Source organism: Marmota monax, unplaced genomic scaffold (genome assembly GCF_021218885.2).
Source record: "Marmota monax isolate L192 unplaced genomic scaffold, Marmota_monax_Labrador192_F-V1.1 WCK01_AAM20220418_F8-fsc00180, whole genome shotgun sequence".
Classification (NCBI taxonomy): Eukaryota; Metazoa; Chordata; class Mammalia; order Rodentia; family Sciuridae; genus Marmota; species Marmota monax.
The window spans coordinates 2,750,309-2,992,500 of record NW_026693881.1 but is presented as its reverse complement, the minus strand read 5'-3'; the positions used below and the strand labels follow the sequence as shown (position 1 = coordinate 2,992,500).

The window sequence follows — 242,192 nt, the reverse complement described above, 5'->3', positions numbered from 1 at the left end:
TTGGGAAAACAGGGGATAGAACAGTGGGGACAGAGAAAGAAACAAATAAGTACATGTGATACGCTTATAAAATACATGAGTATGTATTATTTTATGACACATACATCATTTAAATACATGTTAGAAGGTGAAGAGAGCCACTGGGTACTGATACTAGGTAACTCGCTTTTGAATGAGCTGTTGTCATTTTCTTGGGCCAGAGTGTGATAGTCAGTGCGAATCTTACAGGAACAAATGGCCTTCCAAACTGTGAGACAACAAAAACCTTTGCTCATTATAAGTTAATTATCTCAGCTATTTTGTTATAGTGATGAAAACCTGACTGATACCTTTGGTCCATCTTTGTTTCCAGTATTTTGGCCTGTGCTTGAGGTAAAATTTGTCTTTAAACATTAGATCTAAAAAATGGAGCAGTGAAACACTGGAATGGCTTTTCAATTAACATTGCATCTCTGAATTTCCACTGCACCTCAGCTCTCCTCGGAGGCAGGCCATTTCCAGTATCTTTTCAGCAGTGGGCAAACAGGAGGGTCATGCAGCAGGTTGACCAATGAAGCCTTTACCTTCCAAAGCCCGTCAAGCAGGCTCTCCCTCTGCACATTTCCAGCCAATGAGCTACTTGCTGTGCAAGGGATCTTTGGTGGTTAATACCACGGTGCAGAGCTGACATCGCCTCCTGGATGGTAAGATTTTAAGGCTTCCTTTTTCTTCAAGTGGACTTTGAACTCGTAATAGCTGCTGTTCCAATCTTTTGGAACATTTTGTAAAATCACACAACAAGGCAGTCCCCCAATCTCTTCTACACCTTGTAGTTCATGAAAAAGAAGGGTGAAGGCTGGGGATGTGGCTCAAGCAGTAGCGCGCTCACCTGGCATGCGCGGGGTGCTGGGTCCGATCCTCAGCACCACATACAAATAAAATAAGGATGTTGTATCCACCGAAAACTGAAAAATAAATATTAAAACTCTCTCTCTCTCTCTCTCTCTCTCTCTCTCTCTCTCTCTTCTCTCTCTTAAAAAAAAAAAAAGACCCACCCTCCGGGGATCCCAGGCAACCCCTCTGTGCCCCAGTGTTGTCTCCACACACAGCTGAGGAGTGTGAGTACACTGAAGGCTTGTGATTCGTACGTCATTTGCAACCTCCGACATGTTGTTGAGAGACAGTTGCTTGACACTTCTTTCTTCTTCTTCTTCTTCTTCTTCTTCTTCTTTTCTTCTTCTTCTTCTTCTTCTTTTTCTTTTTTGATACCTGGGATTGAGCTCAGGGGCTCAGCCATATCCCTCACCCCTTTTTGGTATGTTATTTAGAGATAAGAGTCTCACTGAGTTGCTTAGGGTCTTGCTAAGTGGCTGAGGCTGGCTTTGAACTCACGATCCTCCTGCCTCAGCCTCCCGAGCTGCTGGGGTGACAGGCGTGGGCCACTGCAGCGGCTTCAATACTTTTCTTGATGGACTTTTCATTTTGTAAATATTTATTCCCCTAGAGTTGTCCTTCTGGGAAGAACCACAGCCTGTTGGCAATGAAATAAAGATGAAGAGAACTTGGCTGCACTGATCCTCTGACCACGCTGTTGAACTGACGGGAAATGCGCACAAGTCGCACGTTTAACAACACCGTCCAGCTCTGTGCAGAGCAGACTAGCAGGCAGACAGCTTCTCCGTCACACTGATTTAGAAGGCAGAGTGTGCACCTGCCACTGGAGTGCACCACGGATGTCTCCCATCTGCAAGTATTAAATCAATTTTCAGTAGAACAACATTCTGAGAAGCTTTTTTGCACAAATTTTTAGTTTCTGTAGACCCAAAGTCCTCCAGGTATTGTCTTTTTAAGGAATTAAAATGTGAAGTCTGTCGATTTGAAATTGATTTGTGAGAATATAGGATTGCTTCAAGAAAGACCAAGGCCCATGTGGACCAAAAATACTGTTAGACATTTATTATTAACTATATGACTCATATAGTTATATACTTCCTTTCCTTTCCAAATATTCCTCTAAATGTTATAGTTGTGATGTGATTTGATTGATATTTTATTCTATATGATTAAATTTTTATGATTCTATTCTTTATGATTTATTGCAAATTACTTTATAATTTTATTTTTTAATTATTTTATTCTAAATTATTGGTATATGGTTATTGGCTTCAAAAGGAAACAATGTTCATTCTAAATTTACTTAGCTAGATTCTCTTAATATTTGTATCAATCATTTGTTTCTTACTTAATGGTTGGAAAGTTGCTAGAAATTGTTTTTCATGTGAAATGAATAGTTTTCACAAGCCGTACAATTTATGCCTGCACTTTGCTCTTGAAGTGGTAGTAATTCATTTATGCATTAACTGGCTGATAGAATTTAAGATCTAAGACACAGTAGGAGGTTCACTCTGTGTGGTATTCAGAATGCTTACCTGATCTGAAATGGGACCATCAGCTATTAATAACCAGTTTACATGGTGGGTCTTAACGTGCTCCTCTGCTGTTATGGTGTGTGGATTAGATAGGACATGACTTTATGGGATATTACAGTTATTGATCACACCTAAGTGTGGAGAGACCAGAACCGATGCTGAAGTTCGACTGCAGCTCTTACACCTTCCACAGTCTGAAGCCGAAGCTGAATAGCAAATTTTGGCAAAAATCCAAGATTGGATTTTGAGTCAAAATGTCTGAACGTTCCTACAATTCAGGAGAAACGATTCTGGTTTGGGAGGTATGCACACGCTTCTGTGTACATAATGTCATGCATATAATACATTGTATATGTTCATTCAAATAACTTTTTTGTGGCACTGGGGATTGAATCCAGGGGTGTTCTACCACCAACTTACATCATGCCCTTTTATTTTTCACTTTTTATTTTGAGACAGTTGGTGAAGTTGCCCAGGCTGGCTTTGAACTAGTGATCCTCCTGCCTCAGCTACCCAAGTCATGGGATCACAAGTGGTCGCCATCTGCCTGACTAAGATAACATTCTAAAGGTCATTTAAAGATGTGGAGATTGACCTGTGTTACATTCGTTAAATAACAGGAGGCAGCAAAACAGCACGATCATATCATCTCAGATTGAAACTCAACTGGTGTCTTTTTATTTTGCGTTATCAGCGGGGCATCCCAGGGGAAAATGGAAGCGTGTCCTTTCTACACGGCACGGAACCCACTCCTGACACGTACCCTACGTGCCTACAAAACCAGACCACACCAGGTACACGACCCACAGCGGCCCTGGTTTCTCTGGGGAGAGGGAGCAGGGGAGATTCTCGTTTTAATTTCATTATTCTTATTTCACTTCCAAAGTATCCAGAATGAATTTGTATGAATTTCACTATCAGGAAAAGTAATTTTAATAAGCCCGCTGAGAACAACAAGCAGGATCCTCACCAACAAAGACACTCAGAAGGGCAGGAGCCGGGCTCCCTGTCTGCTGGCCCTCCTGACCCGGCGTAAACAACGGCTGTTATTTTTTGAGAGATTTTTATGAGCCAGGCATGAAAAAGGCTGGCTCAGCATTTTATGTGAATTATCTTAATTTCCCTTCACAATAAGGCAGGACCCATCATTATCAACCTTTTAAAGATGAAAACATTTATAAAGCATTATTGAAAGAAATAAAGTAGGGTCTGAAGAATAAAGAGACTTTAGAGATTTTATGTAGCAAGGATTGATGGAATGTTTTTAAATAAAAAGTGGGATAATACTAAATATGTTAGGCTGCACAAACCAGAGAGTTTCTGTGTCTATGATTCTACACTGACATTGTGCTACAGGAGCAGTCCCAGAAAATATGTGACAAACTTTCTTTAAAATACTGGTGTTGGTCTGCAGGTCACAGTTAGCCTCACCATAGAATAAGATAATATCATAAACACATGAAACTTCCAAAACTAATCACTTATTTAAAGAAATCCTACTCAAGAATTTTGTATCCTGAGTAGATTTTGTTTTTGAGGGAAATCTTTTTAAAATAAGACAGGAAGTCCAAAAACCTTAAGGGGAAAGTTTGACAAATCTGGCTAAAAAAAAAAAATTAGATAAAGTTGCATGGCAAAAGAAAATGCAAAAATATTGAGAGAAGATGCACTAAGGAAAATATTTGAAAGAAGATTAATACCTCTCCTATTGAGAAGCTCTTATCAATTATTAACAAAAAAAAGACAGAGAACAATTTACTGAAATTGAAATAAAAAGGAATGTCAAATATTTGAATATATGTTCAACATCACTAGTAGTTGGGAGAATGTTAATTTGCCAATCTGATGAGTAAATCATCAGCTCTCACAATAATAAGGAAATAATATTATTTTATGAGCGATAATAAAGAGACCTGATGATTTACTCCTCAGATTGGCAAAAAATAAAGATGATGATATTTAGGGCCCCTGAAGGTGGGGGGAAACTGGTACCTCACGGGGGTTCTGAATTGGCATCAACCTTGGAAAAAATAATCTTGAGGTGCTCAGCTCAGTGAGATTTTTAAAAAAGGCAAGTTTGAAATAATTAGCTAAAAATTTATGAAAGGAAAATACGTCCTTTCAAAACCCACGAGGTGTAGTCAAAGGATGTACTCTGAGAAAAATGTGTGGCCTTAAAATGACGTCAGTATTTCTGCAAAGAACCTGACACTCTGTTTCCGTTTGACATGTATCACGTAAAGATTCCGTGATCCTTTGTGACATCAGGGAGGTGGCTACTTTCTAGCTCTGATCAAAGTGGGTCAACCCCTCAGACCTGGGCTGCTTCCGGAGTTTTGCTTGACTCATCTCTCGGGGCCATTCTGTGACTTACTTGTTTTATGGAACGTTGCTTTATTCCTGCTCAGCTCTGGTCTGTGATGTGGGCTCCTGATGGATATCCAGTTAGAGATTGTGTCTCTCTTAGGATACACCAAGGCTTAGTGGGTAAACCCTGGGTGGGTCCTTCTTCAGTGATATCACCTTGGGAAAGTCATTTCTCGTCTTAGGAACAGCAGACACATACATCAATAACTATAAATACTGTGACCCACTGAGACATCTCATTCAATCAAAGGTCCTATAAAAATCTAAGTTGAAATTAATTGTCAAGGGGCGGGATTGGGTGGTAGCGTAGGCACGATAACTTTTTAAGATCCCTAAAGCCTTTTGCTTTAATAATCATGCAACTTGAAGACAGAATTTGTTATAATGAACAGTGTTGTTCACGTCCTTCCAAGTCAGAACGGTGACTGCCTCTCTGTGAACCCAGGCTAGAAGCTACGAATGCAACGATTTTGTATTATGTCTTCCTCTCCCTTCAAAGAGGAACACACATCTGTCGGGCCCTTCACTGCGGCACATACCCGCAGCCTAAAGGCGCCTACGAATCCTGCTAAGTAATCTCTCACAACCAAATAAATATGTTACAGGGCCCAGATCGTTTTAAACAGAGTCCCTGCAAGAATTGAAGACAACTGAGTGAGAAATGGGAAGGGAATTTTCTCCATCTGGATGTGTCTCCAGAAATGTCACCAGGACTGTGGGTCAAAAGTTAGGGATGAGAGGCTTAGAAACCCAACCCAGACCCACAGATCCCACTCTCCTCTGCTTCTCTGAACTTTGTAGGAACGGTGCGCCCTGGTATCTGTTGGTTCCCAGAATTGTCACATTAGTGCTGTGCTCCACCTCCAGAATAATCAGACCTTGCACAGTATTATTTGAACTTCAGTTTTTTCAGTGGTTTATTATGACATTCTTTAATGTGAAAATTGAGGGGTCTGTCTGCCTGCGGGAGGTAGGGTCGTTTCAGCTGGCCCGTGGCCCACCCTCTCTCCTGTCCCTAACTGTGGTGCAGTCTTCGCCCCTTCCTGGCCGGGATCCACCTTCTCAGATGCTGGATGAGCCACATCAGGGAGGTCAAGGACAGTATGGCGATCACACAAAATCCCCTTCATATATTTTTATTTGCCCCGAGTTTGGGGAGGAAATACTCATCATCAGAACATCAGAAAGTGAGCTCAGTTGCATCCCGCGTCCCGGGGTCCTGTGTCCTCCCTTTCTCCTGGACACAGTCCACTTCAGGCCCCGGGTGGCACAGGGCTTCAGGCCCATCAGAAACCTAAACCCTGGGAACACGGACGGCAGTCAGCCCAGGACGCGAGAGACTCACAGATGAACAACAAATGCGGGCGAGAAAGGCCAGACCCAGGGGGCCCATGTTCTTCGGGACCCTGGAGGGTTTGATCCAGGGCTGTCCAACCATATGGCCCGCTGAGCAGGAGCCGGGAGGGTCCGGGGGGCGGGGGAGGGGGCGCCTGGCCACAGACCAGGGAAACATAAGCGCGAGGCATTTTGTTTCCTTGTGTGTGTGCTTTTTCTCCCTTTAAATATTTACTTTTTGTGTTTTGCCAGGACACAGTTTCCATCCATATGCAGAACAGGCTGCTTCTGCAAATGGGGGCAGGGGCGGGAGGGGGCAGCTGGGCTCAAGGGACCTGCAGTGGCATATTGATTCTGTCGCTGCCAGGAGACGGTTTTCTCCTTCCCAGGGCCAAGGTGAGCAGAAACCTGTTGCCATCCTAGTGTCTGGGTTGGGGTGGCTTCTGGAAAAAAAAAATGGGTGGGTGGTCTTGCTTCTTGTTGGAGCCCTTCCTTCCTTTGCAGGGGCCCAGACCCCCACCCTCACGCCTACATGGACACCTAAGGAGAAAGCTCTGGAAAGTGCAGGCCCGCCACGGGCTGTCGGTAGGTGGTCCCCACCCCGGGCTGAGGCCGTGGGTGGCGGCTGAACAGGCAGCAAACAGCACTGGGGTAGGCAGAGCCTCTGGCTTGGAGGCTGCTGCCGGGGCCTGGTCCACACAGTTCCCGTGGCACAGGAGAGGCAGGCCTGGGAAGAAGGGTGGCCAGGGTGGGTGGTAAAGGGTGGCAGCTGGAGGGGGAGAGGGCGGCGGCCAATTCCCAGTGGAATGAATGCACCACGTAACAATAAATAAACTGCCCTGGGCTGCGAGCCATGTTTGAACGAGGCTAATGTGAGCACTTGGATGCTCAGTCGCTGATCCACCCAGGCGTCCAAACATGCCATTTAAAAGGAGATGAAGGGCCTGTCCTAGAAGCAAGCATTGCTGGACAATAACGCTGACCACGGGGTTAGAGGGCGGCCCCGGGGCTGGCAAGCGCCCACGTCCTGAACTAAAGATACACAGCCTGCTGCGCTTTCCCTGGGCTTTGGGGGATGAGGGTCACAAGACACTGGCCGGTGTCTCAAGACACCCCTGAGCTGTTCTGTTTGCTCCACACGCATCCAGAGGAGAAGGAGACTTTGAGAGGGACAAACACTGCCCAGAGGGAAGGCTGGACACAGCACGCGCCCCTTGACCTCCACACAGAGCAAGCCAGGGACCTACACCAGGGGAGGGACCTGGTGTGCATCTGCTTGTAGGTGGTGCCCAGGCTGCCTGTCCAGGGACCACAGCTCGAGTTCACTGTTCACACGAGCTTGAGTGACACTCCTGTCACATCATTCACCTGGAGCAGCTGGAGTCTAAACCCAGAAACTGTGGTGTTTCCTACCCCTCAGGACTCCCCTGACAGTCATGGGGCCTGGACTGGTTCTCAGAATCCTCCCGTCACAGTCCTCTTGGCAGCCACCACATGGAACCAGAGCTGTGCAGATGAGCCAACTTGTCATCTTTGAGTCGCTGGAATGGGGATGGCCTAAAGGTCACAGAACCTAGATTTAATCATGTCTGGGCCTTTAACCGCACTTGGGGACACAGGAGATAGGGTTTTTTGGTACCAGGGATTAACCCAGGGGTGCTTAACCCCTGAGCCACACCCCCAGCCCATTTTACTTTTGAGACAGGGTCTCACTGAGTTGCTGAGGGCCTCCCTAAGTTGCTGAGGCTGGCTTTGAACTTGTGATCCTCCTGCCTCAGCCTCCAGAGCCACTGGGATGACAGGTGTGGGCCACTGTGCGTGGCTGGATGTGACCTTCAGCCTGGCTTCCCTCCCTGTACTGAGAGGGCTCCATTGGGCCTTTTCAATTGGAATGAGACTGAGGATCTATTGTGTGAGTCTACTTGAGAGGCTGTATCAAAATGCTCTAGAACACGTCCTATTAAACAGCAGGAATTTATTTTCCACAGGCCGGGAAGGCCAACATCCAGATGCTGGCTACTGGCTGATGGATGGCTGATTTCTCGGTGGGCGGGTTTGGGAGGCCGGGAGTCCAAGATCAAGATGTCAGCAGGGTTGGTTTCTCCTGAGGTATCTCCTTGGCTGGCAGATGGTCACCTTCTTACTGTGTGTCCATGTGTCTTTATGTAGAAGGGCACTAATTCCCTGACAGGGGCCAGCTCCCTCCTCACGACCTCAGCTAAACCTAGTGACCTCCCAAGGATCCCACCACTGGGGCTTCAGACCTCACATGTGATTCTGGGGGACACCAGTTAGTACATAGCATGTGTGGGGGGCCTCTTTTTAAGACACCCAGGCCCTTAGTCCAGGCGTTCTGGTCAGCGTGTCCGGGCTCACAACAGAAGTTCTCAGCAGGCACCACACGTGATTCTCAGCTTCGTCAGGTTTAGGGAGCCGGGGGTGAGCCGATGACTGAGCCCCTGGCTCCGGGCAGTGAGTGAGCCACTGGGGCCTCCAGCTCTGGGGGGGAGGTCACGGTGGCTTATCAGTACGCAGATCAATGGCCCAGAGGACTTCGGGGAGCCAGGCACACAGTGGGCGCATTATCAGGGTTTCCTGAGGGCCTCTAAGTTAAAATTTTTTGAAATGTGTAGGTCACCTTGGAGGAGCGCTGAAGGGGTTCCGACAGGATTCAGGGACAGGAGGCCTCAGCCACAGCCAGACACTGACGTTTCCCCCACTGAGCAGCCGAGGGCAAAGCAAGGTGAGCCGGAAAACAACAGAGAGAAGCCCAAGGAGCATCCGGCCCCGGGCCCTCTGCCCACTGCTCCCTCTCCTCCTCCTCGGCTGACTTCAGGGCCAAGGGCCCAAGTGGGAGGCGGAGCCCAGCCTCTTAGAACAAGATCGTCCAGAACAAGAGGAGACCGTCTTCTCCACGCCTTTAGTGCCACGAGAAATGACAAAGAGGGAAGGGAGGGACACGTGAGAAGAGCTTCACTTCGTGTGGCACTGAGGAGAAGTGTTAGGTAGTAGAACTGACAGGGACCGTCCCTGAGAAGTCACCACGAGATGTCACTAGTCACTGGAGTGCAGCTAAAACAAAGAGCAACCACATCAAATGCAGGTGATGATGTGAAGTCGCTCTCTCCTGTGTGTGGGGGGGTGGGGGTGGGGGTGTAAGACGGTGCTGATGGTCTGGCACTCAGGAGGGGACCGACGTTCAACTCACAACCTTGTGACTCTACAACGGTGGAAAAGCCAGAAGTGTGGCCAAGCACTGTGGTTCACGCTTGTCATCCCAGGGCCTCAGGAGGCCGAGGCAGGAGGATCGCCGGTTCCTAGCCAGCCTCAGCAACTTAGCGAGGCTCTAAGCAACTCAGTGAGACCCTGTCTCTAAATAAAATATAATAAAAATATAAACTAGGGCTGGGGGTGTGGCTCAGCGGTGGAGTGCTCCTGAGTTCAACCCCCAATAACAAAAACCACGCCCCCCCCCAAAAAAAAAAATTAGTGAGAATGTTCCATAGAAACCACACTTCAAAATCTGAATTCTGCTCTTCCTCTGGCTCACGATCCGGGGTGCACACTCTCTCCCTGTGCTGGGCAGCAGCAGCCCCGGCTCTCAGCCCGCCACGAGGTCACAGGGACGCCACCAACACTCTCCAGGGTTAAGCCAGGGTGTTTGGTCGCTGAGGATAATAAATTGGTTTTCAACTGACAGCGGTTTCAGTCATGAGGGTTACAGGGGGACAGCCCCGTTGTGACTCGAGGAGCGACATGTCACCATTCTGGAAACGTGTCCAGCGTCTTGTCCACCTGAGCATGCCACAGGGCCCAGCAGCTGCGCTCCAGGGAGTTTGTCCCAGAGAATTAAACGTATGTCCACACAAAGACACGTCAGGAATGCTCATGTCCGTTTTATTTGTCATGAGTGAGAACGGTGACAACCCAGGTGTCACTCAGGGAAGGGTGTCTGAATCCCCTATCTCCTGTGGAATCCTCCTCCACACAGAACACCACCGTTGAGGCCTGGGAGATGTGGCTCGGTGGTAGGGCGCGTGCTGAGCAGGCCCAGGGCCCTGGCTTCGATCCCCAGAGCCAGGAGAAGAAATGGCGGCTGGTACAACGACTGGGACAGGCCTTCACGGAGTCAGGCCGGGTGAGAACAGCGTGCTGCGTGATTCTGCTCATGTCACATTTTTGAAATGGCAAAATCATCCAGATGGTGAGCAGGTCAGGGGTTGCTGGGCTCAGGGAGGGGACACGGGGGACACTGGTGTGGCTGCAGGAAGCCATATGAGCATCCCGTGGTGCGAGAGCTGTTCTGCGTCCGTCCTGGCTGTGGTGGTGATATAAGTGTAGGGCTGGGGATCAAACCCAGGGCCTCCTGCGTGTTGGGCAAATGCTCTACCACTTAGCCACATATTCACCTCCACCGTTTCTTGATTTTGATAATTTGCTATAGATTGCTAAGATCTTGTCACTGGGGAAAACTGGGTGGAGGTGCACAAGATTTCTGTACTTCTACAGCCCTCTGTGAAGCTATAATTATGTTAAAATAAAAAGTAAAAACAAGAGTTACTGAAGAGAAAAATAAGTAACTTAGGGAAATGAATTTCTCACTGCGTTAGTTAGTTTTCTGTTACTATAACAAATACCCAAGATAATCATCTTAAAAAGAAAGAAGGTTCATTTTAGCACACAGGTCTGGAGATTTCAGTCTAGGACTGATTAGCCCTTGCCTTGGGCCTGTGGCTAGGCAGCACATCATGGAGGGACTGTGGTGGAGGAGGCCCATTTATCTCATGGCAGGGAAGTGAAGGAGAGAGAGGAAAAAGATGGGAGTCCCACAGTCCTCTTTGAGGGTGCCCCTCACTGGCCAACTTCCTCTAACAAGGCCCCTTTTCTCAAAGGTCCTACCACCACCTCCCAATAGAGCTACCGACAGGGGGCCAAGCCTTTAACACATGATTTTTTTTGGAGGACACTTATCCAAACCATGTCATCACACTGGGGGTTCATCGTAGTTATGAGAAACGTGACTTCTGTCTGTTTTGTAATGGATTAGGTTTTGGGGGGTGCAGGGGGTACTGGGGATTGAACTCAGGGGCACTCAACCTCTGAGCCACACCCCCAGTCCCCTTTTATATTTTATTTAGAGACAGGGTCTCACTGAGTTGCTTAGCACCTCGCTGTTGCTGAGGCTGGCTTTGAATCTGTGATCCTCCTGCCTCAGCCTCCCAAATTAGTTTTCTCAACAAAAATTATGTTGGCTGTAAAGCACTTGAAAAATCATACATTGTGTGGAACAGAGAACTGAGAAGTAAACCCACACGGATGTGGTCAAGGCCATTCAGTAGGGAGAGGACTGTCCTTACAATGAGGAACACCAGGGAAACCAAATATCCACATGTAAAAAAAAGGGGGGGGGGGCTGGATTGCCGCCTTACGCCATGTGTGAAAATTAGTTCAAAATGGATCAAAGATGTAAACATAAAAGCTAAAACTATAAGATTTCTAGAAGAAAATGGGAAATGCTTTCTGGCATTGGATTTGGCAGAGATTTCTTGGATTAACAATGAAAAAAATAGATAAATTGGAATTCATTAAAATAATAATAATAAAAAAAAACATATATACCATCAATAGAGTGGAAAGGCAACCACAGAATGGGAGAAATCAGTTGTTTGGTAAGGGGTTAACATTCACACTCTGCAAAGATTCTTACAACTCAAGAACAATATTAAACAACCCAGTTAAAAATGGGCAGAAAAAGCTGGGCGCGGTGGCACATGCCCGTAATCCCAGCAGTTCAGGAGGCTGAGGCAGGAGGATCGTGAGTTCAAAGCCAGCCTCTACAACTTAGTGTGGCCTTGAGCAACTTAACGAGACCCTGTCTCTAAATAAAAAATAAAATAGGCTGGGGGTGTGCCTCAGTGGTTAGTGTCCCTGGGTTCAACCCCTGGTTTAAAAAAAAAAATGGACAAAATACTTGAATTTTTTCATTTCTTCAAAGACAATCTCTAAAAATGACCAGCAAACACAAGAGAAGATGCTCAGCGTCTAATTATGAGGAAACACAAATTAAAACCCACAATGTGATACTGCTTCATATTCTCCAGGACCCCTTTCAGAATGGCTATTAAGGGAAAAAAAATAAAAATAAAAACAAAAACAGAAAATGACAGGTGTTGGTGACGACGTGATGAAACTGGACCCTCTGTGTGTAGCTGAGGAGTTGGAACACGGTGCCATAGGGTGGGAATCAGTGTGGTATTTCCTCAAAAAACTAAACATAGCATTAGTATATGACCCAGAAATTCTACTTGTAGCTACGTACTCCCTGAAATTTAAAGCAGGGTTTTTGTACATTTGCATTTACAGTAGAGTATTCCTGAAGGGTGAAATTATCCAAAAGTTCCTCAACTGATGGATGGATAAATGTGTGTAGTGTGTCCATGTGGTGAAATATTATACAATCTGAAAAAGGAATGGGATTCTAACACGTGTGTTAACATGGATGGACCTTGAAGGCGTGATGCTAAGAGAAACAGGCTGGACACAGAGGGACACAGACACCACTTATGCCAGGTACAGAGAACAGTCAAATCCACAGAGTCAGGAAGTCGAACAGTGGCTGCCAGGGGTTGAGAGGAAAGAGGAGTGGGGAGTCTGTGTTTAATGGACACGCTTTCAGTTTGGGATAATGAAAAGCCCTGGTGACATAAGCTTGAACAACCATGTTCATGACACTGACCCTCATTAAAAATGGCTGGAATGGTACATTTTGTGCATATTTACCACAATTAAAAAGACAAACATTAGTAGAGATAAATAGTCACATGAGCAAGAGGCAACTGCGTGAGCGACTTTCTCTTGTTCACTGTATTCTCTCACTTCCTAGGAAGGGTCTGCCGTACTGTAACTTTAAGTAATGGAATAATAGTAAAATAATTAATGCCAGATGGGAAAGGTGCCGAGCAGGAACTGAAAAGCTGAGATGTCCCGTTGTTTGCAGCTGTGTCGCCTCTGAAGTCCCTTGCCCTGTGCCCTGCGCCCTGTGTCTCCCTGTCTGGCCTCGAAGCATTCAGGCTACCCTGGACCCTCGAGGTGTTCTGAATGCAACGTATTGTCCCCTGATTCGCCCCGTTTGTCCTTCCTCAGGCCACCTCTGTGCTCTGCTCCGTCTCCACCTGTCCACATGGAACCTGTCCCCAGATCCAGCTCCAATCCCACCACCCCACCCGGGGGCCGTCCGGGATTTCTCTCCCTCCTCTCTGCACCGGCCTCAGTTCTTGTTCAGTCCCGTGTTCAGGATTTGCAAGTGCAAGTTTCAGATTCCTCCAATTTGTGCCTAAGATCCTCAGGACACAAACCAAAGCCTTCCACTCCCCAGAGCGGCCACATCGTGGGTCGCTGTGATTGTCCGAGTGGGTTCTTCATCCATTTTTGGAGCTGATGGAAAACAAGTTGCCGCCCATCCATTTCCCTATATGATTCTAAAACATCTGGAAAAAAACTTTTGAATGAAAGTTAGGGCAGGATGACCGTCTCTGAAAAAACGGAGACACCTTTTGGAGCTCTGAGAGGAGCACAGGGAAGGCCGGAGTGAAAGATGCGTGTTGGATGCAATTGCAGATGGCAAGAGTGACGGGGACCTCAGCCCTTGGGTTCTGCAATTTCCAGATCTCACGGATCAGGAAAAATAAGAGCACGCAAGAGGGTGCAGAGTGGAGACTAGGACCCGGTCTTCTAAATTCTTACCTTGTTTTTTCCCCCTGGCTGCAGTTGCCTGATGGAATTACTTTATTTACTTGTGGGATATATACTATGCAGAAATAATCAATGTCAATTATAATTTCCCACCTGCGGTTGAAGCCCATTAAATTAATGGTAAAAATAACCTTGAATGTTCCCATTAGCAGGTCTGCGGATGTAAACATTTCCATGCTGGATGAGCGGGAGGTAGATGGCCGTTGGTGGTGTGGAAATAAACAGAGACCACCCAAAGAGAACAAGCAGAGCTATTTATTCAGACCTTGCTATAGCGAGCGACCGGGCAAAGACTCAAAGGCAGGCGGGGCAGCGGGACAGGGTTACAGTGGGGAAAGGAAAGGCTTCTCTCCGACTGCAGGCTGCTGGCACGGGGGAGCTGCAGCAGGCTAGCCAGAAACTAGCTTCCGATGGGACTGGTTGGGTGCCTGGTTGCTCCTAAGCCGGAAGGGGGAAAAGAAATGGGGACAGTTGTCAGAAGTTAACCAAGTCCTAGCCCTCTGGGGTGAGTGTGGCCAAGCGTGGCCATGTTCAGAGACTCGCCTGGACATGGGTGTCGAAATGCAGAGTCCCGGGCCGTGGTTTAGAAATGTCCCCCAGTGCTCATGTGCTCTGTGTGCCGATTCCCGCGTCCTGAGTGGGTTTCCTCCTTCACACTCTTCTGCCATAATGATCTGCCTCACCCCGGCCTCAGAGCCATGGATTTGGCTGTCTATGGATGGACACTTCTGGAACTGTGAGCCCCAAATAAACCTGCCCCCCCACATGGTCCTTGTGGGGTCTTTGGTTCACAGCCACATCAAGCTAAGGCGAGGGCCCTGCCTCAGGGGCTTGATGGTTAGATGCAGGCAGGTGGAGAAAGAGCGTTTTTGTTCAAAACCAAGAAACATGCCCAAAGCCACCGAGCTGGGACGGTCCAGTGCACGTGCCTACATACAGTAGGGAGAATTGGGAAGGACTTTGGAACAGAACAGAAAGACCGGAGGGTCCCTCCGTGGGAACCGAGGCCTTCCCTGCCTGGCCCCTCTGGACGCTGTAGTTCTGCAGAGTCTCTGTTCTTGCCTGGTCTTTGACTGTGCCCAGCTTTGTCAGTTGTGGGTAACGGAGAGCATCGCCGAGGAATTCTGTGTTGGGTGGAGGTTCCATGAACGTCCCTCCCCCACGGTGGAAAGAACCATTTTTGCATCTGTGGCCTATAAATGTGTTCATTCTTCGAATTTTCCTTTAAGCCAGTTCTGACATCTTCCTTACTCTGCCATTAATTAATAAGTGCAATAAAATATTTGGCACAAGTCCACTTTATATTGCCAAGAGATGCAGTTTCAACTTTAAAAAATCCCTCTCTTTCACACACACACACACACACACACACACAGAAGCTCTACTTGCCTCAGCCAGTTTACCCTGAGTACGTACGTGGTTTAGTTTGGTGAGAAAGCTACTCAGGGCCTGGACGGCCAAACCTTGTGTCTGGAACGTTATTAAGTAATCAGTCCCTAAATGGTCCACCCTGTGAGACGGAGTCACCACTTTACCATCATCCCCCCCCCCCGCCCCCCCCCCCCCGGCAGGAGGCCTTTGAGTGAGAGTGCGCCTCTCCATCTTCTCGCTGCTTGTCCGGGAGTGATGGGTTGAGTTTAGCTACAAAGGTCTTGACTCTTCTGTCTGCAGGGAGCCAGGGAACCAGCCCACAGGACTGAGCCCTCCTTCCTCCTGGGCAGCAGGAGCCGCTAGCCACCCTGAGCAGAGCCTCCCAGCCACCCCACTCCAAAGAGCAACTACGTCTCCGGCTCAGGGAGGCTTCATTCTGCTTCGGGTCCAGGAGGCAATGGGCCCAGGTACTTGTCTTGCCTTTACCCTTGACACCTCCCACTGACAAAGGCTGTCTCCGTGACCAAACTGTAGTCTGTGCGCTCTCCTCCTTGGGTCCCATCCTTGGGCTCCATCTTGGACCTGCATGACCCCAAGGAACCTAAGCCACTTTAGCAAAAATCCTACCACAGTGCATGACTACCACCCCTAAAGTCCCATTGAATTCCTCACCCCCTACCCTGGGTGCTGGATCACGCTGGCCTGCCTTCAACAAGAATCCGGTTCAGCGGGTGCAGCCGCCGTCCCCTGCCCTCGTCGATGTCCCCTCTTTGTGGTTTTCTATCCACAGGTGCCCTCGCTCTTCATCAGCTGGAAATGCCCAGTGGCCTTCACTGCCTTCAGAGTTGGGCCCGATTCCTCCCCTCTGTGCCCAAGGTCTTACAATTGTCCTGAGTAAAGTTTCTCTTATTGTTTTAACAAGTGTCAGAATAATCCTTTTAGCACCACCAGGGGCCGAGCGCCACGAGATGCCTTCCCAGGCCACTCTGACCCATAAGCAAAAGTTATCCAAGAGACTGGGCTGCCTCTGCTTTCCAAGACCCCCCTGCCCCACCGCCAACCCAGGAACCAGCTCTCCGTTCTCCAGGGCATCCTGCCAAGCCTGCACCCCTGGAGGAGAATGGCCTCTTCCCCTTGTGTCCTCAAAAAAACTTGTCAGCATGCAGACCCTGTTTCAATTGCTGGGATGTCCTGGCGTTAAAGGTCAAGTGAAGGACGTTTAGGCTCAGTTGAGGGGCAAGGACCAGATACACTGTATCATTGGGGCCTGATGCTTGTGTAACCCACCCTGGAGGGCTGCTGGAGGAGGTGTCTAGGTCTTCAGAAGGGGAAGATTCTACAGGCTTCAGGCTCTCTCTTTTTCTCCTAATTGCTCATCCTCATGGAACCCCAATAGATGTTGACCCCCAAAACACACAAGGACAAAACAGGGCCGGGAAACGGTTCCAAACGGCTGAAACAACAAACCCTTTTCCTAAAGAATGATTTCTTACGTTAGAAAGAATTTACAACCGTGCTTGGCTTCCCTTTCTTCTCCCCGCCCCCCCCCCCAGATTCCTTCTCGTGCAGTAAAGGAGACGGTTGGTCTGGGAGCCCCTTCTTTTTGATGGAAGTCTGTCTCTGGGAAAGGGCTCGTGCTTCAAGGAACACATAAAAGTAAGTAGTAAAAAATAAAGGCCAGCACGCCTCACAGTGCCACCCCCGGTCGCCTCTGACTGGCAGGACCCTTCCTGGTTGGGTCCATCGGCACCATGATAAGAGCAGCTTGCAGTGATGTCAGCCCAATTAGCCAGGCCAACGTCTGGCTTCCTGGAGAGGCCTTTTGTGAAGCCACTGGCTGCCTTGGGGTCAAAATGCAGTAATTACAGGTCTTTCTTTTTCTTTTTTCTTTTTTTTTTAAGGCTAAATGAGATAAACAGCCTTTAATTCTTCAAGCAAGCAAGCCAATCACACAGAGAGACTTCTCTTTGTGCCCCAGAGCTGCACTGGGTATTTTGACAGGTGATTTCAATACCGTGGAGCTATTTATTCATCCTGGGTTTGGGACATAAACACAAACATCTTGGCCTGTGGTTCTCCATGTTCTCCAAAGGCGGGATTGCCGGGCAGGGAATCTGCGGCAAATTCTGCAGTTAGAGGACAAGGTCAGCAGCTATTTTGAGCTTAAGCAGAAATCCTACCAAGGTTTTAAAGTCGAGGGAACAGAATTCCCCATGCAAACCAGCTCCCCCCCCCCCCGCTCCCCCCGTTGTTTGCTTATTTTCTTTGTAAAAAAATCAACAGCAGAGGAGTCTTGGAAGGCCATGGGAAGCTAATAAAGTTTGGAAACGTCATTTCCAGTTCAGGAGGCATGGAGGCCGGATCAAGCACAGCAAGATGTGAGCACGATTTGACCCCCGCCTTGGCTGAGGCTGAACCCACGGGTGGAAAGAAACTGGTGATCGAAAGCGGGGAATGTTTTATAAATGAAATAAGCAACATTTGTCACCTTTCAGGTCCCAGCCCATGGCAAACCAGCTGACCTTAGCAAGCCCCAACATCCCGGGTGGGGGGACTTTGACACACAGGGTCCTGGGGCCACGGCAGACCTCCTGAGTCACCATCTGCACTTCACCACAATGCACAGTGAATTCTTACGCTGGTTGCAGTTTGAGAAGCTCTGGTTTCAAAGTCCCCAGTGACAGGGTTTGTTCTAGGGAGTCGAGGCTCATTTTGATCAAAGACATGGAGAAGGCGTTTGTGTGGGGTCAAAAGATGAGAAAGTCCCTGGGTGCTGAGTGACGATGTCTTGGTCTCTTCAGAAGCAGAAGGGTTTGTAGATGGTTCTTCTATTTTCCCCGACGTCAAAACCTCAGTGGGCTGCTGGTGGGAATTTGGATCCGCCCACCTCTCCTTTACCCTGACAGCCCACCTGAAGGAGACAGGCTTTCTGGTCTACCCAGCCAGCGGCTGAACACTCTGGAGCAACTACTGTGGGAGCAGGTGGCTGGGAGGTCACCACGCTTCCTCAAATAGGGTTTGCTTTTTTAAATAGACATTTTTTTTTTAGGAAAGTCCAGAGTCATTCTGACTCCCACAGCCCACTGACACTCTACCATCAAGGACACTCGGAGGAGCGCTGCAGAGCTGGCCTGTGGCCATCTTTCTAGCACACGGGTAGAATGCTCAAAGACTCTGCTGTAGGACAGTCGTCCACAGCACGGGGGCAGTAAGCCATTTAAAGGTGTTTATTGGCCCTAAGTCATTACATGGTCCCACTCGCATCTATACACTGAGAACAGGACCTGGTCCAGCACTCAGCAGCCCCCAGGGGAAGGGAAAGGAGTTAGATCACACTACAGTATTTCCATTATTTTAATGGACATTTGAGAACGTGAAAGCCAGAAGTGCTTTCAAAGCATTCTGGAAACAAGTCACTCTATAACAGTCCCTGTGTTAGCTTTATGTCACTGTTGACCAAAATACCTGACCAGAAACACTTAGAGGAGGGAAGTTCATTTTGGCTCTTGGTCTCCGAGGTTCGGTCCACCGTCCCCTGGTTCCATTGCTCTGGACCCAGGGTGAGGCAGAGCGTCATGGTGGACGAGCACGGCAGCGGGAAGCTGCTCAGCTCAGGGTGGCCGGGGAGCAGAGAGAGGGCGGGCAACGGGCATCAAGGAAGAGGCACACCCCCAGTGATCCTGCCGGTCCTCCAGCCACGCCCACCTGCCTGCAGTCCCACCCGGTTAGTCCACTCAGACTAGGGTGGGCTGATCAGGTCCCAGCTCTCACAGTCAGACAGACATCCCACCTCTGAATATCCCTGCACCAACACCCGAGCTTCTGTGGGACACCTCATATCCAAGCCGTAACAGCCCCCTGTCATTGTACTTGATGACACATTCTCTGTTCCTGGAATCAGACTCTTCTCCAAATCATTCTTTAGTCTTGATTCTGCACAAAACACAAGTTATTTACTCAAAACTCTTAGCCCCGTTGTGGAGTTGGTGACTGGGCATACGTGAGCCACAATACTACGCAGAATAAAGAAGAGTTTTCAATCTACCACTGGTTTTAGAGTCCATCCTGTCTAGATACGGGTCTAGAGTGAAGAAATGTGATGACAGTTAGCAGCAAGTGTCTGCCGCATGTCAGGGAGTGTTCTCTGCAAGTCTCATCTCATCTAATCCCAATATAATACCATGTCTCTTCTAAGAAGACAGACCCTACCCTAGGTTTTGTGGATATGAACAATTAATTGCTCCTCTGATGAGTTTTAGAAAAGGCTGTTATGAAGTCTGAAGACTTCCTGAATAAGGCTGGTGCAATTTGCTACTAGGACTTCGGGGGGGGGGGGGCAGGTTTTCATGGGAAGGGTGGAGGAGTGAAACCGGAGCCACATCAGGGTGAGCTCTGCTGAGCCTTGGCGATGACATTGAATTGTATTTAAAGAGCAGTGCAAAACCATTAAAGCACATGAGAGAGGGATGCGGTCCAATGAAGAGCCGCAGCAGGGTTGAGAACGTGAGGTTCAGAGGTGGATAAGGTGTGGATAGGGGGTGTCCCCAGCAGCTCCTGTGTGACACGGTGCCAGGATGTTCAGTGGTGAAGGGGTTAGGATACCAGTGGTATAGCCTAGTCATGGCTTAATCCACTGATATGGATTAGCTGAGCGGTAACTCTAGGCAGGTGTGGCTGGAATAGGGAGGTCACTGGGGGAAATCACTTTGGGATTTACATTTTGTCTCTGGTGAGATGAGCTCTCTCTGCTTCCTGATTACCACATCCTGAGCTGGTTTTGCCCTCCACGCCCTCCTGCCATGATGTTCTGCCTCACCTTGGGCTCAGATGGAGTTGGCTATCTATGAACCGAGACCTCCAAAACCATCAGCCAAATAAACCTTCTCTCCTCTAAAATTGTTCCCGTCAGGTCTTTTGGTCACAGTGATGATAAAAGGCTTTCTAAAGCAGAGGAGGCCAGGGGATGCCCGAGTTGGAGGCTATTGCAATAAGATACAGCGAAGGCTGGGAGGTGGGGGGAGTGTTGGCCAGGGCAATGCGAGATGTGGTTGATTGACAGCTGCTTAGAGGTGTCATCTGTGGGACAGGGTTTAGCTGGGGAGCAAGAGGAAGGAAATTTGTGGCTCCAAGATGTGTTTAATATTGACCCATTGACTTGATAACATGTAACCAGGTATTATAAATCATGCTGTGGAAAGTCCCTCCCCCATGCCAGGCACTCCCCAAAGTGGTCCATGCACCTTGTATCCTTACTCTCCACCACAACCCCGCGAGGCCAGTCCTGTCAAGACTCCCATGTTACAGGTGAGGAAGGCAAGACCTGGGAGGGCGAGGCGGAGGGGCCAAGGTCAAGAAGGCTGCACCGAAGCTCATTTATCTGATTCCACAAACCTCGGTCCTCAGCTTGTCCTGATGATCACAGTCCTCTGGGACACTTGTGAAACTCACCCATTGCCAGGCTCCACCTGGACCTGGGACCCTAGGATCTGTATTTTCACAAGCCTTGTCACCTGGCCACTTGGGGAAGCACTGACCTTGGCTGCTTGGGACGTGGCTGCAGGAGGGGTTTCAGGCCACACTGCCACCCTCAGTGGATCCTGGGAGCTGTTTCTTTATACCCCTCGGTTTTCCTCATGAGTCTTATCCCTCGTTCACAGAACTTATCACAGTCTGATATTTTGTTGTATTATGATTGAGTCGTTGTCCTTTGGACCCCATAGAATGTAAGCCACCAGCAGATTTGACCCATCCCTGGAAATCACCTGGAATAATACCTGTCCTCTTCATGTCCCTTCTTCTCTCCACAGAGAACCAGGGGGACACCCAGGCCAGGCTCCCTGCTTCTGTTCTTGCTCCTCTTTCCTCCGGCCTCCATGCTGAGGCCCAGGGGATCTTCATGACACATAAATCTACCCCCCATCAGTGCCTTGCCCACTGTCTTTGCAGTAAGTCAGGCTGACGTGTCCTGCCTGCCCCCTCCTCTCCCTGTCCCTTGGCTCCAGGCAGCCATGCAGGCCTCCCGGGTATTTTCCCATTATTCCAAGGGACCTTTAGTTCCCCAGGACACCCTCTCTGGAGATGCCAGCCCTGCTCAGCACACTCAGTGGCCACCCTCTGCCTGCTTCTTCTCTGGGATTCCCAGGGCCCTTTGGGGAGATTCCCCCACTCGCTGGCTGGGAGACAGCATGGGAGGGGCGTGCACCATGAGCCTGGGGAGGAGGGCATGAGAAGGTGCCCTGGGCAGGAGGGCAGGAGGCTGTTCAGCCTCCTCGGTGGCCGGGCAGGAGAGAGGAGCCTGTAGGGAGGTCCTCCCACATGGGAATCTGGCTGCTCCCTGGGTGGCCCGGCCAGCACAACCTCTGTGCAGTTGAAAGAAAGCTGCAGGGTGGAGGGAACCTTGCTCCCAGGGCCTCAGCCACGGGTTACACCACACATGGGCTAAAGTACACAGACTATTAGCAATCAAGGAAGGACCTCCCTGCAAGGGAAAGTGACACAGGGGTTACTTCTCTGTAAACATCTTGAGCAAAAGCACCCGTTTCTTTTAAGGGCTGTCTTTGCTTCCTTTGAGAAGTTGCAAATGCACCCATGGAGCGAGCTGGTTCTCAGCTCCCACGTGGGGGAGGAGGGACACACGTAAACACACTGGCTTCCAAACAGAAGAAAACCCAAACACCACGAGGCCGTGCAGGCTGCGGCAGCAGGGTGTGCCCTGAAATGGATTCGGTGGGACACGCAGGACCAATAGAGCCTGCAATAGGAGAAGGCAGAGGGTTCTTTTCTATTGTACTGTCCTAGCCCATTTGTTCTTAAGAGAAGAAAATATACCATTTGTATGTCGCATGTATTTAAGTCACAGGGGTGATCTGAAGAAAGGAGGGAGAAAAGGAGAGAGAGACTCACAGGTTTTAGGAGCCTCCAACCCTACCCAGGTGTGTGACCAGAGCCCCTGGGGTCTGTCTTTTCACTAGGGCTGTGGCAAGCTGTCCCTGTGTGCCTGGGAGATGGATGGGAATGCTCTAGGGGGCAATGATTTCTAGGCTGCAAGGATGACTGATAAACTTGAAAGTGACAGAAGCCCAGCCTCAGCAGCTAAGGGAATTTCTGGGCTTCTGTAGCTGGAAAGTTCCTAAAGGGACAGGGCTAAAGGTGACAGTAGTATGCACTGAGCCCTGAGCCGAGATCACACATACTCACGCATCTAACCTCAGCCAACCTCCAGAGGGAGGTTCCAGCCTCCTCCCATTGTGCAGAGGGAGAAGCCGAGGAGAAGGACCCAGCGCTGGGGACAACAGACCCGCGCATTGCTCTGCGTCACCCTCATTTTTGATGTCTTTGGGGTTTGCTCTTCCTGCTTCTTGGATCTGCCACCCTCAGCATCAGTCCTGATCTTTCCCACTGGGCACCAGTTTCCTCCCTGCATGGGGGACGGTGGTGGCTGGACACTCCCACTGTTTGGCTTCCTTGCCTGGGGACCAGGTGAGGGCAGCCTGCTCATGGGCCAGGCAGGAATGTGACATGTGCCGGGCGCTGTGACAAGTGGGGATTCCGAGTCAGCCACTGGAGGGACACAATCCAGAACTGGTAGATCCTCCCATTTTCTGGAAAAGTCAGAAATCTGGAATATATGTATCGGCTTTTGGAAATGCCACTCAGAGCTGAAAAATAGAGTCACCTGTGCCAACCCCTGCTCTCCAGAAGCCAGGGGACCGAGTATGAGCTGCTCACCTATCCCCAAAGCAGACCAGGGCCTGAGGGCTCTGGCCAGTCTGAGACTCCGTCAGCCCCTGATGGAGGAGGGGCTGTGACTGACAGCCCCGAGGAGCCCAAGTCCTGTGTGGATGGAAAGTCCTCCAAGGAGAGTGATTGAGAAACCTCTAGGACTTCCGGAGAGCTGCTCCTGTGAGGTTCTAGCCGGGGAGACCAATTTATCAGCAGAGAGGAAACACGGATGTTACAGTTGCTTATTTTTTGCAACAGTGTCAAAGGAGAGATTAAGACTCTGGGCTGATGGGAAGAGGAGTGACCCTCCTCCCGTCTCCTCTATTGAATGCACCCTGCTCAAAAATTAGGGGACCCCTGAGGTGGAGCCTTCTCCTTTCCCCCAGTGCCCGGAGTGTTTTGATGGGTTCCACTTCTGTTTGTTTCACTTACTGTGATAAGTACCTACTTCCTGGGACTTTGCCACCCAGAGGCTTCGTTCCTTGTGTTCTGGGAAAGTCTCTCTTTTTTTAATCCTTTGAAAATTTTCTTCCTTTAGAGTGAACAAAGTTTAGCTCTCAAATTTGGTGAATAAATCTTCTAATTTTCTCAAATTTTCAAATCCCATTTTTTATGTCCTTCATTTAAAAAAATTCTTCAATTTTAATCTTCTTTCTTTTATAAGGAAGTCTTAAAAAATTCATGGTATCATTTTTATGTGTCCCTTTTTATATGGTATTGTGATCTTGCTTTATGGATGCAATTTCTCACTTAAAAGTGAGTTTTTTTTTTTTTTTTCCAAATCTTATTCTCTACATCATCCCCCCACCCCCTCTGTATGTGTGTCTCTGTCTCTTTTTTTTTTTTTTTTTTTGGTACCGGGGTTTGACTCAGGGGTGTTTACCACTAAGCTACATCCTCCAGTCTTTTTTATTTTTTGATACCAGGGATCGAACCCAAGGGCACTTAACTGTCAAGACACATCCCCAGCCATTTTTGGTATTTTATTTAGAAACAGGGTTTCCCTGAGTTGCTTAGGGCCTCGATAAATTGCAGAGGCTGGTTTTGAATTCATGATCCTCCTGCCTTGGCCTCCTGAGCTGCTGGGATTACAGGTGTGCTCCTCCAAGTCTGGCTTTTTTTTTATTTTGAGGCAGGGTCTTGCTAAGTTGCTTAAGTCTTCACTTTAATTGTCAAATTTGTAATCCCCCAGTCTCTGGTATTACAGGCATGTGCCAGTGTGCCCAGCTATCCTAACTGCTTCGTTGTCTTTCTTCATAAAGATGCTCCTCAATTCTCTATTAATATTAGAGTTCATTTATATTTAAGATTGAAAGACTGGAAAAGTGATCGGAAACTCTGTGTGCAAGACTTTTTCTTTGGGTGAGGTGGTTATTTTGCTGATAAACTTTCAAATGTCATTACTGAAAGTCTTTGGGGTTGATCAAGGTCTTATCCTGTTTTCTGCCTCTTTAACAGAATATGGAGCAGTTGATAAGCAACAGGAGTCCGTCTTTTCTAGTCCTGGAGCCCAAGGTCCTGGGGAGGGTCTTCTGGCGGCCTCCCAGCATGGTGGAGGCTGGCTTTTACACACAGCCACTTGGGCAGACTAACCCTGAGATTGTGAAATGGGGCATCAGTACATCCATCCATACAGGTCCCACCTCCCAACACCAACACAGTGACCATTCGATCTCAGCATGAGTTCTGGAGGAGACGTCAACACCACGGCAGTCGGTTTCCTTGGAGGGGAATTCTGCCATTTCCCGCTGTGGGGTGGGGCGAGGAGGGCCCAGGAGCCTGGCTTTCAGAGCTCATGACTGCCGAGCCTCTGCTCCATCCTGGGGTGACTCTGTCACCTACAGAGTGACCCCACCCCACCTTCTCTGGTCGAGGGAGGCGAAGTCCAGTGCCGGTGGAGCATGGATCTGGAACTTCTTCTATAGGTTTGTAGCGTACCCTCAGACCTCCTGTCTGTTCCCCGGCTCTCTGCTGTGCTCAGGTAATGCCCTCTGGATCAGATTTCACAGCCAACTGACCTCTCTGTGCTGTGACATCTTCCCTGTTTTCTTTGCCTTTGATGCCTTATGGTCTCCTTATTGTCACTTTAATTGGGAACTTTACTGGGGGACGTTTGACATGTTAATGGACAAACGTGTTGATTTGTCAGCTTGGACCGATTTCCACGAAGCCTCCTGTACATCTCTCCTCCACCCTCACCCCACAGCTGGGATGACCCCGGCACCCCCTGGCTGACCCATACACTTCCAGGGACACAGCCTTTCATTTGGGGTTGAGAGGCAGAGGGAGGGAGCTCCAGCTCAGGGCAGAATCACTTAGGGGATGAAGCCGCGCCTGTTGGGTTCTGGAATATTGGATGCCACTCTGTGTCTAAGTAACGGAATATGCCAGACGTTGGTCAGTTAGCTAAGCCTTTGCGAGATCTCCCAGTTTAAATTCTGCCGTAGGAAGGAAGGGTCTAACAAGAAACAACTCTAGACACACACCCATCTGAAGGGTCGCCATTGCTCGCTCCAAGCCCTGCTCCAAAGCCTGTTCTCTGGCTGTGGTGGAGGAAAAGGCGGGTTGGAGGTGGGAGTGTGGAGATCGGAAAGCCCCACCCTTCCTTCTGGAAAAGGAGGACACGTGGGCAGCCACGCGGACCAGGGCTTGCGGCCCTCCCAGCCTGAGCCCAGTTGCGCTGACTGGTCTGGAGAGCTGGGCCCGTTCCTCCCTGGACAGGGGAGGTTTCCATTTGCGGTCACCCCTCGGAAGACAGTGATCAGGGGCTCAGTGCAGAAGCCATTGCCCCCTTGACTACGGGGGCTGAGTTTGAGTCTTGTAACTGGGTGCCCGTCAGATCCCGTGTGCGATGCTGTGCCAAGCGGCTCCCAGGAGGCCAGTGGGCATGGGAAGGGACCAGAGGGAATGGACTCACTCTGGATACAGAATATTTTATTCAGTGGGCAAAAGAAGGGCAGGAGCATACGAAAAAAATTTGCATAGGGGGATATTTAAATTTGTCCCTCTTCCCCGTACTCTGAGCACAGCCAAAAGCTCTTGGAATTTGGCCCACACTGAACATATCATAGGTGACAGTGGAATCCGGGCCACCAGAAATCAGTGAATTCCTAACAAGGCACAGCTGACTGTTGGAACTTGTCTCCAGAACTCTGACATTGCCAGCTGGGTAAGTCTTTGAATGCACCCTTCCCAATGGGCAAAGTGTCTCCTTCCCACAGAGAGGCTCTTGAAGAGCTGCTTTTCTGTTCACACTGGAGGCTGAAAATGCACCCCCTAAGTCTTGAGGGTCTTGATGCGGGGACCAGAGGCAAGGTCTGAGCATCCTACTCTAGTTCCTGGGCAGCCCCAGGTTCTGTGGTCAAGAGATGAAGACAGAAGCACAGGGCTGTGTGTGGGGGGGAGCCCCAGGATGGGCGGGGAGAGAGGAGGGATGTGTAGGTGTGGGCAGAAAAGTGGCCCTGAAGAGAAATGTCCTTGTCACGTCCTCATCACGTCCATGTCCTAACCCCCACACCTGTAAATGTGTTGGAAATAGTCTCTGCAATACGATGAGGTTGAAGATCATCCTGGACCCACGGTGGGACCTGAATTCAATGGCTCCTCTTCTTATGAAGTCACCAATCCCATCACAAGCCACTAATCTAAACCTATTTATGTCCTGGAGGCTCCCTCTGCAAACACCATCATTCTGGGAGTTAGGCCTTCAACATATGAATTGGGGGGAGGGACAGGAACACGGTTTAGTCTGCAGCAGTACCCCACTACCTAGGTAGCCCAGCATAAGTCTGGCAAATTAGACCCGCACTGGACAGAGCCCACTAAAGCAGGTGAGTCCACTGTTGACCGTAATTTAGCCTGGAGAGAGAGATAAAGGGGACCAAAGACAGACACCCTCGCCTCAGGTTTAATCAGGCTCATCATAAGGGAGACCCAGCCGTCCAGCCGAGGCTGAGAGCAGTTAGGGCAGCTGCGCATCAGACCTGTGAAGTGGGTGGTGGGGCTGCTTGGGCCCCACCCCCTCCATCTTCCAACATGTTCCTGCCAAGGGAGATTCCCTGGCTGGTCCCCTTGTGGCTTGGGGCTGATTTTGTCACTGGACAGGGAATGAGAAGGTCCTCCAAAATGGAGAAGGGGATCTCAATTCAACCTTGGAAAGTCTTTGACTTACACCACAGAGAGAAACTTCAAGGCACCTCAAAGAGGCACAAAGACTTATTTAGGAAAGCAAGGGGGCTTTTTTCAGGAGAGCAGCCTTGGAGCAGGGTCCACTCTAAGAGAGAAGGAGCACGGTGGGCCACGGTGTTCTGGTTCTCTCGGGATCTCTAGGGTGACATCTTCTAGTTAATAGAATTTGGAATATACCCATATAGAAGCCTCTAACCACCTTTTCCCTTGGCTTTATTTAGCCTAAAGAAAATACATTATGTAAGCTAGCAATGGACCTAGGTGCTAATTAACTGGACTCCCAAGAAGAGTCAAGACTTTTAGATTTCAAGTCTGGAGGAAAACAGGCTTGAGGAGGAGAGGGGAGGGTGCCCATGGAAGCTTCTCAGATGTAAAAAGTTCATAACCCACTTGAATCTAATGTATGAAATATGATATGTCAAGAGCTTTGTAATGTTTTGAACAACCAATAAAAATGAAAAATAAAAATAAATAAATAAATAAATAAATAAAATCACAGTTTCTTTTTCCTTCCCTGTTAGTCTCTTTTCCATACCTGCCTTATTTCTTCTGTCCTAAGTCAGGTTCCCCATCCCTCCTTTCCCCAAGTCGTAAGTTGGAATCCTAACCTTTAGTACCTGAGAGAAAGACTGTCTGTGGAGACAGAGTCTTGAAAGAGGCAATTAAGTCAATTAGAACCTGAGGGGGTCCCTGATCCAACATGACTGACATCCTTACAAGAAGACAGAATTAGAACCCAGGCGTGGGCAGAGAACGACCCCAGGCAGCGGACGGCCTCAGAACCCATCAGCCTCCATCCCTGACTTGCCTACTCCAGGCCTGTGGGAAGACAGGCTTTCTTGCCTAGGTCATCTGCTCTGTGGGACTTTGTTATGTCACCTGTAAAGTGGATACCTTCCTCCCAGGCCAGCTCTGAGCAGAAGCCTTGCCCCGCAGAGGCCTGACGCCCAGTCCACCTCCCCTCCCCTAGTCCTCCTCCTCGCTTGGTGGGTCAGACTTCAGGGGAGGCCATTTGGAAGCAGCATGGGCTCTGTCACAACCAGGTCATGCTGAAGTCACCCGTTGGTGTCCTTCTAACTCTCAGCAACCTCTCTGAGTCTTGGCCATCCAGAAAACTGGAGGAAATGAAATCTTTCTGCACCTTAAGTGAACCAACATATGTAAAAGTTTTAACAAGTCCACAGCCCAGCCCCCTAGTGCATTCTCCAATTCTGTTACAGGGGACATTGGCCATTTTTCAGGTGCACACAGAGCAGCCTGTCCTACTGTGTGCAGATAAATCTTCCAACCACTCCTTTTCTGGAAGTCGGGCAGGCAATGTGACTGGTTCAGATAGACTCTCCCTCAGGCCTTGGGTTCTTCAAGGAGTGACATAAAGAATTTGTGATGTGACAACAGAGACCAGAGGTGTGGCACCCAGGGCCAGTGTCCTGGTGGTGCTCATCCACGGCATGGAGCCCTTGGTGGTCCCCGGAGCAGCGAGCCCTGTGGGTGAGTTACTGTACTGGGGGCTGCAGCCCATCTCCGTTCCTGCCCATTCCCAGCCCTGGTCTTCTTGACCGCCCATTCATTCCACGGTGTGCCTTCCAATAATTTAGATCTTAAGTCTTTCCAGTAAATTCCTTCTCTGTGAGATTTGTTGGCCACCGAGCCCTCTGAGTGGTCCATCTTTGTTTGTATCTCTTCTTCTTGTCAATTTCCCTGTTCTTTGTCCTCTCCTCTCGGGGCTGGTTCTCAGCCAGAATCATATTGGAAAGTTTTCTACAAGTTATTTCACACTAAGGGGGAAAGATTTGCATTCAGTAACAACTTTTCCAAAGGCACTTGCCTTTAAAAACAAGAAAAGGGATAGGAAAACAGGCAGGCCAAGTCATTAGCGTGTCATTGAACTGGCAAGGGGAAAGTTATCCTTTGGGGCTCAATATGTGGGTACAGTGGGTCTGTCATGCCTCTCGAATCCCGTTGATCCAGGTATCACCTGGTCCCTCATGTCCGAGACCCGCTTATCTGAGTGGATGCCTCCCATGTTGGCTCTTCTGTGGCCTAGGTGGAGAACTTAGCTGGTGTCCAGGTCTGCAATGTGTTTAGATTTTACTGGTTTAACCAGAAGGCTCTGGATTTATTATTTGAATGTCCATTCAGTTGCCCAGCTGACCAGTCCTGGCAGGTAAAGGTCACATGTTGGTCAAACAAGGAAGGGGGTAGGGAGAGGACAAAGGGATATCATTCCAAATGTCTTAAGTCTGTGTTCCATTTCCATGACTTGTGGCATGACCGAGGAAAGAACTTTTGGAAGGTCGGATGAAGTGGGCTGGGCTGGTGAACCAGTGCACATCAGAGATTCCAAATTCACACTCAAATGCAGATCTGGCCAATTCTTTTCCCCAGCCCACACTACTACTGTCTCCCTACCCACAAATTATTTCCCCTGTGAAATTAGTTCTTAATTGATCCTTGAGGGCTTTGATTCAGGAGAAAGAAAGGTAATCAAGGACAGAATCAAAGAGCAGGATCAAACAGTGGTCAGGAATGGGACATTCTCCATTAATTCATAACTTCTAAGAAGGGCCTAAGCATGCCTCGGGAGAAGGACAAATTGTTACATGCAGCAGAGTCAGGACTGAAGTCTGGCCAATGGCACCATCCCCATGACTAGGCTCCTTATGACAATGCTGTGATGCTCCAGTCCGTGAAGCACGGGGACTGTGTTTGTCAGCTGTGACTGGTCGGCCCCATTGCTTTGGGCCAATGGCAAGATGGCAACCCTGGGGAGAGTGAGTGGAGGAGAAAATCTGCTCACTTCACACCCAAGAAACAAGAGAGTGAGAGGAAGGGGCTTCCCTGTCGCTCAAGGTCACTTCCCCAGGGACCTACAGTCCCACCTTTCAGTGGTTCTACCACCTCCCAAAAGACCCCTTGGGGACCATGCCTTTAATATATGGACCTTGGAGGACCATGATCATGGCCTGCCTGTCCGGGTCAGTCTGGGAGAAAAGATGGACGACTTGCTCTGCTTGGAAAAGGGAGGGCAAGTTGATCTTCTGTTCATGGGACAAGAGCCTCCAAGAAGCAAAAGCAAGAGTCAGCCTTCTCCCCAACAAACCTGGTGACTCTCTTGTGCCTAAGGAGAGGGTCAGCTGCCATGGGAATAAATGAGTCACCTTTGAGCATTCTCAAAGTAGAGTCAACAGGTCGTGCTTGAAAATCTTCCCAGGGCTTTGAAATGGACTCTCGACTCTGTGACATTTATGCAGGTCAAAGGCAATTCTGGCTTTGAGGCTGGGGGGCTCTCGGAGGCACTTTTCTAACTCAGACCCACGCCCCTGACAGGAGCATTTCTGGACTTGCCGTCTCTCATCTCCAAGCTCCTCCCTCTGTGCTCCCCAGGTCTATCAGTCACAGACTGACAGATGGGTGTCCTGCAGAGTCACCTCCCCGTTCGGCTTCCACCGGCCCGACTTTGTCCTGCTCTGATGATGTTCAGTGGCTCCTTGTGTAACTTCTGGTTCTACTTTATTCTCAGCTCAATCCATCTGGTCTATACCAGATTAATAATTTTTTAAGAATTCAAGCTTCCACATTATATACAAAGCATTAAGGCTGACAGTCAATATGTTATTCGATCTGGGCCCTTCTGTTGTCTTTTAGGAAGGAGAGAAGAATTTCAACCAGCTGTGGTTTGAGAAGAAGTAGTATCCTGGAAGAAGGATAAAATTGGAAAAGTCGCCACTGGCGGGGTGTCTTGGTTCCACACAGATGTCCAAGGAAACTCAAACAACGCTACAACTCAGAAAACTAAAGCAATGCCCCTGGAGACATATTGTAGCATGTTTTCTTCCTTAGATTCGTAAGCCATATAACCACAATTATGTGGCTGATTGGCATCAGAAGGACAGTCTGGTAGGCTTCTAACTAAAGGGTGGTATATTGTAGCAGAGGAGATGGAAAAGAAAAGCCAGGGTGGTGACCTCAAGATAGAAGCCGGATGAGAAGACTGTGTCCACTCAGGCCCACGCTCCAACACCAGCACCAACACACACACACACACCGAGTTACCCATGGGCACATACAGACATGCAGAACCCCTTAGACACACCAACTCACACACACCCAGATTTCTAGAGCAACCATATCATGTCTGATTGCCTTGTTCTTTGGATTCCTGTTCTCTTTGTTTGGAGGTTGTCTCTTCTTTGGAGAAGTACAATAGACACGGGCCAGACACACAGACTGTCCCCTCAGTGGTCATTCTTTTTGATGTCCTCCTTTCTTTCTATGTTTTTTCTTTCACTTTTCCTTGTGGTCCAGTACCCTTAAGTGCAAGGTGATGCAAAAGTTCTCCACACCTTGGAGCACCCAGCCTTACGTAAGTCATCACTTTCAATACTATTGGGAGATACCTTTACCCAAAGATACAAAAATTACCAACATGGTAGTTCCCCCTCGATTTGGTTTTAGTTATATGGGTTCAACTGCCGTTCAAACATACTAAATGAAAAATTCCATACGTAAACAAGTCATATATCTTAACTTGCATGCTGTTCTGAGCAGCATAATGAAACACAGCACCAATCCACTCTGTTCATCCATCCTTTGTCCAGGGTATCTGTGCTGTATATGCTACCCACCCATTCATTCCTCACTTCGCATCTGTTTAGATGATCACATCCACTATTGTGATATCAGTGTTTGGGTTCAAGTAAGCCTTATTCTCCTTTCATATTCTCCTGTCCCCAAAGCACAAAAGTAGCGATCAAAGAGGCATCAGGCATAAAATATGAAAGGACAGGTTAACTCTGGTGCTGTGTAGCCATGATGCAAAGCATGTAGGAAAAAAAATATGGTCTATGTAGGATCTAGTACTATCTGTGGATAGAGGCCAACATTGGGCATCTTGGAATATATGCTCAGGTAAAAGGGAGGGAGGGTCAATTGTAGTTGTTTAAGACACTCCACTGCCAGCCCGGGAGCTTTTCTTCACTATTACATGTATCAATGTGGACATCCTTGAATTTCACTGTTTGGGATGAGCCGTATTGTAGAGACCAAAAAAAAATGTGATATGTGAGAAATAAATTGAAAAAAGATCTGGACCAACAGATTTTACACCATAAGAGTAAATTATTAGGTGTTAGAAAAAATATAAATGTTGCAAACAGTGTGTTTTATATACTGCTTCCAAGAATAAAAATATTCTGAGTGTAGGGGGGAAAGGTGTTGGTTAATCAGGTTTCTGGCTGGCCTCGTCCCTGTGACCCCCGGCACTGCTGGGCTGTTTTATAAGGCAGTAACCCAGTCACCAAAGGGAAGAGAATCCCAACGGAGGCCTGGAGGATACACCAACTTGGAGACTAATTATTGCCTTGTTAAACAGTGAAATGGGGCTGTTATAAATCTTGGGGTATGGCAGTTAAAAGTTACCTTTAAAACAACTTTCTAGAAACCAAGAATTTCCCCCAATTCAAGAAACTACTAAAAGAGTAGTTTACAGAAATGCAGTCTCCCCATGGAGCCAGATTATGGGATTGAAAAAAAGAAAAAGGGATGATGATGATGATGGTAGACTGGAGACCTGATCCTCTACCATCTTTACCTGATTACATCTGCAAAGAACTTAGTTACTAGTACGTTCCCATTCACAGGTATATGGTGTTAGCATTTTACCAGCTGACTCCTCATCCCCTACGTCACGGAGAAAAGACCCAGGCTAGAAGCTCCTTATGGCTCCCGTGAAATGGTCATAATAGCTTCAGACTCAATATAAAACTCCCCAGAGTGAAATCAACTTCTGTCCAGACAGTGTGAGGAGATAACTCTTCAATGAAACTGCTGAAAACTATAAAAATAACCACTTAAGCCTTCTGGAAATGTTCCAAAGGAAAAAAATCAGCAAAGGAAGACAACTCTATTCAAGAAAATGTACAAATTTACTGAGACCAGTGAGTCTGTAGGGCTTGAACCCCTCCTGGCTTAGCAGAGTGGAGATTCTACTCCAGACGGCTACATCCCCAAACCTAGGGGTCCCCCTTCCCCCAGGACACAGACAAAGGGATTTCCGTCCTGGGAAGAGCAGGGTGGTAGTGCTGGTACCACGGCTACCTGTTCTGGTGCCAAGTCTTGTGCAGTCGACTGCGAAGGCCTCCCTTCTGCTACCAGCCTCCACTTGTGGAATGGAGGCTCTATCATGGATGCAGTACACTGGGAGTCTGTGGCTCTGGTCAAACTTGTCCCAACCCTCGAGGTGGTGGTTCCATGTGAAGAGATGCAAGCCAAGAGGACATCTGGCTCCCTCCAACCTCTCCACCAGTGCTTGGTTCCTGGAATGGAGATGTCACGCAGATTGAAGCTGCTCACTGTCTCCACCCCCAGCTCCTCCTGAGCCCCAACTCTGATAGTTCCTGGAAAGTAGGGGAGAAGTGGGCCAGAAAATAAAAGCAGTTCTTAATGTCATCCCAAGGAAATTGACTCGCCTGTAGTAGAGCTTGGAGAAAGTCAAGCGTAAAGGTGTCTGAATATCAGTGAAGGACGTGGCGACGGGCATTTGAGAAGAGATTCAAGATTCAAGCTAAACTGTAAGCTTGTTAGTTTGCAGGGAAGAACCCAGAATAAATCACTGGAGAGTAATACTCCTGAGATCAGGAAAAAAAATACCAAACGCACACCTCACAGACGATTTCATCAAAGAAATCACAATTTGATTGCATTGGTTTTAGAGTGATTTATGCACCAGGACATTGCTGAAAACAATAGAGCAATTAGCCACCAAGTAGTAGAGGTGGCAGGTAATTGTGGTCAGGGAAGTGACCAGAGCCCTTGCAAAACCACTGTCATATCAGCAGATGAGGCCTATCCAAAACTGTATATTTTTGAGAAATGATATCAGAGGCTTGACACTGTGTGTCTGTGTCATGTGCGCGTAATAGATTTCATGAAATTAACTCAGTCATTAAACAAATAATGAAAAGAATGACAATAGCAAGCCCTTGAGGAGGGTGAAAGGAGAGCAAAGAACCGGGAGACCAGCGAGTGAGAAATGAAAGACAGACCAGGGAGAGATACACACCGGAGTTTGTCTGTCAGAGCTGACAAATCAAGGCCATCTCTCCATAGACGGAGAGAGGCAACACAGGCTTGGGGTTCGGGACTTTTATGGGGCAGGCTCAGGGATTAGAGGGGGGGTGTTCTAATGTGATGGTTAAGGGTGGGGTTGGTATGAGGGAGTGGTGAGCCTTTCTCAGGAATGCCCTTGAGTGGCAAAGCAAAGCTTCTTCTTGAGATGGCAGCTGTCACTTAAGATGGTTATCTAGATGCTAAGCAAGGACCTTACAGAGACCAATACTCAGATGTATTCCAATATGTGATCTAGAAGGTCCAGTTTCCAAAAAAATTACAGGCAAGCAGACAAACAAGAAAGTCTGAACCACATACCTCATAGAAAGCAGGAAGAGAAACTGCCTTTGAGAACGGCAAATGCCAAATTCTTCTGGAAAAGACTAAAAAAAAAAAAAAATCCATTATAAGAAAATTCACTGAGCTAAAGGAAAGCAAGATACTATGACTATGTTGCATAAAATAGAGACGATCAGTAAAGGGACAGATGTTCTAACGAATGCATGGAATTTCTGGAATTGAAATATATGAATGAAATGAAATACACCAATACCCCTATAAGAGTGCCGGCAAACTGCTGGGCAGAAACAACAGGGGCTAGGACGCAGTGGGATAGCGTATTCAAAATGTTCATTGACAAAAATACTATAAACCAAGAACACTGAAGCCAAGTCCTTGTCCTGGAACAGTGGACCAAGTGAGCTGGAGTGTGGCCCGTCACATGAGCCAGAGGGGGAGTGAGCCAGGATCCGAGACAAGCCGACGGGCACCATGTTGCTCCCCGGTAGCCCAGCCCAGGCTGGTGCTGCTGCCCACTCCCCACTGGGCCACAGCTCTGAATCCCCGAGCATCCACTATCTGCTGACCTTAATTTCCTGGGAAGCTGGGATTGCAGGTCATCAGCAGCAAATGGAAATAGGGCAGACCTGAAAGTGATACAATGCAACCAGACAGGAAAGGAAGAAATAAAACTCTCCTGATCTAAAGAGGACAGGATCTTACGTATCGAAAATCCTCAGGAGAAGGATTTTTCCACCAGAGAAAACTATTCAAAGTAATCAGAAAGCTTAGTAAAGTTACAGGGAACAAGACCAATATATGGGAATGAATTGGATTTCTATACATTTAAAGTAAGCCATCAAAAATTGAAATGAAGAAAACAATTCCACCTACAATATCTTCAAAAAGAATAACATACTTAGGAGTGAATTTAAGAAATGTGTAACTCAGCCTCTGAAAACTTCAAATGTTACTGAGTGAAATTAAAGATGGTTTAAAGAACTGGAAGCATAATTTGTGGGTCAGAAGATGCAATATCATGCCAGGCACTGTGGCTCACACCTGTAATCCCAGTGGCTCAGGAGGCTGAGGCAGGAGGATTGCAAGTTCAAAGCCAGCCTCAGCAAAAGTGAGGCGCTAAGCAACTCAATGAGACCCTGTCTCTAAATAAAATACAAAACAGGGCTGGAGATGTGGCTCAGTGGTTATGTACTCCTGAGTTCAATCCCTGGTGCAAAACAAAACACACACACACACACACACACACCCCGAGAGAGAGAGAGAGAGAGAGAGAGAGAGAGAGAAAGAGAGAAAGAGAGAAAGAAAGATTCCACATCATTATGATTGCAGTACTCCACAAGCTGATGTAAAGACTCAGTCAATCCCTTTCAGAATCCCAGATGAATTTTTTTTGTAGATATTGACAAGCTGATTCTAAAATTCATATAGAATTGCAAAGGACCAGAAGAGTGCAAGCAATCTTGAAAAAGAAAAACAAAGCAAGAGGGTTCATGCTGCCTGATTCCAAAACTCACAACAAAACAATGTCACTGAGAGAGTGTGGCACTGAAGCTAGGATAGACATGTCGAAATGGAATAGAACTGAGATTCCCGAAAAAAAAAAAAAACCCACACAGCTAGGACCAACTGATTTATGACAGAGCACCAAGACCATCAAACAAGGAAAGAAGGATCTTTTCAACGAATGACGCAGGACAATTGGATAGACATTTTTCAAAAGCACGAAGTTGGACTCTTACATCAGACCATATGTTCAAGTGCACTCACAAAGGATGAAACCCCCAAGGTAAGGATAAAACTATAAAACTTTTAAAGAAAACAGAAGTGTGACTTTGGATTTGGCACAGGTCTCTTCCATAGGACACCATCCAAAGAAAATGGATAAATTGGACTTTATCAAAATAACAACCTTTGGTGCCACAAAGGATTCTACCCAGGAACTTATATCAAGAAGACATAAAGAAGTCTTACAAATCAATAATAAAAAGCCAAATAACGTAATTTTCAAATGAATAAAAGATTGATATCGGGTAACAGGCATTTCTCCAAAGAAGATGTCCAAATAGCTAAAGCATGTGAAAAGTGTCTGACATTATTAGTCGTTAGGGAAATGCAAATCAAAAGCACTTCCCAACCGTGGGAATGGCTGGGGAAAAGATAATAATGTGTTGACATGGAGGTCGAATGATTGGAGCCCTCGTGTGCTGTTTGGGGGGGAAGGTCAAATGATGAAGTCATTTTGGAAAACAATCTGGTAATTCCTCCAATGATTGAACATGGAATTACCATACGACCCAGCCATCCCACTCTTAGGTACATGCCCAAGAGATACGAAAACATATCTCCACACAAACATTCACGTGTGAAGGTTCTTGGCAGTATTCCTAAGAGCCAAAAGGTAGAAACCACCCAAATGACTACCATCGGATGAATGGATAAACAAAATCTGGTAGATGCACCCAGTGGAATATTACTCAGCATAAAAACAATGACGTGCTACAACATGGATAAACTTGAAAACACTGTGCTAAATGGGGGAAAAAAGAAACCACCCACGAAAGGCCACAATTACACAATTCCATTCACTTGAAATGCCCAGAAGAGGGAGATACATATAGACCACAGATCAGCCTCAGCCGGGAGTCAGGGAGGCTGGCAGGTGACAGGGGATAACTAACGGGCATCAGGTTTCTTTCTGAAGCGATGAAAATTAACTGTGGCGATTGATGGTCACTTATTTTTGTGCATGTAGTAAATGTCACCGAATTGTACCCTTCGGAGGGCAAATTGTACCATAGTTGAACTACCTCTTAACTAGAGTTGTCTCTGTATCTGTGGGGGATTGGTTCCAGAACCCCTTGAGGATACCAGAGCCCTCTGGGACACCTGCAAGTCCAAATCCACATATGGGGTGGGGTAGTATGTGCACCTGGTCTCCCTATTGCCTCCTCTATGCTTTGAGTCATCCCTGTGTGGCTTGAACCACCTCATACCCATTAGCTGCTGTGTAAAGAGTTGTTGTTCTGTATTGTTTAGGAAAAGATGACGAGAGAGAGAGAGAGAGAGAGAGAGAGAGAGAGAGAGAGAGAGAGAGAGAGGTCTGTACTTGTTCAACACAGACATTGTGTTTTTGACACGTTTTTGGTCCTTGGCTGTTGGAATCTGCAGAACTGGATATAGAGGGCGGACTGTCCCCCTCAATCAAGCTGCTCAATCAAAGCCAACAACTAACTGTCCAGAGTGGACGTGTCCTTGGGCTCCAGAACTCCCACAACTCAGGGTGTCCCCCTTCAGTAAGGGACAGCCATCTGCAAAGCCCCTGTAATTGGGCACTGCTGGAGATGGGAGAGGGGCTGTTCTGATCCGCCTCCTTTCACTGCATGTGTGCAAAAGGGCCTGGGGAGTGGGTGCTTTGTTTGCCTCCTGTCCTGTTATTCTCCCTTGACTCCGCCTCGCACAACATCTCCCACTTGTCAGCTGAGGAGGGCTCTGAGCGGGGTCTGCTGTGAGCAGAGACTCGGCTCAGGCCAGGCAGAGAGCAGCAGCGCCAGGTTGGGCCCTTTCCCTTTCCGGTCACCCTACCCTCTCCGGTCATTCCATGCTGCTTCATTTATTTGTACTTTCCAGATCCTTTCTCATTTCTCTCCCGCTCTCCAGTTTGCTTTACATAATGCGCACTTATGTTATAATAGCGTCTGATTTTCCACAGTGGGCTTTTTTGTGTGCTTTCCAGTCAAACACAAAAAGCTCTTCTTCAACAAAACAAATACCCCGCCATGATTGTCCTAAGTAATCCACAAACCTCAAAACCCTGGGAGGCAAAGGCCCTTCCTGTCCTCCCTGTTAAGGCCCCTCTGCCCAGGCCTCCCTCCCACCCCCCCAGCCTTATTAAGGAGCCTGAAGACAAATCCCTGCACTTGGTGGACAATGAGTTTTTGAGTCTGAATAAGTTTGCAGTTGGAGTGTGGGTCTGTCTCTTCCCCAGGGAATTGTGAGGCTGCGGGATGCAGGCCCCAGGATTCTGGGGCTGGACGCACCACTGGGTCTTTTTTTTTTTTTTTTTCTGCAGGCTGATTTTGTTCAGAGCATTTTTGTGCTCTGGGCAATGTCCCCCTCGGTGCCCCCACCCCCTTCCAAATGCTGGGTGGGTGAATGGGGAGGAATTTGGAGAGGACAGAGCCGGAGGGGTAGCTCACCTCCCTGCGTGGTGGAGGCTGCTTCCCATCTCTGCCACTCAGCTCCCACTGGCCTCTGCCCTTCTGCAGACATAGGACTCCTCATCTTAACCCTTCACCCTTTTGTCTAACTATGGAAACCCTCCCGGCCTGCAAGACTGCAGGGGCTGGCCTCCCACCGTGCAGACTCCTGGCCCTCTTCCATTCACACACAGGTCCTTTCATGAAGTCCTGTGGGACTCGGGGCCTGGGGCAGCTGCTAGGAGTTCACCCACAAGCCCTGCTGTCGCTGGTTGATTTTGTTGGTGAACAGGTTCGTTCTGGTTCACGTTTGCAAATTGACTACAGATTTCTGGAAGGTAGGATCCCCACATTAAAAGTCGTTATAGTCACAGGGTAGCCTCTCCTTTGACTTTCAATACCACATCCTTTGACTTAAGAAAACTCTCCTCTTAAAAACTCTCCCACTGTGTATTTCTGGGAGTGCCCAGGAGCATGGCTTACGCAGGTGCCCATAAAAAGTCTCTACCCAGCTGAGGTGTGGTGCACACCTGTGATTCCAGCAACTTAGGACATTGAAGCAGGAGGATTGCAAGTTGGAGGCCAGCCTCAGCAATGCAGGGAGGCCCTAAGCAACTTAGTGAGACCCTGTCTCGAAATAAAATATATATATATAAAAAGGTCTAGGGATATGGCCCAGTGGTTAAGTGCCCTGAGTTCAATCCCTGGTAGAAGACAAAAAAAGGCCCCATTCCCCCAGCCCTTCCTCTCCAGTTCCCTCCAGGGACTTACGCCCTATCCCTCCAGTGTTCAGATGCTCTTCCACAGCCGCCTTTTTCACTATTTCAAAATAAAGCGACATTCCCTTTCATCCCTGTCATACAGCAGTTCATGCAGGGTTCAGCTCCACTGGATTGAATCTAAACATCATGTGCAGATACACTCAACAGTGGGAAAATAGGTTATGCTGGGTAACAAGTAGGACCCCCCCCCAATATAATCCTTTATTTCTCTGTGACGTGAAAAGTAGGAAAGTCCTTGGTGTGGGACTGACATGGAGGCTCCATAGTATCTGGGCCCAGGTTCCTTCTATCTGTGGCTCTGCCACACCCTAGAACAGCGTTTATTAAACAGTCTGAATTATTATTACCATCGTCATTATTTACATTTCCAGTCAATCTCAGATCAGTGTATGGGTTTTTCTTGTGCCTGACTCATGTTCATGTCTGGGCTACGTAGGAGTCCCCCCTTATCTGTGGGGAGCACGTTCCAAGATCCCTAGCAGATGCCTGAAGCCATGAATAGTACCAAATTCTGGATTTAAATCAACCTTCTGAACCCCTGGGTTCCATATCCATGGAGTCAATTGCTGCAGATCAAAAATATTTGGAAAAAAAATTGCATCTGAACTAAACCACTACAGATGAGTTTTCTGTTATCATTCCCTAAACAATACGGTGTAACAGTGATTTGCATAGCATTTACATTGTAATTTTTGTATTATAAGTTACCTAGAGATGATTTTAAAGTACAAGGGAGGATGTGGCTGATTGTATGCAAATACTGTGCCATTTTACATCAGAGATTTGAGTTTCCTTGCAGTTTGGTATCCACAGAGGTTCCTGGTCTCCTGAAATACCAATGCATGAGTGCATTATGTTTTTCCTATCCATATATAATTACGATACCGTTTATAAATTAGACACAGTGAGAGATTAACAATAACCTCAGAAAGGAGAGCAATTTTAACAACAGACTATCATAAACGTTGTCTAAAACCTGTGAATTGCATGACCAAGGTTGACTGTGGGTAACTAAAACCATGGAAAGCGCAACCATGGACAATGGGGTGCTCCCGTATGGAGGTGGCTCCCCAGGTCACGTGCTTGGGATATCTTGGGCAAATCCATGCACCCAGCTAAAATTTAAAATTTTACTAAAGAAAGGAGAGAGTAAATGTTAGGAGATTGGAGACTTCATGTAAAACAACCCCAAGTCCAAGTTCCATCAACCAAATTAAGAGGAAGTGAGAAGTCCTTGGTGTCCTTAGTTGGTGGGATGCTCATTCTTCACGGGAGGAAGGAGTTTAACTGCACGCAGGTGGAAACTGAGGCACGCAGAGATTAAAGGCACTCACTCTGGGTCACACTCACAAATAGGAGGGGCAGGATTTGTCAGGCCTTGTGGTCTGGGTCAAGAGGCTGTGTGGGAGGAACAGGAACTTAGCCAGGTCCATGGTGAGTCGGAGGGCCTCCTTTCCCAAGGTAGGGGCAGCTTTATCAACTGCCTCTCTACTGCCAATGGCCCTCAGAATATGACCACTACACAGCCCCCCAGAGATGGGATGTCCCAAGTGAGGCTTGGGGTTCCCCTCTGTACCACCAACCAGCCCTTCCCTTCATTTTCTATATGACAGCAGAGACCAGACCTTGTAATGGACTTTACTGACAGTTGAGAAGAGAGAACTTATCGTCAGTGGACAAGCCCAGGACTTTCGAGGATTCTGTATCAAGTGGTTCTCCCCTCCTGTCCTCTAAGGGCTCTGGGCACCTCTCTATCTGAAACTCTGGGCAAAAATGACCCTAAGGTACTTGGGGGGCAGGAGATATGCAACATTCTCTTTTAGATCCAATTCCAGTGTCCCATTCCCTGTACTAGAATATCCCCTTCCCAGGGCTGTGACCACATCTGTTCCTATGAAACCATCCATGGGGTGTGGTGCAATCCATGGTCCCCCAAATAGTGACATAATCGTCAGATAGAACATTCCCCAAGTCTGGGTGTCAGAACTCTAAGGACCATCATAGGAATTTCAGTCCAGCTTCTATGAGTTTCATCTGATTAATTATTCATTCTAATTATTCAGTCACAACCTAAGCCATCTTAAATCCCACCATTATGTACAATTGTAATACAACAACAACAACAACAACAAAAATACCTTCCCTTCTTTCCCCAGGACTTGGATTTAGTCCAGAGTTTGGCTGGCAAACCAGATATGACGTTCTTCCCTTCAGTTCACCTGTTTCTAGATATAGGATCTTTATCAATTAGGATGGGTTTGACTGAAAGCCAAGCCTCTGGTGTCAAGGACTCTGAGTTGGCACTGTTCTTGGAGAGAACAGGGAGACTAGGAGGTAAGGTGTAACAGCAAGCCACCCAGTAATCCTGTGTGACAAATTTATATTCTAGGGCTGGCTTCTGCCTGATTTATGGCCATAGTGTCTCAGACCATAGGATTAGTGGGAGGGTACAGAGGCAGCTGGGGAAGGGCAGGTGTCCACCTGGACCTGATACCTTGTAAACCAAGAGCATTGCCTTCAAACTATTTCTGTTTTACTAAAGGAGTAACCTCCTAACCTGACTCACTGAAAATTAATGAGAGTACCTGTATTAGTTAGCTTTCTGTCATTATAATCAAACGCCTGAGATAACTAACTTATAAAGACAAAAGTCTTGTTTTGGAATCATAGTTTGGGAGGCTCCAGCCCATGATGATGGGCCTAGTGCTTTGGGCCTGTTGCAGACAGCACATCATGACAGGAGCACGTGGTGGAGAGGAAGAGAACAGGAAGGAGCCAGGGGCCCACAATCCCCAGAGGCCACACCCCCAATGACTGGAATTCTTCCTACTAGACTCCACCTCTTAAAGGTCCCACCACCTTCCAAGAATGTTAGAGTCTGTAAACAAGTCAAAATAACACCTGGCATTTTGCCAGGGGAATGTTAGAGTTCGAAACAAACAAGTCTGGATGGTGCCTGGCAAAATGCCAGAGGGAGTGGTTTGAGAAGTAACAAAAGCGAGCCATTAAGTGTGGAGATTCCTGATTGGTTGACTGATGTATCTAGTTTATGCTAATTAGATAAGCTGTGTGGAATGTATAAATACTGCTCCTGTCCTACAATAAACGGCTCCTACTCCTGCTGTATCAATGCACACAAGTTGTTCGTCACCCCCCGGTTATTTTGCTGCAGCCGGACTGCGGCACAAGAACAAGGCCCGTGGACCAAGCCTTCAACACATGCGCTTTGGGGGACTCTCAAGATCCACACTACAACATTGCCTCTAAGAACCTGAAAAACAGAGAGACACATTCTAGCTGCAAAAGGGCACTCTGCGTGGTGCCTGACTCCTTGTGGGGTTCTCTTCTTGTTTTCATGACACCAATGCAGTGAAACAGCTCATCAACTAGAAAGGTAAGAATCAGTCGTGTTAATGTGTATAACGGGGCTTTGAGTGAGACTCTGATGAATTTCTCAGCACATCTGGAACTCTGGTCTTCTCTCCCTGGAATTGCTAGGGCTTATTGGATGTGAGGGAGAGGCTGCGTTGATCTTCTTGAACATACTGCATGTTTGGAATGGGGCCATCCCTCTATCCCAGTGTCTCTACCGAGGTTTCCTTGCTCCTAGGACAGAACGTGTCCACAGTCTTATTATTCATGGAATATCCTGCTGTCTGAATTTTTTAGTTATAATCTCAGCTGTGATAAAACAGTGGGAGAATATCCTTAACTTTGAGGTGCAGCATTTTTGGGTGAAAGAAATGGAGAAAAGAGGAAAGGTGGAGGGGTAGAGACAGGGTCACAGGAAGGGGGTTCTTTTGTATTTTGTCCTGTGTAATGAAAGAGGAAGCCCCGGGCGGCCCTGGGGACTTGCTACAGAGCGGGGAGCTCGGGTTCTTTTCTTCTATCAAAATGCCCAGCGTCACAAATCAGAATGCGGGCTTTGGAGTCAATTTTCTTTGAGTTTGCAGAGCCTATTTAGAACTGAAAACTCAAGAGTCTGATTCTTTGGTCACTGTGTTTAGCTCTGTTCCTGCAGCGTTGATGGACTCGGACAAAGGGTTGCAGGGCAACTTTGGAATGAGGAAATTATTTCCTATCCCAGGCGGTCACACCATCACCCTGGGCTGTGGGGCAGCTGGATGGTCAGGGACATCTACAGCAGCTACATTTTTTTCCCCCTCCTAGAAACTACCCTGCTCTTTTCCTTAGGCCAGGAACATACTGCAAAGTCCAAGTTCTGTTTTATCACATGCCAGTCTCAGAGGAAGAAAGGAAGGAGGAGGAGATACCTGGTGTTGATGATTTCTGTTTTGTTCCATCGGGATGTATACAGAAAATGTATCCAGCAAGGAGAGGGAGCGAGGGGAGGAGAGGGATGGCCGCCATTAATACGCAGAGAAACTGATCCACGAGAGCCGAGCTCTGGGGAGGGCGTGGCTCTGGGGAGGGCGGGGCTCTGGGAGGGCGTGGCTCTGGGGAGGGCGGGGCTCTGGGAGGGCGGGGCTCTGGGGAGGGCGGGGCTCTGGGGAGGCATTCAAGGTGTCACTCAAGGCGTGGCCAAGGCCTGCGAACAAGGGCTTTGACCCTGGGAGTCGGCCTCCCTGCTCTGTGAGGTGAGGCTGGGCAGCTTCAGCATCCGGGTCCTGGTGCAAAGGTTAATCTTGGTTGTCAACTTGACAGGATTGAGAGACGGCTGGGAAATTGGTAAAGCACAGCCCCGGGAGCGTCTGTGAGGATGTTTCCAAGATGATTGACATGTGGGTCCGTGGACTGAGTGGGGAAGCCCTGCCCTCAATGCGAGCTGTGCCAGGCAGTGAGCCCCAGGCCTGGGCCAAGGTGAAGTGCGGTAAGGAGGGGTCACGCGCTGCCTGTGGCCCTTCAGGACTGGTTTTCCAGGCTCTCCAGCCTGCAGACAGCCACCTGAGACTGTCACCTGATGGTGTCAGCCAGTCTAGTAAAAATCTCTCTTATAAGTACATGTATTCCATTTGCTCTGCGCCTCAGGAGAAGCCCGACACACAGGGAGGTCACCGCGGCCTGCGTTCACACACACCCTCCGCAGCCTTCTCAGACGAGCCACCTCCTCTGTCTCACATCCTCGTGGCCTAAAAGGCTGGCCAGAACTCTCCAGAGTCGTGGTGAACACTCAGCAGTTACAACAAGAAGTGACGAGTGTCCCCCACCCTCCAGGACCTTGAGTTGTCCCAGTGTGAGCTGTGGTTGGAAGCCCCCTGCATGATCAGGACGGAGGGTGGTGCCTCTTCCCATGCAGAAGGCCATTTGGAAAACCTCCTTGGTGGAAAGAAATCACGAGATCATGGACACAGCCCCAGGTAGCACAGGGCATCCAGCCCTAGTGGCTTCCCACGTTTTTGACTGTGGGGATGAAGTAGGTGCCCCACTCATGGGGGACAGAGGTGATGGAGACCGCACTTGGTCTCTCAGCCGCAAAGCTGACCAGTGCTGCTCACTGAAAACGCAGAGGAGATTCAACTCATGTCAGTGGGCCAACCAAGCCGCTCAGTGGGAGGACACAGGAACTCGGGGATGATGAGGACGCCCACATCCACACAGCCTCTTGACCCAGACCACAAGGCCTGACAAATCCTGCCCCTCCTATTTGTGAGTGTGACCCAGAGTGAGTGCCTTTAATCTCTGCGTGCCTCAGTTTCCACCTGCGTGTAGTTAAACTCCTTCCTCCCAGGAGGCCAGACTCCCCGGGAGGTTTCTATCCTCATATGGCACATCCCTGGATGGGACTCACCATGTCATTGTTGCCCTCAGAGAGCCAGTTCATCACAGAGATGAAGGGGCAGGTACCCTGGGGTCTGGGACTGTGTCCTCATCCATGAAAGGGAATGGCTAACAGCACTTATGGGTGGGGGAACCCAGGGAGGAACATGGGGAGAGATGAGAGATGATACCCCACACTCAGGGTCCTCAACCTACCCAAAGTCACAGGCAGCAGCAACTACAGAAATTTCTTTAGAGATTTCAGAGACAGGAGGGTGCGGTAAAGTCATAGGCCACAAGGAACCATCCTCATGAGCCACTCCTATCTCCAAAGTCCCCTGAGGGTGGCCACTGGCCAAGGCCTCTCTGCCATCTCGTTTGCCTGTGTGGATGTTGCTATTATCATCACGAACATTTTAGCTGGTGATAACAGTGGAGAGTATCAGCAACACCATTTTAAAAGGAGGCAAGGGCTGTTTTAAAGCAGCCTGGCAGCACTTACCCAAACTCAGTACAGTAGTTTATCTGTGGGGGACACAGAGCAAGACCCCCAATGGGTGTCTGAAACCCCGGAGGGTACGGAGCCCCACCAGTACTATGCTTTTCCCCATATAAACACACCTAAGATAAAGTTCAGATTTACAGACACTGTGAGAGATTAACAACAATGATAAACTGGAACAATTATAAACCACAGCACAACTTACTTGAAGTTTATGAATTGTTTATTTCTGGAATTTTCCTTTTTATATTTTTGGACCATGGTTAATGCAGGTGACTGAAACTGAAAAGGGAAACTGCAGAGGGGACGGCTGACCACTCAAGGCCCAGCGTGGCAGTGCTGCTCCTCCGCACCCACGGTGGTGGGGTCCTGTACGCCCCGACTGAGGTTTATTGCAGGGTGACCTGGGAGTTGGGAGAGAGCATGAGAAGTGCCCACCATGGAACACTGTGCCATTCTTAGAAGCCGCAGAGTAGGTGGGCTGCCCACGGGAATGGAGGGCCTTCCAGCCGTTCTCAGTGAACCACAGTCTAGAGCCTCCTGCTCCAAGCCAGGGACCAGAGCAGGCAGATGACACACACCCACTGGCACTTGTCCGGAATGCAGACGTGCCTCCCACCTCCCCAGTCTGCCTCTGTCTAGGAACAAGATGCGGGGTGAGCACACTGGGGTCGAAGAGGCTCTGTTTACAGCACAGACAGCAGAGCCCATCCCTTCTAGAGCCACAAAAAGCAGAGGGACTCACGGCAGTAACTTAAATGGTTGCTTCAGGGGGGAGGAGTCCAGGTTCTCGACCAGGAGACCATGTGGGTAATGGAGGGAGCACAGAGGACGTCACAGTTGCTAGATACAGACAGAAGAGACACCTTTCCCATCCAGCGATGGCTCCCAGTCCAGGCAAAATTCCAGGGATTGCCAAGGGCAAAGTCGATGAGCAGTAAGCTGGAAAGCATCTGTGTCCAGCGTTCAGCCCTCTGTCATTTGCTTCCAGTATCTCTGCCGCCTTGCAGAGCTGCTTCAAAACCTGATGGTGAGTCGGGGGGGAAAGATCAGTAACAAGCATGGTTTAAAAAAAAAAATAAAAAAGGTCTGGGGAACTGAGGGTGGAGGTGGGGAGATGGGTAGAGCATCCACTCCAATGGTTCCGAGGATAGCCTCAATGAACTCATTGGTGGAGCTGGAAATGTCTCCACCAAGAAGCTGGTTTTTTGGCCTCCTTATTTGGCATGGTGTGTGTGTGTGTGTGTGTGTATTTCAAATTTTACAAACTGGGAATTATTCAAATATGAGTTCTGAACACTCTGGCTCAGAATTAGAAAAAACGCTGACATGAGGGATGTTTTTATTGACCATGACCCTTCCCAGATGGTTTATGTAGGAACTGTCACTAAAGCTACTTTGAAAAACTGGAGAGAAGAGGTGAGATTTTAGGAAGGAATGAAAAGTGGAGGCACTGATGCAGCTAGGCCCAGTGACTGGTTATGGGACCAGGCCAAGAGCTCACGCCCCCACTGCAGACATAAAGCAACAGGGACCTCCTGCCCAACACTGAGGAGAAGCCCCTTTTACAGAAATGAGGTCCTCATTGTTCCTGAGTGCTATGATTCCTGTTTCACAGATAAATTAATGAATGAGTCATGGAAATCCATCTAACCCAGGAGCCCTGATTTTTCCAAATACCTTGCTTGAGTGTTGAACATGGGCTCTAGAAAAAACCTTCAAAAAATTATTTTGTTTATACTCTTAGTCTGTTAATGGTATTATACCAAAATACTACAGATTGGATAATTTATAAATAATAAAAATTGATTTCCAAAGTTCCAGAGTCTGAGGAGTCCAAGATCAAGCTACCAGAAGAGTCAGCGTCTGATGAGGGCTTGCCCTCTGCTTCCAAGATGGCACCTCTTGCTACCACCTTGCATGGCTGAGAGGCAAGAGGAGCGAGTGTTGTTTCTTCAGGTTGAGGAAGAGATGGAAGGGCAAAAGGCACTGGGGGTGGGAGCACTGTTAGGGATCAGTAATCCACTCATGAGGGAGGAGCCTTATGAGGTATTAACTTCTCCAAAGGCTTTCTCTCTTAATACTATCACGTTGGGTATTAGGTTCCAACCTTTGAATTTGAGAGAGACCTGGCATTCAAACCATAGCACTGGTCTTTGGAGTTCTGAACGAGTTGCTATTTAATCTCTAGAATGCACAGAGCATCTTTCCTGCTTTCCCTGCTGCATTTCTGGAAGGATTAAAAAAAGCAAAAGCCTTAGAAACTCTACCAGGAGACGGCAGCTGCAGATATTTGCACCAGTAAGGGGTGAGTTTGATATTGTGTTCACTCCTCTCCTGCTTAAAACCCCCTGAGGGGTGCAGCTTTTGCCTTCTGACTGCACCGTGGCTGGTTGTCACATGGTCCTCTCTCTTTTTTTCTGTCCAGCACCTTCCATGAGTCTATGCAACTACCAACAACCTTCCTAAAAGCCAGGGATTTTTAAATGCTAGCCCAGAACTGTTGGCTTGGAGGCAAAGTTTTCCTGGTCCTTGGTAAAAATATTAAAATCTTATAAAGCCAATTAGGTGCCCTGACCCCTGATAAACTGCTCCAAAGCCCAGTTTAGTCCATTGAAACAACCATCCTTGATTCTGAGGGTTTTTTCTTTTGATCCCAGGATCAAAGGCAGCTTCAGCAACACTAGGTATTAAAACAGTGGTTTTTGGCTTTGTTTTTTCAGTGTGCTTCCTTGGAAAAATCACAGCGTGGCTACCTCACAAGTCCTCTAGTTTTTAGTTCTAAAAATTTACATGGGTCCGTGGAATTCCACAGTCTGAAATCATTGCTAAATGCTCCGAAGGCAACCTCCACCCAAGGCTCAGGCAGGTACCTGCTTCGTCCTGCTGCCCAGGAGCAGTCTGTCTCAGCATCCTTAGTTGGAAATAACAAGAAACAACATTTTAAACGATCACTCAGGGTAAGTCAAAGCATGCTTTGTTCAATGGGCACTGTACCCATTAATTAGGGTTTCACGAAGGGCCCACGGCTCTCATGCCATTTGTAGTGTTATTTCTAAAGAAAAATGCGCTCAGTTCCAGGTTCCTAGGTTAAAATCAAACTCATGTAATGGTTTATACAAGGGGGGAGCTGGGGCCCATCCAGGAGACCCAACCTCATCAAATAACAGTGCAGGCGACGTCCAACTTGGGATGGCTCCTCCGATGACTGTCGATCTTTATTTTGGTGCAAAAGCAAGAAAAAAATCAGTAAAGATATACTTTGAATCTTGACCTTTTTCCAAGCCAGCAAATACAGAGGATGGCACCTAGCGATGCCCAGTGGTAGGCCCAACGGATCATGTTCGAGGTGGGCTGGGCTAAGCTAAGTGTTCTGTAGGTCAGGAGATCACATGCAGTTTTTTTGGTACTGGGGCTTGACCACTGAGCCACCTCCCCAGCCCTGTTTTGTATTTTGTTTAGAGGCAGAGTCTCACTGAGTTGCTTAGCGCCTCGCTTTTGCTGAGGTTGGCTCTGAACTTGCAAGATTTCTGCCTTAGCGTCTCAGCTGATAGGATTACAGGTGTGCACCGCCGTGCCCGGCTTTTTTTTTAAGAATTTGTTTTTAGTTGTAGATAGACCTTTATTTTATTTATTTATTTTTATGTGGTGCTGAGGATCAAACCCAGGGCCTCACACATGCTGAGCCACAGCCAAAGCCTAAGATATCTCCCATCTGGCCCTTTAGGAAACAAGTTTGCCTACTTGGTTTAGATTATCAGGGTTCAGATCCCGGCTTCCTGTCTTAGTGACTGGGTGATTGGGCCAAGCCAAATTTCTCTTTTTCTTTCCTTTTTTCCCCCTTGCAGTTTTCTAGAGGTCAAACCCAGGGCTTTATGTGTGTTCAGCAAGCGTTGTACCACAGACCTACACTCCCAGCCCTAGGCCCGCATCTTGACTTGTGTATGCCTCTGTTCCTTACAAGAGAAGTGAAGGTAATGATAAAACAGACCCCTCCCCACCCCCTCCCCCCGCCAAAGAGGTTGTTGTGAGGATCAGAAGAAGTTGTGCATATCAACCTAGAGCAAGTGCTCAGCAAACATGCCACCATCCTCCTCCTCAATTCAATGTCCTGCCTGAGGCTCAGAGAAGTTGGGTGTGGGCCACAGCCACAACCATGCAGCTGGCAGGTGAAGGAGTGGGAACTCAACTCCATGTCTTCTACCTTATACTCTGCTATCTCATCCTTAGGTCTTCAAAAATAAAAGAGCCAGGTGTGGCGGCTCCTGTCTAAATCTCAGCTACTAGAGAGGCTGATGCAGGAGGATTGCAAGTTTGAGATGAGCCCATGCATCTTAGTGAGACCCTGGAGCAAAATTTAAAATAAAAAGGACTGAGGATGGGGGGCAGTGATAAAGCACCCTTGTGTTCAATCCCCAGAAGACATAATGATGATAGAACAAAAGAAGAAGCTCTTTAAATTAAAAAAAAAAAAAAATTGTCAAATGCGGAGGGTCACTTACAGCTTGTCTCCACTCAGATGTGGTCTCAGAATCAACCTCAAAGGTTCTCTAGGTATAAACACATGGAGCTTGGCATAGGAGGTGGAACCCGTATGTCATTGCTGGTCCAATGTCATGGACTTCAAGGTCAACTGGCTAGACAGACTCCAAAGCTCTCCTCGGCAGGCTCAGGGGCTCAGGAGGTGAAGGCAAGAGGGACCCTGGAGCCCAGGAGTTTGAGGCCTGGCTGCAACACAGTGAGACCCGCCTCAAAATAAATAGATAAGTAAAAAGAAATAGCTCTCTGCATATCAAATACAGATACACTTTGCTTTCGGGGACCCTAAGTGTTCTAGAGATTTAGTTATAGGAATTCTTTGTTTTAAAAACTACTGGGTATAGACAACAAATAACAGCACTTGGCATTTGCAAAGTTCTTGGCCACAGAGAAGACATGTCTAGACACGCGGTTCTCCTGGAGTCCTACCACATCCCTGCCACGGCAGGCAACAGGGCAGATACTGTTACTGCATTGTCACGGGTGGGGAAATGGAAGGCAGAGAAGGTATGGCCCTGGGGTCTAGTGTCCTCCCATCAGTGACCACTTTCCCTCAGAACCAGAGTCCTCAACCACAAGGTGTCAGAGACCCGCCCGTGTGGGTTTAGGAAGAAGCTGGATTTCTATGCCTGATCCCAGTAGAGAGAGTTCTCAGTCAAAGCTCTGTCTTCTTCCACTTTTCCTGAAACATGGAGCCTTCAGAGGTACCCATTCTTCTCCTGACCCTTGATCAGGACCTGGTGTTTTGGTGAGCTACTGCTGCAGAACAAACCACCCCCAAACTCAGAGACATAAAAAACAAAAGCAGCCACTTCATAGCCCTCCTAACTTTGTGGGTTAAGTGGACTGTGCCGTGGTTCTTTCACTGCATGTGACATCATCCAGGGCTGGCATCACCCGGAGGCTCGACCAGTCAGGAACCTTCTGGATGACTCACTTATGTAGCTGATGGGGGACTGGCTGTGGCCGGGAGCTTCACTGGAATTGTGGGGTGGCGTGTTCCAGAGCTGGGGATGGAGCCCAGTGGTGGAGGTGCATGCTTAGCATTCACCAGGCCCTGGGTTCAATCCCCAGCACCACCAAAAAAAAAGGCTGGAGTATTCCAGTTCCTTCCAGGTGGCCTCTGTAAGTGGCTTTGGCTTCTCCCAGCATGATGGCTGGGTTCCAGAAGGGACTGTTCCAAGTATGTGAAAGCTGAGGCTGCGCCATCTTGAGGCATGACTTCTCCCACATTCTGATGGCCAAAACAAGCCACTGCCAGCCCTGGCTCAGAGGAGGGGAGACTGCCTTCACTTCTTCATGAGAAAAGTGACCCAAACGTTTGCAGCCATCTTCAATACACAAGATATGAATTCAGAGCCATATGTCTCTCTTATAAGGACAGCAGCAGGGCCAGTGCGATGATAAACAGCAGCTGGCCTCAGCTTTGGTCTCAGAGCCACAGACACAGTTAGGCACGTCCTGGCAGACAGGATAGGCACATCCGGGCAGCGACTGCTGGGTAGAAGTCAGCTCGCCATCTCGTAGCACCCTCGGTGAGGGAGGCCAAATCGGAATTCCCAGGTGACATCTCTTGTGTTTCATTTTTGATGTGAGCTCAGCCTGCAAAATCCCATGGCATGGCCCAAGTGACCAGCGAGCCTCACTTTTCACGGACGGCTCATCTTTTATGTGGAACCCCTGTTGGCAAGGCCCTCCCGGATAGCTCATCCATCAGAGAATGCCGTTGCTTTGTGGTTGGTAAGAGTGGGGAGAAAAGGAAAAGTGAATTATCGTGAGGCTGTGTAGTGGCCAGGGCGAAAGGCACCTCTGCATTTATTTCCTAGTTTTATTTGCAGAAGGATAAATGGAAGTCTTGGGGTCGGCAAGGAGCAGCTGTAGGGCAACAGCTGTGTCAGAGAGACGCTATGCTCATCATGGGAGCTGGTTCCCTGGTATTTCCTGCAGCTCTTAGTAGATTCCAGAGAAGACAAGGAACAGACAAAAGACAGAGGGAAGAGCGGATGAAGAAAGCGGTCCAGGTCCTGGAGCAGGAGAGCAGGACCAGGGGCAGGTGGGGGGAGTCCCAGCTGGAGAAGCCCCAGAGTCAATGGGGCAGGATGTTCTAGCCCTGCCCAGCCCACTCCCAAGTCCAGGGCCTTTTCTCACTGTTTGTCAGCTTCTTCATCTCTGGGACCAAAAGACCCAACAGGAACAAGACAGAGAAGGAAGAGTTCACTCAGGGCTCACGGTTTCTGAGGTCTCAGTCCCTAGACGGCTGACTCCATTGCTCTGGGTCTGAGGAGGCAGCACTTCATGGGGGAGGGTGTGGAGGGGGAGAGCGGCTCAGGACATGGCCACCAGGAAGCAGAGGGAGCTCTGCTCAGCAGAGGTAAACCACGATGCCCCTGTTGAAGACCCAGCCGCACCCTATCTGCCTCAGTTACCTCCCAGTTAGCCCCGGTCTGGGGATAATGCCTGATTAGGTCAAGTTTCTCATGAACTATTCATTTCATTTCTGAAAATCCTTACATTCCCTCACACTTGAGCTTTTGGGGGACACCTCATATCCAAGCCATAACATTCCCTGAGGACATCAAGTAGCATTAGTTCAGCAAAGGAAAAAACAACACAGCACCCATTAGCAGAAAGAGGAATGTTCCAGGTCTCGCAGTGGAACCCTGAGGAACTATGTTTTTCCTACCTGTACATTCCTGAGATAAAGTTTTATCTATAAATTAGGTGCTGTGTGAGCTTAACAACAATAAATAGTAAAAAAAAATTGATGATTATAACCATATACTATGTCAAAATTACCAGCCTCAGTATGCTTGTCCTTTGGGACCACTAGTAATTGGAATAACGGTTACTTGAACACAGCACTATGACAGCATGGCAGGTGGAGTAATAATTGATGTGCCTGCTGAGTGACTAACAGGCGGGTAGCACATACAGTGTGGATACCCTGGACAGAGGGATGACTCACATCCCAGGAGGGATGGGGTGGGATGGCAGGAGATTGCATCTCATGAGTCGGAATTGTGTACGATTTAAAACTGATGACTTGTTTATTTCTGGAAATAAGAAATTTAATTTAATATTTTAAATTAAATTTAATATTTTCATTTAATATTTTCAGATCATGTTTGATTGTGAGTAACTGAAACTGGACCGTGAGGTGGCAGCTAAGGGCTCTACTGTATAATGAAGGGACACTCATTTGCAGAGCTGTAAAACCAGACATGGGTGATGGACAGTTGTGAAATGTGGGTCTCAGCAGCATTGCTCACGGCAAATGACTCCCAACATGCAAGCCCTCGGGGACTGCTGAGCTAAAGGGCACGTCAGCTGCACTGGGACCATGTACACCTCCCAACTCTGCCCCAGGGGCTCCAGGGAGAAAATAGGAGCCAGGATTGTCCCTGCACACCATGTTCCCTTCCACACACCGCTGTTTGTGCGTGTACCAGGGCAGGCGTGACTTTGGTTTAGTCATCCGTTTTCCTAGTTCACTCAACAAATGCTATTAAAAACCTAAATGAACCAGGGCTTTTCCAGGCTCTGGGTACACAGGCCGGAGATGTGCATGAGATCCTCCTAGGACTTCAGGAGCAAAGTCTTGGAAGATGGGGGTGTAGGTCAGGGGTCACCAAGCTCTTCCCTAGCTGCCAGATGGGCAAGGCTCCTGCCCTGCACTCTCCATGACCTGGACAGAGTTAAATTAAAACAATTTTTTTTTCAGCTGCACTTCCAAGCCAGAGAGGCAGTCCAGAAGATGCAATCTGGGTCATGAAAATATGTTGTTTCCCTGATATTTTTTATGAGGACTGCATGCTGCTCAGGGTATCTGAAATTCAGAATCTGTAGCAAATCGCTTCCTCCTTGAGGTAAAACCTTAACAATATGGAATCATGAAGGAATAAGACTTGTAACTCTGGGGACAGGATCCTTATTTGTAAGATTTATGAAGAGTAAAAAGCATATTTGCTGCTGGTGGAAGTCTGAGCCTCTGTGGCCGCCGTTGGACAGTCCTGACAGCCAGTGTTGACTGCACTCCTGTCTGGGTCAGGCAGTGTGCCCAAGGCTCTGCACGCCCTGGGTCCCTGCATCCCTAGGACACTCACTGTCCCAGAGACGGACACTCCTGGGTTTCCCAGTTCAACTGGCAGAGTGGCCCCGGGAGCCTGCTCCTGAGGAGCCCTTGACGCTCACTCCAGGTCTGAGTGGATGGGAACGGGCTGTCTATGGGAGGAGAGGTGCGAGTGACCACTCACTGTGGTGGGAAGGCTGGACAAGGAGGCCCACACGCCAGGCCGAGCCCCCGCTAGCTGACTTGTTGGCAGGACAGCCTTGACCAAGTCACTTCCTGGTTCTTCAGGACGGGCGTCTCCAGGTGTTCACTTTGCCTCTTCCCCTCACCTGGAGGAAACCAGGTTCTTGGAGTTGTAGTGGCCAGTGGGAGCACAGGGGGTGGGGGGGTGCAAAGATGAATGGAGCCAGGCCGGTCCCCCAAGAGCATGGCTGAGGGGAGAGGGAGCAGCCGGCAAAGGATGGCATTTTCCCGACAGCAGAGAACGTCACCCGATGCACATGCCACTGGTGGTGGGCTGGCCATCCCTGGGCCACCTGGAGCATGCACCAGGAGAGCTCCTCAGGAGGGAGGCCCCAGGGCCCCAGGCAGATGCGACCCCATAGAACTGCAGGACTTCCTTTAAAGACAGAAAAGAAGCCGTTGCCTGTAACTAGTGCACAAGATGCTTGGGAGGCACAGGCCATGTAAAGGAACCAACTTCTGGTGGACTCTCCAATACCTGGGGTGAAAGCAACCTGCGATTGTTCCTTTGACGCAGGTCGGACAGGCGTGGCGTGGCTCGGCTCCTTGGGCACAAGCACGCACTGCTGGGTCTAGCAGGGGACCACATGGGCACATCTTTTCACTTTGTTTGCCCCGCCCCATCCCATTAGCCCATATCAATGCGATTTAATTATAATCTCCATCCAGTTCCCTTTTAGCACAGTAAAAGCTGAAGGGGCTTAACGGCCAGCAATTGAGGGTTCTGGGGACATTTTTCATCTGGGAAAAGATATAGGAGATAAAGCTTTTGATCAGCAGGGAGAGTATTCTTGCCTGCAGGCTAACCACGGAGGTCTAGGCTACCTCTGTGTTTAGAGCTGCGGCCCTCCTGCCGCACAGCCACAGTCCCATATCGGATGCCTCCAGAGGTAGAGGCAGCCACCGAAGCACTCAGACACTGCATTGGTTCCCCATGGCCCACTCTCTTCCTAACTTTAGTTGTTTGGTTTTTTTTTTCCCCTTGATTCCCGTCCCGTGGGGAGCCGTCAGCTGTGTCTGGCTAGATGAATGGATCATCGTCTTTTGCAGTTGACTTCCTTTTACAATCAATTGGTTTGAGGTTGTCAGTGCTGCTTCAAAGTCACTACATATCTTCCGCACCCCTCCCCCCTATCACTTATAAGCACTGTGGGTTGGGGGAGAGAGTGCGCTAGCAAGAGAGCGCAAAGAAGCCCTACAGTGCTTTATGGGCTGCTGACAGGCACGAGGGGCATACACTTGGAACTCACAGGGGACGATGACCGCGCCTGTGATTGGAATAAGTCACTTCGGTCCCTCTCGGTTCCCTTTACTAACCTCCGCATTGTTTTACTCCCAGGATTTATTGACGACCTGCAGTGGCCCTCTCCCAGGCCCCCGCCCGGGTGTTTGTGGGTAAGGGCACCCTGCGGCCCACGCCCTGACCTGAGCCTCCCATAAATCAGGGCCTGCGCTTGTCCCTGGTGGGGAGCCAGATGGCAGCTGGTATTGCGGGAGCTCGACAGGACTCAGGGTCTGTGATCTTTCCTGTTGCTAACAGGCCTGATTTTTTATGGCTGTCAGCGTCCTTGGAACAGTGGAGGGAGGCAGAGAGGGAGGCAGGGAGGGCAGGGCCCGGCATCTCCAGATCTGGGCTTTCTTCTCCCATGGGGGCAGGCTACAGAGGTCTTCCCTTTTCCTGGCTGGTCTTGAATTCTGTCTCTGAAGAGGTTTCTTGGGGTGTGCAAATGGCAATACCTTCTGGAAAGGTGGCCGGCTTCCTTTGTGGCCACCATTGATCATCAGGACACTCAGAGACTAGAGCTGGCCCTTTCCGTTGGAGGAACGTCTAAAACTCTGGGGGCCTCTTGGAACACAGTCTTGTTGTCAGAAGTGCCTTCAATGCTAAAATAAAAGCAATTACTGAATGCTGTTTGGTGCATCCAACGAGTGGATTTTCTGTTTTTTTTTTCAAAGTGGATGGACAGAAAGATCAGAAAGATTGGTTCCCCGTGGCCCAAGAGGAGGGAGGAGGTAAGGGTAAAGGATGAAAGGCAGAGAGCTTGCCAGACAAAGAAAGGAACCAGCCAGTTCTGAGGGACCTGATTAGGGGGTATTAGCGGCCGAGATCCGGTCATTAAGGTGGAGTCGACCACAGTGGGTGTAACGGCCTGGACACCAGTGCAGAGCAAACTGTTTATTAACAGTCCTTGTGTGGTCCGGCCGCCTGCCTCCAACAGGCACAACCTCCCAGCAAGAACAGGACTGACCAGGGCAGGGCGGCGTGGCCAACAGCAGACAGAGCCTGCAGCAGCCCAGAGGAGGTGCAGTGGATCCCAGAGACAGCCAGCGGCACCCAGCCCAGGACGGCGAATCTGTTTATTTATTTATGCAGGGCTTGAAGCTGGTCTTGGACCTTAGAGCAGCAAAGCTCACCGATAAAGCAGAGGTATCCGAGAGGTCCTGCCCAGAAGGTTCCAGGGGCCATTCAAGTTCTGAAACAGGCACTCCGATTCCTACAGCAACTCTGCAGGGTCTGTAGCCACATAGCCAGCTTTAAAGCTCTGGGTCTGGTGACAGAGGTGTCAGAGGATCACTGTTCCCTTGGAATGATCTCACAGCCTCACTCTTATTGTCTCCAAAGGTTTTGCCTGTTCAATAAAGAAAATCATCAAAATAGGCTCAGGGAAGGTCCACCAGAGGCAGGGCAAGTTCAGGAGAGGCAGGCTGAACTTGACATCTGGACATCTCCCAGAAGGGCAGGTGTTCTACCTCTCCACAGAGCCATCGCCACGGGAGATGCCAGGTGTCACTGCTAAGGGGACAGGCCACAGGTGAGGCTTTCCGGACAGCACAGCTAGTGGGTGGGCAGGGGCATGGTTTGGTCAAGGCCCCCTTTCCTTGGAGTTAGGACTTTTGGTTTTCTAACTCATCTTTGAGATTGGCTGTCAACTCATACAGGGCGGTGAGACCCTGTCCTTTGTCCATCCTGTCTTCTGGGTCCTCAACTCCCACGGTTCCATCTGGATCCCTCCCATGCAACTCTCTTAACCCCAGGACAGCTCCCCATGTGTGACCTGAGTGCCACAACTGGACTGTACGGGGAGGTAGGAGGTCTCCAGCATCTTCCCACAGGACAGGGACACTGGGACCAGGAGATGGAGAGCCCTGGGAACCTGTGCAGATGGAAGACCCACCGTGGTGGCAGAACAGAGATCTCTGTGCCTGATCCTCAGCTGCAGCAAATGTATGACCTCGTATGACAAAAGGACTCAGCAGATGGGATTGAGTTAAGAGTCTTTGGTGGGAGATAGTCCTGGTGGCCCCAATGTAATCGCAAGAGAAAGAAGGCAGGTGACCCAGAGGAGAGATGTGACAGGGAAGTGGGTGGAGGGAGCTCTTACTGGCAGGGAGGGGCCATGAGCCTCGTGTGTAGCACTCTGTACACCTGGAACTAAACCAGGACCTGGGTCCTTCCCGGGAGCCTCCAACGGGGCACAGTCCTGCTGACCCCTTGATCTTAGTCCACTGAGTCTAGTTTTAGACTCCCAAGGTCCAGAAACGTAAGAAAAAGTTTGTGTTGTCTTAAGCCACTAAGTTATGGTCGATGGGGTGCCCTGGACACTCTCCTTGAGATGCGCAGCACTCATGAATATCTTGGCAGTATCAGCCAGGAAAAGTCTCAGCTTCTGATGGAAATTGGGAGGGAACTTGGGGGAGGCACCACGAGTCCCCATCGGGGAGCTGGAGCTGTCTCTGGACACCCTCAGCTCGGCGGTCAGGGCAAGCCCCACGATTCCACCAGGGTTCAGGAGCGATTCACCTTCCAGGCACAGGCGAGCCCCGGGGGCCACCTTTCCTGGGTCATCTTCTCCATGAGGTCAAGCAAGAACGACTGCTTCCTGGGTGCTGGAGAGGGGCTGGGTTCAGAGCCGGCGTCTTGAGGAGGAGGGGGACAGCTTGAGGAGGCCCGAGGGGCACTGGTAGGACCCAGGAGGGTGGGCCTGGGGAGTGCAGCTAATGCCAGATGGCCTAGGTATCAGAGGAAAAGGAGGGAGACTGCGGGAGGACACAGGAGCCCAGCCCGGACGGGACAGAAGTGAGCAGCGGGGGTCCCAGAGCTGCCCGAGGGGCTGGGGAGGTCAGGGACAAGACTCGCGGGGTGCAGGGACCTTCAGGGGTCTTCCCACGTGGGTCCTGGAGTCCATCGATGCTTCCCACCAATATCTCTCCTCCATAAACCTCTGGGTGAAGAGCTTCCCGTCTTCCTTCAGTGTCCCCTTTATAGATAGAAAGTGGCCCATTGGTCAGGGGTTTCATGGAGGCTGAGACTCAAAAAAAAAAAAGATCCCAACCCTCAGTATTGGAATCCAGAATCAGTTCCTTCAGGCTTACTCTCTTCAGACTAGCTGCCAGGGTTTCCCTAGCTCAGTGTGACTTCTCTGACCTGGAGCTAAAATATCTGAATTATTTCCAAACCAACAGAATCCTACCTCCTCTCCCTCCTCCTCCTCTGCCTCCTCCTCCTCCTCCTCCTCCTCCTCCTCTCCCTCCTCCTCCTCTCCCTCCTCCTCCTCCCCCTCCTCCTCTCCCTCCTCCTCCTCCTCTCCCTCCTCCTCCTCTCCCTCCTCCTCTCCCTCCTCCTCCTCCTCCCCCTCCTCCTCCTCCTCTCCCTCCTCCTCCTCCTCCCCCTCCTCCTCCTTCTCCTCCTCCTCCTCCCCCTCCTCCTCCTCCTCTCCCTCCTCCTCCTCTCCCTCCTCCTCCTCCCCCTCCTCCTCCTCCTCCCCCTCCTCCTCCTCCTTCTCCTCCTCCTCCTCTCCATCCTCCTCCTCTCCCTCCTCCTCCTCCCCCTCCTCCTCCTCTCCCTCCTCCTCCTCCTTCTCCTCCTCCTCCTCTCCCTCCTCCTCCTCCCCCTCCTCCTCCTCCTCTCCCTCCTCCTCCTTCTCCTCCTTCTCCTCCTCTCCCTCCTCCTCCTCCTTCTCCTCCTCCTCCTCTCCCTCCTCCTCCTCCGCCTCCTCCTCCTCCTCCTCCTCCTCCTCCTCCCCCTCCTCCCCCTCCCCCTCCTCCTCCTTCCCCTCCTCCTCCTCTCCCTCCTCCTCCTCTCCCTCCTCCTCTCCCTCCTCCTCCTCCTCCTCTCCCTCCTCTTCCTCCCCCTCCTCCTCCTCTCCCTCCTCCTCCCCCTCCTCCTCCTCCTTCTCCTCCTCCTCCTCTCCCTCCTCCTCCTCCTCCTCTCCCTCCTCCTTCTCTCCCTCCTCCTCCTTCTCCTCCTCCTCCTCTCCCTCTTCCTCCTCCTCCTCCTCCTCCTCCTCTCCCTCCTCCTCCTCCTCTCCCTTCTCCTCCTCTCCCTCCTCCTCCTCCTCCTCCTCCTCCTCCCCCCCCTCCTCCTCCTCTCCCTCCTCCTCCTCTCCCTCCTCCTCCTCCTCCTCCTCCTCCTCTCCCTCCTCCTCCTCCTCTCCCTTCTCCTCCTCTCCCTCCTCCTCTCCCTCCTCCTCTTCCTACCTCCAATCCTCTCTCTCTCCTCCTACCTCTTCCCCTCTTCCAAGCCTCCTCTTCCTCTCCCTGTTCTGTCCTTCTACATTCCCTGCTTAGACTCTGGCTATGGGTTGAGTTCCAATAGGACACAAAGTGAATGTCCTTGCCTGGAAGCTTCTTGGGTGATTTTCAACCGCGTCACCCTGGACGGTTGGCTGTGCGCAGACACGAGCAGCAAAGGTGAGGATCTCCTGCTGAAGGAGGTCAAACTAACTTTTTTTGTGGTCGTACTTTGAATTTAAAGCTAACAGTTTTATTTTCATAAAATGCGAAACCCTGAAGTGAGCTCTGTATGTGTTTGGGGTGCCCAGGCTGTCCTTCAGGGTTAAGGAAACAGGACAGTTTAGCTGCACCCCCTATTATGATTCCACGGTGGGGGCTGCAGATCTCCACTGCGTGGTAGTGTCCCTTGGCCCTGGCTGGAGACCCTGGGGGGTGCTGCTGCTCTGAGTGTCATTTCCAATGGGTCCCGTGGTGTGGAGGCCTGGACTGTGTTGACATGTTAAGGACCTCGTCTTGGCTGTCACGTGTTTTAAATACCAGGAGGAGTCAGTGGAGAAGCCGAGGTTGTGTGGACTAAACGGGCCACATTGAAATGAGCTGCGCCTCGTCCCCCGTCGGTTGCACTATAGTTGGAGAGCCAGATCGCTCGGTTCAGAAAGGCCAGCGACTCAGCACAGGCTGGGCCTGCAGGAAAGGGGAGCCCCAAGAGACCACGGGATGGGGGCAGAATGAGCAGGGCCCAGGGACGGAGAAAAGTAAGAGTGGGAAAATCAGGGCAAAGTTGGTTTTCATGCCCTTTGAGTCCCTTCTTGCTACCCCAAGTGCCTCAGGCAGGGGTTCCTTCCTTCCTTCAGTCATTGCCACCTGCAGGGAAGGTGGGGGCTAAAGGAAGAGCATCCGCCAAAGCAGTGGAGTGAAGGAAGGAGGGACAGACGGGGAAGCTGAGATGGGAAGGGGCAGGGCAGTGGGGGAGGGCCATGGCTTCTCCCAGCTCACCCCGCAGGGTTCCAGCGCGGCCTTTGGCTTCCCACGGCGCGGCGTGGATGTGCGGGTTTCTCTACAGTGTGTCCTTACCCCGCACGGCCGGCTGTCCTGAGATGTGTCCACACCGTGGAAGAGCCCAAGTGCATGTCGAGTGTTGGCTAATAAACCGGGAAAATCCACCTGCTCTGTTGATTCTCCTATTTCTCATTATTTCCGTGGAAGTCGTGGTGGGATTCAGAAATGGGACAGAGGTGGCCTGTGCCTGTGGAGATGGAGAGTGGGCAGGGGTGGGGCTCCAGTGGGGAATCAGTGAGGGTGGGTGAGGAGAAGGGGCAGAGGAGGAGGGGGCCTGGGCAGGTGTTGGGCACCAGGAGGAAGAGGCCCTCACTGGGCTTCCCCGGTCGCCCGGGCGGCTGGCCACAGAAGGTTCTGTCCTGGACCACAGGGCTCTGCCTCCTTGTGGGTCACCACCTTCTCCCTAGGTGGCCTCTCACCCACGGTAGATGTTCTGTAACTTCCTGTTGGGCTCAACTCAACTAAACGACTCAGGTCTAGAAGAACATACGAGAAGAGCCCTATGTGGTGTGTAATAGAGACAGCAGAAAAAGATAGCAAGAGGCAAAGTCTTCCAGATACTCCCTGTGGCCCTGCCTTCGCCTCAGTTGGTGGCAGTCTAGATTGGCCCTACCGAGGAAGAAGTTGTCACTTATCCCCCCTACTGGGCTTGGCATCTGGGCGGACAGACGGAGAGTGGGTGGTGCATTTGCTCACTATTGTGTGCAGAGAATCGAGCACAGGGCCCAGGCCTGCTTATTCTCAGCGTATGTTATTTTGGATAAATGAGAAGATGAGACAAAAGAAATGAGGGAAAAATTTTATAACAAAGGAAATTAAAAAAAAAAAAAACAAACGTGAAGATGTTGAGGTCCTTTTGAATGAAGAAATCATTCCCTCACTCTCAGGGATGGGGATGGGTCTCAGAGCAGGCATGTGCCAGGCAAGTGTCTACCACAGAGCTATTCTCCCGGCCCCCTAACTTGAGATGAGAAAAATAAGTAAATAAAAGTTAAAAAAAATTGATAATAAAAGCTCTTTAGTGAAAAGGAAGGACAGAATGCTATGCTGATAAATATGTGTGGTATAATCTTCCGGGACTGTCGTTATCCCATAGTAGGGTGTGTGGGGGGTGGGTGTGAAGATTGAATGAGATTATGTATAAAAGAAAGGCGTAGCATTTATTGGCCTGTACAGTTAATTGGTTAATATTGATAGTAATAGAAGACCAGTTGGAACTTATTTATGGAAAAAGGGGTGTTCTCTGCTGGCTTGGGTGGGCAAGACAGGAGGAGGGTGGGGGGCTCCAGAGCTCCAGGGCCCTCTGATTTCCTTGGTTTGTTGGATTTTTTCCTTTTCCTTTTTTAAGTGGACACAGAAGGACTTCACATGTCCGTGGGTTACCTGGTAGTATTTCAACACAGGTGGGCCTTTGGCTGACTCCTCTCCCTCCCCAGCCCTTCTCCAGCCTCTGGACGTGGCCACTCTGCCTGGCTTCTTTCACTTAGCACCATGACCTCCGGGGCCGTCCTTGTTGTCACAGTTGACAGAGCCACCCTTTCTCATGACTGACTAGGGCTCCACAGTGTGCACACATAGCACATTTCTTGACAGGTCCCTCTGCGGGTGGACACTGGGGTTGATTCGAGTCTTGGCCTTTGTGAACTGTGTTGTGATGAACAGCGATCTCGTTTCCTTAGGTCTATACCCGGGAGGGGATTGCTGGATCATGGGGTAGTTCCGGTTTTGATTTTTTAAGGTGTTTTTCAAGATGGCTGCACTCGCCTGCCTTCCCATCAGCACGCCCTTTTCTCCTCGCCCTCCCGGCTCTTCTCATCTGCCGTCTCTGGGTCAATGACTATTCTTAGGGGTGAGGTGGCATTTTATTGTGGTTTTCATTTGCATTTTCCTGGTGAGCGGCAATGTTTTTTCCCCTATTTTAGAAATATCTATTGAGATCTATTGTCCATCTAAAAATCAGATTTTTTTGTATTGGCTTATCTGAATTTTTTATTTATTCTGGATATGACTCTCCGGTCAAGAGCGTATTCTGCAAATGGCCTCTCCCATGCCGCAGGCCGTGCCTTCACTCTGTTGATCATTTTCTTTGCTGTGCAGAAGCTTTGAAATCTGATGTAGTCCCACTTGCTTAGTTTCACTTTTGTTCCCTGTTTTGGGGGGTCTTTCCCCCAAACCTCTGGCTCATCCCTGTGTCCTGAAGTATCGCCCCGTTTTCTTCTAGTAGTTTTGTAGTTTCAGGTTGAACATTGAAGACGTTCTTGCACTTGGGGCTGGTTTGGGTGACTGGCGAGGGATGGGGTCGGGTTTCGTTCTCTTGCATGTGGATACCCAGTTTACCCAGCGCTATGTAGGGCGGGGACTGTCCTTTTCCCAGTGTGGGTTCCAGCACCTCTCTCAAAAATCCGTTGGCTGTAGAGGGTAGGGTCAGGTCTAAGCTCTGTTCTGCTCCATTGTGCCCTGTCTGTTTCAAGGCCAGTGTCCTCTGTTGTAGTGACTGTAGGTCTGCAGTATCTTTTGAAGGCAGGTATGTCACCCCTCCTGCTTTCTTTTCCGCTCAAAATGGCTTTATCTATTGGGGTGTGTGTGTGTGTGTGTAGTTTTGCATTAACTTTAGTATTTTTTTTTTAACTTGAGTCACCCTCTCTGCAAACCTGCCACTGTGGCCCCGGGCAGCTCCAGACGTGGTCTTGACCATGTCACATAAGGGGAAATGGGGCTTTTTTCTCCTGTCCCCAATTCCATAAATCCCGGAAGGCCTTGGTTGAGTAGTGTTCTTGCTTCTTGTTGCAGTCAGAGCCGGGACGGGCCATGAGGGCCCTCCTCTGGGCTGCATGCTCACCTTTCAGCAAAGGGCAGAAGCCCAGGGATCGTCCCTGTGGCCAAGGCAGGCTTCCTGACTCACGTTCTTCACATTCAGTAAATGGAAGCTTCTGGGGGCAGCAGCAGGGATAAAATACAGTGAAGAAAGGGAAGGAAAGGACCAACTTTTCCTCTCATTTTCCAGACACAGTTCAGGGACATGGTGGCTCTTCTGGCTCCCCTACCTTCCCGGCTTGATCCTACTCTGACAGCTTAAAGAACCAACAAGTGAACCGTTACACTTCGTAGTTGTCAATCTCCCGATCCAGCTGCTCTGCCGCCACTCAAAGTGACTGGCACCTCGGATCTGCCCTTCTTTCCCCTCCTCCTCTTGATTGAGTCCCACAGACGTCGACGTCACAGCTTCTATTTTCTTTTGTGCACTTCACATTAGACATAGTGACACATTCCCAGTAAGTTGTTGTTGTTGTGCTTTGGGACCAAGACAAAACCCAGGGGCACTTAGCCACATGCTGCATCCCCAGCCCTTTATTACTTTGAGACAGGGTCTTGCTAAATTGCTTAAGGGCCTCCCTAGGTGGCTGAGGCTGGCTTTGAACTTGTGATCCTCTTGCCTCAGCCCCCCAAATTGCTGGGATTACAGGCGTGGGCCACCATGCCCGGGCCCAGTAAGTTTTTATTGAGTGCTTTTTTAACATGAATGAACAGATGGCTGAGTACCCCACATCAGACATTAACCACATTGCAAAATAAAACACTGTGTTAAAATGTTTTCTGTGAAAACAACACCCTGGAAATAATTGAAAATGTTGCCCCAGGAAATAAATCTCCTAATCAACCTGGGTGTTCACTGATACATAAATGAATAAAGAAAATGTAGTTTATATACACAATGGAATATTATCCAGTCATAAAAAAGAATGAAATCCTTTTATGTATAAGAAAATGGATGGAACTGGGAGACTTTATATTCAGCAAAATAACCTAGACACAAAAAGACAAGTCCCACATGATCTCTTTCATGTGTAGAATCTAAATAATAATAATAATAATAATCTCAAAGTAGGAGAGCAGAACTACCAGAGGTTGTTAGTAACTACCAGAGGTTGGGAGGACAGGAGGGAGGCGAGCGAGAAGGAGGTTGGCCGTAGGGGCCAAAGTACAGTTGGAAAACGTTCTCGTGTTCCACAGCGTGGTAGGCCGACTGTAGGTCACGATAACCCATCACATGTCTTAGGAAGAACTAGCAGAGGAGCTCAAAGGGTGCAAACAGAGAGAAATGACAGGAGACGGAAATGCTAAGGATCCTGATGTGATCAGTGCACATTATATGCACACACTGAAAAGTCACACTGAGGCCATAAATATGTATGTTTATTACATGTTAATTAAAAAGAAAAAATAGGATTGGGGGAAAAAGAAAAGAAACTATGTCTCCAAAGCTCATTAAAAATACTTACTGGATGCCTAAAATGTTCAGACCCATATGTTTGGCAAAATCCTGAAGAAGGAGAAGATTAGGCCTCTGAGCAGGTTCCAATTAGATGACTTCTTTATAGTTTCTAAGTAAGCTATTTTAATAATCTCTCAGGGAAAGGTTTATTTATCCCTCTGTATGTCAACACTGAGCTCTTTTTTCTAATCTTACAAATAAAATCTACCTGGAAGAGGAAACAGAAAAATCCAAAGAACACATTTACCAACCCAGGACATTCATTAGCACAGTACCCTTGAATAGCAAAGTTCTGGGGGTGGGGGTCGAGCAAAGGAACCAAGCAATTCACGTGCAATCCATCTCGAAATGTTTCCTAAGTGAGGTGAGTTTGAGCCATATTGTAAAGGAAGTTAGGGCCACTCATTGAAGTAGGGCCTCCAGGTAACTGGGGAAAGAAATTATCTAGTCACAACGTGAATTTTAAAGCAAGACAGATTGATGGCTTTCTCACTGTCCTTGGTAAGATAAATTACCACTGAGATTTATCCTCATAAATCAGGGAGGTGACCTGTGAGATCAGATGGGAAAAACCGCCCCAGCGTCTTGCCTGGGCTGTGCCCAGAAGCAGGATTGGTGGGAGAGGTCAGTCCGAGAGAGGGGCAGGAGCAGCCAGGGCCGGAGTCCCTGGGGTCTGAGCACTTGAGGAATACTGTCAGGCTGAAGAAGCTTGGAGTCTCTCCAGGTAACCAGCAAAGGCGACAAACTGTGTGAGAGGTACATTGAAAGCAGCATTCAAATATCAATCTGGATTTACCAAGGGTGATTACAGTGAGGAGGAATTGTGTGAGAGGTACAGACAGACAGAGATGGAGACAAAGGAAGTATTGACTGGTCAGGAGAGTCCACAATTCCTACATCTCTGTGTTTCAACAAGACTTGCACATCAGCACTATAGCCAATCAGGCACCCAGGCTGATGGGTGCGCCATCTTGATACATTCTTGCTACTGCCATGGACGCCGCAGAGCAAAGGAAACTTGGAGAATCTCACACACTGTTTCCTAAAACTTTTGCCAGGAAATGATGCACATCTCTCCTGCTGCGGTTTGGATATGACTTCCAAGATTCATGTGTTAAGAACTAAATCCCCAAGTGGATGTTAGTGGTATTTAGGGGTGGGACCTGGGGAGATGATTAGGATAAAATGAAGTCATGAAGATAGGATCCCCATGAAATGGCTTTGAAAGTAGAGGAAGAGAGACCCCAAGTTGGCGTGCTTGCTCTATCTTGCCAAGCAATGTCCTCTGCCATGTTATGATGCAGCCAGAGACCCTCACCAGCTGCAGGCACCATGTTCTGGGACTTCCAGCCTCCAGAACTGTGGGTGAAGTAGACCTCCGTTCTTTATAAACGACCCGGTCTGTGGTGTTCAGTTTTAACAACAGAAATCTAAAAGACATGCCCACCCAGTTTTCATTCAAGAAATCAAATGGTCACGCCTACCTTCATGACCTATCACGTGCCACAGGGAGAGGATTCCAAAACTTTGGGGACAGCTCCAAGGCTTACCAGGAGTGGTGGAGGCACAGCTCTGAAGGGACTCTGTGGTGACCTGGGGCTCGTGGGGTGTGACCCTAGGAAAGATGGATGGGAAGGACCATTTCAAACACTTTAAGGATGGTTTCTGATTCTCCCCTTTTACCTGAATTCCTAATAAGACATTTCAAGTTCCCGACCCTAACACCCAGATTCCTACATTTGAAACTAATTGTCATCTGAATAAATGTTACTATCTGTGAACAAAGAAGCTGTAACAGGCAAAGGGAGCCTGTGTTTCACACGGCAGCCTGGGCAGCCCCCTGGGGAGTGGGCTGCGGAGGGCTCTCGGGCCCTCTGTCTTGGTGGCAAGGCATATGGGACAGGAAGGTCTGTCCCGACTGGTTATCTGCTCCAAGATTCATGGAATGGTGTGATCTTTAGGGATTGGAATATAAGATTGAAACACAGTGGCGTGGAGTGATACTGTGCAATGGTTACTTGGGGACAGGCTGAACCTCAAGCCCCCAAGACCTGTATGTAACTTATTCCTTTATGTGTCAAAAACTTACCAAGCACCTCCAAAGGACCAGTGCTGTTGCAGGCAGTCGAGATACGGTGACGGACAAGATAGACGTGGTGGATGCTGTGACGTGCCACCCAGGACCCCTGGAGCAACGAAGCTGCTGGGGTGCTGCTGGCATGTGGCCCTCAGTTCTCAGCCTCTTTGAGGACCACCTGAGCCACAGAGAGCTGCATCCCTTAAGACTGTGTCCCGTTGAGAGAGCCTTCCACATCCTGTGACCGATCCCAGGTGATGCGAGGGCACAGGCCTGTTGGCGATGTGGGCCTCCCCCTCAGGACTCCCTAGGGCGGCCTGAGGTCTCTGCTGGGCTGTACCCCGGCGTGGCTCCCCCTCCGCCCGACCCGCTTCCTTTCCCTTCCCATGTGCGGATCCTCAGAGTGCTCCCTGGGAAATCTTCGTCCACCTCCCAGAGGGTCTGCTTCCCGGGGACCCAGCCTGCGCAGACAAAACCCCTGTCACGGAGCCCTCAGGGAAGGCACATGCAGATGGGCCATGAGCCAGCGGAGGCCAGGCTTGGCTAAGTGCCCTGAAGGAAAGGAGATGAGGAGACAGGGTGACGTCCAGGAGGGACAACACTGGGCAGGGTGGCCTGGGGGCTCTGGAGGGGTCGGCATATTGGACCAGGAACCCAATTAATGTACAAACAGAGGACGGCTTCCCAGGAGGAGAGAAGGGCAGACACAGTGTCCTCAGGTGGGAAAAGTCTTTATGAAGGTGAAGAGCTAGCAGTGGAGACGGAGGGGCATGACAATGGCAAGTGGCCACGAGTTCAGGGACACAGGCCGGAGCAGACTGTGGAAGCCACTGCTGGCCTTGGAAGGCGCTTGGAGATCTGGGGCACCTAGTCCCTACAGAGGCTTTCTGTGGTTTAGAGAGAAGTGCCCTTCTTTCAAGTTAAACAACAACAACAACAACAAAAAAACAGTTAACAACTAGTTCAGTTCACCCCTGAAAACCCCCCCTTAGCGTCCCTGCTGGAGGTGTTGGAAACGAAGAGACTGCTCAGGGGAGAGCGGGGTGAGAGGATAGGGAGAGCGCCAGCTCTGGGGCCTTAGCCAGCCTGGTTCCCCCAAATGATGATCCCATAATTCAAACTGCTTTAAATCAATGGCCAGACATGTGCATCCTATTAGGAATGAGGCAAAGAGGCTGCTGTGAGGCTGTGCCCCTGGATTCATCCTGGCCGTCCCAACATGCTCACTCATCACCCCTCCACGAGGGTGCACATGCGGTCAGTACTGTGCTCTACCTCCCTCTCCACACACCAGAACTGTGCAGTCGCGCTGTCTAACAGGGAGAGGGCTGGGTTTCCTTGCGTGGTTAGCTCCGAATCTCTTAATAACTTGCTATATGTCTTGTATCAGATAGGAATTACGCTGAGCCGCCAGGACAGAGCTCCAGCAAAAGTTGCTTAAACAAGGTAAAGATTTGTTTATCTCTCACATAAGAGAATCCAGACATTGGGAGCAGAACGATAGAAGGAACTTGGATCCCAATCAATTATAGATCCACCATAAAAACACTAGAATCCTCACATCTGGCAAGAAAGAGACAGGAGAAAGGAAAAGGGGGTGCCCCATGTGGTTTTTGACTTTTTAAAGGAACTATTCCATAAATCCTACCAACAACTTAGGCTCAGATTTCATTGGTGCTAATTTAGTATATGTCTCCTTTCCATTTCTGTCCTGATACAGATATGTCACTGTTTGTAGTTAAATTAATAATTACATTTCTATTTTGGGACTATGTGAGTAATGTTTACTCCATGCTTCAAAAAATGAACAATTTCTTTTCATATAAAGTTTTTGGTTTTTCCTAGAGTTTTGACTAGCCTTTTTTTTTTTTTTTTTTTAACAATCTGCCCTCATTATAGCTTCAATCCCACCTCTCCTCCCTGAGTCTCCACCGTATCAGGTTCTCTCTCTCTCTCTCTCTCTCTCTCTCTCTCTCTCTCTCTTCCTGATAAAGTCCATTTTCTTAGGACCTTCTGTTCTTGGCCTCCTCCTCTACTGGCTGATCCTAGTGTCTGACACTCAGCTCTGATAGCCCTTGTGAGTTGGAGGCATTGTTTCCTGGGTTCCAAGTCTTCTTTCTCTGTTTGTTTTGATGGAGCTTTGCATCTTGCTTACTTCTAGACTAGCACCAGACAGTCTGAGATAAACAAAGCATAATCCCTGTCTTGAAGGGTTTCCCAGCCTAGCAATGGGAACAGACATAGAAAGGCAGGTAATCATGCTCACGTGTGCTCGCACACAGTAAAGCTCTTGGTAGCTGAAGTGTGAGGCAGAACCTCACTAGAGCAATACAATCTGTTTGAGGGATCAAGGAAAATGTCCTTTGTAAAGGTGATTCCAGTTTTGAAAGAAAACTAAACATTTGCTCAGTGGAGAAGTGGAGGAAGGGAATCCAAGCAGAGGGTACTACATGGGGGAAAAAATGCATGGGGTTTTGAAAGACAAAGTCACTTAAAGGAACAGTGAATTCAGTAATTCTGAATTACATAGGGTGGATTATATCCAAGGGTGCACCTAGCATGTGTTCCATGTTCCTAACAACCCATCTATAAACTGATAAGCATGTCTTATTTACAGGTTTATGGCCTAAGCATGTCCATAAATGTGGACAGGACATTTAAAACCCTAAACATCTCTGTCCAAGAAATAGGTCTTTTTGATTTCACTGTAGGGTTTTTGTCCCATCTCAAACAAAGGGACCGGAGGGCTTCCATCAAGCCTACACATTCCTCAGAAACAGACTGCTTAAATTATCTCAAGAGATAAAGAGTTTTATTAGAAAGCAAGAAAGAATCATGGTTTTATTGATCTAGTAGGCAAACCCTTTGGTGTTTCTATTATGCTGTGAAATGTTAGGATCTAAATGTTTAAGATCTCTCTGCACTCCCAATCTCCCCTATCTTTCTATGTTAAAATGCTTAGATGCACAGTTTGCTTTCCCCTCAAAATACAGAGCTAGCCCAAGCCACAAGGGTAAAGACCCCCCTCCTCCTCTCCCACCTTCCAAGATTATTGGTTTATTCTGTATTTGTAGCATTTCTAAGTGCGTCAAAGGCGTCTAGGGCAGACATAACCTCACCTTGTAGACTCCTTCTGGCTCCACATCACAAGTCTCCTGGGTATTTTTACATTATTATTGGTTGAAACATATTTAAAATATCTTTCCTCCATAAATGTATGTGTGAATAGTTTCCTCGTCTCCCTGCAATATCCACTTTATAGATGGGAAGTTGTCAATTGGACAACTGTTTTATGGAGACTTTTTAAAAAAATCCCAACTCTTAATATTAGAGTCCAGAATAAGTTACTTCATGCTTACTCTCTTTTCAAATTTTTTTTTGTGTGTGTGTGTGTGTGTGTGTGTGTTTATTGATCGAGGTGTTCCAATGATATTATTGAGGTATCTCTTTAGAAAGAATCAATGAGGGAAATGTCTGAGTTGGTTGAAGGAGGGGAAGCAGCATGTGGGTTGCAGGGTGAATCGGGGGAACTCAGTGATATTCTGAAATGCACACCTAGACTTAAAACCTGACTCATAATTTTTGTTATGAAAACTTGAAAGAATTGAATTCATCCATTTATTTCTCTGACCGATATTGAATGAGGACCAGGTTAGATGCTGGGTGCTCGCTGGGCAGGAGCCTGTGGAGACCCTGCCCCAGGGACTGACTGTTCACAGGTGAGAATTCCTCCCATGTGAAGTGTCACAGCTGCGTGGTCAGGTCAGCATCCAGGAAGCCAGCCCGGAATCCACAGAGTCCTCACATTTCTAGTTGAATTTTCACCCCCAAATTACATCATGTTCAAATTCACTAGGTTTTCCAACAGAGGTAAGGCAAAGAACCTCACCCCGCCCCCCGCGCTGGTACAAAGACCTATCCACAGGTGTGGCTGTATGCTGGGCCGGTAGTCAATGACGGGTAAGATCCAATTGCAATGGTGCCAACCTAAGACAGGAGGCTGACGCCTTGAGGTCAGCTCATCCGATGACGGGTAAGGACCATATGTAGTATTGGACAACCTAAGGCAGGCACAGTCCCTGAGCCACATGCTTGTTGTGTAAACAGAGAGGGGGAGATGTTGAGAGCCACAGCGGAAGGGGCCCCAGCAAACTTCCAGCTGCCAGCTGATGATTGGCTCACAGCAGCCCCAGCAAACTTCTAGCTGCCAGCTGATTGGCTCCTCTGCGGTGATGCTCATTGAGCTGTTTCCCCACCCTTTCAGACCACGAAGCTGCTCATTGGGGGACTTTTTTGGCTCCGCCCACACGACCCAGCCAATTGGCCTCAAGAGCAAGAGGAGTTGTGTGTGTGTGTGTGGGGGTGTGGCGGTGGGTGGGGGGGTGGAGAGGCTTGTGGGAAGCCGGTGGTGGCAGTTGGGCTCTGAGGGAATTCCTGAAGAGCTCGCGTAGTGTGGCGTGTGTGTGTGTTCTAAAAATAAAGTTTGTTTCTGCTTGGTAAGTGGCTTGTGAATTGTGCCCAGCCAGACAGCAGCATTTGGTGGCCCGTATGGGGAATTATAAAATGTCATTATAAAATGTCTTCGATGGAGGGGAAAAGAAACTTTTTGGTCATTGCTCAATTGTATACAATTTTCTTTGATTCAACCTATACTTTCTATGGTCTTCCATGGCAGAAAAAATACCAGAAATCCCACTAAGGACTTTCATTGTTTCTGGAAAGTAGTGTCAACTGCCCCAGCCTTTCTTTACAAGTTCTGACCCAATCCAGTGTCATCCTGGAGTAATTTCTAGGTGTGTGTGTGTGTGTGTGCGTGTATACATATATATGTATTTAAGTACATGTAGCATGTGTGCATATATAAACATTTATGTGCTCACTCATACTCATGTTTGTACCCATGCATATGTATGTGTTAGCTTCCTGTTGCTGTAACAAAATACCTGAGGAGAATCAACTTAAGAAGAGGATGTATTTTGGCTTGCAGTTTCAGAGATGTCAGTCTATGGTCAGTTGATTCCACCACTTGGAGCCTGTGATGAGGCAGGACATGGGTGGGGGGATGACAGAGCAGAGCTGCTCACCTCATGGCAGCAGGAGGCGCGGAGAGATGGAGGAGGGGGTGGGTCCCAGGACCTTCCATGGCACACCCCCAATTCCCCGCTTTCCTGAGCTCAGCCCCACCTCCTACGATTTCTCCTGTGTCCCAGTAGCACCATGACCTGGTCCCAAATCTTTAGCACATTAGCTTTTGGGGAACGTTCAAGGTCTAAATCATAACCTTGTTTGTATTTCTGTTGATGATCATGGAAAACACCATACTAGAAAAAATGCAAAGTTGACTTAAAAAAAATTAAAACCTCATGTGTCTATGGCTCTAGATGTCACCGTGTGGTGGATACAGGCATTTTGGGATGATTCGAAGAGCAGTGTCACCGTAATGATCTCATCTCTAGGACGGGGAGGGGGCACCCTTGGCCAATGAGTGACAGTGCACATTCCAGTCACAAGGCTGCTGGACTCGACCCAAAGCTCCATGCAGAGGAGGAAAGGGGGTAAGCCTGCCGGATGGCCATCCCTGCAGGCTGGTCAGCGTTAGGGCATGGCTATTGGCAAGTCCTCTCCCACCTGTGTCCTGCTCTGACATCCTGCATCCTTGAGGGCGGGGGCTGTGAGGGTGTCCACCAGGGAAGTGGTCTTCAACCTTAGAGGCACATCAGCCACCTGAGAAGCTTCCAGAACTACTCCCCTGGGGTCCTTCTGCAGAGCCCCTGTGGGCGTGGGTGGGCCAGGCCCTGGGATAATGAACTGTGATTCCAGGGCCAACCCGGCCTGCAGCGGGGGTCACTGGTTTAGAGGTGATTGGTATCTGGAGATAGAATCTCCAAAGGCAGCCGGCCTTCTTGTCTTTCTCCAGGGAAGCAGGGCAGAGGACGCAGTGCCCTTGGGGACACGGTCTTTCCTTGACAGGCGGCTGCACATCTGGCCCAGAGCACTGTGTGGACTGTGAGGCAAGCCCCTAGGAGTGATGAGAAGGCCGCCTCCCTCTTCTGCGCCCCGGGGCCAAAGCAGGAGGTCTCCAGACCACAGGGTGGGGTGGGATCACTTGTGGACACAAAAAGGCAAAGGACAAGAGGACTCTGCGTTAGCAGATCAATTCATAAGAAAAATATCAGCAGCAAAAGGCACACACGGGAATATTGTTATTGGAAAGAGCCTTTGGCAAAAGAATTTTTATAAATGGAAACTGCGTGGAGTTCAAGCCATATTTAAAAACACAGCCACATGGGTGGCAGGAAGAGGGGAACAGCTGTGCTCAGATATTTTCCTGGAGGGGTGAACACCCAGCCTCGTTCGGCTGTCTCCGCAGAGGACCCTGAAGGGACTGTGTGTGTGGGTCCTGTTTACTTTTGGAACTGCCGGCCTAGCCCTGCCCAGGCTGCAGAGACCCAGCAAATGTGATGAAACGTGGTAGCTGCTCCACAGCGTCCCTTTTCAGAGATGAAAAGAATCCACCCCCCACCCGACGATTCACTAAGAAATTTGTCCTGGAAATGGAAAGAAGAAACAGTGATGAACACCGAAGAATCAGTGGAGAAAAGTCAAGGGTCCAAATCTCCTGCGAAACTGCCACCTGAGCTCAGATTTCCGTCCCGAGTCCTGGGCTGGGAGTGGGCTTCAGGGGCAGAGCACCCGCTCAGCAAGTGCCAGGGTCTGAGTTCCACCCCTGTCACCCCCCACCCCCACACCACAAGAATAAGTCCATGGTGCTTGCCTGATGGATCTCTCAGATTTGCTTTCCTTTCCTCTGACCCACAACAGAGGGAAATGGATTCATCTTGGGTGTTTGGGGTTGGCAGTTGTTGGGGGAAGTGGAGGGGATTTAAGAAAACCAGAGAAAATAGCTTATCGAATGGACCAGAAGTAAAAAATTTGTTGTGGGGCACAAGCCCCAAATCGAGTTTAGCTCATCTTCTGTGAGATTTTTAGAAACTGCCCTGTTTGGTGGGACCCTCTGGGGCCTGGTGGGACTCGGCTTTTCTGGAAAAAGCACACTGCGTGTTCATGAAGCGTCTGGTCCCGCAGCTCCCAGTGGGCAGGGGTCTGCCCCGTGGCCCCATGGCCTCCTGAGGAGTGGTGGGGGGACACAGGGAAGGCACCCCTCTCACTTATTGCAAAAAAGAAAGCGTGAATGTCTCCCCCTGTGAACTCCCAGGAAGCACTTCTGAAGTATACAGAAGCCCCTCAATCCACATTTCCTCCCTAATGGATCACTTCGGTCTTTGATCTGTTTGTGCTACTCTAACAAAATGGGTAAAGTATCAATAACAGGAATGTATTTCTCACCCTTCTAAAGGCTGGGAAGTCCAAGGTCAAGGCCGCAGCAAGTTCCAGAACTCTGGTTCCAAGAAGGCACCTTGGTGCTGCGTCTTCCAGAGCAAGACCTGCGTCCTCACATGGCAGAAGACCAGAGAGAGAGTGAGAACCAACTCCTGCGAGCCCTTTCGATGACACAGTGGATTTGTGACCTAAATGTCCCTCCTCAGCCCCCCCCCCCTTCCCCACACTGCTTGGCTGGGGAGTAAGTTTCCAATACAAGAATTTTGGAAAAGACAACAATGTTTGAACCATTGCATTCTGCCCTGGAACCCCCAGACCCGTGTCCTTTTCAGATGCAGAATTCATATATTCCTTGATAATAGTCCCATGAGTTCCAATGCCAGCTCAAAAGCCTAAAATCCAGAGTCTCACCTGAGTCAGGTACTGGCCAGACTCAAGGCAGGATTCATCCAAAAGCAAACTCCCTCCCCGCTGAGATCTGACCAGTTGTGTGTATTCAAAATACAGTGGTGGGACGGGGACAGGCACATGTCACATTTCAAAAGGAGGAACAGAAAATAAGAAAGGGCAACAGGCCTGGGTCCAAAACCAGCAAGGCAACTATACCACCTTCTCTCTAAGCATCCAAATCTCCCCTTTTTAAAGACACAGGTCACTTGGGGTTAGGCCCTCCCAAGTGACCTCCCCTTCCCCTGACTGTCTGAAAAGACCCTATCTCCAGTCAAGGTCCCATTCTGGGGTCTTCAGGGTCAGGACTTTGACGTAGGCATTTGGGGGAACACAGTTCAGCCTTTGATGCTCTGACCTGCCCCCTCATGGAGACTCCTAGCACAACACCTGGAGCCCGTGAGGCCCTGCCCTTGGAGCTGACCGTGAGCAGAAGGCCACTGCTCAGTGAGCCCGCCGAGCACTCACGCGTTCACCTGGGGTCCAGATGTTGGTTTCTAAACATCCTCCCCCAACGGATGACCCTGGTGGTGATGGCTGGTCTTTCAAATGTAATAATCTATGAATTTATGTTGATAGAAATGAATGAATAAGTGTAAAAATGTAGAGAAGATAAGTTTCCTTGTCATTGAGTGCCAACGTCCACATCATGACCAGCTGGGTCTAGAGAGCCACCGTTTGGAGCCATCGCAGCAAGACGCAGGCAGGGCTCAGGATTAAGACACTAGAACCAGGAGGGTAGCCCGATGACAAGAGGGACATTTATGTGGTCGCAGAGGGTCGCCCACAAGTCACTGACTAATTACGGAAGGGAAAATCGGAACTCCTCCGTGGAGAAAACCTGGAAGATGTCCCTTTGCCCTGTGACCAGGGCCGACAAGATGGGCTCTGTGTGTCAGCAGAAGGACACGCAGCGCTCCTGGGTTATTTCTGCTGGGTTTGTTCCTGTGGTGGCCGGAAAACTCACCCAAACTCGAAAAAGCAATAGAAACTCTTTCTCTCTGATCTAGAGGCTAGAAGTCTGAAGGCCGTCTCAGAGGGCAGACCCACTGCTGCCCCACTGCCCTCCTTCCAGAGGCTGTGGGCACAACTCCTGCCATGTCCCCTCCAGCTCCCAGCGGTCTCGCTCCTCCAGGGCCACTGTGTCATCTCTCCTCCTGTTGAGGTCCCACTCCCTCTGCCTCTTTCTAGAATTCACACGATCGTCTTCAGGGCCCAAGTGGATACCCAGGGTCTTCTCCCCATCTCAAGATCCTCAATTTAACCCCCTCTGCAAAGACCCCTTTTCCCACCCAAGGTGACGCTTACAGGTCCCAGGGTTCAGGACCCCACATCTTTGCCATGGCCGTCACTCGATATTATGCAACAGTTTATGAAAATGCAGAACTGGAATGTCCTCTCGAGGATGCACCCATGGACACACACCAAGGGCAGTCTGTGGACAGTTGCCTGCGCTCGGCAAAAAGATAATGTTCCCAAAGAGAGAAACCGAGGACCAGTTCAAGATTAAAGGAGACAAAAGAAATGTGATGGCCACGGCACGGTGTGGTCCTGGCTGGCGCTGCTCATCTGGGGAGTGTTGTAAAGGGCACTGCGAGGGCGACTGCTTGAGGGCCTCGCCAGGTTCAGTGCCTGATGAATCCGTGCTCAATTTCCTGAATTTGATAATATGTTAGAGAATTTTTTTGTTCAGTATTTAGAGACGAAAACACTACAATGGATGAATCTGATGACATTATGCTAAAATCAGGTGGACCCAGAAGGCCACATATTACATGGTCTCTTTCTCCCTCTGGTCACTAGAGAGATAGACAGCCAGACAGATATCAAATATCTATATCAATCTACATCATATCTGTATATCTGTAGATACCACATATCTATTTACACAGACAGATTAGAGATATGTCTATATGTATCCCTAGAGTAGATACGGAGAGGGCACACTAATGTGAAACGCTAGCAATTGTTAAGGTGATGAGAGTACTTTATAGTATTCTTGCAAATTTCCTGTAAATTTGAATTTTTTTAAAACTGTGTGCTTCATTATTACTCATAAACTTGGGTACAATGTTCATGTCATTGGAAAATCTAGACCTAGTGACAGTTAAGTCAGGCAGCAGGAGTTTATCTTTGTTCAAAGTGGGGCCACTTTAACTGTGATAATTCATCATAGTGTAAGAAAAGCTGGTCTGGCCATTTAATATTTAATTACTATTGAATATTAAAACCTCAGTGCTAGAGAAAGCAGCTTGTGGGTGGAGCCTTTTAGAAATTGCTTTTTTTTTTTGCCTTTTTTTAAATTGGTTGTTCAAAACATTACAAAGCTCTTGACATATCATCTTTCATACATTTGATTCAAGTGGGTTATGAACTCCCATTTTTACCCCAAATACAAATTGCAGAATCACATCGGTTACACATCCACATTTTTACATAATGCCATGTTAGTGACTGTTGTATTCTGCTACCTTTCCTATCCCCTACTATCCCCCCTCCCCTCCCCTCCCATCTTCCCTCTCTACCCCATCTGCTGTTGTTCAATTCTCTCCCTTGTTTTTCCCCCCCTTTCCCCTCACATCCTCTTATATGTAATTTTGTGTAACAATGAGGGTCTCCTTCCATTTCCATGCAATTTCCCTTCTCTCTCCCTTTCCCTCCCACCTCTTGTCCCTGTTTAATGTTAATCTTTTTCTCATGCTCTTCCTCCCTGCTCTGTTCTTAGTTGCTCTCCTTATATCAAAGAAGACATTTGGCATTTGTTTTTTAGGGATTGGCTAGCTTCACTTAGCATAATCTGCTCTAATGCCATCCATTTCCCTACAAATTCCATGATTTTGTCATTTTTTAGTGCTGCGTAATACTCCATGGTGTATAAATGCCACATTTTTTTTATCCATTCATCTATCGAAGGGCATCTAGGTTGGTTCCACAGTCTAGCTGTTGTGAATTCTGCTGCTATGATCATTGATGTGGTGGTATCCCTATAGTACGCTCTTTTAAGGTCCTCAGGGAATAGTCCGAGAAGGGCAATAGCTGGGTCAAATGGTGGTTCCATTCCCAGCTTTCCCAGGAATCTCCATACTGCTTTCCAAATTGGCCGCACCTCAAATCAGAGACTCTGCATCTGACAGAAGAAAAAGTTGGCTTAGAAATTGCTTTGATCTTTCTTTTTGAATTTGAAGCACACAGTTCGGTGGTTTGAGTTATGTCCACAGAGTTGTTGCCCCCATCACTTTAGAATGCCTTCATCACCCAGAAGAAACTCTGCACCCTTTAGCCCCTACCCCGTCCACCTCCCCCAGCCCCCGCAGCCACTTTCTGCTGAATCTCTGTAGATTAGCCTGGTCTGCACATTTTGTGAGGGATCATTCCAAATGCAGTCTTTTTTTTAAAAAAAAAAAAAATGTTTGTTTAGTTGTCGATGGACCTTTATGGTATTTATTTATATGTGGAGCTGAGGATCAAACCCAGAGCCTCACACGTGCCAGGCAAGCGCTCCACCACTAGCCACAGCCCAGCCCCAACATGCTGTCTTTTGAGTCAGGCTTTTTTTTTTTTCCTACTTAGCACAGCAGGGGCAAGGTGCATCCATCAGAGGCTCCTATCAGTACTTCATTCCTATACAGAAATGAGCCCCAAATGGCCTCTGGGTTGTCATTTCTTCACTGGAGGCCAAGACTCATTTAATGCAGAAGCCATGTCACCGAACTAAAAACTGGACACATCCAGTTATTTTAAGAATAACCTCATCCACCAGCAACTCAGGAGGTTGAGGCAGGAGGATGGCAAGTTCAAGGCCAGCCTCGGCAGCTTAGTGAGACCCTGTCTCAAAATAAAAAATAACAAGGGCTGGGGATGAGGCTCAGTGGTCAAGCATCCCTGGGCTCCATCTTGGTACCAAAGATGGGGAGGGGAAAGAATAATGTCATCAAGTCGATTTTTGATCACCCAGGGCTTGCCTGCTTTGTTTACCTCATGAAATCTCACCTCACCTGATAAGACCTTTGTGGATCAGACCCTCAGAGCTCTCTGACCTGTGACTCCTCTCCACATTACTGAGCAACAGCACCTAGATCCTTAAGCTCCCTCTCCCAGCGCCCCACCGCCCCACTGGTCTCTGGAAAGTGAAGCTCTAGCCCTAAGTCTCTGGATGGTCTCCTGCCGTGAGGGGCTTCCTGGTTCAGGCAACAGTATCCCAGCATCAACAGAGCATGAGTGTGGTGCCTCTCGTGGTCTTCTCATCTTCCCTGATCAGCCCCAAGTCTCCCATGCTTTCTACAATTCCCCTTTTTTGCTGAGTAAGATTCTGGTGTGTGAGTAAACCATATGTGTTGATGTGCTCATCCACTGAAGGGCATTTGGGTGGGTTCCACCTGTTGGCCTTGGTGAATGACGCTGCTCTGCATTTTTACGTACAAGTTTTTGCTTGAGCACTTGTGTCCTTTCTCTTGGGTGCAGACCTAGGCGTGGGGTTGCTGTCATATGGCACCTGTGTTGAACCCTCGGAGTTGTTTTCTGAACCGGCTACACCATTTTGCGCTCCCGTGCCTGAGGGTCTCTGGACTCCCTACTCCCTTGGTTTGTAGGTTTATCCTGTGTCATGACCACACCCTCCTGATCACCGTGGCTCAGGGGTGGAGCCTTTTATTCAATCCAGTCCCCCGTCAAATGGCAGGCCCAAGTCCCACCCTGTCCCAAGCCTGGGCTGTGGTGTGGCTTCAAGGGGCCGTCTCTCGGTACCAGCACCTGCCGGGGTCTCTGGCCGCGCCCTGGCCCTTCCTTCCCTCCAGGCTTCCTGGTCTTTCTCCTGTTCCTCTCACACCCAGGAATGTTTCTGTCGGATGTGGGCAGGGGCTTGCGATAACCAGCAGCCGTGCTGAGTTCTAGCAGAGGTCAAGGATCAGGGGACAAGCCACAGGGGACCGAGGAATTCCTCTGTGCCTCCTGACCCCGCTGACACAGATCTTTCGGGTTGACTGCACTTCCCGTGTTGGCCTTTGGTATGAGAATCCTGAAGTTGAACCCAAGGTGCACACGGCCTCCTGAGGTCTGGGAAAGACATTCCAGAAGCATATTCCACGACTCCGGGAGAGGCAGGCCTGGGCCGATCCCTCCACACGGGGCCCTTCACCTCCCAGATATTCATCAGCGTCCCTTCCTTTTGAAGGGATCCAGACGACGATTCTGAGAAGTGAAACATCAGGAGTAGCGTGTCTTTAAAAAGCTTCTTCAAGTGAAAACATTGCCAAAAAAGGGACATTTTAGACATGCTTGGGGACATAGAGGACTCTGGAGATGGAAAGGCAACTGGAATGGGAAGAAATTGCTTCCTCAAGAGAGCGACAGCAGAGGTGGAGTATGACCCAGCAGAGGGACAGTCAGAGAGCTCGGACCCCATGACTCCAGAGCAGGTGAGCTCAGCTGGTGTGACCCAGGGTGACTTTAACCAGGAGATCTCTGGAGACGATTGTGGACCGAGGAAGTGTTGGGTCGTCTTTCTCATCTGGAGCCTGCTGGAGAGGACAGGCGTGTGGGTGTCCAGAGACACCTTGAAGGGCCTCTTTGTTTCCTCGACTAGAAGCCAGCAGCAGCATTTTGCAAACAGGAAGTGAAACATAAAGAAGGCAGAGGAGCGACAGACGGAAGCTCCAAGATCAGAGTGGCCGGGTCTGCGTTGGCTTCACCAGCCCCTCCCTTAGGGTAAGGAGGAGTGGACGGTCAGATGCAAAAGCCACAGAGAGAAAGGTCATTCTGCGCAGGTGCGGCACAGACGAGCCCGGGCGGGGGCCAGCCCCCTGGGCCCTCGGGCCTTCTCTGCTGAGATTCAAGGACCAGTCTCATTCCTGTCACCTTTAACGATGCGTGAGACCCCATTTTCAAAGCCCCTTTTAATATTTTATTTAGAGAGAGTCTCACTGGTTTGCTTGGGGCCTCCCTAAGTGGCTGAGGCTGGCTTTGAACTCTTGGTCCTCCTGCCTCAGCCTCCAGAGCTGCTGGGGTGACAGGCGTGGGCCACTGCTCCTGGCTCACTCTAACACTCTTTCCTAAGTCCCACCCCAACTATCTAGAGGCAGATCCTCCCAGGTGAGCTGAAGTCTTTCCTGAGGTCACTCACTCTTGGTGTCTGCTCACCACTGCCTCCATCCGGACTGCACAGTGGCCTTCCTGGGGCCGGCCTGGAACCCTAATTGTCATAGGCAGAAGAGCACACGTTGGCCTCTTCCAAGCACGTGTCTCCCGACCCTCTCAACCCAACGCAGAACTCTTCTAGTTGTCCCAAGCTGCTGCCCACCTCAGACAGCTCTGGAAGGGAGAAGCCGGGCAGGCTGACCCGAGTCTTGTTTTCCACGGTTCCCTTCAGCGCCAATGGAATCAGTGGCTTCCCAGAAATAGGTAACGCTTAGTAGGTAAGAGAATGCATTGAAAGTCACCTGTAAGGCATGAAAGTACCGTACAACCGTCATAGTGATAATAGCATCATGATCATAAACCAGATCCTGGACTCTGGGTCTACAGCGTGAGCCCTGGAAGCTTCCGCAGGGCGCAAAGCGAGAGGCCTGCCTTGCTCAAGCCCCAGCCGTGAACTTGAAAGGCTGGGGCCCGTGTCGGGTGGGTCAGAGCAGACATTGCCACGAAGCTTGGAGACGGCTCCATTCCCCTCTGACCCATGTTCAGCTTATCCTGCTCCTAAAACTTCAGTTTCAAGTTCTACCAAAAGGTTAAGGCTGGGCCAACCTGCCAATGAGTGTCCATGGGAGGGAGAGAGGGCTGCTGTGCCCTTTCCTCCCGGCCCAGCCTGGGGACTGCATGGACTGCCATCACAGCTCTGGGGGTCCTCTGCTTCTGGGTGGGTGTGTCCAGTGAGGAGCCCCCGCAGGAGATCAGGAGGGAGGCAGGCAGGGCAGGGATTCCTACAGCTGCGGCTTCTGTCTGCAGTCTCCTCTGGGGGTGGCCTCATCCTGGACACTGACCTTCCACCTTCCAGTCACCTCTCCTGACTCACCGTGTTGGGCCTGGTGGGGGTGACGGCTTGGTAGCTTCAGCCAGAGCCTCCGGGAGGCTGTCCTGCACCTGCCCTCACCTGGGCAGTCCTCTGTGAGGAACCCTCCCCTGGCTGAGCCTATTCCTGTGCGGCCCGCACAGTCTGGAGTTCAGGGATCTGTTGACAGCGGATCATCAAAGGCCGCGTCCGCACTGCGTTGCCCAGAAGCCCGTAGGGACGCTGCGTCTCTGAGGGCTCTGCAGAGGGAGCAGGGACAGGAGCAGGGCGGGCAGGGGGGCTGGGTGCCGATGGCAGGACATCACCAGAGAAGAGTGCGGGTCACCAGCTGAGGCGCTCTGGAGAGGTGGTGGGAGCCTCAGGAAGTGGGGCCCATGGGAGGAAGCGAGGTCACTGGTGTGCCTTTGAGGGGGTATTGGGACCCCCACCCCTTCCCCTCTTATCTTTGCTTCCCAATAAAGGGTTTGGCTTCGGCTGCCACACGTGTGGACATTTGCTAGACAACGATAGACACCTACGCACTTGGTATCTGCATCATCGAGAGCAACTCATTAACTCAGCTAATGCCTCAGTTTCCTCATCCGTCAGGTGGGAACCATGACAATCAGACCCATTTGCTTTGCAGGGCTGAGGAGAGGGTGACCCGAGTCCACTGTGCTCAAAGCAGGGCCTGCCAGGGGCAGCTCGTCCCACGCAGGAGCTGGCTGGTATTTCCAGAGCATCCAGACTCCTCGGGCGCTTGGGGCATACCACTGTGTCGGTCAGCCTTCCACTGTCAACTGACACAGGGGCCTTGGGGTCACCTATCCCAGCCGTACCACCACCTTCCCTGACGAGAGGACTCGGCAGGCCTTCCTCCTCCACTCTCCCCCGCCTCAAATCCCAACTGTCCTCCTCATTTCTGTCTTTGGTAAGTCTGGCATTGATTGATTGATCCTGAGGATTGAACCCAGAGGCCCTTACCCACCGAGTCACATCCCCAGGCCTTTTTATATTTTATTTAGAGACAGGTTCTTACTAAGTTTTCTAAGGCCTTGCTAAGTTGCTGAGGCTGGCCTTGAACTCCTGGTCCTCCTGCCTCAGCCTCCCAAGCCCCTGGGATTACCCGTGTGCCCCGGCACCCGGCTAAGTCTGGCATTTGGTAGCAGGTTTCTGTAGAGCCCACAGCAGCTTTCTTGAGGGAAACATGGCCCAGAGCCGTCTTCTCTGACACTCTGCCTCCCCCTCTGTCCTCCCGCCCAGGGGCTTTCCCCCTCTGGGATCTCTCAGGAAATCGGCTGGAAGTTTGGCTTGACTGAGGTCTGGGGAGCCCAGGAGCACAGTCAGGCCCAGAGGTCTGGTGAGCATCTACCTTAGCACATCCCCGCAGGGCCTAGCAGAGGCTCAGGGGACAGTGCAGAGGCAGCCTGCAGATCTGGACCCCCAGCTCCCTGCCTCCGAAGCATCATGGCCCTGCTCGGCCACGCCTCCGTCTGGGGCCTGGCGGGCTTTGGATTTCAAGGACCCTTCCTGTCAGGCCCTCTCACCTGTCCCTGCTCCTGCGGAAATGCTGCTCTCCCCAACCTTCTTGTTCCAGAACGTGCCCAGGGCACCCGAGCGCCTCCCTTTCTGTTCCTGCCCTCACACCTGCTCCTGCCTCTCTGCTGGACGTGCCTTTGCCCCCTTGTCCCCAAAAGTCAGTCCCCAAATAAACATACGCGTGCTCACCTGTGTGTGGATGCAGGTGTTTCAGCAGCTTTTTCTCTGCTGTGACTTAAAGACCCAACCAGAACAGGTGCAGAGGAGGAAGAGCTTATTAGAGGGCTCAGGGCTTCAGGGGCCTCAGCCCATGGACAGTTGGCTCCACTCCTCGGGGCCCGAGGTGAGGTAGGACATCCTGGCAGAAGAGTGTAGTGAGGGAAGTGGCTCATGTGACCATCAGGAAGCAGAGAGAGACTCCACTGTCCAGGTACAACACATGTACCCCCAGGCACGCCCCCAGGGACCCCTCCTGCAGCCACACCCACCCACTTGCAGTCACCACTCAGTTCATCCCACGGGGTTAACGCACTGACTGGGTGAGCCCCTCCTGACCCCATCATCTCTCCTCTGAACCTTCTGGAATCGTCTCACACGAACTTTTGATGGTCACCTCGCATCCAAACTGCAAGGCCAAGGTAAGGTGTATTGGTCAGTCCGTCCACCCCTTGTGGTGGCTCAGAAAAAAGACCAAAAGAGGACAATCGACAAGCCCTAAATGAGCTCCAGCTAGTCCTGACCCAGGAATAAAATCCCAATTTCCTGCCCCACAGTAGACGCTGCTGGACAACGGGGATGGCTGGTGGGCCAGGTCCCCTCAGCTACGTGAGACCTGCAGTTCCTTCTCCCAGGGTCGATGGGATGGGTCCCCAGTGAAGGGGACACCCGGCCCTTCAAGGAAACGGGCAACCTCTTCCTGATATGGAACAGAGCCTGGGAACAGGGACGCTCAGGAAATTGGGTGACTTGAAGTCATGGCTTCTGAGTGGCTGGAAGAGGTGGGAGTGCGTTTGGAAGAAGAGGAAACAGTACTTCCTGCGGCTCTCTGCAGAGGGGACCTCCTCTGGGCTGTCCCACCTGTGAGCGCCAGGAACAGGGCTGCCTCTGGTTGCGGCCACCGTTGGTGACACGTGAGCAAGTGGCTTCCCTGCATCTGAATCTCCCTCCATGGAAGCTGCTCTGGGGGAGAAAGAAGAGCCACCCCCAGGCGTGTGGTTGGAGCAGGGTCACTTCCTCCTCCTTTCCCTGCCCTTGGGAGACACCACAGTCGTGGGTGGGTGGGTGGGCGGACAAGTGGGTGGATAGACAGACGGAAGAGGGAGTTTCCTTGTTGGGATCCTCATAATTGGTATGTGGTTTACATTCCACTCATCTGAGGACGGCCAGGGTAATCAGAAGCAGCTGCAGCCCAACCTGCCTCTGTCACAAACCTCCCGGATGAGGAGGGCCTCCCGTCTCCTCCCTCCCCGCCTTCCTGCTCAGCGAGTCCTGAACAGCACCCCTGCAGCTGACCTTCCTTGGAGTTCTTCTCATTTAGACCAAAAGGGCCAAGTACGAGTTTGCAGAGTCTTTTAAAAATCAAACTGTGAAAAGAAACGCACGGTGAAGCTCCCCAGGCCCCTGCCCAGGAGAGATTTTAAGGGCTGCCTGTGTACTGCAGAAAGCGTTCTCTCCATTTATTGGTTTGGCACTAGTGGGGGTGGAACCCAGGGCCTGGATGTGCTAGGCAAGCGCTCTACCCCTGAGCCACACCCCCAGCCCCCAGTTCACTCCTAACCCTCTAAGAGGATGTACTTTAAATCCATACCCATACTTTTTTTTTTTCCATACTCCAAACTCTGGCCCTTTCTGATTTTACTTACTACATATTAGAGGTCATTTCAAATCAGTGCAAAGCCATCTGGCCCGTTCTTTAGAGCAGCTGTGTGGCATTCTGTGGGACAGTGTGATTCATTACCTAGCCACTGATGGTCTGTCTGAGTCAGGTCAGGCTGTTATGACAAATATCACAACTGGTAGCTTTGTAAACAACATCTCATGATCCTGGTGGTGTCCAAGTTCAAGGTGTCAGCAGGTCAGGGGTCTGGTGAAGGTGCACTGTTGGATTCAAAGCAGCTTCTTGCCACTCCCTTGCATGACGGGTGGGGAGAAAGCAAGTGTGTCTCTCCAATCTTTTCTTAAAAGGCACTAATTCCACCAGGAGGGCCCCATCCTCACCACCCAATCACCACCCAAAAGCTCCCCACCCCACCCCCACCCCATCGCCATCACAGTGAAGTTGAAGATGGCAACATATGGATTCGGGGGAGGGGCACAACCTTCCCCACCCCCCACCCCCACCCCCGGTGCAGAGCCTGACCATTCTGAGGGTTGGCGTTCATGCGGCAGCTTGGGGGTGGGGTGGGGCAGTGTCTCCTTACTGGCTTTGGAGCATGGAGGTCACTGCTGGGAGAGGCTGGTTTGGGGTGTCAGTCCTGCTTAGGAGCCTGCCAGCCCCTGAGCTCTGGGAGACGCCCTAGCTGGCCACAAGATCCCACCCAGGGATACCACAGGGCCCAGGAACAGAAGGCTAAAGAGACACAGAGGAAGGGACTTGGTCCCAAGTGGGAATGGCACCTGCAAACAGGAGCCTCAGAGCGCATAGAGGGTGCCCCGTGGGAGCCTGAAGAGGCAGGCGCCAGAGCTGCCAGATAGCAGCTGGAGGGTGCAGCGCGGGCGCTGAGCCGCCTGCCCCAGGCCAGTACCTTCCAATCCTAGTGGACGGCGCCTGGGTCCCTTCTCTGAAAATCTGCATGTGAAACCCTCTTCCTCCCACTCACTTTTGTCCTCTTTTTTCTAATTTTTTCTGTCTTCTGGAATAAGTTAAATGAGCTCAGCAAGCATTTACTGAGCTCCTACTGTGTACAGAACACTTCTTTTTTTTCCAAGTTGGGGCAGCTTGGGGGACACAGGTATCTAAGCCCCCCACAGTCTCCCACAGACCCAATGGGTCTACTTTCTGGCCCACCAGGGCTGCCCAAGCAATGCAATCTCAAGACTGTCCCTCCTGACATATGAGGTGACTCATTTAAGGGCAAAAGGATGGAGGTAAAGTGGGTCCTCCTTGCCTTCACCTGTCTCCTTCCAAGGGGTGACCTCCATATCTGTATTACATTTACTGAGCATAGGATCCCCCGGACTGCAACTCTAAGCTCCACTCTGAGTGTGTTGAAGACAGATCTTAGAGGCTAGGCCAGGGGCTGAGGCCACAAGGGTTTGGAGGGGAGGGACCTCAGAGATGGCTGTGGGCAGGGCTGCAAGTGCCGCGGGAGGCCACTTGGCAGTACAGTCTGTCCTTTGAGGGTTCTGCATCCACAGATTGCTCCAAACATGGTTGGAAAATATTTGGGGGAAAAACTGCATCTGTATTGATCAAGTATAGACTATTTTCCTGTCATTATTCCCTAAACAATGCAGCGTGACGGCCGTTGATGTAGCATTTGCATCGTGTTAAGTATTAGAATTAATTTAGAGATGATCTGAAGTCTATGGGAAGATGTGAGTGAGTTCTTTGCAAATCTATACCATTTGATGTCAGGGACTTGAGGAGCCTCAGGTTTGGGTGGTGGGGTGGGCAGGACTGTGGACAGTGATCCCCGATGGACCCGAGGGGCAGCTATACCTCGAGGGCTGGTTGGAGGAGACTGACAGAGGAGATGTCTGCAGTTGGAAGATGGCAGGCGCCTGCCACTTACCCCAGCACACACCACTGTCCCCGAGGGCGGTGGCTAGCAGCTGACCTCAGCCTCCTGCAGTCCTTCAGCCCTGGGCTGCCAAAGCTGTGGGACCTGCGCAAAGTGCTCCGAAGTTTGAATCATGGGGTGACAGTCCCGTCCTGAGGACTTACCAAGCCAGGCACTACCTAAGCTGGCCCTAGTCTGACCCCAGGAGCCCTGGCTGCCGGGTCTCCACACCTTCGTTTTCCAGGTAGGAAACCGTGTCCAGGAGCACAGGGCACTGACAGACTTGGAAGAATGCCCAGCGAGCCTGTCCCAGAGGAGGGGACCTGGGGGCAGCCTGGGGTGGCAGGGGGTGGCTCTGACAAGGGCACAGGCAGCCAGTTACGTTGGTAAAGCCCTGTGGGCCTCCTCCTCCTGGCGTGGGCCCTTGATGGGCACATCTGTAACCCGGAGCAGAGTGGACTCCTCGGCCAGCTCGTTGGCAGGCTTGCTCTAATGGGAAAGCCCCTGTCCTCCCCCGTGTCCCTTGTAAACTGCGGCCTGCTCTGCGGCAGCTGGAGCCTGAGTGCCCCGCCCAGGGGCCTTGTTTGCCCTGCAGACAGGGAGCCCATTCAGACCCCCGGGTGGCACCGGGGGGATCTGGCCCGGGAGGCCTGGCTGGGCTCCGGCTGGCTGGTGAGGGCTCCAGAGGCCTCCCTTGGCTTCATCCTGGCCGAGGAGAGCGGCTGCGTTTACAGGCCCGTCTTGCTCCATAAACTAGAAAGCCACTTCCAGCTGGTGGGACGGTGCCTGGTGCCATCCTGTCCGGGCAGGGAAGGCTCCCCAGCGCTGCGGAGGCCCTGTGGCCTCTCACAGGCTCAGCCAGCCGCTGTTACAGACCCTGGTCGCCCCGGTGCTGGGCCTGGCCTGGGACCTCAGGATAATATTTGCTGTACCTGCTCCTGGCTCCGGACCGCAGCTTCCTGCCGGGCGTGGTGGTCACACTGCCACCAGAGCCTCCTTCCCTGAGGGGGAGCCTGGCCTTTGGGTTTTGAAGAGTGGGAAACAGTCAGTTCGCTTTAAACCACGTCTGGTTCTAAAAGGCCGTGAGTGGCCTCCACAGTGACTTGCCACCCAGACTGTCCCCAGGGGCTCCCAGTCTGGGAGACCACACAGCTCTGGAATCAGTAAGAAGCCTGGCTGCCTGGGGACGGCCCCGCCAAGGGACAGTAGACCCACCTGAAGGACGTCGCAGCCCCCAGGCCCTGCCGCCCGCCCTCCTTGTGGGCCACGCTCTTCACAAATAGCTGAAGGGCATGAGGTTTAAATATGAAAAAATGCTTAGCTAAAGGCCCCAGCTTGTTTGCTTTTGCTGATAGTGACCGTCTGCCCACGGAGCCCTTTCAAACCTCTTCAGTGTTTTGGAAAGTGGATAAGGGACTCATTCAGTGACGCTTAAGTTTAACCAGAGCCAGGAATGAAGGGGAGTTCATGAAACAGGACCAGCCCGGACCACACACAGAGAGTTCTGGACTCCACCGCCAGCCCCTCCTCCTCCCTCCCTCCTCTGTCTCTCTGTCTCTCTCTCTCTCTCTCTCTCTCTCTCACACACACACACACACACACACACACACACGCACACCCTCACCACTACTGTCCCCTGAGCCCTCACTCTGACAATCCAGCCATGACTGACACCAGGAAGCCCATAATCAGCCGGGGCGGGGGGCTTCCTGGGCTCAGGGGGCCCTTTGTTAGCCAGGAGCCGATGAAAACATGGATTACTACAGTGTGTGCCCTGAACTAAAGGGAGCCCACAAAAGCCAGGGCCACCTCGACACAGCCCTTGAGAGGAGAAGCTGCAGCCAAGTGGCATGGCTGAAGCCACCTCCGCAGAAGGCCAGGAGACAGAGTCCCCCGGGAGCAAGGCTGGTCTGGCCCGTCCCCTGCTCCCCGGCAGCCCGGGGAAGGTCTGCCAGCCAACTGCATGTGTTTACATCCAGTGAGTCGAGGTTGGACCCAGGGGACATGTGGGGCTGCACAGGGACCAGACGATCGGGAGCACGCTTCTTTTAGCAGCCCTTGGGGCAAAATGATTTCTTCTCCTCTTGCCCTCTGCCGGGCCCCACTGCAGACTTCAAACAGAGCAAGCAGCTCTGTGGGAAGCTGGGAAGATGTTAAGTTCTCTTTCTTTTTTTCCTTTTGAACTTTTATTTCAATATAAGCTTTGAGCTATGCAGGGAGAATGAGGCAGTTAAATTCAAGAAATATTTACGGCGTCTCGGAGATACAATGAACTTGGGGGTGGTAACATGTGGGGTGGGGGAGGGGCAGACTGGGGCAGAGTGGCTTGGAGCACAGCCCCACCCCTGCAGCCCCGGGACCTATTTAGATGCCGCAGCTCCTTATTAAAGGGATATCTGCCCTGTGTTCATCAGCTTTCTGTAACTATAACAAATACTTGAGATAATAAACTTATAAAGGAAAAAGGTTTCTCTTGTCTCCCAGTCTGGGAGGTTCTGCTCTGTGATTGGCAGGCTCAGTTCCCTGGGTCTGAAGCAGGCAGCACACCATGGTGGAGTAAAACCCCTTCCCTCACAGCCAGGAAGCAAAAATGAGAGCCAGAAAGGGGCTGAGGTCCCACAATCCCCTTTGAGCGCACACTCCCACTGACATAAAGCCCTCCTGCTGGTGCCAACTCCTAGAGGTCCCACTGCTCCCAATACTCACACCTTGGGGACAAACCTTTGGGGGCCATTCAAGATTCAAACTATATCATTCTCCAAATCCAAGGCCCAGAGAGACATCAGCATCACCCCTGATGTTATGGTGTGGACCTTAAATGACCTCAAAGGCCCATAGGCTAAGGACTCGGTCACTGGCTTGTGGCGCTATTGAGAGGTGGAGATCTTGGGAGGTGGGTCTGTCCCTGGGGACCTGCCCTTGGAGGGGACAGGAGACTGGTCTTTTCCTCTCTTTCTTTCAGGTCCCCTCTGCCACTTGCTTCTGCCTTGATGCACTGTGCTGTCGCCCGCCCCAAACCACAAGGCCAAGTGACCATGGGCTGCATTTTCTAAAACTGTGAGCCTGATAAGCTGATGATCCTGGGCGTTTGCCACAGTGACGGAAAGCTGACCAACACAGCTGTTGGCAAACAGTGATGTTTCATGGTCCCCGTTCCCTTTGCCATATGCTTCTGCCCCCCAGGAGCTGGGACGGGTCACTTCCTGAGGCTTCTTGCTTTCTCTCCCTGGCTGCCGCTGGAATCCTGCCTGCAGAGAAGACTTGCTGTGACCTTCTTTCTTCTCACACCCATATTTTTTGAAATGAGATGATTTTGCTGACAAATAAAAAGTTGGAAGCTCACAAGTTCTGGTTTGGTTTGGGACCAAGAGCCCACATGGCTCTGGAAGGCCTCAACAGGGCCCGGGACTCTCCATCTCAAGAAGTGCAGATGGTTGGGAGGGTCAGTTCTAGCTCCTGAGTTTTACAGAGTTTTCCGGAAGTCACCTCATAGTTGTGAGATCATTCACCCGACTCCCCTAGGCTACAGCAGGAGCCACAAAATGGAACAAGGTCCATCTGGAAGGTTCCCATGGAGTGGCCACCACACACCAGGCGTTTCCCTCCATCCCTTCCTGGGTTGACAGAGCCACCTCCCACCTCTCACAATGGTGTCACCACACACGATAACTCCTGTCCCTTTCCTTAATCCAGGAACTGCTCTGGAATTACTGCCTTCCCTCTCTTGCAGAAAAGGTGTGCAACCTCCTGCCCCCTCGTCCATAGGCACTGCTCTGTCTGGCCCCTCCGACTCCTGGGCAGGCTCCTGCAGGGCTCAGGGTGAGTGTAGAGCAGGACCCAGGGCATCCAAGTGCCTTCCTGAGACTCAGTCTCTCAACTGGCCCTGTGGGGCTATACCCAGGCCAACCCTCCTCCAAAGGCCTCCCAGCAGCAATGGGAAAATTGCATCTTCTCCAAACAGGAAACAGAGATGAGGATCTTGCTCTTACAGGATGGTGAGGAAGGAACATGAGACTCCCCCTTTGCAAAATGTCAACAAACACGTATTGGTGTTCGTTAGTCGCTTCTCCGTCACTGTGACAAAATACCTGAGAAAATCAACTTAAAGGAAGAAAAGTTTATTTTGGCTCATGGTTTCAGAGGTGTTCGCTCACTGTTCATGATTGAGCTCCTGGTGAGGCAGAGCATCATGGCAGAAGGGAAAGGTGCAGCAAAGCTGCTCACCTCCTGTCAACCAGGAAGGAGTGAGGAAAGGAGGAGGAGAAGGAGAGAGAGAGAGAGAGAGAGAGAGAGAGAGAGAGAGAGAGAGAGAGACCAGAGTCCCAATATCCCCTTCAACAGCATGTCCCTGGGGACCTATTTCCTCCACGCTGACCCAACTCCTAACATGTCCACCACCTCCCAATAGTGCCACCACCTGGGGACCCCACCTCCAACTCCTGAGTTTTTGGAGGCCATTCCAGATCCAAACTGTATCCCAGGCCCAGAGACACATTCCCTTTCCAGGTTTCTGGAAGACGTTCTGGAGGGCATCAGAGAAGGGAGTAACATTTTTAGAAGTTATGACAGGTGTGGTGAGAGTGTCGGTGCTGACCAGCCTCTGCGTTCTTCTCCTCCTGAGGGCACCCCTAGCATGTGTGCCTGGCTTTCCCCGCAGTGAGGCGAAGCCACAGGACTGTGCCATCGACTTTAGAGACACACGTGACATCAGCAACAGTTTTAGTATGGCTTCTCGTCTGCTCTTCATTTTGAAGATGGTGACAGATGCATTTGCTGTTGAGATGAGACAAAGCCCGGAGCGGTGGCACTCACCTGAGATCCCAGTGACTCCGAGGCTGACACGGAACAATACAAGTTCAAGGCCAGCCTGGGCAACTTAGGGAGGCCCTGCCTCAAAACTGAACAAACAAAAAGGGCTGGTAGCTCAGTGGTAGAGCACCCCTGAGTTAGATCCCCAGTGCCACAAATTCAGAGACAGAGAGAGAGAGAGTCATTGGCAAGCACACCAATTTGGTTTAAAAGTTGTATGATTTTCTACTTTGAAACACCCAGTGGTCTATTAGTTCCACAGGTAACGATCAACCTTCTGGGGAGGTTTTCCAAACATCAGCAAATGATGGAGAAGGGGGTAAGGAGGAGAAAGCAAGTGTCGGTTTTTGGCTGAGTGAGTCAAAAATCATATGAATTGCTCTTTTATAGATAAAATTAGTACAAGGATATTGATGGGGCTGCAAAGAAACAGAAAGAAAAGGAAATAGTCACTCTTGTTCTCACTGCCCAGAAATAAACCCTGGTGGGATTTTGTTGCATTCCCTCTGGGGTTTCGTCTTTAACCAACAAAAATAATATGATTTCATACCGTACTGAGGCCCAAAAGGGTCCAAACTACAAACGTAGACAACAGTTTAGGGAACAACAGAAGATTTGGTGTTTTGGTTTTTTTTTTACATATTTGTGTATTTATTTTTAAAATGTATTTTTAAATTACACATGTATGGTCCATTAAAGAACATACGTATTATATGTACATATATGTTTACCTTTAATATATCTGGATGTCTAGCTTTGTGTCTGCTCCTATACTCCATTTTCCTTCTCTGAACAAGTTTCTGGAAACTTCTATACTCTCTACGATGTAAAAGAAGACAGTTTTTAGAAGGACAATGGATTCAGCCATGTCCACAGATGCCTGAGGAACCTGAGGACAGGGAGTGCAGGGAGGGGAGGGGACACCTGGGGCTGGGTCCATTCTGCCTGTCCTTGGAGCTCCCTCGTGACCACCCTGGTCCATGCCGGCTGGGGTTGTCCTGCCTTCCTCTGGCTCACCTCCCTGTTGGACACTCAGCTTCTCCAAACTCTTACAGCTGAGCTTCTGCCCGTGAGTGTGAGTTCGCACTCAGGGATACTCGGGCAGCTTTGGAGGGTGGACTGGCCACAGCAGGCCTCCCACTAGCTGGGGCAGAAAGTCACAAGCTTGAGTGAATTCGGCAGCCTGCAGCAGTAGTGGCCGATTCTTGGGTACAGAATAGGCAGCAGCTCCTTTGGTGGCTTGCTTTGACATGGTGGCTTTGGAAAGTGCTGAGAGCCACAGCCTAGTCGGAATGGCCCCTGGCATTTTGCCAACAGTATTGGTTGAGAGGCGAGCCATTACTGTCCGCCTCGGCCCGCTACTTTGGAGTTCTTACCGGGATTCCTGGAGAGTTCCAATTGGTTGGGGAAGTGCCAGAGGAGGGAGTTCCGGTTGGTGGTTCCTGGAGCAGCTGCATGGCATTCGGGGAGAGTTCCCGGGGAGCGTGTGTGGAGTGTGCTGGTGGAGTTCAGAAATAAAGTTTGTTCCTGCTCCAGTGGCTCGTGATTTGTGCCCAGCCAGACTGCGGCAGGAAAGCATGTGTGAAAGTTGAAGTGAGAGTTGGTTTTCCTGCCCTTTCACCAGTTCTCTAAGTCATTTTGCTTGAGCCCAACTCGAAGGAGCAGGAGTGGATTCTGTTCTCTGCCGCCATTAGAGTGACTATCAGGTGAGTGTGTCAGAGCATCTGTCGGAGCGCACACGTGCCAGGTGGAAAAGGCCCATCGAGGAAGCACGCGAACGCCCTGCACCGGCGCACTGGGTGAATCCAGTCCTCTCAGTGCCACCTGAGCTGAGGACGGTCACGCATCACATGATGACACTTCATCCAATGGCAGGCTGCATAGAAAGCTTGGTCCCGTAGATCATAAAAGCAGAAATTCCTCCTGCCTGAGGACCTCGCAGCCACGACAGGGCGCAGCACGTGGCTCATGGCCATGGAGATGCTGGAGGAAACAGATCTGCTTCGCTGTGGTTTCTAAAGCTCCTGCAGGCTCTGCTGCCGGCTCAGCAGCCTTGATGGCTCTTGGCTGCATGGAGAGGCCAGGTCACGTGGCTGACCTACAGGCCAAGGCTGGTGCACCCTGGGATCCCCGCACCATGGTGAAATCACCTGAGGCCACCTCCCAGGATGTAGCCCTGTCCTTCACCAGCACATGACTGTACCATGCATCCTCCTAGCAGAAAACCGAATCACAGGTGGATAAGTCACTCGCCCGAGGTCACCCAAACAGAGAGAGGCTGAGGCAAGCTGGTCCCCACGCAGTGTGGCTCCAAGGCCTGCTGTCTTCGTTGCTGCCCTTTGCTGCTACCCGTCCTGTCTGGGTCTGGACAAATTCTCATAGCTGGTCTAACGGCTCATTGCATTTGCATGAAATTAGCCCACAAAGCCACAAAGTCCCCGTTTCTAAAGTAGTTTTGCTGTTGTTGTTTGTTTTTTCCTCTTTGATTGGGAAACTACTTGGAGAATTTACACATCAGACCTGCGACACTTTCAGACCCCTAAGAGTCTCCTATAAGGGTCCACGAAGACCTTGTCCCATCGTGACCCTCTTCATAGACCATTCAGACCCTCCTCCCACCCCCACACCCCTCCCTCAGCTGAATGATATTCCACAAGCAGCCGTTGAGCTGGTTGGAACTGCTTGTGTCTTGTGTTTGAACCCTGGAATACCAACCAGATAGTTGCGACCCCAAAAGACGCTTTCCATTTGTTTCTGAATAAGGATGGGAGGGTGAATCTCACAAACTTCCTAACTCTTGCTTTCTTTGTGAGGAAAATTAGCTAGGGGAAAAAAGGGGGGGGGCTTTTCTCTTCACTCCTCCACATAGATAATTTATCCCTCTATGAAGAGTGGTACGTTTTGTGGCTGCTTGGTTTGGAGCTGACAGACACCTGGGCTTCTGCAGAATTCCATTTGTTTTCCTCCTGGAATGCATCTCAGTGCAGGGCTCCTTCTCTGGAGCTGAGTCACGGCCCTGTTGATATGGACTCCATGGAGCCCACTAGCACCTAGAGTCTTAGCTCTCGAGGCATTAATAGCTCAAGTTCATGATCTTACTTTATGTGCCCAAGGTCTGCCCCGATCCATGCCCTGCTCTAGTCAGCACCAAAAGAGGTCATGATATCTAAATGGAATTTTAAAATGCCAAAACCATACAAAAGAATGCGGCCCTGGGGTAGCACTCATCTGCTAGGTATGAGACCTTTTCCCAGAGCGAGTTCTCTACAAACAAGGTCAGCAGGAAAGCGGACACTACCTTAGCCAGGGAGGGGCCCAGGCGCCATTAACAACTCTGGCCGCGGTTACCTCAGACAACGTAAATACAAAACTGGTGCTTGTGTTTATTTAAAGTTATTGGCATCGGGCTCGTTCCTGGTAGACAAAGATTATCTTGTTTACAGCAGCATCCAGATGATGGACAAGACTCTGTTTGATATAGATGGAACTATGCAGAGGGGGGACCCGCTAGCATAAACAACTTCCCTCAAGCAAAACAAATCCTGCCAAGACCCAAGCTGGAATTCATTTATTATACAGCTTCGAGTCGACTTGTTTCAACATTCAACAACTGCAAAAGCAGAGGGATAAAGCTGAGGTCCAAGGGCACTGCTAGCCGGCTCTGCACTTCTCGGGTGTTTTGCAGAAGGTGTTTCTTTCTGGTTTGTCAGGTCACAATGCCTGCATCTCTGCAGATGTCACTGGCATCTCTTCCCCAAGAGGTGGGGCCAGGGACTATGCATGCATATGCGAGAGGCAGGAAGGAGTGAGGGGCCACCTGAGGATCACTCCTGTCCTTTCTAAGGCTTCTGACCTGGAGGGTAAGCCGGGACGGGGAGCCTTAGTGAGTTTAGCCCCTGAGAGACAAAGCCTGGGATTTCAGGATGACAGCCCAGAGCCCGAGTGGGGACAGTGCTCGGTGAGGACCTCTGGTCTCTACCCCAGTCTGGTTCAGACAGGCCTGGACGCGGAGCTGGACCTTGATGGGAACTGACTCCTTTCAGGAACCGCAGGGCCTCCTGGGTAGGACTCACCAAGTGAGCAGAGATCAGCAGACAATGGACCCAGGGGACGGGGACTCCAGGTGACCTTAGCAGAAGAGCCCCCATCAGCCTGGACTGCAGAAGACCCAGAGAAGGGGGTGGTGACAAGGCAGGAAGCCCGCCTGGCTGGGTGAGCTGGGAGCCCAGAGGCACCCAAGGAATAAGGAACTACTGTGGGGTGCAGGGCAGTTGACAGGGCAGGAGGGAGACAGGACCCTGCCCAGGAAAAGGAACAGTGCTGCTGAAGTGTGTCCCCAGGAAAGCCCCGGTGTGCGGGAGGCTTAGGAGGACCTGCACAGCGAGGGCAGGTGGGAGGCCCACTGCCCTCTGGGTCTTTCTCCCTTGCCGTCTGATTCTCCTCTAGATTGTCCTTACCATAGTCCTAGTGTCCAGCATGTAGCAAATCCAGCTAAGTGCCAGTGCCACCTTTTGCCACCTCTCTGCGGCCTGCTGTCTCCTGGGCATACCTGCTGCCCTGCAGCCCTTGCACCAGAGACTTCTCACCCGTCTGGTTGGGGAGGGCCTGTGTGCTGAGTCCCCCTGGCTGTCTAAAGGCTACTAGGCCTCCCCGCTTTTGGGGAGAACCATTCTGGAGGTTTAAGCCACCCAGAGAGGCCGCACTTGCCACCTGCCCTCTTCTGGCCCCAACTGCCCCCACTACTTACTGGGGCCTTTGGCACCAGAGGACGGTCTTTCTCCCTGGCTGAGCCCCACCCCACCCGCTCTGGCATCACTGTCCAGCAGCCATGGCCCAGTCGCCTTCACCTTCCCCCAGCCTCAGCCACACCTGGACCATGCCTACCCAGAAGTGTGCTCTCAAACGCACTCCACCACCCTCTCTCTGCCTCGGCTGCTCCCTCCACACCACGCCATGGGTCTTTGGACTTCAGGAGACCTCTGCATCGTGACACCTTCATTTCCTCTAATCCCACCTCATTCTCTTCTTCTCTTGGTCCTAATCACTCCACCTTCCTGCCCCCTCAACCTCTGCCAAGGCGCCTCCCCACTCAGCTTCCCCCCATGCTCCCCTCTTCTACTCCACATGGGGTGTAAGAGCTGTCTGTGGCTCATGACACATTTCCCCATGCCTTAGCAGCTTAAATAAAGCCACAACACCTCCTGTCTCCCACGGTGTCTGTGGCCTCAGCTAGATGGTTGTGGCCCAGGGCCTCTCAGGAGGCTGCCCTGAAGGTGTCAGCCCAGACTACTGTCATCTGAGGGCCCTGGGGCTGGAGGATCTGCTTTCAAGATGTCCCCCTCTGTGGCTGCTGGTGGGAAGCGGTGGCCTCTGTGGGGAGCCAAAGCTTCTGTGGGATCCCTTGAACATCCTTCCAACATGGCTGCAGCCTCCCTGGAACAAGGGCAATGAGAAAGAAGAGCAAGGAGGACGACTCAAAGTCTTTTGTGACCTAGAATTGCAGTCACACACTGTTATTTCCACGTGCCTTAGAGGCCAGTTGCTAGGTCCAGCTCAGAATCAAAGTGAGGGGACTGAGACTCCACCTTTGAAGAGAAGAGCGGCAAAGAACTTGGGGGCGTGTTTTAAAACCACGGCAGTTCACTTCCTTCTTCTCCTCTCATGACAGCAATCTCTCTGCTTCCTGCACACAGGACAGCAGCCAGAGTGGGCCTGAAGCCTTGGCCCTGCATCCAGCTCTCACCCGCTGTCTCTCCTCCTGCAAATGGGCAGCTGAGCCCCAGAGGGTGGAGAATGACCCCATAGACAGGCCATGTGTCCATGCCCATGTGTTCTCCCAGCCTGGCTGGCCTTTTTCTGTTTCTGCACATCTCTACCACCCCAGGTGGCCTGTGCTGCTGTTTCTTGGTGGCATACCTAAGAAAAAGTGTCCCCCTGCAGCCACCCACCCACCCCTCTGTGGACACTTGGCCTCTGACTTCAGGGACACCGTCTGCCCTTCCAGAGGAACCTGTGTGGTAAGCTGTCCTCGGTCCCACCTTCCTGTGTCTTCCTTCTCTCCTTTAACTCAAGCTGGATTGTTCTGGATACCACTTCCCATCCTTCTTGCCCTCTCCACTCCTTCCTCGCCATTGCTCACCTTGGTACTGGCTCAAGTCCCTTCCTGCTCCCCAGTCACGGGCAGACTCAGGGTGCTCCAATCTTTCACTTAGTTTTAAAATGCAAATGAATTACTAATCTGTCTGTAACCAATAACCCCCATGAGGCACCCCACTAACCCACCATGATGTGCCTCAACTGAACCTCTAGCCCAGTGCACTTGTGGCCCATCTGCCCATCAGTGCTGCTCCCACACGGAATCCTGTGTAACTTAACCACAGGCCCAAGACCAGACGGATGCCACTCCGTCCACACCAGGCCCCTGGCTGCGTGTCCTGTGCTGGCAGAGGGTACCTTTCCACTCGGAGGTCACTCAAGCCAGAACCAGGGAGCCTTCCATCTTTCTCCCAGGTGTGAACAATCAATGAGGATCTCAGAGAATAAAACAATAATAACAAAAAACAGGCTAAAGCCACTTTTGGAGGGACAGGAGTGATGTGAATGATCCAGAGGCCAGGATTCCCGCACAATGCAGATGCTTCCAGAAGCACTGCCCAGCACTCTCCTTGGCTCTTTGCGAGGGTGACTGTTCCACTCTTGTGCCTCCCTGCTGGTGCTGGGCAAGCACCCTAACCTCCTCTGTGCCTCTTCTTCTCCCTCTGTGAGCTGGAAACAGTGACAGCATCCACTCCATAGTGTGCTGTGCTGACAGAATGGTGAGTACCTATAGGTGCCAGAGAGCCAGGGCTCTACTGCCCACTCCTCGTCCCCCACAGGGATGGACATTACCCAGGAAATGCCACCTAAGTCTAGCCCACTGACTGGAGCCATCTGAGAAGTGTTTATTGTTAATCTGCATCGAGTCCCGCACTGAAGATGAGAGTGTTTTAAACCGATGTGGCAATTGGTAGAGTCATTTCATCCCTGTTGAACCCAATAAGAAATCTAAAAACCTGCGCCTGCGCTTTCTGTTAGAATGGCTAATAATAAAATATACGGAGCAGTCCTCACGTTGGTGAAGATGTGGAGAAAGTCACTAAGATGAAGTGACGGGACTGTGACCTACTCGGTCCCTCCCAGTCTGAATGGACGACTGGGTGGTAATGTAGGCAGGTGGCCGTGGAGCAGGGGGTGGCTGGGGTGTGCCCTGGAGGGTGCATCTTCCCTGCCACCCCTTCCTCCCTTTGCCTCCTGACCCCACAAGAGCTGAGCCACTCTCCTCCTCCACACTCTTCCCCCATGATGTGCTGCTCACCTTGGGCCCAGAGCAATGGAGTTGGCCACCTGAGGACTGAGGCCTCTGGAACCATGAGCCCCAAATAAGCTTTCCCTCCTCTAAGTTGTTTTTGTCACGTACTTTGGTCGCAGTGAAAAAAATCTAACTAAAACAGTAGAATATGACTCAGTCTTCAAAAGCAAGGAATTTCTAACACGTTACAATTTGGTGAAACTTGAGGATGTGCTAATGAAGCAATCCAGACACGAGAGGACAAGCAGTGGACAATTCCAGAGATTCCTAGAGACATCAGATTCATGGAGACGGGGAATGGAGGTCGCCATGGGCTGGGCAATGAGTGGGGAGCCGTGTGGGGCGTAGTGTAGTTTTGCCAAATGCAAGAGTTCTGGAGGTGGTTACCCAGAAATGCCTCTGTCCTCACTACTGGACTGGACACTTAAAGAGGTGAAGATGGCAGGTGGTATAGTATGGATTTTATCCACCTCACCGCGCCCCCCCCCCAAAAAAAAAAACCACAAGGTTTGGAGAATAAATTTGGGACTTGGGTCCTATATTTCTTTTGAAATTTCATTTTTCTGGTAATCAAATTTACACAACTACTTGTTCAAGAAGTACTGGAAACAAAACAAAATGAGTCCTCCACAGTTCCGCACAGATGCTTCTGGAAGGGCGGCCTGGGGCCAGGCTCTCCTTGGTTCCTCCCTGGGGAGCTTGTCTCCCTTTCTTTTTTTTTCCTCATGAAGACAGAAATCTCCAACTCCTAGGGGTCACATGGGTGCTGGGCTCCACCTCTTGCCTCTTCTGGCCTCAGGGTTCCTTGGGTGGGTGGCCCTGCCATCCTCCACCATGGCAGGCCCCACATCTCACGTTCATGCGCCGTCCTTCCCTTGGAGCCTTCTTGCTTGTCTGTCCAAGATGCCTTTTCCAGGAAGCCTCCCTGGATGGTGAAGCATCAATGTCACGGCTCGTCCCACACAAGCCTCCTTTGCATGAAGGCAAATTTAAGAACCTTTAAGAGTTCAGATGCCTAGATGGGCATTGAGAGGGAGGCTTTGGGCAGACGGGCTCCTTGCACTCCTCATGTGACACCCACAAAGTCCTCCAGCCACTTGTAGTGTCCTGGGTCTTCACGTTCGCTTGCTCTTTCCTCCTCTGGGCACGTGTGCAAACCTGTGTCCTTCAAAGTCCATGCAAGCAGCTGGTATGACAGACAGGAGGGTGGAGGTGGGCCTGGGACTGGCACCGGTGCACAGTGGAGACCCCGGCGGAGCCTCTGTCCCACGAAGATCAACAGCTTCTGGTCAACCAGGAAGCACAATGTTGTTTTAGTCAGCTTTTTTCTGCTTTGATTAAAGGATCTGACCAGAACAAATTTAAAGGAGGAAGAGCTTATTTAGGGGCTCACGGTTTCAGAGGTCTCAATCCACAGGCAGCAGGTCCCATTCCTTGGGGCTAAAGGTGAGGCTGAACTTCATGGCAGATGAGTATGGCAGAGGGAAGTGGCTCACTGACGATCAGGAAGCAAAGAGAGAGATTACCACCTGCCAGATACAAAATATATACTCCAAAGCCACGCTCCCAGTACCCCACCTCCTCCAGCCACACCCCACTCGCCTTCAGTTACCACTCAATTAATCCAATCAGGTGACTGATTCGCTGATTAGGTTAAGGCTTTTACATCCCAATTGTTCCTCCAAATCTTCTTGCATTATCTCACACATGACATCAAGGCCATAACATTCTGACTTTGGCCCCCAAAAGCTCACACCCATTTGACAATGCAAAAGACATTCAGCCCATTCTGAAACGGCCCCATAGTCTCTCAACAGTTCCGAGATTGGTCAAAGTTCAAGTTGAAAGTCTTCTCTGAGGCTCAAGGCAATCTTGCAAGTGAGCTCCTATAAAATTAAAGCAATTTAAAAGTATCCAATATATAATGGTACAGAGTAGACACTTCTATTCAGAAATATAGGGGGATAGAAATAAAGGATAGTGAAGGGAAAGTGAGGAATGGGAGATGGGCAAGCGAGAAATGAGAGACGGAGCCCAGGCAGAGCTACACACGAGAGTTTATCTGTCAGAGCTGACAAATAAAGGCCATCTCTCTGCAGGAGAGAGAGGCAACACAGGCTTGGCCTCCAGGACTTTTATGGAGCAGGCTCAGGGATTAGGGCCGGAGAGTTCTAATGCAGGAGGTTAGGGGTGGGGTTGGGTGAGGGAGCCTTTCTCAGAAACACAATTTGGCGGGAAAGCAAAACATTTTCATAAAATGGCGGCTGTCACTTAAGATGACCGTCCAGATGCTAAGTAAGGACCTTATAGATAGGACCAAAGCAAGACTGAAATCCAGCTGGACAAACAATACCTGTGGCTCCATGTCTGGCATCTGGGGCACATGGCATTGTGATGTTCTGTTCAACGAGCTTCTGTAGCTCTGCCTCTGTGACCTTGTTGATTGCAGCCCAAGTGGCCTTTCTGTGGCCTGCCTCTGCTTGATTCCTGCAGCTTTCCTAGGACACTGTCCCACATTATTGGCATTTCTTAATCTTAGGGGTCTCCACTGCAGCTTCGGCTTCTTCCTCACACTTCCACACTTTGACATCTCAGGGAGTGCCTCTGATCCTGCTGCACTTTGCCTGGGCTCTAACGCCTTCTTTTGAAATCTTGTTGGAAGCCTCTATGGCCCCCTAATTCCAGCATCCTGCATTCCTACAGAACCAGCACCACATGGTTGACACCAAGGTCTGCCACCATCTTGAACACAGCCAAGCCTCCCTTGCTGAAGCAGCCTCCGAGTGTCTGGGTAGCTGAGAATGTTGAAAAAACATCCTAGGTCTCCTTGTGTAAGAAGGATTCCCCACTGGTCTTAAGAGAATTTTCACTTTTACTCCTTTGAGCCTGAGATGGGTGTGGTCTTCCAAGCTCCAGAGATGCCCCTCAAGCCATCTTTCTTATTGTCTCTGGGCAAAGTCTTTAGCATTTCCTTAGTGGCAGTAAAGTCTTGAACAACTACAATTTCTTTAGGCCCAGTTTTATTCCCATCTTCTAAGACCAAGTTTTTTGAAATCTTTCTGCTCTGCTTTCTGCTCCTATCATAATAAACTTGGCTAAAAGCTGCCAGCAATATCCATGCCACCTCCTGAATGCTGTGCTACCTAAGTATTTTTTCCACCAGATTAAGAGTCCATCACTTTTAAAATCAGCCTCATAGAACGTCTCAGGACACAGACAAAATTCAGACAACTTCTCAGCCAGAACATAACACCAATGGCCTCTATTTAAAATTCCAATAGAGACCTCCTTCTCTGAACCCTCTTGAGCCCTGTCTTCACTGTCCACAGTCCTATTGACATTCTGGTCTGAGCTTCTAACAGAATCAACCATTAAGCTCAATTTACAACTATCTAAAGCATTTCCAGCTTGAACTGCTAAACATCTCAAAATTCCTCCCACCAATTCCAAAATGCTCCAAAAAACATGAACCACACAGGTTCATCACAACTACAGCCTCAACTCCCAGTACTGATTTCTGTTTTAGTCAGCTTTTTCACCACTGTGACTAAAGGACCCAACTAGAACAATTATAAAGGTTTATTTAGGGACTCACAGTTTCAGAGGTCTCAGTCCATAGAAGTTCAACACCATTCCTCTTGGGCTCAAGATGGGGCTGAACATTATGGCAGAAGAATGTGGCAGAGGGAGGCAGCTCACATGATGATCAGAAAGCAGAGAGAGAGAGAGAGAAGAGAGATAGATATCTACTTGCCAAACACAAATACATATCTAAACTCATGCCCCAATGCCCCACCTCCCTCAGCCACACCCCACCTACATTCACTTACCACTCAATCTCATCAGTTGAATGATCCACTGATTGGCTTAAGGCTCTCTTATCCCAGTCATTTCTTCTCTGAATTTTCTTGCATTGTCTTACACATGAGCTTTTGGGGGACACCTCACATCCAAACCAGAATAACAGTTATCAGGACAAATTTCTAATGGGTTTCCCATAGGCCCAGGGGTTTCCCAAAGTCCTGCCCCATGGCTCCTGGCCCAGGTTCCCTTTCCCTCCCCTGCAGATGAGATGGCTGATGACTAGGCAGGCCTAGAGTCTACACCAAGCATCTAGATTCAAACTAAAATAGGCTGTACCTAAACCCCTAACTGAATGTTTCTAAAAAAAATCTCCCAAGTGAAAACTGCAGACAGACAGGGGCATCTTCTTTTACCTGGTGATAGATTCAAGAAGTCGCAGTGAGTCAGTGCCAAGGCCCAGCTCTCCCTGTCTGGACACCTACTTTCCTGGTGGCCCTGCTTGATTTGAGTTTTATTTTGCAAACAATGAAAACATCTTTATTAGATGTACACCCAACTTAGGAATTATTTATGGTTTCCTGTGATCAGGCATAATGTGTCAGACCCAAACTGAAAACTGGGCCTAAATCCTACTTGAAGTAGGTTTTTGTGGTTCATGCTTATGATTGGTGATTGCTGGGTTTACACAAGCAAATGGATACTATAATTTGGAGGATGAGCCAATAAACTACTGTTTAGGATTAAGTGCTTTCCACTAAGGCTTTCATTGATCCAAAGAGGGCCCAGGCACATGGGCTGCAAATGAGAATGCCAACTCTGAGGCCTGGTTCTTAGTCCACAGGAAGTGGGGTCGTGCCTCTGCAGGCTATCTGATTAAGTGGGAAACAGAAAATACTTGATACACAGCAAAAGTACGTGAAAGAGAATACAAAAAGGAAAATAGAGGCAGACCTGAAGCTTTACTCAGCACCAGAAGGGCACATCTTCAGGGAGAAAATGGCCGGCGGGCCGCCTTGAGGGTCTGGGTTCATAGGGCCTTAGCTTAGCCAGGTCACGGAGGGAGTTAGTTACTTTGGGCAGGCAGGGCCAGGTCGTAGGAAGAGGAGTTTTGGCGGTGGGCTCGTTCAGGACGGGGCAGAGAGGTAGGGGAACAGTAAGGGAAGTTCCTCCCTGTGGCCTATTTTCTATATAGAAAGATTCACATGTAAAGATTCACTGCCGACATTTTGAAGCCAGCTTGGAGTCATGAGAATTGGAGATTTGATCTACTAGGAGGGAACGGACCTTTTCACAGGCCGTTATGCTGGGTTTGGGGAGGACAGAAGCATTTCAGAGATGACCAGCATTGTATTTGAGACCCACAGAGGCTCCCCCTCTCCTCTCCCTGTGGCTCTGCAGCTCCCTGGCTCTTGGAAAGCTGTCGCTGCTTTACATTTAAACTGTCTCAAGGTATGAGCGGTCCTCTTGGCTGTTCCTAGTTTGGAGCAGGACATTCATGATAGACAACAAGTCTCTGCAAGGGCAACTATCAAAGTAGCATTTATAAAAATACCCAAGCAAACCCCCCCAGGGAGATCAATGGCGGGAGACCAGCGATTGGAATCCCAGGCAAGATAAACAACCCTTTGCAGAGCAGAGCCAGACCTCCGGAGCTCCTGGGGAATGTCCTTGGGAGGAGCAGTCACTGGCACAGATGTGGAGGGGAGGATGGCTGTGAACAGGGAGCTGGGCCAGGCCCCAAGCTCAGCGACCTGGCCCCAGCTGCCCACATGAAGGGCTCTGGCCATACCTGGAGGTTTCCAGGGGAGGCTGGGGTAGCTTTTCAGATCAGGGTCCCTAGCCTTCCTTGAATGAAGGAAGGGACGTGGGTGTTGGTCGCAGGGCTGGGGGTGCCAGCTTCCCTATGGAGAAGGGAGCATGGTTCAGGGCCTGGGATTTAAATTCCCCTATGGTTTTTTATTCTAATGTTTTCCAAAATTAGTTGGATCATTAAATATCTGCCTGCTGGCAATGTGGACTCAAGGTGGCCAGCTTGCCCCTCTGGGATGAGCCCAGGCGAAGGGCCTGCAGACCAGGCTTGGAGCAACGGGGTCATGAGTGCAGTGACCAGGGCCGGGTTGGCGGCACTTTGAAGATGCAGGAGGCAGTGGGTTCCTGGAGGTGATGGGACGCAGAGGAGGCGCAGCTCTGCCTCGCTCCCTGTGTGTAAGCCAGGCAGTGTGTCAGCACATGAGCAAGCTGGTCTGGACCCTGCCCTGGGGCTTCTGGTGAGCAGCCAGCCTACCCGCAGGACCCCTTGCTTGGGGCGCCTCAGCTTTATGGCATTTGGAAAGCCACCGATTGGAGCAGCAGATGCTGATGCTGGGAGATTCTTCTCTCCTGGACCCAAGCCCTCCTGTGCTTGCTGGGAAAGAGCTTGTTCAGGCTGGGCAGGAGCAAAAGATACAGCTTTCTGTTTACTTTGGATATTTCCAGACACCAGCACAGACCTTCTGGGTGCCCTGGGTGTAGAAGGAACAATGCAGGCCTTGGCTCAGGGTCACCTCCTTACAGTGACGTTCCCTGATCATTTTTCCTAAAAAAAAAAAAAAAAAAAAAAAAATCAAACCCAAAAGACCCAAACCAGTCAACAAAACAAAACTACCCTCTTGGCCTACTTGACTCAGATCACGAAACTCCATTTCTACCTGTTCTTTGTCCTTCTGCCCTCGAGACGCTCAGGGACACTGTCTGCATGTTCACTGCTCCTTCTCTGGTAGTTAAACAATGGCTGAAAGGTAGTAGGCACCTTAAAAATCGTGAAATAAGTGAATGTGCTTTAAAATGTGCCAGGGGTTTGTCCTGACTGGGGAGGAAAAGCCCACAGGCACAGGGGACAGGTAAGGCCCAGAGATACAGGGGACAGGTAAGGCCCACAGGTACAGGGGACAGGTAAGGCCCACAGACACAGGGGACAGGTAAGGCCCACAGGTACAGGAGACAGGTAAGGCCCATAGGCACAGGGGACAGGTAAGGCCCACGGGCACAGGGACAGGAAAGGCCCACAGACACAGGGGATAGGTAAGGCCCACAGGTACAGGAGACAGGTAAGGCCCACAGACACAGGGGATAGGAAAGGCCCACAGGCACAGGGGACAGGTAAGGCCCACAGACACAGGGGACAGGTAAGGCCCACAGGTACAGGAGACAGGTAAGGCCCACAGACACAGGGGATAGGAAAGGCCCACAGGCACAGGGGACAGGTAAGGCCCACAGACACAGGGGACAGGTAAGGCCCACAGGTACAGGAGACAGGTAAGGCCCATAGGCACAGGGGACAGGTAAGGCCCACGGGCACAGGGACAGGAAAGGCCCACAGACACAGGGGATAGGTAAGGCCCACAGGTACAGGGGATAGGTAAGGCCCACAGGTACAGGAGACAGGTAAGGCCCACAGGCACAGGGGACAGGTAAGGCCCACAGGTACAGGGGACAGGTAAGGCCCACAGGCACAGGGGACAGGTAAGGCCCACAGGCACAGGGGACAGGTAAGGCCCACAGGCACAGGGGACTGGTAAGGCCCACAGATACAGGGGACAGGTAAGGCCCACAGGTACAGGGGACAGGTAAGGCCCACAGACACAGGGGACAGGTAAGGCCCACAGGTACAGGAGACAGGTAAGGCCCACGGGCACAGGGGACAGGTAAGGCCCACAGGCACAGGGACAGGAAAGGCCCACAGACACAGGGGATAGGAAAGGCCCACAGGTACAAGGGACTGGTAAGGCCCACAGGCACAGGGGACAGGTAAGGCCCACAGGCACAGGGGACAGGTAAGGCCCACAGGCACAGGGGACAGGTAAGGCCCACAGGCACAGACAGGGGACACAGGGATGGGGAAGGAGCAGAATTCATACTCAGGAATCCAGGGTCTGTCAGGAGGCATAAGATGGGGTAGGGCATCAACAAAAGCTTTATTGTGGCTTCGCTGCAAGGGACTGATGAGGCAGCTCACCAGGCTCAGGGTTGGACGGCTTGAATAATTCTGGTTCTAATTGTCCTAGGCTGTGGTCCCCTGTGATCCTGGACCTGGTGATTAGGGTAGAGGAGTGTGGCCTCTAGGAGGTGCAGCAGGCAGCCTGAGGGAGGTGCTTGGTTAGTCTGCATAGCAAAGGGAGCTCTGAGGCCAGGCTTTTGCAACTGCAGGATCTGCTACTGTGGGGGGGACAGGCCCTGCCTGGCCTGTGGCCTCCAGGTCAGAGCGTTATCCAACCTAGAAAATACAAAGCAGCACACAGACTTCGTATAGAGTGGCTCTGGCGTTCGCACAAATACAGAAGTCATGATGCAGAAGCTTCGAGAAATGGAAGAGTCAAATGCGTTTGAAATGAGCCAAGACAACTTGGTACTGCCCCATTTCTACAGATTCTGAAACCCACAAGAACCCTTTGGGTGCTTTTGCCAGGGGAATCCCAATAAGATTCCCCTGATACCCACTTAGTGAGTATCCTTCTTGATAACCCTCTCTGAACTCTATCGGACCATAATATACCTACAGAAAATCGCCTCTGTCTTTAGGGCGGCCAGTTCATGACTGGTCACTGGGGTAATCTGGGCAGGAAGGGCCTGGGGTGGTTTGATTAGCACCTCCTTGTTTGCTGGGAGCTACTTCATTAACATTCTCTAGGATGGGTCCCAGCCTTGGGGACATTAGCATTTCAATTTCCCCAGGTGTTGTTCTGGTTTCCTGAACTCCATTCTCCATATCTACTGATATCAGACCCCTTCATCTGACTAGGAAGTACCTACCCTTAAACCTGGCTTCACCACCTCCCATTTTCTAGCTGTTCTGGGACAAGGGGGTTGGCTGGACTATCCTCCAGTTGAGCTTCAGGGAGCGTCTTTTGAGAAAGGCCTGTTGGGGAGCAGGGGAATTTTGTTCCTTCCAGCTGGCCTCAGATGTGGTCTTTACATTTAACTGGACCTTAACTGGGGCCCATTACCCTGATTGCTGACCACTGACTATTCTCATTCAGTGGCATGGTGACCCTGGGGGAAGGGGGGGCTGCGACTTAGTTGGGAAACCCATGAGTACAGCCCATACTTCTCAGGCCTTTAATATGAGGGAACAAATTGTAGCCTTCCAGGGGAGGGGTGCTCCTGAGATTTGAGACTTTTTCCCTTGAAGCTTAAGGTCATATTTCAAGGGCACTAGGGTTCCAAGGCACACAGCTCTGAAAATGCCCAGGCAAAGCAGTGTGTGAATGGAGGGGAGCTGGGGGGAATTCTCTGGGGGCTATTTTTAGTGCAATCATAGAGATTTGGGGTGTTTTTTTTCCCTGGAACACAGGAAACTTTGAAAATAGACGATCTTTAGGAATAGTAGCCTGGCCAGTGCTATACAAGAGAGCAGCTTCGAGTTTTAGTTTTAAGGGAACTTCAAGCACATGACCATGATCAGCTGTGAAAGGAGGACTTCAGTCTTGAAGACCAGAGACAGGGAAGTACCCTGTGCTCAGGAAACTGAGGTTGGCGGGCAGGGGAAGGTTCAGACCCAAGTTCATCTGCAAAACTGCACCTGCTGCCGCTGACTCTGCGGCCACCAGAAGACTCACGTGGAGCAGCACGGTGACTGAAATCACAGTGTGGATGAGATGGAGGGAGAGACTGGAAAGCCAGGAAAAGGCAAAGCGTGGGGGGTCCTGACATGCAGGCCACAGATGAAGGTGAGCCTACGAAGAATTCCGAGAAGGAGCAGCTGGAGTCACGGAGACTCTGGATATTTGTCCCTGTGGCAGGCTTCCAGGGGCACTGCTCAGCTCTGTCTTTAGAAACCTCCCCAAGCAGGGCAGGGGCCAGGCCACCTTCTCCCAGGGGAGCCCTGGCCTTTGACTGAGCAGGGTGGTGGCAAAGGGCCCACCATTTCTGGGGGCCACTGGGCCCTGAAAGCACATGCAAAAGAATACAAACAGGAAGAGGAAATGGACCAGCGACGCTGTACATCAGAGGGGCACATTTTCAAGGCTAAAATGGCAGCGGGCTGCATCAAGGGTCGGGTTTTATAGGGTTTAGCAAGCCAGGTCACGGGAGTTTTGTTGGCGGGCTTATTTAGGGGGGCAGGAGGTCAGGGAGAGGAAGTTCCCTGAGGCCCCACGCTGGGCTGCTGGAGTTCCGTGCTCCTCCTCCCTTGCTCTCCTCTTTCACCCAGGCCAGGCCTGTATCATGGCGGAGGCCCTCTCGGGCTGCTCCTGAGACATCTCTAGCACCTCTGACTCCATCTTGGATCTGCTTCCTGAAGGGTCTGAGTAGGCCCCAGGAGCTACCAGGGGAGGCTGGAGGGAGTGGGGCTGGGCCAGGCAGGGGCCAGGACCAGGCAGGGGCAGGGCCAGGTGGGGACAGGGCTGGCAGCTGAGGCTCAGCCTGATCTTGCTGCCCCTGCACAGTGGCAGCTGCGCCCTGGATTAACCTGGCCTGCACCAGGAAGCTGGGTCTTCACACCCCTGTCTCTGGGAGTCAGGGCAAAAGCACGTGCAGTCCCTGGGTGTCAGGCACCACCCGCATCCTCCTGCCCTGGTGGCCCTGGAGGCTCTTCACCAGGGATGGCTGCCTTTCAGGATGGAGGGGCCTCCCTCTGGCCCCTCCTGCCTGTCTTCCTCTCACTGTCTCCTTGCAGATCTTCTTTAACACGTCCCTATAGAAGAATCTTTGTCTCTGAGACTAGAAGGAGCTGATGTTGGCCACTGAATGTCTAGAGCAAAAGCATGGTGTGCACGTGTCTGTGCGTGTGTGTGTGTGTGTGCATGCGTGTGTGTGTGTGGCACGGGCCACGTGGTGTGTGTGTACATGAGTGGAGTGTCCTGTGTGCGCGTGGAGAGGGTGTGTGGTACCCTGTGAGGGGTGTGGTGTGGCCTGGTGTGTCTGAGCCAGGTGCTGCTCTGGGCTCTCTGGGGGCAGGGCTGCTTCCAGTGGGCACCTCGCGGTCTGTCCTGCCATAGCCATTCTAACAGCTGTTTGATGTCTCTGTTAAACTAAGGACAGTGGCTTGTCTTCAGAACAGACATCTCCATCTCCCTGCAGGCACCTCACAGGCACCGGCTTCCTGCATTGCCCACAGTTCCTGGCCAGCTGAGAAGTGTGTCCAAGCGACCAGTTTTAAAACTAAATTCTGATTGAACATAACTGGTGGAAACAGCAATGCCAACAAAGAGAAAGCTCAACAAGGATTTAAACTTGTATCCACAGGAGGATCAAGTCACCTTGACAAAATTTTAATTGGGAAAATGTGACTTGAGGAATTGTATGCAGGAAAATAACAGGCAGCGTCAGACCATGGTGGCTTTTGGTGTTTGGGCTGTTCAGTATCCATTCACGCTGCTCCTAGAATTCACCTCAGCTCCACCTCTGCACCCCTTCAGGCCATGGAACTCAGAGGGGGCTCCTCTTGCCAGCCATGGAGTTAGCACACAGGTCTGCCTGCTTCCTTCCCATAGGACTCGATGTTGGAAGCAAGTGAGCTGGAGCTTCCGCAGCCATTTTGGCACTTATGCAAGTAGAGAACAAAGCAGATGTTTTTTTTTTAAAAAGAACATGACACATGGATTGTACAAATTTATGGGCTATAATGTGACATGTTGATACATGTATAAACTGTGTAACAATCAAATCAGGGTAATTAGTATGTCCATCATCGGAAACATTTATCATTTGTGACAAGATGGATAAACCTATAGGACATTATATGATGTGAAAGAAGCCAGGCACAGAAATGCAAATACCATGTGATCTCACAGCTATGAAGCTGACCTCATAGACACTGAGAGTAGAACTGGGGTCACAGCGGTGGGGACAGCAAGAGGTTGGTCAGTAGTGACGAAGCTAGACAGGAGGAATAAGTGCTGGTGGTCCTGTCACAGAGAATGTGTCCCTGGAGAAGGGTCTGGGGGAGTTCCTGGAGAGAAGGGGGAGCTTGACTCAGGACCAGTGGGTCCTTGGCTTATGTGATGGAAAAGAATTTCAACACATGTTTGTCAGAGGAATGGACAGAGGTTTACTTAGGAAAGTGATACATAGTCAAGGGAGAATGTGGGCGATCTCAAGGGAGATGCCTTTGGGGTAAACCGAGGAATACGTGTATAAGGGAGAATGCAGACCTTCTGCAGAGGGTGAGACAGTGACCTCCCGTCTGGGGTGTTAATATTTAAAGAGTGGCAGTAGTTAGGGGCTGAAATAGGGGTGGAGCCAGGGTGGAGTTACAAAATTCCACGCAGGTTGTTTACAGCATTTGAAAATTGCCCTCACATTACTTTTTGGCAGGCAAGGGCACGGGCCAAGGGCATGGGTCAAAGATGTGGGTCAAGGGTGTGGGTTAAGGCCATGGACTGGGTTGCTCAAGCTTGTTTTGCATTTCCAAGGTTCTTGGGGGCATTCCTCCATTCCAACAGCTGATGGGTGCTTCTCTTTTGAAACTTAGTCTCTCTCTTTCTGTATCCCCAAATTCCCATCTCAATCTACTATACAGGAGGGCAACTTCAGTTAAGTGCTCTACTATATATTTCCAAAAACTAGAAGAGAGGATTTCAAAGGTTTCACCACAAAGAAACGAAGCCAGCTTTTGATGGAGAGCAGAACTAAGTCAGTTGGAGACACTGGGTTTGGGTGATTGATGTCCATTGAGCTACTGCATCAAGCCACGCCTGAGACCAGCCAGGGGAGGGGAGTGTGTGTGTGTCCACATGCATGTGTGATCCTCGCTAATTCTTGGGCAGGAAATGGGGGCCAGGGACCCTGTGGTGTCATTTCTAGGCACTGGAAGGGGGACTGCTTTTGGACCCTGATTTCCCAGCCACTCATTAAAGGTGGGTATGCCCTTCCCTCCCAGGACAAAGGGCATTAGCGGAGCCCACACAAGGCCTCATCCACATGCAGGCTGGTGCTTGGCAGGGGAAGGGGAGGGCAGGTGTGTGTGTGTGTGTGTGTGTGTGTGTCTACTGAGCTTGTGTCTTTGGGGGAGGGAGGAGAGGGAACGAGAGGGACTTGGCGTGTCTCAGGATGCTGCCAATTCAGAATGCTGAAGGAGGATGTCCAGAGTTGAGGAGTCAAAGGTGGAGACTGAGCTGTTCACCCACCCCAAGGAACTCAGACCACTAATCCTCTACAGGCAGGCTGTGATGCATTCCAGATCAAACTGTACCTGACATCCACCTGCTGGATCCACCTAGTGTTGGTGTTAACAGACACTGCTAGCTGCCATCAGGCCCTAGGGCATGGCTAGGGCTGTGGGTCTTGCCACAGTTAGGACTCCTGACTTCCTGCAGAAGCACGCTGCAATGGCGGAGAAACAGACTTGAAGTGGAACTGAGTCCTTCTGGATGGCCTCTGCTCCCAGGCTGCCTCAGTTTCTACCTCCACAGAACAGAGATAATAATACCTGCCCCAAAGGGCTGGTGTACAGATTAAAAGGGAAAATCCACTCGAAGTGTTAAATGACACCTAGTAAGTGCTCAAAAAATGTGCGCCAAGTCTCTAGTCTTTGTTTCCCAGCAGACTCCCTTGGCCTTTGGAACAGAGAAAACGCTAGGTTTGCACCAGCCAGGTCCCTGGGTGTCTTTCCAGGCGCCTGGGGAAGCCCAGTGGAGAGGAAGGAGGGTAAGGACTAGGAACCCAGGGGAAGTCTGTAGGTGGAGGGCGGGACAGGGCCCTTGGCTTGGAGTTCTGGAAGTATTTTGGAGACATTCTCCGCAGGCCTGGATTGCAGGCTGGGGAACCGGCCAGCTCTGTTGGGAGGAGATGAAAGAGAGGGCTTGCAGCTTCAAGGCCAGTCTTAAGGGTGGGGGCCCTCCCGGCAGCCGCAGGGCATTTCTTTAGGGTGGCCGCTTCCCAGCAGCGGCCCAGGACGCAGGTGACCCTGTGCAGGCACGCGCTGGTGTCCCCTCTCCTCTCCCCAGCACCTCGATCTGCAGGCAGGGCTGCCATCCCACCGATCTTGCGGGCGCCTCCGCCCCCAGCTCCGCGTCCCCTTCACCAGACGCGCTCGAATCAGGTTGAGGCTGGCTTCCAGCGGGCGGTCGGCGGACCACAGGGCGCGCACCCAGCATCCAGGGCGGGGAGGGCGCAGGTGAGCCTCCCTGGCCTCCCAAGGCCCGCCGACTCTGCCCCGTGGGCCTGAGTGCTGTCTGCGCAGGGTGGCCCCACCGCCAGGGGCTGGGGGTGCGGGAGGGACAGGCGCCAACGCAAGCTGGGGTCCACACCAGCTCCCGCCTGTCGCAACCCTAACTCTAAGGCTCCCACCCGTGCGACGACGCCGGATCACCATCCTGGGCTTTGGGCACACTGATCCCCCAGTTGGCGAGAGCCGCGGCGCGCAGAGCCGTCCAGCTCGACGGGAGGACCACAGGGGCTGTCTCCCGCTGCCCTTTCCAGCTGTCCCCGGAGGACCAGCCGCGACGCTCACGGCGGCAGGGCCAGGCCTGCTTCCTGCTCGCGGGGACCTGGGCCTCGCCAGCTCCTGGGGTTCCCTTTCGGGTTTTCCCTGGGTACCGCCAGGGCAGCACCTAGTCCGCGCTCTCTTTTCTTCCAAAACAATAAACCTGCTTTGGAGGAACAGATTCTCTCCCCTGCTTGGGGGTGGTGCGTCCCCGGTTAGGGTTTGGGGCCCCAGCACGGCGGTTTCCAGCGAGGGTCCCCAGCTAACAGGCCTAGCTTCTTTCTCGGGGGTATTTTAAAGGCCAAGCTAGACTGGAGGAAGAGCAGTCTGGCCTTCGGGCCTGGTCACCTCCCACTGCACCCTCCGGTGTCTTTCAGGGCCAGTTCTGGGGGTACATGGCTCCTCTGCTAGGGTTCCACGGGGCTGGCAACACTGGCCTAGTCCTGGCCTGTCGGCAGTTGCTGTTCCAGGGGTGACCTTCGATGATCCGGAGTGTTCTGCTCACCCGTGCGTTCTGTAGGAGGCATTTCCTCTACTAGAAGGGTGGAGTGACTACCACAGCGTCATTGGGGAAGTCGGGAGGTCCCAGCAGGAACAGGTTTGATGTAGTGCTGGGACAGTGGGAGAGACCTCACTGAGGAGACAACGCTGTTGGGTTGCTGGGAAGGGCACTGAAGCCACCAGGGTTGATGAGCATGAGGAGGAGGCGGCAGGACTCTGGGGGGAGTTCAGGCTTTGCAGGCAGCTGGAGGCACCCAGGGCCCTGGCAGTGGGAGCCCAAGGACGTGAGGATGCTGGTAGGTGGGCAGAGGGTCCACTCTGGTCCCATGGGACCAGATGTTCTCTAACAATGTTATGAAAGAAGAAAAAATATATTAATCAGCCATTATGAGACTTCTTTTGATGTTTCTAGTTTTCAGTCCAGGTGTATGTCTGTTCCACACAACCAAAAAATAAAGAAAATCCAGAGTTAAAAGATGTAGCAGGGGTGGTATTCATATTTTTCTCTTTACAAGAAGACTCATTAGAGCTTCCTTAGAGACATGTAAGAAATTCAGAGGTGCACACTTCATATCTTCTTACTAGGGAAACTGAAACAATATAAAGTGAGTTTCTTTCATTTCTTTATGACACTGAGGGGACATTTAGCTAACCCAGAAGACATCTGCAGAAAAAGGCAATCTTGATTTTTAACTAGAAGAGAGAATCCTGAAATCCAAGTTTGGTGTTATTATCTGTTAGTACCAGAAAAGCTTCGTATCCACACCAGGATGCTGCGTGATTATAATGGGCTGCACGTCCAACACATGCCTAATCCCATCATCACTTGAAAAAATATCATAAACCAAAATAGTATTTAATATACCCAGGAAGCTTCATAGCTTAGGCTAGCCTTTCTTAAACATGCTTGGAAAACTCATATTAACCTACAGGTGGGGATATTGACAGAGTGTCCTAACTACAGTATTGGTCAATCAACACAACTTGAAGCTTGGTTTCTACTGAATGTGAAACCATCATAAAAAATCAAAAAAATCCTAAATTGAACCATTTTAAGATGGGAATGGTCTGTGATTAAGTCTGGTCTTAAATTTGGAAATGTAGAGAATAAAAATGACCATCATAATAGGTTAGCCTGCAGCAAAGCAAATAAAGTTCATATTGACAAGTATAATCAGGAAAATAATACTATAAATTTTATTTTCCAAAATTTTTAAAACAAGGGAAGCTTTAAAAAATGTCATATGGAATTGCAATGTAAAAACCAAAATTGCAATTTATGTTGTAATTCCAAATATATAAATGAAATTGATAGAAAGTCAATCTCACATATTTAAAATCTAGTATGGAACATTGAGGTGTTGCTTTTCGCTATATCTTTATCTTTCCCCCCATTTTTAAGTTGCAAAATATATATAACACAATTTACCATCTTACCCATTTTTAAGCACACTGTACCATTAATGGTATTAAATACAATCAGATTATTGTGCAACCATCACCACTATCTATTTTCAGGACTTGAAAACTGAGACTCCACGCCCATCCGCTCCCTCCTTCCATTCCCCGGCAACCCCGGGTCTGCGTTCTCTCTGCTAACTCCTGTAAGTGGGATCATATGATATTTGTTCTTCTGTGTCTTATTTCATTTTGCCTAAGGTCCTCAAGGTTCATCTGTGTCATAGCATGCGTCAGAATTTCCTTCTTTTGAAAGCTGGATCATGTAACACACACATGCTTTATTTTGCACATCTGTTCACCCATCTATGGACACTTGGGTTGCTCCCCTGTTTTGGTTGCTGTGAATCATGCTGTCTTGAACATGTGTACACAGCTGTGTGTGGACATCTCTATAGGAACGATGACGCTGGGCTTTCAAACAAAGTAGAGAGTAGGCTCCATCATGAACTTGGCCCCATGTCACTGGATTTCCCAGGGCTGGAGGTGGCATGGCTGGGGTTGTGTGGAAGGAGGTAGGGTCGGGGCGCTGCTGAAGTGCCTCTCTGGAGATAGTGATTCTCAGGTGAACAGAAGGCCAGCAGGTGAGCCTTGCTCAGGAACAAACCTCAGGCTGAGCACTGGCATGTCAGAGTGACTGTGAAAGCTGAAAGCTACAAAGGTGCCAGTGCCCAGCTCTAGACCCCTGCAGCAGTCTTCTGAGGGGGGACCTGGCATCTATGCACTGTCGAGCCTCTGCAGGTGCTTCTGACTTGACAGCCGAGGGCTGGGGATAGCACAGCCTGGGACCATGGAAGGAAAAGTCAATGTGCCTCTTTCCTCCTCTGGGAAGGTAAATGTCAAAAGGGGCTGTTTTGATTTGTAAAACTCTGTGAATCCATAGGAGGCAAGACAGCCTTCGTGTTGCCCTTGAACAAGGGAGAAGTGAGATGTTCTTCCCACCAGCCATGAACAGGCCCTGTGCACCGGGCAGTCACCCAGTGGGAAGTGGCTTGTGAACCGTCCTGTCAGAATTCCCAAGAGCACCAGATGGAAGGAGCTTTGCAGAAGCAGGTGGAAGGTGGACAAGGTCACTTTTGTGGTGATCACAGAGGTAGGCGAGGAGCTGGGACAGAGACGTCCACCTGCCCCCAGGGTTCTTTGAGGACCTGTGCACCTCGTCGGACCTACAGGTTCAGTGACACTGCTGGAGAGTCCCACACATCCATTCTTAACTGGATTTGTGACATCCTAACTGATGGAGCTCATTTGCTTGTATATTAAAAATGACCTTGAAGGCAGGCTGTGATCTCCATTCTTTGGGATTTTATAGACCAGTAAATGTCAAATAAAACTTTTGGGATTGACATATGGTTACCAGCTTTTATATGAAGTAAGGACAATAAAAATTCTAAAAACTATGCTCTCCTATCACCATTTCATAAGGAGGGTTGTTTTAACATCAGAAGGAAGGATACCTTGAGTCTGGAAACTCCACCCCTGAATTTGGAAGAACAACTCTGTATTGCTTGTGGCTTCCTCCTTCTCTGTAGACACAAGGAAAGTATATCTGAGGACTGAGGCTCCTCTGCCTTGAATATTTTAGGACAGCTGTACCAATTGCAGATGTTGTCAATTTCCTTGAAGAAGTGGTCTCAGGGATTTTAAGGGAACACCGAGGAATTCAAAGGCTGAAGTATCTGTACCCTGCCTCAGTTTCCACTGTTCAGAGCTGTGTGGTAAATGCTGGCTGCCAGAAACCATCATTGCTTTTAAAAGAAGTAAAAAAGACAGACTGTGGCAAACAGAATCATGGAAACTTGGAGTTGGAAGGTTCCTTAGCCATGATCTCATCCATCCCTGCGGTTTTCACACTAGCCTCCTGCTCCTCAGAGCCCAGCAGTGTTGCTGGCACTGCAGACCTGACTTGAATTGTTTTAATCACATAGCTTCTGATTAAGATAAAGTTCATTTGCTTAAAAAAAAAAAAAAAAAGCTGAACACCAACAATTTAATCCATCTCTAATTTAGTGGAAAGAGGAAGATTGAAAGCAGCACATTTTCCTGAGGCCACCCATTCAGCTGGTGACACACACAGTGGATAGGGCTGGAGGACTCCTGCGGTTGAGCCTTCGGTCTTAAGTGCCCCCACAAAGGTCCCCATGGGCAAAGGCTTGCTCCCCAAGGTGCTGCTGAGAGGTCATGGGGTCTTTCGGAGGTGAGACTCAGTGGGAGGTCTTTAGGTCATTGGGAATGCACCCTTGAAGGGGACTGTGGGCCCCAATCCCCTCCTCTTTTTTCCCCTTTCTGGTCGTGAGGTGAGTGTCTGCTTCGCCATGTTGAGGGCAATATTTTGCTCCAGGGCACACCTGGCCATTCAGTGCCTTGAGAAAAGATTCTGTTTTTCTTTTTTTTTCACTTCTGAGCAACAGCTCCCCATCCCTGGTACTCCCAAGGCCCTTTTCCTAACAGTGATATCTGAGTACAACCTGGTTCACTCTGCTTTCTGGATGGACACTGCCTCCTAATGCAGCTGGCAAGTGTAACTGAGTCCCTGCCTCCCCCAGGCCCCTGCCTGTCCCCGGCCCAGGCCTGATGCTGGGGCTCTGCACACGTGATTCTTTATAGACAGGACCTCTTTGCTTTTACCAGTAGTTGCGCCTGACCTCTGGGGCTCAAGCTCCCAGCTCAGAACACAGCTTCGGAAGGAATGTTCCTAAACAAGTAAATCCAACGAGGAGCCCTTTTCAGGTTGGATATAAGCCATTTAAATTCAATTCCCAAAATGTCCCAGCTTCAAATAAAATCACATATTTATTCATTTCTTCCTACTTAAATAAATAAAAGCTCTATGCAAAACTTTATTTATATTAATTAAATCCTAATAGTTTTATAAAAAGTTGAGTGTTGGTATCTAGCAATCCTATTACTTTAGCATCCTATCCCATAACACCATCCAACATTTACCTTTGATTTCAAGCATTTATAAAATTAGCATTTTAACACAATACCATACATTCAGTACTAATTTCATCTGAAACAATCACTAAATAATTATTAAATAATAGTCATGATACCAAGGGAAAAGGAAAGCATTTAATGATTTTCCAGACGCTTTTAAGGAAGAAACACATCAGGGTATCCCTCCTGATGTGGGGGCATGATTTGACCTATGACTAAAAGGCACTTGGGAGAGTGAATTGGGTTTTCAAACTGAAAGGATATTTGTGTTGACTGATATTCTTGAAAGATTCAAACCCTGAATCTTTCATGTTATGAAATGAATGTACACCAGGGAAAGTGACTTATCTAAAGTTACAGAAGGTCTTCTGATAACAAATCTAGAATCTTTTTCATTTCATAATGTTTATACTATAATATAATCATATTTTTTGAAAGATCAAGCCAGATATGAGCTGGGTACAGTGGTGCATGCTTGTAATCCCTGCAACTTGGAAGGCTAACGCAAGAGGACTGAAAATTTGAGGCCAAACTCAGCAATTCAGCAAGATCCTGTCTCAAAACAAACAAACAAACAAATAAACAAACAGAACTGGGGACATGGCTTGGTGGTGGAGAGGCCCTGTGTTCAGTCCCCAGTGCCCAAATCAAAAACTAAAGCCAAAAGATCAAGTCACATATCAAGGAAAACAAATCACGACATCTAAAACTAACAGACCCTAAAATAAGAATTTAATAAAAATATAAGCCGACCACTGTGTTGGGACAGTATCATCAGTGTGGACACAGTGCTGATGACACTGACGGCGGCAGCTCTCTGGTGTACTAATTCATTCACACACTCGTGTGTCACTCTCTCTGTGTGTTAGCTGTGTTCTCCTCTGTATCACTGGAGTTCAATGTTTTCCACAGAAACTTCTCATTGGGTTTCCAGAGGGAAGTTTCCTGCCTTTCCTTCCTTTTGCAGTGTACGGCAAGAGGTGCTTTTGCACACAGGGTCTCTATAACCGCTACGTCAGTCAGTTTACTGAGACTGTCCTCATTCTGCTCATTCAAGATGTCCCAGAAGTCTTTTGGTCTCTGTTTTGCTTTTTCCATGGGCCTTGAAAGAACCTTCTTTGGCAGTTGTGTGGGACCGTTCCCGTGACTTTTAAAGAGGTCATCGAGAATAGAGGTGTCACCAAGCAAGCCTTCCACAGAAGCATTTCCGAACTCTGGATTTTCTACCTTTTTGTCTTCTGACTTGCAAAGGGGTCTGTTTCTTGAGATGCCCGTCCCTGTGAGGTCCTTTGGGGCTTGCTTGGTATTTTCCAGCTGCCTCTCCTGTGCCTCTGACTTGCCCTTGGGAGAGTGGGAGGCTGCCGGGTCTCTGGAGGCTCGCCCATCGTCCCCACTGTCAATCTCGTGAGCAGAGCTAATAGGTGATTTTGCAGTTTCTGCATCACTGGAAAGTGCCTCTTCCTGACACGCACCGTCACTCTGAAACTTAACTGATTTTCCTTTAGATGCTTTTGGACTGCAAATTTGAGAAATTCGGTTGGTACAATCTCTAAAGGACAAATTTTTAGATTGTGATGGTTTTCTTTTTATAAAAGAGTTTCTTTCTTTACATTTATTTCTGGTACTCTCTCCTTCCTTGTGGGCAGATTTGATGAATTCTGAAACAGAATCCACAAAAAATTCTTTCACCTCCGGATGCTGAGAAGCATAAAAGTCTCTTAGCATTCTCTGTCGTTCTTCTGAAGTGGCGTTAGTTATATGTATAGCGAATTCCTTTACAGAAGACAGGTTAAAGAAAGAAGCCATTTCTTCAAATTGTTTTCTAAAGATTGAATGAAGAAAATCAGTGGTTATTTTCATTATATTTTATTTTTAGAAAAATCATCATCAATGATAGGAAATGTAGAGGCAAAGTTATGTAATTTTGTTCCGTTAGTTTATGTCTGCTTAATTCCACACAAGAATGCATTTTATCGTGGCCTCTTTCCTTATGCTACTAGGAAAATTATGTTAGCCCATGAAATCACCAGCTTTCTTAAGTTATTCTGATTTATGCTATCAGGTATTTTCTGGGAATTATGGGATTCCAGCCGGCTACTCCTCCAGTGAGCCAATTTATGACTGACATGAGAATCATAATGTATATTTGAAAATCTATATTGTATTAAAATCAATGAAATAATATTGTCAAAGGGTTTCAGTGAACAGAAAGAAAATTCTGGAGAATTAAGAAAGAAATATTTTTCTTTCTCTCTCCTTTACCCTTTTTCTACAAATACAGCATAGAAATTTTATAAGACTTTTTTGATGAGCCTAAAAGGAAAGTTGTAAACTGTTAAGCCTTGATTCTTTTCTTCTCAATTGGTCCACTTTTAGTATAGACAGCCTGAGAGGTGAGATATTATTTGAAGAAGTTGCAGTTTTAGTATAGGATATTAATAATAAACACTGTTACATGAATGATGAGGATGAGGAGACGGGCCTTCTAGAAGCCTGGTGAGATGGAGGCAGAGGAATGACATGGCCACCTGGGCCACAGACTGCTCCTCTCCATTGGTGAGCATGCTATGAACTGAGTTGTTCCCCCCAAATCATGCTGGAGCCCCAACACTCCATCTGGCAGTAGTTAGGGTCAGGGCCTCTAGGGGATCAGTGGTCATGAGGTCGTAAGGGTGGGGTTCCAATCTGGCAGCATTAGTGTCCTCATGAGAAGAGAGGCCACAGAGCTGGAAGTAATGGGATGTTATTGTTCTGTTTGTTCACAGTTCCCGCTCCACCCCTCCCTCCTGCCACACGAGAACACAGTGAGAAGGAGGCCATCTGCAAAGTGGAAAGAAGACCCCCATCAAAGACTGAATTGGCTAATACCCTGATCTTGGACTTCCTGAGTCTGGAACTCTGAGGATTAATCTCTGTTGTTACGTTACCCATTATGGTAGCTCAAGAAGAAGACAGAGGGTACTGATTGCTGATATTGAATTTACGTTTGTAAATACTTCTTTAAAAAAAGCCAAAGATAGTGTTGTAGCATATAATTAAAATTCCAAAGTTTTAGGATTTTTACTTGTATTTTATACAGTAGCTCTTTTAAAAACCCATTTATTCATTCCACAAATATTTATAGAGCCCTAATATGTGCTAAGTACTACACACCAGTGAACAAAACTCCTTAAGGAGTTTATAGTCTTAACTGGGGAGGACAAATGCAGGAAAGTCAAACTACAAGAGGGCAGAGGTACCAAGTACAGAGGCCAATTGTCACCCACAGCAGGGGCACCCACTCCAGGGATTACTGGTGGGCAAACTGGGGGTGGGGTTCTCTGCTGTCATCTCAGGTCAGGTGAAGATGAGTGAGGAAGCTTGCCGGGAAGAGGGGACACACACAGGTTCACTTCCAAGGGGATAAGGTGCATGGAGGGACAGGAGAAACTGCAAAGGGACAGCTGACAATCATAAAGGGTCAACAGCCAAGGTGAGAAGACTGAATTTATCTGATGCAAATAGAGAGTTCTTAGGATAAAATAATGATTTCTTTTTAGTGTACATAAGTAAGTAGGAACTTTAATGTCATGTTATTATTATTTTTTTACCAGCCATTCTGGGCTACATAAAGTGTGTGTTTCCTTGGGCTTTAGTGGCACTCCATAGGGCGTGCTTGCTTCTTCCTTTTGTGACTTCAGATGAGTACTGTGGCTTCTAGTACTCACTAGAGTGTCTTATTAAATGTTCCAAATCCAGACACACACACACCTGACCACCAGCGACTCTCATCTCCGACACAATACTAACTTACCCCCATGTGTGTGCTCCCACACTTCTTTCTTAGAAATTGCCAATGTTCTTTTTGGAAAGTGAGCATGTTCTTAAAAGGTTCCAGTTTTTAGTTCAAATGAGGTAATATGATATTATTTTGTTTATTAATCATCTCCAAATCCATTTTTGTGACCTTTCTAACAAATATTTGTGCTTGCAAAGAGTTAGCGATTGGCAGGGTTGCGAGCTGATGTCTTTTATTTACCCAAGACTTGGTAGTGTCTTGGCAGCTGCCAAAGAAACTTCACCTCTGCTGGGCTGAAACCATGACCTCACCCATGACCCTGTGGTCTGTCACCTCTGGGAGGACAGCTGTTTCAAACCCTGTTTAGCCTGAGTAGTCTGCAAGAAAAGTATGCCACATGGTTGCCCCTAACAGGAAAAGTAATGATTATCATTCATTTTATTTTTGACTTTTAACTTGATTTCCTAATTCTGGGTCTTCAGAAGAACTTTCTCCAAGAATTTAAGGTAGTACAATCAGGGGCAAAAGCTAGTCACTTTGCAAGCAAAACTCACTAAGCCTGAGTAAACTACCATAAACCACTTGGGGAAAGAGGAAAAAGGGAAACCAAAGATAGGTATCATTCAGCAAGGGCATGAAGAGTAGTTCTGTATCATGGAGAAAACTCCACATCCTCTCCCCTTTCCCTGAGGAGGCAGGGAGCAGCACAACTGGAGTCACCTTGTCTCTGCCTAGGCTTTCTGAAGGAACGGCAGGCTGAACCTCACTCAGATGATCACGTGGTTGCAGAGGCTCAGAGCCTTAATGACTGACCAGGATGACTGGTGGGGACCAGGGGAATCAGACCCTGGCACTCTAATATTAGACAATCCTCACCCCTATACTTAGCAAGAGGCATCAGGTACAGTTGCACATGCCTGTAATCCTAGTGGCTCGGGAGGCTGAGGCAGGAGGATCACAAGTTTAAGGTCAGCCTTAGCAACTTAGCAAGGCCATGCCCCAAAATAAAAAAATAAAAAGAGCTGGGGATGTCGCTCAGTGGGAAAGTGCCCCTGGAGTCAATCCTCTATCTATCTATCTGAAAGAAGAAAAAAGGAGGCAAAACTAATTGTTACACTTTTATAAAAAATACACACTGCCAAAGGAATAAAGGCACCTGTATTCCTTAAAGACTGATGAGATGTCCATGGGCAGCCTCAGAAACATAATTGCCCAGAGTGAAAGATAACCTGCAAAAGTCCTGGGAACCAATGTTTGTGCAGGCAGGGACATGCTTGCCCATCTGCACAACAGCAGGCAGCTCTCGAGAGCCACCACCCCAGCTTCCCAAGGAGCTGAGGGACCAGTCTTTCCAGGGCAGCTGAAGACCAGTTCCCTGGGAGGTACACCCCCCACCCCCTGCCAGGGAAGCATTTTGAACCCACAGAGCCAACATCATTTTCCCCTGTCCCAGGGCCACCAGGGCCAGCCCTGTAAGCCTCCTTTGGCCTTTGCTTCCTGCTAAACACTCCAGATGCAGCTTCCTGCTCCACCCTCTGTTATCAGTATCCATAACATCAGTGTCCACATGGCCTTGCCACCCAAAACCTGGCCCACCCATTTCGTCACTGACCTCCAAAGACTCATCTCAGTTCACGTCAGCTTGCTTCCAGGGTCCTATCTGCCACTGTCATCACCACCAGCTGCACAACCTCCTGGGCCTGGAACGCAATCGTCTTATGCTCCCACTCAGCTGCTCCCCGGCCCAGGACAGCAGTGCTGTCGAGAACTCCTGGCCTCACTGAGCCCTCCAGACCACCGCTCACTCCCACTGGCTCGCTCTCCTCCTCTGTTCAGCTTTGATTCATTTTGTAATCATTCTTTTACAAACAGCATTCAGCTTTCTTGACTCTCTCCCCTCGATCTAGCCCCTGGTAAGACCTGGCCATCTCTCTGTTCTGTACCTGCAACAGAGCAACTGGAGCTTGTTGGACAAAATCTGCAGGAATGGATGGATGGTTGTACAAACTCACTCCAAAATGGGGACTCACATCGCCCAGGAATTCCAGTCCAGCTAAGCTTGATTTCCTGTTCTGTAATTTATTTGATAACTTTGTTCCCTCTGAATATGGCTTTAATTGCAGATTCACTGAGAAAATGCTATGTCTGTGTCCATGATGGTCCCTTCTTTTTCAGTGCCTCTCCAAGGCCAGCTGTGGCCACTGGTCTGGACACTGCCTCTCCAGGGTGTCATTCCTGTCCTCACCTCTGCAAGGTCCATTCCCCATGAGTCTTCTCCCTCAACACACCCTACGTAGTTCAATTATCTTCCAACTTCAAAACACCTCACCCTGGTCCCCATGGTACCCTCCGGCTACTGCGCCTTTCCATATCCAAACACAAAGAGCTGCCCAGGGCCTGCTGGCTCCCTGCTAGCACCCCTCACCCTGGCATCCACCCACGGATTCTCTTGGACTGCCCATGCCAAGTGGCAAAGAGCTCTGTTGGCAGCTACCGAGGGCACTTTCTGCTCCACCCCAGGCTGCAGCATAAGATGAAGTGAACGCTCCCTATTTCAAACCCCCGGGGCCTGAGGCCCTGCACTGCCTCTGCCCCAGCCCACATTGCTGCTGTTGCTCCAGGAGGAAGGGCTGCTCCACACTGTCGGGGCTTCCCCTCCTTCCCACCTCTGCTCCCCGGCTGTTCGCACAGTGCTGTGGGTCCAAAACCATTTACAATCTATATGTTCCTGATGCCCAGATTTACAACTCAAACCCCCAACCCTAGAGTGGCATATTCACTGCCTGTGTGACATTTCCATAGAATAACAAACTTCATATGAGTGAAAAAGAACTGATTTTTTGTTTTTCACTCCAAACTCGTTTCTCTCCCAGTTTTTCTCACTCAGAAAATCTACTCTGTGGCTTAAGACAGGAAGTTAGGGGCAATCCTGTTTTCTTTTCTTCCCAAGTCAGTCCATCACCAAAGGGAACTATCCATTTGGCTCTATTGCCATGGCAACCACTTTGGTGCATTCACTAGCGTGGCTCCTTATCGTCCCCATCCCTCCCACTGTCTCCCCACATCCACTTCCCCCTCCCACACCGAAGCTGAAGCCACCCTTTAAACACATGGAGCAGGCCCCACTCTTCTTCCACAGGTCTCCACTGCATCACAACAAAGTCCGAGTCCTTCCCACAGGCTCCAGCCCCGCCTGTCTCATCCTCATCTCATGGGCTGTTGGCTTTATTTTTCAGGAGTCTGACACTGTCCCTGAACATCCAGCTGCTCTCAGGGATACTCCTAATCAGGTTCTGGGCCTGGTCATCTGTCAGGTTTCAGTGCAAACACCACCTGTATGGAGAGGTCTTCCTGACTGCTCACTATAGAGCAGCGTCCACCCTGCCATGCATCTCAGTTCCCCTGTCAATGCAGTCCATTTCTTTCCTATAACACCTCTTTATAACGACTCACTTATGTGATTTTTTACTTTTTAAAACCTTAAGGTTCAACGTCAGCTCCTTTCCTACCACATCGTGAGCTCTATGCCTGTCTTTCCCTCTGTATGTTCAGCACATAGCACAATGCCTGGTCATGTATTAGGTGCCCAATAAATAGTTAATGAATGAATGAAAAAGTGTACTTAAGAGCTCATTTTTTTATATATAATGATTTCATTTTTAAAAAACCAATTTAGGGATTAGCCCTTTAAAAACATCTAAAATATTTGAAGTTTATTTTTTAAAGTATGCAAATTCAGATTTTTCTGAAACATTTATGTCAAGTATGGTTATAATTTAATTTGTATATGTTATTAAGCATCCATATTTCTCTTGATAATTGTTGCTAAAGTTCCATGTTATCACATGTGACATACCTGCGGATTCCTTTTGGTGTTTCTCCAATTATGAAGGTCGTCTGGTCTGTACGGTAGACTTTTTTCTTCTTCTGACTTACAGGGTGTGAAACGCACAGGGGAGAGGAACCGGGTCCTTCACTTGGTGGCTGGTCTGTCCTCGTGTGTGTTACTGTAGCTGGGTTCGCTTTTTCTTTATATGTCTGGAAAAAGGGAAGGAACGAAAGGTTGGTTTTGGTCAAAGAAGGAGGATGTATTACTTTCCCCCAATATGCTCTTTTTAATGAAGTACACATTCTCCATCTGAAATTATTGTCAGAAGATGTCAATCTAGACCTTTAAAAAGATGAAATGGGGAAAATGGAACTATTTCTATTGCTGAGACTGGACATACTGATACACATGTTGAGAGCTACTGTCCCAAATAAAGGTACCAATTAATGACTATATAAATGATGGAATAAAAATGGGTACTCTTAAAATGTTTAAGTTCAGTACATTTGAGTGGTGATTTTTCTCAAAATCATTGAGTAGTCTTTGTTACTTAATTTTACAAAGTAGCCAAACTTCTAGTTTTCAAACTCTGCTGGATTGCAAGAATATCTAGTGATTTCAAGAGGCTACTACAGTTTGTAAACTATAGATAGAATCAAACATTTTAGACTATGGGCTGATTGTTAAATGTAAATTGTTAGCAAGAGTGGGTTAAAAAATCATTTTAAACCGTATGGTTCCAGTTTCCTTGACAATTGTGAATAGGTGGAAAGCCCCGTTCCATTCCCCAAAGAGAAATACTGGATACAGTTCCACAACAATTACAAGAATAAAATTATATTTGAGCTCAAAAATAAGAAAGTTTCTAGGTGTGAACAACAAAGAAGTGACACAGTGGTGAGTGAGAGCTGACACTAAGCAACTCACAGGGCAGAACCTCATCCACAGGTACAAAGGGCAGAGGGAAGATGGAAATGATTCAACTCCCTGCATTAAAAAATGAAGAAACAAACAAAAAACAAAGGAGGTATGAGAAGAATATCTGATTTTCAAAGGAAAGCCTAAACTAGGACACAGCATAGACACAAGCCACCTTTTTCCTCTAGTCAGAGTTATTGCAGAAAAAAATGAAATGCCCAGTTGGTGCCATTGTGGAGTCTGATTTTGCACCACCTGGGTAGTATGGAAAACCCAAGCTGAAAACCAACATAAAAAGATTGGCTAAGAACCAGGGAAAACCACAGATCTAAATGAGGGGTGACTACAAAAACATACCATAGAAAGACTTCCATAATCCAGAGAATGGTTATGATTCCAATGGGGGTAAAAAGGGTTAGGATAAAAATTATAAAGAACATATGAAACCCAACACCATGAACATTGTCAGATGCAACAAAGATGAGAGCTCATATCTGAGCAATGTAAATGAGACTTTAAATTTTCACCAGGTCTAGAAAGATAAAAGAAGGAATAGAATCCACTAGCAAGAATGAGGCATTGTATAGACAGATTTGGGAAAGAACTAAATGCAAACTTAAAAAAAAAAGAGAAAGAAATATAGTTCTGAAATAAAAAATAGAAAGAACCTCAATACATTGGATAAGTAGCAGAATAAACATCCTTATAATAGTTGACTAACTGGAAAAATAAAATTTCTCAGAATGCAATATAGGAATTTAAAAGGAAGAAAAGGAGGGAAATTAAGAGTCAGAAGACATACCCAAACTTCTAAAATGATAGAAGGAAAGACCAGAGAAAATGGAAGAGATTATGTTAATGAGATAATAGTTGAAAATTAAAGAAGGCATGAATCTTCAAACTGAGAAAAGAAAGAGAATCCCTATTGGCAAAAATTAAAATAGTCTGTATTTTGATGGATTACATTTAGAGGGAATATCTTAAAAATTCCCATAGAGAAAAACCAAGGTATCTGCACAGAAGTGACAAACTAACATCAGATTCTTCATTAATATTCCCACTGCCAGATGATAATGGAATAATACCTTTAACATGCAGAGAGAAAAAAACTGTCAACTTGGAATTCTATACCTAGTTAAACTATCATTTTCAAGCATACAAAGACCACCAGAGTTTAATCGACACTGAGTCTTGCTAATGATATAATTATTATTATTTCTTTTGGTAGGGTTTCTATTGGATTGAAGTGGTACACATTCAAAGAATATAAATAGGAAATGTTTTTTAATTCCTCAAGTATTCACTAAATACTCACTATGTTTCTGCCACCATGCTATGCATTTGAGCTATAGAGATGTGAGTATATTTACATCCACAAGAAGGTCCTACCCTTAAGGGGTTTAAATGTTCAGCCTATTTTAAAAAACATATGGCATATTTAGCTTTTTTCTTTTAGACATTTACCTGTTTAACTTATATTCAAGTTCATTTTATTGACCAAAAGACAAAACATGGTATGTTCTTTAGTAGCAATCCATTTCTAATGAAAATAAATTGACATCTTTACAAGTTTTGTGACTCAGATGGATAAACACAAAATGACAGCTGACCAGCTTGAACCAGGGCTTTGCAGTAATCAGTAGTATTAAAGATACTTTCCTTAAAGACTTAATTTTTTTTCAAAATTGTACCTTAAAACATTATTAATAAAGAGAAAAAAAGTAGAATCATTAAGAATAAGTTTAAAAGAGATTTGATGCATTATTTCCAACAAAAATCAGATGAACATTCAAAGTTTCTAAAGGCTGATAACCTTAGATGATCCCCAGAAATAACTTTCCATTATTTTAAGAAGAGATGGAACACTTATCTGAAAGTAAAGCGAGTTAGCAGAAAGAGAAGGCTAACAGGAACACTCCCTTCCTCATATCCTGTAAATTCCTGGGGCCTTGGGGAAATCATGCCAGGCAATGGCAATTATCGATTATTTACATGATCACACTGGATATTGCTGACTATGGCAGCAGTACAAAGTTCACATTTTATACAAACATGTTTTTTTTTCAATCACTTTTAAAAATTCGTCAGAAAAATTCAGGCTTTGCAACCACAACTATCAGACAAGTGGATCTTTACATTTTGCCAAGTATTCCATTTCAAAACCCAATTCTTACAACCAATAATAAAAAGGTAAAATTATTTTTCTATTAAATGGGCTCAGTATCCTAACTTTTATTTTTTAAAAATCTATGTTTCAGATTTCCATTTGGTAAGAGACTTTAATCAGGTTGTGAAGCACAATCTGAAATTTACCTGGGTTCTGTTAGCTCTTAGGAATGCAGTGGCTGTCTAGGTTGATGTGGGATGGCAGCTCCAAGGGAGAATACATAACACACTGTGCGCTAGGAAGGGTGTGTCAGTTTCCTGTTGCTGCCATAACAATTCACCACAAAATTATTGACTTTAAATGATATAAACTCATTATCTTAAGTTTCTATAGGTCACTGAGTCTGATGTGGGTCTCACTGGGCTAAAATCAAGGTGCTGGCAAGGCTGTGATCCTTTTTGGATGTTTAGGGGAAAAATCCATTCCCTTGCTCTTCTAGCTCTCAGATACTGTCCACAATCTTTGTTTTGTGGTCCTCTTCAAAAGCCAGCAATTCTTCTCTAACACTTTCTCCATGGTCATATCACCCTCTGACCTCAGCCAGGAAAGGTTCTCTGCTTTGAACAGCTAACGTGATTAGCCGGGGCCCATCCAGATAATCCAGGATCAAAGGATCCTGGTCATCTGATTAGCACCCTTAACTGCATCCATGCAAAGAAGCTATCTCAAGGCCACTGATTTAACCTTAATTGCATCTATGACTTTAACTCCCTTTTGTCAGGTAAAGAAACATATTAACAGGTTCCAGGAATTACTTCATGAGCATATTTGGGGAGGGCGTTATTCTGCTTCCCATTGTGGGGGGAATATGGACTCTTAACCTGGGTTTCAAGGTTATGCAGATGGGTGTCAGTGATTTCAGAAGGGGTGTCTATGAATCCTGAAGCTGTACAACCACACTTTTCAGACACAAGAGTCTGTGACTGTTTTAAGTGGCAACACTGTTTATGTAATTTTCAAGAAGTCTTATTTTTCTTTGAAAAACAATTCCTGTTTGAATTTATAAGCATTTTGGTGTTCTTGTTAGAAAAGTAAAATTTTCCTGCCTTACAGTAAGAGTACAGTCAATCTTTTACAACAGTCTACACGGGGAAAATATGCCACAGTGCAGCCACTGTTGCAGCCACAGCCGGCATCTCTTCTGCACAGTGAAGTACAAGGTCTATGGCCAGACCAAGAGATTCTAATTCTAGATTGTGTGGCTAGATTCAAAATTTGTTCATTCCCACTTAGATGGCAGCTATGAAATCCAGATGTGGAAAGACCACGGTGCAGCAGCGACAGAAATGAAGACCCAAGGAAGGAGGAGCGCAGTAAAATGAGGCGGAGCAGGAACTGAAAAGGCACAAGTCCTTCTTAATGTTAGGACAGAGGATGAAGCTCCTTGTGCTGCTCAAGAAAGCAAAATAACATCACTCCTCTTTCCTCCGGAGGACAGAGTGGCCAGCAACTAGAGTGCTGTGTGTGCTGCATGGAGAATGTTGTGTTACAACAGGAAGGAAGAAAGCAAAACTCCCAGTTTCTGTGAAAGCTCCCAATTGCCCCTAACTTTTCTAAAAAGGATTCTTCAAAAGTATCTACCAAGAATTAAAGGTACTAAACTCTGTGATTCTGATTATGGTTATGATAATAAAACAAGGAAGAAATTATGAAGACAAGAGCTCTGTGCAGCCAGACACAGTGGTGAGCACCTATGTAACTCAGGACTCTGAGACAGAGGATCATAGGATCAAGGCCAGCTTCACCTAGGCCACTTAGCAAGACCCTGTCTCAAAATACAAAATACAAAAGGGCTGGGATGTGGCTCAGTGGTAAAGTGCCACTGGATTCAATCCCCAGTATCAAATACTTTGTGCAGTATTTGTATAGTAGAAGTATTTCTGCTAATACTCTATTTTAGAAGGTGTTACTATTAAAGCATAATTTATCACTTAGTAATTGCTATGTTCACAATTATGTCCACAAATTATTAGACTTTGTTTGGTACTTTCCCTATAGTATTTATATAAAAAAAATCAAATTCTATTTTTGGAATATATATCAAAACTAAAATCTACTAAGAAATGTAAGAAATGCAGTAACTACTCTTAGATAATATAAACAGAGTTAAAAAATCCATTTGATGATAAAAACTAATTGAACAAAAAATGGGGCTGCTTGTGAAGTTGAATTTATTGCCAAATGTTGAACTAATATTATAACTTCTGAGTAGTAACACCTCTTCCTTCTTTAGATATACACATTCTAAGACGGAGCAGTCAGGCAGAACTGAAAGAGGAGGGAGAAGCCCTTTCCTCTTTAGACCATAGCTAAATAAGTTAAAAAGGTAAAAGGTAGGCTAAGGCTAGTTATATAGATACTAATCTCACTTATACAGTCAAAACTTCAAACACAAAATGTTATCCTTATAAAAATAATTATTAAAAATAAAATTTAGCATATAAAATTATCTAGTCCAACTAAATCATTAAAATATTATTTCTAGAAATGGTAATTGTTCTAATACAGCCTGGCCAAAATAGTCTCTTCACTTAGCCATGATTAAATGTTTAACTTGAAATGGATCATTTGGCTGGGTGTGGGGGGCACACATCTGTAATCCCAGCTATTTTGGAGGCTGAGGCAGGAAGAACTCAGGTTTGAGGCCAGCCTCAGCAAAACCCTGTCTCAAAGTAAAAAATTAAAAGGGCAGGCTGGGGATGTGGCTCAAGTGGTAGCGCGACCGCCTAGCATACGTGAGGCACTGGGTTCAATTCTCAGCACCACATAAAAATAAAATGGAGATACTATGTTCACCTAAAACTAAAAATAAATATTAAAAAAAAAGGCAAAGGGCTGGGATACAGCTCAGTGGTAGAGTGCCCCTTGGTGTGACTCCTAAAAAAAAGGCTCATTTCAAAGACTTAATATCTGCTTTGACATAATTTTGATAAAGTTATCAAATCATAGTTGATTTTTTCTGATATACTTATAAAATGTTTAAAAGTATAAATATTACTGTTTACAAATGTATAATGCGTGTAATCTGTTAAAGAATAGCTTTACTATTTTAAATTATAAAAGACATACATTAGGATTACAATAAATATAAGGTCACTTTTGCAGGCAAAAATGCTAGAGATGTGTTCATTGTGTACCTCCCCATCCCTCTAATATCTCAGGATTTTAAAAAATGTTTTATTCTACTTTATATATCATATGACCAGTTGATTCTTAGACATTGTACATAGTCTACAAACTTGAAACTCCAGGTGATCCAACTCAATCTTTCCACAGTTAAAAGAAAGAAATGGGAGGGGGACCCCACAAATAAAATCTCCAAAACAAAACTTGGGAAAAAAAAAAAAGAATCCACACTAGGCATAATAAGGATCCCTAATTTTGCATAGCTTACCTCTGGCTGTGAAGCTTTCGGTTCACACTGGATATTGCAGGAAAGTTCCCTTCCTCAGGTAGCCCAGTGGGATACAACATTCAAATGACCTTTGATATTGAATACTCTTTCTTATTCCTTTAAACCAGAAGTGCACTCTCTGCAATTCAAAAGTAGACCTAAGTCAAATTGCCTTACTTTCAATAAAACAATAGCTATTTATTGGAAGTCTCAACTAAAAAAGTTACAGATTTTCAATATGAAAGTGAAAAAAATAAAAACTGATTTAAAAAAAAAACTGCAGATGGCAACTCTTGATGTCACTGTCCTAAAAAAAAAGGAAGACTTCCGTCCTCACAGCCAAATGACTTGCATTAGCATTTTTCTTTTTACTCCATTACATAAGGAATCCATATTTACATACTAGGAAACCAAAATAGTTCAGAGAAAGTTTAAGGAAATGAAGAACCTCTTTCTGTTTATATTCATTGAAGTAAACACTAATTCTGGAAGTAAAGACCTGCGAGGGCACCTGGGTAGAAATGGTAAGGAAATGAGCATAGACCATGGGGATGAAATGGGCAGACTGTAAAGGAACTAGGAGGTCCCAGCTCTGGCCCTCTGCGAGGCCTGAGGGGGATGACGTGTTCTGGTTCTAGGTCACTGAAGTGTCTTCCAGTTGCCTTGCTCTTGAGACCAGCACAGACCTTGAAAACACAAAGGTCTCCTCCACTACCTCTGGCCACACCCTCACCTCAGCCAGATCACTTCATCTGCCAAGAAGCCTAGAAAATCCACTCCTCTTTGATTTTCCTTCTTCATTAAACCTTGAACAGTAAAGTTGGAGGCAGCAATGCTTTTGTTTAACATGTGTTCAAATAAAAGATTAAAAAAGAAATCTCTCTTTGGTTAAGGGCGAATACGTGAATACATAAAAAGTCATAAATTTGCTTATCTTTGCAAAGTCAGGAATCAGGAGTACTACAAAAACACAGAGCAAGAAAATTCATTCAAATGGTCTATGAGAGTCTAACGTGACAAGCACTTTGAAGGATCTTTGTACAAGTGTGAAAATCCTCAGTCATCCAAGGTGCCTGCCTGTGACTGGGATGCAGCTTTCCATAGTTGTCAAAAACCCAAGGCAGTATTGAGCCACCCTGTATCTTGTCCACTCACTCTCTGGGAGGAAAGCTGGCTGATTAGAGGACAACCACAAACATACAGTGAAGTCAAATTTTCTGCATGGTTTTACAAATAACATTCCAATCTGAAAACACCTGGATTCAAATCCAAAACCTGCTTTGGGAGAAGCCTTCACTGGGGAATGGTCAGGTATTTGATACATCTTGGTGTCACCTCTCAGAACACAAACGCTAGCATGGAACCTGCTCAGGTCAGTATTAACACTTATGGATCAGATCACTCCCACACGCGCGGTCTTCAGAGTCTGTTCACAGCGCCCTGTGCAGGTCATGGCTCCTGGCTGTCCAGGGAACGTGCCTTCAGGCCAGTCTTGTCACTGGTTACCAAACACATAAGCACTCTCATTCCTGGTTCCAAATTTCCTCAAACTTGCCTTCTCCCCAGCATCTGCCTCACCCATGCCTGAAGACCCAGCTTCATGAGACTTCTCCTGCATATTTTCCTTCCAATTTCTCATATGACAGCTTTATTTTATTCGTGGAATCTGCTTGAAGACTCTGTGTAATCACATATGTCACACCAAACCTAGCAACCAATGATGCAACTGCAGGTCCAAGATCCTAATTTTACTCACCAAGGGAATACAACAAGTCAAAGGGGTCGCTCTGAATGGGAAGCTCCAGTGCGGCTGTAAACTATCTCAGCTGTTTGTGTCTCATCTATTCAACTCCGTCATTTGCTCTCCTGACCCAGAAAGCAGCCACACCAAGCCATGAGTTACAGACTCTTCAGGCTCTCAACAAACTCGCATGAATAGCACAACTAAGGAAAATTAATTTTTAGAAGATATTTACCAAAATATTTTTATGAAAGAAATAAAACGTTCTTGTCTCTGAGGCATTTGTTATTTTCCCTGTATCAGATTAGCCCTGCATATAGAATGAAACACTGGGACATGGTCTTCCACACATTTTAAAGCATTTAATGTTGAGTAGTCAGTCATAAGAACTGTTTACAAATTAAAATTTGATTCTTTATGGTAACTTGCCTACAAGATAACTGATACCTCTAAAATAAAACATCAGCTTACCAACAAACTTGCTGTAGAAGCAGCAACAGTTGATTAAATTACATTATAGGGAATATTATCAAAAAATTTTTAAAAATGGCACAAATTTTACTTAGACATATTTATCCTACCCAATGTTGATGCTCTGCACAAGATTAATGCATATATTAATAAATTAGGGTAATTCCTCACATCTCTATAGAATCTCTTTGAGAAGGTTCCCCTTGGTAGCCACTGGAAAGTCAATTGAAATCGGTAAGTTTAACTGATTACCTAGGTATTATTTTAGGTTCTGGGAATAAAAAGACAGACTAAGATTCAGGTCCTAACAAAAAAAAGACTACTGTCCAACCAGATAAATGGTGGCAGCCACTGTTGATGGCCTCCCCAAAGGCACCGCCTCCCTCTGTTGTCTGGTAGAAGCTAGTATTCTTACAAGTGCCCTCAGGGAAGGTGGGCTACTCTCTCAATTCTAGGGCGATAAGGCACATACGAGCTGAGTCAATCATAGTTTTTCAGAAAGAGTTTCCTTCTCAACAAAAAGAAAGATACAAGGGGAATCACACCTTCCTGTCCTTTGGACACATTTATTCGAGAAAACTAGTTGTTCAGTTGCGGTAGTGATCTGGTAACATGAGACTAAAGGAATAAAAGTTAACTTATTCAGGACAGTGGGACAGAAAATGATAAGAGTCCAAATCTGTATGATGTCACTGGGCCATAGCACCAACCCTGAAAATGCCTCCTATCAGACATGCTGTTACATGAATTTGTTCAGTGACCTATGCTGTCACCTACTTTTAGATGGTTATTCTATTCCTTATAGCTTAAAGTATTTTGCTGATACACATACAGTGTTGCATTATACAACATCCTAAGTGCTACAGCAGCCACATATGCACATACACAAAGAATAGGAAGAAATTTATGCTGCTTTGGAGAAGACTTGGGGGACAGCTGTCACAGAGGACAAGGGTAGGAATTCAACAAGCAGCCACAGGTGAAAAGGAATTTTTAGCAAAATAACCACAGAAGCGAAGGTGTGGAGGTAAAGTGAGCTTGGAGAGTAGCTCCTGAGCTGCAGACTGTCCAGGAAGAGCCTGTTCATCTTGTATCCTGGATCCAGGCACAGTGCCTCATACACAATTAGTACCAATAATCCTGAGGAAGTGAGTGTCTTCAGTGAAGCTAGAGAAGAGGGCAAGGGCCAAATTAAAACAGGCCATATATGCCATGGAAAGGACACAATAAGACACTCCACATAATTTGGAAGACAAAAAATTAAGCCACACAGTGCCTCTTTAGATTTATTGCTAGATGATGGTGCATGGGTAGGGACGTCTTTCTGACACCATTCCCCAGGTCCTTCCTTCTTGACTGGTTTCCTATATGAGCACCATGGCCAAGAAATGACTCATAACGAATGAAGATGAAGAATACCAGCATTTATGCTGTGCAAACAAGACTAATACTTCTACATTATCTGTCATGTTACCCATTTGAATTGTGTGGCTGAGTGGAGGAGCAGTTATGGGGACCTGCCTTTTGTTGTACTTTCATGCAATTATCAAGAACAAATGCTTTCTGAACCCAGTGGTGTCCTTGCCACGTGATGGTATTCACTGAAGCGTAAGCTGTGGTCCTATAACATACCTTGAAGGAAACGAATACACACAAGGTACCCATACCAATGATGATGACTGGCACAGAGAATGGTGCTAAAAACACTTGGAAGAGAGTGACCCTAAAGATTGAATTATGGAAGAAATGGAACTTGAACTGGATCCATCTGGAGTAGAGGATCAGACAGTACCTGATGCAGTTGGAGGCAGAGGCAGAGCAAATCCACTGAAGACCAGGAATGCCACTCAAACCTGAGAATACTTCTGTGTCTAGGAAAAAATGAAGTGTTCTCCTCTGTTCTCACCATAGTCAATACAGAAGACTTGGGATACCAGAGTGAGGACTTCTCCCACCAGCAAGGAGGGAGCCAATTTTGCAGCAGTTGACACCAGTTGTGTGTCCTCTAGTTTAATTCTGACACTATATACCTGGAGAGTCAGGTGGATACCTAGAGAGTGTCTGAATCCACAGGTAGAGGATTCAGTTGGACTCTCCCCACTTCTAGTGCCAATTGCAAGCCCCAGTTTGTTTTACTTGTTTTTGACCAACTGGCCATATATTGGGGATATCATGACCCCTCCTTGGGTCCAGAAGATTTCCAGGAAAACTATGAAAGTTGATCATGGAAAAGATGATTTAAACCACTTAAAAACTCTCAGAACATAGTGGCAGAGTTTACCATACCCAGACAACAAATGAAAACCTAAATATGTTTTAAAAAAGTATTTATTCAGCAAGTAGTAATTCATGTAACACATCATTTTAAGTTAGTGAAGATGAATCAAGAGATAGCCTTCTATTTCAAAGCTCAGGATTTATTAGAAAAGAAGATACGTACTTACATACTATAATAAAAATCTGAAAGTCATACTTTAGAATAAGAACAAGATGTATAAAGTACTACTGGGCAAAAGTACTACTGTGCAAAGCAGAGCTCAGGAGAAAAGGTAGCTTGATTCTGATGAGGGAGGAAATGGGGCAGATTTTGAGGAAGGCACGAAACATCTGAAGTAGATCTTGAAGGATTTGGAGATTTGGGAGATTATAAATGTAAAAATGAAGATGATTCCTGGCTAAAAAATAAAAAAAAGGCACAGGTTTATTAGGGTTCTCAGGAGGAATACAACCAAAAGGATACATATGTCTATATAGATGTATATAAGAGGGGATTTATTAGACTGGCTCACATGATCAGATGCTAACTAGTCCTACGGTGGCCTTTTGCGTGCTGGAGAGCCAGGCAATCCAGTAGCTGCTCAGTCCCAAAGCTGGAAACTTCCTAATAAGAGGGACCAATGATGCAGCCCCAGTTCAAAGCTGAAGGCCTGAAAGCCCCCTGGAGAGCTGCTGGTGTGAATCTGTGTTCAAAGGATCAAGAATTTGTATTTGGGGTAAAAATGGGAGTTCATAACCCAATTGAGCCAAATGTATGAAAGATGATATATCATGAGCTTTGTAATGTTTTGAACAACCAATAAAAAAAAAAAAAGAATTGTAATACAAAAAAAAAAAAAAAGAATTTGGAATCTGATGACCACAGATGACAACAGCAGCAAAAAATGTACCCACTCAAGAAGGGTCAAGCAAGTGTGCCTATGAGCCCCCCACTTCTTCTGCCTTTTCATTCTACCCAGGGCCCCGTGGGTGGGAGGTACCACTTGTGTTCAGGGCAGGTCTTCCCCACTCAGGGGGCTGACTCACATGCCAGTCATCTCTGGAGACAGCTTCACAGACACACCTAGAAGTGTCCTTACCAATTTTTCTTGTCTCTCAATTCAGGCAAGTTGACAACCAAGATTAACTACCATAATAAAAGGAAAAGGTGAAAAATCATGCAGTTGGCAATGTACCTTTGGTGAAGTAGATATTGCCAACAGTTTCACTGTATTTCTTGAGTCCACAGATAGAGTTTAACTATCTAAGAAATAGTTTTTAAAACTTTTTCAAAAGGGAAGGATGCATTCAATCCACTAGGTTTTATTTTATTTTCGTCTAACTGCTAAAGTGAAGAAAATTCTTCACAGACTAGTTATCTTAGAAAATTAAAAGCTTGATATGTCATACTGGGAAAGTAAATCTGAAATCTCCAAATAGAGATCCAGGGAACTGAGATAAAAGGATAAGATAGAAGACTAAAAAATGACAAGGGTTGCCATTGCCAAGTCCTGTGGCCTGAGGGAGCCATTTAGCCTTTGATTTTTATTTTATTTTTAAAAATATCTTTATTTATTTATTTTTATGTGGTGCTGAGGATCAAATCCAGTGCCTCACATGTTTGAGGCAGGCGCTCTATCACTGAGACTAGGCCCTAGCCCCTAGTCTTTGATTTTAAACATAAATAAAATAAAATGCTTGGGTTAAATAGTCTCCAGGAATCCTTCAGATTCTGAAATGCTGTGTTTCCCTAACCTTACAACGTTGCTTTACTCATCTTATAAATATTCAGAACTTCTGTGTGCGGAGGCGGGGCTCTCAGATGGCAAGGCAGTAGGTGTTCCCCTAAGTGGCCATGTCCAATGGATACCACGGTTTTCATAGAGGGATAAAGTACAATTTGAAAAGGTTGCTAAGTGCTTAACATTCTTTAAGTCACTAGGTGGACTTAATCACGGTTCAATGAGGCCTTATATCTCTAAACTTTATATTGTTCATCTACCCAAAGAAATAGCATTCTGTTAAACTATTTAGAATCTTCCCATTATTCTAAACAGAGAAATTGTTCTGAGAAGCCAATTTATCTTCTACACAATCAGCATAAAAAACAGCTAGAAGTTAGAAACATACAACTTCCTAATAAGCAAAGATTATTTTCGTCAATCTAGTTCATTGTTAACTTAGTTTATAATTCCTTTAAATACATAGTTTTCCACAGAATTCTTCACAGGAAGCCACCCATGGTCCAAGGCAAGTCCTTCTTGTATAAAATTATAGAGAACTGGACTAGATATCTTTCAAGATATCTTAAAACAGTCTATTATTGGTACTGTCAGCAACAAAAACATTGACAGGTCATTGTACGCAGACTATCACAGTAGGGATGTCATCATCCTTGCCGAAAAGCAACAATCATTGAAATAATGAAAATCTGTACTATATTTTGAATAATACAAGGAGTTGAATGTGTTTTGCACACAGCAGCTCATCAGTGACAGCATCCATGAACTCTGGGGGGAAGGCAGCTAGGAGGGGCACAGGTGCACACACTCACTGGCAACACGGGGTTCTCCTTCCCCTGGCTCAGTAACAGGTATTCTTCACTTAATTAATATGCCATCTTCTGAAACAGAACACCATCTTTGAGCCATCCTAGTTCTAGGGTCAGCAACACAAAAGATTTTTTCATGCCAATACTAGTCACATCATTTCCTACATATAATGCAACAATCTTAAAACACTTAATCTCCACTAAAATTATTATTAGAAGAAAAACTTTCTGATACAAAGACCATAAAATTAATATCTAGCTAGAGAAAGAAAAAATGAGACCGTGAGAAATCCCACCCATTAAGAATTCATTCTGTCACATGCCGGAGCCATAAACCTTCCTTACCGGACTGCTTCATAAACCAGTCACTTGTGAACAATTACTTTAAACCATCATACCATTCATTACACTGAAAGCCAGGATAATGGAATGCTCTGTCTCCCCAAAGTCTGCGAGTTGTAAACAGCCCATCCCTTCTTGCTGACTCCAAAAGCTGTATAGACATACTGCACCCAAATCCACCACAGCTCACAGAAATCCTCATGTTAGGTAATCTACAAAATGCCAATCTAATACAAATACAAGAAAGAGAAGTTCTTACTAACACAACACTTTGTATTTACAGTATTCTGAACAGTGCTTAAACCTGCACTGGTTATAGAAAGGCACTCCCCCCATGCTGCCTCCACCCCAGACCGACAGCTCGCTTATTCTCTCATTTACACCACACTGCAATAACATAAAGAAGGGTTTGCTATTAATCCAGGTTTTACTACAAAGCCACCCGTTATTTCTCTGTCAAACACTGGCAAGAGTGCCAAGTGTCTGTCATCCAATTCAGGGGATTAAGTCTTCTTTTATAGTCTGATACTTGTACCAATTTATAAAAATACAGATATAGTTTCTTGGAGTTGGTCACAGTCTATATTTTGGCTTGGATTCAGGCAGCAGAGGTTGACTATGACAGCTGGCAGGAAACTGAGGGCAGAATACATCCTCCCCCTTCAGTCACCACATCTCAGTTGCCATAGCGATTAATCCGCAATTGAATGCTGTCTTTGTACATTTCTTTTCAGAAAACTTTAAGTAAACTTAAGTTGAAAACATGCAGTTGATTGAAAAAAGGAGGCACCACATCACAAACAGGTATAGTTGAGTTTTGTGACATACTTCCGTATGTCAAAAGAACAAATTAACTCTAATCAAAGTATTAGCAGTTCCTTCAAATACTTAAAACATTTCTTTTTGGTCTGAGCTTAAAGCTAAGAGCACAGTGTTTCCCTCCAGTCATCGTATCTTTTAAAATGAGCAGTTCTCAAAAACCCAAGTATGATTTAAGGCAAAATGTATTTTTATTTTGCATGTTATTTTGCATTGTCCACACTATCAAATAACAAAGGTATGATTAGAAATTTATTTTAGGAGAAATAGGTTTTAGTTTAGGACATCTATAAAATATTCTACAAGTTGAAATCAATTCATAAAAGTATAAGTTATAGAAAACATGGAAAAGATAATGTATCTCTGGCCTTTCCTAACTAAGTAGGTGAATTTGAAAAGTAGGTTCATAGTTTTTATCATTTTGATTATCAATAATTACATGGAAAAGAATGAGAGCTCTGGAAGACCACAGGGTTTACCTAGCACTGTGGTGGCAGTGTCTTCTTTCGGTAGGTTTCCACCTGGTATACATATTCCTCTGCAACTTAGTGAAAGGCTCAGACTTGACTACAGCATTGCTCAGAAAGCACAACACCAGCATATGATGGCCACTGTTGTTCATCTGTTGGCCTCATCTAAATATATAGGATTTGATTTGTTTTCTCAGAAAGTGAGGCAGCACCTCTGAATCTGGCTATAGACACAAACATGCACCCGCACATGCCTACAAGCACACACATGATCTTTTCAAACACAAGCTCTTTAATAAAACTTTGATGACAGACATGAAGTACTCAGAAGAATTCTCAGTAATCAAAAAGATTCTGGATTTGAGCCCTAGATGAAAGATATTACACTGTAGGTGGAAGGTCTACGGTCTTTTGGAGACTTGAGAAGCAAAGGTTTGTAGGTGTGTGCTAACATATGACTGGATCTCTTTTGTTCTTGCTTCATTTCCTTTCTCCTTTCTTTATAGCATCTCCCTCCCCATAACTATTTTTAAAATTTTTCAAAATTTTAGATTCAATTATTACCACCCATCTGCAAAGTCCTTCAGTGAGTGACATAAATATCTCCAACCCTAGTCAGTGATGTGTCAGTGATTCCTCCCCTATGAGTGTTGAAGTAATATTGCCTGGATATGATGAAATCAGTGACTGGGAACGCCTTTTTTCTCAGAAATTCTGTGAGATGACTGAAATGCTGGAATGGAATTTTACTGTTTCAAGTGCTGACTTTAAGAAGTCAACCACCGAATGAGTGTTTATGTGGACTATTCTTGGCCTGCTAGCAATGGATTAAACCTCCTACTTAGTGGCTTTAAAACTTCACTGAATGTTTCACATTTACCATGACTTCAACGTTAAACAACACATTTCTTTAAATTCCCGGAAAAAGATCTACTAAGTTGGGGTATGTGTGATGAGGGGATACCTGGACTCGGAAGGGAGGCTACAAAGCCCCATGGGTAGATATTCAATTTGCTTGTCACAAATGTTCCTCACTCTGCAAATCACTTTTAAGGGCCAAGATTTCTGCTGATATTGTTCTGTCCCCCTCAAAAATGTTGAGATTGAAAAGTGTTAGAGGCAACGTGTATTTCTGTTTTTACAATTTCCTTAAGGAGGTTCCAAAGGGACTGTTTATTGTTTCTAGATCTAGGGTCTGCATTTTGGGGAGAATTATATGCCTATAAATTTCTTCTCTGAGAAATATTTAGATAAGCTAATGACCAGCGCCTAGAAAATTTCATTAACATTTACTCTACAGGGATTGCCAAATTATCTGACTTTTTACATTACAATTTGTTTGGGAAAAGGGCATGGTTGAAAAAAAAAAAACCAAACACCCTAATCAAAAGTAAACTCTGAAGATTCTGATATACTCTACATCTTAAAAAAGCAAATTTCTGGAGAGCCTAATACATTTTTGTATTAAAATATAAAATAATTATTGTATTAAATATTTGTATTAAAATATAAAATAAAATATAAAAATGTTCAACATTTCCTACAAGGTAGTCACATTGTAGAAATGCTGTCTGTAGTGTTGTCCGTAGATCAAATGAGAATCTCAAGCAGCCCACTCAGGTCATGAAAGCTTTCATGAGCTGTATTCTGGCAATGGGTCTCTGTATTACTTTGAAACATGCTAAAAGACACAGCCTTTCCAATTCCATTATTACATTTATTCTAAGGCTATTGTAAGGTAACCAACTCTTCCCTAGATCCTTTAGTGGTTTCCATTTAAAACCTCAGGTGACAAGTTCCCTTCAAATTAAATGCTAGGAAAAACTTTGCTCTTGCTAGAAAATTTGTTATATTTTTCCCCCTTAAGGACAAGGATCAGGGGCTGGGGATGTGGCTCAAGCAGTAGCGCGCTCGCCTGGCATGTGTGTGGCCCGGGTTCGATCCTCAGCACCACATACAAACAAAGATGTTGTGTCTGCCAAAAACTAAAAAATAAATAATAAAATTCTCTCTCTCTCTTTAAAAAAAAAAGGACAAGGATCAGTGTTTCTCAGCAGGGTGTTATGGCATTTGGGGCAGCACAGTTCTTTGCATATGGGATTGCTCTGCACCCACCGCCCACCCTACCCAGGACAGCTATTAGTATCTCTGGCCTGCTGACACGATTGCCAGGTGGGGCATGTAGTCACCATGACCACCCAAACTGCCCACACACATTTCCAACTGAGTAATCACTAAAGAGCCAATTTGCTTCCTTTGTTTTGTCTATAAGAAAACTTAAATTTGTCATGTTAATAAAATACCCGGGTAGAATATTCTGGCCATATCGGTATCTCAACTTTCTCTGAGGTTTGAACTTTCAGTTTAGTTTATATTTTCTCTGGTGTTGAATTTCACTTTATATTCTGTTTTTATTGTTAAGACAATTCAAATCCTTTGTTGAACCAGATGTGGTACAAATAAAAGAAGAGAGCTTGAAGTTTCAGAGGGATATTCTCCTGCAACACCAAAAAACCAAATAACCCAATCAATAAATGGACTAAGGAACTGAACAGACACATCACAGAAGAAATACAATCAATCAACAAATATATGAAAAATGTTCAACATTTCTAGCAATTAAGAGAAATGCAAATCAATACTACTCTAAGACTTCATCTCACTCCAATCAGAATGGCAATTATCAAGAATACAAGCAACAATAATGTTGGTGAGGATGTGGGGGAAAAATATATACTCATAGGTTGCTGGTGGGATTGCAAATTCGTGCAACCATTCTGAAAAGCAGTATGGCGATTCCTCAGAAAACTTGAAATGGAACCAATATTTGACCCAGCTATCCCACTCCTTGGTTTATACCCAAAGGACTTAAAATCAGCATACTTTAGTAATGATGCCACATCAATGTTTATAGCAGCTCAACTCACAATATCTGAGCTATGAAACCAACCTAGGTGGCCTTCAACAGATGAATGGATAGAGAAAATGTGGTATATATACACAATGGAATATTACTCAGTTTGAAAGAAGAATGAAACAATGGCATTTGCAGTTAAATGGATGGAGCTGATGCTAAGCGAAATAAGCCAATCCCAAAAAAACCAAAGGCCTAATGTTTTCCCTGATATGAAGATGCTAATTCACAACAAGGGGGTGGCTAGGGAAGAATGGAGGTACTTTGGATTAGGCAGAGGGGAGTGAATGGAGGGGAGGTGGTATGGGGGCAGGAAGAAGGATAGTAGAATGAATCAGACATTATTACCCTATGTACACATATGATAACATGACTGGTATGATTCTATATCATGTGCAACCAGAAGAATGAGAAGTTATACTTTTATGTATGATGTGTCAAAATGTATTCTACTGTCATGTATAACTAATTAGAACAAAAAAAGTAGTACTAAGTTAAAATATCACTGTTATATATAGCATGTACTCTTTACTCTCACTCATAAAGTAATAGTAGAACTGCACTTCAGACACTTAACTGTCAGAAATTAATAAGGAATAATACACCAAAGAAACATAATATTTTAAAAACCTTTGGTAAAAGTGACTATGAATAAACAAAAAATACCACATTTACATAATTATTTATTTCCATACAATGGCAATGCCAAGTGGAAAGAGCCTGTAGAAAGTGTTTATTACTTTTAACATTATAAAAATCCTTTTGCTAAAAACAAATTCTACATGAAGTTACCTTTTTATGAGTGTCTTCATTTTACATGAAAAATTTTTGAGGAAATCTAATCATATACTTTTTTTTTTTTTTTTTTTTTTTGGTGGTGGTGCTGGGGATTGAACCTTGGGCCTTGTGCATATGAGGCAAGCACTCTACCCACTGAGCTACATCCCCAGCCTCTATCATACACTCTTTCCAAATGAACACAGACAGTTGGTTCTGATTTAACTGCGTGATCCCCTCAGACTCTTGAATTTTTGGAAGATAGGAATTTTTTTATTTTGAGAAAAACTATTAAGCAACTCAATATTATTAGGCATTTTTAGGTTAAGATTTATCATTTAATCCAAAACATTTTCAGTGACTATAGTTCCCCAAATGGTATTTTGTTTTTTATACTTACTTGTATGTTACTTAGAGTTTTAGCAGAACTTTTGAGGAAGTGCTAGAAGATCCTATTGAGAATTTCTGTGAAAAATGAGATAAAAACTAATTTATAATACAGGGTAAGTGATATACCCCATATTTTTCTTACCTCAGAACTGCAAATAGCTATGTTAGCAGGAAGCTGGGAAAACTGCTTCAACTCAAACACGTCACGCGCTGCCCACCGGCTCATATGATTCTCAGCTTTGCTGGATCCTATCACATGCTGGTTTGAGTGAATATAAGCCACTTCCTGAACACCACCTAGGAGATAATTGATGTTCACTAGGTGATTTATCATCACAAAGGAAAACTGATCCATGCACACCTTAAAAATTATCAGAATCATGTCAAAAATAGGTTATGCTTTGCTGAATTTTTACTCCTGAAGAAAAAACATGCAATTATGTTAACCCTGAAATATTCTTAAAAAAACAAAACAAACAAAAACCCCCGAAGAGTTTGAGTTCAAACGTGTTGGTCTAGATTATCATGAAAATAACCCCCACCCCCGGTTCCTTACCATAAATATGAGAACTGCTGAGACCAGGTAAGAATTTTAAAATTTAGACCTGAAAAGGGGATTTTGGGCACAAGAAAGTCATAGTCAAAGGTTTTTGCTATGAATTTGTCATCTTGGTTAGTTTCAAAAAGTTGTTTAGTTATTGAAGGAGTGGCGCTAGCCTTATCTGTTCCTTTAAACATGTACTTGATTACAGTGATGGAATGGGAGCATGGGGTTTATGACCAGGGAGTTTCGTTTGGTTGGCTTTGCTCAGTTTTATTGTTTGTATTTTGTCTTTTTTGTACATATGCCCAGAGAATGTCAAGATGGGAGCTTTTTAGGAAATGAAAAAAGTTAACTCATGGCTTTTATCTGAAAGAGGTTTAAAAAATGGCTACATTTTTTATTGCTTTGCTTCTAGGCACCTATAATTTATTTTTAAATTGTGGTCATAAAAGAGAAGGCTAGAACTGAGGCCTGTAAAAGCTCCCTCAAACAGCTCTGGCAATGAACCTCAATTATGACCTCCAACACTTGTGCTGTTTCAGCCCTGAACCCCTCTTAACCAGAAACTGCCAATCATGCAACACAAGATGCTGTTACAAATTATGATTGAAAGAGTATTAGGAAAACATTTCCCTTAAATTTAAATACCCCAGGTAGCAAGTATGGTAGTTTCAAAATTATTCTTCTGATAGAAAATTTACTCGGATTTTTCTTTTTTTTTTAGTTTTGATGGACACAATACCTTCATTTTATTTATCTTTATTTGGTTCTGAGGCTTGAACCCCGTGCCTCACATGTGCTACGTAAGCACTCTACCACTGAGCCACAACTCCAGCCCCAGATTTTTCTTAATTTTGATGACAAACTTTATGCATTAATGAAAACGAGGTTTGTTACACACTAACTACTGACAACTTTCACAGTTAAAAAAAAAAGCAACTATTAAAAAAAAAAAGCTTCTGTTACACACAAACCTAAGCATAATCCAGTACTTAGTTACAAAATATATATCATAAGGATCCTTCAATGAGACCATTAACCATAAAAGAAAGCTTAATGGGTTAAAAAAAAAAAAAAACCAAGGTTTCTACAGCAAAATATTCCTGCTTTTAAATCAGCTCCTTTTACTTTTTTTGTTGTATTTATTAAGTAAGATGCTTGTAAAAGTGATGCTAACTCTTAAAATCACTAAACAGATTTTGGGCAGAGGCTAGTGGCAAGGATGTAATTTTTCAACCGCTGATTTCCCTCATGAAAACAGACAGCACTAAAAGAAAAACCAAGCCATGTTCTTGAACAACATCCTAACAAAATTAGATGACAAGATATCCCTATAAGCCCTAAAATACAAGCAGGTAGAAACAACCAAAGCTATGAGTTCTGCATAGCATCAAAGACTGAAGAAGGATGCAAGCAACAGGTGGATCTGGCAGACCTAAGAACAGGTGACCCAGGAATGCCAACAGGTACTTCTTGGAAAGCACAGCCAGTCAACTTGAGGTCGGCAGCTGAGTCTGAGAAGGTATTCCACTGGCCAGAGTTGAGCAGGTTCCAGGGGCTTGCAGTAAAAAGACCCCAGGGGACTGGAGGCACTATCCTCCTGAAGCCATAGTACTGACCCACCATGGCCCTGCCCAGGCCGGAACAGAAGAGGAGAAACTGAAGGCAGGGACTCGAGATGAGCAGGACAGGCATTAAGCAGGAGAGACAATTTCATATAAAAAAGGAGCAAGAGGAAAACATCGGAGTCAAGTTTCAAAAATTATTAAGAGAAAGAGAATAGACAATTATATTTCTACTATGAAAACATCTCAGAAACATCTCACTACACAGATTAAAACCATAATCAGCTTCAAAATGAGGTAAGAGACTTTAAAAACATGAAAGTGACATTTATCAACAACACAAATCAGAATTATACCTCAGAAATGAGTGAACTCAAGAAAGACTTACATATTTTTAAATATTATTTCAGAGATGAAGAATAAACTTAGAAGGAATATAAGAGGAAATAAATATAATAGATAATGTCTTTATATAAATAGAATTTTTTAAAGGAAAAAGCCGAAATAAACAAAGCAAAAAGATAAAAGAGACTGAAACAAATTCTGAAGGTAGGCAAAGAAGATTGAACAAGTGAATAACAGGAGGCCTTAAAGAAGGCCAAAGCAAACCAACAGGACAAAGCACAAGTAACACTAGAACAAGAAAGCTTTCCATAAAAATTGAGTGGAAGCTACACTGTGCATGTGAGAATAGTGACCCAAATAACCAACACCAAGACACAATCTAGTAAAATTGCTGGACCATGAAAAGAAAACAAACAGGCAAACAAACCAACAAAAACCACCCAAATTCCGGGCATCTAGGGAGCAGAAAAAGAGGTTTGAAAGAAAAAATACAAGCGACACAACATTACCAGAAGATGAAGTACATATTTAAAACATTCAAGAAAACAGGGGTTTTTTTTTACATTCAGCAAAACTGACTCTTAGGTATAAGGACTCACACTGTTATCACAAGATTCTCAGGCAAAAATATTATCATGAACACTTATTAGAAAGCAAGCCTCAGATAACTCAATAAGTATAGAAACACATAGGACTGATGGGGAAATCTTAACTGTCTTCTTTACAGTTTTAACTATAAACCAGGACATGAAGTAGAAGGAGAGTATATAATGCAATCTCAATATTCTGAAATGGGAAGAAAGTGGTACATAATATATATAAATATATATAATATATATTTTATATAATATATATTTATAAAACGCTAAGACAAATATATATGTTATATATAAAATATATATTATATATAAAATATATAACACCACTACATACAACTATAATAATATACCACTAAAAATGTGGGAAAAAAGGGAGAAGATTCCTATATCTTGAAAAAAAAAAAAACAACAAGAAAGAAATGGGAGAGCATACAAGTACTGCAATTTTATTCTTTGACTGATGTGTAGTATGGGATAAAACAAATGAGCATTTATGAGACATTATAATTAAATTATTCCCTGTATGCTTCCAAACCAGAATTATCAATATGGAAGAAACAGTATTCAAATAAAATAAAGAGGATAAGCTGAAGCTCCATACTCCCAAGTGAAGTATCATATAAAGTTCATGAAGTATTTTATCATTATTGAACATGGGTATGTATGTATATACACACATAAAATATATACATATATACACACATATAAAGATATAAGTTAATATGTGTATGTAGACATATTAAGGTATGTGTGTAAACACAATACATACAACTAATTTGATCATTGAAAAGACCCAGAAATAATAAATAAGCTAGTAGTAACAACAATCATTCCTAGCATCTGACTGTGGTCTTGAAACACACTTTCTCTATAAAAGAAATTCAGGTTTTTGGAGAAATAACTGATTCTAGGTTTGGGGCAGAAAATGTACAAATGATCTTGGAACACCTTGTAATAATAGGTAACAAGGAAGTTTTCAAAGATGATTATCCTAGTGCCTGAGATCTCAGGAACTAAAATACTCGTGTCAAATGTTCCAACTGGCCAAAGAAGGGATAGCAGAGCCTTAACCATGATATTAATTGCAATAAATTGAGACCATTAACTGTGCTTGAAAATTTACAATGATGTTATGAAAAGAAAAGATTGGGTGCAGTGGGGCACGCCATAATCCCAACAGCTTGGGAGGCTGGGGCAAAAGGATCTCAGGTTTAAAGCCAACCTTAGCAACTCAGCAAAGCCTTAAGCAACTTAGTGAGACCCTGTCTCAAAATAAAATACAAAATAGGCTGGGGATGTGGCTCAGTGGTTAAGTGCCTCTGGGTTCAATCCTTGGTACAAAAAAAAAAAAAAAAATAGATTGTCTTAATTGATATAGAACCAATTTATTATATTGAACATTGGCAAATAAAGGAATTAAGCATTTTTCCTGCCTTTCCTATACAAATTCTACCATTAGGTAAGCATTAGTAGATAAGGGACAGTATATCTTTAAAAAAGTATTCTAAAAAAAATGGAAATTAGAAGAGCAGAAAATATCATTTTACTATGCTGAATAAATAAACAGATACAGAAATTAAGCATTAAAGGTCGCTAATAACAGAGACAGAGAGAAAAGCAACATTCTATGCCTCCTATCTTCCTGCCAAACATTTAACTCTTGTCTTGCTGAAGGCAATGAACGTAGGCTTGACATAGTCTTGGGAGCCAACTGCTCATTTGCAGAGGACCAAGCCCAAGTGCACTGAGTATGTACATTCAACAAAACGAAGATGGAGGAAAACTTGACAGATGGCCCAGGTTCTGCAACAGATAATTTGTAGGAATTACTAAATTTGTAAATAATTACTATTAAAGTCAGAATAATTGATGTTTATGGAGCAGAAAGGCTGTGATTAGGATGGGGCACATAGAGGGGGTCCTGAGGTAGATGGCAAAGCTCTCTGTTTCCAGGTAGGTGGTCTTCCCTTAATCCTGCCATCCACCTGCTTCCTTATTTGTGTCTCAGTGTAGCATCCTGTTTTTTAGAGCTACTTTTAATTCAATAACCTCTTACAGAACTGTTTGATTGAGCAAAACAATTATTTAAAGAAAAAAAAAACTCAAAATGTGTCTGAAGTTACCTAAAAGTTTATCCATTGATTCATACATCTGCTCTTGATTGGCAACTTTCTCATTTGAAAATTTCATTGGTTTTCTTGGTATAAAAGTGTTAATTTTCTTATGATGCCTAGGCAATTTTGCAGAGAAACTGATTTTGTCTTTTATAGTTTTTGCTGTATGGCTCTGTTTAGAGCCACTGAAGTGGCTGACAGATATACTGTCATCTGATGATGAAAAGTCATCAATAATTTGAGAGTTACTACCCTCATCTGTTGCACACAATTGGTTTGTTTTCTTCATTGTTTTAGGAAAATTGTAAAGTTGTCTTTTGTTTTCCTTTTTCCTCTTAAGCCTCAATCGACTAGTAGATCTTTGTTTTCTTACCCTCATCTTGGGGTACATTTCAATGTCATCAGATTCGTCACTAATATCACCAGTGTCTTGGCTTTTCATAATAGGTTTCAGGGTCCTGTTCTCAGGATTTAAATTTTTTGAAATGAGTCCATGTCTTCTGTCATTAGTCTCTTCACCATCACCATTGTTTCTTATTTTTACAGGGTTTTCTGTTTCAGAATCTTCAGATTCATCTAAGAGTTGCTTACTCCTTACTCGATTGTTAGGGAATCGTGGAGTTGCATATTGTGTGGGAAAGATGACATCACTATCTTCTGATTCTGTGCCATTCTGTATATTGCAATGACGTCCCACCAGATGTGAAGAGTTTTTTTCAACATCAGACTCAGAAGAAGCATTCTGTTCTAATAGTTTCTCACTTTTATCAAAAACACGTTTCTCATTTGAATTTAGGATTTTATCTAATGTCTGGTGTTCTGAAGTACCAACAGTGTCCTGAGTTTTCTGACAACCAGCATCTTTGGCTTCTGCTGGAAGGCAATTGGGCTGCTCATCAGAACTTTCACCACCAGATGCAGTATTTCCCTTGCCATCTTTAACTGCTGTACACTTTGCCTCCAACAGTTTAGAGAAGCCACACTGGAGTAAGGTCAGCTGCCCTGAAGAACCTGCAGCTTTGCTTGCGTCAGATGCTTTGCCGTTAGAAGTCTTTATTCTTGAGGCTCTCACTGACTCGTCATCACTAAAGTCGCTGCAGAGATCACAGGCGTCCACTGCCAGTGGGTCTGCAGGTGGGTCTTGTCCTCTGGGTTCTTGACAATCAGGCTCCCTGGGCTATAGATAAAATGACAACATAATGATACACAAGCTATTGCACTGGAAGGGAATTAAGTTTGCCAGATAATTTCGGTGTAAGTATGCAACTTGGCATTTTAAAAAAGTGTAACATTTAATAAACAAATGTAAAGTATTTAATATTATGGTCTAGTACAGTCTTTTCTCTTTCCAAGTATTAAACTTTCCAAAATAAATAAAAGTTTAAACTAGAGTATCATGTGATCAAATCATTTTTAAGGAAAACAGAGTGGTGTGCTCAGCTTCTAACATACAGGGACTCACAATTCTAGCCTCAAAAGGTAAAAGCACATAACTCATTGTTTAAAAATTACTGGGGTTTACTGAGGTCCAGCAGATTCTTCCAATCATGCTTTAAGAAAAAAAACCTTACAGATAAAGAATTCACAACTGCAAAATGGTTCAAGTTGTTAAAATAAGATAATAAATAAGGTCCAGTAAGATCATTAAAATTGAGAAAGTTTTAGAGTAAAATCTACAACAAATTTAAATCCAATATTTAATTTTTTCTACTTTAATCAGAATTAGTCAGACATCTCAGTCTCCTAAAACTGAGAAGTAAGTGATTTGGGGAAAGTATTATCCAGTGATACTTCTGTTAATATTTGATATTCATATATGTATGTATGTATTTGGTACTGGGGATTGAACTCAGGGACACTTGACCACTGAGCTACATCCATAGCCCTTTTTTGTATTAGAGACAGGGTCTCACTGAGTTGCTCAGCACCTCACTTTTGCTGAGGCTGACTTGTGATCCTCCTGCCTCAGCCTCCCAAGCCATATGCCCAGCTTCACAGGTCTTTAAATTTAAAAAAATATTCACCCTAATTTACTGGGAGAGAATTAACTTTAGGCAGATAACTTTTGTTCAGGTAGATTACTGGGCTGATAAAAACTCATGGTTAAACCTGTAAAAACAAACAAGGATAAATTAGCAACAATGACATAAAAATTTTCCCTTTTCACATATAATTTTTACCTCTCAAAAAGCCTTTTGATGAAAATACAGATTTTTGTGTTATGTGAGATAAGATACTACTAATAAGATCACAAGATCAAAGACTCAAATCAAATCAAATATGTTCTGATTTAAAGAATGATTTTGATATTTGGATTTAATAATCAAACACACATTGATGGCTATTTTTCCATTTAATATGCTATTCAGTAAAAATTATTTATTTGGATTGGGTTGGTCACTTACACAGTACACTTAATTTTGGATTTAACTTAGTTTAGTTAAAATTCCAGTTTAGATGTATATGTCTGATGATGGCTCCTGAATTTGTTAACTTTAAGACACAATATCAAATCAGCTTAAATTATAAATTTAACTGGCAGTTCTCTGACTTAATGTCCTTAATATTAAAAATAAAACAAAACCAAAAAAACTGTGTTTAATGTGATGAAAAATGGAAGAAAAAGGAAATGAAATTTAAAATTGTCACAGTACATGTTTTCTAGGTGTAGGCGGCTACAGACTCAACACTGCCTACCGTTTCTGGGTTGTGTGCTGGAGGTCTCTCTTTCAACCATGTTGTGGCAGTCATGATTCCTGCTTCCACTTGGCCTTCTCTCTGGAATATCAGCAAAAAAGAAAGTAAATAGCTGTGTAAAATAAGGGGTAAAAACAACCAAATAAACAACAGCAATGACAAGTTAAATCTTCAAGCTAGGGCAGGAAAAAAATGCAACTTGCTTTAGCACTCTTAATGCTACTTTCAATTTACTAATTAAAGAACCAATATTCAGTGTAATATAACATCTTAAAATACTCTAGCAGTTTACTTTTTCAGAAGCAGAAAACTAATAATACTTTACAGTGAATGCCATTAAAAGTATTATTAGTCGGGAGGAGGGGGAAAAAAAGCTACCCAAGAATCATAACTGTAATAGCCATTCCTACATAATAATTATAATAAGGAACATACTGGCAACATGTCAAACACCACAGTGTCGAGCACTGGGAACATGATACAACTAGTATATTATATTTACTGGTCATATTTATTAAAAAATATTTATTAGCATTTACGTGTATGAGACATCAAAATGAAAAGGTCATCCTAATATGAAACCAAAAAACTACCTTAATTATATAACAGGCTTTTTGGAAAGTATTTGCACTTTAAAGCATTTGGTATATTTCCCTGTGCCCCCTCCTACATTTGGGACTTAACCCGGGGCCTTGAGCATGCTAGGCAAGTGCTCTACCACTGAGCTACATTCCCAATCCATTGGTGCATCATTTAACAGAGGTATCTAATGGTCTAGATTGCAGAATATTAAATTCTCCTTCTAAAGGAAAATAATTCTTTCTATGTTGGAATAATTTTCAGTTTACAGCTTGCTAGCAGCTATAAGCTAGCAGCTATGAGCAGCTTGAAGTGCTTGAAGAATCTACACTCGTTCAGGCCTGATAGCAACACCTGCAGGATGGGATGCTCTGTTCTAGTGAGCCATTAGTGAAATCACATCCTTAGCACTTGTGGTTAGCGTTGCCAAGCTGCCAGGCCAGGAAACCCATAGTCAGGAGCTTCAGGCATGGAACTCCTAATGTAGAAAGCCCCCTCCCCTAGGGACAAAGACCCTTCCTGATGATAGTAATAATTAGAGCATTCTCATAGTGTGGTTACATTAGGCATAAGATGATTGGCTTACGGATACTATCTTGCTTGTGTATGATTGATGGGCATGCCCACTCAAACCCTATAACAATTGTATGCATTTCAAAAATAAACTGAGCTACTGGATGATGACTTGAGGCTTGTCTGCTCCCAGTTTTCTCACCAACTCCCGGAGTCTACTCCCCGTGACTGAGGTAGCTGAGCAATTAATTGACCACATCAGTGACCAGAAAGACAGCATTTCTAAGGTTGTATTTGTTGATAGAATAAAGGGAAGTAATACTACCATCACCAGAGTTACCAATGCCCAGCTTATAAATAGACAGCATACTAATGGCATATTCCAGCCACCTGGTATCCAGGGAAATGAGTGAGAATCTCCCTACAGAAATCTACTGGGTGATGAACAGTGCCAGATTGTCAGGAATCCTTAGCCCCCCACACCTTGAGGCTACTGTAGCAAGAGGAGGGGAGCCCCCTTCACAGCACAACCATTTATCTCAACAGAAGCTAACAGACTGTAGAGATGCAACTGCAGCATGAGAAACCCTCAGACTGTTGACACTCCTTTCTGATACAGAAATGGCAATTCCAGTGTTCAGACCAGATGCTTGGAGCCACCCTAAACTTCTCTTTTTATTCCTCACATATGTAAGCAAATTCTCTCAGCCCACCTACATAAAATATAGAATCCAACCACTTCTTACGCCATCTGCCACTATCACCCTGGCCTAAGCCTCCATGGTTTCTCAGGAGGATTACTGCAGCATCCTCCTAACAGGTGTCTTGCTTTTGCCTCCTGTAGTCTAATGCTAGTAGACTTTCACAGTGAAGCTGATGTAAATCAGACTATGTCATTTTTCAGTTGAGAACTGTGGGAGACCAACCTTGCATGTGACTGAGTCACACTTCCCGGCTGGGTGCTGAGGCGCTCAGTCACAGAATGTGGCAGAGCTTTCCCCACCCCTCTTGGGTCCGAGGGTTGGTGTCTCGTGCATAGGTGTGTCTTGCTACAGCCCCATGGGTGAAGCTATGCTCACCTGTTCCTTTGTTTAGGATAGAATCTTCCATGGAAGTGCCTTGTGTGTGTCCCCTTCTCTTACTGTGCCCTTGGGTGTGTTCTACCCAGGTGTCAGTCAACCTGCTGACAGTGGACATCATAAAGATAGACTCAGCCCCCTGAAACCTGACCCCCTGCCTCATTTGAATAGCTTCTCCTCAATAAAAGGGGTCAGTGCATGCTCTCGCTGTCTCTCTTCCTGCGGACCCTTAAGGTCAGAGAAGCCGTCAAAGCGACCCCAAAGAAAAAGGTATTTGTGTCTCTTGTGTAGTTATTTTGCACAGCCCAGTCAGCCCAGTTCAACTGGAGTAAACCCTGAGCCTTTTAGCCTTTTACCAGCAGAGAACTCTCCATTGCTTCTGTTTTTCTGGTCTCACTGCTGGGCTTGGCTGGCTCTCTCCTTTACTCCTCAACAGCCTTGGTCGCCCAGCCATTGGAAACCATGCTGGACATACTCCTCCCACAGGGACTCTGCATTTGTTCTCTTGCTCTAAGACCCACATTCCTCCCTCACTTCTTTGGAGATGCAAATGCAACCTTCACAATGAGGGCATCCTTAGCCATCCCAGTCTAAAATTGTGATGCTCTTTCCTTGAAGGTCCCTATTTCCTTTCCCTGCTCTATTTTTATACTTAGAACTTATCATCATATACTGTATCTTTCACTGACTTACTTTGATTATTGTTTGTTTCTGCCAATAGAATGTAAACTTCTTATTCATTTATGTATGTCTAGCTCTAGGAACAGATAGTCAATAAGTATCTGTGAAATGAACTCTCAATATCTGTCTCTAAAGGAAAACCATGAAGAGGAAGGTCAATACAAAATAGAATTAAATTGCCCAGAAAACCTAAGATTAAAAGTGCAATATAATTCAAATTTTTACATCTTAAAATATTTCAAAAGGCCCCCATAATGCAGGCCTTGGAATAATAAAATATCTTTTGGCCAAAAGCACCATGAATCTAACCAGGTCAGAATAATTTAAATTCTGGTTGGTGACAAATAAGTAATCTTAATTCCAAACTTAATTTAATAATCAAATACCAGTGATATGCCAAGTTGTTAAAGATACTTTACCACAAATGAAATGAATTTAATGACAGGATGGCCCTGTCATTAAAAAAAAGAACTTCTGAAGAAAAAACAAGATGCACGCTGGACAACCAGAGAACAAGAGAACTTTCCACTTAATAACTTCTCTTCCTATTTTGTTTTACATACTACTTGTTTAACAAAGGAATAGATGGTGATTCTGACAGGATAAATAATCAAATGCTATTTTTACAGGCAATGATTTTAAATTATAAACATGAATATAGGCATACTGGGTAGTTCTCTGAGATGAAGGGACTATCTAGGGGTAGAGTGGAAAGATGGAGGACAAATAAAAGAAATGGGAATGAAGAAGTCCATGAAAGAAATGGCATATTCAAAAACAAGGGAAAAAAGAAAGAAAAAGAAAAGGGGGGGGGGGAGAAAGAAAAATAACTTTAAATGGGCCATTCAATTCAAAATCAGATAGTTATTATAAAACAAAAACTCAGCAATAAACATCAAACACTGTTTAATAGTTGCAATATTTGCAGGATACAATTAATATATAACTTCTTTTTTTATCCACAGTGGATCTTTTTTTTGGAGGGGGGGGTGTCTTGGGGATTGAACTCAGTGCTCTACTAGTGAGCTACATCCCCAATCCTTTTTGCTTTTTATTTTGAGACAGGGTCTATGTTCCCCAGGTTGGCCTTGAACTCAATAATCTTCCTGCCTCAGACTTCTGTGTCTCTGGGATTACAGGTGTGTACAATGGTCCCAGGTCCACCAGTGATCCTTTTGAACTACCACTGAACTGGCTCAATGTATAGTGACTTATATTATTTATTCATTATGTAAACAATCTCTTCCACCTTTCATCAAGATAGTCAAAGTACCTCAAGGACAAGAACCAATTTTTCCTTAAACTTTATGGTACTGACTAAATGAATACATTAAGATTTTACTACAAAGTCCTGAAATTCTCTGAGATTCAACTTCCTCATCGATGTAGTAAGGAGATTAAAAAAGAAGACTCAGAAAGACTTTATGATACCCATATTAACATTAATTAGAAAATAGACTAATATCCTTAGTACTCCAGCATATTAAAAAACTTAGTTTTTAAGTAGGTATCTCATTTGAAGAATAAGAAACATCTGTATGCAGAAGATGAACATAACTGGGAGAGTTTGAAATATTGGTGTGGAATTTTTATTGGGAACAGAAAACAAAAATCTCCATGAGACAAGAGAGTACATCTCAAGGAGTATGTGGTAACTTCTAATCAAAACATATTTTATAGTTGTGTTTATTCGGGATTTTATTTTATTTTATTAGTTCTTGTCTTGTAAGCAGCTGCTTTCAAAATAACAAACATCTCTCTGCCTGTCTGAAATGGCCTTTGGAATCACACTATCTCAAACATATATTTGTATGTGTGTGTGTGTGTGTGTGCATTATTTACAACTATGCATGAGAAAATCTTTGTCTAGAGGTATACCAGTTTATTTCCTACTTCTCTAAAAGTAGAAATTCTAAACATCGGTATTTTTGATAAGGAAAAACCAAAAGTTTCTCTGAAAATGCACCAATTGTATTTCAAGTTTCCTGTGGGATAAAACTGTAATTAAAATATTATTGAAAGGGTCAAAGAATAATTTCACACCTCCAAGATGTCCCTCGTAAGACAAGATCCTTGGGGTCTTAGTCTGAAGAGATTATAGGTCCCAAAAAGTTCTCCTCGATGCTCTTTTGATCCTTGAACTGCTTCAAAATATCGCTTGGCATTTTCACTTCCAACTACCACACAGTGAAGTTGCTGGAACAACAACAAGAACAATAACAACAAAAAATGCAAGATGTTTTTGAAGTATTTGCTCCAACAATATGTCAGAACTTCCTGGCATTCCATATATATATATATATATATATATATACAGCATTAGCTAGAGCAGGTGGAATCTTGGAATCTCCTTAGGGAGGGAATTTTTTTTCAATTTCCCTGGCAGATGTTGCCATTTTGGTGAGAGAATAATAATTGGCCAGTCTGATTGAAGCAGAGATCTTACATTTCCTCTTTTATCTGTTTTCTAAGAAGTGAGTCAAAATCACATATTTATGTAATATATCCACCTGACATGAATGTTTAATAAAAACATACACTTCAATATATTTTTACTTTTTAAATTCATTTCAAACAGAGACTATTAAAACTGAGAGAAGTAATCACTGTGTCACTAAAATTAAATTATAATCCAAAGTAATACAATAACCATTTGTGTCCAACTGATTGTATCATGATTACATTGTCAACTAACAGCCAAACCTCTATCACTGTTGCAGAAAACAATGTCGAATACAGAAAGAACACTGACATAGGGTCCTTAAGGACATTTACCATTTTAGGATCAATATTCATGTGCACTATATGCTGGATATTTTACTAAATGTTATGTAAATATGTAAACTTAAAATACAACCTGATTAATCCCATGTATACCTTAAAAGTATCTTGGAAGAAACAAATTAAAAAATGTACAGAATGGAAATTAACTTCAGTTTAGGGATGGAGGAATTAGTAAGAAGTGATGCTTAACTTTCATTATTGTCGGAGCTGATCTGCATTGTCATGTTATTCTAGACAACTAAAATTCTTGTAAGACCCACCATTTATTGAACACTTCCTACGTCTACAGCATTTTATTTTACATTCTCTCATATATAACCTCTATAACTTCATAAGATATTATCTCCATTTTAGAAGTAACAAATGTAGAATTTCTCTATTTTATAAATAAAGCAACTTAAGTTTAGAGAAATTGATTTGCCTAGGGGTGTCAGCAAGGTGTCATTGCTAGAATTTGTACATGGGTTTAGCTGAATTGAAAATTGATACTCTCAACAATTTCTCACATAGAGGATTGCTCTTTTAAACAAGGCCTTATGATTTTAGTTTAAAAAGTTATAAATCAACATATCAACTTGATCAGTTCAGTAACAATGGCCCAGAAATGGGAGCTACAATCCTCGGAATATAGATTCACAGTAGCAATTGATAAGACTAATGACCAGCTGTCTCTTTTACCCTTGCTGCTGACTCTACCTTTAACCCTGACATTGTTGGACTATAGGTCTACAAACTACAATTACTAAGAGAAGCTGCAAGCCCTGAGTCTTTGTAATTTTCCTAGCAAAGGTTTAGTCACAAAATTTATTAAAAGTACATTATTTTACATTTAAACTTTAAGTTTTCCAAAGTGGCTTCAGTATAAGTAAAAATCAGGTTTTTCCTTCAGTAGGCTAACCATAAAAATATCATTGTAGAATTCAAGAGGGTAAGGGAAAAAAAACCACAACTAGAAAATGTAGCTTAGATTCTAGCATAAGAAAAATTCACATAAGGTCATAAAATGCTTGGATTTCATCATGACCACAGACAAGATATGCAAGAAAAAAGTTAAAAGGATGTGCTCATGTTAAGAAGTTCAAGGACCCTTCTTTCATTTTCAAAGCCAGCAGCTTTGCTGTATCATCTGTGTCATCTGGTCCCCTGCTTCTGCCTTCACATCTCCCTCTCTGCTATCTCTGACCCTACTGTCTCCTCGTGATTACACTGGGACCACCCCCAAATCCACAGGGATCAGGAGATTAGGAAGTAGACATCTTTGGGGGACCATTATCAGCCTATCACAGTAAATGTATGCAAAAAGAATGACAGGGACATGTCAAATGACACAGAAGCTTCTTTCAACGAATTCCCATTGGCTAGACACAAGATGATTTGAAGATCAAAGTAAATAGCAAAATTCAATGGGTTGAAAATTGTTACTAAAATAGAAACCCATGAATCTACACAGATTAAATAAATATATAGAAGGGGAAACTTTTTTTAATGGCAGAATGCCAAAGAACAAAACTGAAAGAATAATGGAAATAGAGAAATCACACCTGGCTTACATCATAGTGGCAGCTGACTCAGGCAGAAACGAACACAAAGGCTGATGAACACATAGATGGGATATTGGTGTGATTCTGGAGACCTCCCCATGAACTACTTATCAATTAAAATGGTAACAGTGATCACTGTGCAGTGGAGAAACCCACAGGTCACCCCGCTGTGCCTTCTGACTGATGTGATGAGAAGGCACGGCATCCTGTCTGTGGCATTCCTGCCAAGATTCCTGGCTTGAGTCTGGACAAGAAGAAGCTAATGGATCCAGCTAGGTCAAGGGACATCCCACACAAGGAAAGGCTTCCTGTCTGAAACTGTCGTCATGAAAGGCAAGAAAACACCTGAGTAAAAATGTAACCGTGATCCTGGATTGCATCATAAACCAGAAAGGAAAAAGGGGACATCTGGGGAGAGCTAGGAAAACTAAACAGGTCCTAAGGGTTACAAAGTAATGATGCAACAATGTCAGTGATCTGGGTAACTGAAATGAAGAGGGGTGAGTTGTACAAAAATATGTAAAACTGTTTTTAATGCATAAAGCCATTTTTATATGTTCTTCTAATAGGAGAGTGACTTGCTTTTGAGGAAATATACACTGGAGATAAAGTCTGTGACTTTCTCTCAGGTAGGTCAGAAAAAGATAAAAGATAAGATTTAAGAGAAAGAGAAAGCAAATATGTAAAATATTACCAACTGGGGGATTACGGTGAAGTTTGGGGGTTCTTTGTGCTGTTTCTGCAAATACATTTTTAATAACGAGATGAATTTCTGAATGGCAAATTTAGAAAGCATATAATGCTTCAAACCTGAAGAAGTACAGTTGCTATATAAGTGATGTTTTCATTTTTAAAAAAGTATAAAATATCTGAATGCATTATCACAACCAGATGCAAAACAACAACAACAACAAAGACATCAAAGTCAAAGTCCTTCTTGAACAACACAGATCCCCTTACTAGAGTCCTAATGCCAGGTGTAACTCTCTAGATCTCTTTCAATGTAGTTACAGCTATTTCTATAACTATATTAAAATAGTATAATGCATAGATACTATTGATACCTGCATATATTGTCCTGCAAGTTGCTTTTTTGACCTACGTAACAATGTCTCAGAGATGCTGTCACATCATTGCATATGACTTGACATCTTACAGTCTTTTTTTTTTTTTTCTTTTTTTCCTTCTTCTTCTTCTGTTGCAGAGTCGTCTGTGATTTGGGTCTACTAGAATTTTTTTTTAATATTTTATTTTTTAGCTGTAGTTGGACACAACACCTTTATTTCACTTGTTTATTTTTATGTGGTGCTGAGGATCGAACCCAGGGTCTCGCACGTGTGAGGCAAGTGCTCTACTGCTGGGCCACAACCCAGCCCCTGGGTCTACTAGAATTTTTGTTATCATTCCTTTATTGTTGGACACTCAAGCTGTTTCCTTTTTTATTCTTAAACAAACACTAACAGTGCTGAATATGAATCCTTGTCAACCCTTTCTGAGCATTTTTGTCAGGTTAGCCTCTAAAATAAGTGTAATGAGTCGTATTCTCAGCAACAGTATGTGAGTATTCCAACAGCATCAGCACTCTGTCCAGCAACCCTCAAAACAAAACCATAATTTAAAAATGTAGAATGTTTAGGACATGATAATATTTTATTTTGCTTCTTTAGGTGTGTGGTTAGTGTTCCACATGAGCATTATAACTACTTGTATTTTTTCTTCAGAGAAATACCTACTTATAGTCATTTTATGGGTTTTGGAAAATTTTTTTAAAAAATATTCTTTTAGTTGTAGATGGACGTAATACCTTTATTTATTTATTTTTATGTGGTGCTGAGGATTGAACCCAGTGCCTCACACACGAGATGAGTGTTCTATTACTGAGCCACAATCCCAGCCCCTTGAAATTTTAATATTTTGTAGATGCTGTTCGAACTTTACATATGACAAAATTCCATCCTCGTCTCTCTTCTCATTTGGTTTTCAGTTCCTGTGCCGTACAGAAATTTCATACAAACATGTAGTCAACCTTACAAGATTTGCCTTAGAGACTGTGTTAGTTTCTTAGTGCACTGGCTGTCATAAAGTGCTATAAACTGAGAGCTAAGAACAACAGAAATTTATTCTCTCTCAGTTCTGGAGGCTTGAAGTTGGAAATCAAGATGTCTGGGCCTCTTGGAAGGTTCTGGGTATTGGTCCTTCCTTGCAGCCACACGGCTCCTGTTTCTGCCTCCCTTGTCTGTGAGATTAGTATCCAATTCCTCTCTTGGAGGCTTTGTGAAAGATGCTGTGTTTGTGTTCCTGGGAGGCAGTGGTCTGTAATTTTCTGTTCCTGCAATGCCTTTGTCTAGTTTTGATGTCAGAAGTCTTCTTTCTAAAATAAGTCAAAAGCATTCCCTCCTCTGTTTTCACAAAGAATATTAGATGTTTCAAAGAATCCAGCCCTCTAGTCATCTGGACTAGGATCTTTCTTTGTGGGAAAGTTCCAAATTAAAAATTCAATTTCTTTGCACGATATAAAGCTATCATTTTCCCTCACTTGAATTATTGCCTCTAAGTAGCCAGTACCGCTAATAAGAATTTAGTTCTCTATTTAATTCTAGTGTTTATAATACTAGAATTAAATAGAGAACTAATGATTTTTTTGATGATTTTTTTTTCCTCCATATAAGTTTGCCTCTGGAAATTTTAAGAATTTTTCAATTTCTCTTTGAGTGTTTCATGCTTACAGAGAGACGGTGTAAATGCAAATCCATGTCCATTCATTCTATTTAGAACTTGCTGGGCCCACAGAATCCAGATTCTCGTTTTCCACTTTTTCATGTTTCTTACCTTTTTTAAAAATTATATTTTTAGATATAGGTAGACAAACACAATATCTTTATTTTTATGTGGTGCTGAGGACGGAACCCAGTGCCTCAGACATGCAAGGCAAGAGCTCTACCACGGAGTCCCAGCCCCAGTCCCAGTCGTAGCCCCAGTCCCTTTTTAGGGTTTCCTGTCTTTCCCTCTCTTCTCCTCTTAACTCTAAGACTGATGTTCAACTTCTGGATCTAGTCGTTGCATCTCCTCACTTTTGTTACCTATGCTCTATCTTTGTCTCTTTGCTGTATAGTCTAGAACTACTATTTAGCTTTTAGTTTTAGATGGACAATCTGCCTGCTGCTCTGCGTTATAGGTCTGGAGTTTTTCATTTTCTGAATCTCTCTAGTGGATTCTTTTTCTGGTATCCTATTCTTGTTTCTGGGACCCTATAACCTCACTTACCCTTTGGAGATATTATCCATATTTCTCTCAAAGTCTCTTCTTCTATTAATTCTGTTTTCTCTGTTTATTTCCCCTCCCTTCCCCCTCCCCTCTTCTTTTTCTTCTTCCTACCTGTATTAGTTTCTTATGGCTCCTGCTACAAATGATCATAAACTCAATGCCCTTAAACAATAGAAACTTATTCTTTCACGATTCTGAGGCCAGAGGTCTGAAGTCAAGACCCCTGAGCAGAAGCGAGAGTGCTGACAGAGCTGTGCTCCAGCGGGGCTCCAGGTACATACCGTGCCTCTTCCAGCCTCTGCAGGCTGCCACATTCCTCAGGTGGAGGCTGCATCTCTCTAGTGCCTGCCTCTGGTTACACTGCCTTCTCCCTCCTGCCTGTATTCCGTTTTACTCTTCTTTCTTATAAGGACAGTTTTGCATAATCCAGGATAATCTCCCCATCTCAAAATCCTTAAATTGATCACTTATGCAAAGATCCTTTTCTTCCTATAAAGGGCCCAGGATCAGGACTTGTGCGCGTGTGTGTGCACGCGCACTTTCGTTCCTGCATGCCAGGAATTGAACTGAAGAGGTGCTTAACCACTGAACCATATCCCTAAGCCTTTTAATGTTTTTTTGTTTGGTTGGTTGGTTGTTTGTTTTAAATTTTGAGACAGGTTCTTGCTAAGTTGCTTAGGGCCTCAATAAATTGCTGAAGCTGGCTTTGAACTTGTGATCCTCCTATCTCAGCCTCCAGCCTCCTAAACTGCTGGGATTATAGGTGTGCGCCACCATACCTACCTAGGACCTGGTATTTTTGAGGGCTATTATTCAGTTCACTACAGTGCCTTTCTCATGGTGCTTATTTTCCTAAATTGTTCAGTAATTATTTTTGGCTGGCTGCTCATCTGCTTTTAATACCTTACTGCTTATCTCAGCCCCCTGCCATAGTTACTTGAGCAGGGCAGGACAGCGCATGTTTGCTTCTTCTTTCAGCCTGCTCTCTACTGCCTTCTGTCTTTAAGCATCCCTTACAATTTATGGGCCCCTGGGAAAACTCTTTTTGCTTTCCGACATACTTATATTCATTTACTCATTTCGGGATTTTTTTCCCTAAAAGATTTGAAGAACACTTGAGAGGCTACAGTGTGCTCCGTATACACCCTTCCTTCAAACTCCAAACCACCTTTAAAACCTATTTACATTTACGAGATAGTCATCTTTGTATCATACAAGTTCTGAAAAATTACCTTGTCTCTTGAAAACTTTTTATTATATATCATCACATGGCATATATTATGTAATAGGCCATTAAATGAGTCCAGATGAATAAGTAAAAAGGAAATATATAAAATAATGGGTTGAGAAAGATTACCAGATTGACAAGACACTCTCACTGTGACAATATTCTACAGAATAGCTCCTAATTTGAAAAATACCTTACTTTTTCATAATTGTTTAGAAAAAAATAATTTTCAGTAGTTGTGTTATACTGAAGAACAAAAAGATAAACTACTTATAGAGCTAAATGGCTTAAGAAAAAACAAAAACTGCTGTGTACAATTCCATTTATAGAATGAAGAAAACAGCATAAATATAAGATTGGATCATTTTTAGGCTAACTACCACCACATGTGGCAGATGTTTGCTCTTAAATAGATGCCAACTGAACATATAGGGAGCAATTCAAGTTTAATATTTACAATTAAACTTGAACCTCATTCCAGATCTTCTCAAGTGAACAGTTATAAATGAAATAAATATTGTTTAGTTAGAGGTAGAAATGAAGCAGTAAGTGATATCCTGAGCACAATGAAGAGTTAATGCAATTTTAGATAAACACTAAAAGCAATATAGTACAGTAGCTAGTGTGCTTGAGTTCTAGTACTATAATTTCAGTTTCATTCACTATGGTGTGTCTAAAGCAGTGTTCCCCAATCTTCAAGTCACGGCACATACAGAAAAGGGCAACGTGAGCACCTACCTGGCACACACAGAGGAGGTTACTCGAGGCTAGAAGCTTACTTAGGTGCCCTTGCTACCCAGACAATGATGGAATCAACATCTCAGTGTGCTTGTGATCCATCTGTGGTATGCTCTACGTCTTGGCCCAGTTTGGGGAGCTGTGACCTCGATAATCAAATTGTGCTCTGGGGACTAGTAGTATGGGCACTCCTGGGAACTAGTTAAAAATGCATAATCTTGAGCTCTACCCCAGACTTACTAAATCAGAATTTGTATTTTAACAAGATCCCTAGCTGATTCATAAGGACATTAAAGTTTAAGAAGTACTGCTCTAAGAAACTTTCAGTACTAAAATTTAATGAACCCAAGAATGAATCTGTTTCACAGAAGTGTAACCAAGAGCATATTTCATAATCTTATTAAATTCCATATTTTAGAGTAAAATTTAAGGTTATTATAGTAATTTGCTCATAATTTTTGAAAACAGAAAAATGTTTGCTTCTTAATTAGAAGCGGGGAAATATATTTACCTGTTTGTATACCTGTCGTAGATACATGATCTCTTCCACAGTTCCCAAGGATATCAGCCTAAGCACTTTAACATCTCTGCACTGTCCAATCCTGTATGCTCTGTAAGATTAAAAACAAAACCAAAAAAATCACATGAAGCAACTTTGGATTCAAGAGATTGTTTGGGATATAAAAATGGAGCTTTATTAAAATTTTAATTAATTAAAATAAATATTTTGTGTTTAGGTATGTTATATTATTCAGTAATAATGCAAAAACATAAATTCATACAAAAGTCTTACTATTAAGGAGAAAGTATGGTAGGAAAATATACATATCAACTTCATTTTTGTTATATATACCACTGTCTAGTGTCTAAGAACTTCACAAATTCAATATTTTCTTTTATGGCAATTTTTATGAATGGATTGTTCTCAAATAATTTCATTTCTATAAAACTCCTCAAAATGTAAACTAATCCAGAGTGATAGAAAGCTAATTACTGGTTACCTGGGGACAAGGGGATAGGGAGGGACAGAAGGGATTAATTCCAAAAGGATACAAGGGAAATTCTGAGTGTGATGGATGTGTTTATTATCTTGATTGTGGTCGTGGTTCATAGGTGCAGATGCATCAAAACTTACCAATTATATATGTTCAATAAGTCCAGTTTATTGTATGTCCAGTATGCCTTAGTAAAACTATTTAAAAGCAAAAACCATACAAAATAAAATATACCTTGGGGAAAAGCAGTGAATGAGCTGAAAAGTAGGCAAGTGGAGATCTGGAGACCACATCCACAGAGGTATCGGTTCAGAGAAGATTCAGCCCTCTGTTGACTGGTACCCCAGGTATTCAGATATGGACCACAGTGCACTAATTCAGCTCTAACCTGGCTGACCATGGTGGTTAAAACTGTGGTCTGTTCCCTGAAGTGCTTCATAGCAGGCTTTTTCAAATGTTCTGAATGAAGTCACCTGTTCCCAAATCCCTTTTATAATTGCTGAGGGAAACAGGAGCAAGTCCCTACTGCCTATGTGCTTGAAAATGTTACTTTTGGGGGGAAACTAATTTTTCAACTTGTAAGGTCACTGTATCTATTGTTATATTTGATGTTCCCTCTGTCTCCTTCACACAGGGAGAAGATATGAGAAGATACTAGCTAGACAGTATCTTGGGTCCTGCAAATCTCATGTCCCCAGAAGGGAACGAAGGTTCTTGCCTACTCACAGCTGGGGGAAGCTGCCTCAACATGCACAACTATTAATTCCGGTAACCGGACCAGTCAGTGAGGGGATGAGGAAAAGACAGTCACACAAATTGAGATGAAGCTGAGTCTTAGTGATTCACTAAACCTTGATAGGGAAATAGTGACCATGAACCAGCTCAGCATGTTGATCCTATAGGTTTTATCATTAAAAGGGTTGTTGTGAGGTAATTTCTTCAAAGCAAGCCAAACCAATGTCATAAGTATGAACACCTCGATTATGATTACCAGCTTGTGCCCCTAACTTTGTAGCCCTAAGCAGCTGTCTGAACCTCAAGGTAAAGAACTTATAAGCTCATTAAGAACAGAGCTTCATCACAGCACTGAGCGGTCGCCATGGGTGCCTTGGAGCCGAGAGTTTCCAGGAGAGGCATGGCCTCTGTCACAGGAAAGCTCAAGACCCTGATTCAGTCGTTGCTCCTGCTGCTGGGGACAAGGTCTCTCCCATCCTGCAGCCTGGAGAAGAGAAGAGGCTCATAATCCTTCCCACCCTCCCCACAATGTATGTGAGCTCCAAAGAAATCAGAAGGGGATCTAAGATGTCTCTTGGATATGTGCTTAGCCAGCTGTTGCTTAATGAGACAGATTCTCTTGGAATGCATGTCCTTTGATCTTTTGTACAGACAAAACTTTTATGCCTGTTACTTTGTACCTATGCTTCATCAATTTCTTGGCCCACAAAACAAGAATTTGTAAGTGATGGGTCTTTTCCATGTAGAAACAAGTATTGAGGAACAATTATACAATATTTAGGTCAACATCTTCATTTCTCTTCTTGGTTCTTCCTGCCAGAGAGTCAACAGAAGGAAAGGGAAGGGAAGAGGAATTCACTGTGCTTTGAGGAAATAATGATTTAGATAAGATAATAATCTTAATGATCTAGATGAAAAAGTACAAAAATACAATAAATGTCCTAAGAACAAAAGAACAAAGGAGATTTCTCTGTGGTTTTCACATGACCATTTCCTTGACAGATGTCAGTGGAGAGAGAATGATTCACAGCGTCAGCTCTCTGGCCAAGCTGCATGGATTCCGATCCTGACCCTAACACTTACTGAAAAATGCTTTTGTCTTGCATTGTATTAACATTTTGTTTGAGAGTAATATTGAATTTCCTATCATATGTAGAAGTAGTTACTATTTGGAAGTCTGACACCTAATTCTCAGTGTTTCTCAAAGTAGAGCTGAAGACCAATTGTATCATAACTACCTTAAGTATTCTTTTTTAAAATAATGGTAAAGGATACATAAGATTTACCATTTTAACTATTTTTTTAGCATACAGTCCAGTAGTATTACATAAATTCACACTGTTTTATGACCACCATTATCCATCTCTACAAGTTTTCTGTCCTCCCAAACTAAAACTCTATACTTATTACACAGTAACTCTCCATTCATCCCTTCGTAAATTTTAATTTCCATCACTATGAATCTGACCACTCCAGGACCTTATACAGGTGAAATCAAAAAACACTGGTCCTTATTTGTTTGGCTTTCACTTAGCATAATGTTTTCAAGGTTTGTTCATGTTCTAGAATGTATCAGAATTTCATTCCTTTACAAAGCTAATAATATTCCATGATATATACACACCACACTTTGTTTATCTATTCAAAGTGGATTTTGTTTATCCATTCATTTGGGTTGCCTCCATGTTTTAGTTACTATAAACACAGGTGCTATACAAATATCTGTCCAACTCTCTCATTTCAATTCTTTTGGATATGTATCCAGAAAAGAGGTAGTAATGCTAGAGCAGATGGTGACATGTGATTAGTATTTAGGAACCACCACCATACTATTTCCCACAGTGGCTGCCAACACTTTGCATTTCCACCAGTTGCACAAGGGTTCTGACTTCTCCACATTCCCACCAAGACTTGTTGTTACTGTTATTTTTATGAATCTTTTTCAGAGAAATGTCTCTTCAAGTCCTTCACCCATTTTTTATTTGGTTGTTTTATTGTTCTTGTTTAAGACCTGCTTACATATTCTAAATATTAATATTTATCAGATATGCAGTTTTTCCCCATTCTCTGGTTATCTTTTCACTCTGCTGATAATGTCCTTTGGTCTATAACCCTGAGTGATTTTTAAAATGTAAACTTGTAGAGTCTTCTTCTAAACCTACAGAATCACAATACCTAGAGGATGGGGACTAGTCATCTATTTTAGAAAATGTACCAGGTGCCTACTATGACTCATAGTTTTAGTTGTTGCCCCTAAAAATTTTTTTTTGAAATATTTTTTGGCATATATTTTGAGAATTGATTAGGATACTCTGATCTTTCCCCAAGAGGGTAAAAAATTGAACACAATTTTACTCCTCCCCACCACAATCCTCATGTTTTATTGAAATTACATGGAGTTTTAGTTCTAAGTTGTTACTAATATATTTTTGTTTTTTATACCATCCTTTTATGTTCTGGGGAATTCCTTTTTATAATGGTACTAAGCCTCTCAGCCATGCTATCAATAATTTTAGACTTAACCATAATTATCAGAACTTTCTTTGACTATCATATTTTTATATATTTTGGGTTCTCTGTATATAAGTTCATATTTCATTGGCTGCATTAAGCAACATTTTTGGACCATGAGCAATAAATTTTCTGAGTTCCTTGATGTCCAAAGTTGGTTTTTATTTTGTCCTTACATATTGATATGTTGGCCACTGATTGTAACTAAGAGTCAAAATGATTTTCTTTTGAGAGCAAGTCTAGTCAAAAAATAATGATTTTTTCTTTCACATATAGTAAATTTAAATTCATCACTTTTACAACTCTATTTTCATCTAGGATCCTATAATGCAGAGGAAAAGTCTGTTCTTCAAAGCCTGATCTGCAGAAATGAGATTGATTATCATTTATTTGTTAAACTGATTTTTTTTCTTTTTTCTTTGATTTTTATAATTCAGTCTCTCCACCCCCTTACACACACACACATACACACACAAACACACACATATACACACACCACACATACACATACACACACTGGAATATTTTAATCCTTCTCTTTACCCCTGGGACCTAGACATATGCCCAAGATACATATTCTCTCTCTCTTAGATATTATCCCTTTTAGTGTGCTGTGGCCCTTCAAAATCAACAAACTTATTCATTATGTTGTCAGTTATCTCTTCTGACCTCCAGTCTCTTTGTTCTTTATTTCTGATACAGGCAGATGATGGTTTCTGGAATTTTCCCTCAACTTCTGTTAACTCATATTTTATATCTATTTGTTTCTTGACTTTATGTCTTAAAATATCCATTCCTTTTATATTCCAATATTAATTTCCACCATCAGCCCTCTTTATTTCTGAGTCTTTTCATTTTGGCAATAATTTTATTCTCTAAGAACATTTTTTTCCTATATGCTTCCCCCCGCCCCAGTGTTCTATTCTTATTTTAGTCCCTTTGTGTCTGTTTTTTCCATTGGCTCTTTTCTTTCATGAAGCTAGTTTTATGAAGATGCCTCATAATTCCTAATTTCCTACTCATAACTAAAATGAGAAACTAGGGATTGTATTAGGAAGGTGGTCTACCCTGCATAAAACTCAACTCAAAGTGGATCAAGGACCTAGGCTTTAGATCAGAGACCCTGGGCCTATGAGAAGAAAATGTAGGCTCACCTCTCCATCATGTCAGCTTAGGAACCAACTTCCTCAACAAGACTTTGAATGCACAAGTAGTAAAGACAAGAATCAATCAATGGGATGGTATCAAACTAAAAAGCTTCTTCACAGCAAAGAAAAGAGTCAAAAACATGAAGAGACCACCCTACAGAATGGGAAAAGAATTTTGCCATTTGCACCTCAGATAGAGCATTAATCTCCAGGATATATAAAGAACTCAAAAGACTTAACACCAAAAAAACCAAATAGACAACCCAATCAATAAATTGGCAAATGAAGTGAACAGGCACTTAACAGAAGAAAAAAAAATGTTCAACATCTGCAATTAGAAAAAGCAAATTAAAACTACACTGAGATTCTATCTCACTCCAATCAGAATGGCAATTATCAAAAATAGAAGCAACAATAAATGTTGGCGAGGATGTGGGTGAAAGGGTTCACTCATACATCGCTGGTGAGACTACAAATTGATGCAACCACTCTGGAAAGTAGTATGGAAATTTCTCAAAAAACTTGGAATGGAACCACCACTTAACCCAGTTATCCCACTCCCTGGTATATAGCCAAAAAACCTTAAAATCAGCACACTACAGTGATACAGCCACATCAGTGTTTATAGCAGTTCAATTCACAATAGCTAAGCTATGGAACCAACCTAGGTGCCCTTCAGCAAATAAATGGATAAAGAAAATGTGATATATATATATATATATATATATATATATATATATATATATTTATTTATTTACACACACACACACACACAATGTAGTATTATTCATCTACAATGAAGAAGAAATTATGGCATTTGCTAGTAAATGGATGAAAGTGGAGATCATTATGCCAAGTGAAATAAACCGGTCCATAAAACCAAAGGCCAAATGTTCTCTCTGCTATGTGGATACTGACAAACAATAATGGGGCGGGGTGGGGGTGCAGGATAGGAGTTTATTGGATTAGACAAAGGGGAATAAGGGAAGGTGGGGGATGGGAATAGGAAAGACAGTAGAATGAATCAGAGAGAACTTTCCTATGTTCATATATGAATACACAACCAGTGAAAATCCACATCACGTACAACCGTAAGAACTGGATCATAATTAGAATTAGCTATATTTTATATATATATATATCAAAATATACTCTACTGTCATGTATATCTTAAAAAAACAAATTGAAAAACAAGAGAAATGTGATGGAGATTTCCATGCAGGTAACTGCTTTATTGAACTACTTCCCCTTTTAGTGTACTTTGGAGAGACCTGGGATCACTTCAGGCTTGGCTCTACTTCATGATCTGGCTCATTCTAGGAACCTTTCTACAATCGGATCCTCTGCTTATTTATGAGATTATTCTTTCAGAAATAATGAAGGAGGACTTGCTATAGACAACCCTTCTGTAAATATGAAAGGACAATTTGTTTCAGATTCAGCATATTCATTAGTTAACTCCCCAGAAGGACAGACTGTGGTCTACTCCCACATCCTCCAGGTACCAATCCCAGCTTGAGACTTCAAGGTCTTTCCTGCAGACTCTGGACTGGTTTTTCTCTCTTCATTATTTTTGGGGGGCAGTGTGTGTGGTGGGGGCATGTACCTAGGATTAAACTCAGGGGCACTCAACCACTGAGCTGCATCCCTAGCCCTATTTTGTATTTTATTTAGAGATAGGGTCTCACTGAGTTGCTTAGTGCCTCACTAAGTTGCTGAGGCTGGCTTTGAACTCGGGATCCTCCTGCCTCAGTCTCCTGAGCCGCTGGGATTACAGGCATGCAACACCGCACCTGGCTTCTCTTTATTTCTTGATTACGCAGATTCTATTTGCTTTCTATCTTCCAGGAGTTTCTCAAAATTTCTGATCTACAAGTAGTGAAATGTCTTATTTTCCTTTAGTTTAACAGGTTTATTCTTTCTTCTTAAGTCATTTCTGTCATATTAGTAGGATTTTGTGATGGATGGCAAATAAATGGCAATTTATTTGAAATTATTTCAATTAAATAATTCAGGGTTACTTTAAACAGAAGTTCTTACAAAATTCCCTCTCTCTTCTAATCAGTCCTTTCATAAGAAACCTTAAAAGTTTAGGAGTATTTTTAAATTAAAGGAATCTGCCAGTCATTTCAATTTTGCCATTATTATACCTGTCAATAGCTTGAAGATCATTGGCTGGATTCCAAGTTGGATCAAATAATATAACAACATTGGCACCAACAAAGTTGAGGCCGAGTCCACCAGCCCTGGAAGAAACAGAGTAGAAAGCATTAAAACAACACAAACTAATTGTTGTGATGTAACTCAATTTTGTCAAGTCTCTACAGCGAAAACATTACAAGATTACATTAACATCATAAAAGGAGAGTGATTAAAACACAAATATCCTACAAAGAAAATAGCTCTGGCAAATTCTTTTTCTGCCACTTCAAAAAATCTCTGTAAGAATTTATAATTCAAGCCATTTAAATATATTGTGCTAGTTATTACAATTTTTGGATACTTGAATATTATTTCTGTAAGATTTTCCTAGCATAATTTTTTTTAAAAAAATGGTTAGCATATTTTAACTAAATAAAATAATATATATATTTTAAAATTTAATCCAGGAATAGATGTAAATCTTTTTATTCCTTCCACTAAGCTCAGTTTAAGACTCTGGATATTATATGTTAAAAAAACAAACAAACAAACAAAAAACATACACTGAAAGATGGAGAGAAGACAAACAGGCTAGCATCTACAAGATCAAAGAAATGACATAACAGTGAGTTCCTTGGCTTTCTTTTTGCTTAAGATAACCAAAGACAGATTCTGGAGAAGCTAGTAAACTAGAAATGACAACAGTTATAGAAAGAATGCTAGACAATAACCACCCAGCTCTGGCTAAACACAAAGGAACCATCTGTGGTTCATCCCCCTTTAGTGAGCAAAGGCTATGTGAAGGTGCTATAATCTACCCTTGCCTGGCTATGATGGGGTGAGGTGGTAGGGTGGTGTCAGAGAAGAAAGAGTGATGCTGTGATTTTTCCATTTTCTACCCAGTGTTAACAGGTTTGCCCTCCAAGGTGTAAGGGAAGGCCATGTGGGAACAGTAATGAACTGTGGGAACAGTTTCTTCAGTAATGAAGAAACCACCTTCGGGTGTCAGCAGAGGCCACATGGAAACCTGAATTTCCAGCCCTACTTGGCTGGCACAGTGTCAGAGGAGGTGTATTAATATAGGAAATTTAAATATGATATGAAGTCTCATAATATTCAAAGTGTCCAGCCTATAATAAAAAATTCAGTCACTATACCAACAACCAGGAAAACCTCAGCTTGAATGAAAAAAAGAAATCAACACATGAATCGGATGTTGGAATTATCTGACAAGAGTTTTAATGTAGTCATCCTAAGAATGTTTCAATAAGCAATTACAAATATGCTTGAAAAAGTTTTTAAAAATAAAGTCCCAGCAACAAGAAAGAGGACATAAAGAAGAACCAAATAGAAATTTTAGAACTGAAATATAAAACTTGCAGGATGGGCTCAATAGTACAATGGAGATGACAAAGAATAGAATCAGTAAAGGTAAAGACAATGTCATTTCCCAATAACGGAGAGAAAACAGATGGAAAAGTTAACAAAGCCTTAGAGACCTGAGGGAAAAAGAGCTAACACTCATGTCATGGGAGTACCAGGAAGGGAAGAGAATGAGAATGAAAATACTCAAAGAAATATGGCTGAAAACTTCCTACATCTGGCAAAAGATACAAACCCATAGATTCGAAAAGCTGAGTGAATCCAAACAGAATAGGCAAAACAATGACCAGAGAAGAAGAACGCATTGCTTTCAGGGGATACCAATGCAATTTACTGGGCATTTCATCAGCAAGGAAGGAGCCAGAGGAAGTGGCAACATTTTGAAACAGCTGAAAGAGAAGAACTTCAACAGCAAATTCTATATCCAGTGAAAATACCCCCAGAAAGGAAAGAGGAATCATGACATTCTCAGATTAAGGAAACCTACAAAAATTTGCCACCAGACTTAACCTAAAGGAATGGCTAAAGGAAATTCTTTAAAAAGAAAGAAAAGAAAACGGAAGGCAGCTTGGAACTTTAGAAAAAGGAATATCAAAATTGGTAAAAAATGGGTGGATATAAAAAACACTCTATTTCTCATGAGTTTCATAAATCACATTTCATGGTTAAAGCGAAATCACAAGAGAGCAGGCCCAGCGGCCTGCTGAGGGGCAGAGCCGCCCCCCACCCCCCGCGCCTGCCAGGTAGGTGGAACTGTGACCACGGACAGAAAAGGCCCAGTGGCCCGCGGCGGGACAGAGCTTCCAATCACTCCTGCAAGCTAGGCGGGCCTGCGACCCACCGGCAGAAGAGGAGCAGCGGCCTGCTGAGAGGCAGAGCCGCCCCCTCCCTCTGCACCTGCAAGGTAGAGGGAACTGTGACCACGCACAGAGCAGGCCCAGTGGCCTGCTGAGGGGCAGAGCCGCCCCCCACCCCCCGCGCCTGCCAGGTAGGTGGAACTGTGACCACCGACAGAAAAGGCCCAGTGGCCCGCGGCGGGACAGAGCTTCCAATCACTCCTGCAAGGTAGGCGGGCCTGCGACCCACCGGCAGAAGAGGAGCAGCGGCCTGCTGAGAAGCTGAGCCGCCCCCTCCCCTTGCGCCGGCAAAGTAGAGGGAACTGTGACCATGCACAGAGCAGGCCCAGCGGCCTGCTGAGGGGCAGAGCCGCCCCACACCCCCCGCGCCTGCCAGGTAGGGGAACTGTGACCACCGACAGAAAAGGCCCAGTGGCCCGCGGCGGGACAGAGCTTCCAATCACTCCTGCAAGGTAGGCGGGCCTGCGACCCACCGGCAGAAGAGGAGCAGCGGCCTGCTGAGAGGCAGAGCCGCCCCCTCCCCCTGCACCGGCAAGGTAGAGGGAACTGTGACCACGCACAGAGCAGGCCCAGCGGCCTGCTGAGGGGCAGAGCCGCCCCCCACCCCCCGCGCCTGCCAGGTAGGGGAACTGTGACCATCGACAGAAAAGGCCCAGTGGCCCGCGGCGGGACAGAGCTTCCAATCACTCCTGCAAGGTAGGCGGGCCTGCGACCCACCGGCAGAAGAGGAGCAGCGGCCTGCTGAGAGGGAGAGCCGCCCCCTCCCCCTGCACCGGCAAGGTAGAGGGAACTGTGACCACGCACAGAGCAGGCCCAGCGGCCTGCTGAGGGGCAGAGCCGCCCCCCACCCCCCGCGCCTGCCAGGTAGGTGGAACGGTGACCACCGACAGAAAAGGCCCAGTGGCCCGCGGCGGGACAGAGCTTCCAATCACTCCTGCAAGGTAGGCGGGCCTGCGACCCACCGGCAGAAGAGGAGCAGCGGCCTGCTGAGAGGCTGAGCCGCCCCCTCCCCTTGCGCCGGCAAAGTAGAGGGAACTGTGACCATGCACAGAGCAGGCCCAGCGGCCTGCTGAGGGGCAGAGCCGCCCCCCACCCCCCGCGCCTGCCAGGTAGGCGGAACTGTGACCACTGACAGAAAAGGCCCAGTGGCCCGCGGAGGGGCAGAGCTTCCAATCACTCCTGCAAGGTAGGCGGGCCTGCGACCCACTGGCAGAAGAGGAGAAGCGGCCTGCTGAGAGGGAGAGCCGCCCCCTCCCCCCCGCGCCTGCAAGGTAGACGGAACTGTGACCATGCACAGAGCAGGCCAGACCTGCAACCGAGAGACAGAACAGGCCCAGTGGCTTGAGGAAGGGTAGAGCCGCCCCCCCCCCCCCGCGCCTGCAAGGTAGGCGGACCTGCGACCCACTGGCAGTACAGCCCCAGAGGCCTGTAGAGGGGCAGTGCCGCTGCCTGCGCCTGCAAAGTACACAGAACTGCGACCACCGACAGAACAAGCCTAGCGGCCCGCAGAGGGACAGAGCCGCCGCCCGCGCCTGCAAGGTCGGCGGACCTGCTACCGACCGGCAGAGCAGGCCCAGCGGCCTGCCGGCGTGGTAGGCACATTGCCCCAATTGGAGGAGGGGCAGAGCCGCCGCCCGCGCCTGCGAGGGAGACTTTGCAACTATACAAGACCAATATAAATATATAGGGGGAAAATTCAATAGCACAACAGTTTCACCAAGTAGAAAGGAACGCGAACAGTATGAAGAGACAAGGAAAGAAAGGACCACAAGCATTGCAGGTCAACTCAACGTTAGAAGAGGTAATAGCTGCAGCAGATGGAATGTCAGATAAAGAATTCAGGATATACATGCTTCAGATGATCTGGAGTCTCAAGGAAGACATCAGACAGCAAAATCAGACAATGAAAGATCACTTCAACAATGAATTACATAAACAAATCCAAGAAGCAAAAGATCAACTATACAGGGAAATAGAGGTTATAAAAAACAAACAAACAGAAATCCTAGAAATGCAGGAAGCAATAAGCCAACTTAAAAACTCAATTGAGAATACTACCAGCAGAGTAGAACACTTAGAAGACAGAACATCAGACAATGAAGATAAAGTATTTCAACTTGAAAAGAACATGGACAGCTCAGCAAGACTGTTAAGAAACCATGAGCAGAACATCCAAGAAATATGGGATAACATCAAGAGACCAAATTTAAGAGTCATTGGGACACAGGAAGGGACAGAGTTTCAAACCAAAGGAATGAGCATTCTATTCAATGAAATAATACGAGAAAACTTCCCAGACTTGAAGAATGAGACAGAATCCCAAATCCTAGAAGCTTACAGGATGCCAAATACGCAAAATCATAAGAGATCCACACCTAGACATATTATAATGAAGATGCCCAACATACAGAATAAGGAGAGAATTTTAAAAGCTACAAGAGAAAGGAAGCAGATTACATTTAGGGGTAAACCAATCAGGATAACAGCTGATGTTTCAACACAGACTCTGAAAGCTAGGAGATCCTGGAATAACATTTTTCAAACACTGAAAGAAAATGGGTTCCAACCAAGAATTGTGTTTCCAGCGAAATTAAGCTTCAGGATGGAAGATGAAATTAAAACCTTTCACAATAAACAAAAGTTAAAAGAAATTGCAGCTACAAAACCATCTCTTCAAAACATCCTTGGCAAAACATTACAGGAAGAGGAAATGGAAAATAACAATGAAAACCAACAGTGGGAGGTAGGACAGTAAAGGGGGGAAAATAATCAAAGAGAAAAACAAACCATGTTTAGTAACATAAATAAACAAATATGGCTGGAAGAACAACCCATATCTCAATAATAACCCTAAATTTTAATGGCTTAAACTCACCAATTAAGAGACACAGGCTAGTAGAATGGATCACAAAACAAGACCCAACAATATGCTGCCTACAGGAGACGCATTTGATAGGAAAAGACATACATAGACTGAAGGTGAAAGGTTGGGAAAAATCATATCACTCATGTGGACTTTGGAAACAAGCAGAAGTGTCCATACTCACATCAAATAAAATAGATTTCAAGCCAAAGTTAATCAAAAGGGATAAATATGGACACTACATACTGCTCAAGGGAACCATACACCAACAAGACATAACAATCATAAATATATATGCCCCCAAAATTGGTGCAGCTGTGTTCATCAAACAAATTCTTCTCAAGTTCAAGAGTCTAATAGACCACCATACAATAATCATGGGAGACTTCAACACACCTCTATCACCACTGGACAGATCTTCCAAACAAAAGTTGAATAAGGAAACTATAGAACTCAATACACAGTTAATAACCCCGACTTATGACATATATAGTATATACCACCCAACATCCAGCAGTTACACTTTTTCTCAGCAGCACATGGATACTTCTCAAAAATAGATCATATATTATGTCACAGGGCAACTCTTAGACAATATAAAGGAGTAGAGATAATACCAGGCATCTTATCTGATCATAATGGAATGAAACTGTAAATCAACGATAAAAGAAAGAAGGAAAAATCATGCATCACTTGGAGAATGAACAATAGGTTACTGAATGATCAATGGGTTATAGAAGACATCAAGGAGGAAATCAAAAAATTCTTAGAGATTAATGAAAACACAGACACAACATATAGGAATCTATGGGACACATTGAAAGCAGTTCTAAGAACAAAATTCATTGCATGGAGTTCATTCCTTAAAAAAAGAAAAAAAAACAACAAATAAATGATCTCATACTTCATCTCAAAATCCTAGAAAAAGAAGAGCAAAACAACAGCAAAAGAAGTAGAAGGCAAGAAATAATTAAAATCAGAGCTGAAATTCATGAAATTGAAACAAAAGAAACAATTGAAAAAATTGACAAAACTAAAAGATGGTTCTATGAAAAAATAAATAAAATCGACAGACCCTTAGCCATGCTAACAAAGAGAAGAAGAGAGAGAACTCAAATTATTAGCATATGGGATGAAAAAGGCAGTATCACAACAGACACTTCAGAAATACAGAAGATAATCAGAAATTATTTTGAATCCTTATTCTTCAATAAATTAGAAGATAGTGAAGGCATAGATAAATTTCTTAAGTCATATGTTCTTCCCAGATTGAGTCAGGAGGATATAGACAACCTAAACAGACCAATATCAATTGAGGAAATAGAAGAAACCATCAAAAGACTACCAACTAAGAAAAGCCCAGGACCGGATGGGTATACAGCAGAGTTTTACAAAACCTTTAAAGAGGAACTAATACCAATACTTTTCAAGCTACTTCGGGAAATAGAAAAAGAGGGAGAACTTCCAAATTCATTCTACGAGGCCAACATCACCCTGATACCTAAACCAGACAAAGACACTTCAAAGAAAGAAAACTACAGACCAATATCTCTAATGAACCTAGATGCAAAAATCCTCAATAAAATTCTGGCCACTCGGATACAAAAACATATCAAAAAATTGTGCACCATGATCAAGTAGGATTCATCCCTGGGATGCAAGGCTGGTTCAATATACGGAAATCAATAAATGTTATTCACCACATCAATAGACTTAAAAATAAGAACCATATGATCATCTCGATAGATGCAGAAAACACATTCGACAAAGTACAGCATCCCTTTATGTTCAAAACTCTAGAGAAACTAGGGATAACAGGAACATACCTCAATATTGTAAAAGCAATCTATGCTAAGCCTCATGCTAGCATCATTCTGAATGGAGAAAAATTGAAGGCATTCCCTCTAAAATCTGGAACAAGACAGGGATGCCCTCTCTCACCACTTCTGTTCAACATAGTTCTCGAAACACTGGCCAGAGCAATTAGACAGATGAAAGAAATTAAAGGCATCAAAATAGGAAAAGAAGAACTTAAATTATCACTATTTGCAGATGACATGATTCTATACCTAGCAGACCCAAAAGGGTCTACAAAGAAACTATTAGAGCTAATAAATGAATTCAGCAAAGTGGCAGGATATAAAATCAACACGCATAAATCAAAGGCATTCCTGTATATCAGCGACAAATCCTCTGAAATGGAAATGAGGACAACCACTCCATTCACAATATCTTCAAAAAAAATAAAATACTTGGGAATCAACCTAACAAAAGAGGTGAAAGACTTATACAATGAAAACTACAGAACCCTAAAGAGAGAAATAGAAGAAGATCTTAGAAGATGGAAAAATATACCCTGTTCATGGATAGGCAGAACTAACATCATCAAAATGGCGATATTACCAAAAGTTCTCTATAGGTTTAATGCAATGCCAATCAAAATCCCAACGGCATTTCTTGTAGAAATAGAGAAAGCAATCATGAAATTCATATGGAAAAATAAAAGACCCAGAATAGCAAAAACAATGCTAAGCAGGAAGTGTGAATCAGGCGGTATAGCGATACCAGACTTCAAACTATACTACAGAGCAATAGTAACAAAAACAGCATGGTACTGGTACCAAAACAGGCGGGTGGACCAATGGTACAGAATAGAGGACACAGAAACCAATCCACAAAACTACAACTACCTTATATTTGATAAAGGGGCTAAAAGAATGCAATGGAGGAAGGATAGCATCTTCAACAAATGATGCTGGGAAAACTGGAAATCCATATGCAACAAAATGAAACTGAATCCCTTTCTCTCGCCATGCACAAAAGTTAATTCAAAATGGATCAAGGAGCTTGATATCAAATCAGAGACACGCCGTCTGATAGAAGAAAAAGTTGGCTACGATCTACATACTGTGGGGTCGGGCTCCAAATTCCTCAATAGGACACCCATAGCACAAAAGTTAATAACTAGAATCAACAAATGGGACTTACTCAAACTAAAAAGTTTTTTCTCAGCAAAAGATACAATAAGAGAGGTAAATAGAGAGCCTACATCCTGGGAACAAATCTTTACTCCTCACACTTCAGATAGAGCCCTAATATCCAGAGTATACAAAGAACTCAAAAAATTAGACAATAAGATAACAAACAACCCAATCAACAAATGGGCCAAGGACCTGAACAGACACTTCTCAGAGGAGGACATACAATCAATCAACAAGTACATGAAAAAATGCTCACCATCTCTAGCAGTCAGAGAAATGCAAATCAAAACCACCCTAAGATACCATCTCACTCCAGTTAGATTGGCAGCCATTATGAAGTCAAACAACAACAAGTGCTGGCGAGGATGTGGGGAAAAGGGTACACTTGTACATTGCTGGTGGGACTGCAAATTGATGCAGCCAATTTGGAAAGCAGTATGGAGATTTCTTGGAAAGCTGGGAATGGAGCCACCATTTGACCCAGCTATTCCCCTTCTCGGTCTATTCCCTAAAGACCTAAAAAGAGCATGCTACAGGGACACTGCTACATCGATGTTCATAGCAGCACAATTCACAATAGCTAGACTGTGGAACCAACCTAGATGCCCTTCAATGGATGAATGGATAAAAAAAATGTGGCATTTATACACAATGGAGTATTACTCTGCATTAAAAAATGACAAAATCATAGAATTTACAGGGAAATGGATGGCATTAGAGCAGATTATGCTAAGTGAAGCTAGCCAATCCCTAAAAAACAAATGCCAAATGTCTTCTTTGATATAAGGAGAGTAACTAAGAACAGAGTAGGGTCGAAGAGCATGAGAAGAAGATTAACATTAAACAGGGATGAGAGGTGGGAGGGAAAGGGAGAGAGAATGGAAAATGCATGGAAATGGAAGGAGACCCTCAGAGTTATACAAAAGTACATACAAGAGGAAGTGAGGGGAAGGGGAAAAATAATATAAGGGGGACAAACGAATGTCAGTAGAGGGGGCAGAGAGAGAAGAGGGGAGGGGAGGGGAGGGGAGGGGAGGGGGGATAGTAGAGGATAGGAAAGGCAGCAGAATACAACAGATACTAGTATGGCAATATGTAAATCAATGGATGTGTAACTGATGTGATTCTGCAATCTGTATATGGGGTAAAAATGGGAGCTCATAACCCACTTGAATCAAATTGTGAAATATGATATATCAAGAACTATGTAATGTTTTGAACAGCCAACAATAAAAAATTTAAAAAAAAAAAAAGAAATCACAATGCCACCCGATATGCTACTATATGTGATAGAAATAACTATGACAACTATATTTTAAAAGTAGAGTAGCAAAGGTACTTAAATATAAGTAAGGTTTCTACTCTTCAAACTAGTAAACCTTTATACCAGTAGACTATGAGAAGTTATTATGTGTATTGTAAAAGCTATAGCAACTACTAGGAAAAATGTAGAAAGAAATATACTAAGAAGTCTAAATAAATAATCATTTTAAAAGGTTCAAACAAGAGAAACAATAGAACCAGAAATGGGAAATAAATAGTAAAATTAAAAATACAATATATTAATAATTACCTAAACTACCATGGCCTAAATGTACCATTTCAAAATCCAAGATTAGCCGGGCATAGTGGTGCATGCCTATAATCCCAGCAGCTCAGTAGGCTCAGGCAAGATTATCACAAGTTCAAAGCCAGCCTCAGCAACTTAGCAAGGTCCTAAGCAACTGAGACCCTATCTCAAAATAAAAAGTAAAAAGAAATGTGGTTCAGTGGTTAAGCACCCTTGAGCTCAATCTCTGGTACCAACAAATTAAAATTAAAAAAAATAAAAATCAGAGGTTAGCATAGTACGAGGAAAACAAAACAAAACAAAAAATCCACCCATGATCCAAGAATATGCTGTCTACAATAAATAAATTAAATAAAATTTAAAAATACTAAATGCTTTAAATGCACTGATACAGATTGGCTGAAAGTAAAAACAGGACAAAAGATATACCATGTAAACATTAAGGAACAAAGCAGAAGTCTCAACAAGTTTAAAAGAAAATTTAAAACACAATGAATCATAAATAATAAAGATGGTTCAATAAAAATGAAAATATGGGCCGGGGTTGTGGCTCAGAGGTAGAGCACTTGCCTAGCATTCGTGAGGCACATGGTTTGATACTCAGCACCACATAAAGTAAAATAAAGATATTGTGTCCACCTATAACTAAAACATTTAATTTAAAAAAATGAAAATACAATATATCTGGAATACAGCTAAACTAGTTTTTATACCACTACTAGTGAATACCACTAAATAATTACATTAGAAAAGAAATAAAGTCATCAAGTCAATAATCTGAAGGAGCAAAAACACAAAGCTGAAGGAAATAATAACATAAGAGCAGAAATGAATATATCTGAATGTAGGAAAACATTAGAGAAAAAAAATCAATGAAACAAAAAGCTGATTCTTTGTTACACTTCTAGCATGCATGACAAAAGAATACACAAATTACCAATATTAAGCATAAAACAAGAGATACCACTACAGATCCTAAAAGTATAAGTGAGTGCTATGAATAATTTCATGATTATAAACTCTACAACTTAAATGTGGACAGTTTTCTCAAAACCCACAAACTATTAAACACAACTAAATGAAACAAACAACTTGAATGTTGCTATAACAATTTTAAATAGTAAATAAGTATTTATTTATTTTTTTTAAGTTTTTAAATATCTCTTTATTCAACTTTTTATTCTAATTTGTTATGTATGATAGCAGAATGCATTACAATTCATATTAAACATATAGAGCACAATTTTTCATATCTCTGTACACAAAGTAGAGTCACACTATTTGTGTGTATGTAGGGTAATGACATTTATCTCATTCCACAGTCTTTCCTACCCCCTTGCCACCTCTCTTCCCCTCCCTCCTTTTTGCTCTATCTAGAGTTCATCTAATCCACCCATGCTCCCCCAGCCCCCGCCAACCCCATTATGAATCAGCATCCTTATAGCAGAGAAAACATTCTGCATTTCGTATTTTGGGATTGGCTCTCTTCACTTAGCATTTCATTCTCCAACTCCATCCGTTTACCTGCAAATTCCATGATTTCATTCTCTGATTGCTGAGTAATATTCCATTGTGTATACATACCACATTTTGTAATCCATTCACCAACTGAAGGACATCTAGGTTGATTCCACAGTTTAGCTAAGTAAATAAGTATTTAAAAAGCTCTTACAAAATAAAACTCCAGGCTCAGATGATTCTGCTGGATAAGTGTACCATTTATAGAAGAATTAATACCTGTTTTATACAATATACTCTATAAAATAGAAGAGGAAAGAGCATCTCTCAACTCAATGAATAAGGCCAGTATTATCTAACACCAAAACCATACAAAGTCAGTGCAAGGAAAATAAAAAACACAAATGAACAAAAAAATGGTATACCAATCTCTCTCCTGAACTTAGATGCAAAAATCCTCAACAAAATATTTATAAATAAAATCCAGCAAAATACTAAAATAATTATAACATTGCCTATTGGGATCTATTGTAAGGATGCAAAGCAGACTCAACATTTGAAATCAGTCAATGTAATCTAATACATTAACAGGCTAAAGAAGAAAAATTGTATGATAATATCAATGGATATAGAAAAATTATTTGGTAAAATCCAACAACCATTCTTAATAAAAATTCTCAAAAAATTAAAAATCAAGGAAAAATTCCTCGACAAGGGAAAATAAGATACACAGATTGGGAAAAAATAAAACTGACAGAATTTGCAGATGACATAATTGTCTATGCAGAAAATCTCAAGGAATCTAGGAAAAAAATCTGCTAGAACTAATAAATAACTTCAATGTTTCAGGGTATAAGATTAATATTTTAAAGATATATTTCTATATATAGGCTAAAGGTTACTCATCTGAAATGCCTGAGACCAGATGTATTTGAGATTTAGAATTTTTCCAGATTTTGGAATATTTGCATAGAAGTTATCTTGAGGATGAGACCCAACTCTAAAACAAATTCATTTATGTTCATATATACCTCATACAAATAGCCTGAAGGTAATTTTATATATTTTTAATAATTTCATGCATGAAAAAAGTTTGTGTATCATAGCCAAAGGGGCTAGAGAATCTTTTTTCCTATGAGGATGCTGAGTTAACTGTGTCTTACGCACTTGTGTTTTGACTGTGATAAAGTCAGGTGTAGAATTTTCCATTTGTGAGTTCATACTGGTTCCAAAAAAGTTTTTTGGAGCATTTTGGATTTCAGATTTTTGGTTTAGGGATGCTCAATCCATACAAACAATGAATGCGTGAAATCCAAAATTTAAAAACATAATACAGGGCTGGGGCCATAGTTCAGTTGGTAGAGTACTTGCCTTGCATGCACAAGGCCCTGGGTTCAATCCTCAGCATCAAAAAAAACAACATAATACAATTTATAATCATTACCAAAAAATAAAATAAAATGCTTAAATATTAAATATACAAAACATGTCTAGAATTTGTATGCTGAAAATTATAAATCTGATGAAAGACACTGATAAAGATCTGAATAGAGAGATCTACCATGTTCATGGATTGGAGAATTCAACATAAAGATGTCAATTATCCCCAAATTGAGCTATGGTGCAATTCCTATGAAAAGCGCAGCAAGGTTTTTTCATAGACATATATAAGCTTATTTTTATAGTGAAAAGTATAAGTCATGGAATAGTTAATACAATCTTGAGGGTATAAGACAATAACGTAGAGGAATCACTATAACTATTGAAAAAAAGATGTCACAAGTTCTCTGTCTATTAAGAAGAGAACAAGTCAGGTGCAGTGGCACATGCTTGTAATTCCAACGGCTTGGGAGGCTGAGGCAGGAGCATCTCAAGTTCAAAGCCAGCCTCAGCAACTTAGCAAGACCCCAATCAACTTAGCAAGACCCTATCTCAAAATTATATACACATATATGTATATACATACATACATATATATAAATATGGAGGGCTAAGGATGTGAACCCCTTGGTTCTATCCCTGGTACCAAGCAAAAAAAAAAAAAAAAGAGAGAGAGAGAGAGAGAACAAGATGAATAATATAAATACTTATTTTATAATGAGCTGCATCTTAAACCATCCTGGACCCAGAGTTCTTTTCTCCATGTATTCCCTCTGTTGGCTGATGACGTCACTCATATGCCCATTCATCAAAGTCAAAAGCCATCCTATGCTTCTTCTCTATCACAGTTCCCCTTCTCATTATAAGCCAATCAGTATACAGTCAGACTTACCTTGAAAATGTTTTTCTGTGAGTCCTTCTCCACTTCTGTTACCACTGCCTAAGCAGGGCATCGTATGTTGCACTGATGTGGATGACTTCATCAGCCTCCTCACTACTCCCTTACCTCAGACCATAAGTTCACCCTCACATTACATAAAATTATTTAAATATGGAAAACTAAATATGCCACTTCTCTTTTTAAAAACGTTCAGTTCCTATCCATCAGAGGCCAATTCCTCAGGCCTAAATACAGGGCCTATCACCTCTGCAACTGTTATCACACCAGTCATTCCTGATTTTATCCAAGGAATCACCAAAATACTGTAAGTTGTCTTCATACACTGCTTTTACAGAATTTTCTTCTCTCTTACTTGCCTGGCTAACTTCTACTTGTCTTTCAAGTTTCACTAATAAAGCCTGAAGGAAATAGTCCTCTTCTGTGCCTCCTTCTACCCTGCATTTACCATACTTTCAGACATCTCTAAACAACTCCTCCATACCCAAAGTTGTTGAATTATAACTTTTAAAAGCGCTGGAGTGTAATCTTGTACATTTTCCCTTCTCCAGGACCTGTCACAGTGGATATTCACTATCACCTTTGTTAAACTAACTAATGACTCTGTCTGTTAGTTGTATACCCAGCTCCTCCCTCAGGTGTCCTAAGCCCTAGCCCATACCCAGCTCCTCTAGTCATTTGCCTACCTATGTTCTTCTCACTGCCCGAAATGCCATTCATCAATTTTTTATTCTAATACTCAGCAAGAAGAATGAAGTTGTAAACAGTTTTTCCTCTTCATTCTAATGAAGCCTTCTCCAGAAAGGGCCAGTTTAAACACTGCCATCCTTTTGTGGACTTCTTTGATCTACCTAATCCTTATATACTCTTGGAACTTCACATATAATTCCTGTAAAGCATTTACTTGCATTATATTGCTTTTCAAAGGCAAAAAAAAAAACCAAAAACAAACAAACAAACAAAAAAAACACCTCTTATTCTTCTTGGTCCAAATTAAGGGTCAATGAAGATAGCTGAACTGAACAAAGAGGTCTGAGACTGAGATAAAATCAAGCAGTAGAGGCAGATTTTAACCATATGATTCCAGTGATCTATTTGAAAAGAGTTGTTTAGAATCTCTTGGGATATCTAACAAAAGAAGCATCCTCATCTTTCTGTGGAATTTAAGATACAGATTTTTGAATAAAGCTAAAAGAAGTAGGAAACAACTTTTCTCCAGAGTCTCTCAAAATTATGATTCATGATGTTGTGTTATTGAGTTGCACCAATGACTTTTGGAGCACAGTACCCCTGATCCTTAACTTAATCCTTGTAAGTGAATAATTATGAAAGCATTATGGTTTCTAAGTTTGCTTAGAAAACTGTTTCTAGTCAACCAGTATATGATTCTAATACTCAGCATGAAGAATGAAGTTGAACACTGTATGTGCTACACATAGTCTTTTTGCCACTTATATAAAAGCTAAAAATTTCATTTTCATTTCACGTGACCCACAGTTAGAGTACATATTGAACAGAAGCCGCTAAAGATGCATTTACTAAAAATACCTATGGTTTTGTTAGATTCATTTTTCTGCCAACCAAATGTATTTGAATATTATTAGCATAATCATCTCTTTTGAAATGAAACTCTTTCTGAAGTAAAGGAATCTTATAGTGAAACTGAATGTACGTAATGTTTGCCTGAGTTTTAGATTCCAGCTTCCTGCACAGCTCATCAGATTTTATCTGATGCAACTGTGATCTTTTCATGTTTTCAATTTTCCCTATATTTAATAGTATGCTAATAATAAAATTTAATATTTTTTAAGAAGAAAAGCAAAACTAAAATCCAAGAACTAAATGAGTTCCTTTTTTTCCTCAGCTGTTTGTCTAGTCCTGCCTCTCAAGTCTTTCTCTGAAGATTTATACTAATAGCTTTCCTCTTCGGCTGCATTACTGTATCACAAAATTAACTGTATCACTTAACTGATGCTAAGTTAACACTGAATGATAATCATCTAGAGGGATGGTAATAATTTTCTCTCCTACAATTGTTACCAAAATGGAAAGAAATTAAGATTTACTGAGTACCCACCAGAAACTGTGCAAGATATTTCCTTATTTACTAGATCATATTTACTGGTTACTAGCTAGCTCCATGAGCTAAATATTATCTTCATCCTACAGATAAGGAAACTGAAAATCAGAAAAAATAACTAATTGAAGGTTTCCTAAGTGCTATATTTCTGCATTCAAATCTAAGCATCTTGACTTATAGTTCAGTGCTTGCAGAAATTGAATATTGTACTTTAGAAAATTACTTATTAAAGGTGATAGTATAAAGATGTCACAGAGACTTAAATTCAAAGGAGGAAGATGGGATAGGGAGAGTTTTGCAAAGCATTTTAAAAAATGGGTAAGTTGGGTAAGTGTGGGTGGGATTTATATACCAAACATGTAGAAGTTAAAGGTTTATCTGTCCAATAAATCTAATCATTTGCTCCAGTTAGCTTCTAGCTGGTAAAGTTGGATGGACATGAATTCTTCTCAGATGCCCTGTATGAGCCACAGAGAAGGTCTCCACTACTAGAGGTAATAATCTTCTAAGAGATTCTGAAATTACAACTGGGACCTGGCTGAATTAAAGTAGAGGAAAAGCTTTTTTTAAAGAAAGAAAAATGTCTCAACTCTAACTCTAGGAATGAGATGATTCTATGATGACAACACAACACAGAAGCTTACTTTCAAATCCATCATTCTGTTGTTATATGGCTAACAGAAATGTGTTATTCTTTACACAGTAAAATAGAATACTGCCCTTTTTGAGCTGAAGACTAATATTTGAGACAGAAACCTAATGAGTAGGCAGGCTGTTCATTCAATGGGTCTTCCACATTCTATTCTTTTACTAAATATCAAAAAACATACTTTCACCATATCTTACTGTTCCACAAAAACGTCTTTAAGCTTTATTGTTATATATTAAATATTAATAAAGAATCAAATGAAGTATCCATTTAACAATGCTTCCAAGAAAGCTGAAATAATTACAGAGAGACACCATATTAATGGGTAGGAAAGCTTAGTATCATAAGAATGTCAATTTTCCTGAAAGTTATTTGTAAACTCAATGATTACAATAAAAAATACAATCACACATACAAAAAAGTGCTAAATGGCTCTTCAAATAAACTTAATTTAACTATTATGGAAAGCTAAGATTTAAGGTACTGAAAGAATAAAGATAATTTAGAGAACAAGAGTGTAGAAAGCTAGAAATATTTTAGAATAAAAATGTGATTATTTTAAATAAAATAATCAATTATATTGAAAAATGATACTTCTCAGAACAGAAGAGCAAGATGACAACATGTGAAATATGAGAAAAACGTTCAGAGATTTAAAGAATTAATACAGAAGTTCTAAACTGAAAATTTGGCATGCAAAAAAGAACAAAGAAAATGGAATAAAAAGATGCCATTGTTAAAGAAATAAGAAGACAGAATTTTCAAAACTAAAAAAGAATAAGTCTTCAGATTATGACTAGCACAATAAAGAATCAAAGATCCACAATAAGACTCAAATGTCACTGTGAAATTTCAGAATACCACAGATGAAGACAAACCCTTATGAATTCCCCAAGAGGAATGTGAATCGGATTGGCTTTGGGCATCTATTTAGCAACACTAAATACCAGCAGACTGTGCTGCAATGCCATATGTGTGAGATGACACATCTCCTACAGTCAGAGATGTAGAGAGTTTGCTTTCTATTCATCCTGACTAACAAAGTTACTTGAGGAAATATTTCCAACAAAACAACAGGGCAGACAAGAATGGAGACAGCATGAAACCCAGGAAAAAGATCCGGTGCAATAAAGTAGTAAAGGAAAGCTTCCATACAGCAGTACTTCATCAGGCCTAGAAACAATTAGGATAAAAGGCTTCAGGATAAAGACCTTAAGAATACAAATGACTCAACAGAGGACAACATGCTAATAAGAATTAATAATAGAGTGAGATTTATTATAAAGTGCAAAAATCCAAAAGGGAAAAAAGCTAAGAAAGAAAGTCATGACTGAACTGTGAACTGAACTGAACCATGCAAATATGAACAATGGATGGAGTGTTAGAAAAGAGAACTTATTTGGTGATGCTGAGAACTCCCAGAACTGGCTGAAAACTCATGAACATTCAGAGAGGTTGTCCTAGCCATTCTTAGCCTAGGACTAAACAATGTATACAAAATCATAATAATCTAAGTGCTGGTTTTGGCCTTCAAACTTCAGAGCCAACCTATGGACAATGATCTGATCTTAAAACAGAAGAAAGAGTAGGTGCGCACTAATGTTAATACCACACATTACAAGGACTTAGAACACATGTAGACTACCAATGGACCAAACATTAACACTGAACACTTTCCAGTGAAACAAGGGAGCAAACCAAAAATGAAGATAGCATGGAATCCTGGGAGGTGGATCTAATAGAAGAATAATGATTTAAAATTACAAAAGTAGTTGATAGACAAAACATAATAATAAAATTAGCAAACACTGTAAGAAAAAGGGAAGGAGTAATGAAAGGAAACTAAATCCTTCTCTTTCATAATAGATTTCAAGTTGTGTACAGTTGATAGAATTCTGGCAAAATAATAGCTATTCCAATGTGGAAACACTTCTGCTACAGTAGAAATTAAATATAAACCATTGCAAAATAAACAAAAAAACTAAGTTTATTTATCTTTTGCAAAACATAGTTGAGATGTATTTATCATATTATGTAAGGTTCTTTATGTAATGACTAATGCAAAAATCAGGATCTTTATGTACTAATGCAAAAATTAGTTCTTGAATTCTGTCACAGAAAAATAGGAACCCAAAACTTCTTCCATTCCCTTGGTTGGGATACCTAGCATAAGATAAAATTAAGTGGAAAACTCCAGCAATCTGTCTCAAAAGGATTTCCACAGAAGAAAAAGCCCTACTGAAGAGAAGTTCAAATTTTTAAAGAATTAGAAAACACATAAAGAAACCATTTATCATAAGCCAAGAGCCAGAGGAAACACAAGTAGAAGGATCAGTATCCCCAAGTACAGGAGTTACTAGAGCAAAAATGCCATTCAAAAAGGTTTTTAGAAGTGTGATAAAAGTATTAGAGAAATGAAGGTTAGAAATCACAAAGAACAAAATACAAATGAAATGATAAGGTAGATTTGAAAGAATCAAATACAATTTCTAAAAAGAAAAAACAGTCTTTAAAAATTGAAAATTCACTATATGAGTTAAACAGCAATTTCTGAGACACAGATGAAGAAATAATGAGGAGCTATATGGAAGTTCTGGGCCACTCAGACTGAAGGTGAACAGAGGGGAGAGCGCAGGGCTTGTCACACTCTCTTCTGTACTATTTGGACTGTTCAATATTATTACTTTGAGACGCACTATTTTAAAATAAAGAATGCATATGTGTGTTTTACAAAATTTACTTGAAGATAGTATTCTACACCATTTAATGCTCTGTATGTAAGGACTCTTGTGAGAACTGACTTCTCAAATTCATTTATAGGAAATGGGAATCCAAAGCCTCTCTCCCTTTGCCTTAGTTGCAAGAATTCAAGAATAATTTTAGAGTTCCCCAGTAGTGACTCATTATAAATAATCTTTACTCCTCACTTTAATTTTTTTAGCTGGGCACAATGTCACACTCCTGTACTCCCAGCAGCTCAAGAAGCTGAGGCAGGAGAATTGCAAGTTCAAGGCCAGCCTCAGTAACTTAGTGAAGTCCTAAGAAACTGAGTGAGGCTCTGTCTTAAAATAAAATATATAAAAGGGCTGGGAATGTGGCTCAGAGGTTAAATGCCCCCGGGTTCAATCTTCAGTACCAAAAAAAAGATAATTTTTCTTCTGTCTTGTTTTACATCTATTTCTTTTTAAAATCTCTTGAAGTTCCTTTTGGAAGATGGAGGCAGTAAGTCAATAACAAGATGTCATAAATTATAGACTTATTACTCCTCCAAAATGGATTCAACTTACTTAGGTATTTATATTGACTTAAATCTTTCTCTAAAGTGTATATGTTCTTTAAAGGGTGTTAGAGATACACAGATAGGTGTAGGAGCAAATTTACCTTTTACAAAGTTTCTAACTGTGGAGTGGTTCCAGTTGAGACAAGGTAGCAGCAGAGGAGGGCAACCCCCGCCCAACAGGCTCTGAAGGGCCCCCTGAGTGTGCTCAACTTGGAAAACTGCTTCTGCAGTGACTCTCAGTTATCCAATGGATAAGAAGTCTGATTGTTCTCACCACAAGATATGAGGCTCATGTCTTTATAAATCTACACTTACAAGGGAATTAAGTGATGATAAAGGAAAGGAGAGAAAAGATTAGGAAAAATTCAAGATTTTGTTTATCAGTTGTACTTAACACATTTTCCTGCTTCTCCTTAAACTCACATAAAAAAAAGCATTGTAAGCATATTCACTAAAAATCAATCCAGTAACATTTTTTTAAAATTATCTTAAGTATTAAAAACAACTAGATAAAAATCAAGATATCAAATTTAATTTCTTACATAGTAGAGACAAGGCAAATGTTAACATCTTGTGTACTGTTGAACTCCTTCACGATCCTGAGCCTTTCCTCTGATTTTGTACTTCCATCAAGTCGCCGGTAATCCAGCCCAGATGCCATACAGTATTGCTGGAGCACATCAAGCAACTGGAGGAAAGACAGGGAGGGGGACAAATGGGAATTCTTGGTTTATGAGTTTCCTTCCATCACAGACGTTAGACTTACTAAGTATTATTGGCGCTCGTGGTTTCTTTCTTAAAATTCCATGAGCAGTAAATATTTCGAGAGCCAGGTGTAGTAGTGGTAGAACACTTGCCTACCACATGCTGGGCCTTGGTTTGGATTCCCAGCATCGCTAAATAGATAGATAGATAGATAGATAGATAGATAGATAGATAGATAGATAGATAGATAGATATTATTCTCACATCAGACCATATATTTCTTTCAATTTTTCTGAAACTGGCTTTAATGTTCAGAAACCTTTGCTTAAAAAACGATCAAAAAAATCATCTACTCTTTTGAAAACTAAAACCAAATAAAAAGAAATTACTAGTTAAATGATTTATGTAAACATGTTACATTATTAGTATTATTTTCTAAATTCTAAAATATCTCAAGTGTCCCAGAGAACACCTTAATCATAAACAAGCAATCAACAGAAAATGAAAATCTATTTTTGAATTTAACATCTGACAGTAGCCCCTGATATAATTGAGATTTAAGTGTCTATTTGAAAAACCTCAAGTTTTTTACCTTGTCACCATTTAATACTGTATGGAAGACAGAAAAATATGGCTGTAAGCTATTATGTCCCTTCTGCTTTATGTCTCAGAAGCCAGGGCTGGGCATATCAAAAATACATATCAGATAAAACTCACCTTGGTGGAAAAAGAGAAGAGAAGAACCTTATCTCTGTTTTTTCGGAAATGATTTAAAAGCTGCTGAAGAACCTGGAAATGAACCACAGAACATGAGTGAACCAGTCCCAGCTGAAAATATACTTTCTATGTATGAACATCACTTGAGAATTTCTTAAAGGAAGCATTTTAGGTTATAGGATGCATTTAAATGGATTAATTTAATTTCCAAAATACATGTTCTTTATACCTATAATACATTAAGAAACTAAATTATAGAAAGCATACCTTTTAGGAAGTATTTATGCTGTCTCTAGATAGATGTAATGGAATGTGTACAATTACATCTAGGTTCCAAAAGTCTTGATATTTATTTTCCTAAACGAATCAATCCGATATACACCTCTTCTCATTTTCTCCCCTTTGTTTCTCTATTTATAGTTAAACCCTGACTTCCAGATTGGATTTTGACCTCAAAATGCCAATAATCTGTCCCCACACACGAAGCATTTAGGGAGGAAGCAAACTTCTAAAGCCTTGAGTCTAATAGTAATGCTGTTATTTTTAAACAGACATTTCCACATCTGGCAATGACAGTTTCAGAACACCATGGAAAAGCAACCCACAGAGGGGGAAAAAGAAATTTTCTGTATTATGTTTGAAGTTTTTCTTCACTATGAAACAAACACTTAAGCAATTTTATGCATTCAATGATAAATATTCAAACTTTTAAATAAAAAAAATTTACAACCAATAAAACACTCTCTTAATAACTGAGCAAGTGAAGAAGATGCTGTGCTGTTTGATTCCTATTGCCAATCTCTCAAAAAAGCTGAAGATTTTTTAAAGAAATCTACTCAGATAAATAATCAAATGGTAAATGAAAATGTTACTGCTAAAATAAATATTATTTCAATATCTGAAGAACTTAAAAAGTAAGTTTTAACTTGCATTTAGCTTTATTAATAAAATCACGAATCCCATAAACTATGTACATTTGAATTTCATGTAAGACACAATTATTGGCTAAAAGCAGGATTAAAGGCTTGGCATCCCTGCCTCCACTTTGCATCTGTTTCCTTTGCTCGGAGTCTCCTTGGATTCCAGGAAAAGGTCTGATCCCATAAACATCTTGTGATGAGCAGAAGCTATTCCTCATGCAACATCAAGTTTTGTATGGAATTAGGGGAGGAAGAAAGTCCCCTCTGAACCAATCCTGAGATAAGGATGTACAGACCACACCTGATCACAATCACCTGCTTTGACGACTATGAAAAGCCTCTAGGTAGCTGGGCAAACCCCCCAACTTTAGCCTTCATTCCCTATTTTTAAAACTTCAGGGCCATGGACAGGGGCCTCCTTGTCTTCCTGGTGCAGCTGCACTGATTAAGTTCCTTTCAAGTTTTTTACCATTACCTTTTCAGTTTGGTGTTTGCAATGAGTAGATGGGCTTGATTTACTGGATCCCCAGAGTCAGGCCTCTGGCCTACTATTCTAGTAACATCACAAGAAAACATATCACTTATCATTATTACTATGGCACATTTGTAACAACTGATTAAGGATATTAATATATTAATACTGAAGTCTGCAGTTTACGTTAGGATTCATTCATTGTGTAGTATGGTTCTATGGGCTTGGAAAAAACTGAATCATAACACACACAACACACACACACAATTATAGTATTATAAAGAACAGTTTCACTGCACTAAAAATTCCTTGTGCTTCACCTATTCAGCCTTCCTTCCTCCAGAACTCATAGAAACCACCTTTTTATTGCCTCTATAATTTTTCCTTTTCCAGAGTGTCATATAGTTGGAATCATATAGTCTTTTCAGACTGGCTTCTTCCATTTAGCAATATGCATTTAGGTTTCCCCATGAAATTCATGGTTTGATAGCCTAATTATTTTTATTGCTAAATGATATTCCATTGTATGATGGCACCAGTTTGCTTATCCATTCACCTACTGAAGGGCATCCTTGTTACTTCCAAGCTCTGGCAATTATAAATATAGTCATAGAGGTTCTTGTGAAAATGTAGTTTTTAGCTCATTAAAACTCATTGATTTAATTTGTTTTAACTCAATTGGGTAAATACCAGGGCCTGTGATTGCTGGATCATCTGATGAGAGCATAATTAAGGTATTATTTTTTAAAATTTTAATTTTAAATCTTTACTAAATATTTAAATTTAAGAGCTCAAAAGATAAGAGCTTTGTGAGAAACCACCAAACTATCTTCCAAAGTGGTTGCACCACTGCATCCCACCAGCAACAAATGGGAGCCCTGGTGCTCCACACCCTCCCCAGCATTTCATGTTTTCATTGTTCTGGATTGGGCCATTTTAATGGGTGTGCAGTGGCATCGTGTTTTATTTTGCAATTCCTTAATGGCATATGATATTGAGCATCTTTGCATATGCTTATTTGCCACCTGTACATGTTTTTGGTGAGGTATCTATCCAGATCTTTGGCCTACTTTTAATTTGGGTTACCTGTTTTCTTACTGTTGAGTTTTAAGAGTTCTTTTTATCTTTTGAACACCATTCTTTATTGGTTTGCAAACACTTTCTCCTGATCTGTGACTTTTCTTTTCATTCCCCGAAAGAATGTACAGGACAAGAAATCTACTCTTATTGTTTGGGGTGGTATCATTACATATTAACTTTAGGCGTTTTCAAATATTTTACAGTAAAAACAAAAACAAGCCATAGGAAAAGTGAACATTTTTAGATTGGAGATCTTCATTAGGCTAATTTAAACAAACTCACTAAATACATAACTATAGATTAAGATCCCTTATAATAAATTTTAAAAAACGACAATACTGTCAACACATGTTGAAGCCTTGATAATACAGACCCAAAGTTTTATCACTTAGTTGTCTTCCACAGAACACGACAACCTACTATTTTTTTTTAAAAAAAGCCTAAATTTGAGAGGTTCACAGCAAAGGTAATGTGGATCTAACTTTTCTCAACTTTGCCAGACAGGCCTAGAAAAGTGAACTTTGTGTGATTTGAGCAACACTTTTTTTCTGTGCCCCTCTTTCTAAGTGGCATTCCCAATGGGAAAAAACTGAGAATTCTTATCAGGTGAATGAGTGAAACTTGTGACTATCCCCTGAATGGTAGCTGAAATAATGAATAACCTTAACACTCAAGATAAAGAGCTGGGTCATGAGTATAATTTTGAGCATATGAAGACTATAGCAGGCATTATGTTCAGAGTCCTTGTAGCTGTATGGTGACCTGAGATAAGACAAGCAGAACCTGAGTCTTTGACACCTCAATTCAAAAAGAATGTACAACTCAATTACTTGGAGTTATTTATGCCATAGGCAATAATTCTATGGTAAACCAATAGGTTCAGATCACCAAATCAATATATCACCAGATGATGTTGTTAATCAAATGATGAGAAATAGTCCTAAAATATCTATTCAGAGGTCCCAAGCAACCAACCATGATAAGCTTATCTAGATTAACTGTTAAAGGTATTTTCAGGGGGGAAAAAAAAAAAAGCTAACTACTTTCAATTATTTCCTTTTTATACTCTTTTTGCCAAAAGAAATAGCTTACCTTTTTATTAATTATAAAGTTGGGAATTATTCTGCAAAAAGCTCTGAATCCATAAATAAAAGTTCTTTGTAATAAAGAAGCTAAGCAAAAGTGTTTTCTTGCCAGGAGGCTGGAAGCTGCCAGCATTTCAAGCAGCTGTCAGAGGCAATGTCCGAAGGCCTGGGATCATGGGTGGAGAACCTAGCTTTACCTCTCATAGCCCTCCTTCAGCATGGCTACAGGTCAGTTTCCCTGTGCACAATGAAGTTCCCTTGCAAACTTACAATTTAGGTCACCAAGTGAAAAAAAAGGTAGACAATTCAGTATAGGCACAGATACTTTGCCCATCATGAGCTCTTCAAAGAATTCTTTCAATACCTATCCTCACCTTCCTGTCTAGCACCTGCATTTACACTTTCAGTAGATCATTTCCCCTTTTTGAAGAACAGCGATTATGTTTGTGGTAACAGCACACATTTTAAGAGGGCATAAGTCAATACATCAATAAGGAAAGGCTGAAGTACATTTGATATGACTGCTACTGAGAACCACTGTATGCACACATCTGTATGCAGGGTTCCTAGTGACTAGGTAAATGCAAATAGAACTACACCAGCTGTCCATAGCCACCGTCTCTTCTGAACATTTGAGAACTTGTTCTGATTAGCTGGTGTCCCTGCCATACCATGGATAAATACTGTGAATGTCATCTCCATCTGTGTGCAACCTAAAAAAGGAGTACTCACCTTCATTTTCCCACTGTATTTAGGATCAGAAAGAGTTTCAAAGGACGATTCTTTGCTTTTCTGCACAAAATCCGGGAATTTGGAAAATACCTGATCACATATCCTTTTGATAAGTGTTTCCTTGTGAGGGAGAGGTAAAAGATAAGAATTTCAACTTAACACATTTAAACCTGCATAAATTGAAATTGTTTATGGAGAAAATAGTTCTATTTTCAAGGAATGCATTACTTTGAAGATTTTGCCTTCTCTAAATCAGAATAACTCAGAAAATCTTAAAGTGATATTAAGATATATGCTTTGATAAATATGACTACTAACTTTATTATTACTTTTTCAAAATTTCCAAAACTGGGAAATAAACACCCCCAAGAGTAAGTGTACTGATAAATACAATCAATAAGAGTGTCAGTTATAGGTTATAGGCTAGTAAAAAATATAGATTATAGATATAAGATTTTGATAAGTGAGATAAGTCAATTATAAAGCAAGAACGGCTATAGGCAGGCCTAAGACTCCATTTTGCTGTTTTCTATTAAAAAAAAAAAAAAAAAAAACTATTACAAGAGCTATTTCTGACTGAAATGAAAGCTGTTTTCTTACAATATATTGTTTGCTATACTTTATACCCCACAAAATGTACTCAACCCAGAATATGATGGTCTTAGTGACCCAGGACTTTGAAGTAGATTCTTGCCTCCATTAACCACCTGCCCGAACTCAGGATATGGTTGACTAACACCTGCTCAAACCCAAGATGTGATTGTCTTGAGTTCCTGTGCTAATTGCTGCCTTAGCTTCTACAACTGGTTTGCTTGCATGACACTAAGGAAAGTCCCTGAGCTTCGGTTTTCATCCTTAAATTCCAAGACACAGACCAAGTGGTTGCTGCTCTTCCATATATTTCAGTCTGTATGGGTGGGTGACAGTCTCGGGCCAGGTAAATAAATCCCCCTTTGATTTCAATTTGAACTTAGAGTATTTCTGAAGTGGCTCCCCATAACAGTACTATCAAAGAATATTAAATTCAAAATTTAAAAATTAAATTTAAACAACATCAACAATAACATGAAAATAAAATAAAATCATTACATAAAAGGCTTTTGAAAAGATCTTTTTATTTATGTTATGCTCTAGTATAAGACACAATTGAAACTACCAAAGTAGATGATTATATTTAACACTAAACTCTGAAATTACTGATTTTTTCCACTTTAGGAAAAAGTCCTAATATTTAATATGCATATTAGTTATCCTACTTTTACCCAGAGTAGATAAATATAAGTAGATATTTCATTAATGGGATAGCCTGATCAAATATCTTACTTAGTAATTATACCAAAGTATATTAGGGAGAATAAATGAGCATTATTAGAAGCATAAAAAAGTTTTTTTAAAACAAAACACTTATTTATTTTTTTTTTTAGTTGTAGTTGGACACAATACATTCATTCATTCATTCATTCATTCATTCATTTATATGTGGTGCTGAGGATTAAACCCTGGGCCTCCCATGTGCTAGGCAAGCACACTACCACTGAGCCCCAGCCCCAGCCCAAGAAGCATAAAAAAGTTTTTAAGTTTAAATGTTCTCAGTTTGATTAAAAGTTTAAGTGTACATGCTTCTTAATATTAACATTTTATTTTTTATTATTGTTTTGGAACTGGGGACGGAACCCAGGGCCTCATGCATGCTAGGCATGAGTTCTAACAGTGAGCTGCATCCCCAGCCACCTAAATTTTAAAATGAGTAGCTCAGTTTTCTTTTAAACTTCACAGACACACATACAAAAAAACACCTTAGGAATATTTAGCTAAGAAATTTTATACTAAATACCAATTTATATCAATAGCAATATCACTTTTATACCAATAGTATCATAAAAAATGTAAAAAGCCAACCCACACCTGTTGTTTGGAGGTACTGGCAGCTTGCAACAGTGCGACATGATTAGCCACCTTCTGAAGGACTGCGAGGTAACTGAGACACAAGGTTTGTACCGTTTCACCACGGGAATTGGTCTGTAACCAGAAAAATACAGAAATTAAAAGCAAGAAAAGAACTTACACGGCTATGTAACTGCTTACGTCAAAAAATATCTCACAATATTTATTATCTAGTTACTTTGGCACAATGAATTCTAAGAAAATGATGGTCAACTATATACAAAATATCTATGAATCAATAACATGGAATCATTTTTGGTGAATCATAATATAATAATGCTTTTTAAATCCTCATTTTGGAGCATATTTATCCTTGTAATACACAGTAATAGAAATGTTGCTGCTATTAAAAGTTTCCTGGTGACAAAGCTATGACATAGTTACAGCACTACACAGACCTCTTTATTCTACAATTTATGTTTCAACATTTTCCAGGAAACTGAGCTATTTCAAAAAGGGGAAGTAGTTAAAATAGTAAAGTAGATGAGATGAAATAAATATCCATCTACTTAAATATTTATTTAGGGTTCTTATATGTATATGGATATGTGACATAAAATAGGCAAAGAAAGAACAGGAAATATAGATGGTAAGGAAAAAAAGTACAAATGAAATTTGTTTCTAAAAAAACTTTTATTCTACTGATATAGTTTCTATTAAACTGACACTATGTCTAACATCTGAATAGTATTTAAGACACAATTGAAACTACTGAAGTAGATGATTATAAATATAATTATATATATATATATATATATATATATATATATATATATATATATATATATATATATATATATATATATATATCTGAATAGTATTTAAGACTGTCATTAAGGAGTAAATCATTTTACCACTAGTGGATAATGACAAAATTAATTCTAATATTTATACTTTTGTGGGGGTACTGGGGATTAAATTCAGGGATACTCGACCACTGAGCCACAACCCCTGCCCTTTTTGTATTTTATTTAGAAGACAGGATCTCACTGAATAGCTTAGTGCCTTGGTGGTGCTGAGGCTGGCTTTGAACTCTTGATTCTCCTACCTTCCAAGCCACTGGGATTACAGGCATGCACCACTGCACCTTGCTAATTTATACTTTAAATGAAATTTCATGATAAAAGTGGCCTACTTTCCAGCAAAAGCTAAAAGAGAGGATATCAAATTGAAGCATCTAAAATTAATTTTTCAAAATGCTTAAATATTGTATTTTATACGTGGTAACTATTTGATATTATAAACCATTTTTGAAAACTTTTCTCTCTTTAAAACTTATAACGTCTTTCCAAAGTTAAAAAACTATCTGAGGAAAAGTCATTTTGTTTATCTACTACTTACTTTGGCACTAACACAGAATACAAGATGATAAGGCAAGATGGTAAAGACACGCTGAATTGCTTACCTTATAACAACAATTTCTCCTTTTCCGGCCACTGCTGCAGGTACAAGGCATAGAAGATTGAAGTATCAGAGTGACATCTTCTGTTTCTAACACTGTTTGATAGACAGCTTTCTGGAAATCCGTCAGAGAGCAATAAACCATCTGCCAAGAAAAAATACAAGTCGAGTATTAGTATCATTTTAATAGCAATAATAATAAATACAATGCATATAGAATTCACAAATTATATTAGTGAATTTGTGAAAACTGATGATTAATTTTCCCCTGTAGCTTCCCTCATTATGAAAATTTTTCCCAATTCTCTTAAACTCTTTGCTACCAAATCATAATTTCATTTTCAAATAAACCTCACAGAATTTCTTGGCTTTCAATTAAAAGGAAATATAACATGAAAATCAAGTTACATGATTTCCTTATGTATTTTTCAATATACTGTGAGTCTTTTCAAGGTTATATATTAATCCATCATACAAATAAATTATTACAATTTAGGTCAAACAAAAAAAAAACTTGCTAAGGAAATAAAAGATTTCATTTAAAAAGTATGAATAATAAGTGACTACCAAATAATTGGAAACCTTAAAAAAATTTAAAACTTCATATTATTGGAAACTGAAAACATCGTTATTTGTATTTAATATCATGATATAAACTTTTAAGATTAGGAAAGACAAAGAGTTAAGTAAATGTATATAAAAGCAAATATAAATTGCTATTTTGTGCCCAAATTCAAGAAAATATGATGAAACTATGTCATTAGGTTATGAGGGATATAATTTACCTCATATTTCTGGTAGCACCAGAGATTGTCAAAATTCTTCTAGATGCAGCTATGTGTTACTAGATTCATAAACTAAACATACATACATTTATACACACATTCATAATAGGACTTTGAGGAATATGAGCAAAAAGGAAAAGCTGTTTATGAATATTTATGTGTATATCAACACCACAGAATAATATTGTAGAAAAATGACATGACATTGAGCAAACAGGAAACAATGCTAGATTTTTAATAAATATATGTATAATATTAAGCATATCTTGACTCCCCAGTGTTGAATATAAAAGTATATATAAGAACAAAAAGAGAATACAGAAGACCATGGTCAATAATTGCAATATGAAGGTTTTTCTGAGTTGTTATTATTAAACACAGTAATATTTACTAAACATTTCTTCTGCACCACGCACTTTAGAGCAACCATATGAGGTTGGCTTATCATTATTTCCATTTAACAAATGAAAAAATCCAAGTTTGAGAACCTCGGCACAAAACTCTTAAGTGGGGAAGCCAATTTAAGCTGTAGCATCTGATTTTGGAGCCCAAGTTTGAAACCTCTATGCACAATTCTCTCTTCATATATTTATGATTTCATTGTTCCTACTAGATGGATAACTAAATAACATACAATTATATAAAATATTTTTTAAAGTGAGGAGATTGTGAAATATCTAAATACAAGAATAATTTTTGCTTTAGATGAATATCAAAAGTCACATACTGTGTCAATTTCCCCATCTTGCATATCAGTGTTGGATTTTCTTTGTAAGTCTATCTTTTAAAAGTAATACTAAACAGGATATCCTAAGATTAGAGGTCATTTGATGGTGTTACCCTTATTTGGGAGAATACTAACGAAGTTTAGTTCATAGTAATTTATAGAATCTTCATTCCATTGTCTGAGCTAAAAGATTGACAAGACCAAAAACTATAAAAGACTACTATATTTTTTAAAATTTCTCTTAAAAGTCAACTGAAAATTTCTTTAAAAATTTAATAATGTAATTTTCTCACATTAAAATTTATAAAAAATTAGATAATATAATTGCCAATATCATTCTACATAAAACAAACCTAGAAATAAAGCCCTTAACCATCTTGGTCCTATAGTTAGAATTAAGGTACCAATACATGGCGTGGTAGAAAGTAGACAGTACGGGGAAGACAGAGTGTGAACAGAAAATACATTAGGGAGAGAGGCTCGTCTAACTTCCTTTAAGAATTGTCTCATGGCAATAGTAACAAAAACAGCATGGTACTGGTACCAAAACAGGCGGGTAGACCAATGGTACAGAATAGAGGACACAGAGACCAATCCACAAAATTACAACTATCTTATATTCGATAAAGGGGCTAAAAGTATGCAATGGAGGAAGGATAGCATCTTCAACAAATGGTGCTGGGAAAACTGGAAATCCATATGCAACAAAATGAAACTGAATCCCTTTCTCTCCCCATGCACAAAAGTTAACTCAAAATGGATCAAAGAGCTTGATATCAAATCAGAGACTCTGTGTCTGATAGAAGAAAAAGTTGGCTCCGATCTACATATTGTGGGGGCGGGCTCCAAATTCCTCAATAGGACACAAATAGCACAAGAGTTAAAAACAAGAATCAACAAATGGGACTTACTCAAACTAAAAAGTTTTTTTCTCAGCAAGAGAAACAATAAGAGAGGTAAATAGGGAGCCTACATCCTGGGAACAAATCTTTACTCCTCACACTTCAGATAGAGCCCTAATATCCAGAGTAAACAAAGAACTTAAAAAATTAAACAATAAGAAAACAAATAACCCAATCAACAAATGGGCCAAGGACCTGAACAGAAACTTCTCAGAGGAGGACATACAATCAATCAACAAGTACATGAAAAAATGCTCACCATCTCTAGCAGTCAGAGAAATGCAAATCAAAACCACCCTAAGACACCATCTCACTCCAGTAAGATTGGCAGCCATTATGAAGTCAAACAATAACAAGTGCTGGCGAGGATGTGGGGAAAAGGGTACACTTGCACATTGCTGGTGGGACTGCAAATTGGTGCCGCCAATTTGGAAAGCAGTATGGAGATTCCTGGGAAAGCTGGGAATGGAACCACCATTTGACCCAGCTATTGCCCTTCTCGGACTATTCCCTGAAGACCTTAAAAGAGCGTACTATAGGGATACTGCTACATCGATGTTCATAGCAGCACAATTCACAATTGCTAGACTGTGGAACCAACCTAGATGCCCTTCAATAGATGAATGGATAAAAAAAATGTGGCATTTATCCACAATGGAGTATTACTCAGCACTAAAAAATGATAAAATCATGGCATTTGCAGGGAAATGGATGGCATTAGAGCAGATTATGCTAAGTGAAGCTAGCCAATCCCTAAAAAACAAATGTCTTCTTTGATATAAGGAGAACAACTAAGAACAGAGCAGGGAGGAAGAGCATGAGAAAAAGATTATCATTAAACAGGGACAAGAGGTGGGAGAGAAAGGGAGAGAGAAGGGAAATTGCATGGAAATGGAAGGAGACCTTCATTGTTATACAAAATTACATACAAGAGGATGTGAGGGGAAAGGGAAAAAAAAACAAGGGAGAGAAATGAATTACAGTAGATGGGGTAGAGAGAGAAGATGGGAGGGGAGGGGAGGGGGGATAGTAGAGGATAGGAAAGGTAGCAGAATACAACAGTCACTAGTAATGGCAATATGTAAAAACGTGGATGTGTAACCGATGTGATTCTGCAATCTGTATACGGGGCAAAAATGGGAGTTCATAACCCACTTGAATCAAATGTATAAAATATGATATGTCAAGAGCTTTGTAATGTTTGGAACAACCAATAAAAAAATTAAAAAAAAAAAGAATTGTCTCATGGGCCTTGATAAGAAGTGAATTTAATTAATTTTATGATTTGGATCATACCTTTTCCTCCAAGGCCCCTATGCTACAGGCTTGGTTTGGTGGTACTACTGGAACCTTTAGGAAGTGGGGTCCAGTGAAAGGAAGCTGGGTCGCTGGGGGCTTGCCCTTGAAGGAAATACTGGACCCTCCGCTTCTTCCTATCTTTCTTTTTCCTTCCCAGATGTCATGACATGAGCAGCTTTGTTTCACCACATACTCAAGCCAGAATGTTGTTGCCTCCAGCCCAAAACAACAAGGCTAAGCAAACATGGACTGAAACCATGAGCCAAAATAAATCTTTCCTCCTTTTAAGTTGATTTATCTCAAGTGTTTCATAGCAGCAGAAACATGATTAATACATATATTAACTTCAAACCTGTTAGCTCACAGATTAGTAAAACTAGGAAGGAAAACAACTGAGCTCAATTAATGTTTTCTGAAATTCCACACATAATAATTTTTGTCCACAAAGAATAAAAGGCACAAAATTATATTCACAAAATACCATAGAAGACAGACTTCCTCTAGGAAAGAAAAATTTTCAGGAAAAAAAAATGACAAGAATTTAATAATATACACAAATATACACAAAAATAATAATATACACAAGCTCTTACCCGATCTTCCTTCTTAGGCAACTGATCCTTGATGAGAGTCTTGGTTCGCCTGAGAAACCAGCCAGACATCTTTTCTGCAAGCCTTTGCATGGCCTTTCGGCCAGTAGCTAGTTCTCTTTTTGTTGCTGTGTGTCTCTGACCATGTTCTACTGGGTCAGAAAACTGCTTCTTGAAGTGGATCCTGCTACCTAAAAGTCCTGGCACAGCCCTACAGTAAAGCAATGAGAAAAAATGTGACATTTTATTAAGTTATCTAAAAGAAAAACATTCACTTATTTTTGCATCTAAGAAATATCTTCATCCACTTGTTTATAAGACAACAAAAACAAAAGCCAAGAAAAAAGTGTTCTTCTTTGATAATGGTTTCAGTTTATAAAAAGATAATGACGGCATTGGTAAGTTAGCTATACTTACAGTGCCAAGAAGAACATGTAAAGGTAGGTTTGCATGGGATTCTCTATATACCATGTTTAGGATCAAATAATTCTGCAGTTAAATGACTAATCTTTTGGTTTTTGTTTCCTAAAACTAACAATTAGCTAACAAGAGAGTGTTAAGGGAAAAAAGTACTCAATAATTGTTTTTCCTAAACAGTTTTTTCACTCACCAGTCCATAACACACCACAGTTCCTTCATGTTGTTCTGAAGAATGGTTCCAGTGAGGCCAATGCGAACATTACACTTGAGCGCTTTCATTACTTCTGTTACTCTCGCCTTTGGATTCTTGATTCTATGAGCCTCATCCACAATGATAGCTGACCACTCCAAACTATAAAGTAAGAGTAAAATCAGGAAACACTGCGAAAACTAGAATTTTTAGAGAACAGTTTTCCCTACCGAAGTTTTGTAGCCCCCATCATTATTTATTCTTTGGCTATTTCATTGTATTCTTACCTAGTTAAGTTGTTACAGGCTTAAATAGGGTATAAGAATAAAATGTGCATGAAGAATATAAAAGGGTACAGAGATTATGCTTAATGACAGTGGAATGCTGGGGGCTGGGGATGTGGCTCAAGCGGTAGCATGCTGGCCTGGCATGCGTGAGGCCCGGGTTCATTCCTCAGCACCACATACAAAAAACAAAAAGATGTTGTGTCCGCCGAGAACTGAAAAATAAACATTAAAAAATTCTCTCTCTCTCTCTCTCTCTCTCCCTCTCCCTCTCCCTCCCTCTCCCCCTCTCTTAAAAAAAAAAAAAAACAGTGGAATGTGGGCTGGGGATGTGGCTCAAGCTTAGAGGTAGTGGGGTGCTAGGTTCGATCCTCAGCACCACATAAAAATAAAATAAAGATATTGTGTCCACCGAAAACTAAAAAATAAATATTAAAAAAATTTTTTAAAAATAACACTGAAATGAAAAAACAAATTTAAACATCACTAAATGACAACAAATTTTTTTAAAGCAGCAAACTGGAAACAAGAATACAAATAAAAGAAAACTTTGCAACATTAAATCTGCATGAGAAGACAACAATATAAACTCAGGATTTTTTAAAAGCTGCAATACGTTACTCTGCTTACTGAAAAAGTGTATTACCATTGGTTACTACAGTAGCAATGAGCATGCATTGTGGTTAATCTACGAACAAGAAACAGAGTCCTGTGGAAAATGGAGAATGGTCAATTTTAGGCACTGAACAGGGGAAATGCTTAAGAGTTAGAAAACCCAGATGTATTCAAAGACAAATGACATGTCCAAAGGACACAAGAGCCAGCCTAACTGGAATACTGAAGCATCAAGAATAATAGCTATAATTGAGTAGAAAGCCCTGAATAAATAAAAGTTAGGAGTTCAATGAAAAAATTTAGACCCTTTCCTCACCTTATGCTAAAAATTAATTCAAAATAGATGATAGAGTTAAATATGAAGTAAAATTATAAAGTTCACAAGACACAAAAAAATCTTCACGATTCAGGGTTAGACACAAACTTTTTAGATATGACAGCAAGAAAATTTCTTAAAAACTGTTAAGTTGGACTTTAACAAATCCTAGTTGGATAAAAGACTTGAATATGGAATACATAAAGAACTATTACAACTCAACACAATAGAAAGCAAACCAATTAAAAGGTGGGTGAAAGACATTTTGCCTAACTTCTTCTTGAGAGGGAAAAGGGCTGAGCAGTGAGAAACTGTGTTGGAGACAACTGTTACGATAACTGCTTACTCCCCAAATTAGGGATGCAAAAGAAGTACACACTCACTTTGCCACTTTAAGGTCAAAATTGTACTTAATTCCTAATTAATGAGAAATGCTTTTCTTTACAGGAAAATACTACTAGTAAGTACAGAAGAAAATAGAAAAACAATGTAAAACCCAATAAAATAAATAATACAGGCAAGAATTTGAATATGTTAATACTTCTAAGTAAAAAGGCTGAGAGAATACTTAAATGGTAGTAAAATATCACCTCACAAATTATTTGCTCATTATAAGAGAAACACCTTTACAGTGGAAGGGTCTGGTGACCATCTCCTTAACCTCTGAGACAGGCCTGGTGTCTTTAACAGTGCAAGAGCCTGACAGGAACAGGCCCTGAAGTGCAATAATGTAAAGTCTACAGCATTGCTCATGAAGCAATCTTGCCCAAAAACACGAATCTAATTAAGACCTTAGGCTAGAATCAGTTTACTCAAGAAATCAGATGGTAGAGGAAAGCAATTTTTGTTTGTTTGTTTGTTTTGTTACTGGGGATTGAACTCAGGGGCACTGGACCACTGAGCCACGTCCCTGACCTTATTTTGTATTTTATTTAGAGATAGGGTCTCACTGAGTTGCTTAGTGCCTTGCCCTTGCTGAGGCTGGCTTTGAACTCATGATCCTCCTGCCTCAGCCTCCAGAGCCACTGGGATTACAGGCATGTGCCACCAAGCCCGGCAGAAAGCAATTTCTTAAGAAAGCAATCAGACAAATCTAATATATGAGACATCCTAAGAACAACTGGCTTGGTCCCCTCAAAGGGTCACATCATGAAAAAAAAAAAAAAAAAAGAGTTGGAAAGATGGATAAGATGACTTACAATAGATTAGGAGAGACTAAAAAGACTGAGTAACCAGATTCATTATCTGAAGCTTTATTAAATCTTGCTTTACAAACATTAGATAATAAAGATATTTTGAGGATAACTAAGTACATTTTTTCTGTTATTAATTTTCTTATGTGTGAGACCAATGATAAAATATTTGCAGATAAAAAGTTCTCATGCTATATGCAACTTACTGAAATGATTCAATACCACTAGTATACATAGAGAATATAAAGAACTGATGAATCTAAGGGGTAAGTATATAAATGTTCTTAATTCAAAACTGAAAAAGCCTTCAAGAACAAAGAGGAAGAGAGAAAACAGCCACAAAACTCTCGAAGTTGGAAAGATGGATAAGATAACTTACAAAAGCAGAAAAAGCAGTATCATAAGGCAACAGTGGAGAAAGCCAAGAAGCAATCAGATTTATACATTTAGGTCTTAAAAGGCCAGGACTTGGTGGCACCAGATGCCTCTGGAAACTAGAGTGAGGAAATGCTCAGCAGTCTGTTCAAGATGTAGCTGAAATCTCCTAGAGACCAATTCCCACTCCACAGAATAGTCGGACTAGGTTACCCCAAAGTGAAGAAATGAAAAGCAAAACACAGCAGTCTTCATTTTCTTTAAGATATTATTGAAATCTGAAGAAAATTTTAAAGTTATAGTATAATCATAGATGTAAAAAATAAGACAATTAGTATGAGCTGAAGGTACAGGTAAGGAGTTTAGGGGTAGATGGAATAAACTGCAGCTCTTCCTACAACTCTTTTATCATATTTGGCCTTCAAATAAGATGCATATATAACTTTGATAAAGATTAAAATAAAGTAAAAAAAATAGAATAAGAAAAACATATAGTTTTCTCATACTCTATAGTATGCTTTTCTACCCTTTGGATTATCTATGATAAATGTACAGAGTATTATTATCACAGCAATAATATTTAGTCAGATGAAATATTATTCTTTGAAAAAAACTATCAAAATAAAGACATCTGAACAAATGAATACAACAAAATAAATAAACAAATATTGTAATATTTTGATTCTACTAATCATATAAATAAATAATTAGTAGTTACATAATTCTCAGAATTCTTTAATATTTATAGCAGTCATAGAAAATAACCAATTAACAAATATTTCTTCAGTAACTAATATGTGCCAAAAGTGTAATAAGCACCAAAATATAAAATTAAAAGTAAAATCTATATTAAAGAGCTTATAGTCTAAAGGCATAAGCAGGTAAAGAATAATGAAAATATGAATGGTGCTATCATAAATCAACTTATCGCATTCACCTAACTGTATTAAGTCTCTTGGGGGATACAGTTTGCTTGTTAAAAACCCACACATGTTCAATGTGCAAATCTCATGTCCATGACTAACTTCATTACGTAGACTTGGACAACATACTTAATCACTCCATGCTTATTTTTGTAGGTGGTGGGTGTGTACCAGGGATTGAACTCAGGGGCACCTGACCACTGAGCCACATTCCCAGATATTTTTTGTACTTTATTTAGAGACAGGGTCTCACTGAGTTGCTTAGTGCCTCACTGTTGTTGAGGCTGGCTTTGAACTCTAGTCCTGTCTCAGCCTCCTGAGCTGCTGGGATTATAGGCGTGTGCCACCATGCCCAGCTTTACTCCAAGCTTTTAATTACCTGTCTTAGGCCAGCATCCATGAAACAGTAACATGCTAACTTATTAACCCTAAGGGCTAATAAGACCTGGAAAAAATGGTGTTCTAAACCCAACTTTACCAATAATTACATTAAGTATGAATGGTCTAAATACCCCGAATAAAAGGCAAAGATTATCAGAATGGATTTAAAAAGCTATATGCTAACTATAAAGAGATTCACTTCAAATATAAAAAAGAAATGTGAAATAAAAGATGGAAAACTATATACATACAATAAGCATAAGAAGAATCTATTGTTACAGATGCTAATATCAAAGACAAGAAATATTATTAGAAATAAAAAGAAACACTTTTAAATACAAGGAATAATTCATCAGAAAAAAAATAACAGTAATTGCACTTGTGCCTAATAATATAGCTCCAAAACTACATGAAAGCTGCAGACTGAAAGGAGGAATCAGGCTTTGATCTCAACACTTCTCTCTCAGAAACTATGAACCAAGTCAAAGAAAATCAGTAAAGATGGAGAACACTTGAATAATGCCTTAACCAAGTCTACTTAATATGTATAGAACACTATACTCAACAACTGTAGAATAGACTTTTTAAGTGTGTGTGGATCAGAAACACGCAAATTACAATACAAGATACTATTATATACTCACTAAAATGGTTAAAAACAAAGGCTGACAATGCAAACACTGGTGAGGATGTGCAGCAACTGAACTCTCTCTAAGGTAGAATGGTAGGACCATTCTAGAAAATGATTTGGCAGTTTTTTCTAAAGTTAAACCTTCTCTTACCCTGAAACTCAGAAATTCTACTCCCAGGTATTTACCCAAAAGAAATGAAAATATTATAGTTTAGAAAAAAGGCTTAAAAACAAATATTTCTTGAAATTTTATTTCTAATAATTTCAAACTAGAAAAACCCAAATAGACATCCTCAAGTGAATAGGTAACAAAATGTGGTATACTTATAAAATGAAATACAAATCAACATTTAAAAAGAACAATCACTGAGGACTGGGGATATAGCTCAGTTGGTAGAGTGCTTGTCTTGCATTTACAAGGCCCTGGGTTCAATCCCCAGCACCACTAAATAAATAAATAAATAAATATTTTTAAAAAACCCAACAATCACTGATATACTCAATAACATGGATGACTCTCAAACATGCTCAGCAAAAGATGTCAGAAACAAATGAAGAGTACTTTCTAATTTTATTTTCTCATCTGTAGTGACAGAAATCAAAATCAATGGGTAAAGATTAGAGAAGGAATGACAATAAAGAGAAAAGTCTGGAGACTATAAAAAAACGTTAGACTTTGTTTAGAATGATAGTTGAGTTCAAGTTTCCATTTGTCAAAAGCAGAGGTCAGTCAACTACAATCCAAGGGCCAAATCTAGTTTGTGACCAATTTTGTATAGTTAGCAAGCTAAGAATAATTTTTATATATTTGAAGGGTTATAAAAATTAAAAAGAATAATACTTGACAGATACTTTACGTGGCCCTCAAAATTATCTGGGGTTTTTGTTTGGTTGGTTGGTTTGGCTTGGTTTGGTACTGTGGAATCAACCTACAGGCACTTAACCACTGAGTCACATTCCCAGCCCTTTTTTTTTATTTTGAGGCAGGGTCTTGCTTAATTGCTTAGGGCCTGGCTAAATTGCTGAGGCTAGCTTTGAACTCTTGCTTTAGCTTCCTGAGTTGCTGTACCTGGCCCCAAATATCTGGTACTTGAGAGCAAAAGTTTGCCAGTTCTTAGGCAAGATTCATCAAACTATATATAGCTGTCCCTTGGTGTCTGCAGGGGATGGGTCCAGGGGACAAATCCATGGATGCTCAAGTGGCTCATATAGAATGGCACAGTATTTGCATAAAACCTAATGCACATCCTTCCATATACTTTAAATCACCTCTATATTACTTATAACTAATACAATGTAAATGATATGGAAATAATGGTTATATTGAATTGTTTAGGGAATAATGTAAGGAGGAAAAAAAGCCTGTACAAGTTCAGTATAGATGCATTATTTTTTATTTTCAATCTGCAGTTGGTTAAATTCCCAGATATAGAACTTCCAGGTATGAAGGGCTAACCATACTTATAATCAGTATTAAGTATTTTGTACCAAATTAGTGCTTATTAAAGTTGAATCTAATAAAATTTTCCAGATGGGTTTGAACAGTCAGTTTTGGATTCACCTTGTCATTTTTCCAGATGAGTTGATTTACTAAAAGTTACATAGTTAATTAGTGGCTTTTGTAATTTTAAATATATTTTATGCTTATAAAATTAATGTAACAACTACTGATTGTTGTTTTTATTCATTTTTATCTTATGTCAAAGCATTTATATTTTGATTTGAAAGCATCACCTTTAAAAATAACATGGTTTTCTGCCATTAACTCTTTCACTGACAATAATTGAATATATACTGTTTTAGCAATTTAAAGATATTCAAGAACTTTTTCTAATGCCATACTAGGTATAAACTGTATCCTAACAGGCAGACAGACATCTTAGCTAGCAGCAGATCAAAGTTAACAATTTTACCAAGGCTCAAGCTGTTGCTGGCACAATTATGAAGAGTTTAGACCTGACTACTATGTTCCCTTGGCCAGACTATTATAAAAGCCTTGCCAAAATAAAATATCACAGACTGGATGAGTTAAACAAGAGAAAATTTCCCACAATCCTGAAAGCTAGAGATCCCAAGATCAAGATGTTAGCAGGTTTGGGTGTCTTCTGAGCCCTCTCTCCTTGGCTTGCAGATGATTACCTTCATTCTAGGTGTGCTTTCCTCTTGCATGCATGTGCTTGGTGTCAGTTTCTCTTCTTACCAGGTCATCATTCCCATTAGGTTACAGCCCCACCCAACCTAATTTCTACTTAATCAACTCATTAAAGACCCACCTTTAAATACAATTGCATTCTTAATTACTGTGGCTGGGACCTGTCATGTGGATTTGGGGTAGAGGCGTTATTCAGCCAAACTTCCAAACTAGTCTTTCTCTTTCAACCCAGCTCTCCTGTCTGCATACACAGCAGCCAGAATACCAAAAATACAAATCTGATCATTTGTATCATCCTGAACACGCTAAAGCACTCCAGAGCACTATCTTGCTCTAAAGATATAGACCAGAATCCTCTTAAGTGGTTTTCAGTACTCTTCATGATATGTTCCTGCTTACCCACTGTGTTGTCTCCTGGCCACATCCCTTTTACAACTTAGGCCATAGTACTTCTCAACCTCTGTGTGTGTGTGTGTGTGTGTGTGTGTGTTTTTGCACATGCTTTTTACCACTCTCCATTCCCAGCAGACTCCCATAATTAAAATCATTCATGAACTCTGGATTCTGTCATAGTACAGAGGCACCATATGCACAAAAGATTGTAAACAAGCCTTACAACAAGTCTTGAGAATCTCAGCAGACATCCTGGGCTAAATTTAGGAAACATGTAAGTGGAAACCCTGATGGAGGTTTTCTATTCGCAGAAAATAAGTTCTTATAAACTACATATTTTAATAAATGTAAAGTAAAATTAAGAAGCTAAAGACATAGAGCTTCTAAAAATCATAATTCAAAGGGATAAATATAATTGATGCCAGTAGAATGTTAATGCAATCATTCCCATTACACCCCTACCTGTTAAGTTCATCCAGACACAAGCGCAGTGTTTCATAAGTTGTTAGAGCAATTTCGCATTTCCTCTGCTTTATACGAAGCAGTTCATTGTCTTTTTTGTTACCGTGTAAAACAGTGACTCTGAAATATCCCCAGGTATCCAATTCATCCTTCCAGTTGTAGAGGACAGAAAGAGGAGCAACTATTAAGAACATCTAAAAGGAGAGGAAAAATACATTGGGTGTTTTTTAAAAATGAAAAATAATGCCAAAAAAGTGAAGTCCAAAATATCTACAATCCTTTGATTTAATTTCGACACTAGCGAATAATAAATACAACTGAGTGATTGGCTGTATTTGGCCATAGAAGACCCTTAAAGGCTAACTATTTTGTGGCTTAAATAGATCTTTTTTTTTTTTTAGGATATATTTTTCTTATCTTTATTTTACTTATTTATTTATTTTTATGAGGTGCTGAGTATCGAACCCAGGGCCTCGCACGTGCTAGACGAGCACTCTACCACTAAGCTACAACTTCACTCCTTAAATAGGTCTTATTAGAACAAAATAGGTGCCCAATCTTGTCCAAAGGAACAGCTGGGTTTTTTTTTCCGACTCATAAAAGGCACTGAAAGATGAGAGAAACAGCTCCCCAAAGAGTGAATCAGGAAGCCAGTAATAACTTCAAGAGCCAAGAGAATACTGTGAGTATACAAGATAGGCCAGTCACCTCTCTTGAAATATGTGGTCTTCTAGAGCTCTCTTCCCTCTTCAATTTCTAAGCCCATTTCATCTATCCCTCCCTCTCAGAAACTCTTAGTTGAGGACACGGAAAATTCACTGGGAAAACTGAAGCAATTAGAAGGAAACCTCCACCTCTCATACCATGTTGTAAGTAGCCTAACTACATACTTCCATATGTCCTGCCTTCCCACCTGTGCCCATGCATGAGCTGTTCACATCTTCAAGACAACCTTTGAACTTAACCCTGTGGCTCCCATCCATCTTTTCTTGTAACCTACAGTTAATGTTGCAGAAATGGCCTAAAGAACTAACTTTTTATTTTCAGTAGACCACATCTATGGGTAAACATAATATTTCCCAGAATTCAAGAAACAAGCTCTACAAAGAAACAAAACAAAATCCTTTCTCAACCCTATATCTCTCTCTAGCTACTGCTCCATTACTTTACTCTATAGCAATGATTTTTCAAGATGCTTATTATCTCAACTGTCCTCCTGCTCCTTCTTGAAGTCATGCAAATAGGACATCCTAACCCTCTGCTATACTCTAGAAATGGAATGTCCCCCAAGGGCCCATGTGTTAAGGAATTTGTCCCCAGCACATGGAGCTATTAGGGGGTGGAGCCTACTGAGAGGACCTTAGGCCATTGGGGATGTAATATTGGAGAAGATATTGGGACTCTGCCCCCAATTCCTTTCTTTCTCTTTCATTTCCCAACCATGATGACATAAGTAGCTTCCTCTGGTATGCTCTCCAACGGCTTATCATAGGCTCATAATTTATGAACCAAATGACCATGGACTGAAATCTCCAAAACTGTGAGTCAGATTAAAGCTTTTCTTCTTATACAACATTTATCTCAATTATTCTGTCACAGTGACAGAAAGCTAACTAGCACAACCTTCAGCAAAAACAGTCCTTTTTAAGATTACTAACATATTTATTTTTCACATGAATGCTTTAGCATTCTACTGATATTTCCTGTACTTACTCTGAATACTGCTGTCTTCAGAAAATTTTAAGATTTAACTTTTAATAGTCTCACTATTACCAATATTCCTAACCTGCTATATTTACCAGAATTATCAGTTTCTTTCCTAAAGAAACTTTACTTGATAGATGATCCGATTAAACATACTGAAAATAAAATAATAACATACTGCCCTCTCTTCTGTGCAACATTTCATCTAAGTCATTAATCACCTGTAAGAAGTCAAATCTGTGACTATGTTTTGGAAAGAGAAGACGACTAACCTCCTGAATGTGAGAGTTCCTTTCCCCATCCCATCATGAAACATATGAGCACTTTCTTGTCATAGTCGGTTCATTTAAAATACTTTTACCCTTTGGAGTTTATCCTATGATTCCATTTTTCTCCTACTTTCAAATATAAACTCAGGGTTCCAAGTACTAAATCCACTTGTAGATCTTCTTCTAATTTTGGATACTACAATATGAAAATATTAGGTCCAAATTCCACCTGAGCCCTTGTAAGTAAGTTTTCTACAATTCCAGTAGTACCTATAATACAATTGCAGTACCAATAATTTATCCAACAGTTAAAACTGTACAATTTGCCAAGATAAATGCATAAGGATGTTCATAGTGGCTTTGTTTGCAACATAATCTTCTTGCTAGTAACAGGGACGAAAGAAATTCTTTTTAGTAAATAAAATAATTAAAATATTTATGTTCATTTACTAATATTACTGCTTATGCTGGTTTTGTAAATGCCAAAAATAACCTCCTCCTCTGTATTATGAATTTCACTTAGAATCTCTAAAGTTTTATCATACAAGATAGTAATACTTTAAAATAAATTTACTATGATTCATCTTCATACAGACTGAACTACAATCTAAACTTAGCCTAAATCTAAAGAATCCTTCCAAGATCAGTATTTGAAATGCATAGTTCGTGTCTTTCCCTTTAGGAATTTATTCTTGGCACATCTATTTCATGCATTTTTGATGATTTATTCAGTTGAAAAGTTTATAAATGTATGTGAGATGTATCATATTCTGCACACATTCTTCAAATCTACCACTCCTTAATTTGTAACATTCAATTCATTAAAAAGGAAAAGGGGTTCAAAGAGTTCTGATATTAATTTTTCAGGATTCTGTTGTAATTCTGGCATTAGCATAATAAGTGTAAAGAAACTTATTTGTTCTGTAGCTAACTTTCAAAAATGCACATTGCTTTAAATGGACCAATACAGACGGATGTTTCCAGAATTTCATCAGAGTCATAACTTTGGATTTATTTCTGGGAAATACTATATGATGTCAATGATGAGCTCATTAAAAACTTTAAATTCCAGTTCAAATGATTAACTGAACACATGTATGTGCTGACACCAATAAAACAAAAGAACAAATATAAAAATAGATCTCTAATAGTGATAGAGTGCCTAGCGGGGCACTACCAGCAAATCTGAACAGTACAGGAGCAGATAAGAACTGGCATAAACTGAGGAGTCCATCCTGCATCTATGAAAGAGCAGGAAAAGGCACTTTTCCTAAAAGGAATCTGAAACAAGAAGTAAAACAAACCCACACAGAGCTGCTGAGGCTCAGGGTCAAGAAAAGAAACTGCTGAGTGACTCTAAGAAGGCACAGATTGTCAATCATCTGCCAAAGAAGCTGATGTTAGAATCAGTCCCCAGCTTCCCCTACATAAAATACTGGGTACATTTTTCTAAAGTGGAACTTATTTGGAAGAATTCTACAGTGAGTGTTAGGAACAAGGAAAATGTTTGAATTTCAAAGATAAAGTCCTAAACACTCCCAACACCCTCAAAAATTTTCCTTTTCAAGGAAAAACAAGTCAGTTCAGCACTGAACCTTCATATGCAATATGGATTAACAGAACATAATAAAACTATCTTGGTAAACTCACAAGATAAAACTTTAAACTTAGATTTCTACATGCAAATAAACTGCCAATTAAGTGTGAGAGCAATACACAAACAAGAATTATGAAACAAGAATTGACAATGTTGAACAAGCAAAAACCATTACAAACACAAAAAGAAATGAACAAACTCAAAGTCACAGCAGGAAAATTTATTATATTTCTGTTAGGATTCAATCCTCAAATAAATAAAAAGAAAATCAAAACAGCATCAAGAATTTTAATGCAATTAACAAAGTGATTAAATACAAATACTGTATGACCATAATAACAAAGAATGTAAGACATAAGTAGACATTTGAAAACAAAGACTACACAAAGTACAACATCAGAGCATTAAAAACACTTTACTATGGGTTCGAGGGTCGATGTCTCGTGCATGGGTGTGTCTTGCTACAGCCCCATGGGTGAAGCTATGCTCACCTGTTCCTTTGTAATATAACCCCTTGCCCTGTTTAGGATACAATCTTCCATGGAAGTGCCTTGTGTGTGTCCCCTTCTCTTACAGTGCCCTTGGGTGTGGCCTATCCAGGTGTCAGTCAACCTGCTGACAGTGGACATCAGGAAGATAGACTCAGCCCCCTGAAACCTGACCCCTTGCCTCATTTGAATAGTTTCTCCTCAATAAAAGGGGTCAGTGCGTGCTCTCACTCTCTTTCTTTCTGTGGACCCTTAAGGTCAGAGGAGCTGTCACAGCGAATCCAAAGAAAAAGGTATTTGTGTCTCTTGTGTGGTTATTTTGCGCAGCCCAGTTAGCCCAGTTCAAATGGAGTGACCCCTGAGCCTTTTAGTCGCTAACAGAAACCTGGCACTTTACCATGAATTTAACCACAGAGAAAACACTGAGGCTATATTATTCATCTGGAATAATATTATTCACCTGGAAATTTAAAAACTTCTCTTTAAAATAGTAGTTGGGTAAAAGAGAAGAAAAATAAATTGTACATAATTTAGAAAAGAATAATGAAAAGATCACATCAATATCTATGGAATGCAGCTGAAGCAGTTCTCAAAGGAACATTTTAAGCCAGGCATGGTGGTGCACGCCTGTAGTCCTAGCAGCACAAGAGGCTGAGGCAGGAGGATCTCGAGTTCAAAGACAGTTTTAGCAAAAGCAAGGTGCTAAGCAACTTGGTGAGAACCTGTCTCTAAATAAAATACAAAAAAAGGCTGGGGATGTGGCTCAGTTTTTGAGTGGCCCTTAGTTCAAACCCCACTATCTGCACTGTCCCCCGCCAAAAAAAGGAACATTTTAGTTTTAACAAAATTTTTTAGAATATAAAAAGGCTGAACATAATCAATAAATAAGTCAACTAAAGAAGACAGAATAATAGCAATATATATTATAGCAAGGAATTTACACACACACACAAATTCATAGAGAAGAAAGAAAAAGAGGCATTAATGACAACTGAGATAGCTATCAGTATATTTTATCATACCATCAAATAAGTACTTTTCTTTTCTCTCCTCCCATTCTTGTTCTAAAATATTTTAAATATATTTAATTATATTTAAATTTTAAAATATTACTTTACACTTCCCTTTTTTCTCCCCCCCACATCTGTTAACTATCACAAGTAGCACACAAAAGATACATAAACCCTGCACTAAATTTAGAACAAAAGAACTAAATCCAGGGCTAAAAGCAATACTTGAATCTCCAATACTCAGATACATTATGAATCACCATGCTTTTTAGGATCCAATCAAATCTGACAGGATGCATTAATGCTATTAAAAATTGTAAGAGAATTTAATGATAATAACTTAAGTCAATACTTCTCAAAATTCTGCCTACAAACAGCCCTTACAATAGATAAAAGTAAACTTGGACTTCTCGGTAATCTTGTACATAAGATTTGTATGAAACAGGCTATTTTAAAACTTGTGGCAAGTAGTTCATTATCATAATAAAATAATGATCTCATAAAATCACTTCATCCTTGTTCTCATCCAGTTTCCTGGATGCTGAGGATAATATAAAAGACACAGAAGTATAATATACTTTTTGTGCATTGCACTGCTTTATTAGAAATCGTATTTTTTGTAATAACTGTGTATATTTATAAATATATATTTATGAAGTAGAAAGCTGAAGTAAGAATATGAATAGCAGTCACAGTCACATGGACAGAGACAAGCATATATTTAGTCTTTCAAGTTTCAGCTTCCTTGAATAGGGAGAATTTGTTTCATAGTTTTGAGACATAATCAGTCCCCTAAGCAACTTTAAATATCAATGACATACTTTCATTACCAATATCCATAACTGTCTCCTTTTCATTCTTGCATTAAAAAAAACCAACATAATGAAGACTTCAATTAACTTTATATATGCATTCATGGAAGCTTAACAAATAAATCTGAGCAAATCATGTAAATATAACCAAGTAATAGATTTAAATCTCAAAATAAATTCAAGCTGAAATTATATTCTGCTATTCTGAGAGACAATCAAATTTAACTAGAGGATGAAACTGGTAATCCTTCAAAAATTAGGTCTATGAAATAAATATTTTAATGTTTTTAAATTCTTAGTTTTAGAATTTATAGTATGTTGTGTGATGTTTAAATGTTCCTCTGTGCCTCTGCAATTCCAGCTTCATGAGTTGAATATTTCTATATACTTTACCTTTTTTGCTATAGAAGAAAGCAGTTCCTTCTTCATACTTCTTAGTAAAAATTCTGGCATGTTATTTTCAATATCCTCACGTGTTCCCTTTTTATGCAACACTGCAGCCAGAAATGAAATAACCTGGAATGAAGGAAATATTTTTTTTTTTTTTAGTCACTGTGGATAATGTATTGTGATACAAAATATCACTGATTACATGACTATCCAATTAATGACAAAGTACATAAAAATAGATTTGTTGAAGGGAAATATAAAATGAAAAACTAGTATTGATTTTCCTCACTTGTATTAATAAACAAGTACATTATAATAGGAAAAAGCATATTGCTATATCTTCCATGCTAGGTAGTACCCACTCAGTGAATATTTTCGTAATTCCATCAGGAAGAACATTACTTTCTTATTTGGTTCTATCCATGAAACTATCTCTTCCTATCCTCTATTAGAATAAACTGTATACATTCTTCTTTCCTTGTAGAAAAATAATTCCAAAACAAGAGTAATATTTGGTTCATAAATCTGTACACTTTTGTTCATCTAATAAATAAAAGTAGAATGACAGAATGTTATTTTAAGATAATCTAATATAATTCATCAATACAAGCACCACTTTGAACTATAGCTACTACCCAAAAATCAAGTGAGAAAGACAGAAAGATAGAAAAAAGAACACATCATTTCACATACAAGCAGCAAGAAATACTGAATCAATAAGACATTGGCTGGAATTTTAGCTCTGGATATTTGACAGCTATGTGAACATGGACAAGGTAATTAATCTCTCTAAATATTATCTATAAAAATGGCAAAATAATATTGGCATGATTGTTTTAAAGACTAGAGGGAAGGTGTATGAGGGGTCTATATGAGGGAAAGAACTGATCATTACTTAAAAATAAATTATAGAAATATTAAAATTAAAAAACAAACTGAGAGAATCAGAAAAACCATAGAAAAAGATATTTTAAACATGTAAATACCAATAATCTGAATCACAAATGACAGAAGAATGAATGGCACATGAGAAATATCTGAAGAAATCAAAGTTGAAAATTATCCAAAAAATAAAAAGCATAGATGCAATATCTAATAAGAACACCAAACCAAAGGGGAGCTGGGGACAATCAAAACAAAAATAAAAAACAAACTTACAGGGGTTGGGGTTGTGGCTCAGTGGTGGAGCACCTGCCTGGCTTGTGTGAGGCACTGGGTTCAATCCTCAGCACCACAAAAAGATAAATAAATAAAATTAAGGTATTGTGTCCATCTACAATTAAAATTTATTTTTTTAAAAGCCTTACAAATATCCACAAGTAGGTGCTACACAGAAAAAAATAAATATTAAAAACGGAAGGAAAAAACAACTACCTATAAAGCTGCTAATAGGTAGATAAACAGCTGAACCTGCACTAAAAACAATGGAAGACCTACAACACAGAATATTCTCCAACTTCCATAGAAAATAAAAGCAACCTACATTTTTATACCCTGTAAAAATATTCAAGAATGAAGAGTAAAGATAATTTTATATAACAAAAAACTGGGTCAATTTATCACTAAAAGAGCCACACTAAAGAAAATAACTACAGGCCCCAGTCCACCCCTCCACCCGCGGGGCAGACACCCGCCAGAGCCTAGCCTCTGGCACAGGGCCGCCTCTTCCGACCAGAAGACTACCACCACGGGAGCCCAGGCCCAGCTCAGAGCCTTTCACACTGACTTGCGTAGGACCCAGGTCCGGGGTAGGTCTGAGTTCACCCCCCACACACACACATACCTGAGAGCCTAAGCCTAACCTACTTCCATCTTGGGACACTACCGTCATCACCATAGCCTTCCCCAGGCAGTAACCCTAACATTTTGATAGCAGACAGGGCCTAGAAGCAGCTGCATCTCAGAGCAGGCATCCCAAAGGGAGTGTGAGGCCCACCCTTTCAGTCCCATCTCTGCTTCCCTCTTGGGGCACCTTAACTGTTATCTTGAGTTACCTCAGCTATTGCCACCACCACCTTTAGATGCAGTAGCATACACTGAGGGACACCAGCAGGGTCTAGAATCCCCACATCAAGGTGAGGTATACAAGAATATAGGGAAGAAACTATAATATCTCAGATCCACTCCGCAAGAAAGGAAGACACATAGACAACATGAAAAACCAAGGGAAGAAAGTGCCCCCAAACAAACCAGGGCACTATAATAACAGAAACCATGGACAGCAAAGTTGACCAAATGTCAGAGAAGGAGTTCAGAAGGTTCATAACTAAAATGACTGTGAATTAAAGAATGACCTAAATGAGCAAATACAGGCAAAAATTGACCACTCCAACAATGAGATAAGAGAGCAAATACAGGTAGCAAAAGATTACTTCAACAGAGAGATACAGACTCTGAAAAAAAAAAAAAAAACAAGTCAGAAATCCTTAAAATGAAGGATACAATTACCAAATTAAAAACTCAATAGAAAGCATAACCAACAAACTAGATCACTTGGAAGAAAGAACATCAGATAATGAAGACAAAGTATACAATCTGGAAAATAAAGTTGATCACACAGTGAAGAAAGTTAGAAACCATGAAGAGAACATCCAAGAATTACGGGACAGCATCAAAAGACCAAATGTAAGAATTATTGGGATAGAGGAAGGCACAGAGTTTCAAACCAAAGGAATGCACAATCTCTTTAGTGAGATAATATCAGAAAACTTCCCAAGCATGAAGAACGAATTGTAAAACGAAATACAAGAGGCTTATAGGACACCAAATGTACAAAATTACAACAGATCTACACCAAGGCACATTATAATGAAAATGTCTAGCATACAGAATAAGGATAGACTCTTAAAGCCACAAGAGAGAGGAACCAGATCACATATAGGGGGAGACCAATTTGTATCTCAGCAGATTTTTCAACCCAGACCCTGAAAGCCAGAAGATCTTGGAACAGCATATACCAAGCTCTGGAAGAAAATGGATGCCAACCCCAAGAATCTTATATCCAGCAAAACTAAATTTTAGATTTGATGATGAAATAAAAACCTTCCATGATAAACAAAAGTTAAAAGAATTTACAACTAGAAAGCCTGCACTACAGAACATCCTCAGTAAAATATTCCAAGAAGAGGAAATAAAAAACAATGATGAAAATCAGCAGAGGGAAGGATTACACTAAAGGAAAATTTAATCAGAGGAGAAACCAAATCACATTAAATACCAAAATTAAACAAAAATAGCTGGGAATACAAATCATGTCTTAGTAATAACCCTGAATGTTAATGGCCTAAACTCACCAATCAAAAGACACAAACTAGAAGATTGGATCAAAAAATTAAAAAAAAAAAAAAAAGAAAAGATCCAATATTATGCTGCCTCCAAGAGACTCCTCTCATAGGAAAAGACATCCACAGACTAAAGGTGAAGGGTTGGGAAAAATCATACTACTTACATGGACTGCGGAAGCAAGCAGGGCTTTCCATTCTCATATCAAATAAAATAGACTTCAAACTAAAGTCAATCAAAAAGGACAAAGAAGGACACTACATACTGATCAAGGGAACCATACACCAACACCAACAAGACTTAACAATTATAAAATCTATATGCTCCAAACAATGAAGCATCTTACATTCATCAAACAAACTCTTCTCAAGTTCAAGAGTCAAATAAACAACAACACAATAATTTTGAGTGACTTTAGCACACCTCTCTCAACACTAGATAGATCTTCCAAACAAAAGCTTAATAAAAAAACAATAGAACTCAATAATATAATCAATAACTTAGACTTAACTGACATATATAAAATATTTCATCCTTCAACGAGAAAATACACTTTCTTCTCAGCAACACATGGATCCTTCTGTAAAGTAGACCATATACTATGCCAAAAAGCAACTCTAAGTAAATATAAAAAAGTAGAGATACTACCCTGCATTCTATCAGATCATAATGGAATGAAATTAGAAATCAATGATAAAATAAGAAATAAAAGCCACTCCAACACCTGGAGACTAAATAATATGTTAGTGAATGAACAATGGGTTGCAGAAGACATCAAGGAGGAGATTAAAAATTTTTTAGAGGGGAATGAAAACACAGATACAATGTATTGAAATCTCTGGGACACTATTAAAGCAGTTCTAAGAGGAAAGTTCATTGCATGGAGTTCATTCCTTAAAAGAAGAAAAAGTCAACAAATAAATGACTTAACATTACATCTCAAAGCCCTAGAAAAAGAAGAACAAATCAACACCAAAAGCAGAAGACAGGAAATAATTAAAATCAGAGCTGAAATCAATGAAATTGAAACAAAAGAAACAATCGAAAAATTGACAGAAAGTTGGTTCTTTGAAAAAATTTTTAAAAAATTGACAGACCCTTAGCCATGCTAACGAAGAGAAGGAGAGAGAAAACTCAAATTACTAACATACATGATGAAAAAGGAAATATCACAACAGACAGTACAGAAATACAGAAGATAATTAGAAATTATTTTGAAAACCTGTAATCCAATAAAATAGAAAATATTGAAGGCACTGAAAAATTTTTAGAGTCATATAATTTGCCCAAATTGAATCAGGATGATATACACAATTTAAACAGATCAATTTCAAGTGACAAAATATAAGTCTACCAACCAAGAAAAGCCCAGGACCAGATGGATACACAATCAAGTTCCTCAAAACTTCTAAAGAAGAACTAATACCAATACTCTTCAATTTATTTCAGGAAATAGAAAAAAAGGGAGCACTTCCAAATTCATTCTATGAGGCCAATATCACCCTGATTCCAAAACCAGGCAAAGACACATCAAAAAAAGAAAACTTTAGACCAATATCTCTAATGAACATGGATGCAAAAATTCTCAATAAAATTCTGACAAATCGAATACAAAATCATATCAAAAAGATCATGTACCACGATCATATGGGATTCATCCCAGGGATGCAAGGTTGGTTCAACGTACAGAAATCAATAAATGTAATTCACCACATCAATAGACTTAAAGATAAGGATCATATGATCATCTCAGTAGATGCAGACAAAGCATTTGACAAAACAAAGCACCGTTTTATGTTCAAAACACTAGAAAAATTAGGGATAACAGGAACATATCTCAACATTGTAAAAGCTACTCTTACTCCATCCTGCCTTCTTTCGATTGATAGATATTTTTTAGAATGGACTAAAGACTCCAATTAAATGTCAGAGATGACACAACAGACAAAAGAGCTATGTACAAGAGATACACTTTAAAGACAATGGTAGCTTGAAATAAAGGATTGGGGGGAATACCATTTAAAAGCAAGCATACTGGAGTGAGTATCTTAATATCAAGTGAAGGATATTTCAAAAAGAGTATGGCCAAAAATGTAAGCATATTTCATAATTATAAAGTGGTGAATTCATCAAGAAGACATAAAAATCATAAAAAAGTAGACCCTAATAACAGAAAGGAAGGTCTTCAAGACCCATATTCAAGTGAAATCAGCAAGAGGAAGAATAATGGATAGAATGAATGCTCTATTTTATTAACACACACATTCATGAAAATTATAGCTTGTTCAAGAAAATAAAAATAGCTGTACTTCATAAAATTAAAAATTTTTGTGCATCATAAAACAGTATTAAGAAAATGAAGAGACAACCTAAAGAATGGGAAAAAAATATTTACAAATCATATTCTATAAAGGTTTAATATCTAAGATATTTAAAGAATTCTTGTAATTCAATAATAAAAAAGACAACCCAACTAAAAAGCAGACGAAAGACTTAAAATATGTATTTCTCCAAAGAAAATATACAAATGGCCAAAATGCACATAAAAGACATTCAACATCATACAGCATTAGAGAAATGCAAATTGAATCTATCAGGAGACATCACTTCATAAATACTAGGCTATAATGAAAAGACATTATAAAATTTATGAGATGAAGAAATAGGAAACCTTGTGCATTGTTGGTGGGAATGTAAAATGGTATAGGCACTGTGGAAAATGGTATGATTAGTCCCTCAAGACAAAAAAAAAAAAAAATTGAATTATCAGATGACCCAGTAATTCCACTCTAAGGAATTCCACTCCAAAAATTGCATACAAGAGAAATGAAAACACATGTCTATATAGAACCTGTCCATTAATGTTTATAGAAGAAATATTCATAATAGTCAAAATGTCCATCAAAGAAATATTCATAATAGTCAAAATGTCCATGAAAATGTCCATTACAAAGATAAATTGTGTTATATACATACAATGCAATATTTTTCAGCCATATAAAGGAAGCAGGATACAACTTGAATGAGACTTGAAAACACTACCATAAGTGAAAGAAATCAGTCACAAAATGTCATATATTGCATGATTTCTTTTATATGAAATATTCAGAAGAGGCAAATCCATGGAGACAGGAAAATCTACGGCTACCATGGGATGAGGGAAGGGAGAAATAAAAAAAATTGTTACACAATGGATATGGGCGTATGATGAAAAAGTTTGGAAAACTAGAGAGAAGTGGGAGCTGCACAGCATTATAAGTGCACTGAATTGTATACTTTAAAATGGTAATTTATGTTATGTGTATTTCACCTAATAAAAAATTATAGCTTACATTTTTATAAGAACTCATTGTGTACAATGGCATCAAAGTTATTTTTGTTCTTTGAAAAAGCAAAAAAAAAAAAGTATATAATGTGTTTTAGTACATATCAATAATCCAATAACCAGTAGCTATTTTTGTAGTATCATTCCTTTAAAGTAAGGAAACTTGGTTCCCTATACATAATCTTAAGTGTTATAATATAGTAGATTTTGAGGAAATTATGCTGTCAAAAAGATTACAAAATAATGATATACCAAGAATGGTCAAATCTTATCCTGAGCCTTAAAACAGTCTAACAAAATTTGCATTTTAATTTGCAAGAGTTAAGCAAAACTTCAGAGTTTGACCAACCAGCCTTATACTATTTATGTGACCATGGGCAATTTATATAACTGCTCTATGAATTTTACTTTCTCATCAATAAAATAGAGGCAATAATACCTAATTAATACAAATGTTCAATGAAAAATGTCCATTAAAAACCCTGGCACATAATTAAATATAAGTGATAACCACAGAACCATACCATTACCCAATTCAATCTAAAATTCATTAATGCTTTAATAAAACTGTATTTACTCCCTAGTACATGACAGGCACTGTGTTGGGTGCTGGAAAAGTCTAGACAATAGGCTATTCTGATTGATTCAGTAATGTGAAATTCAGCTGATTGAGGGGTTAGGAACAAAAAGGTGGTGAGAATATACACTGAAGGGGCATGGGTAGGAAAAAGTAAACAAAAGAACACAAAATAAACATCTATTAAATAATTCAAGGAGAGATTAATGTGAACAAATTGGCTGACATAAATTAAAGGAGGCAAATAACCTTATTTAAGCATTAGACAATTTAAATATTTTTAATATCACCCAAGAAAAAGATCTTTGATACATGCTCAGAATTTACACTTTGTAAGTATTTGAATCAGTTAAGCTTAAAGTTTTACATTCAAAATTTTACATTCAAAAATAAGTAACTGAAGCTTAGAAGTGATTGAATTTCTTCATATAAATATTCATAACATTTTGGACTCTAACAACATCTTGGAATATAATTTAACACTGAATCACAGTCAACATGTAATGAAAAGTTCAGGTAACCAGAGTACTGACTGGAAGGGGACATAAGTAAATTTTGTAGAATGCAAGAATCATTCTGTATCTTGATCAACATATTGGTTACCAGACATATACACTTCAAAACTCCTTGAACAGTATATTGAAGATCTTTCCTTTTTATGATTTGTAATCATATTTTATTTAAAGACAGGCACCCACATAAACACACATACATTGAAATATATGTGAATGATATATGCATTAAAAATATATATATATTCACTCCTTATATATATTCACTTTAATTTTAGGCAACTATTCCTCAGAGGTTACTTAAAAGTATTGAACTCTAGTTCATGAAATATATACTTAAGTGTTTGTGGATATAATATACAGATGTCTGCCACTTTAAAATGTAGCAAAAGATAGATTGATGGATGGATAGGTATGTCATAAAACCATGAGTAATGAAATGTTAACAAAATCTAGGCAGCTGATATATAGCTATATTGCACAATTCTTTTAACTCTTCTTTTTGTTTGAAAAGTTGGATAAGATGTTGGGGAAAAAATCAGTTTAGAACCTTCAACAACATAGAAAAAAAGCTGATTATAAAATAGTAATGATCATGCAACTCTACTTTTTGTTAATTTCTATATGTGTATGTATACATATTTTTATGTATTTTGCATATTCAACTATTCCCTCTTAACTAGATCCTTTCAATTCACTTAAAAAATACTTAAGAATGTCTGATCCACAAAAATAAAACCACAAAGAAGAAACTCCCTTAAAATCCCACACCACTTCCTTCAACTGCTACTAGGTCACTCCTGTCCCCTTCCAAAGTCACATTTCTTTTTATTCTTATTTGTTCTCTTTAGTTATGCATGACAGTAGAATGTATTCTGACATCATATGTACATGGAACATAACTTCCCATTCTTGTGGTTGTACATGATATTGAGTTCACTGGTCATGTATTCATATATGAACATAGGAAAGTGACGTCCAATTCATTCTGCTCTCTTTCCCATTCCCATCCCCACTCCTGTGCTTCCATTCCCCCCTGTTCAATCTGGTGAACGTCCTGTCACTTCTCCCCACACACCCCATTGTGAGTCAGCATCCGCATATCAGAGAGAACATTCAGCCTTTGTTTTACGGGGGATTTGCTTATTTCACTTAACACGATAGTCTCTAGTTCCATCCATCTCCTGGCAAATGCCATAATTTCATTCCTCTTTATGGCTGAGTAATATTCCATTGTGTATATGTACCACATTTTCTTTATCCATTCATCTGTCTAGGGCACTTAGGTTGGTTCCATAGCTTAACTATTGTGAATTGAGCTGCTATATAAACACTGATGTGGCTGTGACACTATAGTACACAAAGTCACATTTCTTAAAGAGGTAAGAACACTTCTCCTTTCCATGTTTTCATTTACTCAATATAAAACTAACATAAACTCCAGCAAAATAGCTTTTGCTGAAGATACTAATGACTTCTTTGTCACCACACCAAATGGACATTTTTCAATCCTCAGCCCTGGTGGAATACAAAATATCAAATTTGTCTACTCTTAAATTTAAAATAAGGGAAAGACACTATTTGGTATGTAAAACAAGCTTTAGAAAAAAGCTGGGTGCCTATAGTTTCAGCTACTCAGAGGGCTGAGGCAGGAGGATTGCTTCAGCCCAGGAGTTCTAGAATAATCTGGAGAATGTAGTGATACCTCATCTCAAAAAAAAGTTTAATTTAATTCTATGACCAAGTTTGAAAATAAAAAGGAGAAAACTTAGAGGCTAAAATTAGGAAAAGGGACCAGGGGATGAAGAAGAAAAGAAGACAGAACCATAGTCAAAATAGTAAATGCCGCTGGTCTATTTTCATTACCCAATTCTATACTATTTTGAAATTCGAATGAACTCATAAACTATTGTCCACATTTCTTCAATTGGCTCAATCTATATCTATATCTATATCTAATCTATATCTGTAGAAGCTCTGCCAAATGGCCTATTTATGTAGAAATTATTCTCCAAGTTACAACAATAATCAAAGAAGTGAGTCCCAAAGGATCAGACAAATCCAGCCTGGTATCAAATCAGTACAAAAACTATTTCCTAAGACTTTCATGGCACAGAGTACAGCTGCTCAAAGCCTTCCAAGGAAACCAGCAACTCTGCAGTAAGATCAGCCGTTAAAAATAATTCTGTAAAATGGAAAATAAAGGGAATTTCTTTGTAAACATGGGCTTGGGCATGAAAGATGAGCTTCTAATTTGAGGCTAAATGTGCTCAATTTGAATTGTATTCATTTTAGATGGTCACTTTTTATAATACCATCACGTTTCTGATTTTGAAGATGCACACGCATTGATTAGTCAAAGAATAGTAAAGAACATTCTAGTACATGCAAAACAGTACAAGTATATGTAAAGTTAGTCACACCAGAGCTTTCTTTACTTATTTTCCTTTAGAACTTCTCCACTTATCTTGGTCACATCCCGAAGGTTCCTTTCTTTATTCTTGTCATCTACCCTCCCAAGGAAACAAATTCACTCATCCCACAAACAACTCAGCACCTCCCGTGGAGGCCTAAACCACCTTCATTGCCTGGGTGTAAAGAAACACAGAGGATGGCTAAAAGCAAAACATGCTGTGACTATTGGAGGATTTTATTTTAGCCTACCTTTTCACACCAAAACCTCATACACAGTAGCATGACTAGGCTGTTTTTAAATGTTAAATTGAGTTTTTCACTTACCTTTAAGCTCCACTAACCAATGGAAGTATCACTGAATAAAATAGCACAACTTCAATTAGGAAGGAAACACAGAAGGCCTTCATCACAATCTAGACAAACCCAGAGTGAAAATCTGGGTGACTTCTGAAAACCCAGGGTGACTGTTCAGCATAAAGTCCAGATTCAAAACTCGAATCCATCCTTTTGGATCACAGACCTCTTTGAACATCTAAGTTAAGGAGCCTGTGGCAGGCAGCTTCTGATAGAGTTCCCAGCAATCCCCACTTCTCTGTATTCACAACCTTCCTCTAGTTGAGCTTGAAGTGGCATTAGCAACTTGCTTCCAGTGAACAGAAAGTGGCAAAAGGAGGGGACAACATTTTTGTAATTAGGTCACAAGACCATGACTTCCATTTTCCTAGCACTCTCTCTTGCCCTATTACTTGCTTCTCCTGATAAAGCAAGCTATGTGTTGTGAGATGTTCCGTAACAAGGTCCAAGCAGCAAAGAAGCATGGGAGGCCTGAGTCCCACAAGCCACAAGGAACCAAATCCTACCAACACCCTTGTGAGCTAGGAAGCGCATCCTCCCAGGTCAACGTGAGATAGCAGCCTGCAAGAGGCAGAGCCAGAGGGCCCAGCTAAGCTGCACACAGACTCCTGACCCACAGAAACTATGAGGTGATAAATGTGTATTGTTTTAAGCCGCTGAATTTGGGGGTAATTTGGTTTACACCAACATAAAACTAACAAAATACCCTCTATGAAAAGTACACAATATACAAACTCCAGTATACATTTAAGGGAATGTCCATCAGTTGACTGCCTAAGTAGTTCAGACATTACAGATCAGGAAACTTCTGATATGAGAAACTCAAAATGATATGCATAAAAGACCTGTAGCAAATCATGCCATGTCCTATACCAAATGTAGAATTCTTTCCTTCCTAAAGTATTATTAAGAAAGTTTATATTAAATATAATTGATATAATATAAATATTAATATATATCAATACATATTAGTATATATTAATTTATATAAATATAATGTAAATATTACCACAGGTAAAATAATACCAAAGTCAACTAATGCCAAAAATATTTCAAAGGTACTAAATAGGTATTGAAGATAAAATAGAAACAGTCAATTTTGAGATTTTTCTGTCCAGTTGGTGAGACAAAAACAAACACACACACATGTACACACACAAATATCCATCATGATGGTAGTACAAATAGAGATTTGCACACAGAATCCACTCCTGTATATAATATAATGACATTATTGAAGTTTAATTATAATCTAATTAGAATAAATACCTGAACTGTTTTTCCAAGTCCCATGTCATCACCCAGAATACATCCTCTTCCTTGGATGTAGTGTCCATAGAGAAACTGAGCTCCTTCCCTTTGGTAGTCTCTCAAATACCTATTAATGGTATAAGGAATAGAATCTCCATCTTCAGATAATTTAAAGGCATTAGCAGATGATGGAAATTTTCGGTCTGGGAAAAATGGTTTTTCCAAATCTTCATCATCAAATATAAAACTCCTGGGGCAACCTTTAGCAGATTTTACTTCTTGAAGTCTTTTAAGAGGTATTTTCCTTTCTTGAAAATCTGAATATAAGACAACAGCAAATGACTTGCCATTTTCATCCACTGTGATAGATTTTATGCTTGCTTCACAAAGTTTTTCATCATATGGAGAAGGAGCAAGACATCTTTCTCCTGGAAGCCACCTGTCTACAATAATAAAGAAAAGAAAATTTTCAGATCTAGCTTATAAATAACATCTTATCCACTACTATGAGAAAAAAAAGAATCCAAAAATCTTTTTAAAATAACTGAAACAAAGTAAAATATATTTATGTGTAGATATTTTCCTAAAATATATTATCAGATGTCCTATAATAAACAAAGGGCATATAATTCACTTCCTGTCACTCTTATTCTGGTGATATGCCATAATCCCCTGGTGATTCTGATTCAGTACATATGGGTCATGGGCATCTGGTTTTATTATTTTGTTTCATTGTTATTGTTGAATTCAAATATGAGACTGATGTTCAGCCAGGGTGAACCACTGATTTAACTACTCCTACTGACTCATGAACATTATATATTATTCATGATATGACAGAGTAAGATTGAGTAGGACTTGGTAAAAAGTAAGCTAAATCCTTTGGACAGCAATGTTTCTGTGGTTCATCTGTCTGCATCTTTTTAAATTATTCCCACCTCCTTTCTCTGGAGACAGGTGCTTCTTTTCACGGTCAATACTGTTGCTTCTAAACCACTGTTCCAATTGGTATTCAACTAGACAAGGGAAACTCCAATTACAGGGTGATGTTACAGCTTTGTCACAACCTTTTCCCTTCTAGGTTTCAAATAGTGAGGTTTTTAGGAAATGAATTCTAAGTTCTCTAACACCTTATTATTCTTTGAGGAGTCTGATCTCTATATTTGTGAACTTATCCTGTGCTGAACTGTTTATTTTCCATCCTGAAGATACAGCACTGTGAATGGAGAGGAGTTCTTGATATAGTATACTATTAGTACAATTTGAAAGGTACCAAATAAAGGAAGCTAAGTAAAAATTTTTCCAAATGGAATTTCTTTTTTTTTTTTTGAAATGTTTTTTTTTTTAAATTTTTTATTGTTGGTTGTTCAAAACATTACATAGTTCTTGATATATCATATTTCACACTTTGATTCAAGTGGGTTATGAACTCCCATTTTTACCCCGTATACAAATTGCAGAATCACATCAGTTACACATCCATTGATTTACATATTGCCATACTAGTGTCTGTTGTATTCTGCTGCCTTTCCTATCCTCTACTATCCCCCCTCCCCTCCCCTCCCCTCCCCTCCCCTCCCCTCTTCTCTCTCTACCCCCTCCAAATGGAATTTCTACGGCAAGATTCCAAAGTATTATATGACTATAATCACAAGAATATTAAGAATTATTTTTCTTACACATTTCTCATTAAGATAAGTAGTTTCCTAGAGTCTTCCTAATGATCTCTAATTAGATTTTCATAACATCCATGATCATAATATGACGTTTATATTGTCTTAAGCAAGAATAACTCCTAATGATATTTTTCATCAATTGTTCCTCAAAAGTAAAGCCATAATTCCCATTAATTTTGGTGAGGTGGTTTTATCACAGCAATCATAAGTAAGCAGGGAAAAACCTGTTTCTACTAATCTTTCAATCCAAACTGAGAACTGTTACACTATTCTGAAAGACAGAGTTTTAATGTGAAATTAACACTCTGATCTACTGTAAGGGTAAAACAGCAAATGGGTCAGTGGGTCTTGTTTTAACAACAGTGCTGTTTGAGAATTAAAACCTAGAGTTCCCTTACTACAACTCTTAACACATTGATTGATGTAGGTTGTCTACCTAGCAAATGTCTTCTCCTTTTTAAGACTTAATTCTTTATCTATTGTTCAACATATGATTGAAGCAGCAATTATTCACTAGACATTGTCTTACAATGGGTATAAAGCAGAGAAAAATTAATGTAAAAAATGATGACTTGTCTTTCTGCATCTGATTAACTGGGATCATTAACTTTTCAAGGTAGAAAACAATTAGTCAACCCTTAATCCTCTTTTTATATTACTCCCACATCCAATCCATCAGAATCTTTCTGGTTCTACTTCAAAAATATCACTTTCCTCCCATGCCACCATCACTCTAAAGCAAATACTAGCCAACTGTAATATCTGTAATGAATCAGATATTAGCTATTTTTTTGCTAACTCTAAGTTTTGAGGGCATACATTCTTTAGTCACTGTAAGGCAAAAACAACTGCAGATAATAAACAAATGGGGCTGAGTTCTAATAAAACTTTATTTACAAAAGGAAGCATCAGACTAGATTTGGTCTGTGAGTGGGCAGTAGCTTAGTGACCTTTGCCCTAATGCACATCACCATCACCTTAGCAACCTAAGCAACATCCTGTCTCAACATGAAATTTCAAAGAAAAAAAAAGGGGGGGGGAGGGTCTAAGAAATGTGTCCCAAGTGGTATAGCATGTGCAAAAAAAACCGTGAAGGGCATCACATAACTTATGGGTATCTTTCTGCTTCCTGAGTTTGGATAATTTCTAGAACTAAACAGATAGGGTCTGAGCTAGGGAGGAATCTCTCACTATCCAGACTCCAGAACAAACTGTCAATTGGGAGGGTTTCCTGTTGGACTGAACGGAGGACTGGAAGTAATGCTAGACCATGATCTGTTCTCTCGCCCTCTTTGATTCACCCTCCTTGCTACTGGAATATGACAAGCAGGCTCCCACCCCTGGGCCCCTAAGCTTTCTGTTCCTTCCACTGGCACTTCCCTAAATAGCCAAGTGACTAGATTTCACTGCAAATGAGCATCCCAGTGACCATCTCTGCTCAGCAGCTTCATCTGTTTGGTTTTACCTGCAGACTCCTATAGGCATACGTGTATACATACTAGAGGACCCTGAAGGACAATGTCAACAATCCCAGCCCTCAGAGTTCAGGCTGGCACTGTCCTTCCTGAAACTTACCCCTCAATTCCTCATCTATTTAATGAGATAAACACCTTACTCAACGGAAAAGCGAGTCGATAAACAATCAGAAAAAACACTCAATATGTGGTAAGCTACTAATTTAGGGACAAGAACACCTCCCCGACGACTTGTGGCAGCATATAAACCCCTGCCTCAACACAGCACGTATTAAAACTGTGCAATAAAAGTAAGCGAACTAAACAAATATCGCAACCTTCGCCCCTCTCCTTAACGACCCCCCTGCCCGGCACGGGGCGTACACTGATGAAGAATGACGTCTAGGCACCACGTGGGCAATCGCATAAAGCTCTGCAGACACCCGTCTAATTTAACAATCACAAAAACTCGGCACTGACGCCAAGTTCACAGACGGGGACACTGCGCCAGGTGGCTCGGCAGTGCTGCAGGGAGTCTGACTGCAGAGGCCAGGTCCACCACCCTGAATCGCTGAATGGGTCCCAGCCCTAAAGGGGTTCGGACTGGCAGCTGTCACTCCAGGGAGCATAGCGCTCTGCCTCGGCCGGGGGCGCGGGCGCGACGCCGCAGGCAGGTGTCCGCGGCGGCAAGCGCGGAGCCTATACCTTTGCGGGCGGATTCCGCGCGCGACCTCGGGGCCTCCGGATCCATCGGGCCGGGGGCCGGAGCCGGGCAGCCCGGCGGCACCGAACCCCTGGCGGGCGGGCGGGCCAGCTGCGGCCCACGCCACCGCCAGCCGCGCTCCGCGCATCGCCCCCAAGCCCCTCGCGGGGCCGGGAGGGGGTCAGAGGACCCAGCCGAGCGGGTCGGCGGCGTCCGAGCCGGGGCACTGGGTGAGGCTGGCGAGATGGCGCTCCCCTCGTCGACGCGGGCCCCTCCGCCGGTGGGGAACCGGAGGCGGGCACAGGTCCCAGCTAATCTCCCCCTCAGGGTCGAGCTTCCCTCCACAGCCCACCGCCACTTCCAAGCCGGACTGTGGAAATCCCGCGAGAATGGGCTCTCTAGCTGTCACCAGAGTATCGCGAGAAGAAGACCTTGGCTCCTGTGGGCGGGGCCAACCTCCGGACGTCCTCTCCCCAGGAGACGCCGATCCGAAAAGCCCGCGGGAACTGCAACTATCGCGTGGTTTGCTGTCGCTCTCCGTGCTGAGCCGGTTTTTGCTGCTGAAAGGAGTTGGAAAAGGCTTGGGGACTGGGGTCGGGGCAGGCCTGGTAAGGAGCGGGGCAGCGACCGCATCCTAGGACGCGCGACCTCGGGTGAGACACCTTCGGGTGAATCGCAGCTGCGGCCACTCTTGCCGTCGACAGAAGGCGGGCGTAGGAATGCCGCTGCGTTCTCGGCGCTCCTCTCCCGCGGACGCCGCCGCTGGTCTGCAAGCCCAGGACCCGGGAGCGCGGGCCGGCGGACCTCCAGACCCAGCTTCGTCCGCAGGGCTACTGTCCGTCCGACAGCGCCCAGACGCCTTGGCGTGAGCCAGACACAGTTGCTGCACGTGCTGAAATGGTTGCATGTGCTGTGTAGTACTCCTGGGTTCAGCTCCTGCTGCTGCTGCAACCAATCACCACCACTTTTTCACCGCTCATTTCTTATCTTATAGTTTTGTAGGTCAGAAGTCCTATGAGGGTCTCTTTAGGTTAAAATTAAGTATCAAAGGACTGCATTCCTTTTTGGAGGATTTAGGAAATGTTGTTTGCTTGCCCTTAGCAGTTTCCGTCTACCCGTTCATTGCAGCTGAGAAAGAATCTTTGGTTATTTATTTATTATTTTTCTTGTGGTGCTGGGGATTGAACCCAGAGCCTTGTGCATGCGAGGCAAGCACTCTATCAATTGAGCTATATCCCCAGCCCAGAATCTTTGATTTTAAGAGCTCACCTGAATCCAAAATAATCCCACTTCCAGATCTCTACCCTTAACCACATCAGCAAAGTCCCTTTGCTATGTAAGATCGTATATTTATGGGTTCCATATATTTTTGCAGGGGATCATTATTTGGGCTGCTGGTAGGGCCTCAGGAAAACTATTTTGACTACTCATTCTGCAAATAGACTTCTGTTTGACAGTTATTAAAAATTAGCATGTTTTAATAAAATGTTTCAACAATACTTGTTGCTTTCCAGCAGATAAACGCTTTAAGTGATTAAACACTAAATCACCCATGCTGACCAACTCGACCACTCTGTGCTTCACTGCCCTGCTCCTAACAATGAAGCTAATAATGAAAATGAAGTCAAAATGATACTTGTAAGAAATAAAATGAAGAAGTAAAACTCCAAAAACAGTGCCTGGTCACCATAAGCAACATGTGCATTTCTACTCTGATGGAATGCATCCCCTTGAAAGCTTTGTGCTGCACTGCCATGGGTTCAGCTTAGTATTTTATTTATTTATTTTTTTAATTTTTTAATATTTATTTTTTAGTTCTCGGTGGACACAACATCTTTGTTGGTATGTGGTGCTGAGGATCGAACCCGGGCCGCACGCATGCTAGGCGAACGCGCTACCACTTGAGCCACATCCCCAGCCCTCAGCTTAGTATTTTAGCTAATCATTGATAGTACATTGCTAGATTAGGTTTCTAGACTAGATTCTAACCTCGGACACCAGATACTGTAGGATGTATTTCACGTATAGCTAAGAAAATTAAAACAAACTGATAATAATTGTAACTTCGGACTTCTAACATGCATCCTGATATTGGAAATGGTAAAATCTAGAAAAATACGCCTCTTGGAATTGATGGAGGACATCTGTTTTACTCAAACTCTTTTCATGTCTCTAAAATCAAAATGACAGATGGAAGTTTTGGTCAAGCTTACATTTTTTTCCCAACAACTACCAGAGAAGTTTGACTTTTTCCTCATTTGAATAATTACCTGTGTGATACATTGATTTAAGATGTAGATCTTACAGAGCTGCCTTGTAACTAGCAGCTACAAGACAAATATAGACATAAATTGTGATTTAAATGAAAGAGATCATCTGCTTGGAGGAAAGCCCTTGTGACTAAAGGAGAGAAGGTTTCCTAATTTTCTGAGCATTATTTAGCCTCACTGCCATGGTTATGCCCTATAATAAAGCAATAATCCTCGTGACATGGAAACCACTTAGTGAACTGGGTACCTCATAGAATTAGGCATCCTCAAACATTCCCTCTCCAACTATCCTCAGCATTTTCTTTTTCCTTTCAGTACTAGGAATTGATCCCAGGGATGTTCTACCACTGACCTAAACCCCCAATCCTTTTTATTTTTTATTTTGAGACACGGCCTTGCTAAGATGCTGAGTCTGGCCTCAGCCTCCTTAGTAGCGTGAGACCCTGTCTCAAAATAAAATGTAAATAGGTCTGGATATGCAACTATGTAATAAGAGCATATTTAGCATATGGAAGGCCCTGGGTTCAAGCCCCAGCAGCAGCCGCTGCCCTAAACCCCTCCCCATCAAAAAAAAAAAAAAAAACTACAGAAAGAAAAAATACAATGATGACAACACATACATTTCAAAAAGAATATTCCTTGAATATCAAAGGAGACTCTGAAGAAAGATGAACCCTCTAATATTTTATTCAAAAAATGTTTCTCTTCATGTTTACACTGCAAAAGTTTAAATATATGTGTTTGTGTGGTTCATAGGTCTCCAAAACCATGAATCAATTCAACAAAAGACTGAAAGGAGAAAATATTAAAATATTTAAACCTGCAGTGTTGTTTCATGCAATATTTCACGTCATGCCAGCTGATTAGCCTAGGAATTCTGCAACAAAACACCAGAACTGAGCTGGGGACTTAGTTGGTAGGGTGCTTGCCTCACATGTACAAGGCCCTGGGTTCAATCCCCAGCACCACACACACACCAAAAAAAAACTACAGGTTGAAATAGTTTCATAAAGATACTCAAAATGCCTGGCCAAGCTTTCAAAAAAGTGTGAAGTACTCATGGGCCATCAATAAGGGGGTAAGTGAAAGCCAGCTTGTTAGGTGGCACTTCTCCCACACTGTCCTGGAGGCATTTGGCCATCTTGGTTACAGAAGGGTCTGAACGTAGCAGTCCTGTGGGGACAGAAGACATGGTTCTAAGCCCACACAAGCTCACACATGCCGGATGTGAAACTCATTCAGATGGTGAAGGTAATATCCTTCCTGAAATGATGGGCTGAAAGGAAAGTCTGGGCCGTGGAAAGAGAGTGAAAAAGAGGGACTTCTCTGTCTGGACGGGAATCTTTTTTAGGGGTGATGTTAATTTTCTTCAAACAGATGTAAGATTTGAATTTACACAACCTGCATGATCAGGAAAACCCCAAATCAAGATAATAGATTTCTATAATGCCAGGTTAATTATACCCAGGTTGCTAGAAAGGAGGAAATAGATCCATTCTCCAGGGAAACACTAGAGACTCCTCAGACATCTCAGAAGAAAAGTCCCATCAAACAATTCATGACAGGTGTGGTGTGCTTGTCTGTAATCCCAGGGGCTTGGGAGGCTGAGGCAAGTCCAAAGATCGCAAGTTCAAAGCCAGCCTCAGCAACTTAGGGAGATCCTGTCTCAAAATAAAAAAATAAAAATGATCCTGGGGAGGTGGCTCAGTGGTTAATGCTCCTAGGTTCAATCCCAGGTACCTCTCCCCGCCAAAAATCACAGCTCTAAAACTGAAACACACAGGAAACAAGCATCATGAATAGAGAAAATAGGCATCAGAAATAGAACCCTAATAATTTCAGTTAATAGAAGCCACAGGTAAAAATTTTTAAGTGTCGTTAAAATAGTGATATTTTAAAAACTGAACTGAAAACATGGGAAAGGAAATAAATGGCACTGTCAAATACCAAATAGGTTTATTAAAGAACCTCTAGAAATGAAAATTTTAATGTTTGAAATTTAAAACCCAATGGTAAGGTAAAGAGCACATTAAACACGCCTTAATATAAAACTATAAACTGAAAGATCTAAAGAAATGACCCAAAATGCAGCGTAAAAAGATCCAGGAGATGGAAAACACAAAAGGAAGGCAAGAAATAAAACAGAGGATAGAAGGCAAAAGTCAAAAATACATCTGAGTTCTACAAATAAGGGGAGACCAGGGGAGAAGTGGGTATGTTCAAAGAAATAAGAGCCGGTGTTCTTAGACTGAGGGTGTATAATGAATTAGAGACATGGAAAGGGTATCTCAGTAGTTAGAGACACTGAAGCAGAATTTCAGAAGAAAGTAAAAGGAATCTTGAAAACGATCATTGGAAAAGTCAGATTTCCTTTCTTCAGTAAAACGACAATTTAACTGACAGTAGCAGACTTCTTAGTGACAGTGATGCCTGGAGACAATGAGACACCAGCCTCAAAGTGCAAAGAGAAAATAACTGCCAAAGTGGAATTTTACAGGAAGCTAACTTTTAATCTGGGTAAAATAAGAATATTTTTTCAGGCAAAACCAAAACATATCATCAATGCACTGTTACTACAGGTCCTTTTTAAGGATTTTGAGCTTGAGAGATTAGAAATGTAAGAAGGAATGATTAGCCTAATCAAATGGATAAACAACCATTGACTGTATGAATTAACAAGTTGTAAGTTCTTGGAATAAGTTAATTTGGATGTATAAAAATATACTAAAATTCAAATACATGACAATAATGGCATAAAATGTGATGATAGCGCTATGGCTTCAGTATGAAATGTCCCCCAAGTCCCCCTGTGTTAGAGTTAGTCCCCAGCTCTGGACTGTGGGGAGGCAGTGGAACTTTAGAGGCCGAGTCTAATGGTCATTGTGAGTGTGTTCTCCATGGAAAATCGGGATCCCAGCCCCTCCTCCCACCTCCTGTCCTCTCTCTGCTTCTGGGTCACTGTGAGATTGGAAGGTGCTCTCCCATGTGCTCCTGCCAGGACGCACTGCCTCATTCCCAGGCCCCAGAGCACTAGGGCCAGGCAGCCAAGGACTGAAACCTCCGAAACTGAGCCCAAACAAACATTCTTTCCTTTTAAGTTGAATTATCTCAAGTAGTTGTTATGGAAAGCTGACTCACACAGACAGTAAAAGAATCTAGGATGTGTAAAATGTCAGATGAGGCAAAGCAAACTCTAATGCAAAAAGTTGAAGAGGTATATGAACAACGTAAATAATGATAAGAGGCTTTTCGATTTTTGTAAACTAAGAAGGTAAAAAATGTTCTCAACTTACAACCTAAAAATGATCTCCAAAAATATGAAAGCTGTCACAATTTCAAGGGGAAACTAATTAGTCCATAATATGATAGGAATTTTTAATATACTTCACTAGTAATTATCAGATTAAGAAGAAATGTAGATTTGAGCCAGGCACCATGGTACATACTTGTAATCCCAGTGACTCGGGAGGCTGAGGCAGGAAGATTGCGAGTTCAAAGCCAGCCTCAGCAACTGTGAGGCGCTAAGCAACTCAGTGAGACCCTGTCTCTAAATAAAATACACGAAAGGGCTGG

The 242,192-nt window shown here is 43.5% G+C and overlaps 1 protein-coding gene and 1 long non-coding RNA gene across 9 annotated transcripts; both read right to left on the bottom strand.

Moving 5' to 3' along the window:
- Window positions 1–45,956: 45,956 nt before the first annotated feature.
- Window positions 45,957–46,946, bottom strand: LOC124105537 (uncharacterized). Its single transcript, XR_006855764.2, has 2 exons — window positions 46,497–46,946; window positions 45,957–46,155 (listed from the first exon to the last, which is right to left on the bottom strand). It is a non-coding gene; the product is annotated as an uncharacterized LOC124105537 (long non-coding RNA).
- Window positions 46,947–100,221: 53,275 nt separating this feature from the next.
- Window positions 100,222–236,569, bottom strand: Ercc6l2 (ERCC excision repair 6 like 2). 8 transcript variants are annotated; one of them, XR_009228501.1, is made up of 22 exons: window positions 236,352–236,569; window positions 232,535–232,959; window positions 220,804–220,926; window positions 214,531–214,724; window positions 206,806–206,967; window positions 206,199–206,406; window positions 201,897–202,037; window positions 200,453–200,566; window positions 198,548–198,667; window positions 194,259–194,330; window positions 193,379–193,524; window positions 173,446–173,541; window positions 166,418–166,517; window positions 158,395–158,547; window positions 153,500–153,580; window positions 150,812–151,979; window positions 145,778–145,932; window positions 126,453–126,634; window positions 103,544–106,092; window positions 101,326–103,407; window positions 101,107–101,208; window positions 100,222–100,998 (listed from the first exon to the last, which is right to left on the bottom strand). XR_009228501.1 is itself a non-coding variant. In XM_046462715.2 (19 exons), exons 1-19 carry the CDS (start codon window positions 236,395–236,397, stop codon window positions 119,668–119,670), a joined length of 4,659 nt encoding a protein of 1,552 aa, XP_046318671.1. In that variant the 5' UTR covers window positions 236,398–236,569; the 3' UTR covers window positions 118,653–119,667. The 8 variants fall into 8 exon arrangements, 3 of the variants coding, with proteins under 3 accessions (XP_046318671.1, XP_058441130.1, XP_046318672.1); XR_009228500.1 differs by having other exon boundaries at window positions 100,222–101,208; window positions 101,326–101,599; window positions 102,067–103,407; XR_006855768.2 differs by having other exon boundaries at window positions 100,222–101,208; window positions 101,326–102,508; window positions 103,309–103,407.
- Between the last annotated feature and the right edge of the window lie 5,623 nt (window positions 236,570–242,192).

Coding starts and splice junctions, on each gene's coding strand:
- Ercc6l2 (XM_046462715.2), bottom strand. CDS start 236,397: ATGGATCCGGAGGCCCCGAGGTCGCGCGCGGAATCCGCCCGCAAAG. Junction 206,968..214,530: donor TGTCTGGATGAACTTAACAG/GTAGGGGTGTAA, acceptor CTTACTTTATAG/TTTGGAGTGGTCAGCTATCA. Junction 153,581..158,394: donor TTACGAGGGACATCTTGGAG/GTGTGAAATTAT, acceptor CTGATATTCCAG/AGAGAAGGCCAAGTGGAAGC.